A 215,187-nucleotide genomic window follows, 5' to 3' on the forward strand; every position below is an offset into this window, starting at 1 on the left:
GGCAGATTCTGAGCTATTCCCATCCTAGTGCCCACATGAAAGCCAATCACTTGCCAGTCTGATGACTCCTGGGAGGTTTCGGGCACCATCAGCCTGTCCTTACAGTCACATGCTCTGCCTCCAGCTTCCTTCTCCTGCTCCCTACATCTCCTGCTTTTTCCTCTCTCTCTCCTCTCATCTCTCTAAAACTCCTCCGGCCTCTCTTCTACCCAGTCATAGGCTTCGGCGTCTTTATTTAGCCAACCAGGGATAACTGGGGAAACATTCCTTATCATCACATGGTTACAGGAGGTGGTTCAACATTCATAACAGTGCCCATGGCAGGGAGGTTACCAGATCTCAAGGTGCCGAAATCAGCATCTGAAAACAGACCTTCCTGCTACAAAGGCCCCAGGTTCTTTGGCACTATGAGAAACCCATGATGCACGGGTCAGCGTTGCCTCCTTCCCTAATTAAAATGACATGACTTTTAGCTGCAGGAAATTCATTAGAACTTACCTTTATCAGGGGCTGGCTAGACATGGTTTGAAAAGTTAAGAAAAGACACTCATTAATAAAAATGAACTAGGTATGGTGGTTTTCACCTGTGATTCCAGCACTTGAAAGGTTGAAGGCAGGGAGATCAGTGGCTCAAGGTCACCATCCCAGCCTTAGCTTTGTGAGATTCTATTTCATATATCAGTAAAATGGGCTGGGGAGATGGTAAGGTGCTTGCAGCTTGAGAGCCTGAGTGAAGATGCCTAGAAGCCGTGGAAAGCCAGACAAGCAGTGTTTTTGGTTTTTGTTTTTGAGACAGGGTTTGTCTGTGTAGTCTTAGCTGTCTTGGACTCATTTTTTAGACCAGGCTGGCCTCCAACTCAGAGATTCGTCTGTCTATGCCTCCCAGAGTGCACCACAGTGCCTGGCTCAATATTGTTTTCTTGAAAATGTGAGCACACACACACACACACACACACGGAGAGATTAGTAGGGCTGGAGAGATGGCTTAGCATTTAAGAGCATTGACTCCTCTTCCAGAGGACCTAAATCCGATTCCCAACACCCACATGGTAGTTCACAACAGTCTGCAAAACCAATTCTATGAGATCCAATGCTCTTTTTGGGCTTCCACTGGCACCGGAGCACAGGCAGGCATGTGATGCAGTCAAACATCCAGGCAAGCCGGGCGTGGTGGCGCACGCCTTTAATCCCAGCACTCGGGAGGCAGAGGCAGGCGGATCGCTGTGAGTTCAAGGCCAGCCTGGTCTACAAAGTGAGTCCAGGACAGCCAAGGCTACACAGAGAAACCCTGTCTCGAAAACTAAAAAAAAAAACAAAAAACAAAAAAACCAAAACCAAAACATCTAGGTAAGATACCCATAAAATAAACACATCTTTTCCAAAAGATTTAAAAATAAAACCAATAATTAGCATGCATTGGGCACTTATGATTTTCTAGGCACAGGTGTAAATCCTTCTCATGGATCATCCCATTTAATCATCCTTTTATTCCCAAACTTTACAGGTAAAAACCTGAAACGCAGAGGGTAAGTCAATTGCCTGAGGTTACAAAACCATTATGAACTCAGATTACCCAGCCCACAGAGCCTAATAAATGCAAAGTGAACTGGAGTAAACGCAGTGCTTGGCTGTGGATTTTCCTGATAGCCCAACAGCATCGTTTAGGTCACGTGAGCAAGCTATCTACAAAAAGGGAAAAGATGTACAAAAGCCAGACTATCTCCAGCAGTTCCTCTGACATGGTGCATGATGGAGGCTTAAAGCCATCGACTTCTGGAAGTGGGCCTCGGGTATTCCAATATATTCTAATATACTGTTAGCCAATACAGTTAGTTCTAAGAGAGAATTATCTGGGGTCTACCTTGGGTTCTCAGGGCTAGCTGTATTAATCCCTGTGACAGATCATTCGTGTAAAGGGGTCTTTTCAAATCTCACAGGGGACATCTCAGACATCAAGATCGGAGGCTGGCGTGGTGATGTGTACCTGGTAACCTCCCTCAGCATTTGGGGTGAGCAGGCAGGAAGGTCTGTTAAGAGTCCAGCCTGGGCTACATGACATTCCCGGGGCGAGGGGGGGGGGAGGGGAACCAAACCAAAACATAAATCCATCAAGACCATTACTTTTACAACTTTTACAAGTGTCGCCAACATCATCTGTCACGCAGCTACACAGAAACTGGAAGAACCGGCTCCAGATGTGGGTCCAGCTTGAGGTACTCATCGTCCTTTGAGAAAGTAAAAGAGGAAAGGCCAGAAATCCAGGACGGACGTAGTTAAGGCTGCGGACCTCGCTTAGCCCCTGTGAACGGTGGGCCATGCCGGTCCCACGTTACCGCCCCACTGCAGGTTGGGAGGCTGCGCCGCTCACCTGACTCGTCCTGGCCGCCCTGCTGCAGCAGCCAAGTGCACGCCGGGCAGCGTTTCAGCTCGGAAACTCAGCGAAAACCAGCATTACCACAAGAGGGAGCGGCTAATCGGCCCGCGCATGCGCAGTCCTGGAGTCCGACCTGCCGCGCACGCGCAGCAGCATCCCGCTCCTCCGACAACCCCCCTCCCCAGGCCCCGCCCTCAGGCTTAGTCCCCGCCCCCGCAGGCGCGGTCAGCTCCCGAGCCCCGAAAGCCCATATCCGGGTTCCCTGCGCCGCCGCAGCCGCCGCCTCGCTCTTTCAGCCCTGTCAGGAGCGGTGTGATTCCCGACCAAGATGGCGGCCGTGGGGCGAGTCGGCTCGTTCGGTTCATCTCCACCTGGGCTAGCCTCGACCTACGCCAGCGGGCCCCTGGCTAACGAGCTGGCGTCGGGCACCGGCGGACCGGCGTCGGGCGACGATGAGGACGGGCAGAACCTCTGGTAACGACCGCACCCCTCTCCGATCCCCGGCGGGTTATCTCCTCGCCGGGGCGGACGCCTCTGGGATCCCCGAGCCCCGCGGGAGCTGGGAGCCGGGCGGGGCCTCCCGGGAGCTGGGGCGGGCAGTCCCGGTGCTCGGCCGGACCCGGCCTCAGCCTGCGCCTTGCTCCTCGTTAGGTCCTGCATCCTCAGCGAGGTCTCCACGCGCTCGCGCTCCAAGCTCCCGACCGGGAAGAACGTGCTGCTGCTGGGTAAGTGGTCTCCGCTGTGGCCGGAGGCACAGGGTCACCCATCTGCGCGCCCACTCTCTTTGTGCGGACAGCCGGGCCCAGCCGCGCCCCGCCTCCCGGCATGCGGCTGACAGCTGGATGGTAAGGGGACCCCGGTCCTCCCGGCCTGCACCCTCCGGTCCTTTTTCCTCCCTGGGATGCGGGATAGCCCTGTCATCTCCTCTGGGAGAGACAGAAGGAACCCAACACCCTAGGGAATCCCAATGTTCTGGGGTTCTACCTAGGAAAACGGGGACAGTTTTTCCTTTCATAGCACAGATTGGTAGCAGGAGGGCTCTTGGTGGCTCCAGCGCAAAATGCATGCCATTAATATTTAATAGCTGACTCTTTTGTGTAATTGACAGGAGCCAGAGACTGGGTCGTGATGAGTGTTATTTGAATCAGCGTTCTCCCGTTCTCCCAACGCTGTGTGCTCGGGTTGCAGTTGCCTTTTTAACTGTCACCTAATAACTCTGAAATTTCTAAAGGGCAGTGGAACAGCGTTTTCATTTACTTCCTTCGGCGGAATGACCAGAATAAGAGAGACAATGCCTCTCCCCCTTCTCTTAGTTCTTTTAATTTAAAAAAATTAAAAAAAAAAAATCTCTACTGGCTGGAAAGTAGGGATAAAGACCAAGTGACAATAACCAATCCCAGTGTCACATTCTTGCAAGTTTTTCCAGCTCCTGGAGGACACCCCTTTTCTTTTAACATGCAATATATTAGAGTGTATAATAGAATGACAGTTATATTTTAAAAGTTTGATGTGAGTGTCTCAAGACTTTAGACTCTTGATTTTAGCCAAAAGGTTGAAAAACTATGCCTGAAAAGTGTATGGCTAAGACTTGCTACCCATGAGGCTACATGGTTGACTCTGAATGAGTAGGTAGGAAGAGATGACTCCTAGTCTATGACCTCCTACCAATACGTGCCCATGTCTTTGTGTTGTATAGCGCTATGGTCAAGCTAGTTGAAAAATCAGCATTGTGCCTCAGTTTTCTTTTCTTTTCTTTTTTTTTTTTAATTCTTTTTTTTAAAAATTTATTTATTTTATTATGTATACAATGTTGAGCCTGCCTGTGTGACTGTCCACAAGATCTTGTTATAGATGGTTGTAAGCCACCATGTGGTTGCTGGGAACTGAACTCAGGACCTCTGGAAGAGCAGGCAGTGCTCTTAACCACTGAGCCATCTCTCCAGCCCTGGTGCCTTACTTTTCTTTTCCTGTGATTGAAAGCGCCACGTGCATATAGCCTAGATTGAATAAAGGTCCCTGTGTGGCCTTAAGCAAGTCGACTGGTGTCTATAAACCTGCGTTTCTTCATCTTTCAAAGGAGAGTTGTGGAAAGACAGTGCCAGTAGGGCTGGCAGTTGAGTGTCATGTACCCAGTAAACCTGTCTTCTTCCTTAAGAACAAAAAAGGATTACTGCCCAAATAAGACATATTGATAGGGCAGAGATAAACTAGGGTCCCAAAGCAAGGAAACAAAATCATTCCAGGGAATGCTTTTAATTACTAATGCAGACAGATTACCACTAATTGCTACCGTGAATTTAAGATTGTATGAACCCCATGAAGTGGATTCTGTTTTAGTTACTCTGTTAAGTAGCTTTCTTTTTGAGTCTTGCCAGTAAAAATGGGCAGTCTTGTTACCATCTGGTGTTTTCTAGATCCTTTCTGAGCCTGGATCAGTCTTGGTGTACTTAGCAACCCCATACTCCTTCAGCTCCCGTCTGCCTAGGCTAGGTTTCCTTTCTTAGGAAGTTAATAGTTCAGAAAACTCCACCTACCTAGTGTGGTTATTAAGTCGAAATAGCCTGTTGTCCTTTAGTGCTGTTAGGCTTTTCCTGAGCCCATTTCAGCTTTGGGAAAAGCTAATCATTGATTTTACTAATACTGTTTATGCAAATATAGCTACTTTCTGAAACTTCCTCTAAAGAGTTCTTGGAGGCATTTAGTTGTCAGGCATTAGAGCAGTGCTCAGTCTGTCGTGGTAGAAGAAACACAGTAGGTATTCCATTTGTCTTAGTGATGAACTGGACTCTACTGTGCCGTTCATGAGGGATGGTGCTGTTTTAGAATCTGTGTTCAAAGAAGAAAACAAGTCTGAGCCCATTAACGAGGGTTTTTATTTCAGAAATAACCTAGTAAGGAAGGATGATACAGGTCTTTGAGTCCCTTACTACACTGCCTTGCCACACAGCATCACAGTTAAACCCCTTAGTGTTAGTTTTCTGCTTCCCCTTTCCTTCACGTAGGATAATAGAGTCAAAACTAGGGATATGTGTAAGTGCATAAGGAATTCTCAAAAGCATCCTCTTTTTTTAAAAGATCTGTCTCTGTGTGTGTGTGTGTGTATGTGTGTGTGTATGTGTGTGGTGGTTATATACAGATGAATGCAAATGCCCACAGAGGCCAGAGGTGGACCTGGGGTTACAGTCAATTGTAAGTTGCTTGATGTGGATGCTGGGAATCGAACTCAGGTCCTCAGGAAGAGTAGTATGTTAAGAACGGTATCTTAACAATTGAGCCATCTCTCAAAAACATACACATCTATGGTTCTGTCCTGCCCTATTTAGAGGGTAGATGGTAGCGCCAATTTATAGACAAGGTGATGGTATTTAGATAAAGTTAGGTAGGTTCTCCAAACTCATATTGTTGTTAAGGGTCCTGTGTCCTGTGGCCCTGGTATAGCTTTCCAACTGGATTGAAGTACCTTCAAGGGAGAAGATGCCATATACAAAACTCTTACTACTGAATGGTTTTGTGTGTGTGTGTGTGTGTGTGTGTGTGTGTGTGTGTGTTTCTCTGTGTATCTCTGGTTGTCCTGGAACTCTCTGTAGACCAGGCTGGCCTCAAACTCACAGAGAGATCAGCCTGCCTCTGCCTCCTGAGTGCTGGGATTAAAGACATGGACCGCTACTGTGTAGCCTCAATGGTTATTTTTGACCCAAAATGCTGGTCATTATTTAAAGGAAAAAATTTGGCCTTAAGCCAGTACCTCAGAGGCTAAAGCATGAGAAACACAAGTGCAGGGCTGTATAGTATAGGGAGACCGCGTCTTTGAAAAGAAGCTAGGTGATTTGATGAGAGTCAGGCAGGAGGATCAGGGATGCAAAGCCACTGTCAGTTAGGTAATATTAAGACAACAGCTGGGCGGGTGGCATGCACCTTTAATCTCAGCACTTGGAGGCAGAGGCAGGTAGATCGCTGTGAGTTCGAGGCCAGCCTGACCTACAAAGGGAGTCCAGGATAGCCAAGGGTACATGGAGAAACCGTGTCTTGAAAAACCAAAAACCAAACCAAAACAAAAACCAAGGACAACAATAAAAAACAAGAGCAAGGGGCTGGAAAGATGGTTCAGCAGTTAAGAACATTTGTTCTTGCAGAGGGCCCAGGTTCAGTTTCCCAGACCCTACATGATGGCTTCTAACCATCTGTAACTCCAGTTCTAGGGGATCTGATACCTTCTTCTAGCCTCAGACACCAGGCACACAAGTGGGTATATATGTATATATATATGCAGGCTAAACATTCATAAATATAAACACGAGAAAAAAATCTCCTTAGAAAAAAACAGGAAAAGAAGAAAATTCAAGTGCTTATTGGGCTTTGGGATATACTTACTGAGTGATATGACTGGCTATGACACTTGTGCTTAATCGTCCATTTAATCTACCTAAGCCTGGCTCCTAGTGAAGTCTAGAAAGACTGTGACAGCACTCAGTCATTCTGCCTAAATCTGTATCTTTCTCCTTTCTCAGTGGGGGAGTGTAGGGATTGAACCCTGAGCCTCACCCATACTAGGTAGACATTCTTAGCACTGAACTACATCTTGAGCCTGTGAAATTATTACTTGTTTGAGGAGCAGGGATTAAAGATCACCAGGGCTGTATAGCTGTAGATGTTGTGTTTTTATTAGTTAAATTATGCTGGTGCTGTTTTCTGGTGTGGTCGATTATGAGACTGTGATGCCAGTGAAAAAGTGGAAGAGAAGACCATTTCCCACATAGAGCACTGAGTTGGGGATCAGCATAAAAGATGTGCTTAGTATCGGCTACTACTAAAATATCTGCCAAATATAGAATATTATGAGGCTTGGGTAGCATATTGGTATCTTAAGCTAGTCATGGCCAGCAAAGTTTGTGTAGAGGATCAAGTACTAAGGAAGGTATGCTTTGTGACTCATGTAGTCTCTTGCAGCTCCTCAGTTTTGTTCTTTCATCCCCAAACAGCCACAGATAATCTATGAATGAATGAAACATAGCAGTGTTTCAATAAAGATTGCTTACAGGAACAGGCAACAAGCCAGTTTTGGTCTATGACCTGGAATTGGTGAATTCTTATTGCTGCCATTAGTTTTATCCCTAAGCAAAGCTGACAGTTAATGCAGGCTTCATTGACTGCGTTATGGTTATGGTATTCGGCACAGTAGATGGTCAGTGAGTACGTGTTGCATGGGTGATGGATTAACTCTCAGTTTAGTTGAACATAGATTTAAGACCCATTTCCCTAGTGCCACGGCCAAAAACAGAAAGCAGAGTGCAGTGTGACAGATACAGGCTGGTAGGCTGGCTCTTCAGCTAGAGTGAAGTCCAATGAAGGAGAGTGCCGGCAAAAGGACTTTGAAAGTTCAAAGTAGCTGGACGCCAGTACTTGGGAGGTGGAGGCAAGAGGCCTAGGAATTCAGAGTTGGCCTCATTATATAGTGAGTTAGAGTTCAGCCTGGCCTACATGAGTCTCTTGTCTCAAAAACCAAACCAAACCAAAACATAAATTAAAGAACATAAGAAAAGAAAATGCCAAACAGAGGAACCCTAAATTAGGGGTGGGGCGGGGGGGGGGGGGGGGGGGAAGAAGTTAGCAAGTAGGTGAGATGGGCAAGCCTGTCTTTTTAAGCCTAAGATCAGGACAGTGCCCTAACAGATCACTTCTTCGTTCATTTCTTCGTCAGTTTTTAGAATTACACTGTGCAGAATCATCCGAGGAAACCTGGGTAAGACTCCCTTTCTGCCCTCCAGAAGTCAGATGGCATGTCAGTGTGAAGCAGGGGCCATGGGATACTGTGTCGCTGGAAGTGCAGTGGGAGACTTTGGGTGAACGTCAGCAGGAAAGGTGGGAATCACCTAGAGGCCAGGCAGCTGGGAGTAGACTTCTCTTCCTGTCTTTGGAAGCTATAGCATTGTGGACAGCACCACCTAACCTATAAATTGGGATAATTTCACACTTCCTGGTATTAAAAGAACCAAAAGGCATTATGTCTAAAACCCTTTAAAGCTAGAAGTCACTAACTTAGTATGTTTCATTCTAGAGAAAGAAAAATAAAATAAAGCTAACTGTCAGATGTGGTGGTGTATGCCTTTGGTCCCAGCACTTGGGAGGCAGAGGCAGGCACATCTTGTGAGTTTGATACCAGCCTGTTCTACAGAGTGAGTTCCAGGACAGCCAGGGCTATGTAGTGAGACCCTGTCTCAAAATAACCAACCACCATAACTCTATTACTAAAGATTATTGGTATTCCCCTGTCCCTTCTTAGATTTTCATTTATATTTGCTTCCTATACAATAAACAAACAAAGCAAACACACAAACAAAAGCCCTGTTCTGGGCTTGGGGTGGGAGTGCTTGTCTGGGTTCAGCTCTCAGCGTTGTGCTGGCACACATAGGGGTCTCCAGCATTCAGAGGCTGGAGCAGGGAAGTCAAATGTTCAAGGTCATCTTCAGCTACATAGACTTGGATTCTACCCTGGGCGTCATAAGACTATCTCAAAAGCAAGGGCTGGAGAGATGGCTCAGTGAGCACTTAAGAGCCCTGGCTACTCCTCCATAGGACCCTGGTTCAATTCCAAGCACTTGCATTGTGTCCCACAACTCTAGGCCTAGGGAATTATATACCCTCTTCTGTTGTCCGTGGATACTGCACTGACATGTATTCAGGCAAAACATCAGTTTATATAAAATAATAAAAATTTTTTTAAAATAAAATTAAAACAAGAGACTTATTGTTTATAGTTTTATGTCATAAAAATGCATTTAAATTTTGTTTTGTTTTGGGTTTTTTGTTTGTTTTTCAAGACGGTTTCTCTGTGTAGCCTTGGTTGTCCTAGACTCACTTTATAGACCAGGCTGGCCTCGAACTCACAGCGATCCGCCTGCCTCTGCCTCCTGAGTGCTGGGATTAAATGTGTGTGCCACCACCGCCTGGCTTTTAAATGTTTATATTAAGATTTATTTACTTTATGTACCGTGATTCACTTCACATGACACGATTTTTTTGTTTTTTGTGTTTTGTGTTTTGAGACAGGGTTTCTCTTTGTAGCTGTGGTTGTCCTGGAACTCACTCTGTAGACCAGGCTAGCCTCAAACTCAGATCTACCTGTCTTTGCCTCCCCAGTGCTGGGATTAAAGGGTGTGCCACCACTGCCCATCTAAATAAATTAAATAAATTTTAAAAATTAAAATTTATTTAATTTCATTTTATGTGCATTGGTGTGAGAGTGATGTGATGAGACTTTTATCCATGTCAATAGATATAAAATATTTTTAATATTTATTTTTATTGCTGAGCATGGTGGCATACACTTTTAAACCAGGACTCTGGAGAGAGAGGCAAGTGGATCTCAGTGAGTTTGAGGTTAACCTGATCTAAATGAGCTTAGGCCAGCCAGGGCAACATAGTGAGGTCTTATTACAAAAACAGCAACAAAACCCTAACCCTCAGCCAGTCATTGTGACACACACCTTTAATCCCAGCACTTGGCAGTCAGAGGTATGAGAATCTCTGTGAGTTTGAGGCCAGCCTGGTCTATAAAGTGAGTCCAGGATAGCCAGGGCTGTTACACAGATAAACCCTGTCTCAAAAAACCAAAACCAAACCAAACCAAACCCAAAAACCCAACCCCCAACTATATATATATATACATATATATGAAAATAAATAATTTATATAAAATTTAATATGTGTATAATTTATGTATAAATATATACTTTAATATGTATTATGTGTGTAGTGTGATGTGAGGACAATTTTGTCAGGCTAATTTTCTCCTCCACTTTATTTTAGTTTGAAAATTGACAAGCTTTTTTATTATTCTCAAAAGACATTATATCACAAGGAAGTTTTGTGTTACATATTTGTGATTTGAACATTCTGCAGGCTGAGGGATTTAGTTTGAGACCAGCCTGTGATGTAAGAGAGTTCTGCGTCTGATTGGGCTACATAGCAAGATGTTCCCTGACAACAGCAAAAGTATGACTAAATAACCTAAGACAAAGGAGCAGCAACATAGGAAACAGATTGTTATTTCAGGCTTTTTCTATGAGACATTTTCTCAGCTGACTGGGAAGAGGCATTTGTTCTAACGACTAGTCACTAAATATAGTTCTCTACATGAGTGTCTGCATATGTCTCTGACGGCCAAAGGTCTAGCAGAATACTATGCATAAACATGTAAAATCAGGATCGATTGCTAATAAAACTGAAACCTATGGAGATTCTGCATGAGCTTACACATGGGAAACCCTTCTACCCTTATGTGGGATCCAGAGATCAAACTCAGGTTGTGGGGCTTGTTTGGCAAGCATTTTACGCGCTGAGCCTCACCAGCCCAGCTTTATCTCTTCTTATTGAATAATAGTATATTTGGCTGTATCGTAATTGTAGTTGATTACAGGTCATTATTGTTACATCTTATTTTCCATGTACCCAGTATTACCCTTGGGATAAATTCCTGTGTATGGAACTGCTAAGTAACACATAGCATAGCTGCTGATAAAGAGCCTTTAGCTCAGTGAGACTTTGACCTCCCTAGCAGAGGAGCGTTGGCAGCCATTGGGATCAGCATTTACTGCCCTTAGTGTTTATTCAATTAAATTTATTTTTAATTCCTCCTTAATCAGTCTGGGAGAGTTGGAAAAATAACTGGGAATAAATTCTAAAGTTCTCATGTGATGGGGATTGCTAGTGGTGGGAGCTATCCTGTGTCGTGTTGTTCCATGTGCTGAGGTTCTCCCCGGTGCTGTATAGTTTCTGCTGGTTTTTTGTTTTTTTGTTTTTTTGTTTTTTCTCTTTTTGGTTTTTCGAGACAGAGTTTCTCTGTGTAGCCTTGGCCATCCTGGACTCACTTTGTAGACCAGGCTGGCCTCGAACTCACAGCGATCTGCCTGCCTCTGCCTCCCGAGTGCTGGGATTAAAGGCGTGCGCCACCACGCCCGAGTTTCTGCTGTTTTACAGACAAGGGCTTCACAGTTTCATGAAGATTCAAGATTGGCTTGTCTTTTTTGTTTGTTTGTTTGTGCTGGGATTAAAGGCATGCGCCACAACACCTGGAGGCTTTATCTTTTTGCACTGCAGATGCTTCTGGATGCTTCTGAGCATTTAGTCTGAAGAGGTGTTCGTAAAGGGTTACTCATGCCACAAGGCCAGTTCCCGTTCTAACCTAGCATGGAGGGAGACTGAGAGATGGGGGCAGATCAAAGGCCGCATCTCCCTGGATCTTCCACATGACCTGTGGAGGGCTGTGTGGGAGATCTGAGCCAAAAGCAGTTGAAGGAAAGGTTTCTCTGGGTGTGGTGGCCCACACTAGCACTTAGGATGCAGAGATAGGTGGGTCTCTGAGTTCAGGGGCAGCTAGGTTTCATCGGGAGTTCCAGGACAGCTAAGGCTCTATAGACAGACACTGTCTCAAAAAACAAAACAAAGAAAAGAAAAAGAAAGGTCTCTCATGGCATTTGTCATTAGAACACTGAACAATGTGCTAGTTTATGTTTTATCAACCAAGGTTAAGGTCAAATAAAGGGTTTTTTGTTTTGTTTTGTTTTGTTTTGTTTTTAAGATTTATTTACTGGGCTGGAGAGATGGCTCAGTAGTTAAGAACACTGTCTGCTCTTCCAGAGGTCCCGAGTTCAGTTCCCGGTAACCACATGGTGGCTCACAACCATCTGTAATGTGATCTAATGCCCTATTCTAGCATGTAGATGTACATGTAAATAGAATAGTCATACATAAAGTAAATAAATAATATTTTATTTAAAAAAAGATTTATTTATTTATTACATACGTAGTGTTTACCTGCATGCTAGAAGAGGGCACCAGATCTCATTATAGATGGTTGTGAGCCACCATGTGATTGCTAGGAACTGAACTCAGGATCTCTGGAAGAGCAAACAGTACTCTTTTCTTCTTTTGGTTTTTCGAGACAGGGTTTCTCTGTGTTAGCCCTGGCTGTCCTAGACTCATTTTGTAGACCAAGCTGGCCTTGAACTCAAAGCGATCCACCTGCCTCTGCCTCCCGGTGCTGGGATTAAAGGCATGTGCCACCACGCCTGGCAACAGTGCTCTTAACCTCTGAGCCATCTCTCTAGCCCAAATAAAGTTTTTTTTTTTGGGGGGGGGGTTCTTTTCTTTTTTTTAAAAATTTATTTATTATGTATACAGTATGCATCAGATCACATTATAGATGGCTGTGAGCCACCATGTGGTTGCTGGGAATTGAACTCAGGACCTCTGGAAGCACAGTCAGTGCTCTTAACCACTGAGCCATCTCTCCAGCCCATAAAGTTGTTTTTATGTGGCAGTTTGGGCATTCCTTCTCACCGGTTTATCATGATGTGCACCCTGGTGTGCAGTGACCCCTCTGATGAGATGCCAGAGAAGGAGTGTGGCACCAAACCTACTAAGCAGGAGCGCAGTGTCTCAGCCAAAGAGCAGACAAAGAAGACTGCAGAGTGCTATTTAGTTTGATCCATTGTCATGAATGACAGGGGAGCTGACGCAGGCACAAGGTGGCCATGTGGCTTTTTGTTCATGAGCACTGGCAGAGTTTAAGTTGCTTTGAGTTTCAGGCAGTACCAATCCACTTCCTAGCCTGTGAGCATGGCGTACTGTAATTTAGGTAAAATGCTGGGAACAATGGAGTGCTTTAGTGTTGTAGTAGCAGTTACGTCATGTGTGTGTCTTCTCACTTTCAAATGCTTCATATTTTCATGATGTTCTTTTTAAAATACTGGAGGTGGTCTCACAGAGGTGTTTCAGTTCTAGTATGTCGCAGATCAGTGAATGATAAAAAGAAACAGAATTTCAGCCCACCACTATGAAGATAGGGTCTGATCTCCATGTAGAATTTACCTGATGTGTCCAGGTAAATAACCAGCTGATGATACTATGTCACAGTTAGAGATCACATCTAAATCTCCTTTTCCTCTTTTCTTCTTCTTCTTCTCCTCCTCCTCCTTCCTCCTCCTCCTTGGCTTTTTTTGAGACAGGGTCTTTCTCTGTGTAGCCTTGGCTGTCTTGGACTCACTTTGTAGACAGGCTGGCCTCAAACTCACAGCAATCCACCTGCCTCTGCCTCCCAAGTGCTGGGATTAAAGGCGTGCGCCACCACGCCCAGCTAATCTTCACATTCTTCATCTGTAAATTGACATTACAAAGTATATTGGCACCAGGTGTGGTGGCGCACACCTTTAATCCCAGCACTCGGGAAGCAGTGGCAGGTGGATTGCTATGAGTTTGAGGCCAGCCTGGTCTACAAAGTGAGTCCAGGACAGCCAAGGCTACACAGAGAAACCCTGTCTTGAAAACAACCGAACCAAACAAATAAAGAAAAAAAAAAAAAAAAAAAAAAAACAAACCAAAGTATATTGGTCTTGTGGTGGTGGCTCATTCCTTTAATCCCAGAACTTCTGTAGTCACTGATTTTTAAACTCTACTTTATTTGGGGTTCCTTAAGCCTCTACCTCTCTTTCAACCCTCCAGCCCTAGGTAGAAGAGAAAGAAGGTTAGAAGGGACAGGGGATATAGACCTCATAGACTTAGGGTGGTTGGGTTCTTTGGGAAATACCAATCTCAGTACAGATAACTAGCAGTCTAGCAATAGCAAACAGCTGTTCCTTCTCTCTCTGGGCTCTAGTATTTATACCTTCTCTGAGTCCTCAGAATTAAGCTATCTCCAACTGGCAATGACCATGACCCTCTCTGAGCTGAAAGAGGTAAATATCAGCTATGGGTAAATTAAGGCAGTATCATATCTCACGCTTGAGATTAAAACAAAAGCATATTTACAGAACAAAACTGAGGTTTTTGTTTGTGTGTTTGTTTTTTTTGTTTTTTCAAGACAAGGTTTCTCTGTGTAGCCTTGGCTGTCCTGGACTCACTTTGTAGACCAGGCTGGCCTTGAACTCACAGCAATCTACCTGCCTCTGCCTGCCGAGTGTTGGGATTAAAGGTGCATGGCACCACTGCCTGACCACTTTGGTTTTTAAATTAGAGTTGAGGCATGAGAATTGATAGCTGTGGTTACTTTAGGGAAAACTGAAGTTCTGTTAAGTGCTTGGTCTTGTTTGAGCACTTATTTGAGCAGAGCATTGACAGGTAACTTGGAATGCGGCTTACAGTGGAGGCCTTCCCTGTAGTCTGCAACAGTGATCGACAAGCCTTTGCTCATTTGTTCATTTCTTGGTCAAACACAGGTTCTTTCCCTGTCCATGGGATCTTACAAGTCTCCAAACTTGGCTAGGGCAAAACAGTTCTCAGCTGACATTCAAGGATTGTTTCATGAATGGCCAACAAGCTAAGAATGGCTTTTGTTACTGTTTTTACAGTTTTAAAGAGCTAAGAGGGAGGGACAATGCTATGGCTGAGTGTGTCATAGACTTATGGCTGAGTTTGGTCCTCAGGATCTGCATAGTGAAAGCAGAGGAGCAACCTCCCTGCAAGTAGTCCTCTGACCTCCACATAAGCTCTGTGGCACATTTGTACATGAGTGCAAGTACACATACCTTTAATCCCAGCACTCGGGAGGCAGAGGCAGGCAGATCTCTGTGCCAGGACTACAAGAGAAACCCTGTTTCGAAAAACATTTTTAAAAAAAATTAGAGTCTATAAAAGACTTTGTGAGGGGCTGGAGAGATGGTTCAGAGGTTACAAGCACAGTCTGCTCTTCCAAAGGTCCTGACTTCAATTCCCAGCAACCTCGTGGTGGTTTGCAACCATCTATACTGGGATATTATGCCCTCTTTGGGCATGCAGGTGTGCATGCAGATAGAGCACTCATATACATAAAATAAATAATAAATCTTTTAAAAAACTGTGAGAAACTTATATGTTTAGCTTAAATTAATTTTCTGCCCATTTACATGAAAAACTTCCTGGCATCTGTGTATGGACATGAAAATAACTATCACATTAGTATCTGTCCAGGCTGTCTCCCTTTTCTTGTTGTCCTCCGCTTCTGGAGACAGTCTTCCTATGTAGTATAGGTTGACCTCAAAACTGCTTCTGTCTCCAGAGGAATTATAGGGGAGCGTCAGCCCATCCAGCTTTAGTTTGTTTTAAAAGCACTGTAAAATATGTCTCCTAGGACTGAGGATGTAGCTCAGTTGTAGAATGCTTGTCTGCCTAGAGTGTATGAGGCCCTACGGTCAATTCCCAGTGCTAGGGGAAAAAAATGAAAGTATGTTCGCTTTTTAAAAAAATCTATTTTATGGGCCAGGCATGGTGGCCCGTGCCTTTAATCCCTGTACTTGGGAGGCAGAAGGAGGCGGATCTCTGTGAGTTTGAGGCCAGCCTGGTCTATAAAGTGAGTCCAGGTCAGCCAAGGCTATTACACATTGAAACCCTGTCTTGAAAATCCAAACCAAACCAAACCAAAACTATTTTATAGCCGGTGGTGGTGGCGGCACACCCCTTTAATCCCAGCACTCAGGAGGCAGAAGCAGGCAGATCTCTGATTTTGAGGCCAGCCAGGTCTGTAAAGTGAGTTCCATGACAGCCAGGGCTATGCATAGAAACCCTGTCTTGAGACAGACAGACAGACACACACACACACACACACACACACACACAGTGTGCGTGCGTGCAGAAAAGAAAAAGAAAGAATAAAGAAAATCTAGTTTACAAAGATGCAAATTTAGATAAACTTATTTTAACATTACCTGCAGGGGGTCGGGGTGCCTGACTTTACAGAGCTTTCACCTCTGTTTGCTTCCATAGGAACTCTGCTATGTAGATCAGGCTGGCCTCACAGTCAGAGAGAGTGTGCCACCATGCCTCCTCAAGTTTGATAAGCTTGAATCACAAGCAGTTTTAATTGATGTGGTAAAGGCTCAGGACAAGCAGATGAGGCAACTTATGAGCAGTGTGTGGCAGTGAGTGATTGACATGAGTGCTGGTGAAGGATTGTCAGTGCCTAAGACATGGCTTCTGTTTTGGTAAGGAAGTATCCAGTTTTTCCAGAGAAGAATAGGATAATTTCTCATCTGGGGCTTCCTCATAAGCAAGTCCTTTGTGTCCTGCTTATAGCTAGAGAACCTGCCTACAGGAGCTTTTGTCTTTTTGTTGTTTGAGACAAGGTAACTTAGGCTGGCTTGGAACTTATTGTTAGTCCCCAAACTTGAGGTCTCCTGCCTCACTTACCTTCTGAGTGCTGGGATTCTGGCGTGCTCCACTGTGTACTGTTTGGGCCATTAAGATTTAATTACAGGGGCGCTGGAGAGATGGCTCAGAGGTTAAGAGCACTGTCTGCTCTTCCAAAGGTCTTGAGTTCAGTTCCCAGCCACCACATGGTGGCTCACAACCATCTATAATGAGATCTGGTATCCTCTTCTGGTGTGCAGGTGTACATGCAGAACACTGTATACGTAATAAATAAATAAATCTTAAAAAAAAAAAAAAAGATTTAATTACAGAGAGCCTGGTGGGTGTGGTGGCGCACACCTTTAATCCCAGCATTCTGGAGTTCGAGCAGGCAGATCTGTGAGTTCGAGGCCAGCCTGGTCTACAAAGTGAGTTCAATACAGCCAGGACCATACAGAGAAACCCTGTCTTGAAATATAAAAAATATGGCACAGGTGCTTGACCTAAGATTGAACCCTGGGACCACATGATAGAAGGAGAGAACCAAGGCCTGCAAGTTGTCTTCTGACTTAACACACACACACCTTTGCTTCTATACCTATATACATACACACAGAAAATAAATTAGTGTAAAAATAATTAAAAGATTTTAGTTACATTTGCTCTTCCTATTTATTTAACTTTCTTTGTCTTACTGGAACTCTAACCCAGTGCTTTGCCTATGCTAGGCAAGCTGTCTGCTATTGAGCTGTATTCCAACCCTGTGCCTCATTTTGAAAAGTGTGTTTGTTTAATGTGTGCTCATGTGTCTGTTTGAGTATGTGCATGTGTGATGGATGCCCTTGGAGACCCCAAGAGCATGCTGGATCCCTGAAGCTGGAGTTACAGGTGGTTGTGAGCCATCCTATAGGCATGCTGGGAACTGAACTCCAGTCCTCTGCAAGAGCAGCAAGTGTTCTTAACTTAACGGCTGAGCCAGCTCTCTGGCCCCACTTCCCAGTTTTTGTTTTGTTTTTTTAATATTTTATTTAATTTTAACTTATGTGCGTTGGTGTGAGGGTGTCAGATCTTGGAGTTACAGACAGTTGTGAACTGCCATGTGGGTGCTGGGAATTGAACCCGGGTCCCTTGGAAGAGCAAGCAATGCTTTTAACCACTGAGCTATCTCTCTAGCGCCCCCCCCCCTCCACTTTTATAGAGCCCACTTGCCTACTTTAAGAAATGGAAATGTGGAGGCTGGAGAGATGGCTGAGGTTAAGAGCACTGGCTGCCATTCTAAAGGTCCTGAGTTAAATTCCCAGCAACCACATGATAGTTCACAACCACCTATAATGTGGTCTGGTGCTCTTTTATGGCCTGCAGGCCATATATGCAAACAGAACACTGTATACATAATAAATAAATAAATAAATAAATAAATAAATAAATCTTAAAAAGAAAAAATGGAAACGCATGTTAACATTCCTGTCATGTCATCCTTTTTGCTCTCTAACTTCTTAGTACTTTGGTTTTCAGACCAGTTAACAGTAAAAATTTATATGAGTGTGTGTATGTGTGTATATGTTTGTATGTTAACAATAAATATTTGTGTGTGTGTGTGTGTACACACACACATTTATTTGAGACGGATCTAATTATGTAGCCTCTGCTGGCCTTGAACTCACCTGCTTCCGTCTCCAGAGTGCTGGGGCTGAAGGCCTGCTGACATTATCACTTCTGGCCTAAACTGTTGTTTAGAATAGGAAAGGGGATTTTTGAAATTCACAAGAATTCTGGGCTAATACTGAGTTGATGGCACCTTTCAGTGGCCATTTTATGGAAGCCTAGCGATACTTTCGTCACACTTTCTAGGAAGTGGGACAGTGAACAAACAAAACACACAAGTAAGTGGCCTTCTGCAGCTTCCAGGTGTGTGCTAGTGAGTTCTGTGGAGAAAGTCAACAGGAGGTGAGGAAGGTTGGAGGCATATTTTTTTATTTTACCTTATTATTAATATAAGTGTTAGTATTTTGAACATCAGGCAACAAGTTCTACCCCTAGAACCACCAGGAAAATACCAGGTAGTTGCTCTATCACAGAGTCACAGCCTCAGCTCCCCACCCCCACCCACCCAGGGATTCTCTGTGTAGCCTTGAGTATCTTGGACTCACTTTGTAGAATAGGCTGGCCTCGAACTCACAGTGATCTACCTGGCTCTGCCTCCCAGGTGCTGGAATTAAAGGCCTGTGCCACTGCTTCTGGTTTGAAACAGGATTTCTCTGTGTAACAGCCCTGGCTGTCCTGTTTTTGCTTTGTAGACTTGGCTGGCCTCAAACTCAGAGATCCTCCTGCCTCCCGAGTGCTGGGATTAAAGGCATGCAGTATTTTTTTTTAATGTTAATTTGTTGTGTGTGTGGCAGTGAGTATGTTCATGCCTCAGTACACAGGTGTCTATGCCCTGGCATAATGTGGAGGTCAGAGGACAACTTGCAAGATTCAATTCTTTCTTTCTTCCACCTTGTAGGTCCCAGGAACTGAACTCAGCTTGTTGGGCTCAGTGGCAAGTGCCATGGTAATGGTCTTTTAGTTTTGTTTTTATTTTAGACACGTCTCATTACATTGCCTAGGCTCGTCTTGAACTTGAAACATCCCTGCCTTAGCTTCTTGACGAGCTGTGGCCATGGGCTTGGGAAGACTGTTCCAAACTTTTTTGTTTTGTTTTGTTTTGTTTTTCGAGACAGGGTTTCTCTGTGTAGCCTTGGCCATCCTGGACTCACTTTGCAGACCAGGCTGGCCTCGAACTCACAGCAATCCACCTACCTCTGCCTCCCGAGTGCTGGGATTAAAGGCATGCGCCACCACGCCCGACTGACTGTTCCAAACTTAATCTTTATTTATTTTGTTTTTCAAGACAAGGTTTCTCTGTGCATCCTGGCTGTCCTGGAACTCACTCGGTAGACCAGGCTGGCCTCAAATTCAAAAAGATCCACCTGCCTCAGCCTCTTTGAGTTCTGGGACTAAAAGCATGCACCACCACCCGGCTTTTCAGACTTGAACTTGAATCTGTCTCTCTGGCTTCTGCCACTGGTCTTTCTAAAATATTTAAACTGCTGTGGCTCTCCATTATCATAAGGACAGTGTAGCTTTTTTAAGCCTGGCATTGGCCTTAAGCTTGCTCCCTTGTTTACTTTCTACATAGGCCAAGCTGGCCTCAAACTTGGGATCCTACTCACCTCACAGAGTGTTGAGTGGTAGGCTGTGCTGTTATCAAGTGTTTATTTGTCCTTGTTAGAAGGGCACTTCCTTTGCCTGGCATTCCCTTTCTCTTTCTGGAATGATTAGCTCCTGGTGGTTAATTAATTCTGCAAGGTTTGGCTGGTGTGTTACCTTGGCTGCAAAGCTGTCTGACTTCAGGTGTTACTAGGTTCCTTTCTCCTTAGGACAGTGACTGTGGTTGTGGATTTTGTGTTTCTAGTTCATGGTTTGTATGCAGGTGCACATCTCTTAAGTGTTTCCATAACTCTTCTAACATGGTGATTCAAGTTATTTTTAGTGCTAGGATCTGCTCTAGCCTTCTGAGGTGATGGATAGAAATTCTCTTCTTTATAGTTCTCAAGCAATTACAAAGCTATAAGTTAAATGCCATGATGCTATATAATTAAAAGAATTCACATTACAAGACCAATGCAACAGTGTTGACCTGTCCCAGTTTGTAGCAGTTAGCATTTTTCCCAGCTTAAGCTGATGAATTATAAGAATTATTATAGGTAATAATCATAGATATTACTGTTTCTCACCTAATCTGTTGGTTTGATGGCTAGTTTAATAATATACATAAAAATGACATGAAATGCTCATTTAATTGCCACATTCTTTTTTCTTTCTTTCTTTTTCTTTTTTTTTTCTTTTTTTTGCTTTTGTTTTGTTTTTTTCAAGATAGGGTTTCTCTGTGTAGCCTTGGCTGCCCTAAACTCACCTTGTGTACCAGCCTGGCCTCAAAGTCACAGAGATCCACCTGCCTTTGCATCCTGAGTGCTGGGATTAAAAATGTCTGCTACCACGCCCGACCTTTTTTTTTTTTTTTTTTTGGAGACGGTTTCTCTGTGTGGCCCTGGTTGTCCTGGACTCCATTTGTAGTTCATCCTGGCCTCGAACACACATTGATCTGCTTGCCTCTGTCTCTGGAGTGCTGGGATTAAAGGCATGCGCCACCACACCTGGCCTTCTTTTTCTTTCTTTCTTTCTTTTCTTTTTTTTTTTGGTTTTCCGACAGGGTTTCTCTGTGTAGCCCTGGCTGTCCTGGACTTGTTGTGTGGACCAGGCTGGCCTTGGACTCATAGTGATCTCCTAGCCTCTGTCTCCCGAGTGCTGGGGTTAAAGGCCTGCACCACCAAACCCAACTCTTTTTCTTAATTAGGTAAAATTATGCGTGCTTAATGTGTATAACATACTGTGTGGGACATAAGCACCTTGGGCAATGGCTTGTCATTTCGTATGTTGCCAGTCTTGTGATGAGAGGCCTCAGCATGCTTTGGGCAGTTGTGTTGTCCCATCCTGTCCGTGTGCCCCATACACACACACATGCTACTGCATGTTCTAGGCAGTCCCCATGCTACACAGTGCTGCAAGCCCTCATGCTTACTGCAGTGCAGAGCTCGGGTACCACTCTCCCTTCCTGCCTGATACTGTGATCTTCATGACCTCAGCCTGTAGCTGTTTATGCTTGTTTTTTAAACTCTGTTTTATTTGGGGTCTTGAAGCCTCCACCCCCTTTCCACCAACCCTTTAACCCTGGGATGAGAAAGAGGGTTAGTGGGGAGAGTGTGGACCCCTTTCTTCTCCAGCTGTTCAAGGTCAATGGGTTCTTTTGGAGCAGCACTAATCTCCATCCACAGCAAACCCGCCGCCACCTCACCCCACCACTTCTCTCTCCTGGCTGTCCTATTTATCTTCCTTAGAGTCCTAGGCCTTGCCCCTCGCTTTGCCACACAAAGCTGGCAGTTACCAGTTAGCAAAGACCATGCCCCGCAGGAGGCATTTATCAGCTGTGGACAAACTAAAGTCCCACACTTGGAATTAAAGAAAAACATACTTACATAACATAACTGGGTTTACATAGAATCCAAAACTTCGTTACATCTAGCTCTGTATAGAAGGGAGATTCCTGTGGTATTTGTCTTTTGTGTCTGGCTTGTCTCACTTAGCCTTGTGTCCTCTGAGTTCAACCCTGTCTTCACAAATGTCAGGATTTCATTAATGGCTTTGTAGTAATCTGCTATGTATCTATTCTTTTTCTCTTTCCCTCTTTTTTTTTTTTTTTTTTTTTTTTTAGACAGCGTTTCTCTGTATAGTCTTAGCTAGCCTAGACTCACTTTGTAGACCAGGCTAGCCTCAAACTCACAGAGATCCGCCTGCCTTTGCCTCCCTAGTGCTGGGATTACAGGCATGTGTCACTGAGCCCTGCTTTCTTTTCCTTCCTTCCTCTTTCTTCCTTCCTTCCTTTCTTTTTTCTCTTTGAGACAGGGTGCCATATAGCCTAAACTGGCTTCAAACTCATAAAGTTGAGACTGGTTTTCAACTCATGGTTCTCCTGTCCTCAATGTCCTAAATGTTGTGATTAGAGATATGCACTACCATGCCTGGCTTTACTGAATTGTCTTTCTCCAGTAATATGGTGAGAGATCCGCCTGTCTCTGCCTTCCTGAGTTCTGGGATTACAGGTGTGCATCCCCACACCCATCTCTGATGAAGACTCTTAAATTGGGTTTCATAATTAGCTTTGTGGCCCGGCATAGCAGTGCACGCCTTTAATCCCGGCACTCGGGAGGCAGAGGCAGGTGGATTGCTGTGAGTTCGATCCTGCTTCAGCTTCTGCCTCCAGGTTCCTGCCTTGAGTTGCTGCCCTAACTTCAATGCGTGATGGACTGTAAGCTGTGAGGTGAAATACCCTCCTTGCTCATCCCCCACCCCAAAGTTGCTTTTGGTCATGGTCTTTTTCTCCCCCAAGACAGGGTTTCTCTGTGTAGCAGGGCCCTGGCTGTCCTGGACGTGCTTTGCAGACTCACACAGATCCGCCTGTCTCTGCCTCCTGGTGTGCTGGGATCACAGGCATTCATCAGCACACCCAGCTAGTCATGGTCATGGCTACAATAGAAATGTAACTAAGACCTTGCATCTGCAGTACTTTGCTTCTTTAAACTTTAATTAGGTCTATTTTACTGTGTGTGTGTGTGTGTGTGTGTGTGTGTGTGTGTGTGTGTGTGTGTGTCTTTCTTTGTATGAGCATGTGCTGGTGCTTGTTGGATTCCCCTGGAGCTGGAGTTACAGATAGTTGTGAACCTCCTGATGTGGGTACTAAGAACCAAACTGAGGTCTTCTAACAGACTAGCAAGTCTCTTAACCACTGAGCCATCTCATCAGCCCCCAAGAACACTTTGTTTTGAGTTGGGTGTGCCAGTTTCACCTCTGGCTCTACCTGACACCATGACTACAAACACTAGTAAGCTGGACGTAGTGGTGTCCACCTTTAATCTCAGTCCTTGGGAGGCAGAGGCAACTGGACCTCTGAGTTTGAGTCCAGCCTGGTCTACAGTACAAGTTCCAGGGTAGCCAGTGTTACCCTGAAAAAAAGAAACAAGAAAGAGAAAGGAATGAATGAATGAATAATGGACAAGTGGCCACTATGATCTTGTGACAGCATTCAGATACAGAGGTGGTCACTTTGAAGATCTATGACAGTGCTCGCTTTGGCAGCACATATACTACAATTGGAACGATACAGAGAAGATTAGCATGGCCTGTGAAGCATTCCATATTTAAAAAAAAAAGAAGAAGAAAATCTATGACATAGGCGGCAGCTGTTGCTGTAGCTGCCTCTTCCTCTTAATTTTAATTTTTGGTTCCCCCCCTTTTTTTTGAGACAGGGTTTCTCTGTGTAGCCTTGGCTGTCCTTGACTCACTTTTTAGACCAGGCTGCCCTCGAACTCAAATCATTCCTCCTGCTTCTGCCTCCTGAGTGCTGGGATTAAAGGCGTGTGCCACCATGCCTGGCATTTTATTTTTACTTTTTCAATTTTATTTATTTTTGGTTTTTTAAGATAAGGTTTCTCTGCATGTCCTGGAGCTCTCTTTGTAGACCAGGCTTGCTTTGAACTCACAGAGATTCACCTTCCAAGTACTAGGATTAAATGTGTGTGCCACCACACCCAGCTTCTCTTTTTCTTGAAAACGAAAACAGGTGGCTCCGTAGTTAAGAGCACTGAGGACTCCTGCACGATTCCCAGCACCCACAGGGGAGCTCAGCTCTGGCTCCAGGAGATCTGACATCCTCTTATCTTTTCTGGCACTAGCTATGCAGCTGGTGCACAGACATACATGCAGGCAAAGTGCCTGAATACACAAAATAAAATGAAAACTACAATGATGAAAAATATTGAGACAAGATCTCATGTAGTCTAGGCTGGTTTCAGACTCAGTTATTAGCTGAGACTGACTTTGAACTCCTGAACCTTCTGCCTCTACTCACTAAGTGCAGGACTGCAAGGGTGCACCCCGTACCAGGTCTGTGTGGTGCTGGAAGGGAACCCAGAGCTTTGTTCATGCTAGGCAAGACGCCCAGCTAAGTCACATCCTAGCCCTTAAACTTCCCATATCTGCCAAATTTAAATCACACGCTTCCCTGCCACTAATATTTTTAAGGCTATTTTCTGCTTTTGTTTGTTCTATTTTCCTTCTATTCTTTTCTCCTGCCCAACTTACTGTCCCTTCTCTGCTCTCCCAACCCCATGTCTCATGGTCATTAATGGTTCTGCCAAGGGCCCTAGTTCCCTGTCCCGATCAGTCGAATAAACCATCTACTCTCCATAGTGTGGGCATGACTCAGGCCAGGCCAGTGGGAGTTGTTCCCAGGTCACAAGTGGTAGCATTCCTGTAGTCCCAGCTGAGGTAAGCAGGTTATAAATTAGAGACCATCCTTTTCTCAACAAGAAGGGGTGGAGAGCTGGAGAAATGGCTCTGGGTTAGAATACATCTGCTCTTGCTGAGAATCTGTGTTTGGGTCCCAGTCCTCATGCTGGGTGCCTCACAGCCATGCTTACCTCCATGTCAGGGAGGTCAGGTTCTCTCACCTCCGCAGACACCTGCACATACCTCCCTCAACATATACATATTTTTAAAGTAAATTTTAAAAAGAAATTTAAAAAGAGGGTGAGGCTCTGTTATCCTCTTCCTCTGCAGATTGCAGTGTACTTTGCAAGCTTGCCTGTACGCTGTGCTTTAAACAAAAAAAGTATCTCTACGTAGCTAAGATTCTTCAGACTGAAGGCTGAGAGGGAGCCCTTCCCTCCTTACAGACTAATCTAGGATGCTGTAAATAGGGCACTTCCTGGAGCTATGGCCTCCTGCTTTGCCGCTCTGTCCCACAGAAGACCCCATTCATAGCAGGATGGACAAGATTTAACAAGTAACGACAGTCCTGGGAGAGAGAGTCTGCTGTGGAGTCTTCGTTCTCAGTGGTGCAGCTGCCCAGCAGTCTTCCCTCGGATGACTTCTGTGGCTGATGCCACTGAGCTGGCTTTCACATGGTGCCAGAAAGTGTCCTTGGTCCATACTACAGCTAAAACAGACTTTTCCTTTTTTTAAATGTATGTATCTAGGTGAAGATGGAGCTGGAAAAACAAGCTTAATAAGAAAAATTCAGGGCATAGAGGAGTACAAGAAAGGAAGAGGACTGGAGTACTTGTACCTAAATGTGCACGATGAAGACAGGGATGGTAAGTGTGAGGGACTCTGCTGTCCTCCACCACAGTTGGCTTGTTTGATCCAGTTTGTCATTGCTCAGCAGAAGTTCTGGGATGTCACTTGCATCAGTTAGGTTGCTGTGAGGGGCTGCCAGCGGTATGGTTTTAAGCATCCTAGAGTGTTCACATGTGGAGTGTTAGCCATCTTGCTATCCTTAAAAATCAGTCTCAGATTTGAAATTCATTCTCTGGCATGGTGATTGCTTTACCCACCCTCTTTTCACTGTTTCCTTATTTTTCTATAATACTGTATTTGCCCCCCGTACTTGTTTTCATTTGCTCAGCTCGTTTTTCTTCTATAGACCACTGTCCTTTGTGAGGATAATTTCTTGAGTATGTACAGCTCTGTCTGCTTATGGTAAAATATAAACATGGTATTTAATGTCTTGGCCTTGATTAAGGAAGAGGAAAAAGAGCAGGGATGCTCTCCTCCCATAGTGGTCTATTGCATCATTGTTTGTCCTTTCTGAGTTGTTACACTTGACCCAAATAATTGAGCTTTATCAATGCTAACAGCCATCTCCTGCGGATAATTAAATGACTTACTAGTGTGCTAAAAGAAACTGTGGTTTCTTTTGTCTTTTGTAGATCAAACAAGATGTAATGTATGGATCTTGGATGGAGACCTGTATCACAAAGGGCTACTCAAGTTCTCACTGGATGCCCTTTCTCTGAAGGACACTCTGGTTACACTGGTTGTTGATATGTCAAAGCCTTGGACTGCTTTGGATTCCTTACAGAAGTGGGCAAGTGTGGTGAGAGAACACATTGACAAGCTGAAAATCCCCCCTGAGGAGATGAAAGAAATGGAGCAGAAGTGTGAGTGGCCAAGAGATACTAGCATGGGCTTCCAATTGAGATATCATAGTTGAATATAAAAACCATTCCTAATGTTTTGTTCTACAAACGAGAATCAGTGAAGGAAATATACTGTGCTACCATTTGAAATTCAATTTGAATGATGCATTGAGGTTTTAAAATTTTTAATATTTAATATACATAATGGCAAATTCTTTAGTAAAAGTGTGTTTTATTCTTATCAAATGGCTGTGTGTGTTCATTTTGAAAGGTCTTTTTTTTTTTTTTTTTTTCCGAGACAGGGTTTCTCTGTGTAGCCTTGGCTGTCCTGGACTCTCTTTGTAGACCAGGCTGGCCTCAAACTCACAGCGATCCACCTGCCTCTGCCTCCCAAGTGCTGGGATTAAAGGCGTGCGCCACCACGCCCAGCTCTTGAAAGGTCATTTTTATGGGTTAAAATGTGAACCTTTCTTCAGTTCCTCACTTCGAGCAGTTTTGTGACTATTTATCAAATGTGAAATGTGTGTGAATAGATATTAACATAAATTTAAGAAAACGTTAAGTTGGTTTTATTATTTACAGAGCACGTGTCTTTCGCCTGTGGAGTCATTTCCTGTCCTCTCCTCAGTCCATGCTGGGCTAGAACCATTGCTCTATGCTTTGGTTCACACTCTTGTGTGTGTTGTGTATGAATTGTTAGGATGTGTTGGTTGGGTTTTGGTACAGTATTTCCATTTTTGTAGCTTAGGCTGCACTCAGACTTGATTTCTTCCTGCTGTTCTTTCCCATTGCTGAGATTGCAGACATACGCCACCATCTTAAAGGATTTTAATCTATAGTTTTCTTTCATTAATGATCATTGCCTATGGAGTCCTTTCCCTCCCCCACACCCTCAGCCTGTGCTTGTATTAGAACCGTGTGTGCTTATAGCTCACACTCTTTTGTGTGCTGGGTATGAGTTTGTGTGGGCAGCTGCATATAGATCCCAGTTACTTATTTGTTTGTTTGCTCATTTGTTTTTTGAGACAGCATTTCTCTGTGTAGCCCTGGCGGTCCTAGAACTTGCTCTTTAGACTAGGCTGGCCTTGAGCTCAGAGATCCACCTGCCTCTCTCTCCCAGGTACTGAGATTAAAGGTGTGTGCCACCACTGCCCAGCAATCCCCTATATTGAAAATTTTGTGTATATGTTGTGAGAAATGTTCACTTGTGAGTTCAGAGACTTTGGATCCCTTGGAGCTAGTTATAGTGTGAGCTGCCCGTGGTACTGAGAACCAAATTGTGCAAGAGCACCGTGTGCTTTAAATGATGAGCCATCTTCCCAGCCTGTCAGCTCAGTAGTCAGCTACAGCTGACCAGTGAGCGGAGACGTCTGCTGCTGCTCTGCATCCCCAGGGCTTCGATTATAAGTGCATAATATACCACTGGGGCTAGCCTTTTTTTTTTTTTTTTTTTTTTTTAAAGACAGGGATTCTCTGTGTAGTGTAGCCTGGCTATCCTGGACTCTGTAGACCAGGCTGCCTTTAAACTCACAGAGATCTGCCTGCCTTTCGCCTGGTTTGGGCCTAGCTTTTGTATGAGTGGTGGAGATACAAACTCAGGTCCTCATGCTTGCCCAGCAAGTGTTTTTCCAAGTTAGCCATCTTCTCAGCCCCTGTTAGAAACTCCTAACCAGGCAAGGAACTGTAGACATAGCTGATTAAGATCTGTGCTCATCCAGGGCATGGTGGTTCACCTATAAACCCACTACTGAGGAGCTGAGTGGGGTGGGCTCCAGGCAGCCTGAACTACATATGGAGAACCTCTCACAAGAGAAAGAAATAGCCCAGCTGAGTGTGGTAGCTCATGTCTATAAATCCCAGCTTTCTGTAGGCTGAAGCAGGAGGGTTTAATGACAGTCGGAATTATTTCTGCCCCAGGTTATGCTAGGAATACAAGTGTGTTCTCCCATGCTCAGTGCCATGTTTTACTTATTTATTTATTTATTTATTTTGGTTTTTCGAGACAAGGTTTCTCTGTGTAGCCTTGGCTGTCCTAAACTTGCTTTGTAGACCAGGCTGGCCTCAAACTCACAGTGATTCGCCTGCCTTTGCCTCCCGAGTGCTGGGATTATAGGCGTGTGCCACCACGCCCGGCTCAATTAATTTATTTTTATTTTATGTGTATGGGTGTTTTGCATGCATGTCTGTCTGTGTACCATTTGAATGCAATGTCCATGGAGGGCATCAGGTCCCCTGGAACTAAAGTTACAGATGATTGTTAGACACCATGTGGGTGCCAGAAATTGAACCCAAGTCCCCTGGAAGAGCAGCCTGCCGTCTCTCCTGCCCCAGCACTGTGATGATGTTGTAGATTATTTTTCTTCCATGTTTAGTTTTTTCTAATTCCTGCAGTGACCTTCCTTTAGAGGTCATGAGTGTTGTGTATTTGTGCATGCATGTGTGTATGTTTTGCATGTGTGTACAATACATGTATAGAGAGTATTTACAGGATACACACTAAACACAATAAAGTGATATTTGTGTACTTGTGTGTGTGGATCCAGGTGTACCTGTGTGTGGCGGTCAGAGAACAATGTGCAGGAGTTGGCTCTCTCCTTCCACTTCTCGGGTCCTAGGTGTCAAGCCCAGGCATCAGGGTGGGCAGCAGGCACCTTTACCCCTGAGCCACTCTCTGACCTCCAAAGTCACTAGACCCACATGGAACCCCACTGTGTTGAGCCAGCAGTGTGGGCCTGCTCTTTGTTACTTTTCTTTTGTATACATAGCTTTTTTAAAGTTGATTTTTGGCTGGGCATGGTGGCACACACCTTTAGTCCCAGCACTCGGGAGGCAGAGGCAGGCGGATTGCTGTGAGTTTGAGGCCAGCTTGGTCTACAAAGCAAGTTTAGGACAGCCAAGGCTACAGAGAGAAACCCTGCTTTGAAAAAACAAACAATAAATAAGTAAATAAAAAATAAATAAAGTCAAATTTTGTTTCTTTTCCTTGTAAAGTAGTATCTAACCCCAGAAAAAAATAGATTTATATTGTGGCAGAAATAGAGAAAGGTCACATATGCCATTTATAAGCTATGTTTCCTTTGATTTGCAGTGATTAGAGACTTCCAAGAGTATGTGGAGCCAGGAGAAGACTTCCCAGCATCCCCTCAGCGAAGAACCACGGCTGCACAGGAGGACAGAGACGACAGCGTTGTGCTGCCCCTGGGTGCGGACACACTCACTCACAGCCTAGGCCTCCCGGTGCTCGTAGTCTGTACAAAGGTTAGTTTACTTCCCAAGAGTCTTGTAGATCGTACAACTGTTTGGTTTTGGGGGTGTTAGTTTTCCTAGATGATTTACTTTCTTTTGACACAGGGTCACATGTGTCACAGGCTGTCATCGGATTCACTTTCCTTGTGTCCTAGTCTCTGGGAGATGGAACTACAAGTACTTGCTATCATGCTAGTAGAGTGCTCAGAGTCTGAAGCGGTTTCTTTGAAAGAAAATGTTATTTCAAATGCACTGTTTGTGGTTGAACTTCATTTTCATAATTTCAGTCTGACCTCATTATACCATTAATTTCTTAGAAATAGCTACAGGTAAAATGATAGCTTATTTAGTTTGCTTATTCTATTTTATGTGTATGGGTGTTTTGTTTATAGGAATGCCTGTGCACCATACCGTTGTAGTGCCCTCATAGACCAGAAGAAGTGTCAGGTCTCCTGGTACAGAAGTTTTAGATGGTTTTGAGCTGTCATACAGGTGCTGGGAATTGAACCTGGATCTTCTGAAAGAGCAGCCAATGCTCTTGTCTGCTGGAGGGGAGTTTGAGACAGGATTTCTCTGTGTGTCCTTGGCTGTCCTGGAACTCACCCGGTAGAGAAGGCTGGCCTCAAACTCAGAGAGATCTGTCTGCCTCTGCCTCCTGAGTGCTGGCACTAAAGGCGTGCACCACCACTACCCAGCTTATTGTACTAGTTTCTCCTCTTCTTCTTCTCCTCCTCCTCTTCTTCCTCTTCTTCCTCCTCCTCCTCCTCCTTCTTTTTTTTTTCTGAGACAGGGTTTCTTTGTACCTTGGCTGTCCTGGACTCACTTTGTAGACCAGGCTGACCTCGAACTCACAGCGATCCACCAGCCTCTGTTTCCCGAGTGCTGGGATTAAAGGCATGTGTGCCACCACACCCAGCCTAATTGCTTAATATTAGAAGATTTAAGTCTTTTTAGATGTGTGCAACCCTTCCCAGCTTTTGCAACTCAGGGCTGGGGATGAGCCCAGAGCTTTGTATGTACTAGGAGGCAGTTTAGGTAACACTGTGTCCATAGGCTCAGCTCACCTTTAAACTCCTTGTGCCTCTTGTTATAATGTTGGTCTGCCATTCTTAAGAACTTGTTGTTTGTGCATTTATTAAAAGGAGTTGACATAATCACTTTTATTTATTTATTTATTTGGGCTGGAAAGATGGCTCAGTGGTTAAGGGCACTGTCTGCTGTTCCAGAGGTTCTGAGTTCAATTCCCAGCAACCACATGGTGGCTTACAGCCATCTATAATGAGATCTTATTTATTTATTATGTATACAATGCTCTGCCTGCATGTACAGGACATAAACTGCTCTATTCCTTTCCACTGAAACATAGGGCCTTGTACATGCTATCAATATAACCCTAAATGCCTAAGATTATTCCTGCCTTTTGTTTTTTTTAAGGTTTACTTAATTATTTTATGTATACGGTGCTCTGCCTGCATGTACGCCTGCAGGCTAGAAAAGAGCACCAGATCCCTTTACAGATGTTTGTGATCCACCATGTGGTTGCTGGAAATTGAACTCAGGACCTCTGGAAGAGCAGACAGTGCTTTTAACCACTGAGCCATCTCTCCAGCTCCTATTCCTGGTTTTTATACCATGGAAAAGGTGCATGTAATGAGATGAAAGTACAGAATTTGTTTATCTTTGGGATAAAAATGATTATAGAAAACGAACAAAAACTAAAGACCTGGCTTAAGTTTTATTTTAAATTTTACAAAACTTATCAGTGACTAAGGAGTGGGGTGGAAGTGTTTAAACAAGTGAAAGCCTGCTATGTGGTTTCCTGTGGTGATTTTAGTGAGATAATTGTTAGGTCTTCTCTGTAGAGCCTTATTTTTACATGCCCTGGGGTCTGTATGTGCTTTAACTGCTGGTTATCTGCAAACACATCAGTGTTTTAGAACTACAACTTGGTTCGTAAAAAACATTTGTGGGTTTTTTTTTGTTGTTGTTGTTGTGTTTTTTTTCTTTTTTTCTTTTTTTGAGACAGGGTTTCTCTGTGTAACCTGGCTGTTCTGGACTCCCTTTGTAGACCAGGCTGGCCTCAAACTCACAGCAATCCACCTGCCTCTGCCTCCCCGAGTGCTGGGATTACAGGCATATGCCACCACTTCCAACCTAAATAAATAAATCTTTAAAAGAAAGAAAAATTTCCTGAATCCCTATGCTCAGTCTTAAAAGTTATTATTATTACATCATCATTATTGCTACATTAATTTATATGTTTGAGAGCTTTCCTATAGAGACCATGTGGAGGTCAGAGGGCGGTTTGTGGGCAGCAGTTCTCCCCTTCCGCAGTTTGGGACTTCAGATAGAATGCAGGATGCCAGGCTTACTTGCAAGCCACCTACTGAGCCACTTCACCATTGTCATTCTTTAAGCTGATGTGGTTGAGTCATCCCTTTGAGGACACATAGTCTTGGTGCTCTTACACTTTTTATTTTGTTTTGTTTCCCCCTATACTTTTTTTCAGAGCTCATATGTTAAAGTACACCTGTTGGTGTCTTAAGATTTTATAAAATATAGTGTACCACCATCCTCAGCTCAGTTAACTGGTTTTTGTTGTTGTTTTTTTAGTTTACGAGACAGGGTTTCTCTGTGTAGCCTTGGCTATCCTGAACTAACTTTGTAGACTAGGTCAGCCTCAAACTCACAGTGATCCACCTGCCTCTGCCTCCTGAGTGCTGGGATTAAAGGCGTGTGCCACCACTGTTACTGTTTTTAAGATTTATTTATTTATTATTTTGTATACAATGTTCTGCTTGCATATACCCCTGCATACCAGAAGAGGGCACTATATCTCATTATAGATGGTTGTGAGCCACCATGTGGTTGTTGGAAACTGAACTCAGGACCTTTAGAAGAGCAGGCAGTGCTCTTAACCTCTGAGCCATCTCTCCAGCCCCAGCTAACCATTAAGGAGTGAGAGGATGCTTGGAATTAAACCCAGGGCCTCCCGCATACTCTACCACTGAGCTACATCCCCAGTTCCTTATTTAGGTTAAAAGCTAGCTACCAAACTGCCAGACTTCCCCAAAAAGTACCAGTCAATCAACAGTACAATGAAACGTCTTTAATAGTTTGAAATGGCACTGAATGGTATATAAAGTGGGCAAGTAGGTGGTCATGATTACACAGGGAGACTGTTCTATAGTGTGCGTGTAACAAGTCTATATATGAAATTTGACCCCAGACTAATGTTGCATGTAATATTTGGCAATATAAATATTTATTTTTTAATATTCTACACCTTCAGTTTGTTAGAGTTTCAATGAAACTATTTGGATGTTCTGGTGCTTGAACAAGCCTCCTTCATATTGTCCTTAGTGTTTTTCTATTGCGAAGAAGAAATGCTCGGGCTCACCGTGCAGGAGGCGTTTCACAGCCAGCTACGCTGCATTATGATGAGACTGTAATGAGGTGATTGAAACATCAGGAAAGCAATGAGCCACAGACAGAAGGGAATGCACTTGGGTTCTTAGAGCTGACATAGGCTTAGATGCGTCCAGACTGAGTATCCCACTGAAGCCAGCACTGGCCAGGCCCCGCTCCACAGTTACCACAGTGTACTAGTAACTTGTCATGTTCTCTTGTCAGCAGTCGAACTGTGGGCTTGTTTAAATTGTCCCATGATTTCAGTGTTTACATTAGAGTTGCTGGAATGCCATCTTATGGTTGCTTTATCTCACAGTGTGATGCCATTAGTGTGTTGGAGAAAGACCACGACTACAGAGATGAACACTTTGACTTTATCCAGTCACACATCCGCAAGTTCTGTTTACAGTGTATCCTTTACAGCGTGCTCTACCCCGCGAGGCAACGGTGATGGACGTTAGAACATCGGTGAAAATTATTCACCTCGCCCTGTTTGCCAGTCACTTGCACGTGGGTGTTCTGAAATGCTATTATTAGAATCTTAGGTTTGTACTGCCCTCTCTCTGCTCTGCCAAAAGCATGGGAGATAGAGATGGGAGTAAATGGGAGAAGACAGATTTATTCAAGGGCAGTCCTGAGCAGATTTTCTGTCAACTCTTTATCTGCGCTAGTGGGAGAAGGCTCAGAGGTACAAAGGGCTTTTTTGTTTTTCTTTGTTTTTTTGAGACAGGGTTTCTCTGTGTAGCCCTGGCTGTCTTGGAACTCACTCTGTAGACCAGGCTGGCTTTGAACTCAGAGATCCAGAGTAGCCCTCTCCCTTTTGAAAGCTACCTGGGTCAGCATCTGCATTTTTTTTTTAAAAAACAGATACATTGCTTTTCTGAAGTCAGCTCATGTGATTTGAAGAAAAGAGAGACATTACAAAAGTTTCTTTTTGTTTATAATAGCACACTAGAGGGATGGGTCATTAAAAAGGTGGGGAAAAGATTGGGAAGGAGGGGCACAAGTAATGGCCCTTGCCTGTGTGAAGGTAAATATCCAAATATGTAAATGTTGATTTGCCACATTTAAAGACTTGTGCTTAAGAGAAATAATTATCAGGTTGTGATGGTTTGAATAAGACTGTCTCTCAAAGGCTCATGTGTTCCAGGTTGGTGGTGCCTCCCCGCACCTCCAAACAGGGTTTCTCTATTACACAGAGCCCTGGCTATCCTGGACTCTCTTTGTAGACCAGGCTGGCCTCAAAATCACGGAGATCCACCTGCCTCCACCTCCCAAGAGCCGAGATTAAAGGCATGTGCCAAAACTGCACTGCTGAAAAAATTTTTTTTCTTTGAAACAGGGTCACATGTATCACAGACTAGCCTCACCTTTTTGTGTAGCTGAAGATGACTTGAACTTGTGATCCTCCTGCTTCTCTTTCCTGAGTTCTGGGTAATGGAGAGCTTGCTAACCTTATCATCACATTAGATACCCTGGACATTTCCTCCCGAGCCTCAGCCCATATGTATGTACATGTTAAGCTGAAAACATGGTTTATGGCGCCTTCATGAACTTCATACTGTTTTCCTTAATGTGATGGTTAGATGGTGCAGCGCTTATTTATACTTCAGTAAAAGAGAACAAGAACATAGACATAGTTTATAAATATATCGTCCAGAAGCTATACGGGTTCCCCTACAAGATTCCTGCAGTGGTGGTGGAGAAGGATGCGGTGTTCATGTAAGTGTGCTCAGAGCACAGTTATCCTGTGATGTTGCACAGCCTCTGGGTTCAGTTCTGAGATGGGATCTGGGCCTGTGTGATGACTGGGTATATCCCATTACCGTTCAGTTCTACTCTCTGTCTTTTGCAAGTTCTATGCTATTTCAGCTACACTGTCTGTGAGGTGCCTTATTAGTCTGTCTACTTGCTCAGCTGTTACTGTATATGATGACCAACTATGAAGCATGGACTTGGTTTTACATTTTTTTCTGGGAGGGGCTGGTCGAATACTTCCCTAACATGCATGAGGTCGGGCGTGTGATCCCTGAGGCTGTGGCTCAGTAGTAGAACACTCTGCTGCATGACAAAGCCTTAGGCTGTGTCCCTAGCACTGCTCACTCAACTCCCCAAAAATGTTCCATGGGTTAAATAGAAAAAAAGGGATGGTATGAATGCTTAATTGTTTTATGTGCATTTCTCTTTAGTCCAGCAGGGTGGGATAATGATAAGAAAATAGGAATATTACATGAAAATTTTCAAACTTTGAAAGTAGAAGATAATTTTGAAGACATCATAACCAAACCTCCTGTCCGAAAGGTGAGTCTTAAAACATGGTCCTAATGTGTCAAGAGGAGGGCGGTCTACAATGTTAAGGGCACTCCTGTCGCTGGCTGCCAGGAGAGCTGCCGAGTGGTTCACACATACATCTGCCCCAGCGAATGTCAGTCAACTACTCAGTCTCTGAACCCTGGGCTTTGCATATTTATATTTGCAGATGCATTACTGAATCCATTTCTAACATACTTGAGCAGTTAGCATACGTGGACGCTGTGGACTTCAGAGAGTACAGCTCTTGCCAGAGCTTGAAAACATAATAATTTTCTCCTTTCTGCCATTGAGGCATGTCTTGGATTTTGACCATAGTCACTGGTTACCTGCGTTGGCTCATAGCTATCTAAAACCATCCCATTTTGTTTCAGCTTTGATTGGAGCTTTATTTTATGACTGTAAAATGAGGGTGTACATCACGACTTTGTATTAAGCTGTATACACATAATGTTCAGTAGATAAATACAAATATAGTTAGATGCTTCTGAAAGTGTCATAAAATGAATATTGACATGCAGTCCTCCTCAAAGATTTCACCCAGCATTTTAGGAAAGAATGATCTTAATGTAATACATATTATGAACCTTGTTGAATTGAAATGCTCACAGTTTATGTATCTTGTCCTCTGTGTGTGGGTTGTTAGTGGTGAGAAGAGCAAGCACCAGTGAAAAATGAATCAGCTTGTTAATTTGGTTTGGATAGCTATTAAAAGAAACACACACACACACACACACACAAGAAATACACCGAAAAAAAAAAAAGGAAACATACAAAAATGCTCTTTTTATTTGTATATTGGCATGTGTGTTGGTGTGGATGCATGCGCACAGGAGCACAGATGCCCGTAGAGGTTAGGAGAGGGCATTGGATCCCCTCCCTGGAGCTGGAGTTACACACTAAGTTGTGAGCTGCCCCAGTGTTGATGTTGGGAACCAAACCCAGGTCCTTTGCAAGATTGGTACACATTTTTAACTGCTGAGCCATCTCTCCAGTGCCCCTATGCTGTCAGCCAACGTGACTAAGCTTTATGGTGTCCTTTTCACTCATTGCATTTCATTCATATGGTGCCATTACATTCATTACACTCAGGCACTGCTTAGGTCTAAAGTGCTAACTAGGAAGGAGGACAAGCAGTAATAATAAGCTGATATCTAGCTGGGCCTGATGGTATGCAGCTGTAATCCCTGCTCTTTGGAATCAGAGCTGGGAGATTGCCACATGTTTGAGGCCAGCCTGATCTACATAGTGAGCTCCAAGCCAGCCTAGACTGCAGAGTGAGATCTATCTTAAAACAGTAACACAAGCTCTAAAACATAGGTCATCCATCAAGTGGTGATAAAAACCATGGAAATGAGCAGGGTGTGGAAATGGACTAGGAAGCCTGGGCCTGAGGCAGCTTGTATAGGAGCAGCCACTCTGATAGGAAGGACAAGGTGAGAGCTGGATGCAACTCAGTGGTAAAGCTCTTGCCTAGTGGATGAGGCTCTGGGTTCCGTCTCCCCATCCCACATATCACAAAAAGAAGAGGCTGTTTTAAAGGTGAAGGGTTTGAAAGGGTACATGCTTCAATGCAGGAATATACATAGAAGACAGAGAAGCTGAAAGAGCTCAGAGGTAGGCAGGTGTGGGAGGTGAGAGGCAGAGTTTTATCTCGGCTGCAGTGAGATTTCTTTACACAGTGAGATGGGCAGTGGTTGCGGAATTTGAAACTGAAGGAAGAGTGATATAATGTGACTTAACCTTTGAAAGGCTCACAGCCCCTGGAGACGAAGTAAACTGGTCACATGTGTGACTCTTTTCTTATGGAGCGGGTAGAAGATCATTTTATTTTTATTTCAGGAAAACCAGGGACAAGTTGCATTCACCCACTGAGATACTCCTGACTCATTTAGAACACCCCATTGCGGGACACCAAATTGAGTAGGCATGGCTAAAAGTCCTGTGGTTCTAGGGTTGAGCTGTTCAATAGAGTAGTCACTGTCATGTGTAGCTTTCAAGGTAAAGCTAACAAATTACAAAGCTGGGCGTGGTGGTGCACGCCTTTAATTCCAGCACTCAGGAGGCAGAGGCAGGTGGATTGCTTTGAGTTCGAGGCCAGCCTGGTCTACAAAGTGAGTCCGGGACAGCCAAGGCTAATACAGCGAGACCCTGTCTTAGAGGGTGGTGGGGGAAAGCTAACATCACACAGCCGCACAAGGGCATCACTTATATATGTAGAAGTAAAGTTCAAGTTCTCGAATCGTCTTTCAGTTAGTCTAAGTCTAAGCCACACCATCAGTTATTGGTGTTAGCAAGATGTATTCACTGTACTCATGTCATTGAACTTACTGCTTTCAGTTTGTGCACGAGAAGGAGATTATGGCAGAAGATGACCAAGTGTTTCTTATGAAGCTGCAGGTATGAAGCTGCACTAGGAGTCTTAGTGGAATTCATATGCAAAGATGATTTCATTTGCCTTCAACCCTGTGTATATTTATATAACTATTATATACTTAAATTGTATTACATTATTTATCTATTTAATGTGTATGATGTGGGGGTGAGGTATGCATGCATGCCATAGCTCCTGTATTGGCAGAGGACAACTTTTGCAGGCTAGAAATCAGGCCACCAGGCTTGATAGCAAATGTGTCTATCCCCTTAACCATAATGCCAGAGATTGCTTTTAGTTTTTTTTTTTTTTAATTAAAGAAATTATTAATATTTTTTAGATTTTGTGTGTGTGTGTGTGTGTGTGAATGTTTTGCCTGTATATATATTTATATACCATGTGTGTGCCTGGTGCCCAAAAATGTCAGAAGAGAGCTGCAGGATCTCCTAGAACTGGAGTTTAAATGGTTGTGAGCTACCATCTGGGTACTGGGAATTGAACCCAGGCCCTCTGGAAGAGTAACCAGTGCTCCTAACTGCTGTCTTGAAAAAAAAAGTTAAGGGGCTGGAGAGATGGCTCAGCTGTTAAGAACACTGGAAGAGCAGCCTGAGTTTCTGAGTTCAATTCCCAGCAACCACATGATAGCTCACAACCATTTATAACTGGACCTGATGCCCTTTTCTGGCACGTAGACGTTCATGCAAATAGAGTACTCATATACTCTGTGTACATTTTCTTTAAAAAGACAGTAGTGTAGATTATAAATGTCTAAACTAGAATTCTTTTTTCTCCCAGTCTCTTTTAGCAAAGCAACCACCAACTGCAGCTGGAAGACCTGTGGTCAGTATTACAGACTTTGACAAAACTATTAGTGTTCAATGCATGCTGTTGCAGTTCTCTTACACACACACACGCGCGCGCGCATACACACACACGTGTATGCTTCAGTATAAACTTCAATTGGTCTTCTGGAATTGTGAGATGTTTAGAGAATCTGCTCCTTTTTAGAACATTGAAATCATGTAATGATCTCTTTAGTGTTTATTTTATACCAGTCACTGTATAAGCTGTGTCTGTGCCTGCGCGCGCGCGCGTGTATGTGTGTGTGTGTGTGTGTGTGTGTGTATTTTCACATTTTCACAAATCCTCAGGACAGCCTTACAGAGGAGTGCAGTTACATAATAGCTCCATCTTGTGGCTGGGTAATGGGGGCTTGGGAGGACATCATGACTTGCCTGAGATCTTACGGCTGGAAGCCAGCTCTGGCTCCCAAGCCTGTGCTCAAAGCTACACCTCATTATCCAACACATTACTCCAGTTCCACTAATGCAGTAATTGGTATTGTAAAACATGATGGGTCCCTTGTGGTGGGGTTATTAGCATTTTTATCAATAAGTTGTAATGCAAACTCTAGTAGAATAGGTGGGAATGGTAGTAGAATGTTTTTTATTTTATTTTTTATTTATTTATTTTTATTTTATTATTTTATTTTTTTAGAATCTTTTTTAATATTGTGAAGGGTTTAATTTTTTATATTTGTTCTCTTCCCATTTTTACCTAGGATGCATCACCAAGAGTCCCTGGAGGCTCTCCTAGAACACCAAATAGATCTGTGTCATCCAATGTTACCAGCGTGTCTCCTATCCCTGCTGGATCAAAGAAAATTGATCCAAACATGAAAGGTATAGCTGTGTCTCTTGGAAAAAGCAGTGCAGGGCATTTTATAATGAACACGCGCATCTGGAATCCACTTAAATGTTTTCCTTTTCTTCTCCATACTTTCTTTCTTTCTTTTTTTTTTTAAGATTTATTTATTATTTATACAGTGTCCTGCTCCCGTGTGTGCCTGCAGACCAGAAGAGGGCACCAGATCTTATTGTAGATGGTGGTGAGCCACCATGTGGTTGCTAGGAATTGAACTCAGGACCTTAGGGAGAGCAGACAGTGCTGTTAACCACTGAGCCATCTCTCCAGCCCTTGTCTCCATACTTTCTAAGGCTTGTTTTGTAGATAGGAGTTCATAATCATGTTGTAAACATGATAGTGTCTTCTCAGTGCATCACCGCTCATGGTGATAGCTTTGTTTTTTTAAGATTTACTTATTACATATACATGTACGCCTGCACACCAGAAGAGGGCCCCAGACCTCATTATAGATGGTTGTGAGCCACCATGTGGTTACTGGGAATTGAACTCAGGACCTCTGGAACAACAGACAGTGCTCTTAACCACTGAGCCCTTCATGGTGAAAGCTTTAATTATTCTCCTATGAGAAACCATTGGAGAAATTAATTTTGATGGTCAGTAGGTAATCTAGGGTTAGTGAGATGCTTTAGCTGGTAAAGGCATTTGCTATCAAGCTGACGCTGACAACCAGCGTTCAATTCCTAGAACTGCCCACATGGTAGGAGGAAAGAACTGCTCCTGTAGGCTGTCCTGTAACCTGCATGCACTCACGCACTCATGCACACAGAGAAGATAAATGTAAAAGAATATTATGACGCTCTTTTAAAAGGGAGAGCTATATTAACATGTAACATGTTTATTTAAAATACTTTTTGGGGCTGGAGAGATGGCTCAGAGGTTAACAGTGCTGGCTGCTCTTCCAGAGGTCCTGAGTTCAGTTCCCAGCAACCACATGGCAGCTCACAGCTGCCTATAACTCCAGTTCATGAGGATCTGCTACCGTCACACAGACATGCAGGCAGAATGCCAATGCACATAAAAATAATAAATCTTAAACAAAAGAACACTAGCTGCTTTTGCAGAAGACCTGCGTTTAATTCCCAGTATCCACTTGGCTGCTCAACCATATGTAACTTCAGTTCCAGAGGATCCGACATCTCTTCTGGCCTCTCTGGGCTCCTACACACATTTAGTACACACGGACAGACATATGCTAATATAAATAAAATAATATTTTTGGCCCTTTAAAATACCACTGTAGGGCTGGTAAAATGGCTTAGCAAGGTACTTGCTGCACAGTCAGGTGCGTGGCACAGCCTTAAATCCCAACACTCGGGAAGCCAAGGCAGGCGGATCTCTGTGAGTTTGAGGCCAGCCTGGTCTACAAAGTGAGTCCAGGATAGCCGAGGTTACACAGAGAAACCCTGTCTTGAAAAACCAAAATAAAAATAAAAACAGAAAGAAAGAAAAAGGTAGTTGCTGCCGAAGCCTAGCAACCTGAGTGCAGTCCCCAAAGACATATAAACGTGGAAGGAGAGAACCAACTCTACCACGTACAGTCTGGTGCCACATACACTCCCACCCACACGCTCACACACGGCATCACATAATAGTAAGAAATAAAATTAAGAATAAAAAACTATCCTTATACTACTCAGCTATTAAAAACAAAGCATTTCCGAAATTTGTGGACAAATGGATTGAACTAGAAATTATCATAATGAGTGAGTTCACCCAGAAGCAGACAGAGTTAAATGGTATATACTCACTTATATCGAGACACTAGTCCAAGGGGTACGTCCCCATGGAAAACTTTACCCACCAGGAAAGTGGGTCAGAGGGGAGGACATCCTATTGAGACTTTAGGTGTGAGAAGCCTGGGAGAATGAGGAAATAGAAGGATCCAGAGGGTCCTGGAAAACTACAGGCAGGTCTGGGCCCTGGGGTCCGCCTCAAACTGTGGCACCAGCTAAGGAAAATATAGGCAGTAAACTTCGAACCCCTACCCAGACTAGCCGATGGACAGGACATTCTCCACCGTTAAGTGGAGAAGGAGATCTGACTTTCACACAAACTCTGGTGCCCCATATTTGACCATGTCCCTTGGATGGGGACGCCTGGTGATGCCTGGTGGCACTCAGAGGAAGGATAATAGGTCACCAAGAAGAGACTCGATACCCTATGAGCATATACAGGGGGAGGAGGTCCCCCTCAGTCACAGACATAGGGGAGGGGAATAGGAGGGGAAGCGGGAGGTGGGGAGGAATGGTAGGATACAAGGGATGGGCTAACAACTGAGATGTAATTTGAATAAATTAATAATAAAAAAAGGAAAAAAAACTATCCTTGTAATTGCTTTGTGTGTGAGTAGATGAAAGTATAAGTAGCTTTTAATAATTTATGGGAAGGCTGGGTGTGGTGGCGCGCGCCTTTAATCCCAGCACTTGGGAGGCAGAGGCAGGCGGATCGCTGTGGGTTCAAGGCCAACCTGGTCTACAAAGTGAGTCTAGGACAGCCAGGACTACACAGAGAGACCCTGTCTCAGAAAAAACAAAAACAAAAACAAACCACAGAAAATAATTTATGGGGAAAAAAATTGAGTCTTTGTTCTAAAAGGCTTTGTGTTTATTTGTTTTGTAGCTGGAGCGACGAGCGAAGGGGTCCTGGCAAATTTCTTCAACAGTCTGTTGAGTAAGAAGACTGGCTCTCCTGGAGGCCCTGGCGTCGGGGGCAGTCCTGGAGGAGGGGCTGCAGGTGGAAGCAGCAGTTTGCCGCCATCTGCCAAAAAGTCAGGTAGAGCTTCCTGCGCAGGGCGGTGTTCTTGGGATGCACCTTACAGCTGGGGTCACACGCGCCTTTAGAACCTGTCAGGGATTTAATTTCAGATCATGTTCATCTCTCAAAAGAAAGCCAAGCTTTCCATGCCTTCCAGTCACTAGGCCATGGGTCAGCCTTCTGTTGGGGCTGCCGCTGGGCGTCTATGTACACTACAGTCTTAGCAGTGGGTCACGTTTCTGTGCTTCTGTGGTTCCTTCATGTAGCAACCTGTGTCAGAACTTCTTCTTCTCATGATTCAATAGTACACCGTTGTGTGGATAAGCCATGTTTTATTTGGCTTCTCTTTTCTTTTCGTTTTGTTTTGAGAGAGGGTTTCTCTCTGTATCCTTGGCTGTTCTGGACCTAGCTTGTAGACCAGGCTAGCCTCAAACTCATGGGTGTGTGCCACCACCACCCACCATATACCTTTGGGGTGGGCACTTTTTAAAGATTTGTTTATTTAATGTTTATGAGTGCTTTCGCTGCATGCACACCCGCATAGAAGGTGCATCAGATCACAGTGTAGATGGTTGTGAGCCACCATGTGCTTGCTGGGAATTGAAGAGCGGGTGCTGCCTGGGCCATCTCTTCAGCCCAGGGGTTGAGGGCATTGTTAACAAGGCTCATATGATTGTTAGTTTTTGAGAAGGGTTTTCAAGACAAAGTTTCTCTGTGTAGCCTTGGCTATCCCGGACTCACTTTGTAGACCAGGTTAGCCTTGAACTCAGAGATCTGCCTGCCTCTGCCTCTGGAGTGCTAGTATTACAGGCATGCACCACCGCGCCTAACAATGAATGTTAATTTTTATGTGAACTTACATTTTTAACTAGTTGGCAATATTTGAGATTGGAGTTCTGGGTCATATTATTCTGTGTTAAATTTTTGAGGGCAAATCAGAAGACAACATTTTAGTTTCAGTTCTTTTGTACCATGTGGGTTCCAGGGATCAAACTTGGTCATTGGGCTTGGTAACAAGTGCTGTCAACCTGCTGAGCCATCACACGACCCCTACATTTAAAGATTGGGGCATGGCTGGAGTATCGGAGAGTTGAACCATGCTACTCCTCGTCAGGTTAGGACTCTGGGTCTCCTGTCGGTTCTATACTCTGTTCATTAGAGGCAGCTCTCACTCCTCTCCAGATCCCCAACTCTGCTGTTTGCTGATGATTATTCACAGCCCTGTTCCCTAAAATAAAAACAGCAAAACCCACGTGTGAATCTCCAGCCTGGTGGATCAGCGTGAGCACTGTGTGGTGTCTGTGCAGGATATTAACCGATAGCTGACTTCCAGGATTTCTCGAGGCTGCCAAGGGTTCCTGATCAATTATCACTTCCATCTTGCCGGTCTAACAGGGTGGGAAAGTCTGAGCCTTAGGACCCAGTTTCCATTCTGTTTTTTCCCTCCTGCTGGCCATGGGAACATTTGCATTGACACCTCTACATGTATCCATCCTTTTAATTTTTGTAAGGTTTTTTTGTACTCAATTCTGTAAGAAATGACAAGTTTTGGTTTTCTGTTGTTCAGTGAGAACATTAGGCCCCAGCAACACGTCATTGTATAAAGAAAAAGAAAAGTGCTACAGTAACTGGAAAAAACAAAAACAAAAACAAACCACACTGTGAGGTTAAGTAGTAGGTTTCAGCGCACTGCCCTCAGTTTAAAACAAGGACCTGGTTTTTGGTTTTGGTTTTGGTTTTGGTTTTTTTGTTTTTGTTTTGGTTTTGAGACAGGGTTTCTCTGTATAGCCTTGGTTGTCCTAGACTTGCTTTGTAGACCAGGCTGGCCTCGAACTCACAACAATCCACTTGTTTCTACCTCCCGAGTGCTGGGATTAAAGGCATGTGCCGCCACTACCTGGTGAGGACCTGTATTTTTAAGGATGGTTATATAATTTAGTGGTTTGGTTTTTTTGAGATAGGGCCTCACACTCAGTATGTAGCTCAGGTTAGCTGTGATCTTATAGCAGTCCACTTCTCTCAGCCTCTGAGTGCTGGGATTCTAGGCATGGGCCGCCTGGCCTGGCTGTTGTTTTCTATTGCCACTCGTCCCTGCAAGACAGGATCTTGATACGTAGCCTGCTTGGCCTTGATCTCAGCAGTCCTCTGTCTTATTTGGGCAGCCTTAGTAGGAAGTGATCAGTCAGTGAAAGCATTGGCCACTCGCATGTGGAAGACTGTCTAACTCCTGTTCTTTTTCTCTTTGAAACGCACTGTAGGCCAGAAGCCTGTCCTCTCAGATGTTCATGCAGAGCTAGACAGAATCACACGGAAACCTGCTTCTGTCTCTCCTGCATCACCTACATCTCCTACGGAAGGAGAAGCCTCCTGAAGATACCAGACAAGGCCATTCGGTCATACTTCTGGCTTACATCAGCTGGCCTCTGCCTTTCCCTTCCAAGTTGGAATTAAGGGGCTGGAAGCTTTTACGGACAAAGTTTATGTCCTGTCCCTCTCTCCCTCCCTCCCTCCCTCCCTCCCTCCCTCCCTCTCTCTCTCTCTCTCTCTCTCTGTAGCTGCCCATTTTTAAAAGGGGAGCTACACAGAAGAAAGACAATTTTACATTATGTAGAATAACTGTGCATTGCTATTCTGCATAAAGAAGTAATTTTGGATTTTGAAAAAGTCTCAAAACTGTCTACGACTGCAATAGAACTAGGTGATCCTGTTTTCTAGGCCATGTAAGCCATACAGGAGCATTTAGGGAAGGGCAGAAAAATATGTAATTTTTGGCAGTTGATTGACTCAGAAGTCTAAACTTGTTTTATAGGTAAGACTATTCAAATCATTTTTAAAGATACCATGCTTTCTTTCTTTCTTTTTTTTGTTTTTTGTTTTTTTGTTTTGTTTTGTTTTTTTTGAGACAGGGTTTCTCTGTGTAACAAGCCCTTGCTGTCCTGGACCTTGCTTTATAAACCAGGCTGGTCTTGAACTCACAGAAATCCGCTTGCCTTTGCCTCCAGAGTGCTGGGATTAAAGGCATGCGCCACCACTGCCTGGCTACCATATGTTTTTCTGAAGACTGATCAGTTGTTGGATTTTGCACATCAACAGCGTGTAGGCTCACCTGAAGTATGCTGAGAAACTCACACATAGTCGTCTCACTCTGTGATTCCACAAGTTACCATCAAGAGGACCAGAACATTGGCCAAGATGCTCCTTTAATCAAGAAAGAAAGAAAGCACACCACCTGAGGGTGAGAGATACCAGGGTTATGAACAAGTAAAGAGAGAACCGGCTTTGCAGTTGTCTATACGTGTGTGTGTGTGTGTGTGTGTGTGTGTGTGTGTGTGTGTGTGTGTGTGTGTGTGTATGGCTCTGCCTTAATATACTCCTTTTTTGTTCATGACTTTCAACTGTAATCAGTTAATAAAGTATTTATTCTCTGCATTCAGGGTCAAATAATGTGTTGCCTTTTCTTATATTCCATTTTGATTTGTCAGCTAAGGAATGAAATTTGTTAGTAATTTGAAATGTGTGACTTAATAGGATTAATAAGCATTCTGATCTTTCTCAGTGGCAAATGAGCAGGTGAAACCACTCACAAGTTTTCTTAATTTGGGAGTTCTTGATTAGTACCTTCTCCCTCGGGCGTGTGGCTTTTCCCACAGGTTAGTTTTTTGTTTGTTTGTTTGTTTGTTTGTTTGTTTTTGAGCCATGGTCTCATGCAGCCAAGGTGGCCTTGAACTCTCCTGGTCCTTCTGCCTCTACCTCCTGGTACTAGGATTATGGATGTGCACCATTGTGCCTGGTTTTTTGTGGTGCTAATGATTAAATACAAGGCTTTGTGCCTGTTAGGCAGGCACTCTACCCACTGAGCCACCCCTCAGCCAGGACAATTTATTTATTTATTTATTTATTTTGATTTTTTTGAGGCAGGGTTTCTCTGTGTAGACGTGGCTGTCTTAGACTCACTTTGTAGACTAGGCTGGCCTAGAACTCACAGAGATCCCTGCCTCTGCCTGGGATTACAGGATTGTGCAACCGTGCCTGGCTGACAATTTCTTATACTAACATTCCTATGAATAAAAATAAAACCTTTAGGCCAGGCGTGGTGGCGCATGCCTTTAATCCCAGCACTTGGGAGGCGAGAGTCAGGCAGATAGCTCTGAGTTTGAGGCCAGCCTAGTCTACAACGTGAGTCTAGAACAGCCAAGACTACACAGAGAAGCCCTGTCTCAAAAAACCAAAATAAAAACAAAACAAAACAAAAATAGAACCTTAAAAATAAACCATTGTTATGTGTGTTTATGTCTAGGCATGCACATGTCTTGGTCCATGCATGTGTTTAGAGGTACAGTTGATTCTGTCCTTCCACCGTATGGGTCCTGGGATGAGACTCCACTGTCAGGTTGGCAGCAAGTGCCTTTACCCAGTGAACTGTGTCACCAGCCCCTGTAGACTCTTATTTAGTGGGTATAGCTGAGGTTTTCTTGTTTGGATTTTTTTGCTTTTGTTTTTGTATAGGTTTTTTTTTTTTTTTTTAAGTCTTCAAGAATAAAGATTTTTATATATACATACAAACATACATACATACATATATACAGTATATTTTGATCATATCCACTTTTAACTCCTCTGGCCCACCCCCAACCTATCTCCTTCCTAGCATCATGTCTTCTTTTAAGTTTTGTATAGCCCACTCAGTTTAGCTAATAATGTCTGTATGTCATGGGTTTGAGACTATCTAGTGGAGCCTGGGCAATCTACCAGTGGCCACATGCCTCAAAGAAAAAACGACTTTCCTTCCCACAGCAAAAAAAATTGGCCAAATTCCTCAGCTAGGGGTGGGGCCTTGTGAGCCCCTCCCCTCCCCATGCTGGAATATTGACTGATGATGACCTTGTTTAGGTAGTAATCACACCATGTCAAATCCAGCCTTTCATAGTTCTCCTGCCCACAGTTCACGTTATTTCTGCCCCTTCTTTTATGATGTTCCCTGAGCTTGAGGAACAGGTGGTGTTATCTGTCCCATTCAGAGCTGACTATCCGACAGTCACTTACTCTTACCCTTTGATAAGGTGTAAATCTTTAAATTAGCCATTCCTCATTGCAAACAAGCTTCTCTGACCAAGGCTGAGGGCAGCACAAACCTACAGGTATAAATATAAGTACTTGGGCGACAGTGGGCAGCATGCCTATCTAGCAGAAGAATAGCAGATTCCCCCCAAGAGCATGGCCTCCCTGGCCATGGTTTTGACCAGCTTTATATAAAGACCCAGGCAGGGATGTCCTCTTGTGGAGTGGGGCCTCAAAGCCAACCAGAGAGTGGTTGCTTACTTAACAGTCATATAGCACTGGTGAGTAGAAAACCTCGATGATGGAGGATTATCTTTTCACAAAAACTTTAAATCTGGCCTGTGTGTGGTAGCACACAGCTGTAATCCTAGCACTTCGAAGGCTGAGGCAAGCATATCTCTTGAGTTTGAGACTAGTCAGATATAAATAGCAAGTCCCAGACTAGCCAGGACTGTACAGTAAAATCTTAAGCAAAACAAAACAAAAAACTCTAAAATCTGTTTAGTTTTATAGTGCTATTTGACACCTTATAATTTGATATAACTTAAAAATATATAAATATGTGGTAGCACACACCTTTAATCCCAGCACTCGGGAGGCAGAGGCAGGCGGATCTCTGTGAGTTCGAGGCCAGCCTGGTCTACAAAGGGAGTCCAGAACAGCCAAGGCTACACAGAGAAACCCTGTCTTGAAAAACCAAATCAACCAACCAAAAACAAAAACACAAATATTCAAATGAATAATTTGCTTCTAGCTGGGGGATACTGTTTCTGGGTATAAGGGAAAAAATGGAGAACATTCTATTTGATCTAAAAGAAAAGAGATGTTACAGCGGGATGTGGTACATATCCACTACTGGGGAACTTAGGCAGAAAGATGGAATGTTTAAGGCTGGCTTAGGCAGTGCGACTCCTTAAAAGTAAGTGGGCTGGGGGGCTGAAGAGATGGCTCAGAAGTTAAGAGTACTGGTTGTTCTTCCAGAGGTCCTGAATTCAATTCCCAGCAACCACATGGTGGCTCATAACCATCTATAATGAGATCTAGTATCCTCTTCTGGCCTAAAGGCATATATACAAGCAGACCACTATATATATATATATATTAAATACATCTTTAATTTAAAAAAAAAGTAAGCAGACTGGGGATGTTTAACTCAGTGAGAACATGTGTGGCTTATAGATTAAAACCTCAGTATTGAGTTGAGGTGGGAGTCATTGATAAAATCTAGACCAGACCCAGCACTCGGGAGGCAGAGGCAGGCGGATCGCTGTGAGTTCGAGGCCAGCCTGGTCTACAAAGTGAGTCCAGGATGGCCAAGGCTACACAGAGAAACCCTGTCTCGAAAAAACCAAAAAAAAAAAAAAAAAAAAAAAAAAAAAAATCTAGACCAGAAATGATTCTGCAGTTGTCTAATGTAGGGATTTAAATTTTTATTCTTTTTATGAGGCCAGGTATATGAGAGCTACAGCATGTGTGGATGCCAGAGGACAATGTCAGGATTTGCTTCTCTTCAACTGGGGGTGTTTGGGGATCAAACTCAGTTGTCAAATTTGACTGGCAAATGCCTTTACCTATACCTATTCATTGGCCCTGGAATTTTGCTTTAAAACTGGGTTGTCAGTCAGGTGTGGTGGCGCACGCCTTTAATCCCAGCACTCGGGAGGCAGAGGCAGGCGGATCACTGTGAGTTCGAGGCCAGCCTGGTCTACAAAGTGAGTCCAGGATGGCCAAGGCTACACAGAAAAACCCTGTCTCAAAAAACCAAAAAAAAAAAACCAAAAAAACAAAAAAACAAAAAACTGGGTTGTCTGAGCCGGTTGTGGCGGCCCGTGCCTTTAATCCCAGCACTTGGGAGGCAGAGGCAGGCAGAGCGCTGTGAGTTCGAGGCCAGCCTGGTCTACAAAGTGAGTCCAGAACAGCCAAGGCTACACAGAGAAACCTTGTCTGGAAAAACCAAAAAAGAAAAACAACAAACAACTGTGGTTTTGTTTGTTTGTTTTTGTTTTTGCTTTGGGACAGGGTCTCTCTGTGTAGCCCTGGCTGTCCTGGACTCATTTTGTAGACCAGGCTATCCTTGAACTCATAGATATCCTCCTGCCTCTGCCTCCCAAATGCTGAGTTTACAGACATGTGCTACCACACTCAGCTAATTTTGCTGTTGTTTATTAGTGGGTTGTTCAAGTGTACAAATACAGAAGAGTGCATGTTACATGTTTTGAAGTAGCACAAAGGGATCACATATAGCCAACATCGAGAAACGAGAACATTCTCAGGACAGAAGCTTCTAATGCACCTCTCAGCCAACATGTATGTTTGCTCACACCAATGAGCACACATACCTGTCTCTTTTCTATTAGAGAAACACAAGAAAGGTGTCTGGAGAGAGATGGCTGGCTCAATGGTTCTGAGCTTCTACCTCAGGTTCCCAGCACCCACCTCAGGCAGCTCACAACCATCTACAACTCCAGTTCCAGAGATCTGATGCCCTCTACTGGCCTTTGTGGGTACCTGCGTGCACATGATTCACATAAACTCACACATATAAGCAAAATTATTAAAAATAAGTAATCTTGGGCTGGAGAGACAACTGCTCTTCCAGAGGACCCGGGTCCAATTCCCAGCACCCCCAGCATCCGTAACTGCAGCTCAGAATTGTAACTCCAGTTCCAGGGGACCTGACACCCTCACACTGATGCACATAAAATGAAATTTTAAACATTTAAAAAATAATGAGTAATCTTAAAAGGAAGCACAAGGAAGATAACCAGAAACTAACAAAGTGCCATCCATGGAAGAGGGCTGGGCAGGAATGCAGCAGATGTGCTTTGCCTGCATGTACACCTGCAAGCCAGAAGAGGGCACTAGATCTCATTATAGATGGTTGTGAGCCACCATGTGCTTGCTAGGAATTGAACTCAGGACCTCTGGAAGAGCAGTCAGTGCTCTTAACCTCTGAGCCATCTCTCCAGCCCCTGATTCACACTTTTCATTGTTGGTGCTATTTCTTTTCTTGGGAAGTGAAGAGTGTGTGTGAGACATGGTCTCTTTGTGTGAACCAGGTTGGCCTCAAACTTACAGGGCTCTACTTGTCTCTGCCTTCTAAGTGCTGTGACTGAAGGTGTGCGCCATCACCTGGCCAGGCTTGATTCGGTTTTTCTGTTCCGAAACAGGGTCACACGGAGCCCAGACTGGCCTGGAACTTCTTATGGAGCTGAGGATGACTTTGAGCTTGGCCTTCTCCTTCCTCTACCTCTAGCATTCTGGGATTATAGGTGTAGTCTACATTTTACCTGGTATATAAGCGTTTTGCAGTAGAATGTACACGTATGGTGTGTGTGTAAGTGTTCCTGTGTGTGAGTATAAGGTGTGCATGTACTACAGCATTCACTTAGAGGCCAGAGCCATCAGCCTTCGCCTTCCACATCGTTTGAGATAGGCCATCCTGTCCCCTCACTGCGTTAGCTGGCCCATGAGTTTATGGCTTATCTGTCTCCCCTATCTTCCATAGCAGTGGGTAGGGAATTCAGACACACACACAGCTCCGTATCTCTCTAGCTTTTATGTAGGGCTGATCTGAGCTCACCCGGCCAGGTCTAGGTAACAAGCATGTTCATTTGCTGAGCCATGTCTCTTGTTTTCACTTTTCAACCTTTATCAATGTCTGACACTTTCTCTTATTGCTTTTGTTTTCAAAACAAGGTTTCTCTGTGTAGCCTTGGCTGTCCTGGAACTCAACTCTATAGGCCAGGCTGGCCTTGAACTCAGAGATCCTCCTGCCTCTGTCTCCCAAGTGCTGGGATGAAAGGCATGTGCCGCCACCACCTAGCTTTTTAAAACAAAACAAAACTTATTTATTTTAATGTGTATGGGTGTTTAGCCTGCATATGTATCTGTGCACCACTTGTGCGCCTGGTGTCCTCGCAGGCCAGAGGAGGGCACTGGACCCCCTGGAACTGGAACCATGTGGGTGCTGAGAGCATCACCTGGGAAGAATAGCTAGTGCTCTTCACCACTGGACCCTCTCTCCAGCCCCCAAGAGCTAAAATGCAACCAGTAGGGGAAGCAGTGAAAGAAAACAACAACTGCCCTAACAGATTTCTAGCTACCTGGGTGGCACTTCATTTGAGACAAGTAAGTCTTCCTGCTAACAGTTACAAAATAGTACCCAAACTCCAGACTGGATCCCACCCTCACCCATCCCCAGGTAACTAAAAGCTCCCCACCTCTAAGTGAGCAAGTTGCTTTGCACCAGAGCATTCACAGGAGGCTGCTGACCCCTGGGCCCCTTTTCTTTCCCTGGACTTCACTCAGCCTAGTAGTGACTTACACACTGGCCAGCAGGCCTCCTTAGCCTGCCTTTGGTTTTTGTCGCCCTCTGCTGGTGGATATGGAAAGTACAGATTGGGAGAGTAGTTTGAGCTCTGGTAAATTCTGTGGCCTAGATGGCCATTTAGACCGTGGCTTCCTCGTCCATTCTGTGGAATAAACCTCAGACTCCTTCTTTGCCTTCCCCAAATCCTTTAAACATTTATGTATTATTGTTTGTCTGTGCTTTTGCCCGGCTGCTCTTTGGCTTTTCTCTCACTCTGAAGCGTAACCCTGGGTGCCTTCCCGTAGGTCGGGTATCTTTCCACACAAATACTGTGGTGCTCTGAGACACCATTTCCCACCACCCATTAACAAAGAGCCCTTTCATCTGCAGTTGTGTGTTCTCCACTGTATCATCAGTACAACGACTCTGTGAACCCATCATAAAATGTAAAATATCGGACTTTAAAATTAAAATGTATTTTTATTAGCATGTGTATGGGTGTTGGTGTGTGTGTGCCACACTGTGCATACAGAGGACAGAGAACAACTTTCAGGAGTCAGTTCTCCCCTTCCACCATGGGTTCCAAAAATCCAACTCAGGTCCACTGGCTTGTGAGGAAAACACCTCCCTGGCTGAGCCATCTTGCTGGTGGTAATAATAATAATAACAATAATAATAATAACAACAACAACAACAACAATAATAAATGTAGTCCAGATTGGCCTCAAACTCACTTGCTATGTAGCCAAAGGGACCTTTGAACTTCTGGCCCTCCTGCCTCCACCTCCAAGGTGCTGGGATTAGAGGTATGTGTCATCACGCCAGGATTTATGCCTTGCTGGGGATCCAAGCCAGGCTTTGTGCATGCATGCTAGGCAAGCACTTTGCGAACTGACCTCCACCTCCAGCCCTATAGTAATCTTTTAGGCCAGCATATAAAGCGTGGCTCTCACTGTGGCATTTCATACTTGCAGTGTTGTGCTTGCGCCTCCTTCATTCTCCTGTTCGTTCAGCATGCGCTTCTGCCTTCCTGTGCTCCTTTGCCCCCCTTCGTCTCCCTCAGCGTCTTCCTCTCTCTTATGAGCCCGTTTCTAGTTTTCTCATCTATAATCATACCTATGTGAATCCACACCTATGTAAATCCACAAATATACACATAAGTATAGATCAAAATTTAAATAATATCCTGGGACTGAAGAGACGACTCAGTGGTTAAGGGTACTTGCTGCTCTTGCAGAGGGCCCAGGGTTGATTCCCAGTGCCTATATGACGGTTTACAAGCACATTTCACACCAGTTCCAGACAATCTAATATCTTCTGACTTCTGTAGGCTGCAGGCATGTACATGGTATACAGATACACACATTTAAAGTTAAAATTTTATTTTTTAACTTTATTTCTTCCTTTGTTCCCCCCCCCTCTCTCTGTGTGTGTGTGTGTGTGTGTGTGTGTGTGTGAGAGAGAGAGAGAGAGAGAGAGAGAGAGAGAGAGAGAGAGAGAGAGAGAGAGAGAGAATGAGAATATATGCATGTGCCAGGAGAGGCCAAAAAAGAACACTGGATACCCTGGGACTGGAGTTACAGGAGAGCCACCCTATGTGGTTCTAGCAACCAAACTCAGGTTCTATAAAAGAGCAGACATTGCTTTAGCCACTGAGCTATTCTCCAGCCTGCATATGAGAGAGATCAACCATATTGTCTTTCATCTTTTTGTTTTTGTTTGCTTGCTTGGTTTTTTTGTTTGTTTGTTTTTTGTTTTGAGATAGGATTTCTCTGTGTAGCCTTGGCTGTCCTGGACTCTCTTTGTAGACCAGGCTGGCCTAGAACTCATAGTGATCTCCCTTGCCTCTGCATCCTGAGTGCTGAGATTAAAAGCGTACACCACCACTCCCGGCTGGTCTTTTGAATTTGCCTTGTTTTCTTTAACAGTAATACTCGGTTGCATTCATTTTTTGCACAGATATCATATTTTCATTTAAAAAAATCCCAAATTGTTCTGTAAAATTCCACTATCTATATGTACTGCATTTTCTTTGCCCATTCAGCTATTGGGCCAAAGCTATTGGGATCTAGGCTGGTTCTCATTCTTGCCTATTGGGAATATGGAGCTATAAACACTTGCAAGACTCTCTGTGGCACACTGACTAGAGGCTTTTGGCTCTATACCCAGGAATGGTGCAGGTGGCTGGAATGGAAGTTCTAATTTCAGCTTTTTGAGGGATGCCCACACGGATTTCCACAGTGGCTGCACAAGTTCACGTTCCCGCTAGCAGACAACAGAGGTTTGTCCTTCCTTGGTCCTTCACAATATTTGCTTTCTTGATGATGCTCCTTCTGACTGGGCTGAGATAGGCTCTCAAAGCAGTTCTAAGTTGCTTTTTCCTGATGGTTAAAAATGTTGAACATGCCTGGGCATGGTGGCGCATGCCTGTAATCCCAGCACTTAGGAGACAGAGGCAGGCAGATCACTGTGAGTTCGAGGCCAGCCTGGTCTACAAAGTGAATCTAGGACAGCCAAGATAACACACAAAAACCTTGACTCAAAACAACAACAAAAAACAAGCAAACAAAACGCAAAAAATGTTGAACACTTTTCAAAGTATTCATTGGCCATTTTTTTTTCCTTTGAAAATTATCTGGTCAGTCCAGTAAACTGTTCATTGATGGAGTGATTTGTTTCATAGAAATTGTGAACAGTTGCAAAAGTGTTTATTGCTGTCAAATACAGTGTATTTGTTTAGCTTCCTCTAAACACAGCTACATCAGCCCATGTTTGGGCAAAAAATTTTAAAATAATAAACCCATCTTTAAAAATAATAGTTGACTATCTCACATAGTTTATTAAAAAGAGCAAACTTAGTCCAAAGTGTGGTTTCTGTTGAATATGTGCAGATTCCATACTAATCATTAAGTTAAAAAAAAAAATGTGGCCAGATGGTGGTGACATGTGCTTTTCATCCCAGCACTCAGGAAGCAGAGACAGACAGATCTCTGAGTTTGAAGCCAGCCTGGTCTACAGAGCGATTCCAGGGCAGCCAGGCCTGCACAGAGGACCCTGTCTCAAAAAACCAAAACCAAAACAAACAAACAAAAAAATCTAAAATTGAATCATTATCGATTGGCATGGTCAATATCTTCATGTAATTTATTCATATCTGATATTCTGACTAATCTGTTTGTCAATTGTCCTTTGGAATTTTTGTTAATCTGTTTACTGTCCTGCCAGAAAGGATTTTGTGTCTCTGGTTGGCACATGGCAGTAAACTTAATAAGCAGATCTGGTTTACAATTGTACTATAAACATCCAGCATATAAGAGCTGGGAAGGAGCTGGGTTTGGTGGCACATGTCTTTAATCTCTGCACTCGGGAGGCAGAGGCAGGTAGATTGCTGTGAGTTTGAGGCCAGCCTGGTCTACAAAATGAATCCAGGACAGCCAAGGCTACACAGAGAAACCCTGTCTCGGGGATGGGGGTGGGGAGAAAGAACTGGGAAGACAGCTTAGCTAGTAAAGGCTTGCTGGCATTGATGACTTGAGTTTGATCCCTAGAACCCATATTAAAAAAAAAAAAAAAAGGTCTGTGCTTGTAACTCCATGCCAGGGAATTGGGGTGCAGATCCTTGGGTCTTCATAGCCATATTTAGTCTAGCTTAGCTGGTAAGTTTAGTTCAGTGAGAGAGCCTGCCTCAAAAACAGGGTGCATGATGCCTGAGGAACACACCCAAAGTTGACTTTTGACTTCTATCCTTGTGCACATGTGAGCCTGCACCTTCATACACAGGTGTACCCCCTCTCCAATGAAAAGGCGACTATCTGAAAGATGGAAGACAGTGAGAAGTGAGAAATCAAAGCTCCGCGGGAGGAGGAGTGCAGTTCAACACAGGGGCGTGGGTTCTAACACGCAGAAGGATCTGAGTCCGATCCCTGGCACTTTTAAAAAAACAAAACAGGCTAAGCGTGGAGGGGTGCACGCCTATAATCTCAGCATTTTAGAGATGGAGGCAGGAGGATTGTCACTCGTTCAAGGCTAGCAGGGACTACCTACGGAGTTCTTAGGCTAGTCTGGGTGTGTGAAACTTTGCTTAAAAAAAAAAAAAAAAAATCAGACCGAAAAGTAAAAGACACAAGTCAGGGCGGGGAGGTGGTTTAGTAAAAGACACCAGTTGCCAAGACTGAAAATGAATTCAGTCCTCAGGATTGGCATGAAGGGATGGGAACTGACTCCCAGAATAGTTTTCTGACGTCCTCACTGCGCCCCTCCCTAGATAGATAGAGAGATAGATAATAGACATATAGGTTTAAAAATAAAAGCCGGGTGTGGTGGCGTGCGCCTCTAATCCCAGCACTTGGGAGGCAGAGGCAGGTGGATCGCTGTGAGTTCGAGGCCAGTCTGGTCTACAAAGTGAGTCCAGGATGGCCAAGGCTCCACAGAGAAACCCTGTCTCGGAAAACCCAAAAAAACCAAACAAACCTATAAATAAGTGTAATTAGCCTGGCGGTGGTGGTGTACGCCTTTAATCCCAGCACTTGGGAGGTAGAGGCAGGCAAATCGCTGTGAGTTCGAGGCCAGTCAAGGCTACACAGAGAAACCCTGTCTCAAAAACAAAACAAAAAAAAAAGTGTAATAAAAAAAAACTCAAACCAAAAAACTCTGAAGTCCATAGAAAGCATGCAGCTCTGTCTATAACGACTAGCCCTTCAAGAGTTAACAAGAGACTGGGAAAGGCAGAGGGGGCGTGGAGAACGAGGGGCACGACTAGGCAGGGGGGAGTGGCAAGGGCGTGGGGAGGGCGGAGTTGACCGGAAGCGGGGGCGGAGTTCCAGGAAGTGACGCCCCCTACTGCGCTGCGGAGACTGTGGGACAAGATACCTTTTGGGGGCTATGGAGAACGGAGTAGTGTACGGTCCCACTACCGAGGCGGCCCCGGGCGCCGGCAGGGGCCCGCGCAGCGGCCTGGCCGCCTACTTCTTCCTGGGCCGCCTCCCATGGCATCGGCGCATCCTCAAGGGTTTGCAGCTGGTGAGGCCAACGGCCGCGGAGGGAGGACGAGCGTGCGCCGGGGGCTAGGGCTGGGATCGGGGCCGGAACCTGGACCTGTGGGTTGGGGTGGATGACTCGAGGCTGCCGCTCGCCCTCCTCGGTCGGAAAGCTGTCGTCTTCACACCCCAGTTCCTTCCTTCCCTAACAGGGAAGGGGGCGTTGCTGTCCGCCTCCTACGGGGTGGCCGGTCCTCAGCCTTGTAAAGGATACCCTTCTTTCAACCAACTCTTTCATTATCACCCTGAGTGCTTGTGTTTTAGGCAAAAAGTGCTTTCTGTGTATCATTTCTGGCTTTTGCGGTTTTCCGGGTGCTAGCTCATTAGGGCAGTTTAACTTGTCGGGCAGTTTGTGTGTGTGTTAAGCTTGCGCAGCGAGTTCGAGGCAGAGTCAAAAGGGCATCTTCCTGGTTTTGGTTGAGTGTGAGGGTGAGAGAACTAGATTAGGCATGCGTCTCTTTATTTTCTATAAACTTAGGCGTGAAAACAGAGACATCTATTTGATATTTAAATTACGTGCTGTGTTTCAGGATCCTAACGCAGCTGCCAATGGGTATTACCTTTTTCAAGAAGATGATTTTTAGAAAAACTAAAATGTTTATTTATTTATTTATTTATTTTGTGAACCATTTATGCTAAAAACAGCCCACTGGTTTCCTTGGGAAGATGTGAAATTCTTTAAATCCCGATAACCAGAACTTACATTCTTAGAACTCAGTTGACCTACTTTCCTGGAGAAGAAAAACAGCAGTTAGAAAACTGGCCTGCTTTTAGTTGCCAGAGTGATGGAAGCTGGGGCTGAGGAGGAAATCATAGAGACAAGTGATAAAGTGTCATGTCAACCCTAGAGGATCTATCTGGCCTTGTGTGTCCCGCTGGAGTGTCTACAGCGGGTACCTTTAGGCTCTTAGGCACTGGGGTTCCCTCCTTTGCAGAACCAGTTCCTTTTACCCAGATGGGTGTGGTTTTGGCTAACCCACCCTCCCTCCACCTTTGCCTTCTTTTCCCTCTCCTCCCTCCCTCCCCCCTTAGTCCTCTCTCCCTCTCTTTCCACTCCATCTCCTTTTCTTTTTCTTTCTTTTTTTTTTTTTTTTGGTTTTTTGAGACAGGGTTTTTCTGTACAGCCTTGGCTATCCTGGACTCGCTTTGTAGACCAGGTTGGCCTCGAACTCACAGTGATCCTCCTGCCTCTGCCTCCTGAGTGCTGGGATTAAAGGCGTGCGCCACCATGCCCGGCACCCTCCCATCTTTTGTCACAAGGTTTCAGTCTCATATACTCTAGATTAGCTTCAAACTCACTAATATGTTGTTGAGGATGACTGTGAGCCTCTGATCCTCCTGCCTCCACTTGTTAGTGCTCACGTTGTGAGTGTGCTCCACCATGGGGTTTATGTGGTGCTGGGAATTGAACTCAGGGCCTTGTGTGTGCTAAGGAAGCACTCTACCAACTGAGCTATACCAAAAGCTCCAGACTGGCTTCTTTTGCTCTTTTTCTACTTAGTCCTCACATGTTTTCTACATGCCAGCTGTGCTTCTCTGCTGTAGAACACATTTCAATGGAATTTTTTATTTGTTTATTTATTTATTTTATTTATTTTTGGTTTTTCGAGACAGGGTTTCTCTGTGTAGCCTTGACTATCCTGGACTCGCTTTGTAGACCAGGCTATCCTCAAACTCACAGAAATCCACCTGCCTCTGCCTCCTAAATGCTGGGATTAAAGGCATGCACCACCACCGCCTGGCGGAATTTTAATTTTTAATTTTTATTTATATTTTGGTTTCTGGAGACAGGGTTTCTCTATGTAGCCTTGGCTGTCCTGGCCTCAAATCTCCCCCCAGCCCCACTGCCCAGTGCTGGGATTAAAGGCTGGGCCACCACAGCCCGGTTTAATGCAATTTTTAAACAGAGAGAAAAACCGTATAACTGAAGAACTCTTGGTGCTCCAAGGAAACCATCTCTATTGGCCTGCAGCACAGGTGTGCAGAAAAACTCTCTTATTTCAGGAGATATTGTTTTTCTTTCTAATAAGAAATGCTAAAGCCAGAGTAAAACTTCTCATTGTTAGCTGGGTGTGGTGGCCCTCACCTATAATCCCAGCACTTGGGAGGCAGAGGCAGATGTATCTCTGTGAGTTTGAGGCCAGCCAAAGTCTGTAGAGTTCCAGGACAGCTAGGGCTATTACACAGAGAAACTTTGTCTCGAAAAACCAAAAACCAAAACCAAAACAAAAGAACAGTCCCAAGGAAGTTATAGATGAGGTCTGTAAAATCGTCATCCCTGCTGAGGGCTGTAGGAGACTTACTTCGCCTTCTCTGCCATTCTTGGTGACTTTAAAGTCTAATAGAATCGCAGAGGTATGATAAGAAAGCAAGGGTGGCCGGGCGTTGTGGCGCACACCTTTAATCCCAGCACTTGGGAGGCAGAGGCAGGCGGATCGCTGTGAGTTCGAGGCCAGCCGGGTCTACAAAGTGAGTCCAGGATGGCCAAGGCTACACAGAGAAACCCTGTCTCGAAAAAAAAAAAAAAAAACCAAAAAAAAAAAGAAAGAAAGAAAGAAAGAAAGAAAGCAAGGGTGTAGAGATACCATAATCAGAAGAGGAGGCACAGCATGTTAACAAGGAACCTTCAAACCCTCAGGAATGCATTCAAAATATTTTTATGTGATTTGTGGTTTTGGGTCCATAAGTCTTAACAGATTTTCAAAGTTCCCGAAGAGAAAAGAAGCCTGTGTTGAAACTGTGGAGTTGGGGGATTTCTTACATCAGAGCTGTGGGAGGTGGGGCTGCGTCACCTCTAGGTTCTTTCCGCCCTTAGATCTCCCAGGCTGCTCGGGACTTGCTCTTAGCAAGCAAAATACCAAGAGGCGCAGGGTGATCCTGCAAACAGGAAATGACGATAGAAGTGCAGAACTTTGTCTAGCCCTTGGAATTACGCTGCTTGTCACATCTGCCCTGCTTGTCCAAAGGCTTGTCCAAAATGTAAAGACCCCATCTCACTGTCCCATGCCTCTCCAGAGCTGAACAATAAGTGAGTGGCTGAAACAGTGCTGCAGGGAGCTACTGGACTCTTCCATTTTATGCAACTAGACATTTGGTTATTCTGTTTGTAGATTTGCCCTGTTCTGTTAGTTATTTACTTAAATGATTGATGATGGAATTTGCTCGGGTTTTAATGTTTAAATGACTACATGAACCAGTCTATGATTTAAGGGTTTTTGTTTGTTTGTTTGGTTGGTTTGGTTGGTTTTTCGAGACAGGGTTTTTCTGTGTAGCCTTGGCTGTCCTGGACTTACTTCTTTGTAGACCAGGCTGGCCTCAAACTCACAGCCATCTACCTGTTTCTGCCTCCCAAGTGCTGAGATTAAAGGTGTGCGCCACCATGCTGGCTATGATTTAAGTTTTGTTTTGTTTGTTTTTTCAAGACAGGGTCTCTCTGTGTAGTCTTGTTTGTCCTGGACCCGCTTTGTAGACCAGGCTGGCCTCGAACTCACAGCAATCCTCTGCCTCCTGAGTTCTGGGATTATAGGCGTGCACCACCATGCTTGGCTAAAACGGTATTTCTTTCTTTCTTCTTCTTCTTTTTTTTTTTTTTTTTTTTTTCACCAGAGCTGAGAACAGAACCCAGGGCCTTGTGCTTGCTAGGCAAGCGCTCTACCACTGAGCTAAATCCCTAACCGCTTGATTTAAGTTTTAACTTAAATTTATCATGTTTGTGTACATGATATGTGTGGATGGGTGTGCATGTTGTGGCATGTTGTGAAGGTGTGAGGACAGCTTTGTAGAATCCTGTCTCTCTCTCCTACCTTTGTGTGGGTTTAGGATTGAACTCAGGCCACTAGGTTTGTGTAGGAAGTGCTTTTTCCCTGAGCCATCTCGTCCCCACAATCTGAATGGCTTTTAAAATGGATTAATATGATCTATTTATAGATTACACGCATGATTGAAAAAGATTTACTCTTGGCTAGCATAATACTAGGAAACTAACTGAATTGCTATCCAAAATGAATTCATAGTTTAAAACCTTTTTATTTATTTAATTGTATGTGTATTGGCCTTTGGTCTGTGCACTGTGTGCATGCTTGAAGTCAAAAGAGGGCAACTGATCTTCTAGAACTAGAGTTATAGGTGGTTGTGAGCTGACATGTTTGTGTGTGTGCCCACATGTGCTGTGTGTGTGTGTGTGTAGGCCAGAAGTCAGTGTTGGGTGTTTGCCTCAGGCCTCTTCTTGAACGAGACATTGTTGATTGGGCAGTACTGGCTGGCTTGTCTCCAGCTCCCAGTGCTGGGGTCCCAGGTGTTGCTGCTGCCTCCTCCTCCTTTTCCTCCTTTTTTTTGTTTTGTTTTTTTTGGCAAAGTCTCATGTAGCCCTGGCTGGCCTTGAATCCCCCATGTAACTGGGCGACAGCCTTAAATCCTGCCTCTGCCTCCTGGGTTCTGGGTTTATAGTTGTTCATGTTCAGCTTCCAGCTTTCTGTTTGTTTGGTTGGTTGGTTGGTTTTTGGTTTTTCAAGACAGGGTTTCTCTGTGTAGTCTTGGCTGTCCTGAACTCACTTTGTAGACCAGGCTGGCCTCGAACTCTCAGAGTTCGCCTCCCTGTGTAGGTATGTTTTTCAGATATTTCCTAAACTCTCACACTTGGATAAACCTTAACATATACAGATATAGCAAGTAGAACCTTAGACACTGAGGACTCACTGGACCCTTATCCTGAAACTTCATACTGTAGGCAGCAGTGCAGGCTAAGGAAGCTGTTGCCCGGGTTTTGTCTCTGTGTGTCAGTCTGTGTCCTGTGATGTCTTGGTAGGGAATGCTTCCAGGGAAGTTGTTGAGGATGTGGGGATTACTTTATGTCTGGTCAGCGTTACGGGAACGCAGAGCAAGGAGGTCTGTTTTTGTGCTGGTACAAAATCTTTGTACTTGGCAGCCGGGGAAGTTCCCTTAGAGCAGAGTTTCTCAACCAGTGGGTTACAGGGGTCGCCTAAGACTATCAGAAAACACAGGTGTTTGCATTATGATTCATCAGATACCATCTGAAAAATTACAGTTATAAAGTAGCAACAAAGATAATTTTATGGGGGCTGGAGAGACGGCTCAAAGGTTAAGAGCACTGGCTGCTCTTCCAGAGGTCCTGAGTTCAATTCCCAGCAACCACATGGTGGCTCCCAACCATCTATAATGAGATCTGGTGCCCTCTTCTGGACTGCAGGTGTACATGCAGGCAGAACACTGTACATAATAAATAAATAAATTAATAAAAAAAAAAAGACTTTATGGTTGGAGATCACCACAACATAAGGAGCTGCATTAAAAGTTCACAGCATTAGGAAGGTTAGAGCTACTGGATTAGAGGAGTATATGCTACTTTGCATTTGACTACTTTTTTTTCTTTTTTTGTTTACTTTTTATTTTTAATATTATTATTATTTTGGTTTTTCAGGACAAGGTTTCTCTGTGTAGCCCTGGCTGTCCTGGAACTCACTCTGTAGACTCAGAGATCTGCCTACCTCTGCCTCCCAAGTGCTGGCATCAAAGGTGTTCACCACCACTGCCTGGATTTATTAGTAGTATTAATATTAGTATTTTGGTTTTGTGAGGCAGAGTCTCTGCATAGCCCTGGCTGTACTGTACTGGAATGGCTTATGTAGTTCAGGCTGGCCTCAGACTCACAGAGCTCTACCTGCCTTTGTCCTCTGGGTGCTGGGATTAAAGGCGTGCACCACCACATTTTTATTTTGAAGTGATAGTAGATTAACAAGACTTACAAATAGCCAAGTGGTGCCATATGTCTTTAATCTCAGCACTTGAGAGGCGGAGGCAGATGGATTGCTGTGAGTTCTGGGTTAAGACTACATAGTGAGACCCTGTCTCCAAAAGAAAAAAAAAAATTTTTTTTTTTTCAAATAGCAAACAAGAGTAGTAAGTTTCACTCATACCTTTGTTTGTTTGCTTGTTAATGGGGTGGAGTCTCACATATCCCAGGCTTTTTAACTTGTGGTCTTTCTCCTTCACTGTGAGCACTGCTGGCTTGGTGCTGGGTATGAAGCCCAGGGCTTGGTGCCTTTTAGACAAATGCCTTCAGAAGACTTTGGAGCGAGAGCCCATGCTTGTCTGTATGAGCAGGAGGACAGTATTCTGTAGTCGTGTCACATGGACAGCTTCCTGAAGTCACTATGTCCTAGTCAAGGTATAGAATTGCCGTTGGCACAGCACTTTGTTGAATGCCAGCTCTGTAGAGACTGGATTTTTTTTTTTCCCCTTTGAACACTTATCTGGAGATGGGTCTAGGCTGGACATTTTATACTTCAGCTTCCTTTGGCTGTTGAGGAACATCTGCATTGTTTCTGCCTTGGGGCTGTGTGAGTAAGGCATCATGACGTTCCTTGTTCCTTTACTGTTTTTTTCTCAAGGTAGGTCCTCATTTCTCTGGAGTACCCAAGAGTGCTTTACTTTCAAAGAAGCTGCTAATATTCCTAGTGCTGCTCTGCTGACATTTGAGTTTTGTTGTTGTTGTTGTTATTTGTTTGTTTGTTTGTTTTCGAGGCAGGGTTTCTCTGTGTGCATCCCTGGCTGTCCTGGACTCACTTTGTATATCAGGCTGGCCTCCAACTCAGAGATCCGCCTCCTCTGCCTCCCAGGTGCTAGCATTAGAGGCGTGTGCCACCACGTTTGGCTCCGTTGACATTTGTGATGACAGTGTGGGTGAGATGTGTATTGCATACTGTGAAATGCAGCTCTTGGTTTTCATTTTTCTTTTCTTTTCCAAGCTACTCTGTTTCTTGTTGGTTTTGGTTTTTTGCAGGGCTGGGGATTGAGCCAGAGGCCCCCTGAGTACCAGACATGCATCCTCCTACTGAGTTACATACACTCCCAGCGCCTAGCTATTGATTTTCGGAGACAGGGTCTTACATTGTAGCCCAGGCTGGCCTGGAACTCCAGGGCATCCCGCCGCCTCAGCATCCCCAGTGCTGGGTTTGTAAGTATGCAGCACCACTTAGTCTGCTTTGTGGACTTTTTATAGCAGCTGTGTGCCACTCTGTGTCTGGCTTTCTCTCCTGCCTTGCTGGGGTGAGGTGGAGTGACTCTTTGGCTTTTGACTTTGGACCATCAGTCCTTCTGATGGTCTGCGTGCTCAGAAGGAGATTGCCCGTGCTATCACAAAACCAGTTCTCATCAACACTCTTCTCCCACTTTCTTTCTTTCTTTTTTGGTTTTTCAAGACAGGGTTTCTCTTGTAGTCCTGGCTATCCTGGACTCACTTTGTAAGCCAGGCTAGCCTCAAACTCTCAGAGATCCACCTGCCTCTGCCTCCCAAGGGCTTTTTCCACTTTCTAAACAGTAAACTACCTGAGCGCCGGCCTCTCCCTGTACAGAGCTGCTCTCTGCCTGTGCTCAGGCCTTCCCAGCAGCTGGTTTCTGGCTAAGGTGGGAAAGTGTGCTTAATGCTCTCCTCTTGAACTTCCTTCCTGTGACCTCATCCACTGGACCCCTGACTGGGGTGTTCACAAGTGACTACTACTTGTCATCCCCCCACCCCCATCCCTCCTTCCTCAAGTATAGAGTTATCTGACTTCTCTGCCAGACTGGAGTTTTCTTGCCAGTGTCACTGACATCACAGTCAGTTTCCTATAGTGCAGTCTAATGCAAGTGCCTTGGCGTTCTTGACGTTTGAGTAGCAGGAGCTCGCTTGCGCCTTCTTCTGACAGGCACACCCTGGCTGCTGTTTCCCGTTCATCATGTAGGACAGAGGCCCTCTCTCAAGGTGTTCTTGACCCCTTACTTGGCTGCCTCCCACAGCCTTTGTGTGTGCAGCCACACTTCCTGCCCTCTAGATTGGTCTCCCCATTTGCCTCCAGCTATGCTCTACCTAACTTTCTCAGACTCCCTCATTGCAACACTTAAAAAAAGTGCCCTGACAGTGGTATTCTGCTTTCTCTCCTCCTGGGCGCCCTTCCTGTGGGCTGTTACAACACTCTCATTTCCGAGTCTCAGTGTCTGACACACAGTAGTTAACTGGGTGTATCCCTTCAAGGCAAGCAGATTGTAAATTCTATTTATCTTGTTTTCCCCAGTCTCTACTTTAAATATTTGAGTAAACAGACAGTGAGTTTAATTTTTTTGTTGTTGAAGCGGGGAGTCTCAGAATTGGCAAGCCTGGTCTTGAACCTTTGATCTTCCTGTTCAACCTCAAGTGTCTGGGTTTACAGGCGCAGCCTACATGTAGGTTCTGCGTGTCATGAGTTATCTTGACTCACAGAGGCCACATGGTTTCTTTCTGTAGCTGCTGTCCCTGCTGGCCTTCATCTGTGAGGAGGTTGTGTCCGAGTGCGGGCTGTGCGGAGGCCTGTACTTCTTTGAGTTCGTGAGCTGTAGTGCCTTTCTCCTGAGCCTCCTCCTGCTGATTGTGTACTGCACACCAGTGCACGACAGAGTCGACGCAGCGAAGGTCAAGTCCTCGGTAAGTGCGGACACGCGGTCCTGTGCAGGGCACCCTGTCCTGTAGTCACACCTGGTTTGACTGTGAGAGCACTTTGGGATCCAGCTCTCTGCCCTCTCGCAACTGGGGCTCCTCTTCAGAGATGGGGAGGGGCAGTGAAGTGAGGATGAGAGGGAGAGGCCACCAGGGACTTGTACCTACTGGTGGCCTCACCAATTCACCTTAGACATTTTGTTGTTTGTTTTGAGACAGGGTCTCACCAGCCAGCTTAACCTTGAACTTGTGATTCTCCTGCCTCAGCTTCCGGAGTGCTGGCTTTATAGGTTTGGGCCACCATGCCTTAGCTAAACATTTTTCCCCTAAGACAGGGTTTTTCTGTATAATAGCCCTGGCTGTCCTGGAACTCTCTTTGTAGACCAGGCTGGAACAGTTTTGTCTTTTTTAGAAGTTTGATTTTTTTATTTCTATTTTAGAGTGTCACTCATTGGCTGTACAGTTAAGAATTGAGAGCCTGCTCCCTCCCAGACATTGCACTGGAGATAGAGTAATAACATGAACGTGCAGGGTTTTTCAACAAAGCAACACATGATTCTATCTGTATTTTGCTTTTAGTTAACTTTTTTTCCCCCTGTTTTTTTGAGAAAGGGTTTTTCTGTGTAGTCCTGACTATCCTGGAACTCACATTGTAAAACAGACTGGCCTTGAATTCACAGAAATCTGCCTGCCTCTTGCCCCACCACCACCCTGCCCCGAGGGCTGGGATTAAAGGCCTGCACCACCACTGCCTGGTGCTTTCATTTAATTATATAAAAAAATAAAAGTTGGAGCTGGAGAGATGTCTTAGAGGTTAAGAGCATTGTCTGCTCTTCCAAAGGACCTGGGTTCAATTCCTAGCTCACGGCTGTCTGTAACTGCTGTTCTAAGGCATCTGACACCTATATACCAATGCATATAAAATAAAACTAAATAAAAGTTATGAAAAAATAAAAAGCCAGCTAGGTGGTGGTGGCGTATGCTTTTAATCCCAGCACTCAGGAGGAAGAGGCAGGTAGAGCTCTGTGAGTTCGAGGCCGGCTGGTCAAAAAAAGTAAGTCCAGGACAGCCAGGGCTGTTACACAGAGAAACCTTGTTTCAAAACAAAACAACAACAAAAACTAACACCACCACAACAAAAACACATAACTAACTAACTAACTAAATAAATAAATGTTGTCTCTAGGTGAATAAGCAATGCATTTGCTGGTTCACTGTTACAGTCTTTCCCAGGCTGGGAGTGGTGGCTCAGCAGGTAAAGTGCTTACATCACAGATATAAGGACAGGCATTTGGGTTCCCAGCACCCATACATGGCCACTCACCTGTTATCCTGGTGCTCTGGAGACAGACATTAGACTAAGTCAGTAAGCTCTGTGCTCCCATGAGAGATGCTGCCTCCACATGCACACACGTGCAAACATACAACACATGCATACACATGTAAACACACAGACAAACAAAACCCACCCCAAACTGGCTGGGGTATGGTGCGGCTGGTGGAGCACGGCTTGCTTTCCCCTGAAGCCCTTTCCGTGCCTGCAGTCCCAGCACTCAGGTGCTAGAGCCAACTCACTCCATAAAGTTGTCTTCTGGCTGCCACACACTGTGCTGCACTTGCATGCCCTAGCGCTAACAGTAAGAAGCAAACAAGAAGTTGCATAATTACAAAGTTGTATAGCTGGGATTTGAACTGAGGTAGTCTGACTTTAGAAGCTATGTCTATTGAACAGTGAACCTTTCTTTTCTTTTCTTTTTTCTGTTTTTCGAGACAGAATTTCTCTGTGTAAGAGCCCTGACTGTCCTGGACTCACTTTGTAGACCAGAGATCTGCCTGCCTCTGCCTCCCAAGTGCTGGGATTAAAGACGTGCGCCACCATACCTGGCTAAACCTTTCTTTATATATTTTTTTTCTTTTTTCTTTATTTATTTTATTTATTTTTTAATTTGAGACAAGGTTTCTCTGTGTAGCCTTGGCTGTCCTGGACTTGCTTTGTAGACCAGGCTGGCTTTGAACTCACAGAGATACGCCTGCCTCTGCCTCCTGTGTGCTGGGATTAAAGGCATGCGCCACCATCGCCCGGATATATATATATATATATATATATATATATACATACACACACACACACACATATATATGTGTATGTATATATATATATATAAAAGATTTATTTTTTTATTATGTATGCAATGTTCTGCCTGCATGTGTGCCTGCCAGCTAGAAGAGGGTGCCAGGTCTCATTATAGATGGTAATGAACCATGTAGTTGATGAACCATGTGGTTGCTGGGGAATTGAACTCAGGACCTCTGGAAGAGCAGGCAGTGTTCTTAACCTCTGAGCCATCTCTCCAGTGCCAGTGAACCTTTCTTTAAATTTTTTGTGTTTTATGGGTTTTTTGTTTTTGTTTTACAAGACAGGGTTTCTCTGTGTAACCTTGGCTGTCCTGGACTCACTTTGTAGATCAGGTTGGCCTCAAACTCACAGAGATCCGCCTGCCTCTGCCTCCCAAGTGTTGGGATAAAGGCATGTCTTACCATATCTGGCTTTAAAAAATATTTTATTTTTGTATGTGTGTCTGCATGTATGTCTGAACACTCCGTGCATACCTGGCACCCTTGGAAGCCAGAAGGATGGATCAGATCCCCTGGACCTGGAGTTACAGATGGTTGTGAGCCACCATGTGGGTGCTGGGAATTGGACCAGGGTCCTCTGGAAGAGCAGCAAGTCCTCTTAACTGCTGAGACATCTCTCTAGCTCCAGTAGTGCATTTTTCTGTCTCATGATGTTTGTCCTAGGTAGACATGGTAATCCCAGCACTTGGAAGGTGGAGGCAGGAGGATCAGAAGGTCATGGCCAGGCCAGGCTATGTGAGAACTTACAAGACATAAACATAAAACCACCAAACAAAAGTTTAGCTTAGTGGTAGTGTTTGCCTAGCATTCATACGGCCATAGGTTCATTCCCCAGTAACATTAAAAACAATGACAAAAGCAAAAGCAAGCAAACAATCAAACAAACAAACAAAACCTATTCCAAACCCAAAATGATCTGTATATGGTGGCACATGCCTATAATCCCACTCAGGAGACACAGGCAGAGAGTTGGGTCTCTGTGAGTTCAGGGCCACATATTGAGTTCCACACCAGCCAGGGCTGCATGGTAAGATCCTGTCTCAAAAAGAAACATTTTGTAGTCATGCAACCTAAAGTAGATAGTGTTGATTAGAATGAACCTAAAGTAGATAGGCTTATTGTAAAGGCACCGGGCTACCATGTTTTAAGTTTGGTGGCACCAAGAAAATGTAAGTCATTCAGGCCTTTTGAAATTAAAAGTGTCACACCTTGTCTGCTACTCCAACCTATGTGTTCTTGTATTCTCTCTCTGTGTAGGATTTTTACATCACCCTGGGGGCAGGGTGTATATTTTTGCTGGCATCCATCCTTTTTGTTTCCACCCATTTCGGGACCTCAGCTGAAATTGCTGCAATTGTAAGTACTTTGCATTCTTAACCTTAGTTTTGTTTCCTTAGAAATAGAGAATTTAAAATGTTCTTGATAAATTATATATGAGTAATAATTATTACTTATTTGTTTATATTCATGATGTGTGTTTGTGTGGAGTGGGCACCTGTGTGCCATAGTCTGTATGAAGGTAAGAGGTGATCTTTAGTGTTGGCTCTGCCTTTGTAACTTATTTGAGGTGGTCTTTTCACTGCTGTGTACCTAGGCCAGCCACCCCACTAGCTCCCACCCATCCTTTTAGAGCTAGCCCTGGCTGACCTGGCACTCAGTGCTGGCATTAGAGGCATGAGTCATCTTGCCTGGCCCCATTGGCTTCTTGGAATGTCCCGTTTCTACTTCCCTGTTTCCTGTATGTGCTCCAGGGCTACAGATACTTTTGAGACTGTGCCTGACTTTTACATGGGTTTCTGGATGTGAACTCAGATCTTCAGGCTTGTGTGCCAAACACTTTTACCCACTGAGCTGCCTCCCCAGCCCAATGAGTAGTTTTTCTTCTACTTTTAATATAAAAGTAGACCTAAAAGTAAAATATGGTAGTCTTAACAACTTAGGATCGCCAGGCCTGGAGGTGCACACCTTTAATACCAGCATTTGGGAGGCAGAGGTAGGCAAATCACTGTGTGTGTGAGGCCAGCCTGTCTCAAAAAACCAAACCAAACCAAACCAAAAAACCCAAAACCAGAACCTAGGAACTGGTGAGGGAGAAAGTGTGTGTGTGTGCCATAACATGCATGTGGCAGTCAAAAAATGACTTTTGGGAGTTGCTCATGCTTAGGTCATCAGACTTTAGAGCAGTAAGCACCTTTACCCATAAAGACATCTTGCTGGCCTCCATCCGTCTGTCTGTCTGTCTATCTAGCTATCTGAGACAAGGTTTCTCTGTGTAGCTCTGGCTATCCTGGAAGTTGCTATGTAGACCAGGCTGGCCTTGAACTCAGAGATTTGCCTGCTTCTGCCTCCCAAAAGTGAGAGTAAAGGTGTGTGCTTCTAGATGCTAGCCCCCTTTTTTAAATGTGGGTTTCAGGAGATTGAGTTTGGGTGCTCATGCTTGCAAGAATTTTACTGACTGAGCTGTCAGTCAGTAAAACTACATTTTTAAGATTAAACAATACAAAAAGAGTTCAGAGTGCTGAAAGCTGGCTCAGCATTGAGAGCATTTGCCGCTCTGCAGAAGAGCCAGGTTCAGTGTCCAGTGCCCACATGGCAGCTCAAAACTACCCACAGTACCAGTTCCAGGCGATCCAACTCCGTATAGTACCAGGTACCCAGATGGTGCACAACATCCATGCAGGCAAAGACTCAGACACAGAAAGAAAAAGAAATAAAATCAGTAAATGCCAGTCTGGGAAGCCAACACACACACACACACACACACACACACACACACACACACACACACACACACACACCCCACCCCCCCACCCCCCCAGGGGCCCATTCACACACCCCGAGCATGAAGTTATGGAGGAGGCAGCTGGAGTTGCAAGAGACTTGGTGCTGTTTTCTTCCTGTTTTGGCCTTCACTTCCTCAAGGGTTTTGCTAGTGAGGAAGCTAAATTTGAAGCCTGGTCTTTGACTCTTGACAGAATTCTCAGAATATTTTATGTTAGAATAATATAATGAGGAAGTGATTTAAGGAAGAGGAAATAGGTAGTGGCGTCATGTCCCTCTGTCATTACTGTGTGACTGGAAAATGTATTTTAGGTAATTTAACCTTGTCGTTTTAAAGTATGGAGTTTTTGCTTTGAAAAAAATAACTTCTTAGCCGGGTGTGGTAGCACACACCTTTAATCCCAGCACTCAGGAGGCAGAGGCAGGCGCATTTCTGAATTCGAGGCCAGCCTAGTCTACAGAGCAAGTCCAGGACAGCCAAGGCTACACAGAGAAACTCTGTCTCGAAAAGCTAAAAAACAAAACAAAACAAAAACAAAAACCCCAAACCTTTCTGGGGGCTGGAGAGATGGCTCAGAGGTTAAGGGCACTGACTGTTCCTCCAGAGGTCCTGAGTTCAATTCCCAACAATCACAAAGTGGCTCCCAACCATCTATAATGTGGTCTTATGCCCTCTTCTGGCCTGCAGGTGTATGTGCAGGCAGAGCACTTGTATACATAATAATAAATAAATACATCTTTTTTAAAAAAAAAACCTTTTTTAAACCTGAGTTGCAAATCATGCTTGTCTTATCACTTCCGTGGGTCAGTGAAACCTTTACTGCTAATCATACATTTAATAACATTTTGTGGATTTTTAAAAAGATTTATTTATTATGTATACAGTGCTCTGCCTGTATGTATGTCTGCAGGCCAGAAGAGGGCACCAGATCTCATTATAGATGGTTGGGAGCCACCATGTGGTTGCTGGGAATTGAACTGAGGACCTCTGGAAGAGCAGTCAGTGCTCTTAACCTCTGAGCCACCTCTCCAGCCCTGGAATTTAATTTTTTATCTGCTGATTTTTTTTTATCTCTTTGATTGCCACAGACTCCTGTATCCATGTTAGGTATACACAGACGCTGAGATGCTTTAAGCAGTAATGCTGGCCTCCAATCTAGGGACTTGGAGACTTTGAACCCCTGAAGAGATGGGGAACAAGGGGCTGGTTGCCTTCCTCTTACAAGTTTCAGGATGGGGTGCCCTAAGGTAATATATGGGTCCGATTGAGGAATGTGGGGCTTGTAGGAGTTGGTAATAAGTGAGTCCATACCTCAAGGCTGATGTGGCAGAGCTTCAGGGTTGGGTGTTGCAGTTTCTTCCAAGCTTCCTTGTCTCCTAAAGCAGCAGGTCCAAGATCTAACCTTTGCAGCCCTTTTTGTGTTATGAAAAAAACATGTTACACAATTCGAGGACATGAGGTGGGGGTGGGGATTGAGGTGACCCTGTTCTGTCCTGCTGCTGTTATGGATAAGGACTGGGGCTGACATTGTGAGGGAACAGGAAGTGTTGATGTGTCTGTGCATAATAGGATGAAAAATAGGACCTTCCTCATCTTGACGCAGCCAGAGAAGGAGACCAGTGGGGCTGGAGAGATGGCTCAGCAGTTAAGAGCACTGGCTGCTCTGCCAGAGGTCCTGAGTTCAATTCCCAGTGACCACATGGTGGCTCTCAACCATCTATAATGAGATCTGGTGCCCTCTTCTGGTGTGCAGCTGTCCGTACAGACAGAGCACTTACATACATAGAAATAAATAAATCTTAAAAGAAAGAAGAGACTGGTATGTGGCTTTAGGTACCTCTGACAGTATGATGGCTAGCTAGCCCCTGAGGCGGCAGGAGATAAAAGGTAGATATTTGGCGGGATGTGGTAGCCCACTCCTTTAATCCCAGCGCTCTAGAGGCAGAGGCAGGCGGATCTCTGTGAGTTTGAGGCCAGCCTGGTCTACAAAGAAACCAGGACAGCTGGGGGTATTATACAGAGAAACCCTGTCTAAAAAAAAAAAGAGGCCGGACGTGGTGGCACACGCCTTTAATCCCAGCACTCGGGAGGCAGAGGCAGGCGGATCGCTGTGAGTTCGAGGCCAGCCTGGTCTACAAAGTGAGTCCAGGATGGCCAAGGCTACACAGAGAAACCCTGTCTCAAAAACCAAAAAAAAAAAAAAAAAAAAAAAAAAAGAGGTAGACATTTGGTACAGGGATGGAGAGGCTTTGTAGACAGACTGTTTTACTTGCTGGCGGTGAAATGTGGAAAGTTATGGTAAAGCTTGCACAGTGGGGGATCTAGCTGTCCTGCCGTGGTGCCCTCTTGGAAGGGGTCTGGCAAAGCAGAGGGGAACATGGGACACCACAGAAGTGTTGTGGTGGATAGTCCTGGCAATGGGGACTCAAGTTGAAAGTTTACAAAATTAGCACTTATTTTAGATATATGTATCTGAGGCCTTCTGTCAGAAAAGCAGTGTCTGGAACCAGAGTAAGTCTTCCCAAGTCAACAAGGGGCAGGGATAAGAGAAGCACCGTTTTATTTATTTTTGTTTCAGTTTTGGTTTTTTTGAGACAAGGTTTCTCTGTGTATCCTTGGCTATCGTGGACTCACTTTATAGACCAGGCTGGCCTCGAACTCACAGCGATCCGCCTGCCTCTGCCTCACCGAGTGCTGGGATTAAAGGCGTGGGCACCCATAGAGAAGTGCCTCTCTAATTGGGGCTGCGCAAGTGTGGAGAGAGTAAAGGGGGATGGTGCAAAGGGAGTGTTTGTGAGAGGAGGCCAAGGTCACAGGATAAATAAAGAGAGCAGTTTTATCTAGCAAAGCTCATAACGTTCCCTGTAATCAGCAGTCAGCTATAGTGTCAAGGGCGTCACTTGTGTCCGTGTGGCCGCTCACAGAGCACAGTGAGGAGTTCTTTCCCATGGGGCAGGGGCAGGGGGCCTGGAGGAGGAAATGGCCTCATGGGGTTGATTTTTGAGTAGGAGTTTGAGGTCCCCCAGGAGGTCCGGAGGGCACGTTGGGGTAAAGGTGAGTTACTCCTCAGGGGTGGAGCCAAGAGTTGAGCTGAGCTGGTCTCTGGTCTTGCATAGGGTGGATTGTTTTTTGTGGTCTCTGAACCTGCTTTAACCTGGAGAAATGAATCCAAGAGCTAAGACCCAGTGGTTCAGCAGCAGCCGGGGTGAGAAGGGCCGAGAGGTCCCTGGCCGTGGAGGCTGGAGGAGCTTAGAGATGAGGTAGACTTCCTCCCGCACGCACGTGCATGGGGAGAGGTGTTGAATCAGGGGAAGGCTTTCGAGAGGATTGTTGGCGGTGTGCCTCAGGCAGTGTCAGCTGTGTGAGGGAGTGGGATGTCATCACCTAGGGCTGTGTGCAGAAGGGACAGTTACCTACTGTGGTTTGAAAGGACTCAGGGTTAGGGGAGCTCAGGGTGCTGGACAGGGCGGGAGGGAGAAGGCAGTCCAGTCACTTACCTTCCTGCTGTTAGTACCTGCTTCTGTAGAGGGCCACTCCTCTCTACACAACGACGGAGCCTATACAGACTAGGTGACTCCTTCGTCACATGGAGAGCCTTGCAGGCTCCCTGTCTGACTTTAGATATGTGCTCAGGGCCATTGCCAGTTTGTATGGAGCCAGGAAGGCCAAATCTGGGCACTGGTTTGATAAGATAGCCATTACTGCGTCAGCTCCTTGCTTGCGTGTGGGAGTGAGAGCAAACCTGTTCAGAAGGGTCAGGACCAGCACACTTGGCTGTTTTTAATAGATGCCATATGGGTGTATATGCCATCCTGGGTCGGAGGTTTGTTTTCTTGAAGCCCCTCCTTCCTACTTTCCCACATCCTGAAGGCCACACAGAACCCCCCCCACCCCCTGCGCCTCCATCCCCAAATCAGAGACAGAGCCTGGTGCAGTGGTGCACACCTCAGGCGGATCTCTTGAGTTCTAGGCCAGCCTGGTCTACAAAATGAGTTTAGGACAGCCAAGGCTATGCAGAGAAACCCTAACTTGAAAAACTAACTCCTCCCCCAAAACGAATAAGAGACAGCTAGCTGCCTCTAAGCATGTACTATGAACTACTGTTCACCCACATGGCAAAGGACGTCCCCCTTCTGTTTTGTTTTTGTTTTTTTTGTTTTTGTTTTTTGAGACAGGGTTTCTCTGTGTAGCCTTGGCTGTCCTGGACTCGCTTTGTAGACCAGGCTGGCCTCGTACTCACAGCGATCCGCCTGCCTCTGCCTCCCAAGTGCTGGGATTAAAGGCGTGCGCCACCACTGCCCGGCTTGACGTCCCCCTTCTGAAACCTATAGGGAGGCACCCACACTCTGCCTTGTAGGACTCTGTGCTTGTCAGAGCCCCCACTGTGCTCTCTTTCCATGGCATTCATAACTCTTGTAATAGGTTCACCTCAGCGTGCCCTGGGACCCTAAGACTTCTCATGTGGGTAAGCCCCTCTTGGCAACTTTCCTTTTTCTTCAGGAGAGGATACAAAACCCAGAGCAACTAGAAGGAAGACAGCTGTGTGGCTTGGAGTTCAGCCTTCATGTTGGCCTTGTGATTTCTTAGGCTAATAGGAATTTTTAGTGTCTCTTGCTGTTGAGGTGGAGACAACCTGCTAGGATTAGGGTCTTCCGAGTGATGGTGACACCCTCTCTCCTGTCACATGAAGTATGTTTGGAGTCAGTTTATCCATCATGCACCTGTCTCAGCTGGCAAGCAGGTGCGACGTAGACAGGCGCTGAGACGTAGACAGGTTCTTTCATAACCACAGCAGGGACTGGTCTCCAAATCCCAACCGGAAGTCAGCTGGGAATGAACGGAATTCCTCTCAAAGGTTTCCAGAGGAGGTGAGGCCTGACCATCCTACAGGGAGTATGAGGCGTAGAGGCGTCAGGCAGGGAGGTGGGATCAGCTGTGGAGATGGAGGAGCAGGGAGGCCAGATCCCTCGTGGGCTGCCATCTCTTACAGGGCAGCACCTAACCGTGGCGCTGGGTTGGCAGCTCCATGGTGAGCGCAAGCTTAGCATGCAGTAACACTGGGTCCTAGTACCACAAAACAAAGGAACTGGCATTTGTGTCTTGTGGGATGTGGCTGGAAAATTTCCTTTTGTCATGTCTTTTCCTCTTTTGATGCTTTTTTTTTTTTTTTCTGTGTAGCCTTGGCTGTCCTGGACTCCCTTTGTACACCAGGGTGGCCTCACAGCGATCTGCCTGCCTCTGCCTTCTGAGTGCTGGGATTAAAGGCATGCACCACCATGCCCAGTTTGGTGACTTTTAAATTCTGTTAAAGAGTAGTAAGTATGAGGTTTGGGGCGTGGCTCAGCAGATAGATCATCTGCTGCTCTTCCAGAGGACCAGGATTAGATGGTTCTAGCCCACCTCCAGGGGATCCTGTAATCTGCTTAGGCCTCCAAAAGATACATACATGTGGCATTCACTCCCATAAACACATGCATGTAAGTTAAATAAAGCAAATATTTTTATATAAATTAAAAATTTTAAATATTATTTATTTTTATTTTATGTACATTGGTGTTCTGCCTGCTTGTACATGTGTATGAGGGTGTCAGATCTCCTGGAACTGGAGTTACAGACAGTCGTGAGCTGCCATGCAGGTGCTGGGGATTGAACCCAGGACCTTTGGGAGTGTTCTTAATCACTGAGCCATCTCTCCAGCCTCAGCAAATCTTTATTTTAAAAAGTAGTCATTGGGTGGAATTGATAAGCCATCTCTCCTGGGTGTGACTGCTCAGGCTGGGCAGGGCACAGGCTTGTAACTCTCACTCCCTCATCGAGCCCTTTCCCCTCAGGTGTTTTGGCTTCATGGCAAGCTTCATGTTCCTAACTGACTTCTGTGTCATGCTGTGGGAGAAGCGGCAGCAGAACCGGCTGAGAAAACCTGAGAACACAGCGAGGGCCGAAGCCGTCACGGAACCACTCAACGCTTAGAGACACGGAGGTGCTGTGGACCTGAAGAGAGGCTCCCTCCGCCTGACCTTTGTCAAATGTGCACTTGTCTTTTGGAGAGAAGGGAAGAGGCAGGAGGGCAGCTTGCCAGCCCCACCAGTTAGCTCAGAGGGTATTTAATAACTGTTGGAACCTGTCTCAAATGGAGGGGGTTTGTTGTTGTTTGTTTTGTTTTGTTTTCAGAGACTAGGACTGTTGTCTCTGGGCCTGCATGTCTGTTGTTTTACTACAGGACATCCCTCACCAGTCTTAGCTTCCACACCGTGCCTTTTCCGTCCTTTCGGGAACTGTTTTACTTTAGAATCATTTGCTTCACTATTAGTTTTTGATGGTTGAATTCTGTTCTGTTGTTGGGGATTTCGTTTGTGTTTAAGATGCTGGTGTGGGCTTCTTTCCTTAATGTAGGACCCTTGTTGGTGCTGTATCTCCCTCAGCCCTACACTTACGTGCTAACCTTTTAAGGCAGTTGTTTTTAATTCCTCCTGGGCCGGCATTGCCTAACAGAGAGCGTGTGGCCTGGTTTTATGTGTATAAAAGCAACAATATCAGCAGCCCTGTGACGGATTTTACATTGCACCTTAGTTGTTGAGATTAAGTTGAAAAGAAAAAAGTTTGCTATGGAACACAGGAAAGTGAAGAAATGATACTACAGCTGAAGACCAAAGATGGAATAGACTTTTTGTCCCTACAGTGGATGTAACCACACAAATAGGCCTCGACCACTTAGCAGAGATGTGAAGGGTTCGTGCTGTGTTCACACACATAGACTAGTGCTTCTTGTGAGCTGGAAGCTGTGGCCGTCCCTCCTGGTGACGGTCATCTCTTCTCAAGTGCATACAGCTCTGTAGGCTTCTCTTCACAGTCCTCGGATTTCTCGTCCACCTGAGATGCCTCCTTTCTGACTTTCACATCACAGGCTGTGAAAGTGAGCCTTTAGTCTTCCTCTTCCCTTCCCTCTCACTGTCGCTGCCTCCAGGCATGCAGAGCCTTGTGCCCTTCTGTCACCAAAAGTCTGAGGTGGGAGTGCCAGGTTCTTGCTCGGGTTTCTCTCTAGGGCGGGTGTCTTGAGAAAGCAAATCCTAGAACCCCTGCCAGTGAATACTGATGGTGGTGCACTAAGGCCTCAGTCCGTTCCCCAGACTTTGAAAGAGTTGCTTGATGTTGGAAGGCTGTTGTAGAGCCAGTGGGGCACCTTTCTGACCAAAGAGCAGTGTGATGCTGTGTCCAGGGGTTCACTTTAGAACCCCCCTCCTTTTCAGTTCCTTGTCTGCTACTGTGTGTGGATGGTTTTAGTTACATGAGTGAGGCTTTCGCAGCTCTCGGAAGTGCATGAATCTGGGCGCACAGCTTCTGCTGTGTCACTGGCTCACTGCCTGACCTGCTGGTGCCAGGGTTATGTGCTAGTCACCATACCTACTTGGGAGATCATGAGACCAATCATGGATGCCGCCTTACTGGGCATGCCATCTAAGAGAAGGGACAGTAGGCCCTTGAAACTAAGAACAGGAGAATTCAAAGGTAACTAGTTTATGGCAGACAATTTTAGAATTTCATACCAAGCTCTGCTGTAGTCACTGTAAATGCCACCTAGACTTATTGAGAATTAACGGCACACAGGGCTGCTTTAGTGTTACCAATTGTCAGTCAGCTGTCTGTTACTGTAGCAAGATACCTGAGACAGTCAACTTAGAAAGAGGAGGGGCTGGGGCTGGGGAGATGGCTCAGAGGCTAAGATGCATCCTTCTCTTGTAGAGGACCTGGCTCTTCTCCAGCACCAGTGTGGGATGGCTCGCGACTGCTGATACTCCAGTGCCAGAGGAGCCAGTATCTCTGGGTTCTGGTACCGAGACACACAGGGCATACATGCACACATAAATTAAATCTTAGAGTAAAAATTTAAAAAGAGGGTTCATCTTGGCTTGCAGTGTTGGAGGCTTCAGCGCATGGTCAGACCTGTTGTCTTAGACAGCAGCACATCACCGTGGGGAGTTTGTGGTAGAGCAGGAAGCAAGGGAAGAGGGGCCATGACTTGTCCCTTTGGAGGGCACACCCCCACTGACCTAAGACCTCACACTGGGCCCTACCTATGAAGGTTTCTGCCCTCTCAGGCTATTTTAGAGCCGCTGGGGCACGTTTCTGACCAAAGAGGACCGGCCGCCTGTGCTGCCCTGGAGAAGTAGCCTCTAGCACGCAGGCTGTGGGGACATCCCATCTCAGTGGTAGTGCCTCTGCCTGTGTTTGGCTTGTTCCAGATTGACAGACACACCTTGGCCTGGCTGCACACGTGCTGCAACTTAGCGTTCAGTTGCTCGCTGTGGATTTGCTCTGTTCTACAGCTGAGGGCTCTGCTCCAGCTACTTCATTCTTTCCTTTTAGGAAGATAATTTGGTCACGTGTGTCTGTGGCCTCTCTTAGCTTAGAACTTTCTCTTCTGGGGCCTGTGACTGGCTGGCACTGGCTTTTGCATTCTATGGAGGGAGATGCAGCTAGGCTATAGCACTAGACAAGCTCCGGAAAAGCTGGGACCATAGGCCATCAGCGCAGGAAAGACGGCGTCTTTATTAGAAACTGTGGCAGATTTGATTTGCTGTATTTTATACAAATTGTTTAGAATGGTTTTTAAGACATAGAGGGAAATATACTTACAGCACAAAACTTTTATAATTACTATACTTAAATTATGCTTTACGTGGGGACCGGGAAATGTGTTTTTACATTGCTTACATCCAATCACTTTTGTAATGTTGATTTAAAACCTGTGGGCCTTATTATTATTATTATCACTCTTAATATCAGCTTTTATAATCTTTTACAATAAATCCACTTAATTCCAGTGTTTATGCCTTCAGGGTTGTTCATTACATAGACTTATTTACACAGTCTCTCATTTGAGGAGCTAGCTGTTCCTGTGGCTATACATGTTCCTATACATGGGCTGGTCTCGGGAGAGGTGGAGTACAGATTTAAACAGCATCCTTGTCAGCTTGAAGCCAACCTGCTCTACATAGTACTGAAAATATTCTCAGGGCCAGCTGTGGTAGAGGCAGATCTCTGCACGTTCAAGGCCAACCTGGGCTACATAGTCAGTCCCAGGCCTGCCCAATACACAAATGTAAACAAAAATATTTTTAGGAAATCACGTGGTAAAAGAATGTTATACATTGAATGGCTTTAACCTTAACCCCCCACCACCACTTTTCTCTTCCTTTCCTCTCTCCTCTCTTCTCCTTTCCCTTCTGTTTTTTGTTTGGTTTTGTTTTTGAGACAGGGTCTCAAGTAGCCCAGGCTAGCTTCAGACTCATTATGTAGATGAGGATGACCTTGAACTCCCCATCCTTTCCTTTGCTTCCCAAATTCTGGGATCGCAGATGTGAAAGAATCCGGTTTGGACTTTGCTTCTCTCCAGATGTGGCTCCCACGCTGTTGACAGACTGAGACATCTGTCTAAGACAGCTGGACGGCTACAAAGTGTGGAGCAAAGCCGGGCGGTTCTGCTGAAGCCAGAACTATTTGTGGGGTTTGTAAAAATCGCTGCCTCCAGTCCCTGGAGAATAACAGAGTCTTTATAGTTATCACACACTCACTGGAATCTGTACATTCTTCAGGGGTTTTTGTTTGTTTTATGTTTATAAGGAACATTGCATCAGTATGCGGCCAGTGGTGAAGAGCAGAGAACCTAACACAGTGTCCTCAACAGGAAGGGAAGCTTACTTCAGGGTAGGTCTGGAAGGCGCATCAGGCTGGGTGGCCTGTGTCTGTAAGCCATGCACTTGTGAGGCTGAGGCAGGGGATAGCTTGGGCCCAGCAGTTGGAGACCAGCCTGAGTTTGTCCTCAGAGATGAGACTTAATGTGGCCGCATGCCTAGGCACCATCTGTTTACAGGGCTGTCCAGAGGCGAGAAGGAGTTGCGAGTCTCCTGTGTCTCGGCCTGTTCTTCACTGGAGCCCATAGTGGCTCATTTTACAGATGAGTTCAAGGTTATGCTGAGAGTGATGCATACACTGTGACTGGATTAACATAACATACACACACCACATGTGAAAAATACCTGCATTTAAAGCTGTCCTTGGGGGCTGGAGAAATGAATAAATAAATATCTAAAAAAAAAATAATAATAAAGCTGTCCTCTTCCAGTACCTAACAGAGTTGGTCCTGCTAGCAGAGGAAAGGAATTGTCATATTAGAGTAAGGAGAAATAAAATCAGGGACGCAATGATGGACAATCAAACCCCTAAGCCGGGCGGTGGTGGCACATGCCTTTAATCCCAGCACCTAGAAGGCAGAGGCAGCCGGATCTCTGTGAGTTCAAGGCCAGCCTGGTCTACACAGTAAGTTCCATTTCAGCCAGGGCTACACAGAGAAACTCTGCCTTGAACCCCACCTCCCACCCCCCCGCAGAAAAAAACCAACCCAACAACCCAAACCCTCAGTTTATAAAGCACTTGTTATGGTCTGGGAGACAGTCCAGTCAGTTAAGTGCTTGCAAAGACTTGAGTTTGAACCCAGAACCTACATAGAGTTTGGTGTGGCGGCACATGTAGCGTTAGGGAGGCAGAGAGGGGTGGATATGCCTCGGGTTTTCTGATCAGCCAGTGTAGCCTGCTTGGTGAGCTCCAGGGCAGTGAGGCCTTGTTTCAGTGAGAGGTGGATGGCTCCCAAGGAACACTGGTTTCTTGTGGTCTACACACCCTGTGCATATACGTGCTCACACACGCGTATTGCACACTCATGAACGTGTGTGAGCCTGTCCTAAGATGTCCATTGTTTTTTTTTTTAAAGCTAATTATAATTCTACAAGTAATGGGCATCATAGAAAGTCTTTTTGGGGGCAGGGAGTTTCAAGACAGGGTTTCTCTGTTATCTTGGCAGTTCTGGACTTGCTTTGTAGACCAGGCTGTCCTCGAACTCACAGCGATCCACCTGCCTCTGCCTCCCGAGAAAGGCAGCTATGACAGGCAGTAAATATGTTATTACTCACCTAATTTTTAGCATGTATTTATGTTTGTATACATGTATGTTATAATGCCAATCAGAGGTCATGTGTGGGAGTTAGGGCTCTTTTTCCTCCATGTGGGAGATCCTGGATCCAACTCAGGCGGTCTGGTTTGGCAGCAAATGTCTTTTTCTGCTGAATGGATTCACCAGCCCTTTAAAAAAATTTTGTGTGTGTGTGGGCCTCAACATTTTTGTATTGGACTACTTTTTTGTTGTTTCCATTTCTTTTTTCTTCCTCCCTCCCTCCCTCCCTTCCTCCCTCGCTCTCTTCCTTTCTTCCTTCCTTCCTCTTTTTTTTGAGGCATGGCCTCATGTACCCCAGGCTAGCCTGGAGTGAGCTCATTAAGTAGGAGAATGACCTTGTTCCTTGAGCTTTCACTTCCCAAGTGCTGGGATCACAGACATATGCTACCACCCATATGGTGGCTGACAACTGTCACCCCAGCTCCAGGGGATTTGGCACCCTAATCTGACCTCTACAGGTACCATGCAAGCGAGTGCGCACACATAAATGCAAGCAAAACACTCATACACATAACATAAAAATAATACATCTTCTAAAAGTAAGACAGAGATAGGAGAAGGAGCCAAGCATGGTGGTGTACATTTATGATCCTATAATTTGAGAGGCTGAGAGAGGAAGATGATTATGTGTGAGAGCCAGCATCATCCTGTGATGCATAGGGAGTTCCAGGACAGCCTAGGGTACAGAGTGAGACCCTATCTTTTTTTTTTTTTTTTTTTTTTTGAGACAGTTTCTCTGTGTAACCTGGCTGTCCTGGAACTCACTATGTAGACCAGGCTGACCTGGAACTCACAGAGATCCACCTGCCTCTGCCTCCCAAATGCTGGGATTAAAGGTATGCACTGCTATCCCTAATAAGATCGTATCTTGACGGGTGGTGGTGGCAGTGGCGGCGGCGGCGGCGGCGGCGGCGGCGGCGGCGGTGGCGGCGGCAGCAGCAGCAGCGCACACCTTTAATCCCAGTTTTCAGGAGGCAGAGGGAAGAGGATTGCTGTGAATTTGAGGCCAGGCTGGTCTACAAAGCGAGTCCAGGATAGCCAAGGCTACACAGAGAAACCCTGTCTCTAAAAACAAAAAAATCAAAACCAAAACAAAACCAAAATATCCTACTTTTAATTAAAAAAAAAAAAAAAGGTGGTTTTGATGCCAGTAGTACGGAAAATTGCATAATGACAGGCAAATGACATGTGGACACATCACCTATGTGTGTGCACTTTTTAAAAATTTTTTATTGTATTTGTTGTATATGATATGCCTTATCTGCAGAAGATGGTATCAGATAACGTTATAGATGGTTGTGAGCCACCATGTGGTTGCTGGGAATTGAACTCAGGACCTCTGAAAGAGCAGGCATTGCTCTTAACCACTGAGCCATTTCTCCAGCCCAGTGCACTTTGTGAGGTACAGCCACGGTGGAGCTAGCATAGGATAAGCAACTGTGTAGTGATTGGTGGTTCCAGAAGTGATGGTAGGAAGGGAAAGATGGGTGTGAGAGAGGGGAACACGTATGTGAGGAATAATCTTGGTCCATGCTGAACCACGGCCACTGCTCTGGCGGGACAGGGGCGGCAGTGAGCCCAGCTGCCCACCAGGGGGCGCGCGCTGCACGAGTGGGCGCACGGCCTTTGCCCCCATCCACCTGCGGGTGGAGTTTCCTTTCTGCAACTAGGAAGCAGAGGAGGAGAGGATGCAGCAGCAGGCATGCACAGCTGCGGCAGGGGACCCCGGGTCCCACGGGAGGCCTCTGCCCTACACGGCTGCGAGAGGAAACAGCTGGCAGCCCTGAGGGCCTCGACTTGACTTCCCCTCTACCCCACAACTGCCAGGACGCGCGCGCGCGCGCGGGGTCACTCGCTGGTGAGTGAACAGGCCGCATCTGCCCCCGAACAGGCTTTGCTTGGCTTCAGCTTCGTTTCTAGGTTTCTTTGGCAACGTTTCCAGATCGGGAGACGCTTAGCTAGAAAGCCCAGATTTCCAATTTTCTGGGTCACTGGGACAGCTGGCAGCAGTGAGCAGCTGGCAGGTGGCAGTCCTGGGCCAGATGCCACCTCTGAAGCGAAGCGCTCAGCAGGCAGGGTCAGCCACGGCCTGGAGAAGCTGAGTAATACAGACAGCTCTCCTCCTCTGGTGGTTCCTTTTCTGTGCAACTGTATGTGGAGACTATTTTTAATTTTGCAGTTTTTCTTTTTTTAAAGATTTATTTATTTATTATGTGTACAGTGTTCTGTTTGCCTGTACACCTGCAGGCTAGAAGGGGACACCAGATCTCATTATAGATGGCTGTGAGCCACCATGTGGTTGCTTGGAATTGAACTCAGGACCTTTGGAAGAGCAGCCAGTGCTCTCTTTCAACCTTTGAGCCATCTCTCTAGCCCCTTGCAGTTTTTCTAGATATACAGGAAGACGGTAAAGTCTTAGGGACCCACGATTGTCCCAGTTTCTTTCTTTCTTTCTTTCTTTCTTTCTTTCTTTCTTTCTTTTTTTGGTTTTTCGAGACAGGGTTTCTCTGTGTAGCCTTGGCCATCCTGGACTCACTTTGTAGACCAGGCTGGCCTCAAACTCACAGTGATCCGCCTGCCTCTGCCTCCCGAGTGCTGGGATGCGCCACCACGCCCGGCTTTTTCTTTCTTTCTTTCTTTCTTTCTTTCTTTCTTTCTTTCTTTCTTTTTCTTTTGGTTTTTCAAGACAGGGTTTCTCTATGTAGCCTTGGCTGTCCTAAATTCACTTTGTAGACCAGACTGGCCTTCAATTCTCAGAGATCGTCCTGTCCCTATCTCTTGAGTGCTGGGATTAAAGGCGTGTGCCACCACAGCCTGGCTGGGTTTTTTTTCTTGTGTGTGTGTGTGTGTGTGTGTGTGTGTGTGTTTTAATAAAAATAAATAAGGGTTTTTTTTTCACTGAGTCCAATCTTGTTTTTTCTCTGAATGAGACCAATAATAACTTTTTAAAAAAACAATAATAACTTATAATCAACTCCCAATGAAAACAAACATCTGTAGCCCAAGAAAGCAACCAAAGACCTACCCAACCCCGTATTATTATTTTTTAAGACAAAGTCTCACTATGTAGCTCATGCTAGCCTCACATTTAGCGCCTTCCTGCCTTAGCCTCCAGAACGCAGGAGTCACACTACAGCTGCCTTTGTTTTTGTTTTTGATGAGGGCTCATCTAGCCTCACGTGACCTTGCTTGAGCTGGTCCTCCTGCCTCCATTTCCACCTTGTGAGGATTACAGGCGTGCACCACCATGTCCTGTTCACTGAGGAGTTTCTGCATGCTGGATGAGCTGAGCACTCCTCCAGCTGAGTGCACTAAGCTTTATTATTATTTTTTTTAATAGAAAAAAACAATCCCCCTTTCAATCCAATTCACTCATGAAGGTCTATTCTATAGAACATAAAAGGGAGCTATGGTTCACACTTGTAATCCCAGCATCTGGAACAGGGAGGGAGGCAGGAAGATCAGGAGTTCAAGACCAGCCTGGGCTGTAGAGGACCATCCCCTGCCTCCCCACCCCCACCCCACCCCCTGCCTTTGGTTTTTCAAGACAGGGTTTCTCTCTGTGTAAGCCTGGAGGTCCTGGACTCACTTTGAAGACCAGGCTGGCCTTGAATTAACAGAAATGCACCTGCCTCTGCCTCCCTGAGTGCTGGGATTACAGGTGTGCGCCACAGCGCCTGGCTCCAGACTCCGTTTCTTAATACAAAAAGATAAAAAGAAAAAGAGAGTAACCGCATAGGGTTAGAGAAACTGCCTTGTGTAAGGAGGTTGCTGCAACTGTGTCCTCTCTTGTTCCTGTATAGGATTTCCACAGCCCTGTCTCACCAAGGAACAGGGCAGCCATGCTGAGGCCAGCATCCCCCAAAGCCTGAACAGGGTGGGTTACCACGGAGAGCACCATTGATGTTTGTTGCTGGTGGCTGGCTTGTGTGAATGGTGAGGTGATTAATACCACATTTGTCTCTGGTTAAGATTTATTTTTATTTTATGTGTGTGAGTGCTTGCCTGCGTGTATTCCTGCACCACGTTCGTGCAGTGCCTAATGAGGCCAGAGGAGGGCATAGGGTTCTCCTGCAGAAAGTGGAGTTACAGTTGGTTGAGATCTGGCATGTGTGTGCTGGGAATGGAGCCGGGTCTTCTGCAGGAGCTGTAAATGCTCTTGAACACTGAGCACTCTCTCCAGCCTGGTAAATACATACTTCGTACATGCACTGCATGCCTGCAGCCCTGTTAACATACGTCACACATGCACCGCGTGTCTCCAGTACAGTTAACACATACTTCAAACATGCACTCCATGTCTGCAGCTCTGGTTAGCACACACTTTATATATACACCGCATGTCTTCAGTCCTGTTAACACATATGTCACACATGTACTGCTTGTCTGCAGCCCTGCAAAGCCCTCGGGTTAACAGGGCATGAGTCAGCCACCAAAAGAAGGAAATGGTAGTGTTGAGCAGGAGCCTAGAGACCCTATGTGTACAGAAGTTTGTCTCTGTCTTTTTTTTTTTTTAATTTATTATTATGTATATAATGCTCTGCCTGCATGTACACCTGCAGGCCAGAAGAGGGCATCAGATCACATTATAGATGGTTGTGAGCCACCATGTGGTTGCTGGGAATTGAACTCAGGACCTCTGGAAGAGCCGTCAGTGCTCTTAACCTCTGAGCCATTTCCCCAGCTCCAGAAGTTTGTCTCTTGTATTAGCAGACACTTTGTGCCCCTAGCATGAGCAGACTGTGGGTCTCTGTTTTCCACCTTTTGTCAATGCTCCTGAAGGAAGCTGGTTGACTCTGCTGTCCCATCCGGGCTCAGGAGACAGCTAAGCTTGGTGTCAGTCTCCTGTCCTTCCAGCTTCCTTCTTGGGCCTTACAGGCCATAACATTTTTCTGTTCAGGGTTGGTGGCTTCCCCAAAGGGCCTCAAAGACAATCAGTTTTGGCCAGGCATGGTGGCACACGCCTTTAATCCCAGCTCTCGAGAGGCAGAGGCAGGCAGATCTCTGTGAGTTCCAGGCTAGCCTGGTCTACAAAGTGAGTCTAGGACAGCCAAGACTACACAGAGAAACCCTGTCTCAAAAAACAAACAAACAAACAAACAAACAAAAACAAAAACAGACAACCAATTTCCAGAACATCTCTGAGTAGCACAGAACTCCTATTTGTAGCACAGGCTTGCCTCTCTCTGCTGTTTGCCCCTCCAGGGCCCAGTCAGGCCCAGGAGCTCTGCTGAGTATAGTCCGGTGGGTGGTGGTGGGGTGGAGGTGGGAGTGTGGGGGAGGGGATAGAGGCAGCCCAGCCCTTGCCTCCTCCTCTGGACCCTGGGGCTGCTGTGATAGACCTAGACTGACAGACTGGGGTGGTGCCAGGTGTTTGGGGCAGGCTGTAGCTCCCCCACCCCGACCCGTGAACCCCACTTACATGGATGGCACTTGGTCCTGCCTGGCTGTGACTAGGCAGAAGTTTGAAAGTGATCCAACAAGAGGCAGGAGGAAGCTCCTGCTGGGCTGGAACTTGCTGTGTAGACCAGGCTGGTCTTGAACTCACAGAGACTCCCCTGTCTTCTGCTTCGCAAGTTCTGGAATTAAAACCATGTACCACCCCCTCTCCTGGCTCTTGCTTTGTGGCTGTTGTAGCCCTGTGGTGGTTTTTTGTTTTGTTTCGTCGTGTCTGTCTGTCTGTCTGTTTTTATTATTGAGAGGAGTTTGAGTAGCCCAGGGTGACACCGAACCTGCTTTGTAGCTGATGATGTCCTCGATCCTGATCATCCTGTTTTCACCCTCCCAAGTGCAGGAGTCACAGGTGTGGGCCACCATGCCAGGTGGGGAGGAGCTTCGGAGAAGGAATCTTCCTCGTACAGTGGCCTGGGACCCAGTAATGGCCAACAGACCACTTCGGAAAGCTGCTGCCTGGCCACACGTCAGCACCCTCTCCCCTGGCGATGCCTTGCCTTCCCAGCCCGGCACTGAGCGCTTCAGGCTGGTGTCACACACATCTCGGTGGTCAGTGTGCCTGGGTCTGGGGTCTCACCGTTCTGTCTAGCTCCTACCCCTGCACAGCCATGCCTCTTTGGTTTTAGAAGATTCCTCCTTGGATGGTGTTGGTCGGCAAACCCAGGGCACGTTGTGGATCAAGGCCTGGGTTGCAGTGCTGTCCCTCTGCCTCGGCCTGGTGGCCACAGCATACTCATCCTGCTGTCATTCCTGACTTCCTCTCAGCTTCCCGTTGGTGTCCCTGCCACATGCAATGAGTGCTTCCTGTTGCCTCTGGAGTGCTAACTCACTAGATTTTCTCTGTCTCTCTGTCTCCGTCTTTCTGAGACAGGGTTTCTTTGTGTGTAGCTTAGGCTGGCCTGGAACTCACTCTGAGGACCAGGCTGGCCTCAACTTCACAGAGATCCACTTGGCCTCTGCCTTCAGAGTACTGGGATTAAAGGTGTACACTACCATACCTGGCTTCATCAGATTCCCCCTGCCCCCCCCCCCCCCCCCCCCCCCCCCGCCATAGGGTTTCTTTATGTAGCCTTGACTGTCTTGGACTCACTTTGTAGACCAGGCTGGCATCAAACTCACAGCGATCCTCCTGCCTCTGCCTCCCGAGTGCTGGGATTAAAGGTGTGCGCCACCACACCTGGTCCCTTTCACCAGATTCTTTTTTTTTTCCCCCTGGTTTTTTGAGACAGGGTCTCTCTGTGTTGCCTTGGGTTGTCCTGGACTCACTTTGTAGACCAGGCTGGCCTCGAACTCACATCGATCCACCAGCCTCTGCCTCCCGAGTGCTGGGATTAAAGGTGTGCGCCACCACGCCTGGCTTTCACCAGATTCTTAATGATGATTTTGCCCTTTGTTTACAGAGTGCCAGTGTCCCCCTGAAAACTACCCCAGATCCCATGTCCTAACTGGAAGAGAAATTGAAAACCAGGAAATAAAAAGTCAGAGCTGGATGTGGTGGCTCACAGCTGGAATCCCAGTACTTGGGAAGGGGGAGTTGGAGGATCAGTTCAGAGGTCTTTGCCTACAAAGCAAGTTCAAGGTCAACCCAGACTACATAAGATTCTACCAAACTGGGGAGGGTGTGTGGCTGGGATGGCGCTCAGTTGGTAGAATGGTTGCCTAATGTGCAAAGAGCCTTGGGCTCTGTTTCAGTGCCACAGTGTCTCCTGGCACACACCTACAGTCTTAGTACTGGGGACCTAGAGACAAGAGGCTCAGGAGTTCAAGGTTATCCTCAACTACACAGCTTAGTTTGAGTGCATACAGAGCATGAGGTTCGAACGTGCAACAGACTCAAAGTGGCAGGGAAAGGCCTAGTGTTACAGACACCTTGTTCAATGAGAAAGCTGCAATTGGCTGATGTTTTATTAAAAACCATGTACACATGCACACACACACACACACACACACACACTGTGACAAAGGCAGAGATAGGGACAGGAGAGACAGGACGGCCACCTAGTGTTTCTGCTGGCTCCTCACTTTGAACAGAGACTCTTCAAGAGCAGATTGACAGGCCAGATAAATCAGGGTCTGCTGCTTCTCTGAAGACTCTGTGGTCTCCATCCCAAAGGGTGTGCAGAAAGGCGCGTCTTTGCAGGCCGATCCCGAGGTCTCTCCGCTGTGCCCAGCGCAGTTCTGGGTACCTGAGTGGTGCTAAGAGCCCAGAACGGTCTCTGCGGCAGACTATGGAAGAAGGGCTGTGGCTGCTTGATGCTCGGCGCCCCAGTGTCCAGGCAAAGCCAGGGAAGCCACGGGGCTTGTCATCTGAGCAGTCCATAGCCATACGTCCTGTAGATTCCTGGAAAGGACCAGAGGCTATGGCCTCTTCAGGCAGATACATCTTGAGAGAGAAACAGAAAGTTAGGTCACCTTGCCAGGAACAGAAGTCACCTAGAAGCCATGGACTTTTGCTCTACGCCTCTGAACTACAAATAGTGTGCGCGCATGTATATGTGTGCGCATGCGCGGGTTCAAAAGGGCACCAGGTAAGATCAGACGTCAAGGGTCTTCCTCTATTGCTTTCCCCCTCCTTTCTTTCTTTCTTTCTTTCTTTCTTCCATTCTTTTTAAGTTCTTTTATGTGCTTCGGTGTTTTGCCTGCATGTAGCCTATGTGAGGGTCTCAGATCTTGAAGTTACAGACAGTTGTGAGCTAGGTGGGTGTGGTTGCTGGGAATTGAACCTGGGTCCTCTGGAAGAGCAGTCAGTGCTCTTAACCGCTAAGTCATCTCTCCAGCCCCTCCCCCTTATTTCTTTTTTTTTTTTCTTTTTAAAAAAAGATTTATTTGTTATTTATACAGTATTCTGCCCACATGTGGGCCTGCCCACAAGAAGGCACCAGATCTCATTACAGGTGGTTGTGAGCCACCATGTGGTTGCTAGGAATTGAACTTGGGACCTTTGGAAGAACAGACTGTGCTCTTAGCCTCTGAGCCAGCTTTCCAGCCCCCACCTTATTTCTCGAGACATGGTGGGTCAACTGGTTAGGCTAGGGTGTCTGGCCATTAAGCCGCAGGGATCTGCCTGTCTCCACTGCTACCTGCATAGCAAACATTTTACTAAGTGAAACCCAGCCTTCTAAATACTAATGATTTATTTATTTATTTATTTATTTATTTATTTATTTATTTTTGTTTTTTTGACACAGGGTTTCTCTGTATAGCCTTGGCTGTCCTGGACTCACTTTGTAGACCAGGCTGGCCTCGAACTTACAGAGATCCGCTTGCCTCTGCCTCCCGAGTGCTGGGAGTAAAGGCGTGCGCCATCACCACCTGGCTCTAAATACCTTTTTTAAAAAGGAAGAAAAGAGGGAGTGGAGAGATGACTTATTGGTTAAGAGCATTTGCTGCTCTTCTAGAGACGGAAGCTGTGTTCCTAGCACCTGCGTCAGGTGGCTTTCAACTGTGTGTGGCTCCAGTTCCAGGGCACCAGGCACCCTCTCCTGTCCCCTGAAGACACCTACATCCACACAGGCAGACCCTTCATCTGCTTAAAATCTTAAAAGAAAGAAAGAAAACGAAAAGAAGTTCTAGTTTGAAGAACAGAGTGAATTAATCAAACCTGTTATGTTGGTTTGGGCTTTCTGAAATTACTAATGTTTTTGTGCTTTGAGACAGGATGGTAAAGTGCAGCCTGATGGCCTCGGACTCAGCTTCTTCCTGTTTCAGCCGCCTGGGATCACAGGCGTGCACCACTTTAGCAGTCAGTTTCTAAGAAGACAGCATGCTTCGTGTGGAGGTGCACACTTGAGAAACTGAGGCAAGAGGACTGCCAAAAGGTCAAAGCCAGTCTGGGCTACACAGGTAGACACTGGCTAATCCCCACCTGCACCCCGAAGAACTTAGGGATAAGAAACATTAAGGGTGTGTATCTGGGTTACTTTGTAGGGGCACATTCACTATAGCAGTATTAAGTAACAAAAAACTAAGCAAAACCAAACCCCTAAAACTGAGTAGGGAAAGGGGCCAGAGTGATCCCATCACTGAAAAATAAAATACAGAGAATTCCTAATGGTACCAGAAAAATGTTTGGCACATGATGAAGTAGTAGAGGAAAAAAAAAAAATGCAGGTGTGGTTCTGTGTTCTAAGACTGGGTTTTACTTGGTAGCCTTGGCACAAGCTACGTAGACCATGCTGGCCTGGAACTCACAGAGATCCCCCTGCCTCTGCCTCCCAAGTGCTAAGATTAAAGGCATGTGCCACCATGCCCTTTCCTGGTTCTCTCTCTTTTAAAAAGATTTATTTATTATGTATACAGTGTTCTGCCCGCATGTGTGCCTGCCCGCCAGAAGAGGGCACTACATGTCATTATAGATGGTTGGGAGCCACCAGGTGGTTGCTGGGAATTGGACTCAGAACCTGTGGAGCAGACAGTGCTCTTAACCTCTGAGCCATCTCTCCAGCTCCCCTGGTTCTCTTTTTATAAACACATTTGCATGCTTTTCTCAGAGAGGAAACACTGGGACGAGAGATCCCAGGGGCTGTTTCTGAGTGCTAGGCTTGGTGCCACACGTGTAACCCTGGGACAGGTCTCTATGAGTTCAAGGCCAACCTGGACTACAGAGTGAGTTCCAGGAAAGCCAGAGCTGTTACACAGAGAAACTATGTCTGGGAGGGGGGGGGGGGGTAGAGAAAAAAGAAAAACAATGAATACCTGGCCTGCATTTTCTAAGCGTTCTAAGTTTTATTATTGTCATAGGAAGCTTATTTCAAGAAGTTCTTGGGCTGGAGAGATGGCTAAGAGGTTAAGAGCATTGACTGCTCTTCCAGAGATCCTGAGTTCAATTCCCAGCAACCACATGGTGGCTCATAACCATCTATAATAAGATCTGATGCTCTGTTCAGCACTGTACACATAATAATAAACAAATCTTTTTTTTAAAAGACTTAAAAAACAAAACAAGGGCCGGGCGTGATGGTACACGCCTTTAATCCCAGCACTCGGGAGGCAGAAGCAGGCGGATTGCTGTGAGTTCGATGCCAGCCAGGTCTACAAAGTGAGTCTAGGACAGCCAAGGCTACACAGAGAAACCTTGTCTCGAAAAACCAAAAAACAAACAAACAAACAAAACAGAAAACTCGGGAGGCAGAGGCAAACAGATCCCTGTGAATTCGAGGCCAGCCTAGTCTACAAAGCGAGTCCAGGACAGCCAAGGCTACACAGAGAAACCCTGTCTCGAAAAACAAAAAACAAAACAAAACAAAAAAGAAATTCTTGTAAAAGCCCAGCGCTTGGGAGGTAGAGGGAGGAGGACCAGGAGTTCAAGGTTATATGCAGTCATACACAGAACGTCCCAGGATGTATCCTGTGGCATGTAGAGGTGGGTAGGAGGGCAGTGTCCTTAGGTGCCACCCTTCCTTCTTCTGTGCCCTGCCCTCCAGCTCCACTCTGGCCCCTGGTACCAAGACATATCCTGCTGCCGAGCCGAGAGCAATCCTTCCACCCCGTGTGTCCTGCATCTTGACGACCAAAGCTTACCTGATGACTGGGTTATGCAGGTGATCTTGTAGGACAGCCACAAGCTTGCCAGGCAGAGGAAGCTGGCCAGGAACCCAAAGACCTGCAGTGGGAGAGGAAAGGAAGCTCCCAGCCATGGGGCCATCTCTCTGATTTTCTTCTTTGTTTCAGGAAGGAAGCTAGGGGAGCCATGTGACCTAGCCACCTAGTGCCCTAGTTATAGAGGGAAATTTGGAGTGATCCAACATTGGGCCTCTGGTCCCCTGTTCAGGCCCCACAGCCAAATCTCTGGGTCCCTGGCCCAAGGCCAGACTTGGGTTTATATTTACAATCTAGCTGGGACCAAGCCGCTGGACCGTGATGATCTAGGACCAATAAAAATACGGAAAGGTAGGTAGCACTGTAAATTTTAATTTGGATTTAAAAATTAGAAGCTGGGTGTGGTGGCACATGCCTTTAATCCCAGCACTTGGGAGACAAGAGGCGGGCATATCTCTGTGAGTTCGAGGCCAGCCTGGTCTACAAAGTGAGTCCAGGATATAATGGCTACACAGAGAAACCCTGTCTTGAAACCTGTCCCCCCCCCCAAATTAAAAATTCGAACATTCCAGCAGATTGATTATATGACTAGCTGGGATTAAAGGCGTGCGCCACCACGCCCAGCTCCTCTGCCAACTTTATAGCTGTGTAGGAGCCAGGAGTGAGGCTTTGGAGTTCAGTTTTATGTCTGCATGTATTTAAATAATAACAGTAAAAAAATAAGCTGGGGCAATGCTCCTCCCCTTCCCAGGCTCCATCTAGTGCTGGACTTGAAGAGCGTTGACCTTGACTTAACAGTCTTCTCAAAGATGATTGGACGGAGAGTAACCATGCCCCTGGTGTCTTGGGAGCCATGAGACTGGAGAGCATGCACCCTCTTGTGACACACTCTGGTGGCCACTGAGGAGTAACTGTACACCTGTCAGGTTGGTGAGTTTGAGACAGCTGACTCCTTGAACCTACAACTCCCCATGGTGAGGATGGCATTCCAACCCACCCTTCCAGTTTCACAGCTAAGCCAGGAGAGGCACAGGAAGCCCCCTCCTCTGCTTAAGACTCCAGAACACGCCAGGGCCTGACCCTGGGCAGTGGGCTCCAGAACTCACACTCTGCTAGACTGTAGCCAAGGTGTCCCCAGCCCCACTCAATGGCCTTGGGTCACCATGCTACCACTAGTGTTGACAGTGGTCGGCAGTTGAGATCAGATATGTGTGGTCCAGGGTCAGCAGCCAGACTAAGGGTCGATTTCTAATAAGGTTTGCTATTCCTTTCAGGCCCAGCTGCTGCCTTAGGTACTCGGCTGTCCCCAGGAGCCTGTACCCTAAAGCCTTTTCCTTGGCTCTTGTTGTACAGATTGTCTGAGCCACATAATTACTGATGAGAGCCAGGCCTGGTTTCCCATTATCTATTCTGCACAATTAGCGCATTACCCCAGTCCCCAACTGTCTGCGCTGCATAATTGAACAGTTTATTATTGCATCCCTACAGAATGCTAGTCTGGACCACAGTGCCTTGTTTGTTTGCTAATTGTCACATGGGCCATGCACTCATCACCTAAGCTAGAGGGCTACTTTCTCATGAACAGGGACGGCTTCCCTGTGGTGTGATAAATGCTAGCTCCTGGGGCTGACACAGTTTATGTGTGAGCTGATTATAAAACCCAGTGGGAATCCCTTCATGTGTGCTCTGAAACAACACTGTGTGTGTGTGTGTGTGTGTGTGTGTGTGTGTGTGTGTGTGTGTGTGTGTGTGTGTTTTCCTGGACTCTTCTCCCAGCATGCACTATTGCTAGGTAGATGCCAACCTGCAGGTGACAGCCACCTGTCTCCTCAGAGATCATATGGAGCATGAGGGGCACTCCAGAAAGTGCATGGGTTTGGCTGCCCCTCTGCAGTGATGCTTTGATGCTTGGTCCCCTCTGTGTGGACCTTCAGGGCAGAGAGTCTATCTGAGGGAAACTCCAGGGGCAAACCTGATGACAGGCCTCAGTCTGGAGAATTCTGGTGATATTTGTAAGTGAAACTCACACAGGCCTTGAAACTTATTTTAAAAGTCTTTGCTCAGTGGGCCGAGCACTTGCCCAGCATGCACCAAGTCCTAGGCTCCACCCCCAGCACCATATAAACCAGATGTGGTGTTGCACACCTGAGATCCTAGCACCTGGGAGCTCCAGTCAGCAGAATCTCAAGCTGAAGGTCATCCTTGGCTACTTACTAAGTTGGAGGCTAGCCTGGGCCACAAGAGACCAGGCCTTCAAACAAACAGGAAAAACCTTCTTGCCTGAGTGTCTGTGGCAAACCAGGAATGGACCAAATGCCACTCACATATGAAGTTAGCAAAATCCTGAATCAGACCACAAGAGTCCATGTGTCCATATGTGTAAGCATGGCTACCCACAGTGCTGTATTTCTGTCCATTCTAGCTAGCTGTGCATGGCTCAGTTTTACCTCTGGAAGGGACAAGGGAACCTGTTGTGCTCAGCTCAGTTGGTAGAGTGTCATGCAGGAAACCAAGGATTGCTCCCAGCACTGTATTAAAAACTGGGGAGACCTGGGGAGGCAGAGGCTAGAGGGTCAGAAGTTCAAGGTTATCCTCGCCTACACAAAGGATTCGAGGTCAGTCTAAGCTACATAAAATTCTGTCTTTTTTTTTTTTTTTTTTTTTTTTTAAGGTATTTGACAGGGCAATGCATTCCTATAACCCTAGCACTCAGGAGGAGGATCTCTATAAGTGTAAGGCCAGCCTGGGCTATGTAGTACATTCTAGGCCACCCTGGGTTACCCAGTGAGACCCAAAAGAAAAGAAAAGAGACAAAGGGCTTGTGGCAGATATCACTAATCAATCACAACAGCCTTCCCTCTAGAAGGCTTCCTCTGCAGGGAAAAGACAGCCATGGGTAGATACTCAGAGTAGGCATGGGGCCTGAGACCCTCTCACCCCTGAGCTAGGCTGTAATTGTAAGGGAGACACGTCCAGACAACTGTAAGTGTTTAAGTTGTCAACAGCCCTTAAGTCTAACTTCCCGGACCCTCTGTCATGAGCCCAAGTGTCAGGTTCTTAGGAGACAGTGGGTGCCTGGATTGAAGTAGGTTTGGGTTCTAAGAAGAGAGACTCCCCAAATCAACCCTTGCTTGGCCCCTAACAGGAAGAAAGGTGTATCTAAAAATCTGTAAAAAAAAAAATCTTACCGCTCCAGCTACCAGGCCACTCTGGTTGTAACTCTTGGAGGCTGCCACAATGGAGGCGATGAGGAGAAGCAGGGTACCGATTAAATAGTGTAGAAGTTCCTGGAAGCCAGGGGGAAAAAAAAACTGTGAGTGGAGAGCTCACTCTGAGGTGATGAGATGGTAACAGCTACACTTCTTTCCCTTGGAACACTTAGGCCAGAGGGCTCATGTTTCATAGGCAAATAGTGTAGGAAGCTGGGTCAGGAAGAGGCATGCTGCAGAGAGGGTGCTGGGAAAACAGAAAGAAACACAGGGCCAGGCATGGTGGTGCACACCTTTAATCCCAGTATGCGGGAGGCAGAGGCAGGCGGATCACTGTGAGTTCGAGGCCAGCCTGGTCTACAGAGTAAGGATTTATCTTACTGATTTATCATCTCAGCCTCGGCCAGTGCGTTTTAACCACCAAGTGTCACCATTCAATCCTCTCAATGGTGTCCACGTTCACCGTCCTTACCAGCTCCTTCCCTCGAGGCTTGCCCTCCTACTCCCCACTTCTAACAGTGGGACGTGGGTTTGAGAAGCCCTGAGGAGGCAGGCCAACGGCTGAGATGGCTTGGGAGGTGGACCGGGAAGACAGTGGGGCCCCGCGTCCCTCTTACCGACAGGGGCCAGCTGATGCAGGTGAGCACACGGTAGAAGCGGAAGAGGTGGACCAGGTAAAAGATGAGGATCATTATGAGGTCGCAGATGGTGACCACTTCAAAGAAGCTGTAGGCGCCATAGTCGATCCGAGGGGAACTCCTCACGCAGATGAAGGCAATCAGCAGGGTGACCTTCAGCAGACATGGAGACGTTGGTACACTTCTGGCCAAGTCAGGCATCCAGGAGTGAGGGACAAGTGCAGCCGAGCTGTCCCTCTCCCAAGCCTGACTTGCTACACTGCTGTAATCCAGGCTATCCCCACACCAACTGCTGGGAAGGCTGACGGATTACTTCCACAAATACACTCTGGGGAGCCAGGGCTTGTGTATCAGCTAAAAGTAATAGCTGTTACTGATGGCAAAGATTATCCATTGCCCTTATCAGGTGGACAGTGAGTGATTATTGATTGGGGTGTGGCATTCAGGATCCTAAGCCCTGAAGAACTCAGCCAGGTAGACATGTCATCCCTTGTTCCATAAAGGGAAACTGAGGCACAGAGTCACTAATTAGTCCAACTAGTCCAGCTTGTAGGCAGTAACATATTTGAATCAGTGTGTGTGTGTGTGTGTGTGTGTGTGTGTGTGTGTGTGTGTGTGCGCACGCGTGTGTGTGTGTGTGTGTGTGTGTGTAACCCAGGACTCCTTGCATGCTAGATAAACACTCCATAGATTGAGCTGCATCCCAAGCTGTCCCTGAACTTTTCACTCCACACTACCATCCTGCTGGATCTAGGACTCTCGGTTGGTGCACACCCTCCAGTGAAGGAAGCCCAGAGCAGGGGTCATCAGGCAATCCTGATTGACAGCAGCTCAGGCTCATGACTTGCAGGGCTGGTCCTTGAGAGCCCTGTCCAGCCAGCAGTAAGAACTTACTAGATGTCATTAAGACTTACACCTAAAAAAAAAAAAAAAAAAAAAAAAAAAGACAGCTATTTGTTACGCAGCAGAGCTAGCTGATACATCCGCTTTCAGAACTGACTTGCCTTCAAGCTCAGTCTACCCTTGTTTTTAGGACGGGAACCAGAACACATTTATTTGATAATTATTCACCAAGTGCCAACGACATTACAGTTCCAATCTTTGTCATTCAGGACATAAGATTGCACTGAAGCCAAGCATGGTGGTCCGTGCCCTGAATCTCAGCACAGGCAGAGGCAGAAGGATTGCTTCAAGTTCAAGGCCAGTCAGTGCTACAGAGCCAGCCAAAACTAAAACCAAACCAAACCAAACCAAACCAACCAAAACCAAAGTAGGAGCTGGCGTAGAGGAGCTCGGGTTGGCAGAGTGCTCGCTCGTGCTCACGCACAAAGCCCTACGTTCAATCCTCAACACCTCATAAATGAGGCATGGGGGTCCAGTCCGGGGAGGTGGAGCAGGGAGGCCGAGGTCATTTTCTGTGCATACTGAGTTAGACCCCAGCCTGAGACACCCATCTCAAAAAAAGTCTGATGACCCATGTGGCAAATGTACAGAGAACTGACTGTATACAGTTGTCTTCTGACCTTCCAAATGTGAGCCGTGGGACACATGCCATGCACACACATCATCATGCTTCCATACACACGACAGTGATAAAGTTTAAGCAAACACACAGCAAAAGGCCATACTGGCTTCCATGTGCCAGGGAGACTCCTCAGGACGCTTGAACAAAGAACGCATGGTGGAGAGGCTGGCGGCTGGTACTTTGGCCAGTGTCAAGGAGAAATAAATCCGTGGAGAATCTGTGAGGCTGCTCAGTGCCTGTAAGAGGCCTGGCATCCAGCCTTGGGCAAGTGCCAGAAGCGCGTGGCCGCTGAGTCCCACAATGAGGCTGTGGGAGGGAAGCCTTGACTAAAAACTGAAACAGCCCCGAGCCAGGCCTGTACCAGTCTGAGGAGAGGGATGAAAAACGACCAAGCGAGTACACCGGAAGCATGGCAGGCCTGTGGCCTGAGTCACAGATATTAAGCCACCCTTGTTCAGCTAGTGTGATCATCCACCACCGTGAGGACCCGAAGGGAGGCAGGGAAGGGGCTGAAGGTGGGGTGGACATAGGGTCTGAGCTGCCCGAAGACTGGCCTTCAGTAAGGACTCATGAAGCCGAGAGGGAAGGCTGGCAAGCCATTTTAGAGGCTGAAGGCTCTTACTGCCAAGCCTGGGGACCCGAATTTGTCTCCAAGTCCCACATAGTGGAATGAGAGAATCATTCCTGTAACAGCCAGGGGAATTGTGTGTGTGTGTGTGTGTGTGTGTGTGTGTGTGTGTGTAGATGCAAGTGTGGGTAGGGCTGCAAGGCCCCCCCCTCAAGACCTCCAGGTGTTTTTGGGGACCCTGGCACATGATGATACAGGGAGCCCCGTGGGGGCACGAACAAGATGGGTCCGTGCCACTGGCCACAGCAGCACCTCCCGACTCCTACCTCCTCGGATTTCTCACAACAGTTTCAGATTCAGTCCAGATCCTTCCACAAACCAAACACTATTGAAATCAACTCGGGCCTCCCCACCTCAGTCCTGCAGGCAGCCTTAGTCCTCTGAGGGACAAGTTCCTCAGAGGCTTCTCGCTTGTGCGGACCTGCTAAGGAGTAAGAAGCCTGTAAGGACCCCTTACAGGAAAGGCAGGATGGGGCTGGGAACTGTGCGCAGGCGCAGTGGAAGGAGGTCCTCCCTGCCCATGGTGTGGGTGAGTTCTCACTGGTGAGTCCTGTTGAGTCCTGTGTAAACAAAGCCCTCCCTTCAGTGAGCCCCCCCCCCACCCCTACCCCCGCCTTAGCCTCTGCTTATTAAAAATAACATGGGATGGCTGACCCTGGCTAGAGCCACATGCTCCCTTCACTGGCTTGCAGGGTCACTCTGAGGCTGCCCTGGGTTGCTGTCAAACCCTCAGGGGAAAAAGACAAAGGTTTTTTTCAGTCTCCACAGGCAGCCCTGCCCCTGGCTTGCCACAAAGCCAGACTAGAAGTCGGTCCCCAGTAGCGCTTGCACTCACCCACCTGCCACCTGGAGCCGCACAGCCCGGGTGAACCATACATAAGCCAGCAGTGCCGGGGTGTCAGTTGGGGGACCAAGTGCCCCACAACAAGGACCAGTGGAGGTCCTCACGCACCTTGCCACCAGGAGCAAAGGCGCCCTTCTAACCCTCACTCCCCGACCCCGCCCCTTGGTCTCAGAACTGGGTTGCAAAATGTTCCCTTTCCTAATATATGGCAGAATTGAGAAAGAGGTTAAAAAATTTTTTTAAGTTAAAAAAAAAATTAGTTACAGAAGGGGAAAAAGATGCGGATTCTGAACTGAATGGACTGTTCATATGCAAACATCTCAGGGGTGGATGCAAGCCAGTGGAGCCCCTGTCCTGCAGTTGCGTGTTAGCGCAGCAGACACAGAAGAACTGGCACCGCACGGCATCTCAGGAAGGCGCGGCTTCGAGTGACTTGAACCTACACAGCAGACATGAGGGGCCGCCATATATTCCTGTCAACTGATGCCGAAAAAACAGATGGCAAAAATTTCAATATCCAGTCATTATAAGAAACAAAGAAAAAGGCCGGGTGTGGTGGCGCACGCCTTTAATCCCAGCACTCGGGAGGCAGAGGCAGGCGGATTGCTGTGAGTTCAACGCCAGCCTGGTCTACAAAGTGAGTCCAGGATGGCCAAGGCTACACAGAGAAACCCTGTCTCGAAAAACCAAAAAAAAAAAAAAAAAAAAAAAGAAAAAAAGGGACCAACCTGATCTGGTAAGTGTGGTCAATAGAACCCACAGCTAACAATGTGCCCAATGGTGAGAACCTGAGCCTTTCCCCTCAGGAGGGGACAATGTCAAAGTGACAAGGAAACGCTGTCCCTTCTCACTGCTCATAACTGACTAAAGCTGTAATAAGATAAACAGAAATGAGGCATACAGATGGAAAAGGAAAGCACACGGCTTTATTTTAAACGATATGCTCATGTCTATAGGAAATCTAATAGAACTCAAAAAGAAGGTTCTGGAATGGCGCCGGCCGCAGAGTTTAACTTTACAAGAGCAGCCATATTCTTATATATGAGCAATGAAAACTGAATTTACACACTAAAAACAAGGGCCACGTCCAACAGCAGCAATCTGGGAGATATTTACTGCTTGATAAGTGAATTTTCCCCAGAACTGATACGCTAGTCCAACTGAACCTGAGTTGAGACCCAGCATGCTGGCTTTTTTTTCTGGGGGGGGGGGGAGGGGGGTGTAAGATATTGACAAACCGATTCTAAAATTTGCTTGGGAAGGCAAAGTAGGGGTAATCAAAATCAGTTTTGCAGATGAACACTACCCAGTTTGGAGGCTTAGTGTAAAGATAATAGTAACAAAGAGGATGTGGAGTGTGGGGTGAAACATAGCCACCTTAGTTGTGACCATGAAGAGAAGGGAAGGTAGGAAAGAGAAGGGGAAGGGAAGAGACCCCCAAGAATACAGTCAACTGATGTTTTGTTTGACACAAGTATAGAGTGATGTAGAGACCAAATCAACACCATTTTGTGTTCAGGGCCTGAGCACCTGACACCCCCCCCCCCCCCCCCCCCTGCGCCTCCCCCCTTGCTTTCCCCCGCCGGGAGTTTCCAGGGAGAGCCACAGTCACACAGCTAGCAACTGTTCCTAGGAGCTTGCCCCCGGGCCAACCAATCAGAGCTACAGGTCACAGTGACCAGAACAAATGGGGGAAAAAAAAAAAAATCCATCCTGCAGTCTGGCCCCAGTCCCCTTGCTTAGCCCTGGTCACTCAGCCAATCAGCTTAAAGGTCACCCTGTGAGACAATCAAGTTTGTAATAATCACTGTTGCTGAAGTCTGCTTCTGTACAGGCTGTAAAAACCCACAGCTTCGGCCGGGCTTGGTGGCGCATGCCTTTAATCCCAGCACTTGGAAGGCAGAGGCAGGTAGATCGCTGTGAGTTTGAGGCCAGCCTGGTCTACAAAGTGAGTTCAGGACAGCCAAGACTACACAGAGAAACCCTGTCTCGAATAACAAACAAACAAACAAACAAAAACAAAAAAACCACAGGCTTTGCTGCTCAGGGTCTCCATCTCGAAGGCAGGTAGACCCCGTTGTGATGGATCAATAAAAGCCTCTTGCGTTTGCATCCATCTCGGACTCTCTCATTGGGGCTTCCAGGAAGACTCTCCCGACACGAGTCTTCTTACAGTGAGGGTCTGGGGAGATGGCTCAGTCAGTGACATGCTCGCTAAACAACCTCGAGGACCTGAGGTCTGTCCCCAGCATCCATGACAGCCGCGCACACCATGGATTCCTGTGCCGAAGAGGTGAGGCTAATCCAGGCACACTGAAGGCCCTGCCCCAGGAAATACGAAGGTGGGCTGCCTGTGACAGTGGCACATCTTCAAGCCCGGCACTCGGGAGGCCACTCGGGAGGCAGAGGCAAGCAGATCTCTAAGTTTGAGGTTAGCCTGGTCTACCTAAAGAGTTCCAGGCCAGCCAGGGCTATCTAGTGAGACCCTGTCTGGAAATAATCAGGTGAAGAGAGATGGAAGACACTGTGGGCCTCTTCTGTAAGTAATGCTGCAATAAAAGGAAGTCTACTGGGGGCTGGAGAGATGGCTCAGAGGTTAAGGGCACTGACTGCTCTTCCAGAGGTTCTGAGTTCAATTCCCAGCAACCACATAGATCTCATTATCTCATCTATAATGAGATCTGATGCCCTTTCCTGGCCTGCAGGCATACAAGCAGACAGAGCACTGTATACATAATAATAAATAGATAAATCTTTTTTTAAAAGTCTACTGAGAAAAAGAATGTGCAGAGCAGAGGTCAGTGGGCACAAAGCCCTGAGTCCACGTGCAGTCTCCAGTGCACATTAACCAAGTGTGACCGTGCACACTTGTAATTCAAGAAGCTTCTAGACTGAAGGAGAAGAGACCTTAACACTGAATGAGACTGCGTGGGATCACATGGTCCTGGGGCCCCAGACCAGAAGGATGTTAGTGGGCTGTGGTGACGCCTGAATAAGACTTGTAGTTGCATCATCGGTGTCTCTGGCTTCCTGTTAGTGACAGGACAGCAATATGAGGGGGACCTTTCTAGAAAATCTGCACTGGGCACACCACATCTGTAACTCACTCTCAACTGGTTCAACAGAAAAAACAAAAACAAAAAACAAAAACAAAAACAAACCAGTAATACAGGCTAGCTCCACCTCCTCTCTCCTGTAGGAGCATGCTGGGAAAGCGGAGGTGTGTCACAGGGCCTGGAGTTTACGTGGATTTGGGGGACCAGAATTTGTGTCTCCAAGCTTGTGGCAAGTGCTTTTACCCATTTAGCTATCTCCCCAGGCCTGTAGCTCATCTTTAAAATGTGTGAAAATGATGCTCAGACATAACAGATTGAGGTACTAGGGGAGGGTGGATGATCTGGAACCTAATGAGTTTGAAGGCGTCTGGAGGAAAACTCTTCTCCCAAGGCCAAGCACAGTGCTTGTTTGGAATACATATTCATCCTCTGCAACCATCTGCTATCTGAGAATTGCTCTCTTGTTGGGGTAGGGGGTGTTGCCCAAGTAAGCAGACTCACATACCCCAAAATGTTTGTAACCGTGCCTAAAAACTTATTCCTGTTTGACCAATAAAAAGCCAATACACCTGGGCAGGGCAAATGGGAGAGGCATGGCTAAGGTTCGCAGGCTTTTGGGGCAGAGAGGATCTTGGGAAAGGAAGCTGTCAGAGATGGGAAGAGGATCTTGGGAAGGGGACAAGAGAGGAAGAGAAGGAAGGAGGGTGCCACCATGGACGAGGTGGAGAAAGAAGCACATGGCCGGCATGGATGGAGGATTTAGCCCAGATGAAGAACAGTAGCAAGTATTTGGCATTATGGGCTGGAGGTGGCTCCATAGAAATTATTAGAAGCAGATGGCATGGGATTTTGGCAGAGAGATATGGGAGGTAGTTTAGGGAAACCAGGCTATTTTAAAATATAACAGGTGTCTTTGTTTTTATTGATTGATAGTGGGTTAGAAAATACCGCTGTAATAACTATAGCCTAATAAACATTTATTAGGCCATGCTTCTAAATTAACCACAACACTCTCTGGTGTTTTCTTTCTCACTGCGGTCTCAGCAGACATCCCCAGGTGCTGCTTTCTTTCTTTCCTTTTTGTTTTTGTTTGTTTGTTTTTCTTTTTTTTTTTTTTTTTTTTTCTTTCTTTTTTTTTTTTGGTTTTTCGAGGCAGGGTTTCTCTGTGTAGGCTTGGCCATCCTGGACTCACTTTGTAGACCAGGCTGGCCTTGAACTCACAGCGATCCGCCTGCCTCTGCCTCCCGAGTGCTGGGATTAAAGGCGTGCGCCACCACGCCCGGCTTGTTTGTTTTTCAAGACAGGGTTTTTCTGTGTAGCCTTGCCTGTCCTAGACTTGCTTTGTAGACCAGGCTGGCCTTGAACTCACAGCGATCCGCCTGCCTCTGCCTCCTGAGTACTGGGATTGAAGGCATGCGCCTTTACAGTGCTCTTCACCACTGAGCCAACTCAGCTACTTGTTTTATCGCTGTGAAGGGACACCATGATGAAAGCAACTTATGAAAGAAAGTGTTTAACTGAGAGCTTGCTTGCAGTTTCAGAGGGTGAGTCCATGACTATCGTGGCTGGAAACATGGCAGCAGGCAGGCAGGCATGGCACTGGAAGAGCCAACTGGAATGGTGTGGGGCTTTTGAAACCTTAAAGACCACCCCCAGTAGGCCGGGCATGGTGGCGCATGCCTTTAATCCCAGCACTCAGGAGGCAGAGGCAGGTGGATCGCTGTGAGTTCGAGGCCAGCCCGGTCTACGATGTGAGTCCAGGACAGCCAAGGCTACACAGAGAAACTCTGTCTCGAAAAACCAAAAAAAGAAAGAAAAACAAACAAACAAACAAACCCACCCCCAGTGACACACCTCCTTCAACAAGGCCACACCTCCTAATCCTTCCCCAACAGTTCCATCAACTGAGTACCAAGCCTTCAAATATATGAGCCTATGGGGGCCATTCGCAGTCAGGCCACCACGTGTGTCTTGCCCCAGAGTTCTTTTCTCCATCCAAAGTGTCGTGCAGTGAACAGGACGCCCTGACCAATACCGGGAAGAAGCCTTGGAAAACCAGTGTCACAGCTGGAGAGGGTGGCACATGCCTATAATCTCAGCAGTTAGGAAGGTGGGGAGGCAGGAGGATTAGATTGTGAGTTCCAGGCCAGCTGGGGCAACACAAGACCTTGTCTCAAAAGCAAAAGCGGCATTATAGTATAGACATCCGTGTCAGTGCTTTGGCTAATTTTCTAAGTGCAACCGCAGGAGGTATTGGGGAGGTCCCCTCTAGCGGTCACACACTGCTCTCCAGGACACATGTGTTGATGTCCTTAGGGAGTTACAAGGAGTTAAAAACATGACACAGTGAAGGGGCTGAGGAGATGCTCAGTTGGCACAGCGCTTGCCAAACAAGCACAAGGATGTGAGTTTGATCCTTAGCCCCTGTGTGAAAAGCCGGCAGTGGTGGCCTGGACTTGTCACCCCAGTGTTGGGGAGATGGAGACAGCTTCCTGGGGCTTGCTTGGCAGGGGAGCTCCAGGTTCAGAGAGAACCTGTCTCACAAGATGAGCAGTGGCAGCACATGCACTTGGGAGGCAGAAGGCACATGGGTCTCTGTAAGTTCAAGGCCAGCCTGGAACACTATGATTTCCAGGACAGCCAGGGGACAGACACACACACACACACACACACACACACACACACACACACACACACACACACACACACACACACACACACCCTGTCTCAAAACAAAACAAAACAAAACTCCACACAGGGCTGGGGACATGGCTCAGTTAGTAGACTGCTTGCCTAGCATGCATTCAGGATGGACTTACATAAGAGTGTGTCTCCTTGGGGTCCCCCAAGGGTGTGTCTGTCATGTTGGGCAGGTCTGGAGGAGCCTGCTCTCCATATACAAAAGCATGGTGAGACAAAGTGCCTTGGTTGGCTCTGGCCACGTTCAAGTGCAGGGGCAGAACTCAATAGTTTTTGTTTTTTAAAATCTATTTATAGCCAGGCATGGTGGCGCACGCCTTTAAACCTAGCAGAGGCTGACGGATCATTGTGAGTTCGAGGCCAGCCTGGTCTACAAAGTGAGTCCAGGACAGCTAAGGCTACACTGAGAAACCCTGTCTCAAAAAACCAAAAAATAAAATAAAATCTATTTATGTATTACTTATATAGTGTTCTGCCTGAGTGTGAGCCAGCAGGCTGGAAGAGCGCACCAGATCTCATTATAGATGGCTGTGAGCCACCATGTGGTTGTTGGGAATTGAGCTCAGGACCTTTGGAAAAACAGCCAGTGCTCTTAACCTCTGAGCCATCTCTCCAGCCCCAATAGTTTAAACAAAAACAAAAAACATGGGGAAAGGCATATTTATCTCAATGCTTCTATTTAGCCAAAAGAAAGGGGGTAAAAAAAACCTACACAGCCAGGGGGATAGAGAGTTAACACTTATTGCTCTTCTACAGGGCTTGGCCTCAGATCCCAGCATCCACATAGGAGCTCTCTGGTTCCAGGGGATCTCAGGCCCTGAGATGCACACAAATCCACGCAGGCGCACGCGCGCACACACACACACCTAAATAAAGTAATATATCTAAAAAGACTCATACAGCCAGGGGCTGGGGAGGGTGGCTTGGTTGCCTCCTCTCCAAGCAGGGACCACAGCACCCATATGCTTGTGTTCTCGGCTCTCTGGAGGTGGAGGCAGGAAGGTCAGAAGTTCAAGTGTATATTTAGGCACACAACAAGAATGAGGCTGGGACACACGACACCCTGTCTTCAAAGGGGGGAAAAAGAGCTTAGGTTCTGGACTCTGACTTGGCCCTAACCCAAGTGTCACTGGTCATGGCTTCCAGGCCTTAAAGAGATGCCACAGCTCCTCAGCCTCAGTTTTCACCTGCAAACAAGGGCATAGGACACAACCTCCTAAGACAGTGCGAATTTAGCAAGGAAATAGGAGAAAGCACACAGCTCAGCAGCTCTTGCCGGCCAGGGCTCAGCAGGTCTATTATCCAATTAACTACCACTTTTGCACTGTAAAGGGGGGAACGCTTTCCTGCTTCTTCTTTATAAGCGAGATGGGGAGATGCTACAAAGAGGTGGGAATGGAAGTCCTGAGGTGCCACTGCGGGTTCTCCTTTTCCCTTGCTTCCAGTCTTCCAACCCATCCCTCTGGGGAGAACAGGCTTCTCCCGTAGCTATCCTTTCCGAGCATCTGGAAAGCGCTCACCCTCATCACCTGTTCCGTCCATCCGTCTGTCCCAGCCATGGGGACAGGTGGGCTGCCCCAGGCCACACAGGCGAGTCTCAGCCTTGCTAACTGCTGGCTTGAGCCAGGGGACCCCATCTGCTGGAGGCTGGGCCTCTGCAGCTGCAGATGCCCCCACAAAGAGCGGAGTGCGGGTGAGCAGGAATGTTCTGTCACTTCTCGGTGGCCCTAAGGCTCACAGCCAGGTCCAGGATGCCTTCACTGGCCTGTGAGAAGAGCAAGGAGTGTAGCCAGCCAGCGAGGAGGAGTCAGTCTGAAGACAAGGGGAACAGCAGGTGGCAGCTGGCAGGGAGGAAACAGATGCACTGCCAATGGGCCATGCAGGAAACCAGGGCAGGGGAAGGAGGAGAGAGGCTTTCTCTAATTAGAATTTGAAGAACTACACTGTTCCCCCTTAGGTACCACTCTCAGCATAGCCAGGAGGGCCCTGGAGGGTCTCTGGAATCCACTGGACACTTAAGAACAAAAAAGCTGTGGGAGTGTTGGCACTCTAGGGGACCCTGTGCCCTTTCCTCTCTGTGGCTTTGCAGCCTTGGTGCACCCTCCTCATGGTCTCCAGTGCTGGTACAACACCTCTGGCCAGTGGTTCCCAGCACAGCAGCTCCTGGCTCTTCGGGATGTGTGGGTGTGAGGGGCAGGACTTCTTAGCTGTGCCTACAAAATCCTTTGGATCTGCAGCTTGTGGACCTAAAGTCTCCTGGTTGTGGGGCTCTGCCTTCTAGAACTGTCTATAGTCATTGTTGACAATAACTAAATACAGGAACATTTCAAAAGCACGACTGACCAGCCTGTCACTGTTCCTTTTCCAAAATGCCAGGCCCCAAATCTGCTACTAAAATTATAATTACTATTCTACTTGTCACCTTGAAATTTGTGGACAATAAAAGGGCAGCCATTGATTTGTAGACATTGAACGTCTAAAAACTGGGCCTGGGAGATTGACAAAGGTAGCTACGAATAGAGGTGCAAGCTGAGCAAGCCGGAGGACCGAACTTCAGTCTCTAGAACCCACATAAAAGGCCAGATGTACAGATCAGGTTTGGATGGTGTGCACGTGCACATGTGAGTTCATGTGAGTGCACACACACAATAAGTGAAATAAAAAATATCTTAGAAGTCTAGAAAAGTCTGAGTGTGGTGGCGCACGCCTTTAATGCCAGGACTCAGGAGGCAGGGGCAGGCAGATCTCGGGGAGTTTGAGGCCAGTCTAGAAAATTGTTCAATGCCACTTGCCTACAAAGGGCACGGAGCTCTTTGTTTCTCTCTCTGCAGAAGGCAGGAGGCATCTATCCTGAGGAACATTTGTTCAACATGATCTCCCTACAAGGAAGGGCACTATGACCCTGTGTTTAGAGGAACAGGCCTGGAAGCCCATGAGCTTAAAAGTGAGGCTGGGGGAGAGAGGCTGTAACATGTGCCACAGTGCCTCCATGCCTGACTCAAACCGCACTAGGAAAAAGCACACTGCAGCTGGGCCTGCCATCTCAGCTCTCTGGGGGTGGAGGTAAGAGGACCAGGAGTTCAAGGTCACCCTCAGCTACACAGTGAGTACGAGGCTAATCTGGGCACAGTTGGTAAAGTACTGGCTGGCCTGGAGCTTGCTATGTAGACCAGGCTGGCCTTGAACTCACACAAGTCCACACACTGGGAGTACTAGGGTTCAAGGTTGTGTGACGCCATGTCCCTCTCCTATTGGGCAGGGTCTCTTGTAGTCCAGGCTGGTCTTGGACTCTATGTAGCTGTGGATGATCTTGACTTCTAATCCTCCTGCCTCCGTCTCTTGAGAACTTGGAATTACAGGTTTGCTTACCACTTCTACACCCATTTGTCCCCTTCCAGCTCTGGACACTCAGGTGACACCAGAAGCCTGACCGGTCAGCCTACACTCCGTGAGGCTGAGGAAGCTGTGGCTGTCCTAAAAGATGACCCTGCTCCCCAAACCTGGAGGCTGCCCTAAGTGTTCATTGCCCTAACCTCCAAATCTCTTCTCTAACACTGTTCCCCCCCAACCCCTGCCCTAAGACAGGGTTTCTCTGTGTAGCCTTGGCTGTCCTGGCCTCACTTTGTAGACCAGGCTGGCCTCGAACTCAGCGATTTGCCTGCCTCTGCCTCCCAAGTGCTGGCATTAAAGGCATGTGCCACCACATTTGGCTTTTTTTTTTTTTTTTTTAAATGGCTAACTGGGCCTTAATTCCCATCTCAAGTGTGACATCCAGCAGCTTTGAGTATAGTCTCAACGGCTGCCTAACCAACAACCACAACTTTTAACGGTTTTAATCACCACCCCCAGACCTCTCAACCATCAACAGTCACTTCCAACTTCCTTCCTCCACTGCCCCGGTCCAGTCCTAAGCAGCCACTGATTTCATCTGTGTCTATAAATTTGCCTATTTTCAACATTTCATCTGACCAGAATCACAGAACGTAATCTTTTGGCGAGCGGCCTTTCCCCTCCCACTTAGCACAATGTTTCAAAAGCCTATATACAGTTGCATATCGCAATATCCTTCCTCATTTTTTTTTTTCTGTATAATACCTCATCAAATGTAGCACTTTTTTTTTTTTTTTTTCTGTTACTGATTCAGTCACCATTTGGTGGGTTGTCTGTGTTGTTTCTAGTTTTCTGGCTGTTGTGAATAATGAAAATGAATATATATGAAGGTGCATTTTCATTTCTCCTAAGCTAGCAGGAGTGGTGGTCATTGGCACCTATTTTATGTGCCTGTTTGTATGTGTAGGTGGGTGTGTTGAGCCAACTCAGGTCTTCGTGTTTGTGTGGCACAGCTCCTGAGCTACTGCAGACTGTCACTTTACACTTCTATTAGCAGTGTCCCCGAGTTCCAGCCTCTACACCTTTCACACACTAACCACTTGTCTTCTGTCCTTTTTATTGTCAACTCCATGTGTATGACATCGGCGCACCGTGGTTTTGATTTCTCTGGATCGTTAGCAAGTTCAGACTCTGCCAGGATTGTGCGTTCTGAGAATGCAAACCAGACTTCGGCTGCTGCCACCAGCTGTGTGGCTTATAGTGCCTTTCAGGCAGTTTCCTCACTACTCAAAGACATGACTCACTCTATTCCTTAAAGGCATTGAGAGAGATGACAGAAACACGGTGTACAGTATGCAGTTCCCTGCACATTACTGAGAGCAATGCATGGCTGGGGAGAAAAAAAGCCAAGAGTGGCAGCACAGGCCTTTAATCTCAGCACTCAGGAGGCAGAAGCAGGTGGATCTCTGAGTTTGAGGACAGCCTGGTCTACAAAGGAATTTCAGAACATTCAGGGTTACACAGAAAAATCCTGTCTGGAAAAAAACGAACCAAACAATAAGATGCTTTTAAATGATTTCCTTCAAGAACAGTGATCATGTCACTAGCTTATTGAGGAAAATGAGAAAAAGTGAGCCCGGGACGGCAAGAAGCGCGGCTGGATAGAAGAAGCACACCTGGGTAGAAGGCATACCAAGCACCAGCACACCTGGAAAGAAAGTATATTGAGCACCAGCACACCTGGATAGAAGGCATACTGAGCACCAGGGCTCACTTGAGACTGGCTTTGTTCTTGGCCTCTGGCCTCTTTATTTTCTAGAAGTGACAAGCCCAGAGGAGCCCAAGGCAAGTTCCCCTAAGTAGTTCTCTCTCTCTTTGTCTGTCTGTCAGTCTCTCTGTAGCCCAAGCTGGCCCCCTGATTTTCTTGCCTGAGTTCTGAGTACTGGGATTAAAGGCACCAATCACTATACCCAGAGTTGTGGGGTGATAGAAATCAAACACAGGGTTTCATGCATTCTAATCAAGCACTCTATCAATTGAGCTATAGCCCCAGTCTTGGCCTTTGCAGTGTTTAGTTTTTAAGTTATGCAAGTATATCTATGTGTGGGTAGGTGCACATAAGTGCAGGTGCCCGAGGGGGCCAAAGCCACCAGCTCTCCCAAGAGTTAGAATTATAGAGTCGCCTTAAGTGGGTGCTGGGAATTGAACTTGGGTCCTCTAGAATAGCAGTACAAGTTCTTCTTCTTCTTCTTCTTTTTTTTTTTTTTTTTTTTTTTTCTTTTTGGTTTTCCGAGACAGGGTTTCTCTGTGTAGCCTTGACTATCCTGGACTTGCTTTGTAGTCCAGGCTGGCCTTGAACTTCACAGTGATCCGCTTGCCTCTGCCTCCCTAGTGCTGGGATTAAAGGTGTGGGCCCAGCTGCAGTACAAGTTCTTAACCGCTGAGTCATCTTTCTAATCCCAACCTTTCTGTTTCTTAAGGTAACACGTTGAAAAATCTCTTGGTCAGAATACACTAAAACCACGTCACACAAAACCTAGCACCAGTGATCTGTATGCCAGAGTCATGGGCGGACGCGATGGCGCTCTGAAGGGTGCTGAGAGTGCGCCTGCTCCTGTTCACCCCTCGACTGATAAGCAGAGGATTGGAACAGCAAAGATCCTTGTCAGAACAGCAGGGCAGAGGCAGGAGCCAGACAGAACCAAGCAGGCAGCCTCGTTCCCAACATGCGGTCAGCTGGCTGCCGGCAAGGCAGGAGACCCTTCGCCTGGGTTTTAAGAGGAGCATGCGGAGGGGCAGCTCGCAGATGGAGTCATTGCTAAAGTCTTTGCTCTCCGGTTTAGGACAGACCCTGTCACTGTTCCGCAACCAGCACTAATGCTGCTTCCCTCCGTGAATTTTGTGCACCCAACTCACAGGCTAGCAAAGACCTTTTTCATACGCTTCCCCTGTGGCTCAAGGCACAGGACTCTGATCCATCGCCACCTGTGGGGTTAGTTTCTCTGACTCCCGCCATCTTTAAAAGATCAAAGAGGTGGCCTCTCGGGTTTTAATATTTTTATTTTTTATTTTTTGCCTGAACAAAGCCTTTAGCCTGGGTTCCACACACTGCTCCGCTCAAAATGGAGTCCGCTTAACACCAGATCCTTTTTTAGTTCCTTATTAAAAATGTCTCTGTGTCCCAATTTTGGTCCATTTAGCCACCCTTCTCAAGAGAGGTGGCAACGTCTCCTTCCTTTCTTTTTTAGCAGAGAATGCCAGCCACCTTTCTACACACTAGGCATCCAAAATAACGGTTATGGATGGCAGAAAAGCTCTGGACCTGTACCTAGCTCCCTAGGGGCTGCTCCTGCTTAGCTAGCAGGTCCCAGCTTCCGGGCAGGGGCCGTGACCTTGCACCAGGGTCCCTACACTTCTCCCCACAGCTTTCTACAAAACGACCACACCCCTCTCCACCCATGATGAGTGGGTAAACCAAACGGCCCAGCCCAGTTTCAAAACACACCACCCAAACAGAAAAGCGATCGAAGACCAGACATTTTCAAAGAAGTTGAAAACAAAAAGGAGGGAGAAAAGAAGGGTGGCTAAAGAGCGAACAGAAACAGGCCTGGCAACTTGTGGTCGAGCCAGAAGCTTTTGTGCAGCTCTGGTCATACTAACCGGCGCCCCCAACACTGCCTGGCTCCAAGTGACCACCAGAAGCCCCTTAGCCACGGGACTTCCCAGTTAACCGTCTGCCTTCTGAGGAGCCTCTGTGGCCTCGGGGAGCGCAGGGGACCTGGCGATGGCCTTAAAGGCGGCGCTTCTCCCTGTTCCCTAACAGATCCGAGAGCTAAGCCAGCCCTCCGCTCTCTGGCGTCCGGCCGAGCAGCCACGGCCTGGGGAGGGCAGGGGACGTATGGGGACCCTCCCTCCCCTGCCCCGGTGCGCGACACACGGCCTGGAGAAGAGGAAGGAAGACGAGAAGGAACTCGCACCCTAGGTTTCGGTGGGGAAGCGGGCCAGGCCCCACAGGGCGGCGGCTGGAGGAGCCAGAGGAACGGGCATCCTGCGGGCTGCTCCGGGAACTTTTTAGGAGACACCAAAGGGGTGCGCGGTGCTCCCAGGGTCCTGGCCAGGTGCAGCCCCGTGTACCCGTTCCCGGGCCACTCCACACTTCTTACCATCTGCGCCACTTTGAACAGGGCACCCTGGGTGCGCGGGTACACCCGGTCCAGCAATCCCTCGGAGGGCAGGCCTGACCCCGGCGCGCCGCCGCTGCTGCACGTGGTCCGGATGAGCCCCGATCCATGCGACATTGCGCAGCCCAGCCCGGCTGGCCGCCTCCGGGGCCCCGGACCTCTGGCTAGTAAAGCCCTGACGGGACGGGGCGGGGCCTGAGGGGCGGGGCTCACGGGCCCCTTTTCCCAGCTGTGCCCGACTGGGAGAGGATCAGCAAGCAGATGCCCTGCAAGACCCTGCCCTCCAGGCGCGCGGAAGTTAGACTGGCCTAGGCAGGAAACCGGACGCCTGGGGCCCTGGCCTCTCCCAGGAACGGGCCGCCCAGGTCACAGCTGGTGACGAGCCTCCAGGGATTTTCTTTTTGTGTGGGTGCGGCTGCCGTTGGGTGCTAGTGTACAGTGCTGTGCTGTTCATCTCTCTCTCTCTCTCTCTCTCTCTCTCTCTCTCTCTCTCTCTCTCTCTCTCTCTCTCTCTCTCTCTCTCTCTCCCTCTCTCTCGCTCTGTATACAGGCACCTGTGCCACCATCACCTACAGCAACAGCTCCTCCATTTTCTCTTCTTTCTTTCTTTCTTTCTTTCTTTCTTTCTTTCTTTCTTTCTTTCTTTCCTTCCTTTCTGTGTGTGTTTAAATCAGGCTCTCTCTTGCCAGAGTGATGGCATATACGTTTAATCCCAGCACTGGGGAGACAGAGGCAGGAGGATCTCTTAGTTTGAGGTCAACCTGGTCTACATAGTGAGCTCCAGGACAGCCAGAACTACTTAGAGAGACCCTGCCTCTGAAACAAACAAACAAATAAGCCAAGCTCTATCTGTGTACACCAGCTATCCTCAAAGTCGCGGGTATCCTGATGCCTCTGCCTCCCCTGTACTGGAATGAAAGCGTTTGTACCATGCCTCATACCTCACTCCTCCTCCTCCTCTTCTTTTTTAAAAATTTCAAAACAGGGTTTCTCTGTGTAGACCAGGCTGGCCTTGAACTCAGAGATCTGCCTGCCTCTGCCTCCTGATTGCTGGGATTAAAGGTGTGTGCCATTACTGCTTGGCTTAAGACTGTTTGTTTTTAAATAGGTTTATTGATTTTAAAATTTATTTATTTTGTGTGTATGGGTGTTCTGCCTACCCCTGTCGGTGCTCCATGTGTATGCAGGTACCCATGTAGGCCAGAAAAGGGTGCTGACCCCCTGGAACTGGAGTTACAGAGATGTGTGAGGTGCCATGTGGGTGATGTGAATTGAACTCGGGTCCTCTGGAAGAGCAGCCAGTGGCCAAAGAAAACCTTTTCTTTGATACACAACAAGGTTGAGGCCTCAATAAAGTTAAAATGGCTGGAGGTCAGACTGTACATTTTGGTGAACTACTCAAACCGAAACCCCTATGATGCCAGGAAAGCCCCGCTCCACTCTTCCCTCATACGCTCCAAGCACCTACCTTTATAAGTGTTCCAACTTACAGCATCTTACAACACGATCTTACCTGGCATTCCGGGTCACCCACACTGGGGCAGCTGTCTGACCTCCTCCTTTACAGCTTCCTGCCTAGCTTTCATTTCCTGTTTATCTTTGCCTAATTACTTTTGAGACCAGGTCTTACTAAGTACCTGTGGATGTCCTGGAACTTGCTAGGGAGACCCGGCTGGCTTTGAACCCACCAGTCTCCTCCTCCTGAGTGCTGGGATTAAAGACGTGTGACATCTGAATGTTGTTTGTTTTCAGGCTCAGCACCTTGTAGGCAAGCTTGGCCGTGAGTCCTTTTCTACTCTAAATCTCTAGTTTGGGCAGGAGACGGTAGGCGGGTAACTAAGCGGAGTTTGGGTTGGGGAAGAGCTAGACCGCCAGGCCTTTGTAGGGGGGTCTGGTGTTTTCTGTTCATTTGTAGCAGGATCTAAGCTGGCTCCAGGCACCTTTGAAAATCAACTGTTAAAATTTTATTTTTCACAGGGCTCCTCAAGTAGGTTAGACTGGCCAGCAAGTCTCAGGGTTCTCCTGTCTCTGCCTCCCCAGGGCTGGGGATTGCAGGCGTGTGCTGGCTCGCCCAGTTGTGTGTGTGTGGGTGCAAGGGTCTCAGCTCAGGTCCTCAAGCCTTTGCAGTGAGCCTGTGCCTACTGAGCATCTCCCTAGCATGAATTCTCAGGTCACCACTTCCTGAGTGCACACTCCAGTGCACTGTGCATACTCACATGTTTACACTTGTTGTCCAAGTTAATTTGGAAATTTATCTTTTCCATCACATTTCAATAAAGCCCATTTTTCTGCAAAATGCCATCTTTTCAATTAAAACACTAACTGTCTTGGGGTTAGAGACACAGACTTAGAATTGGTTTTTCACCTAGATGCACTTTCAGTGCTTCATACACAGATACATTTTGCATTTAAAATCTTTCTCTGTGCTAATGCCCTAAAGGGATTTTTTTCCGATGAAGGGAGAAATTTAAAAATCTGAAAATGAATTATTGCAATTGGACATTCCATCTCTGGATTTTCTTAAAGTTTTCAAGTACTAGCCAAATATTTATCTAGGAGGATGGGTTAGAAATAGCAATGGTGAGGGATGAAATGCCTCAAGCATTTTATTGATTTGCCCAGAGTAGGTAAACACATTAAATTACAATTCCACCCAGTTCTGTCCCAGAGGCCAGGAAAGTCTGAGGTGGACTGAGACATTGTGCACAAATAATGGGAGAGACAACTTTTAGGTGTGCATACGAAGCAATGGGCTCCATCCTGGTATCTTAAAAATATTTTTATTATTCCTATTTACTTGCATGTGTACTTGTGTCTCACAGTGAGATCAGAGGGCGATTTAGGGGAGTCAAGTCACTGTTTAAGTCCTGGGACCTCAGGTCAGCAGGCTTGCTGGCAAGCATTTTACCAGCAGAGCTATCTCGCCAGCCCTACCTTGGAATCTTCATGAACAAGTGTCATTATATTTTGTTTTGCTTGTTCTGTCCTCCCATTTTCTTTTATTTTTTTTCAAAGAGGTGTCACTGTGTAGTCCTGGCTGGCTTGGCCAACATGGTCTCAACAGGTTTCTCCTAGATCCTGGCATTAAAAGTTTGCAGCACTATGCTCAGCTGTTTTTTCTTTTTTCTTTTTTTGTTTGTTTTTTAAAAACAAGAAAAAAAAAAATCATCACTGGGTGTGGTGGTGCACGTCTTTAATCCCAGCATTCAGGAGGCAGAGGCAGGTGGATCTATGTGAGTTCAAGGCCAACCTGGTCTACAAAGTGAATCCAGGACAGCCAAGGCTACACAAAGAAACCCTGTTTTGAAATAAACGAAAACAAAAAAAACAAGCCAGGTGTGGTGGCACATGCCTTTAATCCCAGCACTCAGGAGACAGGCAAATCGCTGTGAGTTTGAGGCCAGCCTAGTCCACAAAGTGAGTCCAGGACAGGCAAGGCTACACAGAGAGACCCTGTCTCAAAAACAAAACAAAACAAAACAAAACAAAAAAACCTAAAAAAAAAAAAAAAAAAACCCCAAAAACCAACCAAAACAAAAAACCCCAAAAAACAAAAAAAAAGAAGAAAGAAAAAAAAAAAATCTAGTTAAAAAACAACCCCCATGTGCAGCTCTCACTTTAAAAAGAATGAGAGTTTATACTGTGAAGGATTGGTATCGGCTCAGGATCCCAAAGACCAAGCTCTTAGCATAAAGGAGATTTATTTGCCCCAGAGGGACAGAGGACAGGGAATAAAAGACAGAGGCAGGAGGTACAGGACCAAGGAGAAGAGGAAGGGAGCAAGGGAAGGGGAGAAGGGTATTGGTCCCAGAGGACAAAGGACTGCCTCTGGACAGAGAGGACACAGAAGTGGTCCTTAGGAAGATGGCCGATTATAAAGTCACAAGGGAAGCCTCGAGTTAGGATGACATGTTTAATTTTAGTTGTGCATGTTAAAGTTTTGATTGCTGGACTTCAGTACTTTGATAGTTAGACCTTAGTGGTCAGCGTCAGGAGGAGGAAGTGGCCAAGTAAGGGAAGAGACCTTGGTGGCTAGCTGTAGGAAAGTAACTTAATGGTTTTTGGTAAGGCAGAGGGCATGGGGCAGAAGGGCAAAGCTTGCAGAGTCCCTTTATTCCGGAGCCAAAGTTGAGTGGCCGAGGAGGCCCTGGAACACGGTTTAGGTTACCCAGATTCCAAGTTCCCTTGTGGAAGCAGCTCTACGGTTTTACAGAACAAAGAAGAGTCATAAATCAAGGCAAACTTGGGGCTGGAGAGATGGTCTGCTCTTCCAGAGGTCATGAGTTCAACTCCCAGCAGCCACACGGTGGCTCACAACCATCTAACGCCCTCTTCAGACATGCAGCTGTACATGCAGCTAGGGACACTCATATACATTTAAAAATATAAATAAAACATTAAAAAAATCAAGGCAAACTTAAAAGACATCAGTGCGCACTTCAGAGAGAGGCGGTTCCAGCAAGACCAGGAAGCTTTCCTACAGCTAGGCCTCAGGTACTAGCTGATGATGTTCTTAGATTTTGGTTCTGAAAGCCTGTGGAATTGCCACGGGGGCGGCGGGATTGCCTGAGATAAGGTAATTATCTGAGGACCTGCAACATTCCAACCTGCCCACACCACTGCAGTTCTAGTCCAACCCATCAATTAGTCATTGCAGACACACACACTTTTTTCCAGGAATTCGTGTGGACACCAGCTGCCATTTTGCAGCCTTGGAGATGATTCATCTAAAAGGTCTGGATGCTTTTTTTTTTTTTTTTTTTTGGATTTTTGAGACAAGGCTTCTGTGTAGCTCTGGCTGCCCTGGGCTTGCTTTGTAGACCAGGCTGGCCTTGAACTCACAGCAATCCATTCCGCCTGCCTCTGCCTCCTGAATGCTGGGATTAAAGACGTGTGCTACCACGCCCAGCTTACTTTTTTTTTAAATTAAATTTTCTTTTGGTTAAAAATATTTACTGTTTTGGTGGGTTGTCAGAGGAGCTTATGGGACTGCTTCTGAGGAGCCATAGATAAAGGCAGGAGGAAAGACGCTATTGACGATGGTCTTTGGGCTTTCCAGCCAAGGCCGTGCAGCATTGCTCAGCCCTGGAGTGTCTCTTGAACTGGTGGTCATATCTCCCTTTCACATGAAAGGGCTTCCTTCAGAAGGTTCCCAGAAAAACCTCTTTAGGCCTCTATTTCATTGCCTCTTTATGGAACCTTGATTGCAGTATAAAGTACTTAACAAAATCCACTGGGTATGTAGAAGGTGTCCTGGACATGAAAGGGCTTCCTTCAGAAGGTTCCCAGAAAAACCTCTTTAGGCCTCTATTTCATTGCCTCTTTATGGAACCTTGATTGCAGTATAAAGTACTTAACAAAATCCACTGGGTATGTAGAAGGTGTCCTGGCTTTGGTAAGTCAGAGAGGACAGAAAGATTGTCTTAATTTATTTTTATTGTTGATGATCTGGGGATTAAATACAGTGAGATTGCCCAAACTTCTTTTTATTGTTGTTTTGAGACAAGATTTTGCTTTGTAGCCCTGACTGACAAGGAACTCTCTCTCTCTTTTTCTTTTCTTTTCTTTTTTTTTGAGACAGGATCTGTGTTAGCGGTGGCTGTCCTGGACCCACCTTGTAGACCAGGCTGGCTTGAACTCGATCTACCTCCCCAGCGCTGCATGCACCACCATGCCCAGCTTGACCAGGAACCCTTATGTAGACCAGGCTAGCCTTGAACTCGGAGAGCCACCTACCCTGGGTTTAAAGGCTTGTACCATAATGCTTGGGGTGTTAAAGTCAGTGTTCTGTCACTGTGAAGAGACACCATGACCGTGGCAACTCTTTTTTTTTTTTTTTTTTTAACCTTTATGTTATGTGCATTGGTGCTTTGCCTGCATGTATGTCTCTGTGAAATTGTCAGATCTTGGAGTCATAGACAATCATGAGCTGCCATGTGGGTGCTGGGACTTGAACCCAGGCTCTCTGGAAGAACAGTCAGTGGCCTTAACCGCTGAGCCACAGCTTCAGCGTCCCCACAGCAACTATTTACGAGAAGACATTTAACTGGGGCTTGCTTAGAGTTTCCGAGTAGTAGGCCATCATCGTCATGGTGGGGAGAGTAGTGGCACGCAGGCAGACATGACACTGGAGAAGTAGATGAGAGTTGGGCTGGAGACATGGCTCAGAGATTAAGAGCACTGTCTGTTCTTCCAGAGGTCCTGAGTTCAATTCCCAGCAACCACATGGTGGCTCACAACCATCTATAATGAGATCTGGTGCCCTCTTCGGGCTTACAGGTATACATGCAGGCACCATACTGTATAATAAAAAAAAAATAAAAATAAAAAAAAAAAGAAGAAGAAGTAGCTGAGACTTCTCCACCTGGAAGCCCCAGCATCAAGAAGAGAACCCCTGGGCCTGGGCTTTTGAAACCCCAGTGTCCACTCCAGTCACACACTTTCTCCAACAAGGCCACACCTCCTAATGCCTTCCAAACAGTGCCACTCCCTGAAGACCAAGCATTCAAACATACGGCCTTTTGCTTTGTTTTGAGACTTGGTTTTGTAGTTGTCATAGTGGTGAGGAAGGGATTGTGGGTGTGAAAGCATTCCTCCTTAGACCAGTGTTTCTCAACCTTCCTAATGCTATGACCCTTTAATGCAGTTTCCTCATAGAATTATTACTACTATTATCATTAGTTTTGTTTTTCAAGACAGAGTAGCCTTGGCTGTCCTGGACTCACTCTGTAGACCAGGCTGGCCTCAAACTCACAGAGATCCAACTGCCTCTGCCACCCTGAGAGCTGGAATTAAAGGCTTACACCATCACCCCTGGCCCATAAAATTTATTCCGTTGGCACTTCATAACTTTATTTTTTGATACCGTTATAAACTGTAATGTAAACATTTGTGTGTTCTGATGGTCTTAGGCGATCCCTATAGAAAGGGGACTTCAGACCATGTGGGCACAGAGTGTATTCACCATTTAGGCTAGCACAGCAAGCAAAATGTATTGAATATAATTACAGCGTGCAGCAGGCTAGACAGTAATATGAGAACTGCCTGCAGCTTTATTCTATTTTTTTGCAAAGTCACCAAGTGGCAGGCTGTCCCAGGGACACCACAGAGAACCAAATAAACAGGAAAAACCCAAACATACAAGTAAAAAAAAAAACAGCACCGATGCTGGGCGTGGTGATGTACGTCTTTAATCCCAACACACGGGAGGCAGAGGCAGGTGGATCGCTGTGAGTTCGAGGTCAGTCTCTGGTCTGTCTACAAAGTGAGTCCAGGACAGCCAAGGCTTTTTGTCTCAAAAACAAAACAAAACAAACCCCTCCCCCCCCAAAAAGAAAACACCACCAAACAGGGACCACAAAATGTCCTAGAAGCCAGTGGGACATCATATTGAAAGAGGGCGTATTTCAGCCCTGCACATGACACCAATCCCACTAACGTTTCTGTGGTTTTTCTTGTTTTTTAAAAACTCTGAGTTGAAAAGTCACCCAAGATACTTGTTGTACCAGCAGGAACCGTCCTGCCTGAAAACACTTCCTCCCTTTAATTGGCCTGGCTCATCTGCGCTCTCCCACCATATGATAAGAGCTGCAGACAATGTCACCATGGAGTCACAGTAATGATTTGAGATGTGAAGACATTTCGGCACGATGATGTGTGTACGTGCACACGTGCCTGCATGCGTGTGTGCATGTGCACTCTAGAGAACAACCTTAGCTATCTCTCCTCAGGTGCTGTCCACCTTCTTGCGTGACAGAGTTTCTCACTGGCTGGCCGGGAACTCCACAGGTAGGTTGTGCTGGCTGGCTAGCAGCCCTCAGGGGTCCGCCTGTCTTTGCCTCACTGGGGCTAGGATTATGATGCACTGCCAGAACTGGAGAGAGGATGGCTGAGCTGTTAAAGGCTAGGCTCACAATCAGTACACTACCTGGCCTGACAATTTTTTGGGGGGGGGGGGGGGGGGGGGGGGGGGGGGTGGGGCAAGGTCTGATGTAGCCTCAGGCTGAGCTTGAACACCGGATCCTCCAGCTTCTCCCATTAGTCCAGGGATGGAACATGGGGGCTGCTAAAATACGCATCCTCAGCGTTCCTTTTTTGGATGTGGGTTCTGATCAAAGCCAGGCCTTCTGCTTGCAAGGCACTTGGAGCTATCTCCCCAGCCCTCAGCAACACCTGTACCTATCAGTCCTCTCAGTGGCTACATATCTATTTTTATCGTGTTCTAGAATAAACTAGCCCTTCCTGGCAGGACCTTTTTGCAGGAGCTCTTTACTGAGCCCAAGGCCATGTCTCCTTTGATTGACCTAAGGTATAGGCTAGCATGTGAGAGTCATGGGCACTGTGGTTCCCAGCGAGAGATCTCTCCGGCCACCCTGTCCCGGTGACTGATGTCCCTTATCACTCACACTCACCGTTAGCTGGGGGCATTGCGCCATTAAATCTGGTATCTTTAACGTTCGCTTTGGAGGTAACGTTCTCAGCAGGTAAGAGCCACTCACTGCTCTTGCAGGGGGCCCAAGCTCATAGCTGCCTAAACACCAGGTACATGCACACACAGGTACAAATTAAAAAAAAAAAAAATCTTTACAGAGTGAAGCTAGCTTTAGGCCAGTGAGATGGATCCATGGAAAAAGAAAGCCTCCTGGTGCCATGTTGGACGTCTATATCCTATCCCTGGGGACTGTCGAGTCGGAGGAGAGAACTCCCTTCTGCAAGTTGTCCTCTGACCTCAGCATGTGACACACTGTGGTACAAAGTGCACCCACACCCAGACACAAACCCACACATCCACATACTAAACAAAAATGTAGCTTAAAAAGTTAGCTTTACAAGTCAGGTGTGGTGGCGCACACCTTTAATTCTAGCACTTGGAAGGCAGAGGCAGGTGGATGGCTGTAAGCTGGAGGCCAGCCTGGTCTACAGAGTACAGGACAGCCAAGGCTACACAGAGAAACCCTGTCTCAAAAAAAGACCAAAAAGAAAAGAAAAAATTTAGCTTTATGAACCCCACACATTCTTAACACTTAGCAATTTATTTATACATTGTGTAAGAAAATAAAACCTATGAGGAAGTAGGGCAATTCGCAAGTAAGCATCCAGTCTAACTGTAACAAGCCGCTAGGAGGGAATTTAGCTAAGATATAAAAACATTAGTTAAATACAATTCTGGGCAATATACATTATAGCTACAACTGTTTGTTTGTTTTTTGTTTTTGTTTTTTTTTTCACAGCGAGATCTGTCCTGGTGTGTTTTCTTCTCCATTATCAGAAGAGGAAGTCACTGTGTGGTCCTGGATCTCCAGGCTATGAAACTGAAGTATGCGTTTCCAGCATAGCAGATGGTGACCAGGAAGGCGAAGAACTGTGGAAGTGAAGCATGGTAGAGACAGGGCTTCAGCACATGTCTTGACTAGCAAATGATTGCCTCCCAGCCCCCCCAACTATGTCAGTAGCTCAAACTACCCTGGACTCCTTCTCTATTCAACAGCTCTTTTCTTTAAAACCATCATCATCATCATCACCACCATCACCACCTTCATCTTCATCACCATCATCCCCACTACCACCATCATCACCATCGCCATGTATGTGGAGGTCAGAGAACAACTTGTGGGCATCAGTTCTTTCTTTTTACCATACAGGTCTCTAGGAGCAAACTCAGACCATCAGGCGTGGTGGCACACACCTGTGCCAACTGAGTCATCCTTGCCTCTGCTTTCCTTCTCTGGCGTCTCCTGGCTGTGCCCTTTGAGTTTCTGGGACAGGTCAGGATTCCTTAGGGAGTTCACCTAAGGGTGCTGCTGGAGCTGTGTGTGGCCTAATCTAGTTCAGGTAACCTTAGACAGGCCTCAGCTTTCAGTTTCTGCCACCAGCCACTGTAACGCACACACATCCAGTGTGTCTATGGATCTCAAAATCTCAATTTGTACCTCTCTGTGTTTAAAGTTAGGAAGAGCTGGGTGTGGTGGCGCATGCCTTTAATCCCAGCACTCGGAAGGCAGAGAGGCAGGTGAATCTCTGTGAGTTCGAGGCCAGCCTGGTCTACAAAGTGAGTCCAGGATAGCCAAAGCTACACTGAGAAACCTTGTCTCGAAAAACCAAACCAAACCAAATAAATAAATAAATAATAAATAAAGTTAGGAGGAACCAAGTGGACAGCAAGGGGCCAACCAGCTGTGGGAAGGAGGGTTGTCATTGTTGCTTAAAGATTTGCCATGCCCTACAAGGCTTCAGTCATCACCCTCCTCCGCTCGCCTCATCTTCTGCAGGGGAAACAGATTCTTTTTAGAAGGGCAGCTACTGCCATATGCTGGCTCATTCTTGCTGTCTGTTGTTCTGTTTTTTGTTTTTGTTTTTGCAAGACAGGGTTTCTCTGTGTAGCCTTGGCTGTCCTGAACTTGCTTTGTCAACCAGGCTGGCCTCAAACTCACAGAGATCCACCTACCTCTGCCACCCGAGTGCTGGGATTAAAGGCAGGCACCACCATGTCCGGCTGTTGTTTTGTTTTTAAATTTCCTTTCAGCCCATACGTTTTAATGCCTTGTTGGTCATCAACCAGTTGACTGCTCTACTGTCACTATTGCAAATGGCCATCGTTCCCTGCAGACAAGGTGACTCCCTCCTGATCTCAAGCAGGCTTTGGGAGGAAACTTCAGGACAGGACGCTATGGGCGGTGTATGCAATGACTCACTCACCGAGGAGGCTGCCCAGCTGTTGAAGTTGTGACTGTCCTTCTCGGAGGACACAGAGGATGCATCCACTATGGCCGCTGAGAGGTACAGGACGAAGGCGCTGCCATTGAAGCCCAGGCCCTGTGAAGGGGGACAGAGTGTTGAGGGAAGGCCAAGAGGAGCCAGCTGCCAGAGGCGAGCGTGTCGCTGCAGCCCCCGTCCAGGATGTCACCAGCCCTGACTGGCCCCAAGACTGCACACTGTCCCTTTAACCATCACTCTTTCTCTGCTGGCTCTTGGTCCCCAGCTCCTGTGAAACCTCAGCGTGGTGATCCTGGTAGAGGGGGGCAGGCCGCAGGAGAGGCTGTGCAGTGTCACCTGTCGCCTCACCCCAGCCTCAGCTGTAGTCAGTTATCTGGCACGTGTCCTGGACAGACCTCCTCCACATCCCAGGGGAGGCACAGTTAGGTAAAGCTACATCTTAATTGTATGTATGAATGTTCTGGGCACAGGCACAGGCTATAGATCCTCCAACTCTCATCTCCTCAGTGCTGTGCTTCACAGCTACTTCTTAATATGGAAGAGGAAAGGAGGGATGGAGAGAGAGAGAGAGAGAGAGAGAGAGAGAGAGAGAGAGAGAGAGATGGTGGGGCTGGGGAGAGGGAGAGCAGATATCAGAGTCCTTTGGGGAGGTGTTGTCACCTTGGCTCCCCCTGTTTTTCTTTGCTCTTTAACAATGGATTTTCAGTTACTTTTGTTTGGGTTTGTTTGTTTTGTTTTGTTTTTGAGACAGGGTTTCTCCGTGTAGTCTTGGCTGTCCTGGACTAACTTTGTAGACCAGGCTGGCCTTGAACTCACAGAGATGCGCCTGCCTCTGCTTCCCGAGTGCTGGGATTAAAGGCGTGTGCCACCATGCCCGGCTGATTTTCAGTTATTTTTAAACTCTAGGACACTATATTCTGGGACAAGTACATGCTTGGAACGAGGAAGTAGGTGGGGAAATCAACAGCCACTAAAGGAAATAGAGGGCTTACACGCCGGGAAAGGGGCTATTATGCCCGACACCTCAGGAAGTCAGAGACAAAGGTATGGAGTCAGAAGAAGCTATCTTTTCCTCCACTGGAAAGAAAAGGCACCCAGGATCTTCCAGACACAGATGCTGACATCCTGAGGTCAACTGTAAGCTCTGCATCTTAGCCTCCTGTGCACACTGGCCCTGGGCTAGGGACCATAGAGTCCTCAGGGTTAGAGTCAGGGTCCTGGCTGCCTGACCATGACCCACTATGAGGTAACTAAATCCCAGCATCCCTGGCCAACTAGTCTTTGAATATTAAAGAGTTCAAAGGAGTTGGGAAGCATGGTGGAGCTTTTTTTCTGGTACTCAGGTGGGCTTGCATCTAGAACAGCTGTCTATGTCGAAGCCACTGAGAAAGCCTTCAAGGTGTACAACACAGCTGGTGTGACCATCACCTAGACAAGTCTTTCCCGACTTCCCGGCACCTTCTTCACCTGTCCTGCGTGCGGATCTAGTACAAGTAACCACAGGAATCTTCCCTGTGATTGAGATAATGGGCACCCTCACGAGTCAGTCCGAACCAGCCCGTTAAGAAGGAAACTGAGGTCAGAGGACCACGTACAAGAGAGCCAACCAGATATCCTGTCTGTGAGTAAAGTCTCTTCCTTTTGTCCCTCAGCCTCTGTAGTGGCCGTAAACATGTTTTTGTGTTGATCCCAAGGGTGGGATGGGGAACGGACTTGTGAGAAAGCAGGTGATCTTTATCCACTAGAAGATGAACCACCTTGTGCAGGGGCTTGGTCTTTGCCAGCTGAAACACATCTTAGTACAGACTAAGGATGGCCACGGATCTGAAGCGGGGGGGGGGGGGGGGGGGGCGGGATGGGGGCCATGGACCATGCTGACCTGCTGAAGAAATGGCTGGGCCCAGGTGCAGGTCACACTTGCTAGACCCTCCAGCTCCTGTTGGCTCTCCAACATCCCTGTGCTGTGGATGTGAGCTTCAGAGAACACAGGATCTGAACAAAGGTGGCCAGCTGCTCTTTGTCGGGGGAGAGGGAGGGAGCCACAGTTCCCTCCTGAAATTCCATCCTGCTTTGCTGTGAAAGCACTCTGTAACTCTTTGTTTAGCCTCCAGCCTGTGTAGCTGGGGCCTCAGTTTACAGCGTTTGAACTGCTAAGGATGTCTAACCCTCCGCGGGAGAGAGAAGTCCATTCAGAATCCTGGCAGGTTGCTGTGAACTACTTCTCAGTTTCAGAGAAGAGTTTGTTAGAAGTGGCCGAGCCTTGACGTCTGAGCCACCCAGGCAGGTCACCACCCTCCCAAATGACCGACCCACTCTCTACTGGGTGGAGTGTTTTACGAAGTCCCATGTCAGGGTCTGGAGAGATGGCTCAGTGGTTAAGAGCACTTACTGCTTTTCAGAGAACCTGGTTCCCAGCACCAACATGGCACCTCACAACTACCTGTAACTCCAGTCCCAGAGGGTTTCCTGTGTCTTCTGTACCTGAACTCCTGCATGTACACATATAAAATAAGTATATATATTTAAAGTTCCTTGTAGCTGAGGGCATTAAATCAACAAGGAAGATACTAACCAAAGACTAATAGCAGGCTACCAAGAAGAGAGACTTGATACCCTAAGAGCATATACAGGGGGAGGAGGTCCCCCTCAGTCACAGTCATAGGGGAGGGGAGTAGGGGAAATGGGAGGGAGGGAGGAATGGGAGGATACAAGGGATGGGATAACAATTGAGATATAATATGAATGAATTAATAAAAAAATAATTAAGAAAAAAGACTAAGTGACAGAGTCAAGAATTTCTCTCTCTCTCTCTCTCTCTCTCTCTCTCTCTCTCTCTCTCTCTCTCTCTCTCTGTGTGTGTGTGTGTGTGTGTGTGTGTGTATGTGTGTAGGTTAGGGGACAAATTTCAGGAGTTGACTCTCTTTATCTACCAAGTGCAACCCAGGGATTAAATCAGGTTTGCTGGCAAATATCTTTACCTGCTGAGCCATCTGACCACCCACTTTACACAGGTCCTAGACATCTGAATGCAGGGCCTCCAGTTTGTATGGCAAGCACTTTGTCAACTGAACCATTTAAAAAAAAGTTTTTTTTTTTTTTTTTTTGAGACAGGGTTTCTCTGTGTAGCCTTGGCTGTGCTTTGTAGACAGGTTGGCCTCAGACTCACAGAGTTCCGCCTGCCTCTGCCTCCCAGTACTGGAATTAAAGGCATGTGCCACTACAACCAGCCTAAAAAGATTGATTTTAATTTGATGTGTATGAGGGTTTGCCTGACTATATGTCTGTGTGTCATTTATGTGCAGGGCCCTTGGAGGACAGAAGGGAATGTCACATCACCTAGACCTGGGAATTAGACAGTTCTGAGTGGGTGCTGGGAATTGAACCTTGACCTCTGTAAAGAGTAGCAAATGCTTTTATCTACTGAGCTATCTCTCCATCCCCAGGTTGAGGCTTTAAACTGCTTGATTATACTCAGTTTGCACCGTACTTCCTAGTTTTAAATAATTTATAATTACACTTCTGTATATGGTACATGCGCATGTGCTTGCAGCAGGCTGTGTATGATAGTAAAGGTCAGAGGGCCACTTTTGGGAATCCGTTCATTCTGTCATGTGGGGCCCAGGGATCAAACTCAGGATGTCAGTCTTGGAGGCAAGTACCTCTCCCTCCTGAGCCATCTAGTCAGCCTTAGGTTTTGAGTCTCCTTCTGTAGCCCAGACTAGCCTGGAACTGGAGACCATCCTTCTGCCTCAGTCTCCTGGATGTAGGGATCATAGTTGTGAACTGATTCTCCACTTCCTTTCCACATCTGAAGACAAAAAAGGCCCTGAGAGGCCACCTAAGATGGCCTGTGGCTATCAACAGGACCATCCCCGCCCACCCGCCCCCCCCCATCTGCAGACAGTGGGGGAAAGCCCTGAGGTGACAGACGGTTCTCTTTGGGACGTGTGACCTAGAGTAAGTAACCTGAGAATTAGTTCCTCTTTCATGGAATGAAGTGGTCAAAACCAGTCTGGCTGCCTCCTTCCAGCCCAGGGACACAGGTCACCTCCAGGGTCTTTTGTTCTTGTGGGGCTAGGATGTGTCCCTGGGCACAGGTGCATTGCAGCTAAGGGGATCAAGGAGAGTATGCCTGGTCTCAAAGGGTGCGATCCAGGGCCCAGGCACATCATGTGATCTTCTGTTGTAGGAATCACATCCAAGCATAAAGCTCACCCAGGGGCAGGTGGCTGGCAAATGTCTTGTTAGCCACAATTCTAGACCAGAGAAGGTAGCGAGGGACAGGGAGCAGGCCTGGCCTTGGCCCTGAGCAGACACTCTCGGGCTGGTGAGAGAGAGAAGGGGAGGATGTGGAAGACAGAGCTGGCTGACCAGCAGGCATCCCCTTCCTCTCCCACGGCACCAGTTCAGGACTGCCAGCACTCCCACGGTCTCAAGTACCAGAAGAAGCCATTTCTTTGCTTTCCTTCTGAGATATTTACTAGTCTTTATTTGGAGATTAAGTCCCATGTAGCCCAGGCTGGCCTCCAATGCGTCATTTATCAGAGAGTCCTCCAGCCCCCACCCTCCCTGAGATTATAGGTGTGTGCCACACTCAGCTCATACGGTGCTGGGGATTGAACCTAGGGCTTCATGCACGTGAGGCAAACACTCTACCCACTAAGCCACACGGCCAGCCCCACCTCGCTGGTTGCTCTACCCTTCTCTCCCATTGTGTTGTCACAGCTACTATTATACCAAAGTGCAGGCTATTTCTGAATCCCGCATCCGGATGACTCTGCCCTTCCCCAGTGTCCTTGGGGAAACAGGTCACTGAGTCCCAGGACTACCTGCGTGGTCCTGGACAGTCACAAGCACCTTGCTTGGGCTCACTCCCAGACCCAGATACAAATGCCTGACAGTGCCAGTGGAGAATCCTCAGCTTTGGATGTGGGGAACCAGTCACAACCTAACCTGTATTGGAAAGCAAAAGGAGACCTGTTTCCGGTTGGGCTTGCTTGAGCTGTCAAGGCAACTCAGAAGGAACAATGGCTGCTGTGTGTGAAAGCCTCGCCCTTTGAAGGAGCCTCAGGCCACAACTCTCCAGGAGGGTGACTTTAAAACTTTCAAGTCATTGAGCCAGGGTGACTTTTGTGTGTGTGTGTGTGTGTGTGTGTATCTGTTAGTTGTTGGAAACAAATATAGTAAGCCAGTATGTCTTTATAGAGTTCTGTTTTATAGTGTGTATATGTGGTACCACTTTAAAAGAAATTTATTATTATTTTAAATGAAACAGGGTCTTTCTATACATAGATCAAGACACACAGATTTTGAACTCACTATTGGCTAGCTTGGATTCAAACTTGAGATCTCCTTGCCTCAGTTTCCCAAGTGCTGGACTTGCTAGATTTATAGGCATGTGCCACCATATCTATCTGTCTGTCTGAGACAGGGGTGGCCTCATGGATTGCAGGCTGGCCTCAAATGCCATATGCAACTGAAAATGACCTTGAAGCCAGGTGTGGTGGTGCATGCCTGTAATACCAGCACTCTGGGAGGCAGAGGCAGGCAGACCGCTGTGAGTTCGAGGCCAGCCTGGTCTACACAGAGAAACCCTGTCTCAAAAAACCAAAAAACAACCCTCCCCCCTAAAAAAAAAGGCCAACCCAAACAAAACCAAAAACATGAACAACAAAAAAGAAAATGACCTTGAACTTCTGATCCTCTTTCCTCCACTTCCCTGGCGCTGACGTGTTCACACGTGACCACACATTAACACCATGACAAACAATGTATGCAGTGCTGAGGACTGAACCCAGGCTTTGTGCACGGCAGGCAAGCAGTCCACCAGTTGACATGGCCGCTTCCACTTCCTGTCCAGACTGCCCACCCTCAATGCACTCTCCTGCCTGAGGACTGTGTGGTCCCCATTGTTTGTCCTATATATGCCATGTGGCCTGGAGCCAGGACAAAAATCCAAACCCCTAACCCTTCTTGTTTCATTGTATTTGTGTTTCACAGTGCTGCTGGGGTCCAAATAATCTCGAACGTGCCAGGCAGGGGCTCTACAGCCCCTGCCACGATCCTTTTTCAGTAGTCATGCACACAGAACTGTGATGGGCAGATGTTGGAAGATGAGGCGCCACCGGTGGTGTGACACGCCTGTTTGCAGGCAACAGAACCCAGTTTTCCTCAACTTGGTTTGTCTGAGAGCTGGCTCGGTTCCTAGGCCACGCACTGTTCTGCGGTGCCTGGTTTCCCACTCAGGCCTGCCCTATGTGAGCAGAGGTGACCCCGAGCCCACAAGAAGACACTCACTATCCCATCCCACCTCATAGCCCTGGGCAGGTGCAGCCCCTGGAGCATCCTTACCACTGTGGTCCAGGGCACCTGGGGAATCCTGGTGTAGGTCATAGTGATGTAGACAATCAGGAAGAAGACGGTGAGGACCCAGTAAAAGACAGATACGAACATGACCCAGCCAAAAGCAGGGACTCGGAAATACTCAGTGCCAGCGATGAGCGTCCATACCAGCAGTCCCAAGACCTGCGAAATAGCAGAGGTGGTGCAAAGAGAGGTGGGAGTGAAGAGAGAGAGAGAGAGAGAGAGAGAGAGAGAGAGAGAGAGAGAGAGAGAGAGATACAGAGGAAAGTCGTCAAAGTGCCCATTACAACTTGTACGTGTTAAACACATGCATGCCCCCCACGAACGCACACTCACAAATGCACACACTCATGTGCGCATATTGCCTCACGCATACATAATTAAAAAATAAAATCTTTTGAAAACAAATGCTTCCTTTACAGTACGCCTCAGATATTCTGCTACAGCAACAGGAAGTAACAAATCCAATCCCTAAGCCATGGAGCAGTCAGTGTGCGCCCACATCCCAGGAGGGAGCCCCTGAAACCTCCCCTTTCTTCGTGCTAAACAAAAGCGGTTTGGCCTAGTGGCCTCTCACATCACACCCTGGTTCATTTTAGACAGAGACAAATTAGAAAAGAAAACAGGGATGGCAGCTAGTCCCTATCTGCCGTGATGCTTTAAATGGCCAATTTGGAGAGCAGGCTTTTTGTCACTCAGTGCATTCTGGGAAATTCTGCAATGAAGTTGCTATGTTACAGAAGTCAATCAGAGCTCTGAGTACCTACTCACTCCTTCCTTTTTGTTTTTTGTTTTTCGAGACCAGGTTTCTTTGTGTTGCCTTGGCTGTACTGGACTTACTTTGTAGACCAGACTGGTCTTGAACTCACGGAGATCTGCCTGCCTCTGCTTCCCCAAATGCTGGGATTACAGGCGTGCGCCACTACATCTGGTTTCTGAGTACTTACTCTTATCCATGAGTGGTGCTGGGCACTTAGGTAACAGATGTGAGAGAGACACGTCATCATTGAACCTGAGGATTTACCATGTGGTGTGTTAGCCACACTATTCAGGTCTGTTTCAACACAGTTGACCAGTAATGGCTGTGACTATATACAGCTCATGGCCTGTATCAGATGATGATGACTCTGTGTGTGTGTGTGTGTGTGTGGTGTGTGTGTGTGTGTGTGTGTGTGTGGTATGTGTGTTGTGTGTGTAAAGGCACGAGGTCAGTTCTAGGTGTTGTTCCTTAGGAGCTATCCACCCGGGTGGGACCCAGGGTTAGTCACTTCTGCCGGGCTGTCGGACCTCCTGTCTCTGCCCCCACAAACTGAGATTATAAGCACATACCACTATGTCAAGATTTTTATGTGGGTGCTGGGGATTGAACTCAGGTCCTCGTGCTTGCTGGGCAAGTACTTTACTAATCGAGGCAAGACCCCAGCTCACGTGACTCATTTTATGCAGCTGACTAACACAGCTGTGCTTTTTCCTTACCTATTGCCTGTGGTTTCATGCTTTAAAAGGAGGCAGCGGTCTCGTGGATGAAGTCTAAAATATTCACCCTCACGGAAAACATCTGCCAGTCCCTGATTCTCACACACACACACACACACACACACACACACAAAATCAGGTTAATACATAACGCTGGAGACAGTGGGAGAAAAGTGCATATTGACTCCAACCTGCTGCCCCCCCCCCACATCTGCTTGGTTCTTTCAGAGTCAGGGACTCACTCTTCCAGGCCCGCCCCCCACCCCCCCCCAACCCCCGCCCCGTTGCCCGTTTGCCTCTCAGGGTCTATTCAGGAAACATGGCGACCATCCCCATTTTTCCACTAGGGGGCACCTACACACTGTTGATGGATGGCCAGCCCAGCCCAGAGTTGGCTGGCTGCCTGGCTGTTTCTTTGAGGAAGGAGGGAGAAGGACTTGACTCTCACTTCACAGTGAGAACAGTTAGTACTGGACAGACGTTGCCACGTCCCGCAGAGAGAAGATGAACTGATACAAAGATGTGGAAGGCTGGTTTAGCTCCTACGTCCTTGACCTTTGTGATTCTTACAGAGATGTTGCTGGGCTACAGGAGAGCCTTGGGACACACCCACCAGAGAACGCATCCAGGGGCGTTATTTTCAGAGATGAGACAGACAACTGTCTGTGGTGACAGGTCACAGGTGCTGCCTACTGTAGACGTTTGCAGATTTCCTGTTGCATTGCCTGCTGGGAATGTGGCATCCTGGTGCCATCTCTAACGGGGCACGTGGCCTCTCAGTTCATGATCTTGGAAATGAGGGGCTATAGAGGTGTGGGATTTAGGGGTCTGGCTCCTAGGTGGAGGGTATTCAAATTGCCTGGTGAGGGCAGATTTCCAACCACATGGCTCTTGTTCCTACTCTGAGGGTGTCTGTCTCCCTCAAGCACTCCAGCCCTTCCACAGTACCACTGTGGAGTCCCTCAGGTGATCCGGACTAGAACAAAGCTCTCAGGCAAGGAGGTGCTAAGAACTTGAGACTTAAGTTATTGTGGCATGTTTATAATCAACCAAAGACCTACTCAGCAGCCGTACCACAGGACCCTGTTATTCCCAGCAGGCAGTGCGACGGGAAATCTGCAAACGTCTACAGTAGGCAGCACCTGTGACCTGTCACCACAGACAGTTGTCTTAGAGTCATCTGATCTCTGAAAATAACGCCCACAGACTCACTGCTCCCTAAACCAGACTCTCGCACGTGGTCTGTTGTCGGTGATGATGCTGAGTGAATAACGACACCAAAGAAACCTGTTACCAGTGTGCCAAAGTCCCACAAGACTTCAGAGATTAGTGACCTCGTGTTTACTCCCTCGAGCAAACACGACCAAATAAATGCTTTGCACAAGCTGCATGTCGGCAGTAAGGGCTCTCGGAGTCTGGCCAGGGCCCCGTGCCTGTAATTAGCACCACGATGCTAAAGAGAATGAATTCTGCATGAGAAGTTGGCGCTCTCTTTTTGGTCACGGCTGTGTGGTGAATGCCTTTGGCTTTGAGTCCCGTACAGTCTCTGTTCGGTCATTAATTTTGCCAAGGCAGGCAGTGTGTAGAGTGCAGTGGAGGAGGAGGAGGAGGAGGAGTGGCCAGGTTTCAAGGGAACTTTATTTACAAACAAGGCCAGGCTGGAATTGGCTGGCAGGCTGCAATTAGCCAAGTTCTCCAAGAGGGATGGAGGCCCAGCGCCAGCTAAGAACACAGACATGCAGGATCCATCTAGACCTGCCACTTACCAGTGCTGAGAAGAGGCAGGGCAAAGGTCACAGTCCCCATCCTCAGGCAGCTCCAGGGACTAGCCTGGCATCCCCTCCCTTCCTTCCTCCCTCCCTCTTTTTTTTCTTTCTCCTTTCCTACTATGTGTTCTGTGCGCCAGTGGCTTAAGTGTGGTCTTAGATGCTGTCTTTGGTAGGCTTTCTATAGCTACAATGAAACACTATGACCGGAAAGCAAGCTGGAGAGGAAAGAATTATTTATTGGACATACACTTCCACTGTAGTCCATCACTGAAGGAAGTCAGGACAGGAACTCAAACAGGGCAGGAACCTGGAGGCAGGAGCTGGTGCAGAGGCCATGGAAGGTTGCTGCTTACTGGCTTGCTAAGCCTGTTTGCTTAGAGAACCCAGGACCACCAGCCCAGGAATGGAACCACCCACAATGGACTGGGTCTTCCATTAACCACTAATTAAGAAAATGCTCTACAGAAGCCAAGCGTGGTGGCACATGCCTGCAATCCCAGCACTCAGGAGGCAGAGGAAAGAGGATCTCTGTGAGTTCAAGGCCAGCCTGGTCTACAAAGCAAGTTCCAGGACAGCCAGGGCTATTACACAAAGAAACCCTATCTCGAAAAACAAAAACAAAACAAAACAAAACAACAACAACAACAAAATGCTCTTTAGGCTTGCTCACAGCTTCATCTTATGGAGACATTTTCTCAACGGAGGTTTCCTTTCTCAGATGACTTTAGCTCGTGCCAGGCTGACATAAACCTGTACCACAGACATGAACGATATAGCTCTAAGCTCTCAGACCTCCCAGTGAACTGCATCATCACAACAGTCCTGTCAAGTCAGTCTGCAAGGACAGAGGACCCTGTGGTGATGACTCCGTCCTCGAGGGAGGGGGTCTGGATTTCCTGATGCTCCAAGGCTGTCTCTGAGTGTTAGACTCGGATAAAGGGTTCTGATGCCAACCTGACTCTCTGCTCTAGTCAATTCAGCATTTTCTCTCTGGGAGTGGAAAAGAAAAGTTAACAAAAGTGAAAGACAGGCTCAAGCAGGGACAGAGAGAGGGCTGAAGACTTAGCTCAGCTGGTAAGGTGCAGCCTTGGCCAGGGTGTGAGGGCCGAGGATTGATCCCTCACCGCATATAAGACAAATGTGGTGGACACATCCATGATTCTAGCACATAGGAGGTGGAGGCAGGAGGGTAGGAGGTCCTCAGCTTGGCTTCCAAGTCCTCTGTCTCATGCCCAAGAGAACCAAGGCCAGGGAGTGAGCAGGAGAAATGTAGATTCATTAAGGAAAAGAAAGAAAGAAAACTCCCAAGAGTGGGAGGGGCTCCGAGGACAGGTCTGATTGTTCTTTCTGCTTCAGAACCTTCCAGCAGGACCCACAGGCCGACACCTCCCATTTACAGTTTTTTTTTTTATTGATTCCGTATGAATTTCAAGAAATTTTTTTTTTTTTGGTCTATTTCTGTAAAATGTGCCACTGAGACTATGCTAGGGACTGGACTGCACTGAACATACAGACATTTTACTTCTAATATAATATGTTTTAAAACTCATGAACAGCTGGGCATGGTGGCACATGCCTTTAATCCCGGCACCTGGGAGGCAGAGGCAGGCAGATCGCTGTGAGTTTGAGGCCAGCCTGGTCTACAAAGTGAGTCCAGGACAGCCAAGGCTACACAGAGAGACCCCATATGAACAATTGACTTCTAAATCTAGGTTTAGCTCACTATCTGAAGAAAGCCTTTTCTTCCTCCCTCAAAGACGTTATCAAATGGCTTCTAATTAAAACTTACTTGCACGACCATAGGGGAGAGACAGAGAGTCTCAAGAGAACACACAGAATTTGCCTGGGTGTTTAATTGCTTTCTGATCCTGTCTCTGTGCACGCTTTAACGTCTTTCCCTAGATTTCGCCCACATCCAGCACATCTATGAAAAGCTGTGTCAATTCATTCCTCTAGCTGCCGCGTGAGGGTCAGGAAGGTTAGCAGACACCACGACAGCCTCGGCCCCGCACCAGGCCAAGGCAAACATGGAATACAATGCAGTCTCCTTTCCTTGCCAGTGTGTGGTGTTGCCCAGGAGATGGGGCAAACAGAGAACTAATGGAGTTGTGCAGTCTGCAGGGGTCAAGGACGCAGACTCACGGTAAGCCGTGCTGATATCCACGCAAAGGAGGCAGGGAAGATTCTGAGGGGGGTGTCTGCATTCTGGGCGCCCACCTTGAGGATATCGGCAATAGCTGGCCTGGCGCTGTGAGACAAGTCGTTAGACAATGGTTGGGCAGCTCTGTGAAGGGGTTCAGGGGTTACTCACTGAGCACTCAGAGATGCAGTTAGGAGTTCTTTTGTTTTGTTTTTTAATTCTCTTGGCTGCAGCATGTCCTAGTGGGCACATATTCAAACTCTCCTGGCAGGCCGGGCATTGTGGTACACACCTTCTTATCCCAGCTCTTGGGAGACAGAGGCAGGTAGAACTCTGAGTTTAAGGCTAGCCTAGTCTACACAGCGAATTCCAGGCCACCAGACCTTGTCTCAAAAACCAACAACCAAAACACCAATCAACCCAAAACAAGCCAAAGAAGTAAAAAAATCCCCACAAAATCAAACAGTAAACCAGCTGTAAAACCAAACAAGTGGGCCGGGTGTGGTAGTGCATGCCTTTCATCCCAGCACTCGGGAGGCAGAGGCAGGTGGATCGCTGTGAGTTCGAGGCCAACCTGGTCTACAAAGCGAGTCCAGGATAGTCAAGGCTACACAGAGAAACCCTGTCTTGAAAAACCAAAACCAAACCAAACCAAAAACCAAAACCAAACAAGCCCTCCAAAACCAAACAAAAACTTCAAGGCCACTCCTTGGCAGTGTCCGGGGTGAGGAGGGACATTCACTCATGGCATTAAACAGAAATGTCACTGGAAGGATGTGTTTCCATATGACATGGTCTCAGAGGCCAGAGGATGGCCCTGCCAGCCATTCTGAGCTGGCCAGTTACAGTCTTGTCAGGCAACCCATGCTGGTTTCCTGCAAGTGAGAGGATCCACATCTGTCCGCTTGGTGGCTGCACTGCTTTGTTTTATGCCAACTTGACACAAGCTGGAGCCATCTCAGGAGGGAATCTCAAATGAGAAACTGACTACATACAAACAGGGTGCGGGCAAGTCCATAGGCCATTTTCTTAATTAGTAATTTCTGTGAAAGTACCCAGTGGGATGGTGGGTGAGGCTGGTGGTCCTAGATGCTATAAGAAATCAGGCTGAGGGCTGGAGAGGTGGCTCAGATGTTAGGAGCACTGCCAGCTCTTCCAAAGGTCCTGAGTTCAATTCTCAGCAATCACGTGGTGGCTGACAAGCATCTATAATGAGATCTGGTGCCCTCTTCTGCCCTACAGGCATGCATACAGGCAAAACACGGTATACATAATAAATAAATAAATCTTAAAAAAGAAAGAGAGAAAAGAAAAGAAAGCAGGCTGAGCAAGCCATGAGGAGCAAGCCAGCAAGCAGCACCCCTCCACAGCCTCTGCATCAGCTCCTGCCTCCAGGTTCCTGCCTGGTTTGAGTTCCTGTCTTGGCATCCCCCTGTGGACCGTGATTCAGGATACCTAAGCCAAAAAAGCCTTTCCTTCTCAAGTTGCTTTTGGTCATGATTTTTCATCACAGCCAGAGGGCCCACAAATGGTCAAGCTGGCATTTCTGCCAGCTGCTCACTCCTGGGGGGTTCATCAGTGACAAGAAAAACTGTCTCTGGGGTGGCGGTGTGCCAGAAGACGGAAGTGCATCAGTAGGACTCAAAGATTCAGAGGTGAGCTGGGAGACTGCTTAGTTAAGTACTAATGAGGGGAGATAACAAAGTACTTCCTGTAGATAGTGACTCCCTGTCTTGGGGGGGAAAAAGTAAAAGAAAAAGAAAAGAAAAGAAAGAAAGAAAAAAGTGAAACCCAGAAATACTATAGGAGAGAAGATAGTTCACAGGGATATAAAAAAAATAAACTTCAAAAAAAATTTTTTTTTAAACTTGGGCAGCCTCTGGCTCCCTTCTCAGACACATAGTGAGACAATGAGTTCCCTAGGAGGCCTGTGATATTTCAGATGAAAAGCTCTATAAGCCCAGGCGTGCAGAACCAGCCGTGTTAATTTAGATACCCACGGTGACATTTGCCTTCCATTAGTGTTTTTTAAAAAAGGTCCACTCCTCTATTTCAGAAACAGGTGAAGTGGCTTTTGTCTGAAGAACAGAGGATTATGGGGGATTTCAAAGTCAGCCAATAACAATGCATCCATTATTCAGCATCCCCAAGGTACTCTTTGGGTCTGCTTCACGATTTAAACAGGCCTGTAATGACCCATCAGGGTGGTCACACATCAGTGTCCCCATGACGGTTGGGAGAACACTGCTGCCAAGTGAGCTAAACATGTAGACACTTCACGAAAGTGGGGCGGCTCCGCAATCCCCCAATGTGCCACTTCGGCATTTTGACCCCTGTTGAGTTCTCCTCTGACCTCCACACATGTACACACACACACACACACACACACACACACACACACAAACACAAGTGTACTTGCAATGGCCTAAGGACCGTCTAGCAGGCCCCACCTACCTACTTCCACAACTTCCTGCCAGCATCTCCGTGGGACCAACATACATGGAAGTCAGCACATTCTTTTCTCTCTCAACACACACACACACACACACACACACACACACACACACACACACGCACACACCTTCTCTGCTGGTTGTGTGTTCTTGCCCCTTTTCCCACATAGTTTTCTCTCTTCAGCACAAGCTGGCATGCGACCTCTCCCAGGTCCCAGGTTGTTTGAACGGCATCTCTTGTTTCCCTGGGAACTGTGCTGGTCCAGTTGTTTCAGCAGTAAGAAAAAGCCCCGGCTTGGGTGTTATTTTTAAACCCTGCTTGTTGAGTTATGTCAATAGAAGGACCTGTCATTAGCTGATATGAGCAGTCAGTCACCCACATGGGAAAACTCCAGGAAAGGAAAGCCTTTGGCATTGGGCCAAGGAGTACACAAACCGCTTTGCCCCGCATGTCAAACAGGGGTGGGGTGGGGCAGATATTATCTGCCAGAGAACAGCTGTCATCCAAGTGAGGAACCGGAAGCAGATCACAGGGTCAGGGATAGTCACTAGCATGGGAGGACTGGAGAGGCAGCGTGCATGGGAAGCCACCGAGAGCAAAAATACAAGTGCATGCCAATGAGGACATGGGAGTGGATTTTGAGGCAGTGTCTGTAAATTGAATCCTACCCACAGGCTCTGCTTGGAGCTGGGGAGACGGCGCATCTGTTAAGAGTGCTGGCTGCTCTTACAGAGGGCCCAGGCTTGACTCTCAGCACCTACAGGGCAGCTAACAACTGCCTGTAATTTTATCTAAGGCATCTGATGCTCTCTGCTGGCTTCCAGGGGCACTGCACACATGCGATGCACAGATATACGTGCAGTCAAAACACTCATGCAGGTAAAAACAAAACAAAACAACTAAAATCCCTTTAACGCCAGCACTCAGAAAGCAGAGGGGGGAGGGGGCGGGAGTAAGGGGGTGGAGGAGGGGGGAAGGGCATCTCTAGACCTTGGTGGGCACTTTAAGACAAACATGTTCGAGTCTGAAACGGTGGTGGAGCAACACCAATTCCCTGGGCCAGCTTTTCAGTGATCCCAAACAACACACGACAACGAACCAATACCGCGTAATTACAACATTTCATATAATTGGACCCACGCAATGTGTGACATTTTGTGTTTGGATCTTTGTCACCCAGGTTCAGCCATGTTGTGGCATGCACTGATGTTTGATTCCTATGTGCACACAATGTAGAGGCCGGCTGGGTGTCTTCCTCCACCACTCTTTCTAAGTTATCCATCCCTTTGACACGGGGTCTCTCACTGAATCTGACTCTCACAAACTTCCAGGATCCAACCCCAGCGCTGGTTTCCAGTCTCAAAGGGCAGAAGAGTTTCTGTTCTCCCTCCCCTCTAAGCCGCACAAGGACGCAGCTTTCAAGGTGAATTTTTTTTTTTTTTTTTACTGGTGATAACCCTCTAGTGCTTTTTATGCTAAGTATCCTGGCGTCCACTGACAACCAACCAAGAGCTGTTTTGACAGCTCTACGGGCCCCCTTCATAGCAGCACTAGTTGGTAAAACCATCTATTTCATTGCTTCAAAAAACAAAAAAGAACAAAAAACCCAAACCCTCATTAGCCTTTTAAATATAACACGGAACTGGGAAGCTAGAGATTAAATCGTTAGCTACAAATTCACAGGACGAAATCCCTTGACTTTCAGTTAAGAACAGATTCCGGCACTAAGGAGAACAAGATGAAGTAATGGCGGAAGTGGAGGCACTTCAAGTCTCAGTGGGAAGGCATAGTGACTTCCCCTGAGGAGGTGGGGGGGGGGGGGGGAGGAGGAAAGGGGTTGGGGGGTGCGGGAGGTCATCAGGCTTGGTAGCAAGGGCTTTTCCTGTGAGCCCTCTCCAGCTCCGTATGGAGACCGTTTCTAAGAACATCCAAAGCATCCTATCTTCTGACTGCTCCGTAGCATCCCCAACAGGCCAGTGCCTCTCTCTTGGCTTCCTGTTGGTGATCAGGTTTCCATCCCTGGCCACTGCCAACAGCTCTGCAAAATGCCACCATACGTGGCTAAGCTCTCTTGCCTGTATCCAGGTTCCCCTTGGGGTCAGTTTACACAGAAGTGGCAAGTAGATCATCATAACTGTATTTTATGTTCCTGGTGACCATTAACTGACAAGAAGCAAACTTAAAGTCCAAGGGGGTGGGTGGCTCCTTAGGTAAAGTGCTCGGCATGCAAGCCTGATAAGCTCAGTGTGAATCCCCCGAGCCGGTGTAAAAGAAGGGGAGATAGGAGGCAAAAGCAAGGGCGTCTTCTGAAGCTCACAAGCCAGCTGGCTTAGCACATGAAGTGGTGAACAAGGCTGGTGCCACCTCAGGAAACACAGGGCAGCTGAGAAAGTCCAAGGTAAGAAAGTTTACTTAGTCAGTGGGTGGACCGAGCAAGGTGACTCACAGAGGGCCCTGAGTTACAATGATAATAGAGTTCAGCCATCTTTCTTCTGCAATTTCCCAGCGGGTACCAGGTTATTTCAAGGAAGGTGAATTTCTTAAAATAGACCTCATTCATTAAAAACATTAGATAAACAAAGAGACATTTGATGCACGCGCCTGTGTGTGCGTGTTTGTGCGTGCCTGTGCCATATTCTAAGGTGGCCTTGAGCTCACTATCTTGCTAAGGATGACCTTGAGCTGTGATGTCCTCCCTCTACCTTCCTGGTGCTGGGGTCACAGGTGTGCACCTCCACATCTGGTTTGTATAACACTGGTTAATGGAATCCAGTACTTGATGCATGCTACTCGAGCAGTCTACCAATGGGGCTACACCCCAGGCCCACAAAAACCATTGTTAACCTGTAGGCCATACAAACACATGCAAGTGAGCTTGTGGCAGGCCCCAGTGCCAGTCTCTATAGTGGCCCTGAGTAGCCTATGGGCCAATCTTGACTTAGTATGTGTACTCTCGGTTCGGGCTCTTCTGATCCAGCAGAGCATCTGACACCCTCCTGGCGGTATGGTTTGATGCTCTGCACTCCGCACCTGTCCATTAAATGGCTGAGCTGCCACTGTTTACTCATCTACTTGTTCATAGATAAGCTCCACTGTTTACATTTCTTTATCATAATCTTGATTATTAAAAGAGAAAACAGGGTATAGCTGGGTCTCGCAGCTCTGGCCTGCCATCCCAGTTACTCAGGAGGTCTAAACAGGAGGATCACGGGTTTGGGGCCTATCTGGGATACATAGTAAATAAATTCATGGCCAACTGAGTGAGTTAGTGAGACTCTGTCTCAACTTAAAAAGTAGAAGGGGCTGGAGAGATGGCTCATGGGCTAGGAGCCCTGGCTGCTCTTTCAGATGCCCTGGATTCCAATTCTTAGCACCCATACTGGGGCTTACGACCACCTGGAACTCCATTCCAGGGTCTCTGACGCCCTCCTCGACCTCTGAGGGCATCAGGCATGCAAGCAAACATTTATACACATTTTAAAAAAGTAAACAGAAGGCCAGGAGGCCAGTTGGTAGAGCACTTGCCTAGCATGCATGAAGGCCTGGGTTTGGTTCCCCAGCACTGCCATAATGGGCTATGTAGCCTGAAACTCAAGCCCCAAAGACCCTTCCTTCCCAATTCACTTTTTGTCAGGGTATTTTATCAAACCAGGTTTTCCATGGGGGCAAAAGCACAGAGGCCAGTTGATCACTTTGCTCCAATCCTGCCCTGTCTAACTTCTTTTGGAGGTGGGGGTTGGGGCACCAACACTTTCTTCTCTGAGTCGTGGTCTCATGTATCTCAAGCCGGTCTGGCCTTGCACTTTAGGCCCTCCTGCCTCCACCTCCGGAGTGCTGGAATTGAATTACAGGCGCACACCTGCCCACAGCTGTGTGGCGCTGCGGATCTAACCCAAGGCACATGTGAGGCGAGCGCTCTACCGAATGAGCTCTACCCGAGTGCTCCAGAAAGAACGGCTCAGTGGTTAAGGGTGTACGTTGTTCTTGTAAAGGCCCTGAGTTGGGCTCCGGGCACCCACTCTGAGCTGTTCACAACCACCTCTAACTTCAGCTCTGGGAGATCCAACATCCTCTTTTAACTACCTTGGGCATCACCTGCACATGGCACACATGCCTACATACAGGCACTCATACATATACATAGAACAAAACATGGTGCTACATGCCTTTCGCAGTCAGTTCTATATGAGTGCCAGGCTAGCCACACCTACATAGTGAGACCCAGTCTCAGATAGATAGATAGAAAGATAGATAGATAGATAGATAGATAGATAATACACACACACACACACACACACACACACACACACACACACACACACATACGTCAGATAGATTGCCAAAATTTTTTAAAAGGTGCTATACAAAGCTATCCTTCAAAGACACCTTTGTGGAAACATTTACTATATTTGAAATAAATAACATTTGAGATTATGAAATGTCATCATCCTCTACCTATATTAGTCAGGGGGGATTCAGACGGTCAACATTTATCGTCCTCGGGGTGACGGTTTTTATCCACTAGCCCAAAACCAGCGTGTGGATTCTTTGCTTTGTGGGGAAAGATTAAACATACCGTTCACTTCAATTTTCATGTGCAAGCAGAATGCTTCTCTTCTCATATGCTTCCTTGAAGCCTGTTATTTACCTAGTTTCAATCTGTCTCCTTGAGTCAATGGTACAAGCTGCTGACTTTTCTCTACTCAGCAGAGACCATATCTAGTGAGCTGCTGAGTGAAGCTGCCCTCCTCCTCCCTGTACTGTTAACTGCAGCCTGGAAGCCAGCCTGTAACCAAGCCAAAGGAATCCTTCCTCTTTATCCCATGTGTGCCACCGGGCAAACACCAGGGACCATATAACCCTGCGCAGACCTTCCGCAATTGTTTCTGGCTACCTACTGACTCCAGACAAATATTTGCCTTGGAGAGACAGAAGCAAACTAGCTTCCTTTGTTCGTATGTGTGTGTGTGTGTGTGTGTGTGTGTGTGTGTGCATGAGAGAGAGAGAGAACAACAATCTAGTAAACACAGACCCTACCAACATTCATTTCTTGCAAATGTATAAAGAAGCAACAGTAAGGGTTCCACAAAGACCCAACCCAACACTTTCCCTTTAGGCTTCCTCTCTCCCCGCCCCTCCTCCACCACGAGAGAGCAGGAAGTCTGGAAGGCCTTCAGTGGAAGCACGGTCTGTGGGGGAAATGCTGTAAAGTCATGTAGGAGGGCAGTGGAGAGAGCCCAGCAGGTAGAGTTCTTGCCTGGCAATAGACTGGCAATAGACCTGAGTTTGGTCCCGAGCACCTACATAAGAATTTGGGATGTGGTGGGGTGCGCGCGCGCGCGCGCACACACACACACACACACACACACACACACAAGCAAAGTGAGGAAATTGCATGGTTTTCCTTTAAATGGGGGAGGGGTGTGCAGTTTCCCTAAGATCATGTCTTAGGAAGATCTGTCTTCTTTGCCAGTGTTTTGGTCACAAATCCTCCAGAAAAAGCACAAACACAGGAGGCAGGAGCTGTTAAGGGTGTTTGGAACCACTTCCTAAAATAATCTCACTGTGGACACTGGGGAGGATGGCTCTGGTGCCCTCTATTGGCCAGCCTCAGCACTGTCATTTTCCGACATACCCGGACCTCGCTCCTTCTTCCTTTGTGGTTGTAGTAGGTCACTGTCCTTCCCAACAAAGTCTAAGTAACAAGGGCAGGAGGCCCCACCCCTGACCTCTGTGGTGCTTGAAGAATCTGGACAAAGGGGCACTGTTTCCACAGGCACCAGGAGAACCCCAGAGGTCAGCAGTCATGCAGTCTTTGAGGGCTGGCAGGCTAATTTTGGCTGGAAGCGGAGCCTGTCTCAGGGCCTGGAAAATAGAAGCCCAAACCTGACACAGGAAAACAGGTCCCAAGTGATTTTTTTCCTAGTGACCACTGCCCTATCAGACATGTTTGTTAGCCAGCTTTCTGTAACTATGACAACTACCCGAGATCGTGGGACTGTGGTGAGGCGGGACATTAGCACTTGGGAGGCAGAGGCAGGCAGATTGCTGTAAGATCAAGGCCAGCCTGGTCTACAAAGAGAGTCCAGGACAGCCAAGGCCAGAAACCCTGTCTGGAAAAAAAAAAAAAAAAAAAAAAAAAAAAAAACAGAAAAAAGAAGGAGGAGGAGCAGGAGGGAATGAAGGAAGGAGTAAGGGTGAAAATGACTAAAATCTATTAAGTAAATATATGCAACTGTCAGACAAGTTTTTTGGTTTGTTTTGGTTTTTTTCGAGACAGAGTCTCTCTGTGTAGCCTTGACTGTCCTGGACTCTCGACCTGCCTGTCTCTGCCTCCCAAGTGCTGGGATTAAAGGCGTGCGTCACCACCGCCTGGCTCAGGCAAGTTTTTAAAATGAAAAAAGTACTCGGTAGAAAAGTAGTGGAAGAAGATGCCCCAATGTCAACCTCTGACCCCCCACAAATGCAGACCCCCCCCCCATATACACACAGGGCTAAAACTACATTGCTTGTGACAGAAAAAAAAATCTCATTAAATTTGCAAATGAACACAAAATCATAAGCTAATGAAATTCAAACTAACAATTCTACTTTTTTTTTTTTTTTTACAAAGCTAAACCGTTATTTACAACTCAAACACAGTACTGACCACAGCCAGGCGGATTCTTTCAGGTTCATCCAAATAAAGCCGGAGTCACCTAACATATCCTCTGGAACAATGGCCCGGCTTATGTCACCCTCCGACTGTTGCCACAGCTGCCGCCGGCCTGGTCTGGTCTATGGCATTACTGACCTCTCCGTGGCCTAGCTGGGGACTAAAATAATCAGTCTTTTGTTCCAATGTCACGAGCCCATGACAAAGCACCATGCCAAGGTTACTGTAAACACAAAGGCAGGTGTCTGTTCTGAAATAAGGTAGGCTGCAGGCAAATTCGGAATTCCAGAATTTCCTTACAGCACTGAACTGATACAAACATGTTGTTGTTAATCATTCCTGGCAGTGAGTGCACGGACCATAGAGTGAGAACTCTACCTTCTAGCACCAAAGTCATCCCCACATTTTATGTACTCAAATGCAACCGATAGCCTCTCCCCTGACACACGTCACAGGTCCCATACAGTCCCATGTTAGGACTTGGCATGTGATTATTTTAAATACGTTTATTTGGCAGAGACTAGACCTCTGTTCTTACATTGCTGTTTATTAGTGGGGGTGGAGGGTGTGTGCGTGCTCAAGTGACATGGATCCTATGGAAATACACATGGCAACTTGCTAAGATTCTGTCCTCTTTTTCCACCTGGTGGATTTGGGGGATGGAGCTCAGCTCATCAGAGTTGGCAGCTCGGTGATGTCCCGAGCCATCTTGTGGTCAGGAACTGACATCTTCACAATACCAGCATTTCCCACCCAAGGGAAACCAGTCTATCTGCCTACTCATTTAGGTTGCTATATTTTAATGAAGTTTCAGTCTTGTTTCATGAACATTGTAGATACTGTAGGTTTCTAAATTTATATTTAGAAATATAGATGGTTTATTACTTATGTACAGATATGGAATTGGCTTATGATTTATTTTTTAAGGTGTGTGTGTGTGTGTGTGTGTGTGTGTGTGTGTGTGTGTGTGTGTGTGTGTACTACAATAGAAAGCTCAGCTGGGTGTGTTGGTGCATGCCTGTAATCCTAGCACTCTGGGAAGCAGGGGCAGAAGGATCTCTGTGAGTTCAAAGCCAGCCTGGTCTACAAAGTTAGCCTCCAAAAACAAATCGAGAGAGAGGGAGAGAGGGAGAGAGGGAGAGAGAGAGAGAGAGAGAGAGAGAGAGAGAGAGAGAGAGAGAGAGAGAGAGAAAGAGAAAGCTAGTTTAGTCTCAGTCTCAAACTTGTAGTCCAGTGGCTGGGTCTGTTTAGCACACACAGCCTTTTGAGAATTTTTTTTCCCTGAGACAGGGTTTCTCTGTGTAGCCTTGACTGTCCTCGAACTCACAGCAATCTGCTTGACTCTGCCTCCCTAAATGCTGGGATTAAAGGCGTGTGCCACCATGCCCAAATTAAGACATTTTATCACATTTGTAAATTCAATATTTTACTTAAAAGAGAAAACCCCAAACTTTAGATTTAGTGTTTCTCTGAAAAAAGGGGAAAAAAAAAAATCAAGACTACTTGTGGGCCACCCTTTCTCCACTGCCACCATCAAGTGGTGACATGGCAGCACCTTGATTAGATCATGGAAGCTGCAACCTCTGGCTCACTGAAGACTCACCATTCACTGCCTCCCCCGGTTATGCTACCTGGGTGACCTCGTGACTGCTGCTGTAAAAGAGCCTTTAAGAGACACAGCTCAGGACTTTGGCCTGTCTCGTTGCTGGCTTCACCTCAGGAGCATCGCTGAGTCTCTGAGTCTTGCTGTCTTTTCTGTGAAGATGAACGGAATGGCATGCACCTGGGCCAATTGGCATCGTGGCCGATTCAAATGTGATAAACCACTGGCAACTAAAGTATCTTAAGAAATGCCAGGTGGAGTTCGAGGTCAGGCTGGTCTACAAAGCAAGTCCAGGACAGCCATGGCTACACAGAGAAATCCTGTCTTGAAATGCCCCCAAAAAACAAACCCCCCAAAAACAAAAACAAAGCAAACAAAAAGAAATGCCAGCTGTTTTGTGTCTAGCTCCCCTCACGTGCAATGTCAGCTCCTCCACTATATCGTAAGCTCGGGGCCAAGGATTTGTCTGTAGAGTCCTAGGCACAGAGACAAAGCATTATTGTAATGACCGTGGCGTGCACAGTCACGTGACCTGGGCTTAGGCTCCAGCCTAGCTATATACCATCTGACAAGTGATTCAATCTTCTGGAACCCTAGCTTTATGGTCCACAGTAAAATATGCCAAGAAAACAGCATATATCACATGAATAAGATTTTATTATTGCTTTTAAAGCCACAGATGAATCATCCACTCCATGTCAAATGTGAAACACAAACTCCCACTCTGCACAGGGGTCAGCTGGCAAATGCATGTTTCTCAGGCTCTTGCTGGTCTCTACAATATTATTAACAGTCTCCCGATAACGTGTGTGTGTGAGTGTGTGTGTGCGCGCGCATGCCTGTGTGCAAAGTGCATGAGGAAGGCAGGGTCAAGACCGGGGGTCATTCTCAGTCGCTCTCCATCTTTTTTTTTTTTTTTTTGTCTTTTCGAAACAGGGTTTCTCTATGTAGCCTTGACTGTCCTGGACTCACTATCTCCATCTTATCTTTCTGAGTCTGAAGCATCAATGCGGTTGGACCGGCTGGCCAGGGAGCCCCGTGGACCTTCCTTTCTTCTCCTTCCCACTGGTGGGACCACTGACATGTGATGCTGTGTTAGGTTTGTTTAGGCAAATTCTGGGGGACTGAACTCAGGTCTCCGCGCTTGCACAGAAAGCACTTTACCAACTGTGCCATCTCCCCAGCGTGCCATACAGTTTCTGTCCCTCTTCCACAAGCAACTAGAGCCGGAACCAACAGCTCTCCTGACTAATTTTTGTTTTTGTTTTTTGAGACAAGGCTCCTCTGTGTAGCCTTGGTTGTCCTGCACTCGCTTTGTAGACCAGGCTAGCCTCAAACTCAGTGATCTGCCTGCCTCTGCCTCCTGAGTGCTGGGATTAAAGGCATGAGCCATCACACCTGGGTCTCCTGCCATTTTTAAAAAAATATTATTTTTGTTTTTTCAATGATGTGTGTGTGTTCGTGCAGCTGCCTGTGGAACTGCAGGGGCTGTTGGTTGTGAGCTTCGCCACACGGACCCAACCCTGGAGCTTATCTCTCCAGCCTCATTTTGACCATGGTCTCCAGAAGGTTGGGGAGTACATAAAGCGGTGTGCACTTTAATTTAAAGAACAGCTTTCTAAATATTTATTGTAATTCTATTCATCTTTTCAACACTGAGGTGTATTTGTATGTTCTACCAGTTCATTATTTTGGGGACCCTGATGTTTTAATTTAACCATACTCTGAATTAGTATATGCACACACACACACACACACACACACACACACACACACACAAATGTTGGCTAGGTGTCACATACCTTTATATCTACTTTCATCTTGGTCCTCAAAACAACCCCCTAAGGCTCGGGGATTGGTGTTAATGACTTAGAAAGGGACCGTAGCATTAACCTGCCACCCCACAACATAGCAGAGGGCATCAGTGTGACCCTGCTGCGTAGCACTCCACTTCTAGTTGGAAGACAGGTGTTCCGGGGCCTAACCGGCCTGCCAGGTTCACAGCTTTTGAACCTGGGTCTTGCTGGCCTCTGCGTTAAGCAGGATCACCTGGGGAAAGTTCTAGAGCGAGGTGCCCAGAGCTGAGAATGTTATGCCTTGTGTTAGTCAGGCATTCATGCTGTGAAAACCGAGACAACATATAAGGCAGAAGGTTTGCTGGGCTCAGCCTTCAGAGGTTTCCATCCACCATGATGGGGAGGACGTGAGGAGCAGGGCTTGTATCACCATAGCCCGGGAGCCAAGCAAGAGCATGTCTGCCTGTCGGCTTCCTCTTTCCCCTTTACTCCAGCTGGGCCTGAGCCCACAGGTGCGGCCCTGTACATTCAAGGAAGGTCCTCCCCCAGCTAACCCTCTCCAGAAACACCTTCACAGTCATGGTGTCTCTCTAGGAGCCTCTCCATTCAATCAAGTTGGCGGAGGAGACCCACAGTGACAATGCCCACCAGAAATCCTGCCCCAAACCACAAGACTTTATACAGTAAGCCCAGGCCTGTGGGGGCCAGTGGGATGGCCCAGCAGGTAAAGGTGCCTGAATTTGACCCTTGAGATCCATATGGCTGTCCTCTGACCTCCACCATGCGTGTGCATGTGTGTGTGTGTGCGCGCGCATGCATGCATAATAATAGTAATTTAAAAATTGGTCTTAAAAGAAAAATCCTGTATATGCTCATAGGATATCAAGTCTCTTCTTGGCAACCTGCTGTCCTTCCTCGGAGTGCCACCAGGTCTCCCCCTCCAGGGGACATGGTCAAATGTGAGGCACCAGAGTATGTGAGAAAGTCATATCCCACTCTCCACTCAACTGTGGAGGATGTTCTGACCATTGGCTAGATCTGGGAAGGGGTTTAAAGTTTACCGCCTGTATTGTCCTTGGCTGGTGCCTTAGTTTGAGCGGGACCCCTGGGCCCAAATCTGCCTATCATAATGTTCTACTTGTAGGTTTCTAGGACCCTCTGGATCCTTCTACTTTGCTATTCTCCCATGCTTCTCTCCTTTAGAGTCCCAATAGGATGTCCTCCTCAGGAACAGTCATAGGGGAGGGGAATAATGGGAAAATGGGGGGGGAGGGGGGAGAATGGGAGGATACAAGGGATGGGATAAACATTGAGATGTAACAAGAATAAATTAATAAAAAAGATATTATATATAAAAAAAGAAAAAAATCAGATGTTGGTCACAATGGGGGGAAAAAAGAAAAGAAAAATCCAAAAAAAAAAAAAAAAAAAAAAAAAAAAAATCCAGGCAGATTTTACTTAGCCCTGGGGGGAGGGGGAGAAGGGGGGTTGGCTTCTCGCCAACTCAGTGAGAAGTCCATGTGCAAATCCATGTGTGGTAAGAACTGACATGTCTACCAGGCTCAGTGGCCCCCTTTATTTCTGATACGTTCCGTGGCCCCCCAGGGAGGTATCGGATCAGCTAGCAACATAATTTACAGCCTAGGGCAACTGGAGATTAATGGTGACTATGTTAGATACTTGTTTCAGCTCTCCCACCAAATGCCTGACAAGGCCCACCCATGGGGAAAAGGCGTGATGGCAGCTCACAGTTTGATGATGCAGTGGGGCCTGGGGCTGCGGTTCTGACCTGGGTGTGGGGAGACAGCATCTTGGCATATGACCGAGGTGGACCAGAAGCAGAAAGCAAAAAGGAAGTAGGCCAGGCTATCCCTCAAGTTCACCTCACACCAGTGAGCTTCAGCCTGCCAAGACTCACCCCCTTCAAGGGTCCACAGCTTCCCCAAACACTGGCCACAACTGGGGGCCACGTACTTAAACATCTGTGCCTACGGGGAAACATCTGATGTTCAAACAGTAAAAATATCCATGAGTAAAACCAGACACATACAGTGGCAAGCTCTAACAAAAAGTATTCAAGTGCCTCTCAAAATGTCCCGCACTGTCTGACCATGGTTGACTTCAAGTAAATGAAAAGCACACAAAGGAAAATTGAGGACAAAGCGGGGGAAATGGTTGTGTGGTCAGCTCAGCACTGCAGAGAACTAGCTTGTCCCAAATGGTTCTGCCTGCTGCAATGAACCACTGGTGACCCTTCGGGCTACACCAAGTCACCACCTGTCTTTGTTGTTGTTAAATGGAATGCTATTTGTTTGCTTTTGACACAGGGTCTCATCGCGTAGCACTAGCTGGCTTCGAACTTGATTATGTTGCTGAAGACGACCTTGAATTCCTGATCCCCCTGCCTCCGCCTCTCACATGTTTGAGGTTAAAAGGTGTGTGTGCCACCACCATTCCTGGCTCATGTTTAGGTTAATTTTATAGATTTAAAAAGTTTTACATGTTAACTTTTAAAGTGTTCCCTAATTAAGTGACCCATGTTGTCATAGCCGTTTTCAAGAAACAGTGGCAGAAGTAGGTCAACAGTTAGCAGAGAGCACATAGCTTAGAAAGCCAGAAACGGTGTCATCTAGCCCTTGATGGGAAAGGTCTGTCAACTTCTGATCCTGGGCCCTTATTCTTTAGCAGGCCTTGAACATTACTGACTAAAATTTTATTTATATATATATTCATCTCCCCATGTCCAGAGGAGATGGTATTGCCCCCACTGCAGCAATGACAGTACAGCCTCAAGGGGGGGCGGTTGCATCACCTGTGTCCCCAACTGCTGGGACACTCAAAACATTTGCCCTTGAAACTTGGGCATCAGACTTCATGCCAGCAGTGAGGAGTTAGTGAGGCACTCGTGACAGGGCACTGGTCACAGCTCAACAGAGAAATTCTGCCTGCCTCGGCTGTCATGGCCAACATGATATCTAAGCGCAATTCTAAGTGCGTGGTGATGCTTATGTCAGTCAATCTGCCGCCCTGCCAGTCACAAAAAGGGGGAGCAGGATGGTGCACGGTATCTAATACTATCTAATACTTGGTATGCATTCACTATACTGTGTTTTGCACCATTATCTTCTACAATACTCCTGCAACTTAGAAAGTTTACCAAAAAACAGCATGCTAGGGGCTAGAGTGATGTCCTGTCATTTAAAAGCAATCACTGTGCGTTAAGCCACTCAGCACTCATGTAAGAAACTGGGTGTCCCGCTCACATCTGTAATGTGTGTAAACCCCACACACATGTGCCCACATGCTCAGACACACACATACACAAATAAATAACTCCTTAAAAAAAAAAAAGTAAAGCAGTATTCTGCGTGATGCTGGCTGTAGCATCAAAATATCTTAGTTTTTGTCACATCTCCCGAATAGGTGGATTTTGTTGGGCGTGACAATCTCATGATGTTTTCTTCACATACCTGGGGCTATATTAGGTTATATCCTTTATACATATGCTATCTAACTTTCTGTAGCATCATATATAATGTCCTTGACATGACAAAAACTGTGTAATAGCCAGGTGGTGGCAGCGGTGGCGGCACACGCCTTTAATCCCAGCACTCGGGAGGCAAAGGCAGGTGGATCGGTGTGAGTTCGAGGCCAGCCTGGTCTACAAAGCGAATCCAGGACAGTCAAGGCTACACAGAGAAACCCTGTCTCCAAAAAGAAAAGAAAAGAAAAAAAAGAGTTACTATTACACTTAACCTCTGCACTATCTCTCCAGTCCCAAGCCTCCCTTTCTGAATTAATCTTCGACTTATTACAAGTTGCAAAAATTGTATAGAGAGCTCTTCTACACCCATCTCCTCCTAAGAGAAGGATCTTATAAATCTAGTGCTTTAGATCCAGACCAGAGAACTGATAGGGGGCGTCACCTTCAAACCATCCACAGGGCTCAAGCACGTCTCGCCGTTCTTGCCCGTGCTTACTATTTACCATTGTTGTTGTTGTTGTTGTTATTAATTTGTTGTTCTTTGAAACACCTCGGGCTGGCCTCGATCTCTCAGTCCCCCTGCCTCGTCAAACCAACCCACCCCAGTATATGACCACTGCCTCACTGGGAGCCAGATTCAAGGGCTGTTCTTTCTCCTTCCCTTGGGATCTGTGTTTGTTTTTTCCTGTTGGGTCAGAGGGCAAAGAGCCAGAGTACATTAGCCAGGGCCTCTGAGGGCATCAAAATGGCTTCCTGGATCAGCTTCAACTGTTCCCTCACAAGAAAAAAAACAAAAACAAAACCACATTAAATCTGCATCTGGTCCAGGCCTGGTGGCATGGGCCTTTCATCTGAACACTTAGGAGCAGAGGCAGGCAGATTTCTGTGAGTTTGAGGCCAGCTTGTTCTATATAGTGAGTTTTAGAACAGTCAGGGCTATGTAGTGTGACCCTGTCTCAAAAAAGGAGAGAGAGAGAGAGAGAGAGAGAGAGAGAGAGAGAGAGAGAGAGAGAGAGAGAAGAGATCTGTGTGCATCCCTAGTTTTTTTTGAGAACTAGGCACAAGATGCTATTGAATCTTTGAGCTCTAATGGTCCAGACATCAGAGAGCTCCCAAAATAGGGACAGGAAAAAACAAAACTTTCCCCTCAAACAATTGGCAGGCCTTTTCCTTTCTGGCACAGAGAATTCATTCAGCCAAATATTTCTACTTCCAGGTCCTGTCGAATGAAGACAGATAAACACAAATAGTTTTGCCCTCTGGGGCTAGGCTTTACAAGTGAAGTTTCACAGGAGAGCCCCTGCAGTCACCTCCAGCTAACTATTGCTTTCTGGCCATGAACGAGTAAGAATAAGAGAGCCATGTGTGGTGTGCATGCTTGTGGTGGTCTCAACTTCCTGATGAGGCAGGATCGAGGGGAGCCTGGGCTACACAGGGACACCCTGTCTCAAACAAACCAATGTACAGAATTAGCCAACAAAACAGTTTTTTTGTTTTTTAAATCCAGTGAGTACACGTGTCCCTACCTTTATTTCTTTGTTACTGCAGTGAAGTCTCCCTGATACCTTGATTTTCAAATTGGTGTGTGTGTGTGTGTGTATGTGTGTGTGTGTGTGTGTGTGTGTGTGTGTGAGAGAGAGAGAGAGAGAGAGAGAGAGAGAGAGAGAGAGACAGAGAAACAGAGAGACAGAGAGACAGAGAGACAGGGAGAGGGAAGGGACACAGGGGGAGACAAGGGACAGAGACAGACAGACAGAAAAACACTTTCATATTCTGATTTCATTTAACCATCCTAGGTTTCTATGTCAGCCTGTCTTCCTCTCTCCTCTCTGTTCTGACAACTCTTTTCAATAGCTCTTTCTTACTCTCTCTTTTTAAAAAAACCAAACCAAACCAAAGCAGACCAAACCAGACAAGGGTCTTATGTAGCGTGGGTTGGCCTTGAAATCTCTGTGTAGCCAATGATGTAAAAGTCTTGACCCTGTTCCTTCTACCTACTGAGTAATGGGACAACAGGACTCCAATACCATACTCACCCAGTTTAAAGGGAACACGCACACGCATGCACTCATGCATACACACACACACACACACACACACACACACACACACACAGGCATACACACACACACAGGCACATGCACTTGCACATGAAAGCATGCACACAGAGTTAATGTGTATGGGTGTTTTGCCTGCACATGTGTGTGTGTTTGTGCTCTACTTGTGTGCCTAGTGCCCTTAAAGGCCAGAAGAGGGCATTGGACGCTCTGGAACTGAAGTTACAGATGCTTGTGGGGCGCTCTGTGGGTTCTCGGACGTGATCTTAGTCCTCTGCTCTTAGCGGCTGCAATGTCTCTCCAGGCCCTTATGGAACTATTTGCAAGGGAAGCACTAGGAAAGTTCCAGGGAAAACAGAGCTTAGAGTCAAACTTGACCTTGAGCTCAGCATCCTGCCAGATAAGGCTACAGGAAATCCCGATAGTCTGACTGCCAAATGCAGGAGCACGGGGTTTCCCCTTGCAGAGGTGGGGGTGGCAGGAAGATGCACAGCCCCCCCATACACAGCTGAGGGCAGTGACTCCATCTGGGGGTCATTGGAGCCATCCTGCTTCTTCTAGGATGTCACCGCGCTCACCACCAGCCCTTTCCTGTAAGGCTTACTGGGGTCTCTGTGAAATGCCACAGGTCTTGGCCTGTTTCATACTCCCTCCAGTGAACACAGGGAGAGTTTACTCCACATCCAACAACAGGTGACAGGTGTCGGGGAGTCATCTACCTCCAGGGGTGGAAACAGCCATGTGACCAAACCAGGTGACTCGGGGACCGCCTCCTGTACTTGGTTACCATCTGCTAGGCATGATGGCACACACCTGTGATCCCAGCACTCGGGAGGCAGAGGCGGGTGGATCTCTGTGAGTTCAAGGGCAGCCTGGTCTACCTAGTGAGTTCCAGGCCAGACAGGAATACACATGAGATTCTGTCAAAAACAAAACAAAACAAAAACTTCACATACACTCCAAAACAAAAAAACCAAAACCCTTAAGTTCCAGCCATATGGATAATTGAGACTGTGCAAAGTCTGCACCACAAAGAGAAATTCCAGAGAGATCTAAAGGAAACCAGCCCCGCCCTCAGCCCACCCCCCCATGATGAGCCCAGCTCCTTGAAACTTGTGTGACATCAGCATTCCTTTTATTTAATCTTATTTAAGCCATTAAATTTTCATCATCTCTCGTCATCACCAACTACCTCACTGTGGAGAGTTAACGTTTCAGGAAGTATGTCCCTTTGAGCAAATACTCAGCAAACAGTACTGACCACTAGTGCACTAAGCACAAAGTGTTGTGCCAGACATGGTACTCATGGGGGGCGGGGGTGGGGGAGAAGGCAAAAACCAAGCAAACAGTTGTTGGTAGCACACACAAAGCCCTGGGTCTGGTCCCCAGCACCTCTGACACACATCCCCACCCCACCCCCCAGGAAATGATTTGACTGTCAAAAGAGAAAAACAGGCTTCAGCCTGGTATAGGCCACTTACTCACCCATCCTCTTTTTCAGCACTCAGACATGATGCCGGCCCAACTCTCTGTTAAGAGTGCAGAGGTCAGCTCCTTCCTGGATCCCAATAATTACTACTGGCTCAGCATTGCACCTCTGTTCAGTTTCCCAAGGGAAATCTAAATCTTCTGATCACTGATTTTTACATAGTGGCAATGAATTCAACTGGATCAGAGCCATGTGTTTGGGACAATGGGTACAGTTTCTGTGCGATCTAGTCACCCCAAAGGCAGTCCCAGAGAACTGACTCAGCAAAGTGGATTCTGTTCTTTTCTTCCCCCATCCCAGTTCTTTAAAAAGTTAATGGGGGGGAGGGAGGGTTGGAAGGGGGAGCGCTGGAGAGATGGCTCAGAGGGTAAGAGCACTGGCTCCTCTTCCACAGGTCCTGAGTTCAATTCCCAGCAACCACATGGTGGCTCACAACCATCTGTAATGATGGAAAAAAAATTATTATTATTATTGTTGTTGTTATTATTATTATTATTAAATTATGATCATCATGATGATGATGAAGAAGATATTATGTAACAAAGGCTAACCTTGACCTTTGAGTTCCTCTGCCTCCAAAAACACGGGTGTGCCCCACTCTGATAGGTTTATGCCAGTCGGGAACCCAGTGCTATGTGCTCTGCCAACTGAGTTACATCTTGGGCACAGGCCTGCCTTCTTTTTGAGATTAAACAATTCTAACCACAGGACTGGAAAAACAGCACCATGGAAACGCTGGCTACTTATTCGGGCGGCGAGGAAATAAATAAATAATGCCAGCAGGTGGAAAGGGCGCCCTCGGGTCCTCGGTTCCTTAAGGAAGTTCTCCCTGGAGCCGCACTAAAGGAGTCTGTCCACCCAGACCAGAATCTCCTCCGAACAGAGGAGGAATGGAGGAAGAAAGAGAAGATGTGGGAAGGCTCAGCCTCCAGTGCTCACTCGGTGGGGGATGGTGAGGTGAGGTATCAGAAACCAACCAGAGGGCCTGGAGAGAGGACTCAGCCGGTTAGAGGATTTTGCTCCTCTAGGGGGGGAGGGCAGTTCCCAGCACTCACACCAGAGAACTTACAACAACTGCCTGTAACTTCAGCTCCAAAGATCTGACACCATCTTCTGGCCGACATGGGCACCCAAATATCCATGGCACACATAATATAAGTAAAATATAAATCTTGAAATGTGTTGGCTTCCTGAAGACTTTAGGACTGGGCAACAGGCATGAGACGGCAGGAGAAGGCGAAGAAAGCATGGCTTATTAAGGTAACAGGGGCGCTTTGTGGGTGCGGAGATTTTGAGACAGCAAGGTCAATACCACTTAGTTAACCTCACTGACTGTCTCCTACAAAAGGCTTTGAAATATTATTAAAAAGAAGGAAAGAGGAAGGAGAAAAAAAAAAAAGAAGAAGAAGAAGAAGAGGGGGGTGGAGAGTTTGAGACCCAGTGAGTAGCTGGCTTCAGGAGGAAAAGCAAACAGGAAAGACACTATGCCGGACACACCAAGAGAACCTGCCTGAAACTGGGCTGCACAGCGCACACCAGCAATCCCAGGACGTGGGGGCTGAGGCAGGAAAGCCAGGAGTCAGCCTTGGCTACACAGTCAGCGCACGGTCAGCGTGGGCTTCATAAGACCACTCTTTCAAATAAACAAAAGCTCAAGACCAAATTAAGTACTAAACAGAGAGTCTTTTCAATAGAAGGATAAATCATCCAAGTCAAATCTATGGCTAAATACACAGTTCCACTGCTTGACATATCGTAGTGAAGGTGCTGTTTACAAAGACAAAGAAAAAGAAAGGAGACGGCGTTAAACCAGAAAGAAATGCAGGTTTACAACCACAGCCAACTTGGATATCAGCCACAAAACCAGTAAGACAGAAGAAAGGCACCTTCAACGCACTGACACCAAATACAGTAACTGTCAATTTAGGATTGTGTGACCTGAGTAATTACTTCCCAAGAATGAGGAAGAAAAAGGTTTTCAGAAAACTGGGAACAGCTGAGAGGTCTGAGGCGTAAAAAGCACTGAGGGAAAGCAGCCATGAGGGCTGTGAGTTTGGCTCAACTGCTGATAAGCAATGGTGCTATTTCCTGTAGGCGGGGAAGGAGATTAAACAGAAGTGTGTTAGGTAGTTCAGGCTCTTTCCAGGTTCCACAGAGATAAGGTCTCAGGTGAAATATTCTTTAGTGATAAGGGCCACGTGTTGGGGTGGGGGGTGAGAGGGAGGGGAGGTGGGGCCTCAGATGACCAATGGAACAGGAAAAATTTGCATTTGTAAAGTTTAGGGGGACAGGCTCTGGTCTTAGAGAGATGAGGTCTCTGAGACTCCTTAGCAAACCAGTAAAGGTGCCTTCTATAAAGCCATATTTAGCGGGCCATAATGGCACACTTGGGAGGCAGAGGCTGGAGAAGCTTGGTGAGTTCAAGGCCAACCTAGTCGACATTTGAGTTCTAGGATAGCCAGGGATACAGAGTGAGATCCTTGGTTTGTTTGTTTGTTTGTTTTGAATAAAGTAAGAAAGAAAAAAAAAAAATTAAAAGCCATAATTTAGAAAATTAGTCCATTATTCCACTCTACTTTGAACTGTTAAATTCTAAAAGTTGGAGCACATTAGGGAAGGTGTTTTGTTTGCTCTGTTTTCTGACAGCCTTGGCTGTCATGGACTCACGTTGGAGACCAGGCTGGCCTTGAACTCACAGAGATTCGCCTGTCTCTGCCTCCTGAGTGCTGGGATTACAGGCATGTGCCACCACACACACAGATGGGAAGGTTTTGATAGGATTTGAAGTGTAGCTGCCCCCTGTGAGTTAACGGACGCCTATGACTTGTGAAGGTGTCATTTGAGCTGCGTGCTAGTGTCTTCATTTTGTTCAGGAGCTGGGGGAGACTATGGATTACCCTGTAAACTAAATATTCATGAGATAGCTGGGAAGTCACTAGAATAGACAGGAGAAAGAAAGAAAGAGAGAGAGAGAGAGAGAGAGAGAGAGAGAGAGAGAGGAGAGGGAGAGAGAGAGAGAGAGAGAGAAAGGACCAAGAAAGACAGCAAGGAAAAACACCATTTGAAGGATGAACCTGCAGGGAAGGGACCAATCACACTTATAAGATGAAATATGACAGAGCTGTAGACGTTAATGGAAAATAACTGTGTGTTACCAATGTGGACAGTGGTAATGAATGAAAGCAACAAACTGTAGGGATGGAATATTTATGCAAGTCTATGGTCCTTGACATTCAGAATGGGTTAGCTTAACGATACCTTGTAGGAATAAGACTCAATCCACTTGTCATTTCTGCCCAGAAAGGAATGTCACACTTAGTTTGGTTTTGCTTTGTTTTGTTTGGTTTGTTGGTTTGTTTGAGACGAGATCTCCTGGAGCACAGGCTGGGCTCTAACTTACTAAGTAGCCAGAGATGAACTTTAACTCCTGATAATCTTGCCTCCACCTTTCAAATACAGGGATTACACAGATTTGCACCACCACACCCAGTACTGAGGCTGGAACCCGGGGCTCCCATGCTATGCAAGTACTACACCAACTGAGTCACACCCTCAACCCCACGTTAATCATGAGACACTGACATCCTGCTCCTCTCATTGCCCTGCTCTGAGAAGGATACAGGACACAGCATCACTTCTGTGGAATGCACCCACTACACACAGCCCACGTCTGCCCACTAGAAAGCACAAACTGATTTTTGAGTATTCCTTAAAAAGCTCATTTTGGAGCCAGGCATGGTGGCGCACGACTTTAATCCCAGTGCTCAGGAGACAGAGGCAGGTGGATCGCTGTGAGTTCGAGGCCAGCTTGGTCTACAAAGTGAGTCCAGGACAGCCAAGGCTACACAGAGAAACCCTGTCTGCAAAAACCAAAACAAAACAAAAAACCAAGATGGAACTTCTTATAATTAGATTTGGGATATGAGAAGGAAAGGGCAGGTTAGATAAAAACAAACAAACAAACAAACAAACAAACAAACCCAAGGCACAGGCCACTGAGTTTAGACCTCTGGAAAATCAGCCACCCCGTGGCTTTCAGGCTTTCTTTGACTCAAGCCTTATAGGAATGGAAGTTGATGTAATCTGTCCACTGTGGCTGCATTACTCACAGCTGTGGCCAAATCATCCTATTAATCTTTTACAAAGTCTAACTAAACAGAGCATGGTAAAATACACAGGTCTCTCACTCCTCCCGCCCCGCAAAGGGTTTCTCGGTATAGCCCTGGCTGTTCTGGAACTCCTTCTGTAGATCAGGCTGTCTTCGACCTCAGAGATCCGCCTGCCTCTGCCTCCCAATTAAAGGTGTGCACCACCATTGCTGGGTTCTTACTGTAGTTTTTTATATTTTACTTTTATTTATTTATTTATTTTTAAAGATTTAGTTAGTTTCCAGTGTTCTGGTCTGCACACCAGAAGAGGGCACCAGATCTCATAGATGGTTGTGAGCCATCATATGGTTGCTGGAACTCATGACCTTTGGAAGAGCAGTCAATGCTCTTAACCTCTGAGCCATCTCTCTAGCCCTTACTGTAGTTTTTTAACCTTCAATATCATCATCATCATCATTACTATTACTTTTATTATTTGAGACAGGGTTTCTCTGTTTCAGTTTTGGCTGTCCTGGACTTGCTTTGTAGACCAGGTTGGCCTCGAACTCACAGAGATCAGCCTGCCTCTGCCTCCCTGAGAGCTGGGATTAAAGGCGTGCGCCACCGCTGCTGGGCTCTTACTATAGCTTTTAACCTTTAATATTCTTTAATGTTATGACTCTGCTAGGTGTGGTAGTATTAAATCCTAGCATTTGGAGGCTGAGAGCTGAAGCCTGGGCCACACCGGGAAACTTCATCCAAAAACTAAGACAAAAAGACCGGAGGTGTAGCTCCGTTGATTGGTTGTTTGCCTCATGGCCCCACATGACCCGGATGTGGTGGTACACCCCTGTAGGCCCAGAACTCAGGAGCTGGATCATGCTTGTCCACACAGTGAGTTGAGGCCAGTCCAAGCACTGTCTCTAGTAAGGAAGCAAACAAACACGTATATACGCCCTGCCACTAAGCACAGTTCATGTTAGAGATGCTGAGGCTATGCTGACGCAGGCAACTTGTCCGCACCTGTGCCGGGACGATTAGACAGCTGTATGTGGAAACACTGAGATGAAATCTTTATCTCATGCTATAGAAGACATTTTCAAAACGTATCACAGACATAAATGTAAGATCTAAAAGTATAAAATTAACAGGGGGAATAAACGCAGGAGTGAGTGTCTGATTTAATCAGGCCTTCCTGAAATTGGGAAAATACCACATAAAGTAAAAACTGGGGTCTGGAGAGATGGCCCAGTGCTTAACAGCATTGGCTGCTCTTTCAGAAGAAACAGGTTCAGTACCCAGCACCCACTTGGTGGCTCAAACTGCCTGTAACTCCAGTTCCAAGGGATCTGACACCCTCTTCAGGCACCATGCACACACCTGGTGCACATACATACAAGCAGGCAAGACACCCATACACATCAGATAAAAATTAATAAACCTGTAACAGTTAAAAAAAAGAAAAGAAAAGAAAAACTGGGGGCCTGGAAAGATGGCTCAGAGGTTAAGAGTACCATCTGCTCTCCCAACAACCACATGGTGGCTCATGACCATCTGTAATAAGATCTGGGTGCCATCTTGTGGCAGGCACCCACATGTGGGCAGAATATTGTATAAATAGTAAATCTTAGAAAGAAAGAAAGAAGGAAGGAAGGAAGGAAAGAAAGAAAGAAAGAAAAAAGAAAAGAAAAACGAAAAACTAGGCTTCATCAAAATAAGCTGTGCACTGTCAAAGAACACTATTAAGAAAAGTGGATCCGGCCAGACGGTGGTGGCACACGCCTTTAATCCCAGCACTTGGGAGGCAGAGGCAGACAGATCGCTGTGAGATCGAGGCCAGCCTGGTCTACAAAGTGAGTCTAGGACTGCCAAGGCTACATAGAGAGACCCTACCTTGAAAACCCCCCCAAAAGAACACCAAAAACCAAACCAAAAAAAATAAAACAAAACCCAAAAAAAAAAAAAAAAACCCCGTCTTTCGCAGAAGCTTGTCCACTAAGTATCACAAGCACATCATTCACAATGGTCAAAATACAGAAGCACCCGGAATGTCTGCTAACTGGCCAAAGGATAAACAAGATCATGCATACATCAGTGGGATGGACTAGCACTTGACTACAAATGAAAAATGCTCATACACTCTACAGCATGAATGTGTCTTTTGATTTGGTTGGAGTGTGTGTGTGTGTGTGTGTGTGTGTGCATGGCATGCATGTGTGTGTCATGTATACATGCTTGTGGGTACATGTGTGGAAGCCAGAGGTTGACTTCAGACGCCTTCCTCTATTGCTCTACACCCTGTTTGTTTTTTGTTTTTGTTTTGTTTTGGTTTTTTTTGAGACAGGGTCTCTCATTAGCTGTATATCTCATCAATGGGCCAGTGAGCTTAGTGATCCACTTGTCTCCGCCCCTAGCACTGGGGCTACAGGTGCACACCACCTCACCCAGCTTTCCTTTTTACTTTATTTTATTTTTATTTAATTTATTCAGATTACATCCCAATTGTTATCTTCCCATTCCCCCCTCCATCCCTCTTTCACCCTATTCCCCTCCCCTAGGTCTGTGACAGAAGGGGACCTCATCCCCCACCAGATGACTATAGCCTACCAGGTCTCATCCGGATAGCCTGCTTCCCCTTCCTCTGAGTGCCACTAGGCCTCCCCACCAAGAAGAAGTGGTCAAATAGGGGGCACCAGAGTTCATGTCGGAGTCCATGTCTGCTCTCCACACAACTGTGGAGAATGTGCTGTCCATTGGCTGATCTGGATAGGGGTTCTAGGTTTACTGCAAGCATTGTCCTTAGTTGGTGCCATAGTTTGAGCAGACTCCCCTGGGTCCAGATCCACCCATCATGATGTTCTTCTTGGCGGTTTCTAGGAACCTCTGGATCCTTCTATTTCCCCATTCTCCCATACCTCTCTCATCAGGAGTCCCAATAGGAAGTCCCAGCACCTATCCCAATCTCCTGCTAAGTGAGGACTTTCAGGGGAACATCCCTGTTGGGCTAGTGTGCAGTTATAAATGAGTATACCATGCGTATCTTTCTGGGTCTGGGTTAACTCACTCAGGATGAGAGTTTCTAGTTCCATCCATTTGCCTGCAAATTTCAAGATTTCCTTGTTTTTAATAGCCAAGTAGTATTCCATAGTAAAAGCTAGCTCTGGATAAGGGTTCTAGGTTTACTGCATGCATTGTCCTTAGTTGGCACAGTAGTTTGAGCAGACCACTACCCACCCCCCTGTCTAGATCTGCCAGCCTTGACAGGTTTCTAGAACTCCATTTATGTGTGACGTGCAGAGCAGGCAAGTGCACAAGGACGCCACCCCTGAGGCAGTCGGCCGGGAAGAACAGGGAGTGACTGCTAGCAGGCACAATGCTCTTTAATGAGATGAAGCTCTAATTAGCTAATGGGGACAGTTTGTCCAAACCTATAACCACCCATGATCCCCTGCAGTGTACACCTTATAAAAGGTCAACTTTACAAATGAGTCATATCTCAATAAAGCTAAGAATTCGTGCCTGGCACTAGAAACCTGGTCACAAAAACATGGCTAGGGCGGACCCAGTCCCCGAGGGGAGCCTTCTACTTTTATTTTGCTAAATGCACACAGCATCATACTTTCTAAATATTTATATTTATACCCATCGATTAGTGCTGCCCTCAGCCTGGGTCAGGGACACTGGTTTGCGGTGAGTGAAGGTTATGCAGAGAGTGCTGGTGACGAAATGACTTAGTTGAGCGTGTAGTCCAAAGGAGGGCGTCAACACCATCCCTTCCAAGGCTCAGGGAACAGCGGGGGAGGGGCAGAACGATGTAGGCGCTAGAGATCAGGGAAGAGAGAGCTGTCGCCTGGATGTAATGTGGCTGTTGTACCCAGACTCACAGCAGCTGTGGCTTTCTGCTTAACACACACCCAAGACTAGGTGGCCATCATCCCATCATGAGTTGACCGAGGGCTCAAAAGGCCCTACCCCGCCTTAGTAGCCGCAGGCAGTTAATGGTTGCTGGGGAGAGGGTCAGTGGTATAGCCCTGGTAAGCTGCCCTTGCTCTGGCAAATAACTCCTTACCCATGCTCATAGGGCACCCCTTATGAAGGGCACGCACTGCCACCCTATCCTTTAAATGAATTCTAACTACTCTAAGCGTAAAATGATCCGGAGAGATTCTTGTTTGTTAGTGGGGTTGTTGTTGTTGTTTGAGAAAGAGTTTCTCTGTGTAGCCCTGGCTGTCCCAGAACTTGACCTGTAGACCAGGCTGGCCTTGAACTCACAGAGATCCACCTGCCTCTGCCTCCCGAGTGCTGGGATTAAAAACGTGAGCCACCACCTCCAGGCCAGAGAGATTTATTTAGCTTAAAGGATGTTTTGTTAAAATGCCATTCAAAGAAGGAAACAAACACACATACAGCAATAGGAGTTTGGACGTTTCTGGGATGCTATGTGGGCATTAAGAATGGAGTGAAGGAGGCCTAGAGGGTTGGTCCAGGAGTTAAGAGTGCTGGCTGCTCTGGTACCCACATGGCAGCTCACAGCTGTGTATAATTCCAGATCTCTCTCTCTCTTTAGGCTTTCTCGGGCAACAGGTACACATGCGGTGCCCAAATATGCACACAGGCAAAACACCCACACACATAAAATAATAAAGCAAACATAGTGTTGCACTCCCTTGATCCCAAAACTCACGAGGCAGACACAGGTAGATCTCTTCTATTTCTAGGCTAGCCTGGGCTACATAGTGAGTTTCAGTGTAGACAGGGCTACATAGTGAGACCCTGTCTCACAAAATCAGAAAGATAAATAAATAAATAAATAAATAGAGGAGAATAAGTGAATAAAAGGGGGGGGAAAAAGCTGGGCAGTGGTGGGCATGCCTTTGATCCCAGCACTCAGGAGACAGAGACAGGCAGATCTGAGTTTGAGGCCAGCCTGGTCTAAAGAATGAGTTCCAGGACGGCCAAGGCTACACAGAGAAACCCTGTTTTAAAAAAAAGAAAGAATAAGGGAGTAGCAAATACGATCAAAGTACATTATAGAAAATTGTGAAAGAATACATTTTAAAAATACATACAACAAAGCTGGGAGGTGGTGGTGGTGGTATCCCAGCACTCGGGAAGCAGAGGCAGTCGTCAGATTGCTGTGAGTTCAAGGCCACTCCTTATGAGTGTCCACTGGTCAGCCTCTCGGGCGGCAGCAGGAGAGGGTGAGTCTGGGAGACAACAGTATGGAGTTTGGATGGCCACTGTATTTGACACCTAAGTAACTAAGCAACTAAGGGAAGGAAGTTTCATTCTGCTCTCAGTTTTAGGGCCCAGAGCATCAGAGGGACAGAAATGTTCGGCAGCTGGTGGCACTGCATCTGTAATCAGGAAGCAGGGCACAAATGCTGGTATACGGGTTGCTTTCGCCTTTGATTCAGTTAAGGATTCAGCCCACTGGACGGATGCTGATGCCTGTGCTGGGGTGGGGGGTAGGGGGCACAAGGTTAGGGGGAAGCTGTCGCTTCTCAGTTAACCCAGTCTGTAAGCCTCCCAGGAGACATGCCCAGAGGCTGTTTCCCAGGTGCTCGGACCCCGTCAGGTGCACAATCCATTAACCACCTCCGGCCACAGCAAGAAACAAGTAGAGTTGTTTGTCGGGCTGTGTTTTTTACAACGACAACTAAGCAGCGTATAATTCAAGAAAGTCTAGAACAAGGTACCTCAAAAGGTAAATAATGGTTTCCCAAGAGTTCTCACCAGAGAAGAGTAGGCCCATAGCAGCTCTTTGTGCTGAAATTATCTCGCCCATTCAAGACATCTGGCAGCCTTAGCCTGCATGGGCACTGGCCAAGCAGGGGCATTCCCTAGCATGATCACAATCACAAGTTCGAGACACTCCCCCTGTCCCCCCTTCTAGATGTCGAAGAGCACATTGCCCATGAAGAAGCACTGTGTGGGGCAATAGCTCATCCTTTTAAAGTTGTTGTTTTTGTTGTTTCCCCTTCTTGCTGGCCTTTTGTCCCCCCTCCGAAGACTTCTGTGAAATGGAAACTATGTCTCACTCCCTGAAAAGGAGCTGACAAGATGGAGATTTAGATCTCAGCTCTCAGTCCACCCAGTCTGTGTTGCCTCAGCTAGCCTTGCTTGTGACAGTTAAATAAATAAAAGGGGACTTAACATTATTACAAGAATGCCATAATCCATTTGAAAGTCACAGGAAGGGTTCAATTAACAACGATTGTTGCAATCACTTTTATTCTGTTTCAAGTGCTTGTAATAGTTACAAGATTGCAGCATCCTACAATTCACAGGTCAAGTACTGGGCCGTTACCAGCTTGTAATAAAACTGTGAAAGGAAAGAAGCCCCTAGAATTTGGTTTCAACATAGAGTTACCGCGGCACAGCCTTGAGCCGTTGAGCTACAACTATCCCTCCTGACCCCAGAAGGCCAGGCAATGTGAACGACTGATGCAGGGAACTGGAATTTGCTCACAGAGAGAGAGGGAGAGAGAGAGAGAGAGAGAGAGAGAGAGAGAGAGAGAGAGAGAGAGAGAGAGAGAGAGAGAGAGAGAGAGAGAGAGGGAGGCACTGCAGAAGTCAGAAACACACCTGCAGCCCTCCATCTCCAGTCACCATATTTCATGATATTCACACAACAGCCCATAAGCTGTACCTTGATCCCAAAGTTAACTCACGAACAAACAAGGGTCTTAGAATAAGACACATGAGGCTGGAGAGGTTAAGAGCGCTCAGAGGACCAGTCCAGTCCCAGGAGATCCAATGCCCTCTCCCAGCCTCTGCAGACACACACACACGCGCGTAGACACACACACGCGCGCGCGCGCGCACACACACACACACACACACACACACACACACACTAAAAAAGCATGCACAGGCAGAGAAGGATGGCGGAGAGGTGTTACGGTGTATGTTTGTCTGTACGCTCCTGAGTGTGGGTCCAGGAGGTCTCTGCTTTGCCGTCCAGTTTTTTGAGGCCTGAGAGCATCTGCGGAGTCCCCCCCTCCTGTCTCGCTGTAGGAGGGCCGTGATTACAGACATACCCTACCATGTCTGGAATTTCCATGGGTTCCAGGACTCCGAACTTGGGTCCTCACATGCTGTGTCATTTAAGGTGATGCTCAACATCTTGAACACACAGAGTCCCTCTAGTGTGTGCCTAAGTGGCACACACTACTTATGACAGCATAGAGCCGTGGGACTTTAAGAGGAACCTCAGAATGTTCACAAATGCCTTAAACCTGTATGTTTTCTAGCCAACAGTTCTACGTTAAGGGACTTTCCTTTCCCTGGAGGAAAACCAACTGGGTAAGAGTGGAAAGATCAGCTGCCTTAAGCTGTCATGTCAACCAGATCCAGAAGCGCCTCACCTTCAAGTTCAAGGGTGAGGAGATCAGTGTAGTGCTTCCTTTAATTCTAAACACCAGAAACCCTGCAAAACTGTCATGGCATCCATACAAATAGGGACGGATGGCTCAGTGGCTAAGACACCTTGTTGAGCAGGTCATGAGTACCTACACCTACACCTAACACCTACAATGTGACAAGCTGGGCAATACACACACACACACACACACACACCTATAACCCCACCTCTGCGAGGGTCTAGAGGCAGGAGGAGCACTGGGATCTCCTGGCTCCTAGCTTAGCTGAGAAAATGCAGGCCCTAGGTTCAAGGAGAGACTCGGCTTCAGAGAAACAGGAAGAGAGTGATAGAAGACACATAAGGCCTCTTCCTGCTTCGGCACTCCACTTACAGACATGCACACACAGACACACACAGACACACAGACACACACACACACACACACACACACACACACAAGAAAACCAACATGTGCAAACAGTAGGCCACATGTAATGATGAAAAAAGTATAAATAGACTTTTAGAAAGTGGAAAGACTGGAATAGTAAAAACAATTTTTATTTGTTACTTTTATTTTTTTATGAATTTTTTTTAATCTTAAACTTAAGTGAGTCCAGGACAGCCAAGGCTACACAGAGAAATCCTGTCTCAAAAAGCCAAAAGAAAAAAAAAAAGAAAGAAAAAGAAAAAGAAATCTTAAACTTAAGTTTTCCTTATCTGAGAGAACACACAGGTACTCAGTGTACAGGAAGAAAGATCCTCAAATAAAGCCCATCACAGTAATAGTTATGCAGAGAAGAAAAAAAAAAAAATTAACTGTTGATTTTGAGAGAAGGACTCATGCAGCACAGGCTAGCCTGGAACTTGTTACATAACCAAGGATGACCTTGAACTCGTGATCCTTCAGCCTCTACTTCCATAGAAGTTGCTCTACAGCTCAGTTGTGAGGTGTCCACAATGTCATAGGTCAACTGCCTACTGGGCTAACCCAAGCCACCTGATGGCTAGCGTGAAAGAGAGGCAGGGCTGAGCATCAGATAGCCTCTGTATTAGTCAATTCACCATGATCAAGGCAACTTACGGAAAAGCTTATTTAGGCTCATGGTTCCGGAAGGTTAGGCTCCATATAGGAGGCCTAAGGCATCAGAAGCAGGAAGCTGAGGGGGGAGGGCTCCCATGTTAAACCTCAAACAGAACCAGAAAGAGCGCTGTGGGAGTGCGCTAAAGCTTACCTCAGTGACATACTTCCTCCAACAAGGCCACACCTCCTGAGGCTCCCCCAACAGTGCCATCAGCTAAGCATCAATATTACTTAAATTGTTATCTGAGCTTACACAAACCATCACAGTCCAAGAAAGCCAAGGCTTTGTCTTATGGAGTGGAAAGGCAACACACAGTGTCTAAGATCAGCAACAAACTCCAAGGGACATCGCCAGAAACGTGTTATTTAGAGACAGCAAGGTAGCTCAGCAGTAAAGGTGCTTGCTGGCAAGGGCCTTGAACCCAGGGACCCAACATAGTAGATTGACTCCCTCTTCTGTTCTCTAACCTGCACACTTATGCCTGCCAAATAAGTAAACAGAATAAAATAAAAAATGTGATTCAGAGCCAGGCATGGTGGCTCACATCTTTAATCCCAGCACTTGGGAGGCAGAGGCAGGAGGATCTCTGTGAGTTCCAGGCCAGCCTGGACTACAAAGTAAGTCCAGGACAGCCATGGCTGTCTCAAAAAAACCAACCAACCAACAAACAAACCATATGATTAGAGCTCCAAGAGATTTGAATATGGCTACCTCTAGGTATGGAGACAGAGAGGGAAATTCCTATTTTCTGCCTGTAGTATTATTTGACTATTCATTCTGGTTTTTTTGAGACAGGGTTTCTCTATGTAGCCTTGGCTATCCTAGACTAGCTTGTAGATCAGGCTGGCCTTGAACTCACAGAGCTCCACCTGCCTCTGCCTCTCAAGCACTGGGATTAAAGGCATGTACCTCCACTGCCGGGCTCAAGGATAATTTGACTTTTTAAAATAGGCAGTTATCTCTGTTCAACAAAGGTGGGTGCAGATTTTGGAGATGGCTCAGTGGATAAGAGTGCCTGCTGCAAAAACATAAAGAGCTGTGTTTGGATTCCCAGCACCCCTGTAAAAATCAGGCTGTGGTGGTACACACCTGTCATGCCAGTGTTAGGGGTTTGAGACAGGTGGATCCCAGAGGGTCAACGAGAAATGGTGCCTCAAAAAATAAGGTGGGGGGCTGGTAAGATGGTGCAGTGGATAACGGTGTTTACCACCAAACCTGACAACCTACCTCAAACCCTGGGGCCCACATGATAAAGCGAAGACTGCTCGCTATAAGTTGTCCTCTGACTTTCATATGCCGTCTTTATGTCACTCCCAGCCTGCACTGGGCCTAGATGAATGAGCACAGCCGCACACACCCATGCGCACACGCTTAGACCCAAAAACAACCGTAACTAAGGAGGATTTTATTTACAAGGTTTCCCAACTTTCTCAAAAAGTTCACTGCAAGCCAGGTAGGGTGGTGCGCACCCCTGTAATCCCGGCACTCAGGGAGGCAGAGGCAGGCGGATCTCTGTAAATTCAAGGCCAGCTTCATCCAGGGCAGCCAAGGCTACACAGAGAAACCCTGACTCGAGAAACAAAAAGTTCACTTCAGCCTGAAGAGAGACCTATGCCAACCCTTCAACCGCGGTTCTGTCTACTGATGGGATTACAGGTCCTTTATGTTTCTTCTTTTGCTTTTATGTCTTCGGATTCTGAAAAGGCACGCAACAACAGAGAGCATGTGGACTGCACACCTAAAACCACAAAGTGGTAGTGGTCCAAGCCACCCCGCAGAAAACCCAGCTCGGTTACTTGAGCTTCTGTTTGCTGAAGCTGGAGAGCCTGCCAACTCCCTCACTCACACAGCAAATATTTGTTGAGCCCTTTAACACCAGGCTAGGCCTTGCACTGTGACTCTGATACTTTTGGCTATTTATGAGGGCTGCAGATACCCTCAGGGCTGGCTGGGCCAAGCACTGGGGAGAGGGCCTAAGCCAGCTCTTTCCCAACCTCCTGTGGAAGCTGGAAGCTGATTCGGTGGGTTTGGGGTGGATCTGAGGCGGAGGAGCCAGCAAGCTCCCGGGATCCATACAGTGGTTGCTTAAGCTTTCTCAGATGGGTCCACTCTCTACTTGAGAAGTCTCAGCCATCCACGATCACACACCCCCCCCTCTACCTTTTATATGGGCTGGCTATCAGTCTCCCAAATGCTTCCTTGCGTCCAAGATGCAACAGAAAGGGGACTGACCCCACCCCCACCCCGTTAGACTGTGTAAGTGGACTCTCCTTAGCAAGTAAGAGCAGAGCTCAAGAAGTGGTTCTGATTCTTAGCTCCACCCCCACGGTGGAGCTTTACTCCTTTTCCTCTCTGGGCCTCAGTTTCTTCACGTGTGAAATGCGCTTACTTGTCAGAGAGGAGCGTTTCAGGGTCTACACAAGCTCACAAGCAGCCTCAGGATGACACCCTGACACCCTGACAGAGGGAGAAGACAATAGACAGTGGCCGCCTCTAGTTGTCAACAGAACTCCAGGAGGAAGGCCTGGCTTCCAAGGGAGACCTTGGCAAGCCCTGCCCCTTCCCGGGCACGTGCCCAGCCCCCACCAGGATGTGTTCAGGTCCAGTACAGGAGCCCTCGGGTTCTCAGGGAGGCCGAGAATCTCGGAATTTACTCGGGGAAATGTTCTTGATTCATCTCAACTTGACTACAAGTCAATTTCGTAAAGATAATTACGAAACAGGAAAGTTCTCTCTCTCTCTTTTTAAAATAACTAATAATAGGTAAAAATTTAAAACTGGGGGTGCAGCTCAGTGGTAGAGCATCCGATGCCTGGTTCGTGAAGCTCTGGGTTCTAGCCTAGCACTGTGAAGTGGGTCGGTTTGAGAAAAGCTTTGTTCCCAGGGACTCATGCACGTGGAGATCAGGTGAGGGAGGCCCTAGGTATTCCGGACACCCAAGATAAATAACCGCCTAACAAGTATCTGGCTCTCCGGATAGGTCATCATCCTAATAGCCCCAGCAAACTGGGATGCCTCCCACAACAGACATCCTGAGGGTCACAACCGTCGGTCCCCAAGCGACCCCAAGGCGAAAGAACTTGGATGTGAGTTTTGCACTTTACAAAGAAGTCGAGGCAGAGCTCATGAGTGTTCCCGGAGCCCGCGGGAAGACCGGAGCCAGCTCGGTGGGCGGAGCTGGAGGCGCGCGAGCAAGCCGGGTCCACCTGCCTCCCTCCGCCCAGCCGGGCCCGGCCTGGCACTCACGATCTCAGCCACGATCAGGAGCCCCGGTAGGGTGCGGAGGAACTCTCGGTCGTAGGCGAAGCTGCTGCTGGTGGTGGAGAAGTTCTCCGCGAAGGAGCTGGCGGTGGTGGTGACCGTGTGAGAGCGCGCGCGCTGCTGCTCCTCCATCGTCGCGCCGGGAGCTGGCCCGGGTCCCCGGGGGCCTACCCCCCACCCAGAGAGTTCCCTGGGCTCAGGGTCGCGGGCCAGCGCCAGGGTCAGGGCCAGGGAATCGCAGCTGGTGGGAGTCGGGCACTATGGGGTGGCCTCCAGGGTCAGGTCTGCGAGTGTCCCCACTCGTCGCGCGCGCTCCGGGGTTGCGCGGGGAGCCCGGAGCGGGATCGCTGGCAACCGGTGGCTGCGGAGGGCGGGGGGAGGGGAGGGGAGAGAAGGGGAGGGGAGGGGCGTAGACGGGGCGGCTGGAGGGCGGGCACTCGGGGACCTCCCCTCGGGGGCGCCGCCGCGCGGCCACTGCACCTGTCTTCCGTGGACTGAGAGCTCTCAAGAGTGTAGGGTCGCGCGGAATCGCTAAGGGTGATCCGCGCTCCTAGTTGCACCCCTGCTGGCTCTTCCCACAATCAGGCTCCGCCCACCTCGGGCCACCAGACTTGGACTTGCTTCCTCCCACCTGGCCGGACTAGCTGCACGGCCTCTTAAGGAACCCAGGCCTTGAGGGACGTGGCGGTTCCCGGACTCAGACAACCAAGTGGATGGGGGAGGAGGCTGGAACTGTGACCCAACCGGACCTTAGACCCGAGATCGATGCGAGGCCGCTTGGACAGCCTTCACCCCCTCCGCTGCAGCCGCCACCAAAGTGCTGTTTCCTGCCCCTCCTGTCGGGAACAATTTGAGGAATAAACTTAATCGCTGGACTGTGAGAGCCAGACGCTTCCAGGCGCTATTCTCAACTCTGGCGGGGACTAGCTGGAGCATGGATAGGAAGATGGAAGGTGAGGTGATGTTCCGGATCCCTCATCAAGATGTACCATACTGGCCGGATGGTGGTGGCGCACGCCTTTAATCCCAGCTCTCAGGAGGCAGAGACAGACGTGTATCTGTGAGTTCAAGGCCAATCTGGTCCGCAACGTGAATCCATGACAGCCAAGGCTACACAGAAAAACCCTGTCTCGAAAGCCCCAAAACGAGCCAACTAACTAAAAGATATATAATTGTGACTGTCCTCGTTAGACTTGAAGGGGGAGAAAATCCCAACAACTTGTTTAAAATAAACTTGATTTTGATTTTGGTTTTTGGTTTTTCGAGACAGGGTTTCTCTTGTAGTCCTGGCTGTCCTGGACTCCTTTGTAGACCAGGCTGACCTTGAGCTCACAGAGCTCCGCCTGCCTCTGCCCGAGTGCTGGGATTAAAGGAGTGCGCCACTACACCTGGCTTCAAACAAATTTGAAAGGGGCCATCTGTGCATAGTAAAGCTTACGACAAGCTAGCTATGCTTTTGTGGGGTCAAGTGTGGACATCTCATTGAGTGAGCAGCGGTGTGCTGGTCAAGTGAGTGCTACACTGAACTCTGGGTACTTGCGTGGTTAGCGTGAAGTTACTGCCTAGGCTTTATTGGACCTCAGTGGTACAGCTGTGGTTCAAACCAGAATAAGGTAAGAGCTTTGATGGATGGGCATCTGGCAAGATGTCTGCTTCCCTGTGCCTGGCCCCTCCTGTTTTATGAAGAGTGACAACAAACATTTAATCCGAAGCCACCAAGCAGAGGAGGAAATAATCCAGTCAAAATACAGCTTTGAATTAAAAGTGAAGGCATAACAGGTTTTAAGAGTAGTCAGAAAGTATGTCCTATTTGCGGAGCCCAAAGGAAAGCACAAATATTTACGGCTGTGATGGTGCACACCTGTAATCCCAGCACTCAGTGGTGAGCAGAAGCAGGGGGATCTCTGTGAGTTCAAGGCCATCCTGAGCTACAGAGTGAGTTCCAGAACAGTCAAGGCTCCAGAGAAACCCCGTTTACAACCAAAAACATCTATTTTAAACCAGGCGGTGGTGGCACAGGTCTTTAATCCCAGCACTCAGGAGGCAGAAGCAGGTGGATCTCTGTGAGTTTGAGGCCAGCCTGGTCTACAGAGTGAGTTCTAGGACAGCCAGGGCTACATAGAGAAACCCTGTCTCGGAAAACAACAAACAAAAAGTAAGAGTTAGTTTAACCCTGGAGCCTCCCTAGGGGCAGGAGTTTCAAGGATTTCCAACAATTCCAGTGTGATGGCTCATGCCTGTTATCTCAGCACTGGGGGAGCTGAGGCAGGAGGATAGTTAACGAGTTCAAAGCTAACCTGAAGCTGCAGAGTGAGACCTTGTCTCAAACAAGAGTCTAGGTTACATAGGCAGCTCACTGGTGGCCTGGATACAGAGAACCTATCTCAAAATAAATAGTTCAAGGTCATCCTGCGCTCTGTAGAGGGTTTGTGGCCAAGCCGGCCTACAGAATGAGACCCAGCTTCCCTCCCACCTGCAATGGAAACAAAAAAGTCTTCCTTTCTTTCTTCTCTTGGGGCACTGCCTACCTCTGCTTCTCAAGTGCTGGGATTACAGTCATGTGCCACTAGCTTCTGGCTTGAAGTTTTATTATTATTATTATTATTATTATTATTATTATTATTATTATTATTATGTATATAGTTTGTTTCTGAGACAAGGTTTTTCTGTGTAGCCTAGGTTGGCCTCAAACTCAGAGATCCACTTGCCTCTGCCTCCAGAGGGCTGGCATTAAAGGTGTGCCCATCATGCCTTTATTTCATTAATTTATTTGTTTGTTTATATTTCATGTGCACTGGTATTTTGCCTGCATGTATGTCTGTATGAGGGTGTCAGATACCCTGGAACTGGGGTTACAGATCATTGTGAACTGCCTTGTGGGTGCTGGAAATTGAATCCAGATCCTTTGGAAGCGCAGCCAGTGCTATTGACCACTGAGCCATCTCTCCAGCCTTGGAAATTCACATATTTTTAAGCCCCACTGTAGACCAAACCACTTGGGTCAGAGCCAGGAAGCCATATAGAAATGTGCCCTGTAAAATTACTTGCTCAAGCTGGCCAGTGGTGGCACACATCTTTAAATCCCAGCACTCCGGAGGCAGAGGCAGGTGGATTGCTGTGAGTTCGAGGCCAGCCTGGCCTACAAAGTGAGTCCAGGACAAACAAGACAACATATAGAAACCTTGTCTTGAAAAACCAAAAAAAAGTCAAATAAATATATTGGAATTTTCGTGTGTGTGCATGTATGTGGAGTGTGCAAATGTGTGTGTCCATGTATGTGGGGTGTGTGTGCATGTATGTGGGAGTGTGTGTGCATGTGTGTATGTGAGATGTATGTAGAGTGTGTATACTTGTATGTGGGGTGTGTGTGCATATATGTGGGGTGTGAGTGTATGTGCATGTATGTGGGATGTGTGAATGAGTGTGGAGTGTGTAGAGTGTGTGTAGAGTGTGTGAATGTGTATAGAATGTGTGTGCACGTGTGCGGGTTGTGTGAATTTGTGTAGAAGGTGAGTGGGTAGGGGTGAGGACATGCATATGAAGCCAGGAGAGGACATTCAGTGTTGTGCTGTGTTACTCTCCCTGTTATTCCCTTGGGACAGGATCTCCCACTGGTCCTGGAGGTAAAACTGGCATTCAGCAAACCCCAGTGATCCCCCTGTACCCACCTCTGACAGCAATGGAGTTAGCGCACAAGCTATTTTATATGAGGGCTGGGGATTTTTTGGTTTTGTTTTTGTTTTTTTGAGACAAGAGTTTCTCTGTGTAGCCTTGGTTGTCCTGGACTTGCTTTGTAGGCCAGGCTGGCCTTGAACTCACAGCGATCCGCCTGTCTGTGCCTCCCAAATGCTGAGATTAAAGGTGTGCACCACCACGCCCGGCCTGAGGGGATTTGAACACAGGTCCTCAGGCTTATGCAGCAAGCTCTCTTTTCTACCAACTATCTTCCCAGGCCCAGTAAATGTACACATACAGTGTACGACACAAGTACCCGAGCAAGGTCCCAGTCAATTATACTAATTTTCTCTAGTGGAAATTCATATGTGTTTGGGTTATCTATTATAGTGTAGCAAGTAGTCTGACCATCAGCAGCTTAAAAATGGGCATTTAAGCCAGGTGTGGTGGCGCATGCCTTTAGTCTCAGCACTTGGGAGGCAGAGGCAGATGGATCACCGTGAGTTCGAGGCCAGCCTGGTCTATACTATGAGTCCAGGACAGCCAAGGCTAAACAGAGAAACCCTGTCTCAGGAAAAAAAAAGAAAAGAAAAAAAGGGCATTTAATTTGTTCAGGAAACTGTTGGCTATGAATTGCAGTCAGGCTTGGCAGGCAGGTTCTTCAATTCCCTGTGGGGTTGGAGGCATGCTCACAGCTGGGAGCTGGCCAGGCTAGGCAGTTCAAAAGGTGTCCCTCCCATACAAGCTGCAGAGTTCTCACTCGCTTTCCATGAAGCTGGACTCTCTTTCAGTGTGGTGGGGTCTGCAGCTGCTGTCTACCACGAGAGGCAAAAGTGAAGTCCCTGACTAAAGCAACCTAAAGTAGGGAGGGATCACTGTGGCACAGTTCGGGGAGGGATATAGTCAGTCCGCCATGACAGGGAGGTACGGTGGCAGGAGTGGGAGGCAGCTGGCTACACGGGTATCCACAGGCAGGAAGCAGAGATAAAAGTGGTGGCTTATCAGTTGGATTTCTCCTTTTTATTCTGTCCAGGTCCCCAACCCGAGGTTTGAGGCCGCCCACATTCAGGGTGAGTCTTCTCAGCTTCGCTAAATCTCCCTCAGACACACCCAGAACGTAGGCAGTGTCAGAGAAACACCTGTGGTCGGTCTCATCCTTAGTGCAGCACCATTCACAATAGTGAAGAGCTGACAACAACCCGGGTGCCCATCAACAGGTAACTGGGAAATGTGCCGGACACACAGTGGGAAGAATGAGCCTCGATCATGAGCTGTCATGCTGAAATGCTGTCATCCTGCACAGCAGAGACGCCACTGGAGGGACAGTACCTGACATAAGTCGGGCATCAGAGGTCAGACGCTGCATCCTCCCACTTAATGCAGAAGCTAAAGGGCGCATCTCATGGAGTCTGAGAAGGGCATGGGGGAGGGGGGAGAGACAATGGCTGCGTGGTATAGGAGTACAGCTGGCTAGGAGGAATAATGTCTGATGTTCTGCATCACAGGAACTGTGATTGACAACAGTTAATTCAATATATTCGAGGAGTTAGGAGAGAGGAATTTTGGATTTTTCCCATCAAAGAAGTAACAGCCATCCAAGGTGATATAGGCTGGTCACCTTGATCTGGTAATTGCACATCATATTCGTGTATTGAAATGTCATACTGCAATATGTACTATGTATAATAACGGTGTGCTGGTTAAAAATACAAATATAGTTAAATTTTTCCTGAGGTTGTAGATATGGCTTAAGGCCCTGGGTTCAATCCCCAGCACTACAAAAACAAACAAATAACAATAAATAAATCTCATCAAGGTCATGGTCTCAAGAAGAAGATGGACTCCTCCAAGTTTGTTCATTTTTTTTGTTTTGTTTTGTTTTTGTTTTTCGAAACAGGGTTTCTCTTGTAGTCCTGGATGTCCTGGACTCATTTTGTAGACGAGGCTAGCCTCCAACTCACAGAGATCTGCCTGTCTCTGCCTCCCAGAATGCTGGAATTATTGTTTGTTTGTTTTTTAAAACAGGATCTTACTGTGTAGACCTGGCTAGCCTGAAAAGTATTATGTAGACCAGCCTGGTCTTGAACTCATAAAGATTCACCTGCCTTTGCCTCCTGAAAGCTAAGATTGAAGGTGTGGTTATCATACCTGGCTTTCCCAGGGTTATTATCTGCATTTAGAAGCTCAAGATTTATTTACCTAAGGGGTGGCATCCACTATTAGAACACACAGCTTGGATAACAAGACACAGTCTCTTTATACATCAGCAAGAGAGTGGGATCCGACAGAGGTGGGTGGCACCTCACTAGGCTACAAATAGCCAGGGCCAACTTTGCTCAGGAGGAGGGTGGCGAGATCAGCTTGGGCTAGGGCACAGTTTTTTCCGGGAACAAATATTTACATTGCTTTCAAGGGTTGTTCAGATTCAACTAAGCAAAGACTGCAGGATAGACGAGGGAATTATAGAAGAGACAGAGTCCTGCAAGCAGGAAGCTCTGGACTCTTGTTTTTGCTGATACAGCTAAAGGGAAGTGCATTCCATGTGAAAATCAGCGAGCCTTCCTCCCTGCTTCTCCTCCTCATTAGACATGACTCCTCAGCTGAGAGGGAGGTTTGAAGACATCCTATTGCTGAGAGTGGTGGCGCATGCCTTTAATCCCAGCACTAGGGAGGCAGAGGCAGGCGGATCGCTGTGAGTTCGAGGCCAGCCTGGTCTACAAAGCGAGTCCAGGATAACCTAGGCTACACAGAGAGGCCCTGTCTCGAAAAGCCAAATAAAGACATCCCATTGGTGAACATTCTACTGTTGGAGATAGGGAATGGAATTTGGGGTGAGACTCAGTAACAGAGCACCCCCACCCCCGCCCCTTGAATATGGAATTTCTAGGCTCAACTCCTAGCCCTGGGCATGGTGTCATATCCTTGCAATGCCATCACTTAGGAGGCAGCCGAGGCAGGAGGACGAAGACTCTGCATGTACCACCCAGCATAGCCACAGGTTCCGATCTTTTAGGGATAAAATGCTTAAGTCTCTCCTGTTCTGCACACTTGCTACTTTTGTTCAGCGGCTATTTACACAAACTAGCAGAAAATTAAACTAGCTATACACTTATATGATATAGACTTTCCCAATAAGTTAAGGGAGGGTACTGCCTGGATTTTCCCACCAGGAGACTTAGAGCAGATTAATGATGGCGGTATATTCAGGGAAGGTCAAGTTTTGCTGGCACACAACTTGCAAGGGCCTAGCAACCAAACACGGAAGCAGGGCAAGTCATAAGCAGATGGTGACCCATGGGCGAACCATCTCCTAATAGGCCCGAGTGAGAAAGACGCTGGTTTCCAGAAAGAGGCCAGTTAACTTGGCAAGAACCGTGGGAGAAGCTACATAGACTAGGACCGGAAGTTCTTGGGGATAAAGCCGGAAGTTTCCCCCAGAGCACAGCCGGAAGTTCACAGAACTGAAGGCATAGGAAGCACAGCAGAGCCAAGCTGGAGCTCCACAGAATGCAGTCAGAAGTTCCTCAGAATAACACCCCCAAAACACACCCAGCGCCTCAGAATGCAACTGGAAGTCCCACAGAACAAAACCAGAAGCTCTATTGACTAAAGCTGGTAGTCTGCAGCTGGTGCGCTTGTTTTCTGGGTCTCGCTGAACGTCATGGACCAGTCTTGAAACGTCTATTACTGGTGCTGCCAAGTCTAAGTTCTGCCAGGAGGAAGGACTTGAAACAAAGCTCAACTGGCAGTCCTGATATCAACACCTTTCGCTCATTAATGTCCATTAGGCGCCCACGTTTGAATTCCTCCGTCTGAGGTGCTGGGTGAGTTGCACTGCTCTCCCAATGCTGGCCGAGGAAAAGGACCTGCCCCCGCAAAGCTGAGCACACTCAAAGGAGGGTGGAGGCACGCCTACCTGGCAGTCTGAAGCACACCAAAGGCTGGTCAGGAAAATTAGAAGCAGCAATTATCCGGTCACGTACCTTACCTGAAGACTCTAGCCAAAGAACCTCTCAAAACAGGCAGTTTCCAGAGTGGAGTTTTGCTTATCAAGGACTTCTGCTTTGGGAATAATTAATTGGAGAGTTCTGTACCCTGGGCATAAACAACTATTTAGGCGTTTGTTTATAGCTGTTTGCAAAGAGGTGATGAAGCTCAGGAATTTAAAGGCGGCGCACGCCTTTAATCCCAGCACTGCGGAGGCAGAGGCAGGCGGATCGCTGTGAGTTCGAGGCCAGCCTGGTCTACAAAGTGAGTCCAGGACGGCCAAGGCTACACAGAGAAACCCTGTCTCAAAAAACCAAAACAACAACAACAAAATCCTTATTCAGGAAGAAACAGAGCACCAAAGGTGTGTGAAAGCTTGAGCTAGGCTCTCTTCCTGGGACTTTGCTGTGATGGTTAGGCTAGGCCAGCTGGTGGCTAGCCAGTGAGCTTCCAGGGGTCTAGCTATCTCCGCCTCCCATCTTGGGATGACAGGTGCTGCATCTGGCTTTTCACCTGGGCTCTGAGGATCAGAACACAGAGCTTCGTTCACAATTGCCTGGCAAGGACTTTATTGACTGAGCTATCTCCCAAGCCCTCCACCTTATTACACCCCGCCCCCCCCAACACACACCTTGCTTAAGGGCAACTAAGTGTTTCCATGCCTGGTCTCCGTTTGGCTGCATTGGGAGGTAAGGAGAGGCTCTGGACCTGACTTGTAAGGCCCTGCCCTGGTACCTGGTCGATATGATAGCGTTAGGCTAATTACTGGGTGACAAGCAGCTGGGTCCATTCCTTCCTTTGACCTGGAGTACGTGTAACCAGAGGAACCAGTTAGATCTCCCAGCACAGTCAAGGGGCAGACAGAGAGCAGGGGTACCCCTTGATTGTAGTCATGCGCTTCGAAGAAGTGGGTATACGGGTATCTTGTCTGCGGGGAGAATGGTGGACCGGCTGACAGAGAGAAGAGCTGGTGCAGACTGTGCCCCCGTGATTCCCAGACGGCTGTCACTCAGCAAGGCCTGGGGAGAGGCCGAGGTAGAGAGCAGCGGTGCCTTCCGCTAAACTGGAAGGTCGTGGAGTCGCCGAACGGTTTGCTAGATGAGTATTGAGGCAGAGTGTCACACGTGACTATTTCTATTATTTACCTTCATCTCTAGAAATGATCTGCTCCACACAGGGAGTGTTGGCTACACTGTGTGAGGCCAAGGGCAGAGGGTCTTTTGGGTTGCCTTATTCCTGGTATGCAGCAAAGATCTAGCTTTTTTTCCTGGCCCATTCCTTCCTCTTCAAGAATGGATTGTTTGTTTGTTTGGTTGGTTTTGGGTCAGGTTTTAACTCAGACAGCTTCCGAGTCACTGTGTTGCAGAGGATGACCTTGAACTTCTGATCCTCCTGCCTCTGTTTCCAGTGTGCAGGGATGGGATAGGTCGGAAAGGAAAGATATCTTTTTTTTTTTTTTTTTTTAGATTTTTCGAGACAGGGTTTCTCTGCGTAACAATCCTGGCTATCCTGGATTCGCTTTTGTAGACCAGACTGGCATCGAACTCACAGCAATCTGCCTTCCTTTGCCTCCCGAGTGCTGGGATTAAATGTGTGCACCACCATGCCTGGCAGAAAGCAATATCTTTTTGGTCATTTGTTTGTTTTTCAAGACAAGGTCTCTCTGTGTAGCATTAGCTGTCCTGGACTTGCTTTGTAGACCAGGCTGGCCTCGAACTCACAGTGATCCCCCTGCCTCTGCCTCCCGAGTGGGGGAAGCGATATCTTTACACATAAATTTATCTAACTCTCAGAGAAATTCTGCAAAGTGGATGAGGTCACCGATATCTGCAGTAAGGAATCTGAGGCTCAGTCACTTGTCTGAGACTGCATCACTGGCTAGGTGGATGGACTGGATTTCAACACTTCTGCAGAGGTCTTTCACAATTCTGTAGCGACGCCTCCTGTAGAGAGTGGCTCATTCACGAGAGGCATTCCTACACCATCTGTAGGATGATTCATCACCCTTTTATTAGTTGCTCTTCTGAGCAACCTGGCCAGTTTGGTACTTCTCATTCCATTTCATAGAAGAAGGAGGAGAAGGAGGAAGAGGAGGAGGAAGAGGAGGAGGAGGAAGAAGAGGAGGAGGAGGAGGAGGAAAAAACCAACTAAAGAAAGAAACAAACAAAAACCCAAAGTGGGCACACAGCTAAATCTAGAAGTTGCAGAAACTCAAGGCTTCTGATTCTTCTGCAAAGGGAACTGGTCTGCAACCTTCTTCAAACTTGCCAAAATCAAAAGCAAAACCCCCAAAAAAACAAAACACAAAACTTCTCTTTTCTCTTTACCTGAGTTTTTACAGAAGAATAGGGAAGGCTGTATGTTGTTGGGGACACAATACTTTTTTTTTTTTTTTTTTTTTTTGAGACAGGGTTTCTCTGTATAGCCTTGGCTGTCCTGGACTCACTTTGTAGACCATGCTAGACTCAAACTCACAGTAATCCACCTGCCTCTGCCTCCCTGAGTACTGGGATTATAGGCGTGTGCCTCCATGCCCAGCCTGACACAATACTTCTTGTGTGCTGGCTTTTAGAGTTTTTTCCTCCAGTAGTTTTTTCCCCTTATCCGTTTGTAGCTGATGATGAGCTTAAACTCCTAATCATCTTTCCACTCTGTAATTGCTGGGGTCACAGTGTGAACCACAGTGCTTTATTTGTGCGGGGGGCCTGGGGGAGCAAACACTCCACCTGCATCTCTAGCTCCTGGGTTGGCTTTTGAGAGGTATGTAGTTCCAGGTTGTAAGTGATAGTCACATGAGGACCCGAGTCTGTGCGTTGAGCCTCTTCCAGAGACAAAGACCAAGTTCCCTTCAACCTGTGACTCATAACTCAAGGGGGAGAGAGGAGTACCCCCAATCCTAAGCCCTCTCTTTACCCATTCCCTATAGGAGTCTAGCTTTCTCTGCTTCTGGTGTCTGGGGGACATGGTGGTCAACAGCATTCTACTGCTACCTGTTTCCCTGGGTTGATGAAGACAGCTAGACAGAACTAGAATACATCTTAGGCCCTGTCCCAAGGTTTGTGGCTTTCACCCCCTGCCTGTCCCTCATCTATCAAAAGTGGCCAGTGCTCTGTAACCCTGTAGGCGAGAGAACAGCAAGAGCAGATGTCTGAGGACTGGGGTTCTCACCTCTAGCCGCATGTGAACGTCACTGAGGAGCTTCCAGCCAATCTCAGAGACTTGTTCTTTGTAAAGTTATATTTATTTTGTCTGGTGTGGTGACTTTGTGCCTTTAATCCCAGCACACAAGAGGCAGAGGCAGGTGGATCTCTGTGAGTTCTAGGCTAGCCTGGTCTACAGAGTGAGTCCTACGGCAGCTAGGCCAAATACATACAAGCAAGCAAAACACCCATGCACATAAAATTTTAAAAAATAATGAAAAAAGACTTTGATCATTAAAACCTTTATTCTCAATATGGACTATACACTAGTAGTTACCTGGAAGAAATAGAGAGAGTGTTATATTCTGGTACACTGTGTTTTTGGATGTGCATGCACATCTGTTGTTCCTCGGGCACCATGCACCTTGTTGTCTTCTCTCGGTGGCCTAGAGCTCACCAACTAGGTTAGGCTAGCCAGTAAGCCCCAGCAATCTCCTTAGCACAGGCTTACAGGCTCGCGACACCATGCCTGGCTTTTTATGTAGGTCTGGTAATCAAACTCAGGTCCTTATGCGTGCAAGGCAAACACTTTACCAACCAAGCTATCATGACTTTTTTGTTTTCTTTTTAAAAATAATTTATTGTGCCAGGCAGTGGTGGTGCACACCATTAATCCTAGAACTTGGGAGGCAGAGGAAGGCAGAACTCTGAGTTTGAGAGCAGCCGGGTCTACAGAGGGAGTTCCAGGACAACCAGGGCTACACAGAGAAGCCCTATCTCAAAACAAAAACAAACAAAATAAAAACAACAACAAAGTAATGTGTGTGTGTGTGTGTGTGTGTGTGTGTGTGTGAATGAATGAAAGAGGCACAAACAGTGAGATATTTGGTGTGGAGGTCAGAGGACAGCTTTGTGGAATGGGTTCTCTGTTTCCACCTTATGTGGATTTCAGGGACCAAACTTGGGTTTTAGGCTTGCACAGCGCACACTTTCACCCTCTGTGCTGTCTCTCCAGCCCCCAGGAGGCCTTCTCCAATATGCAGGCAGTGCCCACTTGCAGAGCTGAATTGGTGTGGAGTATAATTGGGGTGTGGGGTGTGTGTGGGGAGTGGCCTTTTCAGGAGCCCCCAAAAGAACAGTGTGGTAGAAGCATTTAAGCACCTTGGCAAAAAGGATCTCGCTGTCCCATCATTCTCAGCCAGTGCCTCAATTTCTCACCTCCCACCATTTCTCCCAAACTGGGAGAGTCAACACTGAAACCCCCCCAGTTCTGTGCAGCTGGTGAATTCCGAGAAAGCAATTATACTATTGTACAACTTGATTTAATTTAAGGAAGGTAAATATAGCTCCAGGCAAAATTACAACCTAACGAATCTGCTTGAATCTCTACAAGAGTGGATATGCCTCTTTCTCTACTCATTGGAGCCTTACACCTAGATAGCGGCATGGGCTTTCTCTCTTCCCAGCCACTTTCCCAAGGAGACGAGGGGGAAAATAATTACCAGGGTGATTCTGCCTTGGTGTCCATTTGTTACTGATTTGCTCTCTCGGCCCACAGAGGTTTTTCCGTTTTACTTACATCTCAGCCCCCAGGCTGCTCAGTTATGCTTTGCTCCACCTGTGAGTGGCTAAGCTGCAAAGTGCTCTCCAGCTTGGCAGCCAGCCAGAGACTGGACTTCCAGATGCTCCCTGCTCCCTGATAGCGTCAGAGGAAATGGTTGCAGACTGCTGTGGGACAGCTGTCCTTTAGAGCCAGGCAGCCTTTGCTGCAAGAGGAAGTGCTTCAAAATTAGCCTTCTAGGAAAGGGGTCTGTGCTCTGCCCGTTGTGCCTGTCTTCACACGAGGTCTGGCTTTTCAGTCATCTCCCCAACTCCCTCCCTTTCCCTTTCTGGGGGAAAGAATCTCATTTCCTAACCATGGCATGTGAAAACCAGAACATTTACCTTGTAGGAGGTGAGCGGTTCCCAGCCATCAGGGACTGGGCACTGTGGTGGAGAGGACTTGCCACACCCTCCCTAACCCCTGGGACAGCAGTGCACAGCCACAGCCTCTCAGCTCCCGCTGAACCATGGTCTGAGGTTGCGGGAAGAACGCACACATGGAGATGGTTTGGTGGACACCGAGGGTGCCACTTCTATCACAGAGCGCCACGATGGGAGGATGAGTCTGGGCCTATCTCTTGCTCCACATTTGGGCCCAGATGGGTTCAAGGCAGTGTGTGCATCCTCACCTCCTTTTGCCATATTGATTGATAGGACAGGAGGCTGAATGTGCTGGGACTGTTAAGTGGGGCAGTGGGACCCTCTAGGGGAGCTGTATTTCATATATGGTGGTTGGCTTACCACAGAGCGAGGATCCTAAGACAGCTAAGCAGAAGCAGCAGATCAGTGTCTTTTTGTACAAGCCTCTTTTCTTGCTGTAGAAGAGCTGGGATTACCAATGAAGACTACCATGTCTGGTTTTATGTGGGCTCTGGGGATTTGAACTCAGGTCCTCATGCTTGTGAGGCAAGCACTTTACTCACTCCCCTGTCTTAGATCCTGACTCAGCTCCTTATGGAGGAGAGATGATATCAAACTGTGGAGGGGGGGCGTGACAGATAATGCTGGTAGCTGGGCCAGCTGTGCTTATGGTTGGGGAATTTCCAGGAACAAGGCCATAAGTTCCTCATTGATCATAAACATAGTTTATGGTCAACCTGACCTTGCCCAGATATTCTTTTATGTCAGCAACAAGCTGAGATGATGTGGCTGGTAGGCCTGAAACAAAATGGCTGTAGTTATGCCAAAAGGAGCCGGCCTCAACATGGCTGGGAGTGTAGCTCAGCTGGTGGACTGTTTGCCTGGTGTGTACAAAGCCCTGGGTTCAGCCTCCTCTTCCATAAACTGGGAGTGGTGGCTCATGCTTGTTTTCTCGGAGCTCAGGTGATAGAGGCAGAAAGACGCAAGACTTAAGGCTGTCTGCCGTCATAATGAGTTCAAGCCAGCCCGTGCTACATGAGACTCTGTCCCCAGGAGAAAGTAGCCTTTGGGGATGACAGGATCCGGCCTTACTTTCTGCTTCTTCATCCTGGCTTCTTCTTCCTCCACCCACAGGAGCAGCACACGGCATGAGGAAGAGCAGAGAAATACTCGATGGCCTCCCCGTCGGCTGAGCAGAGCCGAGTGAGTCTTCTGGCCCAGAGTTAAGAATGACTGTCATTAGCATTACAGGAAACACAGGTGTGTTGTCCCATTGCTGTAGCTACCCGACAAGCTAGACAAGGTGCAGTGTCTGAAAGCACGCTTGATTGTGTCAGGTTTTGTGGGTCGGGAGCTTGAGGAGGATTTAGCCAAGTGGTTCATCTGATCCTCGGGACGTGGGCTGAGATTGCTCAGCAGGTTAAGTGGTCTGGTCTCGGGGATCCAGGATGCCTGCAGCCTTGTCTGGTGCATTGGTGGTGATGGCAGGAAGGCTGGGTGTGCTGGGGACTGTTGAGTGGGGCGGTGGGACCTTCTAGGGGAGCTGGATTTCATATATGGTGGTTGGCTTACCACAGAGCGAGGATCCTAAGACAGCTGAGCAGAAGCAGCAGATCAGTGTCTTTTTGTACGAGCCTTTCTTCTTGCTGTAGAAGAGCTGGGATTACCAATGAAGACTACCATGTCTAGTTTTATGTGGGCTCTGGGGATTTGAACTCGGGTCCTCATGCTTGTGAGGCAAGCACTTTACTCACTCCCCTGTCTTAGATCCTGACTCAGCTCCTTATGGAAGAGAGATGATATCGAACTGTGGAAGGGGAGGGGGTGACAGATAATGCTGAGGGAATCTTTACAAGCTTGGATTGATATGAGGTAAGTAAAGCTGCCACTGCTGCCTTTAGGCCCTGCCGCTTAAGAGTGTTTATATTACCTTTCAATAGTACAAAGCTGAGGGCTAGCCTTGAACACACAGGCCTTTGGGGGCCAACCAAAATCCAAATGCAGTAGCCACCCTGAGTAACTCTTCTTAATGAGGCCAGTGACCCATCATCCCAGCCCAAGTCCCAGCTGTGAGTAATGTGGCTTCTGGTTCAGGCCCCAGGAGGGAGGACAGGTGGCAGTCATGTTCACCGATGCTATTTGCATTCCTATGGGGGATCTGGTAACGACTGATTTACCATCAATCATTCACAGGACTCAAACCTTCTAAATCTAAGAGAGAGAGAGAAAAAAAAATGAACAAGTCAGTAGCTTCAGGAAGTCCCTGGAACTGACCAGATTCGCTAGGATTTGCCAAGCATAAATAAACAGTAAGGACCGCTGAGAGAAATAAGCTGCCTAAAGAGGCTCAGACCAGACCAGCTGCCTGAAAGAGACAGTCTTCAACCTGCTGAGCGGCCTGTGTAGGTTGTACAGTGTGAGCTCCAGGGTTCCGGAGCTCATAAATTGTCACCTGTGCTGAGGTGGGCCTTGGTGGTACAGCTGTCTTTTGAATTATTTCTTCTCCTGTAAGTCTTTACCCATATTCCTTTTTTTTAAAGAAAAGATTTATTATGTTCTACCTGCATATGTGCCTGCCCGCCAGAAGAGGGCATCAGATCTCATTATAGATGCTTGTGAGCCTCCATGGGGTTGCTGGGAATTGAACTCTGGACCTTTGGAAGAATAGACCGTGTTCTTAACCTCTGAGCTGTTTCTCCAGCCCCCACTCATATTCCTTTAAGTAACTCCTCATCCATACTCCTTTAAGTAACCCCAATACACGTCCCTAGTTCAGTAAGTTGGACTTCACTGGTACCTTTATTTTAGTCATTTGTTCCTGTCTCCCCAGACTAGTGCCACATAACCTAAGCATGTGCGACCACACCTGGCTTTAGGCCCACCTCTTAAAAGTTTCCACTGTCCATGAATACAAAGCTGAGGACTAAACCATTCATGAGTTTTGGGGGGACAGTCACAATGTAAAGTAGTGGAGGCCATTTGCAGACACTGTGGTTGCTTCTTCTAGGAAAGCCCCATTGGATGCCGGTGTCTCACTGCGAATACAGACCTCTGGAGGAGCAGTCAGTGCACTTAACCACTGAGCCATCTCTCCAGCCCCCCAGTGTTGTTATTAGCCAGACATTTTTTTTATTAGCATGCCACGTATACATAAATAAATCCATTTTAAGCAAAACTAGGATCATGCCATGCTTTATATTTTGTGGCTTTTTCTACCAGTACAACTGTGATTTTATCGTCCTATTGGTAAATACTTGTTACACTATTTTAAACTTGAGTTAGGTTATTCCATGATATGTTTTGAAGGGTCTTGAGGGCATCCCTGAAAATCAATCATGGGTACTTGCTGCCAAGCCTGACTGTCTGAGTTTGACCTCTGGGACCCCCAGAGATGCGGGAGGAAAGAATCCATTTCTACACGTCGTCCTCTCACCTCCACCTGAGTACTGTGCCTTGTGTGCTCACACACAGACATACACACAGACACACTTAATTTGAAAACCTTTCTTTTTTTTTTAAGAGCTGGAAAGATAGGGCTTGAGGGTTAAAAGTACATACTGCTTGAGCTGGGTATGGTGGCACATGTGTTTAATCCCAGCACTTCAGAGGCAGAGGCAGGCAGATCTCTGTGAGTTCAAGGCCAACCTGGTCTACACAGTGAAGTTCCAGGGCAGTCAGGGCTATGTAGAGAGACCCTATCTCAAAAGATGGGTTTAAAAAGATGTGGCCGGGGGTGGGGTGGGGGGTGGGGGCGAGTGGGGTGGTGGTGGTTGTGGTCGGACACGCCTTTAATCTCACCGCTCAGGAGTCAGAGGTAGGTGGATGGATGTTAGTTCTAGGCCAGCCCTGTCTATAAAGTGAGTCCAGGACAGCCAAGGCTACACAGAGAAACCCTGTCATGAAAAACAAAGAACAAAACCCAAAAAAGATGTTTCATAGGTTCTTCAGAAAAATCCTTAGTTTTTGGCCTGGAAATATCTAAGCAACAAAGTTGAAGGTGGCTTGGCTTTGCATGCTATAATGAGGTGTGCGCTCACATATACCTTCTGCTACTTTTGTGACGGAGCGGGGTAAAATAGGTTCACTAAGTCACCTGGACCTTTAGGGAGAACTATGTGTCAAGTTCATTCTCTAAGCCAGACAAGCATGTATAGTTATCTGCTGTAGGGAGATTAAAGTTTTGGTTTGGTTTGGTTTTTTGGAGGCAGGGTTTCTCTGTGTAGCCGTGGCTGTCCTGGACTCCCTCTGTAGACCAGGCTGGCCTCGAACTCACAGAGATCCGAGGGCCTCTGCCTCCCAAGTGCTGGGATTAAAGGCGTGCGCCACCATGCCCAGTTTGAGATTAAAGTTTTTTTATTTTTAAAAAAAATGTATGTATTTATTATGTATACAGTGCTCTGCCTGCGTGTGTGCCTGCAGGTCTCATTTATAGGCGGTTGGGAGCCACCATGTGGTTGCTGGGATTTAAACTCAGGACCTCTGGAGGAGCAGCCATCTCTCCAGCCCCAGAGATTAAAGTTTTTAATAGTCTTGGAAATGGCAGTGAGTTAAAGATTTGGACTGAAGCTTTCTAATAATCACCCATGAGAGCTGGCTTAGTGACCTTTGGTATTAAGTGAATGCATCTATAATATGCTTGTTCCAAGAACAAATTACCTTGACCCTTTTCATGTGACCTAGTGCTAATCTAACCTTCAGAAGTTGTACTGGGGCATGTCTGGGATCTAGACTCAGGAGATGGAGGCCAACGTGAGGACACAGGAGGCTTCCTCCCACTCCATAAAAAAAGAGCTTTCATATAGTTACCATTTTAACAACAGTTCTTTATCTGTTAAAAATATAGTTGATGTGTGTGTGTGTGTGTGTGTGTGCGTGTGTGCACATGTGCATGCTCATGTGTGTCCTACACTTGCAGAGGTCAGAGGACAACTTGTAAGACTCAGTTCTTTCCTTTACAAGGTGGGTTCTAGAGCTCAAATTCAGGTTCCAGGCTTGGTGGCCTGGTGAGCCCTGGCACCTGATGTTTACTAAATTCAGGTTTTAACATATGGGATCTGAATCAGTAATTTTATTTTCAGCTACTTTTTTTTCAGCCAGTATTTCTCCCTGTTTGTTCCTGTAACACGTCCTATCAGCTCACATTAGAGGCAGGCATGCTCTGAGGTTAGTCTAGGTGTATTAATGAACCAAGTCCCATCTGAGTCTCACAGTGTTCCTGCCTTGGGGAAAAATTACTTGGGCACCTAATTATCATGTAAATCACACAGGTTTTAGATATCACCCTCTTGGATTGGTTGTTTCCTGAGGACTGGAGTCCTATGGTTCATATTCTCTCTCTCTCTCTCTCTCTCTCTCTCTCTCTCTCTCTCTCATCTCCATCTCTCTCATCTCCATGGCCTCTACTCACACTCAGCAACCTCTATTTCTCATTGAGATGTATTGGTTAAGCCCAGGGTCTCTGTACATAGCCCTGGAGCTTACTATGTAGCCCAGGCTGAAATCAGACTTTCAGAGATGCTCCCTCGTCTGCCTCCAGAGTGCTGGGACTGCAGGCCCATGCCACACTGAGTAGTCCTGGTCTTAATATTGTGCTAGCTACCATGGTGTTTTTGAACCTATTGGCTAAGTAGTAACTGACTGTTAGTGTGGTAGAAAACATATGTGGCTTTCACTGAAGACATCTGTATGGCTCAGTGATAGACTTATTGTAAGCAGGAACACGAAGGAGGAAGGGTGGTTTTGACCTAAAACCCAGAGTGTCTCAGAGCCTGCAAGGACCCGGACTCACTTTCCTGAGCAGGACTGGTGCTGCAAACCCAAGGCCTTCTACTCTTTAAATGAATCCTTGTGCTGGAAGTGTAGTTACTTATGCAGTGTGACTCTCCTTTGGCTATAGATTGGTGTACCTGGTCTTAAAAACTTAACCATAGTTCTTTGTGGAATTACAGTAACTATTTAAGGTTTGTGTTTGTTTGTTTGCTTGTTTGTTTGTTTTGTGTTTTTCAAGACAGAGTCTCTCTGTGTAGCCTTGGCTGTCCTGGATTTTGTAGACCAGGCTGGCCTTGAACTCACAGGGATCCTGAGTGCTGGTTAAATTTTATGAAAAAGTCTCAAACCCTTGGGGGAACATGGATGGTGGTGACACAGTACATTCTAATACTGTGTCATTCACTTTTATGTAGCATGGTAGTAGAAACAGTAGATTTATAAATTTATTCCTATGCTGAAATTATTCCCAAATAAGAAGTCTTAGATCACCAAATGTGGTGGCCCATGCCTGTAATCCCAGCACTCAGGGAGGCAGGCGATCTCTGTGAGTTTGAGGCCAGCCTGGTTTACAAAGTGAGTCCAGCCAAGGCTACACAGAGAAACCCTGTCTTGGAAAACCAAAAGGAAAATAAAATAAAAAAAAAAAAAAAAAAAAAAAAAAAAAAAAAAAAAAAAAGAAAGAAAGAAAGAAAAGAAAAGAAAAGAAAGAAAAAGGAAATCAGAGCTGTTGGCAACAGAAAAAGCTTTTTCACTGACAGCAAAGAACGTTCAGAAATATTTCCTTATGTAATGGTGATCCTGTAACAGTTTGAGGAAATGTTGCTATGAACACTTTTGCCCTCAAACTCATAGAAGCAGCATAACTCTTGCATGATATCACATTGCTAAGAAATAAAAAAAGACACAGTGAAGTGCTTGCCAGGCAGGCACAAAGCCTCGACTTTGGTCCGCAGCACTGGTGGGGCCTGGTGCTGCTTGCCAGCTCAGGAAGGTGGAGGTGGAGGTGGGAAGGCTAGGAGTTCAAGGTCATCTTCAGTCGAAATAGTGAGGCCAGCCTGAGCTACCCAGCCTCTGCCTCAAAATAAAGTAAAATAATCACCATATTTTAAAATTTAAATAGGATTAAAATAAAAGAAATGACTTAGTATTCTAGGTAAGTGTATATTGTTCATGGACATAAAACACCAAACACAAAGGTACTTTAATTTCCTCATTTCGTTTGTGGCATATAAATCACAGCTAAAGAGGTGGCTCAGCGGTTAAGAGCACTGTCTGCTCTTCCAGAGGTCCTGAGTTCAATTCCCAGCAACCACATGGTGCCCACAATCATTTATGCTGGCATCTGATGCCCTCTTCTGGTGTGCAGCAGTACATGAAAACAGAGAACTCATATACATAAAATGAAAAATAAATCTTTAAAGTAATCATGTTCAGTCATAATCCATCGATCCAATTGTTGTTGTATTTTTGTTTGTTTGTTTAGTTTTTGTTGTTTTTAAGACAAAGTTTCATTGTGTAGCCCACACCTCACTAAATAGAACTCACATAGATTACCTGTTTCTGCCTCTGAGTGTTAGGATTAAAGGAGTTTACCATCACACCTGGCCCACCCTCCCCCCCTCCTGGCCGCCCAGCCTTCCTCCCTTCCTCCCTCCTTTTCTTTTTGTTTTTTGTGTAGCTTTGGCTGCCCTAGACTCACTCTGTAGACCAGGCTGTCCTCGAACTCACAAAGATCCGCCTGCCTCTGCCTCCCAGAGTGCTGGGATCACAGGTGTGTGCCACCATAGCCAGACAATATCACTCCTTTTTAGAGCAGCAGGGTTTTGGTTTTTGTTTTGTTTGTTTGTTTTTCTAAAAAAATCCTGCTATAAATATGACCAAGATTAAGAATTCTTTATACATAAACTAAAGTATTCTATAGTGTCTGCGTAATACAAGGACCTGTGAACATGGTGTGTGTGAGCATGGTGTGCGTGAGCATGGTGTGCATGAACATGGTGTGCGTGAGCATGGTGTGTGTGAGCATGGTGTGCATGAACATGGTGTGTGTGAGCATGGTGTGCGTGAACATGGTGTGCGTGAACATGGTGTGCGTGAACATGGTGTGCGTGAGCATGGTGTGCGTGAGCATGGTGTGCGTGAGCATGGTGTGCGTGAGCACGGTGTGCGAGCACGGTGTGCGTGAGCACGGTGTGCGTGAACACGGTGTGCGTGAACACGGTGTACGTGAACACGGTGTGTGTGAACATGGTGTGCGTGAACATGGTGTGCGTGAGCATGGTGTGCGTGAGCATGGTGTGCGTGAGCATGGTGTGCGTGAACACGGTGTGCGTGAGCATGGTGTGTGTGTGAGCATGGTGTGCGTGAACATGGTGTGTGTGAGCATGGTGTGTGTGAGCATGGTGTGCGTGAGCATGGTGTGTGTGAGCATGGTGTGCGTGAACATGGTGTGTGTGAGCATGGTGTGCGTGAACATGGTGTGCGTGAGCATGGTGTGCGTGAGCATGGTGTGCGTGAACATGGTGTGCGTGAACATGGTGTGCGTGAACATGGTGTGTGTGAACATGGTGTGCGTGAACATGGTGTGCGTGAGCATGGTGTGCGTGAGCACGGTGTGCGAGCACGGTGTGCGTGAGCATGGTGTGCGTGAACATGGTGTGCGTGAACATGGTGTGCATGAACTGTGCGTGAACATGGTGTGCGTGAACATGGTGTACGTGAACATGGTGTGTGTGAACATGGTGTGCGTGAACATGGTGTGCGTGAGCATGGTGTGCGTGAACATGGTGTGTGTGAACATGGTGTGCGTGAGCATGGTGTGTGTGAGCATGGTGTGTGTGAACACGGTGTGTGCGAGCATGGTGTGTGTGTGAGCATGGTGTGCGTGAACATGGTGTGTGTGAGCATGGTGTGCGTGAGCATGGTGTGCGTGAACATGGTGTGTGTGAGCATGGTGTGTGTGTGAGCATGGTGTGTGTGAACATGGTGTGTGTGAGCATGGTGTGCGTGAGCATGGTGTGCGTGAACATGGTGTGCGTGAGCATGGTGTGCGTGAGCATGGTGTGCGTGAGCATGGTGTGTGTGAACATGGTGTGCGTGAGCATGGTGTGTGCGTGAACATGGTGTGCGTGAACATGGTGTGTGTGTGAACATGGTGTGCGTGAGCACGGTGTGCGTGAGCACGGTGTGCGAGCACGGTGTGCGTGTGAACACGGTGTGCGTGTGAACACGGTGTGTGTGTGAACACGGTGTGCGTGAGCACGGTGTGCGTGAGCACGGTGTGTGTGAACATGGTGTGTGCGTGAACACGGTGTGTATGAACATGGTGTGTGTGTGAACATGGTGTGTGTGAGCATGGTGTGTATGTGAACATGGTGTACAGACCCGAGGATGGCCTATTCGTCATTCCTCAGGAACCATCATCTTGTTTCTTAAGACTTGTCTCGCTGGCCTGGAACTCACCAAGCAGGCTAGGCTGGCTGGCACAGGTGCAGCCCCAGAGATCCACCTACCTCTGCCTCCCTAGCACTGGGATTACAAACACGCACCAGCACACCCAGCCTTTTGAGGTAGGTTCTGGGGATTGCCCTCAGGCCCTTAGGCTTGACCGACAAGCACTTCCCCATCTGGTCCCTCTCCACAGCCCATGAGCTTTATGTAGACACTGGACGCCACATCGAGAGCCTGAGTAGATGCCAAGCCAAAGTGTTTGATGAGCCCCATGTTGGTTTGTGTGCTGTACCACCGAGTTTATATCAGTAGAATTTAGAGTAGCAAAAGATATTGATGGTATTGACAGGAGAATCACATTCGTACTTAGTGGTAATAAGACTGAAAACAAGATTTCCTTTAAAGTATTGTTTAAATTCATCACTTTCCTCAGAACATTGCTTCCAATGGGCAATGAGTAGCATCTGTAGCAATCATAGGAAGTCGTATGTCAGTACCTTAGCAGTAACATAAAAGTCTGCCCTCGGGGCCTCGGTTACATCAGTTCCTGAAGACACTGGGTTCTACTTTATGTAGGGTTATCTCTACGTCATACACCACGCCCTTCTCTCTTGAAGTTGCAGGTAGCAAATCAAAGAAAGTAAAATGTGATAATGTGTGTATTTCCGAAAGTGTTCTAGTTACTAAGAATGTGCTTTGGGGCTTGGGGAACATAATCACCGTATATCTTAAGAAACCACAGTTGCCGGAGACATGTATCAAAATCTTTGCAAAGTCAAAAATCTCTAAGAGGAGCCTGGTAGTTGCCTTTAATCCCAGCCCTCGGGAAGCAGAGGCAGGTGGATCTCTGAGTTCGAGGCCAGCCTGGTCTACATAGCCAGTTTCAGGACAGCCAGGGCTACACAGGGAAATCCTGTCTCAAAAAACAAACAAAATCTTTAAGAGGGATTGGAGAGATGGCTCCGTAGGTAAGAGTGCTTGGTGTGCACGCACGAGGACCTGAGGTTCAGTAAAAGGAGTGTGGCCGTGTGCACTCCGTACCGCTGGGAGGTGTTGTGGAGACGGGCGCACTGTTGGGACTTGCTGGCTGCCCACTGAGCTCCAGGCTCAGGGAGAGACCTTGCCTCCAGGGAATGCTGTGGAGATGATGGAGCAGGACACCTGATGCCTCCTCTGGTCTTTGTGTGAGAGCATACATCACATGCTGCAGGAACATACGGAATCTTTTTTTTTTTTTTTTTTTTTCCTTTTTGGTGTTTTCAAGACAGGGTTTCTCTGTGTTAGCCTTGGCTGTCCTGGACTCACTTTGTAGACCAAGCTGGCCTCAAACTCACGTCGATCCACCTGCCTCTGCCTCCCAAGTGCTGGGATTAAAGGTTGAAGCCATTTCCTGATGGAGATTCTTTGATGGTCATTATCTTCTTTGAGGTAGGCTGAGGGCGCTGCCAGGAGCTGACGTGTCTTGTTAAAGAATCCTTAAAATAATAAAAACATCTGTAAATGCCATATTCTGTAGGTTTCTGAGGTTTGTGAAGGCCATCTACCTATCTATTTATATTTGCGTAGTGTTTAGTCATATCTATCTATCTGTCTGTCTGCTTATCTGTCTATGTGTAGTAAATCTGAAAGGCAAATGGTGCTTCTTTTAGGTGTGTACTGTCTACTTAACCTAGGATGCATATTTCTGTAATAAACTAGACTGGTATCTGACAAGACCATGACTCTGACTAAAGATTAACTTGTATTTAAAAAAAAAAAAACTATCCTAAACAGTTTGTAATAGCATCTTTTGAAAGTATGAGAAGTAAACCTTGGGTTTATAAATGAGGTGCATGGGCACAACACCTCGTATGAGTTGAAACAGACAGATACACACGTGTATCACAAGCAACTTTACATCTGTATCAATACACCAGGTCTTATACCAATGAAAACCTTACATCTGCATCAATATACCACAGTCCAGAACAATGGAAACAAGAATAACCTTAGTGGAGAATAGTAACTAAAATTCTAAGTTAAAAAGTAGATTCAATGCTGGGTGTGGTGGTGCAGGCCTGCAATCCCAACACTGGGCCGGGTGGTGGTGGTGAGGCAGCCAGTCTACAGAGTGAGTTCAGAGAAACCCAGTCTGGAAAAACAGAGAGAGAGAGAGAGAGAGACAGGGGGTGGGGGAGGGAGGGAGAGAGAGAGCGAGAGAGAGAGAGAGAGAGAGAGAGAGAGAGAGAGAGAGAGAGAGAGAGAGAGAAGAAAAAGAGGAGGAAGAGGAGGAGGAGGAGGAGGAGGAGGAGGAGGAGGAGGAGGAGAAGAAGAAGAAGAAGAAGAAGAAGAAGAAGAAGAAGAAGAAGAAGAAGAAGAAGAAGAAGAAAGCTAGCTGTAGCATTTCCTGCCCAGTCTCATCTTAGCTAGGGATTTTGAAGTTGATCTGGGTGCAGATAGTTGAGATAATAGATATTGAGGTAGTCTGTGAGGCTGAATCATCTGGGCTAAGACTGGATCATCTGGGCTAAGACTGGATCATCTGGCCTAAGACTGGATCATCTGGGCTAAGACTGGATCATCTGGGCTAAGACTGGATCATCTGGGCTACTTGTCTTGTCTTCTTTGGTGTCTGGCCCTTCTTCTTCAGATGTTTCACTTGCCCACTGGTCTCTGGGTTCCTTAGTTGGATTTTTCTTTTTAAAGATTTATTTATTTATTGTGTATAACAGTGCTTTGCCTGCGTGTGCACCTGCAGGCCAGAAGAGGGCATCAGATCACATAATAGATGGTTGTGAGCCACCATATGGTTGCTGGGAATTTAACTCAGGACCTCTGGAAGAGCAGTCAGTACTGTTTTTTTATTTATGTATTATTATGAATACAGTGCTATGTCTGCATGTACACCTGCAGGCCAGAAGAGGGCATCAGATCACATTGAGGATGGTTGTGAGCCTCCATGTGGTGGCTGGGAATTGAACTCAGGACCTCTGGAAGAGCAGTCAGTGCTTTTAACCTCTGAGTCATCTCTCCAGCTCCCTAGTTCTGTGTTTTTATTTTCCTGGAAAGATAAAAGTAAAACCCTGCCCCAACTCTAATTTTGGGGGGGTTCTTTTTTTTGGCAGGTTATATATTTTCTAGGGGAAAATGAGTTTGGGGCAACAGAAAAAGTACTGTCTCTCAATTGAAATTTTAAAAGTTCTTTTGAAAATTTGAAACTAAATATACCTTTAAGTGTATTTATTTTTAGATCATAAAGGACATTCACTTTGAATTTCAGCCTGCCTTTTACAAGTGGCTTTTAAATTTAAATCATTGTAATTCTTTTGTGTCCGCCTCTCACTTGTTAGGTTCAAAGGCATATGCCTCCCAAGTTCTGGGATTAAAGGAGTGAACCATCACACCTGGACCTAAGTTTTTCTCTGCTTGGAAATTGCTATGTACCAGGCTGGCCTTGAACTCATAGGTCTGCATGCTTCTGTCTCCTGTGTGTTGGGATTAAAGGCACATGCCTCCCATGTGCTGGGATTAAAAGTGTGAGCTATCACCACCCTGTCCACTGCAACTCTAGAATTCAAAAAACAAATAATTCACAGAGATTACCTGTCTCTGCTGAGATTAAAGGCATCCTCAATTTTTTTTCAACCTTAGCTCCAAATTACTCTAACTCTGAGAGGTTTAGTAAACAAGTTTGAACTGTAGTAACCCTTTGAGGTTACCTAAGACATTTTAGATCAGGGGCTGGAGAAGTGGCTCAATGGTTAAGAGCACTGGTTGCTCTCCCAGAGGTCCTGAGTTCGATTCCCAGCAACGACATGGCTCACAACCATTTATACTGGGATCTGATGCCCTCTTCTGGTACGCAGGTGTACATGCAGATAGAGCACTTACATACATACATACATTTTAAAAAGTCAAGTCTGTTAACTGTGTTTTTAATACTTGTTGAAGTTATCTTTATAAAATTGTCTTTGTTTCTTTTAGCTTAGCTCTTAACCCGGCTATCACATAAGTAATTGAAACTCTTTTATAGTACAAGGCTTCACAATACAATTTGAGCCGTTTAAGTCTGTTCTTAACTGTTTAGGCTATTTTGTCTTACTCCCAACACACATCCCAGCACACATCCCTTGCACTTTGCAGCTTTCCTTGGCTCCAGCTCCTTACTCCTCAGCTTCCTTGGACTTCTCCTAGTGGCCTCCTCCTCTCACTTCTCCCCCTGACTCCTCCTCCCCTGGCTGACAGGAAGTCCCACCCTATTCTCGCACCTGCTCATTGATTGGCTGTAAGCTGCTTTATTGACATAACAGGAGGATAATTAGGGAGCAGAGTTTACACAACATTTAGACAGAAAAATCATAATTTAAACTACACAATAACTCTATGCCTACAAATACTAAACAATAAAATTCTTTTTTTTTTTATTTAAGAAGAAAACTCAAAAGCTGATGTCCAAGATGGTGTGGGCCATATGGCAACATACAGTCTATCTTTCTAACATGGAATTAAGACATGTGGTTTAAGAAAGACCATTTTCCATTTCATGTCAGTAAGGCAAGTGTTCCTTTGGTCTCTGATCATTTATAGCAGTTTCCCAATATATTAGTTTCATTGTCTCTCCTGAATTGTTTGTATTACCTACCAAGGCTGTTCTGTCCTGAGTACATCCAGAGCAATGTTGCTTTTAAAACAGGCGTTGAATCTTTTATTTGCTCTGGATGACTTTCTCCTATGCAGACAGGGAACAATTGAATGGAATTTGATGTTGGTGTCTGCAGGAGGCCCCCTTGGGCATTTCCCAATGGCAAAGGGTCACCTCACCCGTTCCTTGTTGATCTGCACTATTAGTCCAACGCCGGCCTTTCCCACACCTTCTGCACACTCCAGAAGGCTAAGGTCTTCTTTTTGAATTATCTCTAGAAAAACCATTGCCTACAATCGCTTTTAAATGGCCTAGCTTACCACAATTAAAACATCTGCCATTCTTATTTTCCCAGAACTTTTAGAAATCACTTCTCCTATCAGATCAGTATTATAAACATGAGATCCAATATCAGCTGTATCTCTAATCCATTCATGTATCGGTGCTGATCTTGCCTCTAAAGGTCTAATCCCTCTTATGAATTCTAAATGAGCATTTTCAAAAGCCAAAATTTCAATTAGTATCTTTCTGACATCTGACTCTGATACTATTTTTTGTTTGTTTGTTTGTTTTGAGACAGGGTTTCTCTGTGTTAGCCTTGGCTGTCCTGGGCTCACTTTGTAGACCAGGCTGGCCTTGAACTCACATCGATCTGCCTGCCTCTGCCTCCCGAGTGGCTGGATTAAAGGTGTGCACCACTATACTCAGCTTCTGATACTATTTTATTTATAGCTGAAGCCAATCTTTGACAAATAATCAGTGAAGCCTTTTTTTGTGGGGGGGCAGGGGTGGGGGGGCTTTGTATAATTTTAGAAAATGATTCAGACCTCTTTCCTGATTCTTCAGCCTTATCCCAAGCACTTAAAGCTGCTAGATGGCATACTGCCAAGGTGTGAGCATCAAGTTCAAACTGCCTTTGTCAGTTAGCAAATTGTCCTTCACCTGGCAACTGGTCCGGGGAAATATCAATACCTCTGGCCTCATTTTGTTGTTCCATGCCATTCACTTTCTCTTTCCACCAGGAATGGCATTGTAACTCAGGACCAGGTTCCAATACTGCTGTTGCCAAATCTTTCCAGGCTCGGCGGGGGGGGGGGGGGCGGTTAATCCTGTTCTGAGTTGCCCATGAATTTAGACTCTGCTTCACCTAGGGTGAATGCATGCCATAGGAGACGATTGATTCCTTAAATCTCCTCAAATCTAATGTGTTTATAGAATGCCACTTAATGTCATTATAACCTTGGGGGTGCTTGCCGTCTCCTGGTAGGTCTTGTATAGTAACAAGATAAACTAAGGTTGGTTTTCTAACAATCTTGGGCTGCCCACTTTCGGTTTCATCATGCAGTGGCGTCGCAGGCTCTTGCCTAAGATCCTTTGTCTGTGTCTGAGATTGTTTTTTCTTTTCTCATTTATGGATCTTTTTAAGGCTTGTCTAAATTCCTCCGTCTGTGTCTGAGTATTTTTCTTTTTTAAAAAAAAATTAAAAAAAAAATTTATGATTGTTGGTATGAGAGTGTCAGATCTTGGAGTTACGGACAGTTGTGAGCTGCCATGTGGGTGCTGGGAATTGAACCTGGGTCCTTTGGAAGAGCAGGCAGTGCTCTTAACTGCTGAGCCATTTCTCCAGCCCCTGAGTATTTTTCTTATTCTTGTTTTTAAGTCTCTCTAATTTTTCTTCTATAGCTTGTATCTTATCAATCACTTTTTTTCTTTGAATGAGTACAGAAAGCCATTATGGCTATTAAAAACAAAGTATAAAATTCCAAATGATAATAATCATAATCAGATATTGAGCCCAATTCAGTTAAGTTATTTATTTTCTGCTTCTAGTTTCAAGCCATCTCTAGATGGCTCTAGCAGCACCAAACCGGGTCCTAAAGCCGTCTATTATGGTACTTCCTATCCTTAGCTCTGTTCTTGAGGACTTTCCAGATGACTGACCAAATCTGATGGGTTCTGTTTGTCCAAAGCTGGAGTGATCTCTCTGTCCGTGAGGTCTTGCCACTCATTGGAATGCCAAAATGTTGCTATAAAAAAAGAAAATTCCATTTTAAAAAATTTTAACAATATAAACCTGCTAACTCAGAGAAGCATGGAAAGCACCCGGTGACCTATCTACTCAGCTCACATTCTGAAGGAAAAAGCCAAAACCCGAAAGACCAAGGCCAAAAGCTTGCTAGCTCACCCAACCCAGGAGGAAAAGCCCAAAACCCAAAGCTAAAAACAAAAAACCTCAGAGCTAAAAGCTCCAAAAGCCAAAAGGCCAAAACCCAAAAGCCCAAGGCCAAAAGCTTGCTAGCTCAACTGACAGTGCTAGAGGAAAATGCCAAAAGCTAAAAGCTAAAAAGTTCTTTATTCTTCATGCTGTCTTAAACACCCCTCAATTCAAAGTCCCTCCTTTCTACTTAATCCCTGTCAGCTGGTTTCTTGCCCTGCCTTTTGACCTAGAGGTTAACTTTAATAAATCCTGTGTACAGAGAGCTCTTGGATTAAAAGTGTGTGTTAGGGCTAAGCCACACCACAACCACCTGTTTACAATAAACAGAAAACTCTTGGATTAAATGTGTGTGTAAAGGCTGAATTATACCAAACAAGAAACAGGTTTTAGGCCGGGCGTGGTGGCGCACGCCTTTAATCCCAGCACTCGGGAGGCAGAGGCAGGCGGATCGCTGTGAGTTCGAGGCCAGCCTGGTCTACAAAGTGAGTCCAGGATGGCCAAGGCTACACAGAGAAACCCTGTCTCGAAAAAAAAAAAAAAAAAAAAAAAAAAAAAAAAAAAACAAAAAGAAGAAACAGGTTTTTACAGTTCACAATCTCTAGGCTCATAATGGGATCAAATATTCTGCAGCATGAACTTTTATTTTTTTCAAGACAGGGTCTCTCTGTGTAGCCTTGGCTGTCCTGGACTCACTTTGTAGACCAGGCTGGCCTCAAACTCATAGAGATCTGCCTGCCTCTGCCTCCCGAGTGCTGGGATTAAAGGTGTGTGCTACCACCACTGCATGGCAACATGAACTTCTTTTGTTTACTGAAAATGTTTGTAACCCTGAGTGCCACACTGTTGCTAATGCATATTGCTACGCTGGACATACCCTTGGGATACTATCTCTAATATTCCTTTTCATCTCCCTCTGTTCTCCATCCTTAAAGGTAAAGTGGAATAAAAGATACAGCCTGGATGATGGCGATGTAGTTCAGTTGGTAATGTGTTTATCTAGAGTGCATAAGCCAGAGCCCTGGCATCGCTAACCTAGGGATAGTGGCATCTGCTTATAATCTTAGCACTTGGGAAGTGGAAATAGAAAGATCAGGAATTAAAAGTCATCTTCAGTTTCATAATGAGTTTGAGCAACCTGGGCTACCTGAAAACCTATTTCAGAAAGAAGAGAAGGATGAGGAAAAACAAAAACTGGGCTGCATTGGTTTATATAACAAAAATACAGACAGAGAGTAGTGTCACCATGGCTGATGACTGGCGTTTTCTCATGCTGTGCCCAGTTGTCCTCCCACCAGCAGTGTTGGGCTCTGCCCAGGGGTAGCAACCACCGAATCTCGGAAAAGAATCTTCCCGGCATTTTGATAGGCTTGTGCTCCTTTGACCAAATCAGTCAAGAGGCCAAGATGCTCAAATCAGCCAAGTAGGATGAGATCTGTCCCATCCAATGCACAGGGCCAAAACAAAGCGAGAAGCTTGCTGTGCCAACTCAGAGCAGTACTTTAGAGTCTGTGTCGGTTTGAGTGAGAATGGTCCCATAGGCTCATCCATTTGATTGCTTAGACACCAGGGAACAGAACCGTTTGAAAGGATTAGAAGGATTAGCGAGTGTAGCATGGTTGGAGTAGGTGTGGCCTCATTGCAGGGTTTGAGGTCCCAGAAGCCCACGCCAGGCCCAGTTTCTCTTTTTCTGCTTGTGGACCAGGACGGAGTTCTTTGCTGCTTCTCCAGCACCCTGCCTGCCACCATGCTCCCTGCCATGTTGATAATAGAATAGGCCCCGGAAACTGTAAACCAGCCCTCAGTTAAATGCTTTTTCCCCCCTAAGAGTTGCTGTGGTCATGGTTCTCTTTGTAGGAATAAAACAGTGACTATGACAGAGGGCAAACAGATGCTGAGCAGTATGTATGTATGTATGTATGTATGTATGTATGTATGTATGTATGTATCTATTTGAGACAAGATTTGGCTAAGTAGTCCTGGCTGACTGTAAGTCATTATGTAGACCAGGCTGGCCTGAAACTCATGGAGATCTGCCTGCTTCTGCCTCCCAAGTGCTGGGATTAGAAGTGTTTATCAATGTGCCCAGATGTACTTGGCTTTCTTTTCATTTTTTTTTTGGGGGGGGGGGTTGGTTTTTTTGAGACAGGGTTTCTCTGTGTAGCCTTGGCTGTCCTGGAACTTATCCTGTAGGTCTGCCTGGCCTTAAACTCACAGAAATCTGCCTGCTTCTGCCTCCTGAGTGCTGGGATTAAAGGAGTGTGCCGCCGCCGCTGCCACCACCACCACCACCACCACCACCGGGCATAGTTGGGTTTTCAAAGTGGTTGATGAGATAAAGGTAGATGTGGTGACTGCCACTGCAGAGTTTCTGAAGATGGGGACAGGATAGTCTTACGCATTTGGAAATGAGAGTCTAGAAGTGTAACGTGCCAGCGCCTGAGGATGACAGAACCTGCCTTCTTCCTTATTAACGACTGTGAGGGCTGTCCTTGGTTGCCAACTTGACTGCATCTGGAATTAACTAAAATCCAAGTGGCTAGGTACACCTGTGAGGGATTTTCTTTTCTTTTCTTCTTCAAGACAAGGTATCTCTGTGTTAGTCTTAGCTGTCCTAGACTCTCTTTGTAGACCAGGCTGGCCTTAAACTCACAGCGATCTGCCTGCCCCTGCCTCCCCAGTGCTGGAATTAAAGGCATGTGCCATGGGATTTTTTTTTTCTTAATTAAATCTTTTAAGGTGGGAAGACACACCTCTAATCTGGGTCGCACCTTCTCCTGGCAGTGTGTAGAAGGACATGGAGGGAAGAAGTGCTTGCTCTTTGCCTGCTTGCCCTCCCTCTTGCTAGCGTTTCCGTTCCTTCGCTGGCATCACAGCCTGCTTCTTTGGGATTCTGGTGTATACTGAAGACCAGCTGAGACATCCAGGCTCAGGGACTGAACAACTCCTGGATTCTTAGACCCTCCATTGGTAGACAGACAGCCATTGTTGCACCAGCTGGACCACAGTCTATCAGCCATTCTAATATGTCCCTTTTCTCTCTATAGATTCACTCCATCAGTCCTGTTCCTCTGGGGAGCCCTGACTAATACAATGACCGTCAGTGTGCGCTGATGGCAAGTGACGGAAATCTACTGGTGGGAGGCAGAGGAGCTTTTGCCTGCCCTGCGGTCTGCCTTCCTTTCTTCCTCTTTCCCTTTCCTCCCTCCTCTGTCTGGTTTAATAAGGTCGCATGTAACCCTGGCTAGACTCACACGTGTTCCTTGGCAGAGGCTGACCTTGAAGTCCTAATCCTCCTGCCTCCATCTCTCAAGCACTAGGATCGGAAGCATGTACCACCACACTCAGCTATACGTTTTCAAGATTCTGTTACTTTAAGAAAGTGTTCTTCAGCCGGGCGGCGGTCGCACACGCCTTTAATCCCAGCACTTCACTTGGGAGGCAGAGGCAGGTGGATCGCTGTGAGTTCCAGGCCAGCCTGGTCTACAAAGAGAGTCCAGGTCAGCCAAGGCTACACAGAGAAACCCTGTCCCCCCCCCCCCGAAAAAGAAAATGTTCTTCAGTTTTAAACACAAGTTCCATTCGTAGAAACACCTCCACCCAAAGCCAGGTGTCTGGTAATCCACATACTGGAAAGCCAGAGTCAGATGGGTCCCTGGAGGTGGCTGGTCAGTGTGCCCAGCTGGCTTAAGGCACTCCAGCCCAGCAAGAAATGTTTCTCTAAAAACAAGTGGAGCAATACCCAGGGTTGACCTCCAGCTGCCACACACACAGGTGCACTTACACGCACCTGCGCACACATAAATATACACATATGCACATATGCACTTACACGCACCTGTGCACATATAAATATACACATATGCACGTACATGCACCTGCACACACATGAATATACAGATATGAAATGCATAAACTAAATGAAATAAAGAAGAGCTTTGGGGGCTACTGAGATAGGAATGGAGTGAGGCATCTCCGCTGAGCTGGCAAGAGCACTGCTGTCCATGCCAGGAAGGAGCCCAGGCACTCCAACAGACTGTCATGGAGTCGTGGCTCCAGAGGGCTGCCTGTTCTTCCTAAGCTCTGCTGCTTCCCTGATACATGAGCTCCTGCCTGCTCCCCAAGGGAGGAAGCCCTTGTATTACTTTCTAGACCAACTGGACAATACAGCTGGCCAGGAGAGGTGGAAGTGGTAGGGATTTGTTTCAAGAAACAGGCCCAACAGGTTTAGCTGTAAATAGGATCCTTTTCTTTATGCAGTCTGTGCCCTAGAAAGGCATTTGGTGGCCGTCTTGATGATGCTCAGTGGCCACAACCAGCCCTGTGTGTTTCTCAGAACAACTCTGTCCAACACTTCTTTCTAATTTCAAATGGCAACATTAACCTTAAGAAACACTTGAGACCACCGGAATAAAATTAAGGTTTGCAGATCACGGGCTGGTTCAAGGTCTCCCATGATCTGGATCCGGATGAATATTGCAGCCATCATTGTCATTGTCACCATAAGCTGCAAGGAATAGGGTTTAAAGTAATTAGCCTAATGAGATGGCTCAGAAGGTAAAGAGGCTTGCTGCCAGGCCTGGCCACATGAGTTCCATCCCCGAGGCTCACCGGAGAAAGGCCTCTCCTTAGTTGTCTTCTGACTTTTACATGTGTGCCGCGCACACACACACACACACACACACACACACACACACACACACACACACACACTAAATGTAAGAAAATGAAACAAAAGTGTAGATGCTGTAGAGATGGCTTAGCAGTTAAAAGCACTTGCTGTTCTTGCAGAAGACCCAGGTTCAGTTCCCAGGACCCACACAGAGGCTTAAAGCTGCCTGGCACTCCAGGCCTAGGAGATGTGATGCCCTCTTCTGACCTCTGTGATCACTAGGCCCAAACATGGTTTACACATGCACGCGTGTGTGTGCGCGCGCGCGCGCGCGCACACACACGCACACACACACACACACACACACACACACACACGTATACATGCGTATGTCGGCAAAATACTCATACACATAAAATCTAAAAATAAAAAAGTCAAATAATTTTTTTTTATAAGAAAGCGAAGCTTTTAAAGAACACTTATTTGGGCCAGGCATGGCGGTACACGCCTTTAATCTCAGCGCTTGGGAGGCAGAGGCAGGCGGATTGCTGTGAGTTCGAGGCCAGCCTGGTCTACAAAGTGAGTCTAGGGCAGCCAAGGCTACACAGAGAAACCCTGTCTCAAAAAACCAAAATAAATAAATAAAACAAAATAAAATAAAAAAAATAAAAACAGTTATTTGATTGGGCTGCACCTCTACCATGTCTGGCCTAGGGACTGAACTGAGCATGTCAGGATTGGTGGTGAGCGCCTTTACCCACAAGCCATCTCACCTGACTGAAATAGTCTTCTAAATTCTATTTCTGTTTGTTTGATTTTGCGACAAGCTCTTGCTATGTATCCTGGCTGTCTTCGAACTCTCAGTTCTCCAGTTCAGCTTCCCAGGTGCATCTCAGCACTTACGGTCGGCACCAGTAGGCAGAGCATAGGTACTTCATGCTACTTTGATTTTCTCCTGTGGTGGTCTTGTAGGTAATGTTGTGCACCATTTTTGCTTTTCATTTAATATTTTTTCTGTACCTGAGGAAGTCCTCAGAAGGGCTATTTTAGAGAACATAAAATCTGTCAGTCAAGCCGGGTGTGGTGGTACATGCCTGTAATCCCAGCACTCAGGAGGCAGAGGCAGGCGGATCGTTGTGAGTTTGAGGCTAGCCGGGTCTACAAAGTGAGTCTAGGACAGCCAAGGCTACACAGAGAAACCCTGTCTAGAAAAACAAACAAAAATCTATCGGTCAACAAAGGTATACTAATTCCCATCAAGTTTGCGGGACCCCTTTTTGGGAGACCATTTCCTGGCACACAAGGCCATCGGCTTCCATCTCCACACAGCTGTCTCCATGAGGGATTCTCACTGGAGAGCCGGACTTGCCTCCCTCTCATCTGTGCGTCCTTCTGGGCGCTGGACCGAGAAGCACAGTTCTGTTCCTTCTGGTGACCCGCCCTCTGGCTGTTTTAAGATCATCCCTCACATTCAGACCAAGCTGTCTGCTGTTACTCACACTCAGGCCCCACCCTCTCCCAGGCTGCCAGCCCTCTGCCAGACAGCCCTGCAGCAGGCAGACAGTAGAATGGCAGTGACTGGAGGTTGGTTCATCAGTGAAGTCGAAGGGCTGTGTCCATGAGATACGAGGAAGAATGTGTACTGTTGCATGGCAGGTGACTATATAGAAGACAATGTACACTGTCTATTCCTTTTAAAAACATATTCACCCTATGTGTGTGGGTGTTTTGCCTGCACACACTTCTGTGCACCAGATGCCGGCCTGGTGCCCTTGGAGGCCAGAGGAGGATTAGATATTCTGCAACTAGACTAATAGAAGATTGAGAATTGCCATGTGGGTGCTGGGACTCAAACCCAGGCACTCTAAAGGACAGCCGGGCTCTTAACTACTGAGCTAGCTCTCCAGCCCTGTACTGTGTATTTTAAGAAGGCTGGCAAAAGTGGGCATCATGATGCATTCCTGTAATACCAGCAAATGGGAGCTGGAGCCAGGAAGATGAGGAGTTCAAGATCGTCTTTGTGTTCAAGGCCAGCCTGGGAAATATTTTACTTTGTCTTAGAGAGAAAGAGAGAGAGAGAGAGAGAGAGAGAGAGAGAGAGAGAGAGAGAGAGAGAGAGAGAGAGAAGAACAGCAACAAATAACAAATGCAGGGGGAGGGGACATCTCAATGGCTCACTGAGAAAAAGTGCTTGATGACAAGTCTTTTTCTTTTCCTTTTTTTCCTGAGACAGGGTTTCTCTGTGTAGCCTTGGCTATCCTGGACTTACTATGTATACCAGGCTAGCCTTGAACTAAGAAAGATCTGCCTGCCTCTGCCTCCCTGAGTGCTGAGAGTCCAGCTGTGTGCCTTCGCGCCTGGCTTGATGACAAGTCTTAAAACCCAAGGTCACTCTTCCGGACCCACACAGTAGGAGGAAGGAAACAAATCCTGCAAGACCTCCACATATGTACTCACCCCACCATGTCCACCTACCCAAACATGTAACACAAATACACATATGCATACACATGTGCACACACACACATAAATATACACACATATGTATATGTATCCTCCAAATGCATTATATGTAATATATTATTATATTATATGTGTGTGTGGTGGGGTACATGCTACAACATGCATCTGAAGGTGAGAGGCCAGCTTGTAGGCAGGAACTAGCTCTCTCCTACCTTGTGGGTCCTGCCCTGGTATTGAACTCAGGTCATATGCTTGAGTGGCAAATGTTTTTTGTTTTTTGTTTTTTTTGGTTTTTTTTTTTTTTTTTTTTTTTTGGTTTTTCGAGACAGGGTTTCTCTGTGTTGCCTTGGCCATCCTGGACTCACTTTGTAGACCAGGCTGGCCTCGAACTCACAGCGATCCACCTGCCTCTGCCTCCCGAGTGCTGGGATTAAAGGCATGCGCCACCACGCCCGGCGAGTGGCAAATGTTTATCCACAACCCATCTCCCTAGCCAATTCCTCAGGAGCTGTCCTACTTGTTTTGAAAGAGGGACTCTCAAAGAAAAGAAAAGAAAAAGAAAAGGAGGCTGGAGAGAGGGCTCAGAGGTTAAGAGCACTGGCTGTTTTTCCAGAGGTCCAGAGTTCAATTCCCAGCAACCACATGGTGGTTCACAACCATCTTTAATGAGATCTGGTGCCCTCTTCTGGCCTGCATGCAGGTAGAACACTGTATAAGTAATAAATAAATCTTTTTTTTTTTTTTTTTTTTTTTTTTTTTTTTTGTCTTTTGGTTTTTCAAGACAATGTGTAGCCCTGGCTGTCCTGGGCTCACTTGGTAGACTAGGCTGGCCTCGAACTCACAGTGATCCGCCCTGCCTCTGCCTCCCAAGTTCTGGGATTAGAGGCATGTGCCGCCACCACCCAGCTCAAATAAATCTTAAGAGGAAAGAAAGAAAAAAAAAAGAAAAGAAAAGAAAGAGGGTCTCTCGTTTTGCCTTGAGCTTTCCAAGTAGGCTGGGTCAGTGGGCCCTAGGGATCTGCCTGTCTCTGTTTTCCCTGAATTGGATTAAAGCACACACACCATGTCCAGCTGTCTTCTTCTTCTTCTTTTTTTTTTAAAGAACAATACAATCATAAATGTATTCAATAATGGCAATTGTTATTCACGTAGTGTTCATTCTACACTAAATGTTTTACAAATATGATCTCTCACTACACCAAAGTATTGTTACCCTTGAGACTTCTTTAATTTCCCTCTTGACCATGAGAACAGTGTGTGCTTTTCTTCTCTTCATCATCACTATTGATGATAGTCAATGTTTAATGATTAATTCTTAAGGGATTAATCTCTTTTTTTTCTTTTGGTTTTTCGAGACACAGTTTCTCCGTGTAGCCTTGGCTGTCCTAGACTCACTTTGTAGACCAGGCTGGCCTTGAACTCACAGAGCCTGCCTCTGCCGCCTGAGTGTTGGGATTAAAGGCATGCAACTCCATGCCTGGCTTCTTTTTTTAATGTGTAATAATGTGATAGGTATGTAGCGATTCCTCAGTGTGTGTGTGTGTGTGTAAGTACAAATATATGTATGTATGTATGTATGTATGTGCATGTTTGTGCAAAGGCTAAAGATAACCTTGGCTGGCATCCCTCAGACACCGTCCATTTTCTTTGTTATGACAAGTTCTCTCATTGTGGAACTCACCAAGTAGGCTAGGCTGGCTGGTCAGTGAGACCCAAGCATCTGTGTGCTTCTTCCTCCTAAATTCTAGAATTGTCGGTATGTACTACCACAGCTGGTATAAAAATCTGCTTTTCAGCTGGGTGTGGTGGCACACGCCTCTAACCCCAGCACTTGGGAGGCAGAGGCAGGAGGATCTCTGTGCATTCAAGACCAACCTGGTCTAGAAAGAGAGCCCAGGACAGCCAGGGCTCTGTGTAACAGAGAAACCCTGTCTTGAAAAACCAAAAACCAAATCAAACAAAAAAAACCAACCTCCCCCAAAAAAACAAAACAAACAAACAAACAAAAAACCCCTCTGCCCCCCCCCACGCCCGCAAAAACAAAACAAACAAACAAACAAAAAACCCCTCTGCTTTTCTGGCCAGGCATGGTGGCACATATCTTTAAGGAGGCAGAGGAATCTCTGTGAGTTTGAGACCAGCCCGTTCTACATAGCAAATTTCGGGCCAGCCAGAGCTGCATAGAGAGACCCTGTCTTAAAACAAACAAACAAGCCAGGTGGCGGTGGCACACGCCTTTAATCCCAGCACTTGGGAGGCAGAGGCTGGTGGATCGCTGTGAGTTTGAGGCCAGCCTGGTCTACAAAGGGAGTCCAGGATAGCCAAGGCAACAACACAAAGAAACCCTGTCTCAAAAAAACTAAACAAAACAAACAAACAAAAGTCTGCTTTTGTGTAGTATCGTTTGCTATCATCCAAAAACCTTTGGCTTTTCCCATTCTTCACCTTTAGTGATCCCTTGCTGCAGTTATGTTCATACACACACACACACATGTACGCCCCTTACAGCAATGCATGCACACTCACCCAGATCCCCTGTTGTACGGAAGGCTTGACCTACCACAAGCGCTCCTGATACACAACTCAATTTCAGTCATGTCAAAAAAAAAAAAAAGTCTGTGAAAAAGAAGTTTGCTCAAGGTCAACAAAGACTCTTATAAATCATTTTGTTGTAAACTTTACAGCCCTGGGAGAGGGAGGAATTTCTATTTTTGTGTCCTTTGTTGAGAGAATGAGGTAAGGACGGGAAAACAAATCCTACTGTAATCAGATAACCAGACAATGAGGCTGTCTACCACAGACACAAAGCTCCTCCTTGGAAGAGTCAGGAATCTCTTCTCCTCAAGGGGCAACGTCTGTTCCAGGCAGCAACACACAGAACAGACCTCAGAAACACACTGGAAGCCTGTGATTTCAGGGTAGGGCTGGCAACCAGTGAAGTAGGTCAGTAAGAATGGGTCTTGCTGGGTATGGCTGTAGCTCAGTTGGTGGAGTGCTTCCCTAAAATGTGTGAGGCCCTGGCTTTGGTCCCCAGCTCTGAATAAACCAGACATCATGGCAACAGAATAGGACAGGACAGGATATGACAGGACAGGACAGGATATGACAGGACAGGACAGGATAGGACAGGACAGGACAGGACAGGATAGGACAGGACAGGATAGGATAGGACAGGACAGGATAGACAGGACAGGACAGGATAGGACAGGACAGGACAGGACAGGATAAGACAGGACAGGACAGGACAGGATAGGACAGAACAGGATAGGACAGGATAGGACAGGACAGGATAGGACAGGACAGGATAGGACAGGACAGGACAGGACAGGACAGGACAGGACAGGACAGGACAGGACAGGATAGGACAGGACAGGACAGGACAGGACAGGACAGGACAGGACAGGATAGGACAGGACAGGATAGGACAGGACAGGACAGGATAGACAGGACAGGACAGGATAGGACAGGACAGGACAGGACAGGATAGGACAGGACAGGACAGGACAGGATAGGACAGGACAGGACAGGACAGGACAGGATATGACAGGACAGGACAGGATAGGACAGGACAGGACAAGATAGGACAGGACACGACAGGACAGGATAGGACAGGACAGGATAGGATAGGACAGGACAGGATAGACAGGACAGGACAGGATAGGACAGGACAGGACAGGACAGGATAGGACAGGACAGGACAGGACAGGATAGGACAGGACAGGATAGGACAGGATAGGACAGGACAGGATAGGACAGGACAGGACAGGACAGGACAGGACAGGATAGGACAGGACAGGATAGGATATGACAGGACAGGACAGGACAGGATAGGACAGGACAGGATAGGACAGGATAGGACAGGACAGGATAGGACAGGACAGGACAGGACAGGACAGGACAGGACAGGATAGGACAGGACAGGATAGGATATGACAGGACAGGACAGGACAGGATAGGACAGGACAGGATAGGACAGGACAGGACAGGACAGGATAGGACAGGACAGGATAGGATAGGACAGGACAGGACAAGATAGGACAGGACAGGACAGGACAGGACAGGATAGGACAGGACAGGATAGGACAGGACAGGACAGGACAGGATAGGACAGGACAGGACAGGATAGGACAGGACAGAACAGGACAGGACAGGACAGGACAGGACAGGATAGGATAGGACAGGACAGGATAGACAGGACAGGACAGGATAGGACAGGACAGGACAGGACAGGATAGGACAGGACAGGATAGGACAGGACAGGATAGGACAGGACAGGATAGGATAGGACAGGACAGGATAGGATAGGACAGGACAGGATAGGACAGGATAGGACAGGACAGGATAGGACAGGATAGGACAGGACAGGATAGGATAGGACAGGACAGGACAGGATAGGACAGGACAGGACAGGACAGGATAGACAGGACAGGACAGGATAGGACAGGACAGGACAGGATAGGACAGGACAGGACAGGACAGGATAGGACAGGACAGGATAGGATAGGACAGGACAGGATAGACAGGACAGGACAGGACAGGACAGGACAGGATAGGATAGGACAGGACAGGATAGACAGGACAGGACAGGATAGGACAGGACAGGACAGGACAGGATAGGACAGGACAGGATAGGACAGGACAGGACAGGACAGGATAGGACAGGACAGGATAGGATAGGACAGGACAGGATAGGATAGGACAGGACAGGACAGGACAGGATAGGACAGGACAGGATAGGACAGGATAGGACAGGACAGGATAGGATAGGACAGGACAGGACAGGATAGGACAGGACAGGACAGGATAGAAAGGACAGGACAGGATAGGACAGGACAGGACAGGATAGGACAGGACAGGACAGGACAGGATAGGACAGGACAGGATAGGATAGGACAGGACAGGACAGGACAGGACAGGACAGGACAGGACAGGACAGGATAGGACAGGACAGGATAGGATAGGACAGGACAGGATAGACAGGACAGGACAGGATAGGACAGGACAGGACAGGACAGGACAGGACAGGACAGGACAGGACAGGATAGGACAGGACAGGATAGGACAGGATAGGACAGGACAGGATATGACAGGACAGGACAGGATAGGACAGGACAGGACAGGATAGGACAGGACAGGATATGACAGGACAGGACAGGATAGGACAGGACAGGACAGGACAGGATAGGATAGGACAGGACAGGACAGGATAGGACAGGACAGGATAGGACAGGATAGGACAGGACAGGACAGGACAGGACAGGATAGGACAGGACAGGACAGGATATGACAGGACAGGACAGGATAGGACAGGACAGGACAGGATAGACAGGACAGGACAGGATAGGATAGGACAGGACAGGATAGGATAGGACAGGACAGGACAGGACAGGACAGGATAGGACAGGACAGGATAGGATAGGACAGGACAGGACAGGACAGGATAGGACAGGACAGGATAGGACAGGATAGGACAGGACAGGATAGGACAGGACAGGACAGGATATGACAGGACAGGACAGGATATGACAGGACAGGACAGGATAGGACAGGACAGGATAGGACAGGACAGGACAGGACAGGACAGGACAGGACAGGATAGGACAGGACAGGATAGGATAGGACAGGACAGGACAGGACAGGACAGGATAGGACAGGACAGGATAGGACAGGATAGGACAGGATTGGACAGGACAGGATAGGACAGGACAAGACAGGACAGGAAACGATAGGACAAGAAATGATAGGACAGGACAGGATAGGACAGGATAGGACAGGACAGGATAGGATAGCATAGGACAGGATAGGATAGGACAAGACAGGACAGGACAGGAAAGGATAGAATAGGACAGGACAGGACAGGAAAGGACAGGACAGGACAGGACAGGACAGGACAGGACAGGACAGGACAGGACAGGACAGGACAGGACAGGACAGGACAGGACAGGACAGGACAGGACAGGACAGGACAGGACAGGACAGGACAGGACAGGACAGGACAGGACAGGATAGGACAGGACAGAATAGAACAGAATATAATTTAATTGAATAGACTAGCCCTTGGTAGTGCTGTGGGGCTAAGGTGTGTAACTGTGTGCGAGTTAGAAACATCTTGACAAGAATCATGTATGTGTGTGTATTCTCATTGGCCCATACCTCCTGCCCACTATGTTTGTAGCAGTTGGGTTGGCCAGGGAAAATTCAGAATCCAAATATTGCTTGTCATCATATTTGCTAGCAGCTTAACATTTATCTATCATTTCTATCTATCTATCTATCTATCTATCTATCTATCTATCTATCTATCTATCTATCTATCTATCTATCCTGAGACAAAGTTTCTCTGTGTAGCCTTGGCAGTCCTGGAACTCACTCTATGGATCAGGCTGGCCTTGAGCTCACAGAGATCCACCTGCCTCTGCCTCTGAGTGCTGGAATCAATGGCGTCTCTATCACTGGCCAAACATTTGTCTTGTTGCTTGAACAAAATGCCCTTTGTGCCTCCGAGAAGGTTTATGGGCCGCACACAGGGCTGTCAAGGAGGTAGACTTGGTTCATCAGCTTGGAGAGCAGGTGGTCAGGAAATACTGAGAGTCTTTCTACTGTGCGTCAGCTGGTTGCTGACAAGTTCATAGAGCTTGGGGACGTGGTGCTGATCCTGGTTAGATGCTACTCTGGATGCAAAGTCCTCTTGAAAAACATAGGTAATGGAGATGGCTGCCCTTGAAACAATCCACTGGGGGCTGGGATTGATGGCTATCCTGTGAAGTGACTGTTGCCATTGCCAAGAGAAAAATCACCAAGAGGTCAAAGGTCAACTCTTTTGTGAACATTGTACCTATTATCACCTCATGGACCTTGGACAAAACTTTCTAAGACCCAGCTCTGATGTGCAAGGGCAGATATGAGACTGTCTTAGTTACTGTTCTATTGTGAGCAGACACCATGACCAAGGTGACTTTCATGTTTAAAACTGATTTAACTGGGGGCTTGCTTACAGCTTCAGAGGTTAAGACCACAATCATCATGGTGGCATACATGGAACAGTAGCTGAAATCTGCTGGCCTACAAAGGGCTTGGGCCCTGTGCTGGCTTGGGCTTGAAACCCCAAAGCCCACCTCCAGGCCCAGTGTGGTGGCCCACACCTTTAATCCCAGCACTTGGGAGGCAGAGGCAGGAGGATTGATGTGAGTTCGAGGCCAGCCTGGTCTACAAAGTGAGTCCAGGACAGCCAAAACTACACAGAGAAACCAAAAAAAGCCTCCCCCCCCCCCCCCCGCAAAATACAAAGCCCACCTCCAATGACAGTCCTCCTCCAACAAGGCCACACCTCCTAATCCCTCTCAAGTAGTGCCACTCCCTAATGACCAAGCATTAAAATATATGAGCCTATGGGGGCCATTCTTGGTCAAACCACCCCAGAGGCCAAGGTCAAGTTTGAGGTGCAACTCCAGACAGAAAAGAACAAGTGACTCTTTTATCTGGCTTGTTTATTTCTATCATTAAAAAGAAGGAAAAACAAGAAGTGATGGGGTGGGAGGAAAATGCTGAGAGATATTAAATACGTGTCTGGTAGCCCAGAACTCCCCATTACATATGTGCCTCAGAGAAACATTCCTAGATCCGTGAGCACATATGAAGAACACTGACTATAGCATCCTACATTAACGAGAGCTTGGGAACAACCTAGGTGCCGATGCCTGATGCTAGGGTACTAGTAAAGTCCGTTGTTAAACCCAGACTACGGAGTCTTGCAGCAGCCAGAAGCAGTGGATTAAAGGTATATAGTAATCCCGACAGATCATGTTATTTATTGGGTCACATGACCATAGCAACTTCAAGAAACCAAAGTGCTTTCCTTACAGCTAGTGTCGGGTGCCAGTGCACGCATCTTGCCTACATTCATACATTAAACAGTTCTCTAACTTTTGTAAGGTGAGTTTATATTTAAGGAACCCTTGTATTACAGTGAGTACTGATGGGGAGAGGCAAGGAATGGGAAGAGAAAAAGAGATGACAAGGGTGAGGAGGTTGACTCAATAGAACAGAATAATAATCTAGCTGGGTGATGGTGGTGCACACCTGTAATCCCAGCACTCAGGAGTTTGAGCCAGTATGGGGTTGTAGAGAGAACATGTCTCAAAAGAAAACCAAGAGGGACTGGAGAAATGATTCAGTACCCACATAAAAAGCGGGGTGAGGCTGCACATACCCAAGCCCCCGCCCCAGTATTGGAGGAGAGGGGAAGACACAGGAGCATCCCTGGGGCTTGCTGTCTGGGATCCTAGCTCCAATCCAGAGAATGTTCAGTGAGACGGGATTCTGTCTCAGGAGGATAAGGTAGAGAGCGACGGAGCAGGATACGGCATGTCTCCCGCTAGCCTCTGTACCTCCACCTCTAGGCATGTTTTATTCCATTCATTGGAGCTGTCCAGAATATGCAAATCCATAGCCGCAAAGTCTCTGATTGACTTGAAGCAGTGTCTGTGTGTGTGTGTGTGTCGCATGTGGGCACGAGTGCACACACACATTCCTGCAGAGTAACTAGTACCCTGGGTTTGCCTAGACCAGTGAATTAGCCGTGGGGACTGTGGGACTTTGAGGCCAAACAGGTGAGTGGGTTGACTCGTCCACATCTGCGGATGAATGTGGCATGTCAGATCCTTGCCAGGGTCTCTTCTGACTGACAGATTCATTGAGGGTTGTGGAAAAGACAAACAACGGTGCACACTCAAAACCAAGAACAAGAAAAGCCTGTTTTCTTTCCCTGCCTGGTAACTGATACTCCCTGGGCAAGCAGGCTGCCCACACCTGCTAGCCATTCCCAGGGTGTCACAGCCAGCAAGCAGCAGGTGACCCTGACTGGGAGAGGGAAGATGGGTACAAGTTGTTTTAAAGCAAAAGTCCTGCTCATTCCCAAGCCCTAAGCCACTGGCTTTGGAGAGCTCCTGCCTGTGAGTACTTTCAAAACAAACAGAAACCTGCTCGGTGACCCAGATGTGTGGGCAGGTGTGAGAACTGTGGCTGCCCCTCTCCCCTGGCCTTCCAGTGTGTGCCAGGCCCTCCGCCTGAGAAAAAGGAGCCATTCCTGGGGAAGCTTCAGATCTGCTGGGTAGGTCATGGTGGGTCCCAGGCCAGGGGTGGGGAAGAGCAGAGGCTGAGGGAAGAAAAGGATGGAGAAGGACTGAACAGACAGAACCAAGCTGATTTGCAGGCCGCTATTCTGCCCTGCTTACATCCTAGCTTCCTAATTCTAGGCTCAGGGATTTTGTTTTGTTTTGTTCTTAAGACATGGTCTCCTTTAGCCCAGGCTGTGTTCAAACTTGCTCTGACCTTAAACTCCTGCTCTTCCTGCCTCCACATCCCGAGAGCTGGAGTTGTTGTTGTTATTATTATTGAAATAGGATCTTTTGGGCTGGAGAGCTAGCCCAGCGGTTAAGAGCACTGACTGCTCTTCCAGAGGTCATGAGTTCAATTCCCAGCATCCACATGGTAGCCATCTATAAGGAGATCTGCTGCCTGCAGGTGTACACGTAGGCAGAGTGCTGTGTACATAATAATAAATACATCTTAAAAATAATAAATAAATAAAAAATAATAAATAAGTCTTTGAAAAAAGAAATAGGATCTTTCTATGTATCTATCCCTAGCTGTCCTAGAACTTGCTATTAAGACCAGGCTGGCCTTGAACTCACAGAGATCCACCTGCCTCTGCCTCTTAAGTGCTGGGATTAAAGATGTGTGTGTGTG

The 215,187-nt window shown here is 46.9% G+C and overlaps 4 protein-coding genes and 1 non-coding gene across 6 annotated transcripts; 3 read left to right on the forward strand and 2 right to left on the reverse strand.

The window, feature by feature from the left end:
* The first annotated feature begins 2,638 nt into the window (after window positions 1-2,638).
* On the forward strand, window positions 2,639-44,338 carry Dync1li1 (dynein cytoplasmic 1 light intermediate chain 1). The gene is made up of 13 exons (XM_051139963.1): window positions 2,639-2,848; window positions 3,026-3,099; window positions 25,105-25,221; window positions 25,837-26,067; window positions 29,135-29,304; window positions 33,020-33,113; window positions 34,290-34,425; window positions 34,893-35,004; window positions 37,354-37,413; window positions 38,183-38,227; window positions 38,949-39,069; window positions 41,714-41,866; window positions 44,107-44,338. The coding sequence occupies exons 1-13, from the start codon at window positions 2,703-2,705 to the stop codon at window positions 44,217-44,219; spliced, it is 1,572 nt and encodes a 523-aa protein (XP_050995920.1). The 5' UTR covers window positions 2,639-2,702; the 3' UTR covers window positions 44,220-44,338.
* On the forward strand, window positions 23,188-23,293 carry LOC127184490 (U6 spliceosomal RNA). The gene has a single exon (XR_007830133.1). It is a non-coding gene; the product is annotated as a U6 spliceosomal RNA (small nuclear RNA).
* An 11,761-nt stretch (window positions 44,339-56,099) lies between the features above and the next one.
* Cmtm6 (CKLF like MARVEL transmembrane domain containing 6) lies at window positions 56,100-76,109 on the forward strand. Its single transcript, XM_051140400.1, is given in 4 exon segments — window positions 56,100-56,237; window positions 64,533-64,709; window positions 68,115-68,239; window positions 75,471-76,109. Coding segments are annotated over 4 exon segments (579 nt in total). The 3' UTR covers window positions 75,610-76,109.
* Window positions 76,110-88,349: 12,240 nt separating this feature from the next.
* Window positions 88,350-111,876, reverse strand: Cmtm7 (CKLF like MARVEL transmembrane domain containing 7). 2 transcript variants are annotated; one of them, XM_051140434.1, is made up of 5 exons: window positions 111,733-111,876; window positions 95,466-95,639; window positions 94,828-94,926; window positions 91,622-91,703; window positions 88,350-88,484 (listed from the first exon to the last, which is right to left on the reverse strand). In XM_051140434.1, the coding sequence occupies exons 1-5, from the start codon at window positions 111,865-111,867 to the stop codon at window positions 88,471-88,473; spliced, it is 504 nt and encodes a 167-aa protein (XP_050996391.1). In that variant the 5' UTR covers window positions 111,868-111,876; the 3' UTR covers window positions 88,350-88,470. The 2 variants fall into 2 exon arrangements, with proteins under 2 accessions (XP_050996391.1, XP_050996392.1); XM_051140435.1 differs by lacking the exon at window positions 111,733-111,876 and adding an exon at window positions 98,479-98,575.
* Window positions 111,877-120,686: 8,810 nt separating this feature from the next.
* Cmtm8 (CKLF like MARVEL transmembrane domain containing 8) lies at window positions 120,687-169,761 on the reverse strand. Its single transcript, XM_051140533.1, has 4 exons — window positions 169,532-169,761; window positions 128,815-128,988; window positions 122,446-122,562; window positions 120,687-121,111 (listed from the first exon to the last, which is right to left on the reverse strand). Exons 1-4 carry the CDS (start codon window positions 169,676-169,678, stop codon window positions 121,028-121,030), a joined length of 522 nt encoding a protein of 173 aa, XP_050996490.1. The 5' UTR covers window positions 169,679-169,761; the 3' UTR covers window positions 120,687-121,027.
* Window positions 169,762-215,187: the final 45,426 nt, after the last annotated feature.

Source organism: Acomys russatus, chromosome 32 (assembly GCF_903995435.1).
Source record: "Acomys russatus chromosome 32, mAcoRus1.1, whole genome shotgun sequence".
NCBI classification, from domain to species: domain Eukaryota; kingdom Metazoa; phylum Chordata; class Mammalia; order Rodentia; family Muridae; genus Acomys; species Acomys russatus.

What these genes read in the sequence shown, in the direction of transcription:
- Dync1li1 (XM_051139963.1), top strand. Translation starts at nt 2,703, where the DNA reads ATGGCGGCCGTGGGGCGAGTCGGCTCGTTCGGTTCATCTCCACCTGGG. An exon ending in AATTGATCCAAACATGAAAG is followed by an intron (nt 39,070 to 41,713) that starts GTATAGCTGTGT and finishes TTTGTTTTGTAG; the next exon opens with CTGGAGCGACGAGCGAAGGG. An exon ending in GCCATCTGCCAAAAAGTCAG is followed by an intron (nt 41,867 to 44,106) that starts GTAGAGCTTCCT and finishes AACGCACTGTAG; the next exon opens with GCCAGAAGCCTGTCCTCTCA.
- Cmtm7 (XM_051140434.1), bottom strand. Translation starts at nt 111,867, where the DNA reads ATGTCGCATGGATCGGGGCTCATCCGGACCACGTGCAGCAGCGGCGGC. An exon ending in GCATCAGCTGGCCCCTGTCG is followed by an intron (nt 94,927 to 95,465) that starts GTAAGAGGGACG and finishes CCTGGCTTCCAG; the next exon opens with GAACTTCTACACTATTTAAT. An exon ending in GTGGCCTGGTAGCTGGAGCG is followed by an intron (nt 91,704 to 94,827) that starts GTAAGATTTTTT and finishes CTCCCACTGCAG; the next exon opens with GTCTTTGGGTTCCTGGCCAG.
- Cmtm8 (XM_051140533.1), bottom strand. Translation starts at nt 169,678, where the DNA reads ATGGAGGAGCAGCAGCGCGCGCGCTCTCACACGGTCACCACCACCGCC. An exon ending in AGGTGCCCTGGACCACAGTG is followed by an intron (nt 122,563 to 128,814) that starts GTAAGGATGCTC and finishes CCCCCTTCACAG; the next exon opens with GGCCTGGGCTTCAATGGCAG. An exon ending in ACAGCTGGGCAGCCTCCTCG is followed by an intron (nt 121,112 to 122,445) that starts GTGAGTGAGTCA and finishes TCACTTCCACAG; the next exon opens with TTCTTCGCCTTCCTGGTCAC.